General features: G+C 36.1%; 18 protein-coding genes, 2 non-coding genes and 1 pseudogene across 22 annotated transcripts; 16 read left to right on the top strand and 5 right to left on the bottom strand.

The window, feature by feature from the left end:
- Nucleotides 1–1597: 1597 nt before the first annotated feature.
- Nucleotides 1598–13592, top strand: LOC146165715 (signal recognition particle subunit SRP72-like). The gene is made up of 16 exons (XM_083381757.1): nucleotides 1598–1718; nucleotides 2743–2866; nucleotides 3112–3232; nucleotides 4107–4247; nucleotides 4773–4960; nucleotides 5657–5795; nucleotides 5957–6088; nucleotides 6762–6890; nucleotides 7364–7462; nucleotides 8211–8369; nucleotides 8677–8780; nucleotides 10479–10556; nucleotides 10816–10980; nucleotides 11548–11658; nucleotides 12116–12205; nucleotides 13168–13592. The coding sequence occupies exons 1-16, from the start codon at nucleotides 1616–1618 to the stop codon at nucleotides 13343–13345; spliced, it is 2061 nt and encodes a 686-aa protein (XP_083237883.1). The 5' UTR covers nucleotides 1598–1615; the 3' UTR covers nucleotides 13346–13592.
- Nucleotides 13593–15854: 2262 nt separating this feature from the next.
- Nucleotides 15855–17466, bottom strand: LOC146165714 (uncharacterized). Its single transcript, XM_083381935.1, has 2 exons — nucleotides 17121–17466; nucleotides 15855–16780 (listed from the first exon to the last, which is right to left on the bottom strand). Exons 1-2 carry the CDS (start codon nucleotides 17142–17144, stop codon nucleotides 16343–16345), a joined length of 462 nt encoding a protein of 153 aa, XP_083238061.1. The 5' UTR covers nucleotides 17145–17466; the 3' UTR covers nucleotides 15855–16342.
- Nucleotides 17467–22440: 4974 nt separating this feature from the next.
- Nucleotides 22441–24855, top strand: LOC146165713 (uncharacterized). The gene is made up of 4 exons (XM_083381010.1): nucleotides 22441–22544; nucleotides 23139–23305; nucleotides 23946–24081; nucleotides 24584–24855. The coding sequence occupies exons 1-4, from the start codon at nucleotides 22475–22477 to the stop codon at nucleotides 24853–24855; spliced, it is 645 nt and encodes a 214-aa protein (XP_083237136.1). The 5' UTR covers nucleotides 22441–22474.
- Nucleotides 24856–27151: 2296 nt separating this feature from the next.
- Nucleotides 27152–30462, top strand: LOC146165712 (uncharacterized). The gene is made up of 6 exons (XM_083381009.1): nucleotides 27152–27218; nucleotides 27740–27903; nucleotides 28493–28628; nucleotides 29352–29544; nucleotides 30102–30212; nucleotides 30450–30462. The coding sequence occupies exons 1-6, from the start codon at nucleotides 27152–27154 to the stop codon at nucleotides 30460–30462; spliced, it is 684 nt and encodes a 227-aa protein (XP_083237135.1).
- Nucleotides 30463–33146: 2684 nt separating this feature from the next.
- Nucleotides 33147–64576, bottom strand: LOC146165711 (cilia- and flagella-associated protein 43-like). The gene is made up of 36 exons (XM_083383245.1): nucleotides 64538–64576; nucleotides 63639–63892; nucleotides 62432–62565; nucleotides 61907–62040; nucleotides 61348–61495; nucleotides 60835–60979; nucleotides 60278–60414; nucleotides 59764–59955; nucleotides 58855–58935; nucleotides 57997–58160; nucleotides 57088–57194; nucleotides 56465–56662; nucleotides 55591–55751; nucleotides 54851–54991; nucleotides 53954–54084; nucleotides 52332–52474; nucleotides 51861–51908; nucleotides 51193–51359; nucleotides 50306–50431; nucleotides 44101–44191; nucleotides 43198–43328; nucleotides 42422–42643; nucleotides 41820–41939; nucleotides 41191–41280; nucleotides 40696–40866; nucleotides 40121–40217; nucleotides 39543–39663; nucleotides 38789–38927; nucleotides 37777–37952; nucleotides 37123–37314; nucleotides 36597–36737; nucleotides 36237–36396; nucleotides 35723–35887; nucleotides 35193–35309; nucleotides 34747–34864; nucleotides 33147–34141 (listed from the first exon to the last, which is right to left on the bottom strand). The coding sequence occupies exons 1-36, from the start codon at nucleotides 64564–64566 to the stop codon at nucleotides 33972–33974; spliced, it is 5061 nt and encodes a 1686-aa protein (XP_083239371.1). The 5' UTR covers nucleotides 64567–64576; the 3' UTR covers nucleotides 33147–33971.
- A 1023-nt stretch (nucleotides 64577–65599) lies between these two features.
- Nucleotides 65600–70534, top strand: LOC146165710 (protein SPEC3-like). Its single transcript, XM_083381008.1, has 4 exons — nucleotides 65600–65656; nucleotides 68385–68544; nucleotides 69188–69370; nucleotides 70064–70534. The coding sequence occupies exons 1-4, from the start codon at nucleotides 65600–65602 to the stop codon at nucleotides 70156–70158; spliced, it is 495 nt and encodes a 164-aa protein (XP_083237134.1). The 3' UTR covers nucleotides 70159–70534.
- A 14000-nt stretch (nucleotides 70535–84534) lies between these two features.
- On the top strand, nucleotides 84535–91218 carry LOC146165709 (uncharacterized). Its single transcript, XM_083381007.1, has 8 exons — nucleotides 84535–84613; nucleotides 85755–85829; nucleotides 86303–86359; nucleotides 86763–86825; nucleotides 87407–87475; nucleotides 87736–87925; nucleotides 89042–89224; nucleotides 89814–91218. The coding sequence occupies exons 1-8, from the start codon at nucleotides 84590–84592 to the stop codon at nucleotides 89933–89935; spliced, it is 783 nt and encodes a 260-aa protein (XP_083237133.1). The 5' UTR covers nucleotides 84535–84589; the 3' UTR covers nucleotides 89936–91218.
- A 961-nt stretch (nucleotides 91219–92179) lies between these two features.
- Nucleotides 92180–95210, top strand: LOC146165708 (protein SPEC3-like). Its single transcript, XM_083382078.1, has 4 exons — nucleotides 92180–92299; nucleotides 93642–93813; nucleotides 94508–94690; nucleotides 94909–95210. The coding sequence occupies exons 1-4, from the start codon at nucleotides 92273–92275 to the stop codon at nucleotides 95028–95030; spliced, it is 504 nt and encodes a 167-aa protein (XP_083238204.1). The 5' UTR covers nucleotides 92180–92272; the 3' UTR covers nucleotides 95031–95210.
- Nucleotides 95211–96716: 1506 nt separating this feature from the next.
- Nucleotides 96717–116471, bottom strand: LOC146165707 (eukaryotic translation initiation factor 3 subunit A-like). Of its 2 annotated transcripts, XM_083381782.1 has the most exons (23): nucleotides 116374–116471; nucleotides 115781–115971; nucleotides 115007–115146; nucleotides 114331–114494; nucleotides 113650–113849; nucleotides 112345–112553; nucleotides 111674–111845; nucleotides 110364–110564; nucleotides 109292–109408; nucleotides 108563–108757; nucleotides 107526–107663; nucleotides 106816–107025; nucleotides 105790–105894; nucleotides 104854–104967; nucleotides 104337–104459; nucleotides 103783–103936; nucleotides 103205–103388; nucleotides 101926–102066; nucleotides 101075–101185; nucleotides 100204–100388; nucleotides 97712–97854; nucleotides 97635–97681; nucleotides 96717–97030 (listed from the first exon to the last, which is right to left on the bottom strand). In XM_083381782.1, the coding sequence occupies exons 1-23, from the start codon at nucleotides 116420–116422 to the stop codon at nucleotides 96958–96960; spliced, it is 3366 nt and encodes a 1121-aa protein (XP_083237908.1). In that variant the 5' UTR covers nucleotides 116423–116471; the 3' UTR covers nucleotides 96717–96957. The 2 variants fall into 2 exon arrangements, with proteins under 2 accessions (XP_083237908.1, XP_083237907.1); XM_083381781.1 differs by having other exon boundaries at nucleotides 97635–97854.
- A 1581-nt stretch (nucleotides 116472–118052) lies between these two features.
- Nucleotides 118053–119979, top strand: LOC146165706 (protein BRICK1 pseudogene; annotated as a pseudogene). The gene is made up of 3 exons (XR_014494537.1): nucleotides 118053–118170; nucleotides 118427–118486; nucleotides 119157–119979. The product of XR_014494537.1 is annotated as a protein BRICK1 pseudogene (transcript).
- Nucleotides 119980–124237: 4258 nt separating this feature from the next.
- On the top strand, nucleotides 124238–135113 carry LOC146165703 (membrane frizzled-related protein-like). The gene is made up of 6 exons (XM_083382640.1): nucleotides 124238–124307; nucleotides 124601–124739; nucleotides 125600–125751; nucleotides 132720–132809; nucleotides 133313–133445; nucleotides 134134–135113. Exons 1-6 carry the CDS (start codon nucleotides 124242–124244, stop codon nucleotides 134211–134213), a joined length of 660 nt encoding a protein of 219 aa, XP_083238766.1. The 5' UTR covers nucleotides 124238–124241; the 3' UTR covers nucleotides 134214–135113.
- Nucleotides 125226–125299, bottom strand: Trnap-agg (transfer RNA proline (anticodon AGG)). The gene has a single exon. It is a non-coding gene; the product is annotated as a tRNA-Pro (tRNA).
- LOC146165704 (bone morphogenetic protein 1-like) lies at nucleotides 127052–131934 on the top strand. The gene is made up of 8 exons (XM_083382756.1): nucleotides 127052–127061; nucleotides 127381–127508; nucleotides 127879–127968; nucleotides 128662–128791; nucleotides 130012–130139; nucleotides 130454–130543; nucleotides 130774–130912; nucleotides 131768–131934. Exons 1-8 carry the CDS (start codon nucleotides 127052–127054, stop codon nucleotides 131932–131934), a joined length of 882 nt encoding a protein of 293 aa, XP_083238882.1.
- Nucleotides 135114–137157: 2044 nt separating the features above from the next.
- LOC146165702 (CUB domain-containing protein 2-like) lies at nucleotides 137158–145187 on the top strand. Its single transcript, XM_083381006.1, has 11 exons — nucleotides 137158–137333; nucleotides 137446–137564; nucleotides 138008–138100; nucleotides 140404–140533; nucleotides 140993–141120; nucleotides 141480–141569; nucleotides 142626–142755; nucleotides 143217–143344; nucleotides 143681–143770; nucleotides 144064–144202; nucleotides 145183–145187. Exons 1-11 carry the CDS (start codon nucleotides 137273–137275, stop codon nucleotides 145185–145187), a joined length of 1113 nt encoding a protein of 370 aa, XP_083237132.1. The 5' UTR covers nucleotides 137158–137272.
- Nucleotides 145188–146882: 1695 nt separating this feature from the next.
- LOC146165701 (CUB domain-containing protein 2-like) lies at nucleotides 146883–150691 on the top strand. The gene is made up of 6 exons (XM_083381005.1): nucleotides 146883–146969; nucleotides 147354–147483; nucleotides 147903–148030; nucleotides 148392–148481; nucleotides 149199–149328; nucleotides 150543–150691. The coding sequence occupies exons 2-6, from the start codon at nucleotides 147393–147395 to the stop codon at nucleotides 150689–150691; spliced, it is 588 nt and encodes a 195-aa protein (XP_083237131.1). The 5' UTR covers nucleotides 146883–146969; nucleotides 147354–147392.
- Nucleotides 150692–157065: 6374 nt separating this feature from the next.
- On the top strand, nucleotides 157066–164754 carry LOC146165700 (tolloid-like protein 2). The gene is made up of 13 exons (XM_083381004.1): nucleotides 157066–157074; nucleotides 157237–157329; nucleotides 157714–157843; nucleotides 158262–158389; nucleotides 158750–158839; nucleotides 159528–159657; nucleotides 160877–161004; nucleotides 161316–161405; nucleotides 161636–161804; nucleotides 162052–162203; nucleotides 163003–163092; nucleotides 163596–163728; nucleotides 164418–164754. Exons 1-13 carry the CDS (start codon nucleotides 157066–157068, stop codon nucleotides 164495–164497), a joined length of 1422 nt encoding a protein of 473 aa, XP_083237130.1. The 3' UTR covers nucleotides 164498–164754.
- A 2678-nt stretch (nucleotides 164755–167432) lies between these two features.
- Nucleotides 167433–172106, top strand: LOC146165699 (procollagen C-endopeptidase enhancer 2-like). Its single transcript, XM_083381002.1, has 7 exons — nucleotides 167433–167608; nucleotides 167721–167839; nucleotides 168283–168375; nucleotides 170681–170810; nucleotides 171270–171397; nucleotides 171737–171826; nucleotides 172002–172106. The coding sequence occupies exons 1-7, from the start codon at nucleotides 167548–167550 to the stop codon at nucleotides 172104–172106; spliced, it is 726 nt and encodes a 241-aa protein (XP_083237128.1). The 5' UTR covers nucleotides 167433–167547.
- Nucleotides 172107–172528: 422 nt separating this feature from the next.
- On the top strand, nucleotides 172529–178417 carry LOC146165697 (membrane frizzled-related protein-like). Its single transcript, XM_083382743.1, has 8 exons — nucleotides 172529–172655; nucleotides 173118–173245; nucleotides 173581–173670; nucleotides 173964–174102; nucleotides 174964–175115; nucleotides 176398–176487; nucleotides 177409–177541; nucleotides 177935–178417. Exons 1-8 carry the CDS (start codon nucleotides 172586–172588, stop codon nucleotides 178012–178014), a joined length of 882 nt encoding a protein of 293 aa, XP_083238869.1. The 5' UTR covers nucleotides 172529–172585; the 3' UTR covers nucleotides 178015–178417.
- Trnat-ggu (transfer RNA threonine (anticodon GGU)) lies at nucleotides 174590–174663 on the bottom strand. Its single transcript has one exon. It is a non-coding gene; the product is annotated as a tRNA-Thr (tRNA).
- An 11810-nt stretch (nucleotides 178418–190227) lies between the features above and the next one.
- LOC146165696 (uncharacterized) lies at nucleotides 190228–191915 on the top strand. Its single transcript, XM_083382747.1, has 2 exons — nucleotides 190228–190302; nucleotides 191023–191915. The coding sequence occupies exons 1-2, from the start codon at nucleotides 190279–190281 to the stop codon at nucleotides 191581–191583; spliced, it is 585 nt and encodes a 194-aa protein (XP_083238873.1). The 5' UTR covers nucleotides 190228–190278; the 3' UTR covers nucleotides 191584–191915.
- Nucleotides 191916–198981: 7066 nt separating this feature from the next.
- LOC146165695 (uncharacterized) lies at nucleotides 198982–201386 on the top strand. The gene is made up of 2 exons (XM_083382511.1): nucleotides 198982–199452; nucleotides 200004–201386. The coding sequence occupies exons 1-2, from the start codon at nucleotides 199402–199404 to the stop codon at nucleotides 200577–200579; spliced, it is 627 nt and encodes a 208-aa protein (XP_083238637.1). The 5' UTR covers nucleotides 198982–199401; the 3' UTR covers nucleotides 200580–201386.
- The last annotated feature ends 23657 nt before the right edge of the window (nucleotides 201387–225043 follow it).

Below are 225043 nucleotides of genomic sequence, written 5' to 3'. Positions count from 1 at the left end.
AAAACTCTTTGGGTTGGAATATACGTTAAAAAGTTGTTTTTAATAAACGGCTGAAATATATTCATTTCCTTTAAGAAGTTAAAGGAATTTATTATTTATTAGTTTTCATCGTAAATTTTATTACAGTTTCGCTGTGTCCAATAAAACTTCTAGCTATCTTACCGCTCTTAGAATTCTTGCTATATCTCTTTTTCTAAACAAATACATATAATTTAACTTTTTTTTCTAAATTAAAAGACTGAATATCAAAATATCCTTACCTCATGTTTTTTTATTTTCTAAACAAACAAAGCAATTTATTTTGTTCATCTCAATTAGAGGATTTTTATGCTAATGCGAATGTGTGCAGCCTAAATATGTGTTTCAAAGAGTTAATTTTATCCCAAATTTATGAAATGTATTTTTTTTAAATAAGACATAAAATGGTGCTGAAGTTGATTTTCGTGTGACGTAAATAAAACGTTAAAATCCTGGTTTGGTTTGGTTGCAAGAATGTTGATTAGGAAATAAATTGTTTGTTTTGGTATCCAGTAAATTGGATTTTGCTTCACATAGCAGCAGAAAAAAATAAACACTTTTTTTATTTGCACAGACAAGTTATCAAAGAGATTAATTATTTTAAAGAAAAATCATCGTTTAAAATGCAATCATGTGTGACGAACTCCTTGTTGTCTTGATGTTTTAATCAGCTCCACGTTACCTTACAAAACTTAATTTTTTTTTTATTTTAAAGTTATTTACAGATTTTAATTAATTGGTTCAAATAAGATTTGGCGCTGGTTTAGAATCCTACGACAACGCACAAAACTTAGGTTATGGTGTGGGTTAGCGTTTGAGTTTAGGTAGAGGTTAAGGGTAACACTAATTTACGGATTGATGAATGGTCGGAATAGTCGGAACGCTCACTAATTTACGGAATGGTCGGAATTGTCGGAATGGAATGAATAGGGTCGAAACTAATTTGATGAATGGTCGGAACGGAATGAACTGTCGGAATGGAATGAATGACGCTGTTAGGGTTAGGGTTAGCTTCGTTCATCTTATTCCGACAGTTCATTCTGTTCATACAGCTTCGTTCATTTCATTCCGAAAGTTCATCCCTAACCCTAACCCTAACAGCTTCGTTCATTTCATTCCGAAAGTTTATTCTGTTCCTACAGCTTCGTTTATTTCATTCCGACAGTTCATTCTGGTCCTACAGCTTCGTTCATTTCATTCCAACAGTTCATTCCGTTCCGACCATTCATCAAATTAGTTTCGGCCCTATTTATTCCATTCCGACCATTCCGTAAATTAGTGAGCGTTCCGACCATTCATCATTCCGTAAATTAGTATTACCCGAGGTTAAGGCCTAAGCTATATAATAATAATTGACCCACCCTCACCAAAACACTAACCGACACCCTAACCCAAATAATGTGTGTTGCTTTAATAATTGTTTCAACGCTGTGGTAGGATTCTAGAGCAGCGCCTTTACTTCTAAAGTCAAGGATAGTTTTCATCTTTTTATGAATTAGCCTACGAACCCATAATACTTTTTTTCAAATTTAATACTAACCTAGTTTTTGCTTTCAATGTTTATTATTAATTAAAGTGTGTTGTTAAATCAATCAAAATGGCTAATGCTGGCCAAACAACGCTGACTGCACTTTACAACGAACTTAACAAGTTTGTGCATTTATCCGATTACAAGCAAGCGCTGAAAACTGCAAATAAAAGTAAGTTATATTTTCTAGTGATTTTCAAGTTTTGTATTTACACCCTGGTCAACTGTTATAGAGTTGCTAAACTTTACAATTTTCTGGCAACAATAATGTTAAAAACAGTTTAATTCTGGGAAATTTGCAAATTACCAATAGCATTTTTAATACCTAGTACCAGGGCTGTGGACTCACGACTCGAGGAGTCGGTTTGTTTTGCCAGAGTCGGACTCGGGACTCGAGTAAGACCATGTAAAACTACCCGAGTCCGACGTGCGCATGCGCAGTATAAAATTTTAAAACTGATATGGCGCCAACTGTAAATTGTAAAGGTGGAATAGCATATGGTGGAATATTTTCCAACTATGTTTTGTGAGTGAATGAATCCTATAAGTGGATTGCTGAATATCCATGTCATTTTAGTTATGTAAATTGGCGGAATACAGGCTGTAGAGTCCAGGCCGGACTCGGGACTCGACGAAATCGCACATTTGGCCGGAGTCGGACTCGGGTTTATTGTTTTGGCTGGAGTTGGACTCGGGTTATTTTCAACCGACTCCGCTGATTAAAGTGTCACTGTAAATAATTTGGTGTTACATAAGAAAACTGTGCCAATACAGGATTGAATTGTTGTTATGCTAAAATTATGCATTTCCAGTCTGCATTCTGTGCACACCCAAACTTTTTTAAAGGAACTTGTGTGCACACCCAAACTTTTTTAAAGGAACTTGTGTGCACACCCACACTTTTTTAAAGGAACTTGTGTGCACACCTAAACTTTTTTAAAAGGAACTTGTGTGCACACCCAAACTTTTTTAAAGGAACTTGTGTGCACACCCAAACTTTTTTAAAGGAACTTGTGTGCACACCTAAACTTTTTTTTTTTTTACCTAAATTCCTGAAAATTGTTCAATCTGTATTTAAGTGCAACTTAAAATTATGAATTAAAAAAGTACTTTTTTAAAAACGACCAATGACTAGTTTTTTAGGTAGGTTAGTTATGGATTCTCTCTAATTTTTGTTTTATGCTTATTTTGTGCAGTCATCCACACAAAGGAAGGCAATAGTGATGTTGAGGCGATGCATTGTAAGGTTGTCTGCATGATTCAAATGAGTCAGTTCTCAGAAGCACTAAGGTTCATTGAAACACAACAAGAAATAGCAGAGTATGTATACAAACATGTTTTATATTGCTATGTTTTTATTGAATTAAGCATGAACATTTGTTATGTATGATTGAAATGTTGCTTAATTTTTGTTATTATTATAACTATTTTCTGGTTAAAAGTTGAAGTTGAACTTTTTTTTGTGTAAATTTACAATGCCAATTTATTTTTCTTAATTTATTTTTTGTAATTTTTTGCCTAAAAAAAACTTTGAAGTACAATAATTATCTTGCATTTTATTTCAGTTTGTTGATGTTTGAAAAGGCCTATTGTCAATATCGATTGTTACAAACAGAAGAGGCATTGTTAACCATCAAAGAAGTAAAACAACCTGATCTAAGAACTTTGGAGCTCAAAGCACAAGTTGTAAGTTTAAACTAGATTTTAGTAAATTAACTTTGCTTTGAGTTATTCAATATTAACTTAACTCACTGAGTCTCAATTGACAAATGTGTGAACTCTTAATTTACCATTAAAATTATATAAATTAGTAAAAGTGTTATTTGTACATTGTGTTACTTTCTTAAATTTTGTAAAACAATTATATGTTTTTTTTATGAAAAAACAGTTTTTGATGTTTATTGTGCAAGAGTCTGCAATGGCTTTCGGTATACTAATGATATGTAAGCCGTAATCATTGGTCAAAAAGCATCTTCAGAAGGGCTAGATCTCAGTTGTAAACACACATATGAGTGTTCATGTTTCATTACTTAATGATATGGTATTGTGAATCCCCTTCAATTGAAGTTGCTTGTACTAACAGAATGAGCAAGCATTGGCGCATGGTTGTTTCTCGACTCGTTCCCTTCTGAGCCTGCATAGCTCAGTTGGTAGAGCGATGGTCCCGGCTTGACTAGAGATTGTGAGTTCGAACCTCACTGCAGGCTAGTTGTTTTTCTAGTCTGCCCTGCTTGCATCATTGATCGACAGATTCGGTGAAGAGTCTGCAATGGCTTTCGGTATATTATTGTGCAAGATTAACAAATTTTATTGGTACTTATTTTTAAATGCCAATGAACTATCGCAATGACTTGACTTGAAAAGTGCTAAATGAAATTTACTTTACATTTGTAACAATATAATTAAAGATTTTCCTTAATTAAACTACTGTTTAGAACTGCAAACTGGGAATGTTTTCACTAATAAAAAAATGATTTTGTGAGAAGGATAATTTAATCTCGACCTTAGATAAATATATTTTTTAATTTTCAGTAGTTTATTCAATAAAACTTGTGTTTAGTTGTACAAGCTGGGAAGTTACCAGGAATCGTTGAAAGTTTATCGTCAGTTGATGAAAGAATGTTCGGACGATTACGAGGACGAGCGGAAGACAAACGTGTCGGCCGTCCACGCAGCGCTGTCCATCTTCGAAAATGTCGAGGTCAGCAATTTAATTTGGCAAATTTTGTTGTCGTTAATTTCTTAGGCTTGTTGTGTTGCTGTAAGTTTGCTGTTTTTGTTTAAATTGTTTGAAGATTTTGCTATTTTTGGACTTAAGACGTAGCTTTCTGTATAAACAAACATGATTTGGCATATATACTAGTTTTTATGACAGGAATGTCCTAATGATTCGGACTTAAAGTTTTAGTTTTTTCGTCACACTTTGTTTGTATTCACAATTCAAATTAGAAATTCTGAAACATTCGCGAACCAATCTTTTATATTTACATTTTTTAGAATATTTTGCTGTTTTATATCATTTAATTGTGAATTAAAACAGATTGCGAATGGAAAAACGAGATTAAATATAATTCTTGTACTGAGTTGAGTTTAACTTCCAGTAATCATTTAGCGCATTAAATTAATAAAAATGTGAAGGTTAAAAGTATTATGCGTAATAAACAAGGCACTGTGTTTGTTTTGAGAAAATAAAATTCTCTTTCTAAATTTGCTTTTTAATTTCCAGACTGAAATTGGATTTGAAGTTGAATCTTACGAGCAAATGTACAACAAAGCTTGCTGGTTACTGGGACGGAACAGAATCGCTGATGCACAGAAACTGCTGGAGGACGCGGAAACGTCGTGTCGTGAAATGTTCGCAGACGATGCGGATATGACGGAAGCGGAAATAGAAGCGGAAGTTTCCGTTATCAAGTAAGTAAATCAAAAACCTGGTCTTTGACAATTGTTTTAATGTTTTAAATTTTTGTTGACAAGTTGTTCAGATAAAAATATAAAAGATAAAACTTTCAATAAATCACAATGTTTTTCATTTGCTTTTTCTGGATTTTTTTTTAAATCATCGGATGTTAATGAATATATAGTCTGCCTTCTGTATTTTTATTGAAAATCATTTTGCTTCAAATCTTTGTTCAAGGGTTCAACTGGTCATCATCGAACTCAAGTTTAAAACCTGGTCTTTGACATATTTTTTAACTTATGTTAATATTAACTAGTTGTTCAGATATGAATGCTAGATCATTTAATGAATCACAATATTTTTTTATTTGCTTTTTTCTGGAATGTTTAAAGCGTTGATCTGGTTCCCTAAAATTTATCTTATTGTTTGTTTTTTTTAATCTAGACAATATTGCGACACTTTTGTGCTGTTAGTTAAAAAGATTAAACTCAAAAATTCTATGTCAAACTATTTATTAAAATCGAAATACTTTTTAGATTTTGATTTATCATTTTAAAGAAAGTGAGTGGCGACATAAACTCAGATTTCACTTGTTTTATTAAACTGGTTTATTACATTTTTTTCTATTTAAATAAAAGGCAACATTCCGGTCTGAATAAGTATGTACTTATTTTACTGGGTTTTGTAGCTCACAATGTCTGTATGTCCAGGGTGCAACTTGGTTACGCGCTGCAACTACAGGGAAAGCACGACGAAGCGTTGACGATTTACAACAATGTGATCCGAACAAGACCGACAGATGTTGGGCTCGTGGCCGTCGTTTCAAACAACATTATCAGCATCAATAAGGTTAGATGCATTTTCATTCATGCTTGATGTGATTTTTATTTTATACTTATCAATATATCTACGAAACTTAAAAAAATTTGTAAGTAATTTTGTAATATTAAAACATACAATAAACAAAAGTGTTTCAACTAATATATTGTTCTTTGCTTGTTTCTGTTCAGGACCAAAATGTGTTCGACTCTCGGAAGAAAATGAAAGCCACGATTGCGTCGGGGGTCGAGAACAAACTCGTGTCGGCTCAGAGGAAAAAGATCGACTTCAACCGAGCTTTGCTTCACATGTATTCAAACCAGGCAAGTGATGTGGCTATGTATTGTGGTTTTACCTGCTTATCCATAAAAGTATTTTTGTCAATGTGTCGTGGTTTAAGCTTAATATTATCTATATTTATTTAGATCTTTGTTATGTCACTTAGGTACTTACTTTATCAATATCTACAGAAAATGTTTTTTTTAGCCGCAAACATTTTTCATGCTTTTAGCCTTACAGCTATGAGGTTAATGTCTATTGCAACTTGTTTGCCAAAACATTTCGGTATAAACCCTTGTATCTCCTTCTAAAATAAAAGTCCTGCCAAATTCCAAACAATTTCCTGCGTTGTGCCTCCATGTTTTTACATTTCATTCCCCGACCAAACAAAAATCCTTGATTTCACAGCAGAAGCCAAAAAAAGCAATTTTGTTGTAGTTAGCTTGTCTTAAAACATATCATGAGTAAATTAGATTAAAGTTAATGCAAGGAATGAAAACAACATTTCAAATCGTGAACCGGGGACTTTTTAAATGATTTGTTATTGAGTTGACCTTTGCATTTATTGGTGTTTTCTCTTCGAATCATATACTTAACACATTGAGAGAACTTTAGGTCTTTGAAAGCTATGAATTTAATTCTTGTCTTTTGATTTATTTCATAAAAATGTGTGAAACACTGTATGTGTAGTTATCGTAACTGTATACCTCCACCTAGTGGGAGCCGTGTCGCAAGTTGTTGAAATCGCTCCAGCGTGACCACTCGGATAGTGACATCCCGTGTTTGATCCGAGCGGCGCAACTTTGTCGAGAGAAGAACGCAGAGAAAGCCGTCGAGCATCTGAAGGTGACGGCTTTATTATAAACTCAATCCAGTGTTCTCAACTTTTCTGCTGGCAGACCACAATATTAATTTTTTTCTATTAAAACTTTAATTTGTAGTTTTATTACGACTTCAAGACCTCAAGGTTTTCACAAAGTGTTTTAATTTATTTTACATGAAGCTAAACTTATATTTAAACTATTTTTTATTTTGTTCGCCATTATACCTAATTCAAAACCTGTTAAATGGTTTCATTTATTCTTTCGTTTAATAGCTTTATTTATTGTTACATTGTGAAAAACAAATCTATTCCTTAACGTGATTGTGATTCTATTATTTGTGTTGTAAACAAGTCACTTTGAAATGACTTAAATTTAAGTCAACTCATATTGAAAAAGTCATGTTATTTTTACCCAAATACTTATAATTAAAGTCAAGTCATTTAAAAACGGTGCTTTGTCATTTTAACTTTAGTTATTAATCAGTACACTTCGCAGGCATTCATCGAGGAGAGGTCTGACCCTGATATTTCCCCCCGACTCGATCTCACAAACATACGACTTGCTCTTATCCAACTCCTACTCGGACAAGGAGAGGTTGGAAACTATTAATCATCTTTAATTTTGTGAAATTTAATGTTTTAAAAATAATATTGTGATCAAAAAGCATTTGGGTTCTTAGCAGAGTAGTTAATAAACAAATTATTGCAACTTTATTTTGCAAGACAAGACTAGTTTGAAAACCACGATCCCTTTCAGTGTAAATATGGGATTTTATATAAGTTTACTAATAGAAAAAAATGTTATTTTTATTGAAGAACGTTCTCACAATGCTTCTGCAAGGGTTTTAAGTTTCATTTCAAGCTATGCTAGTTTCACTAGCTGTTTGGGTAAATCATTTTAGGAAAAATAAATATGGGATTTTCTATAAGTTTATCAAGTTTTAAGCTTTATTTTAGGCAAGTGTTTATCCGTTTTTCATTAATAGTCATTTGAAACATTCTCAATCAGGTTTCTCAACCAACGAGTCACAGCCGGAACATTTGTTGGCTTTAGATTTGGTCGGATGACAGACTGCATGAGGTGGTTAAGTGTATTGAGATTGGTTTCGAGCAAGATTTATTTAAAATTTGAGGAAATTACTGAAGTAATAGGAACTCATGGCTCATATTTGTTATATTCCAACTTATTAAAATGTTATTGTCTTCATTGGGTTTGTTAAAGCTTACAAAAAGTTCAGTGAAGAGTTGGGTCGCCAAAGTTTCGCTGTTGAACTAACGCTTAAATTTAAGTTGCAGCGAAATAAGGTTGAGAAACACTGAACTAAAAGCATATGTTCTTCCAGCTTGAAGAGTCTTGTCGGCAGATAGAGCGACTACCTGGCATGTGTCACCTGCCAGCGATGGTGGCGTGCCAAGTGTCACTCTATAAAGCACAGAACGCTGACCCACAAGCGATCATCGACCTGTTCAACCGTGCGATCGAGTGGCATAAAAACAACAAGGTAAGGTATCAAATGTACGATACCGAGCATTTTATTACGATATTTCGGGGAAAAGTTCATCCTTCAATTCAAATGATTTCATTACTTTAGTCAAATAAACAAAAATTGATCAAATTCAAAAACTGCAATTGTGATGATTTTTAGGTTATAGGCTCAAATTTGATCCTGTGTTTGGAAACCTATTAATCATTAATTTTTTTTCTTAAAACTTTCTCAGATTTTACTTTTAAAGTAACCAACTCCACTTAGATTGGAAACCATGGTTATAATGCAGGGAACCTGTTGACCTAAGTATTGTTTATTTCAGAGTTCACATGCGACCATCTCCCACTTAATGTGGGAATCATCTCAATACAGTTTAAACCACAACAAACCAAACCAAGCTGCTGAAACACTAGAGGCAATTCTAAGGTTGGATGCTTGTTCTAAATAGCCTAAAACACAACTACTAGGACTGAACTAACAAAAAGTTGTATTAAAATATATAAACTTTGACAAATTTGGCATTTTAGATTTATTAACATATATGGTTTCGGTGTATTGCATTTAATTAAAGCAGGCTGTAAAGTTAAGCCAAATTTCTGCTCTTGTCATCAACAATTAAAACTTCCAAAAGAAATTAGGCAAAGGAAATATTTTGATTTGTTAGACATTCTGTGTAGAATTACAAAACATTGTGATAGCATTTTAACAAATAATTACTCCATTTAAACTCAGTATTCGCTTAGACCAGCGGTTCTTAACATTGGGCCATGGGAACTTTTTAGGTGGGCCACAGACCAATTTAAACAAGCTAGATTTAATAAACAATTAAGTTTCATTTGTGTCACTATACCTAATTTTACAGGAATAATGGCTTGGGGAGGAATTTAGAAAGAATCTAGATTGACGTAAATTTATTCTTCAGGAGCAAGAATAAACAAGCTGTGCCATGTGCTCCGCTATTTTTTGTTTTAAACCTTTTTATAGTTTGTTCTTTTATAAAAATTTATTGGGCCACAGAATTTTTGTGCAACGAAAAGAAGCCACTAGGGATGCTCAAAGTAGAATATCGAATCCTTGGATTCGAATCCAGATGGGATTCGAATCCAATTCTGCCGTTTATTTCGGGTAATTGGAACCGATATAATTTAATGTTTTACCGCCGATTGTTGCGCCTAATTGTACAAACGCGTGCGGTAAGTTGGCATGTCGCTGCGGCGACCATTTTATAGTGCTTGCTTTAAATGTAACCCGTTAGTGCAGTGTCAGCGTTTTTTCGGGCGACCAATTACTTCGCGTCTGGCGATAACGTTCGTTTAATAATTAAGTGTCAATCAAGCGTTATTGGGCGAGCGACTAACGTGTAATGTCAGGAGCGGAGTTCGCAATTTCCCTAAATGCGTTAAGTTGCAAAAGTAACACGTGCTGGCCATCGAGAAAATGCGCTATAGGGTTACTTAAGGTCAACTTTAGGCCAATATTCAGCGAGGTTATGCAGTTATGCACAGCGTAAATTGTCAAGTATTCGTTATGTCAATAGTAACTTTGTATTCTTTGCAGTGCATTATTTGACTGCATAACAGATCAATTCGTCAAAAAAGAAGCACTAAGGCCCAACAATGCTTTTAAAAACTGTACCGAATTTCTAAAGAGTTCTGTGTGCAGTGTTGCATTGTACTCACTATTGGCAAAAATATAAGTTTTGGCAACAACCTGCACAGTGGACATGTATTACAGTTCACACAACTGCTTTAAATGACAGTTGTTAAGAATGTAAAACATTTTTTTATTATAATGTACACATGTTAGCAAATATTTTGGGCGATTTATTGCTGTAAATGTTGGCCCTGTAGGGTAGAAAAAGATTAATCCATTCCCCAAACAAAATCGAGGTTAAATAATTTAATAAAAATATACTAGGATTCGCTATTCTGGATTCGTTATTCTAGATTCGAAACCTATTATTCTAGAATACTTTGGTATTCTACTTTGAACATCCCTAGAAGCCACAAAAGAAAAAGGTTAAGAACCACTGGCTTAGACTTAACTTGCATGACACCTTTGCCTATATGACTAACTGTATGTTTTATAACAAAAAATTACAAATATTTTGAACTTTTTGTACAGAATTGATCCGAAGAACAAGAAGGTTTTGGCCCAGCTCATATTTGCTTACTCACAATTCAACACAACGAAGGCTCACCAGTATCCTTTAATACATCATTTTATAACAAAACTTTGTGTTTGTAATTTAGGTTATGTGTTTGACTTTAGATAAGGTAAAAATATGGCAAAAAAGTGGTCATTTGTCTGCAAGTTATTGGTTTTTTCTCTTGCATGAAATTCCTACATTTTTCAACCTCATATCCTTCTCTGTTCATGTCACAAATTAAAAAAAAAAATTTGCTTTTCATCTGCTGGTTAAACATTGACTTTCGAACTTTCCTGAACGATTGCTCGCCAGATTAAGCGACAATCTTCCTTCTTTGTCGGAACTGTCGGTCACGGTTGACGTGGATGAACTGGAGCGGAACACGAGTCGATTAACGCCTCGTTACGTAAAGAAACAAAAAGACAAGAAAGAAACGAAAGAAGAAACGAAGAAGGTCGGGGTCGTCTCCGAGGGAAGGTTCGTTGAATTTTATTAACAAAATATTTCTTTATCTTCTCAGTTGAGTCAATGGTTGCCAAACTTTTTCATGAAAGGTAATGCCTGGACTTCGCTGGCCAGAAACAAACTTTTGTGTCAAACTTTATTAACCTGATTAATTATTATCATTATACGAACAAGGTGCAACAAAAACTGTATTAAGCTTTAATAAATTGTCCTTCATTTTCAAATTTCCTTAAATTTATTTCGAAATTGCATTCAACAATATTTTAATTAAACTTCTTTATCAAGAAAGCATGCCGTGGGTGTGTAGAAATAACTGTGCAGACTTGAAGACCCCTAGACCAATACTTTTTATGCAGAGAATATATATGTTTAAAAGCTGTTTCTCATTTTTATAAGAAAACTATCACTTTTTTGTAAAAATTTATTGACATTTATCAATCTCCTCTGCTTTACAAGTGCTATGATATATCTTTACTTTTTTATAAAATTTGTGTTTTTACAATAGATATTTATAAATTAGAAATAAAATGTTATAGTATGTATAAGTAAAATAATTTAACTTCTGTATATTGTTTTCAGTGCTAACATAGAAATCAAAAAATCGAAGAAGAAGAAAAAGAATCCAACACCGAAGAATTTCCAGGTTGGGTTTACGCCCGATCCGGAGCGCTGGGCTCCTCTTAAAGAAAGGTTCGCATATTTTGTGTTTTACTAAATATTTAAGGTTTTTACATAAAGTTGTGCATATTTGAAATGTTTATAAGCCAATAACAGGCCTTACCCTGTTATAACAACACTTGCTAGCCATGTTTATGTTGGTTGGTACCGAGCTTAGGAGATTTTTTAATTTATTGAATAACACTCTTGAGGTTCTTTCAAAAGTTTAAAGAATTTCTGTATTTTTTTCTCTATTTAAGTTTATCTCCAATTTCTCAACAAAAATGTCCCCACAGATTTTGTATCCTCTGTTTAAATTATTTTTTAACTTGAATCTTTCCATGGAACCATTAGTTAATATTTTTTGTGGAGTTTGTTCTGTTTGCAGAAGTCCAACTTTAACTCAGAAAACAATTACCTTCTTACTGTGAACCTAGTTTTTTTTATGTTTTTTTTCCAATGAGCTAATGTGCTGCCATCTTGTGTTCAGATCTTACTACAAAGGTCGTCGTAAGGATCGTAGAAAGGGAGGTGTCGGCAAGGGAACACAAGGATCGCATTTCGGAAGCTCAAACGATTAGTGAGTTTAACATAGTTTTGTATTTTAATTTTAATATTAGGAAAATAATTTATTTTGTCGATTTAAAGACACTAAAGTAAAGCATATGTAACCAACCATGCATAATTTTATTATCAAATTAGATTGTAAGGCCTTAGTATCAATATTTAGCCAGATCAATTTTCAGTTACATTTTGAGGAGTTGAGATTATCATTTACCAGAAAAGGACTGATTTTTTAAATAACCTCAGTGCTACTTCAGAGTTTTTGAGATTTTAATAATGTTTTTTTATGCACATTTCAAACCTGTAAATTTGTATAATGTAAAAAATATTATACTTAGTTCTAAGCCAGGTGGAAATATTAAAATATGTCAAATTATTATTTTCATTCTAGCAGTGAAACTAGTATATTTGGTGTTTAGTAAAAACAGTTTATCTTTACTTTTGTAGCTGGTAATAAGTTTTAAGTCAAGCTGCAAGATTTAAAAGTGTTTAGCCTAAACATTACAAACAAATATGAATAAACTCACTATATTTTTGAAGATTATACAGTAAATAACATCAATAATGTATTTTTTGACTTTTGTGTAACTTTAATAATGTATTTGTCTCATAAATTGAATTCAATTTTGCGGTGCGGCAACAAATCAGCTTAGCATCGCCTAGTAGAAATAAGAAAACTAAGCACAGTGTTAAAGGACGGTCACCACATAGCTGTTTAGCACTGAATATGTGATAATGGAAATCACCTTGGCCCTTGCAAGATAAATGTTGACCTCAATTCATGATCAGTAACAGCAAAACAATGATAACTTTGCTGCTGCAATATATATATCTTTAAAAAGCTAGAGTATTACTCAATTTAATATTTCATACAAATAATATTGGTTATAGCACTTTCTGGCTTGCTACTATTCCACAACCATTAAACTTTGGCCCTTGGCCAGAAAACGATTTCTTAAAACATATTTTTTTGTTTAGTGATATGTCGAAGCCTACAGCACCGGCACCGACCCCAGATTCCCCCAAACCCGGTTCCAGTGCTTCCGGGAGCCAGGGGAACACCCCTATAAATTCCCCCAAACCGACACAAAATAAACAGGCAAAAGGAAAGAAACCGATCAATAAAAAAAAGAAAAAAGGAAAAGGAGGCTGGTGATTGGACGGAATTGTGAGCGTGGCAAAGAATAAAGTTAATATTTTTAATGTTTTGTTGGTGAGGTAATTATTATAAAGTTTTGTTGAAAATGGAAGAACAGAAAGTGTAACATGGAATGTGTTTTTTATGTTCATGCAATCATTAAAAAATGTCAATCTAAGCTGTAAGTTACTTTTCAGCTGATATTTATCATTTATTAAATTGTTGCAATGTTGGTTTGTGTTCAATCATGGAATAAAGGTTTACTTCGGACTTACAAACAAGCTTGTATGGATTTTAAAAGAGAGAGGTTAACCAGATGTTTTTACTGAAAAGTAAAAATGTGAATATTAACTCTTTAAACAATCTTTGTAAATGGCTTTATTTATCTAATTCTAAATAGGGTGATACATATTATATATTCTATTATATTCTTGACAAGCATTTCCACTTTGACCTGATGAACGGTTGTACTTGTGTGAAACCTTGTTAAACATTCAATACAATTTGTCTTTGTATAGTGCCACCTGATCACCCTGGTTTTATAACTAAACCAATAGGGTCTTAAATGATTTACTTACCAGCTTTGCCACTATCACATTCCTTCAACAATTTTAGTCAATTAAACTGTTGTTTATTTTGCTGTTAATGCCAACCAAACTGTCATAGCCTTTTTTAAGTAAGCAAAAAGCTTGTGGCAATAAATCAACTAAGACTGAATTGTTATAAATTAATTTGTTAATACTTATTAAGTGTTTCAGACCAAATAGGTCGATTTAAAAAAAAGTTACCTAACATGGATTTTTGAGGACACAATAGCTTGGTATGTACAAGAAATTGCAATATGAACTAAAAGTTTAGCAGTAGAATTACCAAAAGCAACTGCCAGCCTAAAATTAGGCATTTCTGCAGCAAACCATGCTTGTAATAGTGTAACTTTAGCTAGCTACTACTAGTGCATTGTCGTAAATCCGATACATTTTAGAAAAATTTTAAAACATTTCGTCTGGACGGTTTGGAACTTTACTATTGGAATATTTCCTTTATTATATAAACTTCTACTGTTTTAAGAATACTTCAGCCCTACTGTAGATGAAATGAAAGTACAACTCTTAACTTAGAACCACATTGGCATTCAAGTGTCAAGAAATAATTCTTTATTTACTGCAGATATGTAGAGTAATAAACAATTCGGAATGCTTTTGACAAGGGTTCTAAAAATTGGTTTGTGTGGGCAAGGGTTGCCAAATAAACAGCTTACCATCCACAGGTTGCCAGTCATGCCAAAAGGTAGTAGTTTTACTTAATATAGTCAGTATTTTAGGAATTGGGATGCATTGTTTTAAGACTTAGGTATGTCAGAAATATATTGTTTTTACCAATTGCGAAGAGTGTAGAGTTTTAAACTTGGCAAAATTGAACAGTTTTTATGTGATACGAAGCTAAAAAGTTGTTTTAACAAATCGTTTTACAGCATCTGGAGACCTACCGCTTTATCCTGCTGGTGAATTCTTGATGTTTCACACAAAACACACAATTCTCTTTTGAATCATTGGGTGGCTCTAAAAAGAGCCGGGGTTGGGGTAAGTTTGGGGTGGGGGGGGGGGGAGGATGGAAGCAGCTTTTCTGGGGGGTTTAGGGGTCAACGATGAAGTAAAAACTTTGGATTGAAGGGTGCGTTGGGGTTTCAGGGTAGGGGTGGGTTAGAGGTAGGTTTGGATAATGTTTAATCATAGGTTTCGAAACAACAAAGTTGATGCAGTTGTACAATTTAAACAGGGAAGGAGTTGCAACAAACAAATTTGAATAGTGCGTTAAAATCAAAAGCATTCACTGTGTTAAATGAGTTGCACAGAATTATTGGTTGAACCCAGAGTTTGATACATATTGTGTTAAATTTTGCAATAAGAAGGTTTTAATCCAAGTGTAAATTCAGTTTTGAACAGTGTAATTTTGGAAAAAAAATTGTTGTACTTAGTTTTTTATCAAAAATACAAATTTTGATTTGAAAAGCAATTGTTTGTTAAACGAGTTTGAAGAAATTTTAATTTGATTCTGTGCAAGTCACGTTGGAAAATCGAAAAATAGTCAAATGGTGAAATTGATGTTTCCGTGCATTTTACAACGGTTGCAAAACTTTAGCTGCGTACAAACGCTGTGGGGCAGTAGCGTAATCATCGGAATGTAGGGCAACACTGCCACTAGATGGGGGAAGAGTGCAGCTGTGTAGGCTACAGGCAAGCGGTACACAGTGTTGCAAAAAAAAAAAAATGAAAAAAAAACAACAAAAAAGGGAAACTACACGCAAATAACATGGAATAAAATCAACTTTTAGTCAAAAAGGTACAAGTGCATAGTTAGTAGACAAACCAAGATAATTTTCTGATAATTTGGGTAAAATTTTGTAAATTCTTGAACAAATGAATCTCAATTATTTTAAAAACATCAAATTAGATTTGTTGGGAGCCATCGGTCGCTTTAACAATCAGCACCAGCGCCGATGACACCAAAAGGAACATTTACGCAAAAATATACAAAAAAAACGATTAAATCTTGGTTCATGTACTGACTAAAAGGTGCAAGAAATTTGGACGAAAATCAACAATGGTGGAATTCAAATGGAACCAAAGTAAAACTGTTTGGCATCACGGAAGCGATATTTCGAGTTAACACAATCGCCACCATCGTTGATTTAAGAATACAAAACGCCATTTGTTGAAGTTACAAAGCTGTGCTGGAAGTGGTGAGCACACAGGCACAGAATGGCACACCAGAAACCGTGTGACAAACTTGAACTTTACACACTTAAGCTGGTGCGAAAAAAAAACAAAGCGGAGCATTAAAATGATCAGATCGTCGCAAAAATGCTGCGTTTACAGCTTATGAGCAGCAAAATGCACAGGAGATTATTTCATGTGCCGTAGTTTCCCATCGACGAAAGGTAATGTCCAAAAATCGATAAATCGTGTAAAAAGTCGGTGTCCTTGCCAGCGTTATAAAAAAGCGTTTCGTCGCAAGCTATGCTTGAACTTTAAGCAAGCCTTTAAGATGAATGGACATCTGTTGGGCGGAGAGAGCACAGGTCATCCAGTGGGTCGGGGGCTTTGGCAAAACATCGGGGGTCGGGGGGCTGTGGAACCTGGCACCGGCATAGCTGCTATCCTTCGACTCATCCGTTCTGTAGTCAAGTTGTCGCTGGGCAGTGTAAGTTGTCGATTTATCGACCGGCATCGGTCGTGCTTTGGGCGAGTAACGCTGCGGCGATTGTTTGTAAGTGTTGTTGCTTACTGTGCCGACGTTCGGGCTTCCGACATCTGATAGAAGCGGGGATGATCTTCGTTGCAGGATTTTGATGTCTTTTTGCGGGGACGGAGTTTTACGATGCCCCTTTCCACCCGATCTTCTTTGCTTCCTCTGGTGGTGATTCATGTGGCGATGTTCACCTTCGGAGCTGATCTAAAAAAATTATGAGTATTCATAAATAATTGCATTTAAAAGCATCAAAGTAGTGGATAGCTAATCCGTTTCATTGTATAACACAATACACCAAACCACAAAAAAAAATCCACCATATATAGGCAAAAATAACATTCAAAGGCAAACAAAGTAACTCATATTTGTACAAAGGCGTATTAATTAATGTCAGTCACTTTAAAGTCGCAATTAGCAATCGGCGGTTTAGTAAAAAAACATACTTAAGCAACGTATTTATTTAAAGACACTGGAGTAGTCGAAAGTTGTGTTTCTATAATAACACAAGAAAACGAATAAAAACACAATATTTTATTTAACTTACAGGAACAAATGAGTTTTTGTCCATGGCTTTGGTAGGTTTCTTACGATGTAGGTTGTTATCTTGATAATAGGCACAATTTTTCCAAGTTACCTTAACCTGTAATTCCTTTAGTATTTTATCACTCTTTCACTATTGCATCCAAGTCTAAAACAAATAAAATACAACTGGTTAAATTCAAAATATCAAAATCACCGTTTTACTGCATTTTTAACTAAACTGGTAAAAAAACAGTCACCTAAGTGAACTGAAGTCTAACACTGATCAAATCTTGGTATCTTCGCCCACATCAGTTGTCTATTGCGTCTTTTCTGCATTCACTCAGGTGCGCTGAGCAGTTATATACTTTTGCTGGTTCTCTGTCCGAAACAAGAAGCTTCTTTGCGAATCCCGACAAAATGTCGGCAATAATAAACACTGATTGCATTCTCAGCCAATCACAGTGCTCCGATGCAGCCCACGTGACCGCAACCAGCCAATCACGAGCGCCCTGTAAATATAGCTGTGACGTCAAGTCAAAGGAAGTCGTTACAGGTCACGTGATCGAGCACAAAGAACGTTTCTCCGCCGTGAAAAAACAACCCGTCTGCAAACTTGTGACGCAGAAACCCGAAATATCCAGTTTCTCCAGCCCACGGCCATTCGATAATCGGCTTACTGCACGACTTTAGGAAGCGGTACTTAATGAACCCTTTATTGGAGCCGGCATTTGTGACTGGTATCTCTCACAACACATTTGCTTAACGGAATAAAGAACCTAAATTATGTTGAATGAGGACAGCTTTTAAACCAAATTTTAAACGGTGTTTGGAATAAATCACTGGTAACTCATACAAGTAGTATGACTGCAACTTTAAACACTGTTTATTGCTCGTTTAATTCTGTGTTAACGATGTTCAATGCTTCAAATTGAACATTTTGCATTTTATACAAATGTTACCGGTATGGCTGCAAACCTAACAATGTAAATCCCCTGTTAAAAAATTAGTTATTCGGTTTTCCATAAACTGCCAACATAATACAAGTAGTTTAATTCACGACTGCAAGCACTGACAGACTGTGGACTGCATTTAATGGACCTGTCTTTATATCAGTCTTATCAGAAAGGTGATTAGCACCTACTCCAGTTTGTTGGACTGGTCTGGCGCGAAATGCAATGTTGGACGGCGAATTGCGTTTAATCAAGCAGCTTGAAAGATGTCGGTGCTAGCCAAGATTAAAGCACTTCCTTTACACTTTTTACACCAACCTTCGAATTATTACAGCCGCTCTGCTGGCTTCAAAAGGTAAGAACATTCTCACTTTAAATTATGATTTAAAATCCGACAAATCTTTAAAGCACTTTAACTTTATTACACGTTTGTAAGAACGCATACAAAAATGCCCCGACTACAATTTTATAATAAGTTTACCTAAATTTATACAAATAAGTAATCTTTGTGGGGTTACCATTTGAAATACCCTTTTCTTACACAAAACATGAAAGCTCATTTTAGTCACAAGAAACAGTTCATTGTTTGTGAGGTTGCTTGTATTTATTCCCCCAAATTGTGCGTTATTTCATGGTATTATACACGCAATGTATTGGTTAGATTTAGAGTTTTTAACAACTGTGTTAAAAAGAAATGATATCTGCAATAAATTGTCACGTACGGTAGGCATTTTTTATGATTGACAAGAAAGAAATACCTTTGTGCAATTAAGTTTCTAAAAGGTAATACATATTTTCTTAAAGCTTGACTTTTATGTAAAAGCAAGTTATACCAGTGCTGTTACATTTTGAAATACTTTTAAACATAATAAGGAATGTTTTTATTGGTTTTCTTTCACCACCTTTGTTGAAACTCGATAAGCATTGCACCAGCAGACAAAGCGTCGTTTGTGCGTCATAAAGATGTATTGTGACATATAGCGCCAGAAGGGAACTAGACCGTACAAAAGATTATCCGCGCTTTGCGCAGAGACAAAAGAATGGCGACATGTAAAATGGGGAACTAAAAGTTCTCCATATGTCGGATAGGCAATTCTTATTAACATCTGTTTGCAAACTGTTGCCAGCAACATTCTGTGAATAGAATGTCTGCAACTTTTTGTGCCCTATAGTCTGGCTGTGATAAAACCTTATTGTGGTTTATTCGATGCCCATAATTTTGCCGGGGTTTATAGGGGTATAATTATGAAGTGTTAAGAAACATACCGTTTGTAAAACACTGCGTATAATATTTTCCAACCACCTATTGGGGTTACCCACTTTTTAAAAGGTAAAACCCGTATCAAATTAGCTAAAAAGTCTGTTTGTAAATATAAATTTTTCAGCCTATCAATTGCACTGTTTTTCATAACGAGAAGAAATATAAATATTAGGAAAATATCACGTTTCAAAATTTCGTAAATTGCACTATCGTACAAAAGTAGTTCAGAAAAGCAAAAAAAAAAAACCCGAACCACACTTTTTTTGCATTCACGATAAGTGATTCTACACTACTGTATCATTTGTAATTGAGTTAATACTTGAACCAAATCTACAAGGGACAAATATTAATCTTGTGTCACAGCTGTAAACGACTTAATTTAGCAACAAATAAGCCAGGCAGGTATGTGGGTTGCGAAATGTTTAGGAGATGGGAATGTAGATTGGTGTAATTTAAAACTGTTTGGTTTGAGTTGTAGAGACTGTTGCTGGCTCCGCTGTGTTTCCAAAACATTGAAATCACATAATATACGGGTCAGTTCTAGAGGCAATAACATACGTAGGGTTACAAACGTTTTGTGAGCATGTATATTTTATAAGTTACTTCGAGTTCTGAACAAATGGTTAACACTGTGAATAGTCGAATTAGTATAAAGTAACACAAAAATACAAATAATTCAATTGTTTTGGCTTTTGTACACTTTTTCAAGATTTTTTTGCTTTAAAATATGAAATTGCGAAGTGAATGCGCAAATATTCAGGAGATGCTACTTATTTGCACCTTGGAGGAAATTTTTATTGCAAAAGTTGCTTCTAACGATAATTAAAAAAACAAAATCATTTATTTAGTAGCCGCATAAAATATATAGAAGGCCATCATTGTTTTTAGGTAAAAATGATTTAGACAGATAAATTTCCGTTTAACGTAAGTAACAAAAAAACCCTGAACGTTTAGTTGATTTCAATACAATTATCCGCTAAGTGTCGCTAAAGGGCACTAGGCTCAAGACTTAATTTGTGAAAAGTTTAAACAAGGTGCTCTATATCTTTTATCGTTAGTTCGCCTTTTTTTCCCTGTAATTAATGTAATTTATTATCATGTGCTCAAAAAAATATAAATTAAAATATCTGCATTAAACTCAATGATATTTTTTTGTACATTTATATTTTTGACGCAACGACGTCCAGTATAGTATTTCTTCATTATAATTGTTTGCGAAACGGCATTAGATGTAATGTTTGTGTTATGTATTCAAATACATCAACCCTCGTAATTTGCGCAAATATTTTGCGGCAACTTTTAGATGTATTCGTTGCTTAATAACTCGGAAAACACTGTTTGTGTAGCGCCGCCATGCGGACACATATGTGTGTAGAGTTTGCCGCTTGGGCCGCATCGCCATTTGTGAAACTTGGGCGAAATTTCATCACTTCCTTTTCCCTCACTCTATACCGCTACCGCGCTGTAAATGTCAGTTGCAAATCTTTGCCACCGGGTGGCATATTTGTGGAACTATAGAAATGAACGTAGTTTGTATTAATTTGGTAAAGTTGTTGCGAAAAGTTAAGAAAAGCTTATTCCAATAGCTGTTTAGTGTATTGGTTCTCTAACTTTCTTAACTTGCAGCAAACTAAGAAAATCAAAAAATACCAGGAGCACTCTCTCTACAAAACACTTTGATAACTCGGAAACCGCCTCTCATGCACGCAAGGTAATTAGAAAATACCATAATATGATTGGATATTGTAGATTCAGTCTCGCATGTTCACCTGTATGCACAAATAGTTTATCCAAAATTAATTTTTTGTCCGAGTAAATAGTAAATAGCCTCTACATTCTATTCTGTTATTTGCACTTGCTACAGTTAAACAAAGTGAAAAAAAAATTCACTGTGCGATATTTCCGAAAGTAAACAAGATATCAAAGTACAAATCGCAGAATTTAATATTGAGCTGAGATTATGAGCTAATGTATTGTAAGTTTGTAAAACTACGATTTACCATTTGACACAATCCGAAATCAGTGCTTCCTACAAAAGAATCCACATTTTGGAGCCGGTTTTGTCAGCAGCTCTACGATGCGATTTGTAAAATTGTAATTTAAGCGCGTTTTAAAATGAAAAACCAACCGTAATCATCTAACAGCAAATTACGAAATACTTTGTTTAAAATAAGTTTTGATGCTCAAAGAATAGACATCAAATATATTTTCAAAAGAAGCAATTTTATTTTCCAAACCATCCCTCCATCTTATTGAATGCATTTAAAATAAGTTTCAGTTGCATCTTTGTGCACTACATCGACAACATCAGGTTCCCAAGGTTACTTAATTGAGAAGTCTCATTGTGACGTCATCTCTGAATTTATCATGCGTTCCAGAATAAAAATAATTTTCTGCTTTCAACCAAATATGAACAGTCATGTGCATTTTACATAAACCCTTTTAAAACATAATTCTACCAGAAGCGCATTGCTTTGTATTTACATGCGCTAAAGAGCATCAGTTTAACTCGCTTCATTTAAATACAGTTTGATGTTAAATGTCGGCGAAAGTTCAAATCTTTCTGGCGTGAAATAACATCTGAGCTGATTGAAATAGACACAGGACACTTTTACCATTAGTTTGCGGAACTTTATTATTGAAACGTAGAGAAGTAAGACATGTTTGATGGTTGAATATATTGCCGTTGTTTGTTGCAATACCCCTAGATCTTTAATCTACGTTCGTCGTTTTGAAGTAATTCGAAACAGGAGCAAAATAAAAAATTACTGTGCAAAAATTTGACTATGAGATTATTTAAATTCGATATTGTTTATTTAATTTACCTTTGTAGCGTTATTTGTAGCAATATTTTGGATAAACGGTTGTTGGCCACTAAGTTGGTAAGCCTAAGACCGAAGCAATTTAACGATTTAGTCTGAGCCTCTTTATAAGTTTTTATGGATGTATCTTATTAAATCAATTGTCTCAACTGTACCTCGATTTAAGCTAGTTTTCAATTTTTAAGTAAGTTAGTTTTCTTTAAATATATTTTTGATTGTTGAAGTAATATTTTTTTAAACTACTACACTGCAGCTTTTAATTTCTTTAATTTTTCCTTAATCTGATTTGCTATAGACTTGGTTGTTTAAAACTCTATTTAGAATTATCATATTGCGCAGGATTATGAAGGTTGGCGTGTTATTTTTGGTATGCTACGTCATATCTTGCGCATGCGCAGAAACGTTTTATCCAGGTGAGAGATGTCAGCCATCTTGTTTATGATGGGGATTTCCCTAATTTCGTTGGTTTTTATAATAAATATGAAATTATTATTTTTTTTTAAGTAAATGTTTAATATATTTACAAAAAATAAACTTTTCTCGTTGGTTGAATTTTTTGTGACGTTTAATCAGCTAATTCAATTGTCACACATACATTTTTTATTCAATCAAACATACATACATATATGTGTTCAAAACTGTGATCTAGCCCTTCTGAAGTTTCTTTTACATTACATTTTTATGGTTTCAAAGTTTTTTATAAAATAAAATACTAAAAAATTTTTTTTTATAAAATAAATAAGCAAAGTATTAAAGTTTAAACGCGACTTTTAAGAATATAAATTCCTAATAAGGTATTGGTCGTGGTTTGTATGTCGTCAAAAATAGTCAAAGAATTAACAGTTTCACAACTTGGCGTTATATTTATTAAAATTTAATTTTTTTTTCATAAAAGTATTTCTTTATTTGCTACTTTAGTATTATTATTTAATTTAATTTTTTTCGATTAAAAATAGCTTATATTGCAGTCATGTCCAATGTTCTGTAACATCATTGTCTTGTCATAGTGACGTATGAAAGCCTCGGTTGTTGGCGAGATGACGTCACAAAGAGAGCGATCTCGAGCAAGGAGGGGCATCCCCACTTCCGCGAGGATTACAAGTCACGTGACAACGCGATCCAGAAATGCGCGAGGATTGCGCAACTTACCGGATATGACGTATTCGCTATCCAGGTGGACAGGAAGTGACGTAATTTAAACTAACCTGAATTGTTTTTTAGAGAATAATGTCAATTCATAGAAATTACGTCAGTCAATAAAGTATGACGTCATTTCATTAAGTGTGACGTTTTGCTGTAAGCTAAACTGGCGGTATACACCAGCATAGTGGTAAGAAGCAATTTGAGTTAAAAAATGTGCTTTTTCTTGCATTCGTTTTGTTGGGTCGTAAATTTGATTTATTATTAAAATACCTACGTGAAAAAAAACATTGTCAATATTGAAATTGCAAACCAATGTTTATCAAGACAAAAAGTGTTTGTTTTAAATTTAAATGATTTTTCAGTTAATCGTGCTCTTTCTGTTTATTCTTTATAAATTATTACAACACAGATAAGTTTGCATAAAATTACGTCATTTCATATAAAAGAGCGCCATCCAAAATATATCGCAACACTCAAAGATTTGGTGATATTTGCGAAAAATCTGGATATTTAGATTGATTAGGAAAATATAAAAATGAGAATGTGACGTTATATACCCAACAAAACGAATGCAAGAAAAAGCACATTTTTTAACTTAAATTGCTTCTTACCACTATGCTGGTGTATACCGCCACCTAGCGGATGTTAATACTTGCTACTTTCTGCCACAGGATGGCGGTATGTGCAGCGGGAGCAAGTCAGCGAGGTCGAGCTACAGAACGTACGGAAGCTGCGGAGAATGTAAGGATGACGGGAAACGAGGGTGGTTGGCCAATCAAGCGTACGAAATCACATCGGTCGCAAAAAGTAAGATCTCTATGTAAATGCTTGATATAACTTTGGTTTTTATGTGACATCGAATTTCGAATACCTTGAAACTATGGTTTGATTTGTTAAATTATTATTATTTCAAAGCAAGTCTCAACCTGAATTTCGATTTCCAGGGTTTAAATTTTAATGTTTTGTATATTTTAGGAAGTGGTGTTTTTGCCCGGATCGCATTTTTGCGCTTGCACCAATACGTTGATGTTTATTGACTTGGGTTAGGGTGTGTGCGGGTGGTCGTAGTATTAAATTTAAACTGCAGGGTTATGCATAACTAATAGATTTGAATTACTTTGTTGGCCAGGTAAATCCCCCCATTGGGGCCTAAAGGATATTTACCTGAATCACTTTTTTCGCTTGTACCCATCACTAATTGTACGTCAGACTACTTTCGTGTCCGGGTAAATAGCCTCTTCCTATATTTTAATAAAAAAGTTACATTTTTTTAGTTTACCACTTTAAATATTTTTTTTCAATATTTTAGTTTCCACCGAGGAGCTTGGGTGCTGGTCGAGCCGGGAAATTCCCTCTTTAGAGAACATCGCCCCCGAACTCAAGGGAAATCCCCGAGACCGAAAGGACGCCCTCGATAAATGTGTGACGTCATCGTTTGCCAGGGGGTGCAAGGTTGTGGGGGTGCACAGCGGGGGAGAGTGCCACGGGTCCAGTGACGCCTCTATGACGTATGAGAAGGTCGATTGTGGGGGGGAGGGCGCGGTGAGGGTTCACAAACTCAAATATCACTGGATAAAGTAAGTTTTTAAATTTTAAATAAAATTTGATTCTTTAATTTAGAAAAAATATGGTTTAAATTTATTTGTTCAATGTTAAAATATAATTTTCGAACAAATGTATTATTTATTTATTTTTAAAACAATGAAAATTATATTTCTTTTGAGTAAGTTTGTAATATTTTCAGATTTTTTGATTTAAAGCGATTTCCAATATAGTTATGAATAAGTCAGTTTATTTAACTTTAAATTTTCAATTTTAATTATAATTTTTTTAATTAACCAACAATATCGGCGCACATCTTCATAAGGCTTACTGAAATCAGTCGGCCTTATAATGCAAGCAAGGTCGGGCTCGAAAAACAACCATCATACCGGTATGACCGGAGGTCGTGAGTTCGAACCTCATAATAAGCTGGTTGTTTTTTTTAGCCCGACCTTTGCTTGCATTATAATCCTGATCAAGCCGACTGGTTTCAGTGAGCCTTATGAAGACATCCGGTGTGTATATTTGAAACATATAATTTAATTCGAAATTTTATTTTAAAGGCCCGTTTACACTACAGCTGCACTGAGCTGAGCAAAAGCGTAATTTGCATTTAAATTCTATTGTGGCGAGCGTTTCACGCTTTGCTAAACTCAAGCCCCGTGCAACTATAGAAAAACGTGACATTTTGGAGCGATTTTTGCGCTCAGCTCAGCTCAGTGTAAACAACTTCACGCCTGGTTCAGCTCGGTGCAGCTGTAGTGTAGACGGGCCTTAAAGTATAAGAAAAAAAACAAATATATTGCAACATATTTTTTTCCTTAAGACGCTACAACGTTTGACGATTCACAGAACCAGAGAATGACGTCACTCTAGACATCTGTAAATGCCAGTGACGTCATTAATGATAACATCACAACAACGATTTATAACGTCATTCTCATGTTTACTGTAGTGCTTAAATCGTTTATGTTGCAAATAAATGTTAATTAAAATTCATATTGATCCAAAGTTATTTTTTTACACAGGTATTTATGGGATTTTCCGCCGACAATAAAATGTAAAAGAAAGACCCTTGCTTTCGTATCAGACAATGTGTTTGGTAAAAACTAAGCATACGTCGTTTAAAAATAGGCAAGCGAAATATAAATTTCAGTTGAATGATTTTAATGTTTTTGCTTGGTACCTGTGCTCCTGTGGTTTTCATTAAACAGTCTGAATATATTGATGCAATAATTTGGATTTTCAATAACGTCAGATCGAAGCCTATCCAGATCAAACTTATAGTTTGTCATGTTTAGCAACAATTAAAAACTGAATAAACCATTTCAAAAAAAGTATTATTAAATCATTTGTTCTGCCGTGTTTAAAGTTGTTTATCATGAATTTTGAGGGTATGAATCGAAATGGAAGAGTAACCACCAATAAGAATTAATACTTGCTAGACCAGCGGTTCTCAACCAGTGGGCCATGTCTCAACAGTGGGCCATTTATAAATAGATAATTGTGTCGTTATCTTTGGTCAGTACAACTTCAGACTAGACCAGATAAGAACCGTGAATCAGTCAGCAGCAACAGCTTAGCAGTGTAGGTTTCAATTTAATGGATTATTTTCCTTGTGTGCAGCCATCTGTGCCACATTTTTCTCAAGCGGTGTCAGTATAAATTAAAAAAATTACATATTTGTAAATGTGTTCTCTTTTATTTGTTTTCAAACAGATATTAATTTCAAAATGACATTCATTGAATCGCAATGATTAGAACGGTACCGGACCTTTATCGGATGGTGTGGGATATTTCAATTAAAACAGTGCAACGTTTAAATCCACAGAAACGAATTTGATAACAAACCACTGCAACATCCCAGCTTAATTGAGATTATTTTACTTCGTTCAAGCACTTAAAACAACATTAGGTCATTTTAAGCATAAATTACCTCCAAGTTGACATCATCATGCTCTTTGAAATGCAACATCACGTATCTTGTTAACATACAAACCGTTACAGCAGCATATAACTGTTAATATAATGACATATCACTTACATTCACATCAAGAATGTAAGTGACATTTTAAATGCACCCCTCGTGTTACTTACATCAAGAGAAATAAATTCAAAGTTTCAAGCAGTGATGGTTACTGAGCAGATGGTGGAATTAACTTGAAATCTACTTTATATCGAATGGTTGTGTTATAGTTGAAATAACGAGTTTGTTCATTACATTTTATTTGAATTAATGAAAATTGTTTAGTGTTTTTATTATTTTGGTGTAATCTAACCTAACCCTTGTTGTTTTGATTGATTTTGTGGCAGAAGCTAGAAACAAGGAGACGAAATGCAGTTAGTTCTCACCTCTTTACTTGCCTTTCAACTTGCAGCTGCAGCCAAAGTATTTTATCCCGGTGAGTAGATATATTAATTTTATTTGTTATTTATTGTATTCACAACTTCGCAATCAACTAAAATATAGAAAACGCCGCTTTTATTACTTTTTCAAGTCCGAATTTTCATTAAAAAATTCAATGAAGTATTATATGTTGCGTGTTAAAAGCTTCGCAGATTTTTCTTCAAATAAATTGAGATTTTAAAACCTTTATATTCCAGTAAAGATTTTATTGCAAGTAATAAGAAAGAAATGACCAGAATTAAAGCATATTTTTTTATTTGAAAGATTATTTTTATAACATAAAAATAGAGTTTTAGTTGATATGAAAAACTTTATTTTGGCCTAAATTTATTGCAAATAACCTACTTATTTATACACCAGTTTAATTTGTGAACCTCGGATCCTAGGAAAGAAATTAGTGTCGTTTTTTTCTTTCAAATAAAAAATTCTAAAATACTTAAAAATTTTTTGAATTCAAAAGTTTTTTGAAGCCTGAATTCAAATAAAAAACAAACAACGGTATTATTTTCACACCAGTTCAGTTCGTGAGTCTCGGATGCTGGAACGATTCTCGGGAACGGGCAATCCCCACGGCCGAGGGGCATTCCCTACTGAGGGACCCCTGCCACAAACGCCCCTCACCCGCCCACAAATGTGCCAGGGTGGCCCACCTGCTCGGCTACCACGTGTTCGCTGTACAGGTGACCTTAGGCGACCTTCAGGCCACGTGGCGATTTAAAAAAAACGTTAAAATCGAAATTAATTCTCCAGTTGTTTTCGGTAGAAATAAAGTAGTTTAAAATCGGTGAACAGGTGCGTGTGACCTTGAGTGACCTTCAAGCCACGTGACAATGTTGAACAGATGTGGAATTATTTTATTAGTTTTATTAAAATATAGTGGTTTTGAGATTATAGCTCAATCTAAAAATTAAAATACTTTGTTCCTCTGATTATTTTTATCAAACTTCGCGCGTTTTTTTTAAGTATGTTTTTACATTACATGCAAAACTAATTGCGTTAAACTTGATTAACACTTGAGTAGAAGGAGTTCCCAATAAAAAGCAGTCCAATAAAACGGAAATAGCATTTTCCGCCTAAACTATTTGTCTCAAATGTTTTATAAAAAAATATTTTAATAAATAAATGAAGGCTTTTTTGTAAAACTGAATGAAAGTTATTGGAACCTAAACTCAAAAGAAACCAGTGCAAAGAAAGTTTTTACAACACTTTATTGACTTAATAAAATATCTTAGCCCTTTTTACGTCACTAAGTTGTTTGTTGCGTCACAGGACGGAGGCTGGTGTTATACGTCGAAGAACGCGATTATGACGTACCGGAAGTATGGTACGTCACAAAGGTGTCGCGACGATGGGGAGGGAGGGCCGCTGGCGAACCAAGTTTATCAAATAACGTCGGCAGCGAAAGGTGTGAGTTGGAATGGGTTTATTACGAAAGTTACTTGTTTTTAACAATTATTTTGCCAACGAGCTTTTGTCGGATATAGAATAATTATTATAAAGTCCGTTTTTTTAATTCTGTACTTCCTACAGGTTAATGAAAAATAAACGCACCATTATGGACAGGCCGAGAAATTAACGTCTCTTTTCTTTCAACTTAACCGAAGATCAAGTTTTTGCGTTAAAATGCGTTTGTGTCGAAAACGATAACTTTTCCATTTCTTAACGAATTTTGATGCCGTTTCGGCTATAGACTCACGTGCAACATCTAAGCACTTCCACCGTAGGAAATCGTCGATTTCGCTCAAATAAAGATTTGACGCTTAACCCGTTTTTTAACCTTTGTGCTCGTTAAAATAAATCATGTTTTGTAATGTTTCGTTTTAAGTAATATTATATTTCATTAAACACGTAGTTGAGCAACTAACAGTGAAGAAACGGCATAAAATTGTTAAAAAAAGGAAAACAATTTATTTGAATTGTTAAAAGTATGTAACAAAGACACAATTATATAAATATTTAATTTGGTATAACTATTTTAGCTATTAGACAGAAGTTTTGTAAATACGTTAAACAATAAACTTTTGTTTCAAGTTTTTTAAATGCACGACATTTTGCTTCACAAACATTTTTTGTGCTAAAAAACAAAAAACTTAATTTACCAGAAATGTTTTTTTTTTAACTTTTCTAGTCGAAACGTGCGGCTTCGGTTGTTGGAGGGACTTCCCCGACCGGGCAATCCCCTCTCTCGAGAAGCTGGACCCTCAATTGATGGGGAATCCCAGTGATCGCAGTGACCCCCTGGGGGCTTGTGTGGGGGTGGCCGTCAAGAGGGGGTACAGGGTGATTGCGATGCAGGAGGGGGGAATGTGTATGGGGGCCAGGTAGAGGGATAAAAATAATTTTTTCGTTTAAAATAATATTTATTATTTAGAATTTATTTTTGGAAATAAATAGTTTTATTTTTATAGAAAAAAAATTGAAATAAAATTTATATTTCAATAATTTGTTCGTTTTTTGATAAATTTGATATTTTAGTAAGTTAATTAAATTAAAATAAAATGTTAAAATATCCTTTTTTTTCAAGTAATCGTTTACTTTAGGACATTTTTTTACCGGTTCAAATGCATTAGTTGTTTAATTTTCGATTAATTTGTTTATTTTTTTTATGTTGAATTTTGTTATAAAAGTTTATTTTTTCAATAAATCGTTAAATTAGTTTTTTTTTATAAATAGTTCGAATTTTAGTTATACTTGTATTTCTTTTATAATTTTTGTAGTAGTTACTTTCAACATTTCAAAAATGGCAGATTGCATTTTCTGATCGTAAATCATATAAATGGTTAAAATTTGTTTAAAGTTGTCGTTTGTGACAAACTTTTTTTACCATGTTGCTTTTATTGTAATCGACAATCACAGTTTAACTTTAACGCCTGCACAGAGATGCTATGAAGACCTACACCAAGTACGGAAAGAGCATCGATTGCCCGGTGGATGGTTTGGGCGGGAAGTTTGCCAACAACGTTTATTACCTTCAGTATGAGTGGATCAAGTGAGGATTCTTTAGTTTTCTAATTTTTTATTTGTTTTATTATTTTAGGTTTAGTTTTTTTATTGTATTTATTTATTTTTTTTATTTTATTTAGTTTTTCAGTTTTTCAGTTTTTCAGTTTTTTTTTTTAGAGGAGAGGTGCTTATGATTCAAATGGACCAAATTTAAATAATGTTTGCAATTTGCGCCTCAATAGAGACCTTCTTGTTTGATATTTTAACTTTGTTTTTGTTGCAGGTATGAAAACTGACCAGCATCGGAAATAAGAAAAGAACAAGATTTTTGTAAAACAATTTGTGTTTAAAACATTAAATACATATAAACTGTTAAATAGTTAACGTTTAATTGTTTTCGCATTCCGTTCAATTTTCTTGTAACACTTTATGTTTCGATGTTTTGATTGTTGCTGAAGCCAAAAAATACAACCGTCATTTAAAATTATTATCTCATTGTTCAAATTACAATAAATTAGAAAGTTTCAAGCAAATGTGATTACAACATACTTTTTCATGAACTAATTTTTTCCACTTCACACGATTTAATCATCAGTCTTCTACTATTGCCAGCACAAATTTCAATGCTATTAAATAACGCTACATGTGTCTATCGCTTATTACGTCACAATAAAAACAAAGCGTGATCGCGGTTCGTGATTGTTTGAGGCGCGAGTCGATTCCAATGGGTTTTGAAAGTTAGTTTTGAGGCAAGTGAAGCCCAGGTTTTGTTTTTCTAAATTGTTGTCCACAGAGAAGATTTAGTTTCAAGCTTGTTTCAAGAGCAATTAAGTGAGAGCAATTTATAAACAGAAAATAAATCACATTTGTGGCAATTTAACTAAAAATTCAGCATATTTATGAAACATAATGATTAAAAACTAAAGTAAGGGGAAAAAGGAAAACAAAACTCATTTTTTAACTAAATAAACGCCAAGTACAGAATTAAAAAACACAACAAATTGAATTGGTTCAAATTAAAAGAAATTTGAATAATAAAATTTTTGAATATATTTCACAAAATTCCTCAAATTTCTAAGGAATTTACCGGATTTTTTTCAAATTTGGCAAGGCTATATAGCCTTGACGTTTTGTCGATTTTTGACGATTATAGAAAAATTTAATTTTCATGGTGAATTTACCGGATTTTTCATCACAAACCGGTTAGAACCGCTTTAAACTGGTTTAATCATGGTTTTGGAGCAATTATAAGCAAAATATTTTTTGGTTAATTTTGAAAATTTGGCAAGGCTATAGCCTTGACGTTTTGTCGATTTATGACGATTTTAAAAAAAATTAATTTTCACGCGGAATTTACCGGATTTTTCATCAGAAACCGGTTAGAACCGCTTTAAACTGGTTTAATCAACATTTTGGAGCAATTATAAGCAAAATATTTGTTGGTTAAATTTGAAAATTTGGCAAGGCTATAGCCTTGACGTTTTGTCGATTTTTGACGATTATAGAAAAATCTAATTTTCATGGTGAATTTACCGGATTTTTCATCAGAAACCGGTTAGAACCGCTTTAAACTGGTTTAATCAACATTTTGGAGCAATTATAAGAAAAAAAAATTTGTGGTTAAATTTGAAAATTTGGCAAGAGCATAGCCTTGACGTTTTGTCGATTTTTGACGTTTATAGAAAAATCTAATTTTCATGGTGAATTTATCGGATTTTTCATCAGAAACCGGTTAGAACCGCTTTAAACTGGTTTAATCAAGATTTTGGAGCAATGCTAAACAAAATATTTTTTGGCTACATTTGAAAATTTGGCAAGGCTATAGCCTTAACGTTTTGTCGATTTTTGACGATTTTAGAAAAATCTAATTTTCATGGGGAATTTACCGGATTTTTCAACAAAATCCGGTTAGAACCGCTTTAAACTGGTTTAATCAAGATTTTGGAGCAATTATAAGCAAAATATTTTTTTGGTTGAATTTGAAAATTTGGCAAGGCTATATAGCCTTGACGTTTTGTCGATTTTTGACGTTTATAGAAAAATCTAATTTCATGGTGAATTTATCGGATTTTTCATCAGAAACCGGTTAGAACCGCTTTAAACTGGTTTAATCAACATTTTGGAGCAATTATAAGCAAAATATTTTTTGGTTAAATTTGAAAATTTGGCAAGGCTATAGCCTTGACGTTTTGTCGATTTTTGACGATTATAGAAAAATCTAATTTTCATGGTGAATTTACCGGATTTTTCATCAGAAACCGGTTAGAACCGCTTTAAACTGGTTTAATCCACATTTTGGAGCAATTATAAGAAAAAAAAATTTGTGGTTAAATTTGAAAATTTAGCAAGAGCATAGCCTTGACGTTTTGTCGATTTTTGACGATTTTAGAAAAATCTAATTTTCATGGGGAATTTACCGGATTTTTCAACAAAATCCGGTTAGAACCGCTTTAAACTGGTTTAATCAAGATTTTGGAGCAATTATAAGCAAAATATTTTTTTGGTTAAATTTGAAAATTTGGCAAGGCTATATAGCCTTGACGTTTTGTCGATTTTTGACGTTTATAGAAAAATCTAATTTTCATGGTGAATTTATCGGATTTTTCATCAGAAACCGGTTAGAACCGCTTTAAACTGGTTTAATCAAGATTTTGGAGCAATGCTAAACAAAATATTTTTTGGCTACATTTGAAAATTTGGCAAGGCTATAGCCTTGACGTTTTGTCGATTTTTGACGATTTTAGAAAAATCTAATTTTCATGGTGAATTTATCGGATTTTTCAACAAAAACCGGTTAGAACCGCTTTAAACTGGTTTAATTCACAATTTGGGACAATGCTAAACAAAATATTTTTTGGTTAAATTTGAAAATTTGGCAAGGCAATTTATCGGATTTTTCATCAGAAACTTGAATACAGGTTTAAAAATAAAATAATTCTTAAATATTGTTTTTATTGAAAAACATTTTTATTGTATTCGGTGATATGTTTTCGCAAGCAAAACGAATAATATAAAATCAGAAACACTTCGTTCCACAACTTTTGAAATGAAATCTGTTTTAGTTTTAACAGTAAACTTTAAAACAATAAAGCATTTGTAAGCTGTGCAAATTTTAACTTTAAAGCTTTTAAAACTATTTCATTATAACATATTATTCAGAAAACTTTTGAAAAATTAAATCACACACTATTAAAAGTTTTCTAAAATTTGAATTTTTATTTTAAAGGGAGTTTTTACGAAGCTTTAAGATAGTTAAAAAATAAGTTGTAGTATTCAAAAAGAAAAATGCATTTAATCGCGTTTTTTAGTGAAGCAAGCTTTTTTCTCTAGACTTGAACAAAAAAAAACACAACGCAATAAATTTAATTCAAAAACGCAACATTTAATCACAGTTTAAAGTTTTCCTACGAGTTTATATTATTATTTCAAATCAAAATATTTACCAAAGCCCATGAAAAAGAAGTGCAGTATTTTATAAAGAAAAACACAACAACATTTAGTCGGGTTTTATCAGAGCAAAATACTTCGCATTGTTTTTTATTTTAAATTGAGTTTGCGAGGCTAAAATGAGTCTTGTCTTAAATTTTTAGAATATGAAAAAAAGAAGTGGTAGCATCCCAAAAGCAAAACACAATGTAAAAAAAAACAAATTTGAACATTTAACCGAGTTTTTAAGTGTTAAAATTACATTTTTCAGAATTCTTAGCAAACAATATGGAAAAAGTAAGTAATATCCTTACAGCAAAACACAATGCAAAAACAAATTTCACAACATTTATTAGAGTTTTCATTGGATCAAGTGTTTTCATCTTTCTACTTGGACGAGAGCAGGGAATGTTTTCATCCTCAACCTCTCAACCTCAGCTCTGAGGACCGCTACCTCCTGAGCCTGGGCTTTGGCGAGATCGACCAACTTCCTCCGCTGGACAATTCCCTTCAGTCGCTTGTCTGAAGTGCTCTTGGCTCGCTCGGACGCTGGACGAATGAAAGCAAGGTTTATACAAGGGACAATATAAATTAATTCTCAGCATTCATTCTATTCACTTTGCTGTTTTTAAGGAAAAAAAGTTAGACGAATAAAATTAAACGTTAATATACTGTATTTTAAATATAAATTTTAGGGAATGCTTTTGTTTGTCCGTTTTTACAAAAGTGCAAATCAGTAAATAACAAAATATGGAAAAAACTTTAAAGAATGAAAATAAAGCTAAAAAGATCTAACTTCTAAGCGTTGTTGCGTAGAATTAAATAGCAGTAATAGTTTAAATTACAGAAGAAACTTAAGTTGAAGGAAGTGCAAAAATTACAAAAAGTCCTTTAATCGCAGCAATATACTCACAAGTTACATGAAAATTCTACATGTACCAGGAAACAATTAGTTTTTTGCCCTAACATCCAGTTTTTCCCATAAATATTTATTTAATCTCCTATTATCCAGTTGTTCCCACCATTAACATCGGCGAACCACAGGAATATACTCACAATTTACATTTGCATGAAAAATCAATAAATAATTATTTTAACATCCAGTTTATCCAAATATATATTCATTTTATCTTATTTTATAGAGCTTTTCCCACCATTAACATCGGCGATGTTCTTCCTCTCGGACACAGACACGTGGAGCTCCTCCAGGATTTTATCCAGCTCCATATTTTCGTGCTCTTTGTTCCGAATGGTTCGGTGAAGATGTTGGGTCTTCAATAAAACATGAAGAGGTAAAACAGCGAGTTTTAGAACTTTACTGTCTAGGCTTAAGTGCAAAAGTTTCAGCTTTGTTTATTTATTTATATTTGGAATGTGGCTCAAAGTTGGTTGTTCTGCTTCAGTTTTTGTTTGTTGAAGGTGCTGGGTCTTCAACCAAGATCACGAGTTAAGTCATAGAGGCAAATTATTTACTTAAGGTGTCATAATTGTTTACCTTTTAGTAAAATTGGATTATTAACGTGAAATATCAAATGGCAAAAGGGTAAGTTGCTAGTTGTTTTATTTTTGTCTTCTCATTTTTTTTGATAAGCAAACTCACTTGTTCGTTCTTATGAGCGACGCTCTTCTGAAGTTGTTTGTCTTGCAAAGCCAAAGTTTGTTCCAGAACCGCCATCTGCTTCGATTGTTTGCTGGAGTGGTTGTCCTCGTTCAAGAACTAAACAATAGCAACCATTGTTGTAAACAATAGCAACCATTGTTGTAAAAAATATATGTTAACAATACAAAAACAATAGAATCAAATGCTAAAAAGAATATTGACGTTTCTCAACAGAATATGGCGTTTAATAGTGTTTGTTAAACCTAGCAAACAATTACTTCAATCACGCGATTATTTTATTGTTAATAAACAAAATATAATAACCATTCAGAACAGCTTAATTTACGAAACTGTGCTTAACCCAACAATACTCCAATCCCTCCTATTTGTTTTTTAAAGATTAACCCTAAAATAACACAAAAAGATTTACTAAGAAAATAATCTTTTTAAAGTCTAAACTGACCGGTTGCAGATCTTTGTGGAAATTAAAAGCAAAATTAGTTTTTATTATAAGATCTTTGTAAACTGACCGCTTGTAGGTCTTTGGTGAGCTTCAGCATCTGAATGTGCCTCGCTTTGTTGTGGAGATCTTCCATCTGCATCAACATCCTCTTCCGCTCCCACTCCAGCTGGTGAATCCCCTTCTTGAAATCCTTACTCTCAGTCATCGCAGCAACTTTGCTCTCCCCCAGACCCTGCATTGTTACGTCACACTTGAGTATTGTGTAATAACAATATCGATTGTTTAGACACTTAACATTCTTATAAGTTCCGACAATAATTCAACCTTGTTTGTTTGTCTATACACGTTATAATAGAGCTTTGTGACGAAGATAAAGTTTAAAAGTCGTGGATTTTAGATTTAAATGTGTGACGTCATCAAAACAACAAAAGTATTCAAATAAAAATATATTTTGCGATTATTTGGCCTGGAAATAACAAAAAAATGAGTAAGACAAAAAACATACCGCAATGTTGCTATAACAGCTTTGTTGGATTAGTTATTACGTTTTCAGACTTTCTAAAGTATGACGTCACACTTACCCTTATAGTGCCGTTGAGGTCTTCCACGACCCCCCTGTGTATGAGGATGCTGTCGGAGTAGTCTTGGATGAACTGACCGGAAGTAATCTCCACCCTTCCTTGCTTGAGGAGGAATTGAACTTCGACGTTCAGCTGGTTCTTCATCACGTCTTCACACAACCTTAAAGGTACAAGCGTTGAATTTGAGTTAAATTATATTTTTAGGGTTTTTTCAATTGGAGACTGGAGTAAGTTAGTTTTAATCTACATCGCATTTTTAGTGAATTCGCTTATTTTTCCCCGAAATCTGTGTTTTTACTTAATCTATTATAAAGGAAATCAAGTTGGTCGCTCAAAATCAAAACATAAGCTTTGACTTACTTTGTTTGCTGCTTTGTGATGTCATCAATCTGCCGCGCCATGGCCTCGTCTTCTTCCTGTCTCCGTTGCAGATATTGCGTCATTTCCGCCAACGTCACCGCACTTCGCTTCACTCTGATCTCACTTTCAACCTTGATGCGCCTGCAGAGAATGAACTCAAGTAACCCCGGTAACCTGGAGTAACCCCGGTAGCCTCGAGTAACCTGGAGTGACCCCGGTAGCCTCGAGTAACCCCGGTAACCTGGAGTAACCCCGGTAGCCTCGAGTAACCTGGAGTGACCCACATCGAGAATGACTTGGAGTTACGGACTTCGCCTGGACTTATTATACTAATTATAACATGAAATACCAATAAAACCAAAACAAGACAATTTTCATTAATCTTAAAGTAAAACAGCAAAGTTGCGCGAAAAAGGAACAAAATAATTAAATTATTGCAAAACACATATTTTGAAAATGCAGAACGAGACCTATTATAAAATATTTCCTCTTAAAAAAACAATTTAAACTATAATACTGCACTGACCTGGATTGGCACAACCTCCCCCACAACTGGGGGTCGCAACCTTCGGGGATGTTGACGTCAGCATCCAGCTCGTCAAGGGCGTCCAAGGTCACCTTCGTCTCGGCGTGTATCGAGGGGATTCCCCTGTCAGAGCCACCATCGTACGGGTTCAAACTTCCAGATCGATCCGCTAAAGTTCGTTGTCTCTGGGCTCTGTGGAAACAAGTGTGACGTCATCATATGTTACGTAGGTGTTGTGTGCCAAAAATATCGCGAATTGTGATAACGCAATTTTTAGGTTATATTTTCTAATGTTTTATACCGTTAACTTTTCGGTTGTTCGACGTCAGACAAGAAATAATCGTGACGTCATTATTAATAACGGTTTTATTTAGTTTTACGTCACTGATGATTGCCCTACATTAGGAAGCTTGATGAACAACCTCAGAATGTTAACAAACGTATTTAAACACAAATAACTTAGGACTTTATTGTTTTTTATCGTATTTATGACGTCACAAAATAAAAGTGACGTTATCAATTCAAACGGTTTTATTATTTTGCAGCACTGAGCAACTTTAATAAGTTAACAAAGTTTTTTAGCGCCGAGGTGTTTTACAAAGTGTTGACTGAAGCTGGTTCTTCCGAGGGTCTCCGGTTCGATCCCGTGATTACCTGGGTCTTCGTCTGAAGAGCTTGTAAAGTTGATCTGAGAGCGAGAGCGGAACATCTGAGAAGTCCCTCTTGAACCCCCGGTCCAACATCTTGTCTTCTGCCACGATGCTGTCATAAACCTCACGGTACTCGTCCACTAGGCGGCGCACCTCGACCTCGAGGTCGGTCGATTTCGCCTGAAGATTTGAATCATGGTTAACAAACTTTGGGTAAATACGACATTTATCAACTGCGTTAAATTGTAACATTTGTCACGCTTATTGGAAGTCACAATATTTATTAAAATTTAGTAAAATATATTGTTTAATAAATCTGATTAAAATGACAACATTTAATGAATTTTAACAATCGTTAAATGCAACTTTGATAATTACAGTAACAAGAATAGCTAATATTTAATATAATATAACAAAAACAACACGAAAAATAGAAGCTTTATACAAAGTCAAAGAGGAATGAAACCTGTGAAAAAAAATATTTTTATTTGGTTTTAAAAAAAGCAACTTCACAATATATTTTTGAAATAAACTTTAGGTCGTTAGACTTCGACTGAAGATTTTAATCACAACAATTATCAAAATTTGGTGAAATATTTAATGTTTAATAAATCTTATTAAAATCACAACATTCAACTTTATACAAAATTTTATAAACTTTGGAAAATTAAAAGATTTAATAAATTTTAAAGAAAATTATATTTATAGAAACATAGAAGTAACAAAAGTTTAACTTAACATAAGGTGTATGACCCAGACATTCTAATCTGGGCAAAAAATACCAATTACCAGCGAATATAAGCAATAGACAAAATTATGGTGTAAAAGATTAAAAGATACAGTTGGTCCACATCATTTAATACAAACAAGTTACTTTTAGCCAAAACAAAGAAAAATTAGTTTAAATATACTTTTCAAACTTTCTACAAAAAAAATAAAACATTTTAATGAATATGAGAAATAAAATGACGTGATCCAGGGCAGAATAATAAACATGGCAGAGACAAAAATGTTACCTTCAGTTTGTTCTTGAGCTCAAAGAGATAGTTGAGGTTCACATTGTGAGTCGTGAGTTCATCATCAACCATGATCGAGTGAGTCAAGCGGATGATCTTCAGTTCCTCCTGGTTCACGACCATATCGACCTTCACGCGTCTATCACGAAATCACATGAATACCACGAAATCACATGATTATCACGAAATCACATGATTATCACGAAATCACATAATTATCAAGAAATCACATAATTATCACGACCATGTCGAGCTTCACGCGTCTATTACGTAATCACATGATTATCACGACCATGTCGACCTTCACGTGCCTATCACGAAATCACATGACTATCACGAAACCTTATGATAACACTATGTGTCAAATTAATATTAATATAAAAATACTTTGAAGGTAAGAACCATCATGTGAATGACATCACGGTTTTCACAAAGGTACCATTTGAACAGCAATATAAAGAAACAAGTAAACTACGATTTATGAACCATCATGTCTATAGTATCACATGGTGTCACGACCATGACAACTTTGTTTAACTGATTTGCTATATCAGGTGCACATGTGTATTGATAGAATCACATGATATGCGATGAAATTAAACTATACCGTTGTTATGATGTGATCAAGCACATCACGAAACTATGAACATCTCGGACGTATACGTTTGATTTTACTTATTAGGCAGTTGCAAGTATATAGAAAATTTTACACGTAGTCTCTAGATCATATGATAATATCACGAACGTTCACAACCTGGTGAAAAGTTGCGCCAGTGACTCGTCGAATTGGTTCATCCCATCGACGTTACTCTGCTGCAACTTCTTCAGCTCGTTCTCAAGATTTTTACGGTACTTCTCTCGTTCCTCCTGAAGGTCTGGATAAATTAAATGAAAACGTAGTTTGTTAAATTCAGAAGCGCCAAAAATAATTAGACTTTGGGCATAAACGTTAAAGCAACAAGTAGTCAACATAGAATATTAAAAACTAATGGGCGATAGGCGTTGCTAAAGTGTAGAGTAGCTTTTTGTTGAAGAGGTAAGTATAAGTTAATCTTGTCACATTTAGAAAACACACAATGTTTACGATGGTTTTGTGTGATTAGGCCTTGATTTCACGATATATTAAAATAGTAAATTCCCAAATTAAACCAGATAGACACTACTTTTGCTGTTCGGTGTTCAAAGCTAGCGTCTCATATCACTACTCAAAACTCAACTTATCTAGAAATTGTCAAACCCTTATCGTAAAATCACTCAAAGGTCGAGAACTACTAAATGTAAGTATACAATCTACCAAAAAGCAAAGTACGTAATATGTTGAACCCAACCAACCTTTCTGCTTCTTCTCGTATTCCTTCAACTTCTTCTTCTCCTCTTCCGTCCAATCTTTTTCCAGCTTCTCGGTCACAAAGTCCGGAGGAGGGATGTCCTAGCAACAAGCACATGGTTACGCGCATGCGCACAACAAATATGCAACTCTTTGAGGTGTAAGAAGAAACTTTAAAAGTTTAAAAGATTTTAATATCGGATAACTGACAAAGAATTAAAAATTACTTTTCTCTAATCAAAAATTGCTTGGAAAAAATTGTCCTTAAAAAACGTAAGCACATTTCAATTCTAATTTCCCCCAAAATACTCCGATGCTGTTCATTGCAGCTTTCATTAAATCTTTGAGAATAATGAGGTTCAAAAGACATTACACCAAAATTATTAGCGATTCTCCCGATAATGTCTGTTTTTAAACACCAGGAAAAAAAATGTTGTAAAAATACAAGCAAAACAAATCCATTATTTTAATTTATGCAAATAGCTTTAGACTAGATTTACCTTCGGCGCCACAAACCATGATGACGCCCTAGGTAATGATGTCATATACCCTGACGACGTCACTTACACTGATGACGCACCTGTTTGAGCATGTCTTCCTTCTTGACTTGCAGCACTCCTCCCATCATATCATTAAGCGCTCTCTCCCTCTTGTTGTCTCCTCTCGCCGCCATCTTCCGCTCCTCCTCCTCTTGCTCCTGCGCCTCCTTCTCCCTCCTCTGCTCCTCGCTTAAAACACGCTCGACCGTGACCTGTAAGTCGATAGAGAATGTAACAAAATCAAATCGATAGAGAATGCAAGAACTCGAGTCGATAAGCATATTGTACACACTGAAATCGATAGAGAATGTAACAAACTCAAATCGATAAAGAATATACAGACAGAAGTCGATAGAGAATATAACAAACTCAAGCAGATAGAGAATTTAGAAAACTAAGTAAAATAGAATGTAAGAAAATTAGGTGAAAATAGAATGTAAGAAATCCAAGTCGATAAAGAATGTACAGACTGAGGTCGATAGAGAATGTAAGTACCTAAATTCAGTGGAGAATGTTTTCAAAACACTTTAAAATACCTCCTCGTCTTTGACAGTAAAGGCATTTTCTGGCATCTCGTCGTTGCTAAGCGACGGGTCTTCCACTGCGTCACTTCCGAGATCGAGCTCCTAAGGACACAAATATGATTAACTTTTAAAACTTTGACGAGGTTAAACAGGAAAACAAAAATTTCAAGAGGAATGGTAATTAAAATAAAAATCGTCAAATATAAAAAAATGATTCTATTAAAAAAAAAAAAAGAAAACAAACAGACTTGTTCATTGTTAATTGCGAACATATCGAACCGTCTTGCAAACCAGTAGTCAAAGAACTCAATAAAACAGTAAATTAACGAACCGAAACAAAAATTGGCAGTTCATGAAACGCAACAAAAAAACGTTGATTAATAAAATTAATTTTGATAACAAAAGGTAATAATGCTAAATGAGTTATTGCTAACTTTTGTAGGTAATGCGGCATTTACATGTTTTAAACTTAATAACTTTGCCTTTTTAACCATAATCATGCGGAATTTGGCCTCTAAAGGAACGGCCTTATTTAAAAAAAAATTCGAGTATTGGAAGAAGACAAGCACCCCTATATATAAACACTAACGGTCTGCTCATCACTAACAACGAGGTATTGCTCCACTTATTGTTCCTGTTACCTCCATGATCTTCCGGATGCGGACGTTGCGCTCCTTAATCCTCCCAATCTCCTGCTCTTTGTTCCGGAATACGTTCGAGAAAGCTTCGTTGAAAGCATCTTTTATCCTCCTTATAGCGTCCTACATCAACAAAACAAGTCAAAATACATTATTATTGATCTCTTTCAAATGCTCTTAGGGTCAAACTTTTAAATAAATAAATAAGTTATTTTACAATGTTCCAGCTAAATATTCTTTTTTTTTACAAAATTGAAACGTCATAAAATCGCCACGCGTACCTGACCAGGTCAGTTGGGTAAATGTCGTACTATGAATTTATTTCATTTAAAGATGCATTCTACTTACTTATGGCAACTGCGCTAGACAAGTAAGTGGGACTAAACCACAGAATAAAAAAAAAAAACGTTTGAATAAAGTAAATCAATTTATATATTTAAAATAATCTGTAACTGTGAACATTTTTTGTGGCTTTGAGTAATATTTGTATAAACATTATGAATATTAATAAATATGTACAATATGTGGGACCTTTAAAAAACAACTACGATACTTCATTTCTAATGGAAATCTTATAAATACTAATAAGCACTCTATGAAATGACCTTGACAAGGACGATCTGCGATATTTTTTCTTCCCTGGTGTGAAGATCGAATTGTGAGTAAAACACTTCACTCGCGCCTCCATAGTTTGGCCCCAGACTCCCGTGGAGTGAGATTCCCACTCCTCCTGCTCCTCCCACTTTCTCCTCCTCATCATCCTCCTCCTCTCCACCGCCCCCAGCGGACGTTTTGCTCGTCGAAGCCTCGACAATTTCCTTTCGCGCCTGGGGAGAGTTTTTATGGTATTTTAAAGTTTTTTTAATGGTGATTAATTTTTTTAAAAAGGGTATTTTGGAATAGATTCTATAAAGAAAGGGTAGATCTGATTATTTTACAAAAAGGGTATTTTTTTAATTAATTTGATAAGTTTTTTTTATTATATTGTTAGCACAAACATCCTTAATTGATAGACTGACCTCGGCTGGCCTATAATCTATAGAGTTTATAGTAAATTGAATCGAGCTTTTGGCTCAAAACATAAGTAAATATGAGTGAAATAGTTAATTTCAAGCCAGGCGGGAAAAGGGTTTTGGTTGAATTTGGGAAAATTAACACCGGTGTAATATTATTGCCGCTGTGGTAAATAGGATTCTCTATTTTTCACATTAATTTGACCTAAAATCTAAATTTTGAGTTTTTTTAACTCACATTTAGTCTTTCTAATTAAAAAAAAATTGAGCGTGATTTTTGAAGACAGTGACAGTAAAAACCGTGGCCTAGTGCGAGGGTAGGAAGCGGCAAATACTGGCCAACATGCAGCAAGCAGTTTATATTTTACCGCGTTGGCTGCGATCTCTATCTTTCTCATCCGGGTCACTTTCTCCAGGAGTGCTGACTCATCTGACGTCACAGCCAGGGTCGGATAATTGCTGACCGTCATGCTTGAGTTGAACGCGTTGATCGCCCGACCTTGACACAACACAAGGTTAAGTCGTATTCCACGCATATTTACATGATCCCAGATCTTCTCGAATCGAGGTTCTTGTGACCAGGTATTCACCTTACAACTGTAAACTACTTCTATAAATTACGAAAATCCATGTTTACCAGAGTTACCGAAAGTAAAGCTTTTAATAGAATTTGGGTTATAGCCTCGCGCTATACAGCTATTATATTTATCCTTCAAAAACTCCTCCAATAAAACATCAATTGTCCCTAATATGGTTTTTAAGACAGTTGCTGAAAAACAGAGAAGGCCCACATCAAATTTACACAAAGTTTTATATCTCTATATATTTTAATTTTTTAGCTATATAAAATACAAATATCAAAACTTACACTACACACATCCCTTAAGTGAGTTGCGAATCACTTCGATTAGAGCAAATATAAAGGACTGTACAATATTTTTACTATTGCCTGTTGTATTACAAACTTTATATTAATAATAGCCAGTGAGTGTAATTTATGCCATAATCAAAATCTATACCGAAATAGGAACTCTCACATAATATCTCATTTAATTGCCAATGTTTGTTTGTTGTTCATAAATAATTTTAAGCACAGTTTGCAAAACAACGTATTTGTGAATTTCTTGGTCAGTAAAAAAGTAACTATTATAACGTTAATATTCATTATTTCGTGAATAAAATGTTGATGGAGAGCAAGTTAGAAACCAAACACCTTCATTATTAGGTCACCTGCAAGACTTGTAACGTATATAAGGTTTAATCTTCCTCACCTTTAGTGACCATATCATCCCAGCAATCTTTCTTCACCAAATACGCGAGGTACTTTTGAGCAAGGTTCTCGTAATAAATCTCCTCGCGAACCTGTGGAACAAAAAGTGATGGTTAAGTTTTTACTTTTAACATACAAGTATTTAAAAGCAAACCGTGGTTAAATTGGGAAGTTAATTTAATTCAAAAGCGAGTCGATCCTAATGCTTAATTATCAAGTGGATGATTTCTAATGTACACATGTGTATTAGTTTTAATTACACTTGTGCGTTAAACAAACAAATATACTTAAGTGTACATAACAAGGTTTCTCAACCGTGGCCCTAAGCCCCCTTGTGGTGACTGTTAACCTTAGTGTTTTATTTTATTTAAACACTGCTCCTAGTGGCGCGCTTTGCCTAGAGCATGTACGTGTCTCGTTTAAACGTGTACGTTTGTCCTTCATTTGAGACTCGCCTGTGTTAGTGGTAACATCTTTTCTGTTGCGGTGTAAGTTAAGTTTTATATTTATTATGTGTTAATTGTTATTAATGTGGATAACTTTGTGTGATTCTATTTGAATAAGGAACTAAGGTTTTGTAACCGTCGTTGTGTTTATTGTTTGTAAACTGATAAAGACTTCAGTGGACATCAACTTTCAATGGTAGCAGAGGATGGTTAATATCTTTTAAATGATGGCAACAAATCGTTCAATAAAGTCTCCCCCTAAGTTTAGGGAAGATACGCCATATTCATCTTGGAAAAATAAAGTTAAAATGTGGCAACTTGTAACGCCTGTTGTAAAAAAAGAACAGGCAATTGTTGTCCTTTTGGAAAGCCTAGAGGGCTGTGTAAAGGCTGAAAAGGCTGTTGCACAACTTACGCATGGAGATCTGCACTCTGAAACCGGAATGGAACAACTATTACATTACCTTGACATCGCATTTCAAACGGAGACAGTTGACGAAGCCTACTCGACGTACGCAAATTTCACGAGGTTTGCTAAAACTAAAGATATGAGTATGGCAGACTATATTATAGAATATGAACATTTGTCGTACAAAATGTCCTTTCATAAGATGGAACTTCCGGACGCTATCTTAACCTTCAAAATATTAGATGGCGCAGATTTAAGTCCTAAAGAACGGCAGTTAGCTCTAACTATGGCAAGTGACCTTAAGTTTACCACTATGAAATCTGCACTCAAACGAATATTTACAAATCCACTTGATGCTTGTACCTCGCAATCCCACCTAAAAAATATCAAAGAAGAATCCTATGTGACAAGTAATCAGCATAAATTTAACAAATCTAACCGTTTCACAAAAAGTAAAAAATTGAACCCCCAAGACAAATTTGGTAAAATATCCAGATGTGTTATATGCGACTCCAAGATGCATTGGGCAAATCAATGTCCACATAAGAGTGGAAATGCTTCGGTAAATGTTACGGAATACACACAGGAAGAGCAAATTAATTTGGTGCTGTTTTCGAGTTATAAAGAAATTTTTTTAGCAGAAACATTTCAATCTGCAATTATTGACACAGCGTGCTCAAAAACAGTTTGTGGCCAACATTGGCTTGAAAATTATGTAGATAACCTAGATGTTGATTTTAGGAAGAGAGTAAAGTTTACCCCATCTCACACTGTTTTTCGTTTTGGTGATGGGAGAAAAGTAGTCTCTGAAAAGAAAGTATTAATTCCAGCATTAATCGCAGGAAAATCTTGCCATATTGATGCTGCGGTTATAAAAGACGATTTACCTTTATTACTAAGTAAATCCTCATTAAAACGGGCAAGCACTACGCTTGACCTTGCACATGATTGTGCAACAATGTTTAACAAAGATGTTGAACTATTTCTTTCAAGCAGTGGTCACTACTGTGTCAACATATTTCCCAGCAGAGAAGGGGAATCTTCTGAGAATGTCCTGCTTCTACAGAACATGACTGATGCAGATAAACGTAAGAGTATTGGTAAGCTACATTTACAGTTTGGGCATGCTTCAATCGAAAATCTGCAGAGGCTGCTGAAAAATGCCAACTGTCAAAGTTCCAAACTTTCCTGTCTGATCAAGGAGGTTGTTCAATCGTGCGATATCTGCAGGCGGTATAGGAAGCCTGCTGCGAGACCAATAGTCGGACTTTCGTGGGCTGAGGACGTCAATGATGTGGTAGCCATGGACCTCCACGAACTGCAACCTAATTTATGGTATTTTCATATGATAGATATGTTTTCGAGATTTAGCGTTGCAGTAATTATAAAAAGTAAAACGTCGACTACTATAGTAAAACACTTTCTCAAGTATTGGGTTAGTATCTTTGGTGCTCCTAAACGCGTTTTCAGTGACAATGGGCGCGAATTTAATAACAATGAGTTTCATGAGATGTGCAGTCGTTTTAATATTAAGATAACAACTACAGCCGCCTACTCACCTTGGAGCAATGGTCTATGTGAACGCCACAACCTAATTCTGACTGAAACCCTACATAAAGTAAGAGCAGAAGGTGCTTGTGATTGGGACACGGCCTTGGCTTGGGCGCTAAGTGCGAAGAACGCACTTATTAGCCAAAACGGGTTCAGCCCGTCTCAAATTGTGTTTGGCCGTAACGCTAATTTACCTTCTGTGTTTACAGATAACTTTTCAGCACTCAGTATGTCAGATCCACACAGTCCAACAGTGGGAGACCACATTTCAGCACTTCATACAGCTCGAAAGGCTTTGATTGCTGCAGAGTGCTCAGAAAAGATTCGCAGAGCTTTGAGAAAACAGACACGACAAACCCGTGACACGTATATTCAAGGTGATCGTGTTTATTATAAACGTCAGGATCAAAAAGAATGGAAGGGGCCCGCAACAGTGCTCGGTCAAGATGGGCCTGTTGTTTTCATACGTCACGGTGGTCAGTTTATCAAAGCACATAATTGTAGAGTACAATTAGTTGAACCTGCGTCGGTTAATAGTCCGTTAACCAGTAATTCCGCAGATAGCATTCCTGCAAAGCAAACCTGTACATCGTCGTCATCAGGGCAGGAAACTGATAGCTCTTCTGATTCCGACGACTCTTCTATTGATGAACCTGTTAATGATTTTACTGTAGAGAATAGAGCCTCTTTTTCAGAAGATCACGTTTCTGTTGACACTTCTGTTGATGCCGGCATCCCTGTTGCTTCAGATGAGACTTCGGTTGGACACGGAACGGGTCCTGTGGCTGAACCTCGTATGACTATCCAGCCAGTTCTTGGTGGAAAGTCGCTTGTAAATAAGTGTGTAAAGTTTAATAACAGAGATGGTGTTTTATGTTCAGCCAGAGTTTTAAGTCGAGCTGGAAAGGCAACCGGTAAGCACAAAAACGCCTACAATATCAAGTACAACCATCCAAAGGAGCTCGATGGCATTAAAGGTTGGATAAATTTTGACGACGTTTCAGATTTATCATACGTAACGCAACAGGAGAATGTGAGTACGGATGAGGTGTTTATTAACAGCCCGGTTTGTTATGATACTGCTAAGCTTGCAGAGTTGAAAAGCTGGAAAGATAATGCTGTGTATGAGGTTGTGCCTCAGCATAATCAGAAAGCCGTTTCGGTTCGCTGGGTTTGTTCCATGAAACAAACAGATAAGGGTTTGTTACCAAAGGCACGTTTGGTTGCTAGAGGTTTTGAAGAGCGCAACCTCACGAGTTTGGAAAAGGAATCCCCGACGGGTTCTAAAGATTCTTTAAGAGTAATGTCTACTATTATACAATGTAAACACTGGGCATTAAATAGTATCGATATAAAGACAGCGTTTCTCCAGGGTAACCTTGTAGAACGGGATATTTTTCTTAAACCACCTTTAGAAGCTAAACAACCTTCAGGTGTACTATGGAAGCTCAAGAAGTGCGTGTACGGCCTTGTTGACGCATCCCGATTGTGGTATGAACGGGTTAAAGATTTTATGTTATCAGTTGGGTGTAAATTATCTCGTCTTGACCATGCATTATTTTACAAGCACGATGGAAAAGAATTGCAGGGAATACTGCTGGTGTACGTTGATGACTTTTTATGGGCTGGATCACAATATTTTGAAGACAGCGTCATCCAACCACTTCGAAGTACCTTTCAAGTAGGAAAGGAAAGTTCAGAAAGTTTCCGCTATATCGGGTTGGATGTTATGCATGATCAAAAAGGTATTGCTTTTAATCAAGATAAGTACATTGACAGCTTACAGCCTCTAAATATCGATGCAAAGCAACGACAAAACCCAAATCAAAAACTAACTTGTGAGGAAGCGGAGGCTTTACGTTCAAAGATTGGTCAGCTCCTGTGGGTTAGTGGCCAGACAAGACCTGATGTTAGCTTTAATGTTTGTATTATTGCAACAAACTTCAAGAGGGCTACTGTGAGGGATTTATTGGACTGCAACAAAATTATTAGAAGACTGAAGACGGAAAAGGTAACACTGTCCTACCAAAGTCTCGGTTGTCCCACCAATTGCAAATTGGTGGTGTACTCTGATGCAGCGTTTGGTAACCTTATGGACGGAGGAAGCCAAGGTGCTTACTTAGTATTTTTGGTTGGGCCTAACAAGCAATGTAACTTGTTAAGTTGGCAATCAAAACGAATTAAGCGTGTTGTTCGCAGCACACTAGCTGCAGAAACTCTTGCCATGTCCGATGGGGTTGAAACGGCGGTATTTTTAAAATCGCTTTTAAATGAATTGTATTTCGATGATTTAAATTTAACAAATATTCCTATCGAAGTTATTACCGACAATCGCTCTTTATGTGATGCTATTTATTCTTCCAAATGTGTTACTGATAAACGATTACGTATCGACATTGCCGTACTTCAAGAATTGGTTGACATTGGCCAAATATCTAATATTTCTTGGTCACCTAAAGATAAGCAACTGGCCGATATCTTAACCAAAGATGGTGTTTCGCCTGTGCCCCTCCATTTGGTTTTAGCAAACGGGCATCTTTAAAAAAAAAAAAAAATTATAATGAGTTTGTTAACCTTAGTGTTTTATTTTATTTAAACACTGCTCCTAGTGGCGCGCTTTGCCTAGAGCATGTACGTGTCTCGTTTAAACGTGTACGTTTGTCCTTCATTTGAGACTCGCCTGTGTTAGTGGTAACATCTTTTCTGTTGCGGTGTAAGTTAAGTTTTATATTTATTATGTGTTAATTGTTATTAATGTGGATAACTTTGTGTGATTCTATTTGAATAAGGAACTAAGGTTTTGTAACCGTCGTTGTGTTTATTGTTTGTAAACTGATAAAGACTTCAGTGGACATCAACTTTCAGTGACGAAACGGTTTTCGGGGTAACAACTATATATTATTATAATAATTGGCCGGTTAAACTAGAATATTTGGTTTTCATTTGAACTTTCAAAATCTCTCTTGTAACGTTCCATCACACATTTTTTCAGCTCGTGAGCAATAGGTCACAAAGTATTGAGAGCCCATGGAAAGTTCCACAATCACGAAATGTTGAGAAGCACTGTTGTAGTGTTGTATGCATATGCTTATGTACAATATTGCAACTTAGGGTCAACAAGGGACTTAATTTGTGGAATAAGATGCGTAGCAACAAAGAAACACTGAAAACTTATGTCCTCCTTCCAAGCATTTCTGCATTTTTGTTTTGCTTTTAATGTCAAAAGGATTATAAATTATATTTAAATGAGGTTTAGGTTAGTGATAACACTGGATTTACCTCCTAAACACATTTTGTCCTGGCCGTGGATTCGAACCCGCAACCCTTAAAACTATTCAAACACCAAAAACAATATGAACTTTTTAAGATAAACCTCAGCAAACGATCCTTAATATTAACATTAGCAAACTAAAAATCACATTGTTTAAGCGTGGATTCGAACCCAAAACCCTCGGATAAAAAATATTATGAACCCTTTGTGATTAAACTATAAGCAAACAGTCTTTGGGGTTAAGATTGAAAAAAAAAACATTGTCTGTGACAAATATCACTTAGGGCCCGTTTACACTACAACTGCACTGCGCTGAGCAAGCGTAATTGCATTTAAATTCTATTGTGGCGAGCTTTTCACGCTTTTTTTTAACACAAGCCCCGTGCAGCTAGAAAAACGTTACGTTTTGGAGCGATTTTCACGCCCAGCTCGACTGGCATCGAAGCGTGAAAGTGATTTTGCCTTGTTAGTAGTACAAACGCAATTTCACGCCCAGCTCAGCTCAGTTCAGGTTAGTTGTAACATTCACCTCCTGCACACTGCGATCTTGTGTCTCCTGCATCCGCTTCTGCTCCTCCGTGTCCAAGTTGTACTCATCGTGACGAAGTTGCTCCATCTCCGGGAGGTTGTCGTTATCAAACTTCATCTGCAGGATCTGAGAGGAACAATCGTTGTCATGGAGACGCATCACTTACTTATGTCTCGTTTAATTGAAGGAATTGACAAGTTCAGTTGTTTTTATGGTATGACATGGTATAAGTCATTTGGAAAATAACCTTATCAAGAGCCGCATACCAATGTGCCTTTATTCAACAACATTTTGGCAATATTTGTTCTTGTTCCTTTATTTTTGTGTAACTTTGGATATTTGTTATGCGAAATGTTTCTGGCTAGTCATTCTTTGCCATCCCAAACTTGAAATGCCTTTTTCCACATTTATTTCAACCCATTACTTAAATCAAATATTTTTAACGTAATTTTTACTGCTGTATTCGCGCATAATAACGACGTTATTCGGTATGTTTTGGTCAAAATATCGGGGATCGGTCTAAAAATTAAATCCCAAACATCGGACAAGGCTGCCCCATGTAAGACGCAATTAGTGAAATGTTTTGGAAACAAATGGTTTGCTTCAAAGCAACAAACAGCATATAACATTTAAATTAACATGGAAAATTATTCAAAATTTTGTAATACTAAGATATTTTTTTAATACATTTAAGTTTTTTTTTCCATATTGTTAGGTTTGTTTCCGCACAGGGAAAATCACTAAATTGTAGCTAAAGCATCGATGAGCTATAATATGCAAAATTTGAGTGCCTTTTTCAGACATCTCTGGTATAAAAATAGCCTAGACCCCAAAACACCCAGAAACGCCCTATATTTCCACCCTAACCCTATATTCCCACCCCTCACCGTTTTCCTCATTTCCTTGATCTGCTTCCTCAAGTCTCTCTTCACTTGGTCATACTGCCCACTCTCCTCGCGAACAGCCAATAGGATCCGGTTATCCAACCACGTGACATCCGCACCTGGAGTCGGGGTCGGGGTCATTGTGATCTCACTGGGGGCTCCCGTCAAAGCTGTGTGTTGCGTCACAACAGGGATAATAAACGTCAATTGAAGTATTCAAGAACATGTGCCAGTGGTTGTTGTTTTAACCAGGTTTCAAATTTAGATTTATTTAATTTTGTGCAATGTTAAAGTTTAAATAAATTACGGACATCAGCATGGAAAAATAAAAGTTGTCGCATACAGTTTTCTAATATTGCACTTAAGAGTCGTTTTTCAAACATAAATGTTTTTAAATAGATTAAATTAATCACGTTAAGCAACGAATTTCTTACCGTAGATAACTCACATAACCAATTAAAGTTGTGTTTATTTGTATTCTTAAGAATCGAAATAAACTGAAATCAAAAGAAGAAAAATATTTTTAATATGGCCGATAATAACTGTTACAAATATCGATAATTTTTTGGCATTTTTTCACAATTTCGATTTTGAATCTCCATAGTTACAATAAAACCAAAGTAGAAATGTGAAAAAACACCCGTAGAATATTATGTTTGCTAAAAACTCACGTCTCTCCTCAAGCTCTCTGTCTCCCTCTTCCGGTTGCACGTCAGAAGCTGATGACGACACAGCTACAAAATAACATCATGACGTCACTTAAGGTTTGGAAAGACCTTTGGTTTAATTCGAAATGTGGGGAAATATTTTGTTTCGTTTTCAATAAGACGGTGATGATTTTTATTCCAAGCATCATTAATCATTATGCTAAGTGTTTGAACATATACTCAAACATACTTTTTGTCAGGCAAACAATTTAGAAAAAAGGAAACTGCATATTCAGAAAACAAAATCAGTCAAAGCGAAAATGTTTAACACGTTAAATTAGAAACCTCACATAATATATGCCGAGTTAAGCCAGCTCTCTTAGTAACAGGCGGCGCCCATTCTTAACACATTGTACAGGGGTTAGAAGGGTATGTTCGAATTATAATGTATTACACCCAAATACCGATATTCTGCCCCCAAGTTAATTGACCCACCCCTCATAGCAACGGGCGGCGTCCATTCGTCCATGTTGTCAAGCGCCTGACCCTCTAGCTCCACCTGGCTGCGTAGTTTCATGTGGAGATGTCGAGCGAACTCCACCGCAGAGTTCACCGCAAGTTGACCTTTCGCCGTGAACCTGGGGTTACATAAGGTCAAGTTGGGACATTACTCACTGAGCCTGGGGTTACATAAGGTCAAGTTGGGACATTACTCACTGAGCCTGGGGTTACATAAGGTCAAGTTGGGACATTACTCACTGAGCCTGGGGTTACATAAGGTCAAGTTGGGACATTACTCACTGAGCCTGGGGTTACATAAGGTCAAGTTGGGACATTACTCACTGAACCTGGGGTTACATAAGGTCAAGTTGGGACATTACTCACTGAGCCTGGGGTTACATAAGGTCAAGTTGGGACATTACTCACTGAACCTGGGGTTACATAAGGTCAAGTTGGGACATTACTCACTGAACTTGGGGTTAAATAAGGTCAAGTTGGGACATTACTCACTGAACCTGGGGTTACATAAGGTCAAGTTGGGACATTACTCACTGAACTTGGGGTTACATAAGGTCAAGTTGGGACATTACTCACTGAACCTGGGGTTACATAAGGTCAAGTTGGGACATTACTCACTGAGCCTGGGGTTACATAAGGTCAAGTTGGGACATTACTCACTGAACCTGGGGTTACATAAGGTCAAGTTGGGACATTACTCACTGAACTTGGGGTTAAATAAGGTCAAGTTGGGACATTACTCACTGAACCTGGGGTTACATAAGGTCAAGTTGGGACATTACTCACTGAACCTGGGGTTACATAAGGTCAAGTCGGGACATTACTCACTGAACCTGGGGTTACATAAGGTCAAGTTGGGACATTACTCACTGAACCTGGGGTTACTGAGGTTAAGTCATGACTTCACGAGTAAATAAGCGGCTATATGAGATAAATACAGAAGGTAAGATAAAATTATTTGTTGTTTACAATGGGATACTGCAAGGGCTGTTTTCCATTACGGTCTTAACGATCTACATTTACAATATACGTATTCTAAAGGAAATGTTTAATTGTTTTCATCAGTTTTATTTTTTAATATTTTTGATGTCAAAGGAAATAAAACAAAGAATTCAAAAAAAAAGAAAATAAAATAAAATTGTTTTAGCAAACAAAACATTTTATAATTCTAACTCAACCTTTAAGATTCATAGTTAGAAATCGTTCTTCTGGTGTAAACGAAGCATAAACCGACGTTTCGGCAGCAGATACCAGCTGGCCTCATCAGGGTTAATAATAAAACGAGAATACGTTATAGCATATAAGATGAAGATGGCTAAGGTATTCTCATTTTAATTATTAAGGTCAGCTGGTATCTGCTGCCGAAACGTCGGTTTATACTTCGTTTACACCAGAAGAGCGATTTGGAGCTAACTCTATCTTTAAGATTCATATTTACAAAAATCATTATGGGCCCTCTGGGATTTATAACTAGTCTTGGGAATTAACATTAGCAACCAAAAAACAACACTGTGTCTCAACGTGGATTCGAACCTGCAACTCTCGGAATGTACCCAAAAAACTTTCAATTCTAAAGACAAAAAAAAAATTCAACTTACTCCCAGGTGAAGCATACGAGTGAGCTGTCACTCAAACCGATGCTAGCGATCTGATTGGTGTCTTGTGAGAATGCGATGGCTGACGCGCCGCCCTCCATGAAGGAATGGGCGAGGGTTGAAACAATTTTGCTCTGAACAAAATAAATACACCTTTGTATGCAAGTCAGTTTAAAGGAAAACGTCCATAGTAGTGTCTCTTAACCCATTTTACGCCAGAACGCACTTGTAGGAAAATCTAAAAAAGTGCCCGAACTTCTCTTGAGTTACTTGTAAGGGTTTATTACATGCGCCTCATGGTTGGATGTCTTTAAAGAACTGTATAATCAGTGAGCTCATGCGAGAGATAAGTAAAAATATCAGTAAAAAATATATGTTTATCATTTTTTTGCCCGCGGCGCACCTGACAACATTCCAAGGCGCTTTATTGAGAAATGCCGAAATACAACATGAATCATTATAACCATGTGAACTACGCACAGATGTTCCTATTAAAAATTCATGTTAGGAATCTAACAAAGAATACTGTAATGACACCGCTTCCGGAAATACGTGCACATGAGGAAAACCTTTTTAACCCACTTATAAATGAACCTAAACAATTTGAAAAAACGCATTGCCTGAGCGCGGTTTCGAACCCACACACCTTAAACTTCTGCGCGACCGAAAAAACATTTGGGATAAATCTAAGCATCAAATATTCTTCTAAACCAAGTTACCAAACAAAATCTATTTCGTCCGAGCGTGGATTCGAACCCATTTCCCTTGGAACTATGCACACAAAAACATTATGAACCATTTAAGGTGAACCTAAGCAAACAGTCTTTAGGATTAATTTTAGCAGATTAAAAATACAGTGTTCGGGCTTGGATTTGAACCCGCAACCCTGGGAATACTCACCCAGTCCTGAAGGTCCCTGATAACGATCCTTCCATCAGGCGATGAGGACGCAAGCCACTTCCCGTGTGAGGAAAGAGTCAGGAATCCTCCTCCGAGGTCGTGTCCGGGATGATCAGACATGGGAGCGATCAAAGTTGTCTCCTGGAGGAAGATTAAAGAGGTGGAATCATAAATGACGATTAAACAAGGTTTTCAATTTTGTTATCTTTTCAATGTTGCCTCCTGGAGGAAGAAGAATGAAGATGGGGGTGGGCACTACAAAATCTTCGATTAAACCGTTATTACACAGGAAAATCAAATTTATTAGCAAATTGAGACATGATAGTTTTAATAGACCATTGCAACCTTCATCTCCAGTTAAACTTTTCATTGACTTCTTATTTAAATTAGGTTTATTAATTTTGTGAGTTTCTTGAATAAATTGACAGATGATTTAAGTTAATCTTGTTCTATACAATTAATATTAAGACTCTGAATGGAAAACGGCATCAGAAATTGGGAAAAGCCGTCATATATCAACCGAACGAAAGATTCTAAATACCAAGATGAAACCCATTATAATAAAACAGCAAAAATAAATTTGTAAGTCATTTCATTTTGTTCGAAAAAAGGTAATTTTTAAGTGAGTAATTTTTCGTTCTACAAAATAGTTTTAGGCAACGAACAATTAGTTTAAATAATACAAACAAACGATTTCTCGCGAAAATAATTTCCATCAAATATTGAACTTTATTTCTTACTTCTGACTGTGATTGACGTTTAGTCGATGGAAGTTTGAACTTGAGTAACTTCTTGTTGACCTTGGACAGCGCTGCGACCTCTATTTGACCTTCACAGCACGTGGCGACCGCTGCATCAACTTCGCACGAGAGTTCGTACTTTGCGCAATTTATCGACGCATCTGCGGTGAAATAAAGACTTGCCAGGATTCGAACTCACAACTGGAGTTATGAAAATATAGTATAGCTTTTCGTGAAAAACCAACAAATATCTAATTTTTTTGCCAAACAACGTTCAGCATCATGCAATGTTAGTATTGCAAAATAAGGGTTAAATAAATAAAGAAAGGCTAGATAACTGAAATGATACTTGGATTTTAATTTTTTTAATTTAATTTATATTAAAACCAAAATAACAACCTGGAAAGAATGTTTTAATTTCATCTAATTTGCTCGGTAAGCAATGACGTCACTGGCACCGGATCGCGATACTTTTGTCCAAACTATCGGGTATCGGAATAAATTATCGGGTATCTGGTATCGGAATAAATTATCGGGTATCTGGTATCGGAATAAATTATCGGGTATCGGGTATCGGAATAAATTATCGGGTATCGGGTATCGGAATAAATTATCGGGTATCGGGTATCGGAATAAGATATCGGGTATCGGAATAAATGTCAGGATCGGACATGCATAGATTTTCTGTTAATTTGCGCACAAAACTAAAAAGAAATATTTAGAAATGCTAAAAGCTTACCTTAATGAAATTAACAAGGGTGAAGTATTTTTACAAAAAAAAAAACTAATAAATTATGCTTCTTAATAATAATATTATAAAAATAACTTTTTTCTCTGTTATGAAAACCTCTACAAAGTATTATCGGACACCGACCTTTAAAATTCCTCCTGAGCGATTGAAAGTGATCTTCCGGTTGCCTTAGCAACTCCTCTGTGACGTGGAAGATGACGAGGAGGTTGGACGCGGGAGGGTCGTCGTTGCTAGGCGACGATGTTGTCGTGGCAACCACTGTAGACGTCCCATTGTTCTTCTGTTGGTGGACTGTCAGGTTCACAACCGGGCCGCCACAATCTGGAGGTAAGTTGAAATGAGTTTTCACGAAGGTGTCCGCATTAAATAAAACTACGCTTACTATAAAAATTAACAAAATAATTAAAAATATTAATATAATACATAGTTTAAAAAATACTGAAAGTTTTTTATGTTTAGGTGCTAAGAAAAGAAATTAGACAACCTTCTTTAAATTAAATGAAAAATTAAATAAAAAAGCGACAAAAATTAAATATTTTGAAAAATAATAATAATATAGGAAACTTTAGAAGTAATTTAAATAAACACAGAACCCAATGCTGACATATTTTCTTACTGACAAAAGTAAATGTTACTAAATAAGCCACACTCCGCTAACCATTTGCTATCCTGGTCAAGGAATCTAGTACTTAGTATTTATCCCCAGAATTTCTTTAACAAACTATGCACATATTAGATCAACCCACCGACATATCCAATGCACTCGAAGTTGTTAGAAGGCCGAGGATCAACAACAAACACTTGGTTCTCTTCATCGCTCGCAGAGAGGAGGAAACAGCCGCTGTTGTCGTATCTGGAGATTATAGTGGTTTTATATCACTGTAATAGTTGCTCAGTCATTGCACCTGTAATGGGTAATTTACTGGAGATGTGGGCATACGTACTACGGTGTATATGATGATTTATTGCATTTCTTATATATAGTGACCTTTTTTCATCCTTTCACCAAATCAGCGTTACAAAAGAAGTGGTCAAAAAAATTTTAAAACGCTCTTCAAGATATGCATTACATAATGTTTGTACAAAAACCCAAACTATGCAACACAAACTGTAGCGAATCTAACAAATTTAATCAAAAGTTAGACGAGTAAGTTATAGTATTCTATGTTCATTGGAAAACCAAAAAAAATACATTTTCTTAAAAAGCAGTTCAGCCTTGGTATAGCAGGTGTATGTTAAAGTTATTTAGTGGTGAAACAAGCAGCTATAGGTATGGTAGAGGTCGGGAATTCGTATCTCACCACAGGCCTGTTTTACGATCGCTAAGCTTGAATTTTTAGCCTCACTTGAATGAAATACCTTAAAACGCTTTTCATTTCAACAAAAATCTCAGGTTAACACTTGCGTGTAAAAACTTTGCAGCAGAAACTCAAAGCACGAATCGTAGCAATTTAAAAGTGAACAGACTCGAACACCAACTTAGGAACTTACTAATCAACAACTTACCGCAGGAAATTATATCGCACAAATAAAGCCCAGTTGGGAAGGAAGAGCGTCCTAGTTTTCAAACCTTCAGATTTAGAAACTCAAAAAAATGCACACGCATAGATTTTACATTTGCTCAGCAATTACACAAACTCCACACTTCAACTCACTGTAGGAACGTTGTTGGACTGTGGTGCATCCTTGACCTCCAAACCTCGCGTAGCGGGCCTCCCTCCTCAGTATAGAGTGACGTCACGTCCACGTACACAACGTGACCTGTCCACGTTCCCACGGCAACCACAAGGGACGACGGGCAGCAAGCGAGGGAAGTAACCTGAACCAAGAACGAAATATCAGTTTTTTTATTTCTAAGGGGATTGGTTTGAACAAAAGCTTTATTGATTTCACTAAGCTTATCTTGGCTGCAGATTCAAAATCGGGGTTTGGGTATATTTCTTCATTACATATAAATATATATCTTTTTCAACTTCAAATAAAAATCCGCTTCTATTCTTAGTGTCAAGTAAGTTAAAATAGTTCATCAAATGATCGAATTGCAAAACACGAAACACCGAATTAACTCAGAAAAACTAAATGTTTTATAAAAGCGGATTAATTGATGTCACTAAGTTTTTAGTAGCGGCATAAGTGCAGATTAAAATTAGGAGTTTACAAATATTTATAAAACTTCGATAAAAATGGCCATGTTTAATATTAAGTTAGGTAAAATATGTCACCAAATTGTCAAATAACAGAATACTAAACACACAATTATCTCGAATCAAAAAAAAAACTTTTCAAACTGAAAAAAAGAGTGCATTGACATAACAAATTTGTTCTTTTAACAAGAATGTTACGACCTCTAGTTGACCTTGACGCCACGTGGCTTTCTTCTGGTGTAAGCGAAGTTTAAACAGACGTTTGGACAGCAGATACCAGCTGACCTTATCAGGGTTAACAATTAAAACAAGAATACGCTAGCCAATAGTGTTACGACCTCTACTTGACCTTGACGCCACGTGGCTTACCCTTGTAGCGAGTGAGATTGATTCAATCAAACTCCCACTCTCGCTTTCCCAAGCTTGTAGTTCGCCGTCCTCACGACAAGTCTGCACCGAAAATATATTGGGGTTAAACTATGCCGGGGTTAACATTAAAGAACATTTTACATTGAGGGGTTTATTTTGGGGTTCACTTAAATGTGCACTTATGAAACAAAATGATGTAAAAAGGAAACAGCAGATAAAGCAAACAAAAAAAATCCAGAACTAAATACAAATATTAAGGAATTAAAGAAACAAAATAATTTGAATAAAAAAAAAAAAAAACTAAACTCTAATTGCTTTATTTTTTATATAATTCATGTAGTTTTCGTTTTATTTTTTATAGCTTTGTGTTGTTTAATTTTTCCCAAAACTATTTAAATTTTAGTTTTATGTCTTATCCAGTTTTATTTACTTAATTATTTAATTTTATCAGTAAATTGTTTCAATAATTATTATTAGTTGTTTTGACTAAATGACACAATATGAAGAGTATATAAAGTAAAGGGCACAGAAATAATTTAACAAAATTTGTAATGAATATATTGGGGTTAGAATGTTGTAAGAAACTGGAGTTTTCCAAAATGTTTACTTGTTTGTTTACAAAAATTCGAAAAAAATAAAAGTGAAAAAAACAAACAAAAGATAAAACTAAAATTAAAAAAAGGCCTAGAATCATGGGAAATATAAGTATTAAATAAATAAGTACAAACAAGATAAAAGATAAAACAAATAGAACTATAAATACGATAGACAAACTAAAGTTATTCGTAAGTTCCAAAAGCAACTGTAGCATGGAAAAATTACAATAATCAGCAGCATATGATAAAAAATACAAAAAAAATATCACCATATGCATGAATTAGTGAATATTAGATAAAAAGTCGAACTCACGATGCAATATTTTCCACCAGAACTGAAGCCGATCCCGACAAAGTTTCCAGTCGCAGTGGCAGCGATGATGTTGTGGGCCCGCTTCACTGTGTTGTAGCTGTACAAGCTGCCAGATGAAGTGCCGTAAGCGAACTCGGTGAACATCACTGGCGAGAATGCCAGGCTCGAGATCGGCTCTGACACTTTCTCAAGCTGGAAGTAAAAGTTTATGAAACATATGCTTGCAACTGTTAATAACACTGTTCTATAGTTAGAAGCAGAAAAACAGATTATTTCAATACAAAAAAAATTGGATAAAAAAATTAGTTGAAACTGAGAATAAAACTGTTTCTTAAAGGGAAACCAGAAAAAAGTTTATACAATGTTTAAAAATAAATTATTTTGCAACAGATTTTGATTTAAAACAAAAAAAGCATATTTCTCATCTGGTGTTTCAAATTAAGCGGGATCAAGTTAAGTTATTAGAAACCAGTAAGTTTAGTCATTTGACACCATGTAAAGGTTTTATAATCACCTCTGTGATCTTTATCCCTTTATTATCGATGGTGATCTGCCTCAGTCCTCCGTCTGTTCCTCCAGCGAACACACTACTGATGTTGGCTGCTAAGCAACTGAACATCCCTGGCTCAATGTCGCCGAGAAGAAGGGAATCTGGAAAGTGGAAGAAATTGTCGTCCTCACAAATTGCCGGATCATGGAACTGTTTTTGAAGTATTTCATGTCTTATATATTTGTATGTTGTCTAAAATTCAGGAAAATGTAGTGCAAATTATATATTAAAATCTATCAACTTTATTAAAAAAAATTGTCAATCTAACTCTCTGGTGTGACATGGAACTGATTTTAAAGCGATGTGTTTTTGAATTTTGTCTTTTGCATATTTTTTTTAATTCTGTGCCATACTTTGTCACTCAAAACAACTTAGATTTACAATGAATTTAATTTTCCTAGTTATAAATTAGGCTGAAAATTAATTTTCATTGAAAATGTTTAATATGGAACCAAATATGCCCGACAATAACCTTTCGCAAGAAATTAGGCACAAATTTAATTTTTAATAAACCCACTAACCATTCATTCCTCCCAATAGTATATCTGTCTGTCCATCAGGGTTGACCTTGAACAATTGACCTTGGGAGCATCCGACCAATAGTTCACCTCGGCTCGACCAGCATTGGGACGTCGGTTCCACCCGAGGGTGTCGCAAGTTGGGGGCCTGGGGTTAAATTGGCGTAAAAAATAAAACATCTTAGTTACAATTTTTTTTTTTTTTCATCTTACAATTTAACCAGCTATTCAGAACACTTGTTACTCATAGCAGTCTTTACTTTTTGGTAAATGTAACTCCTGGTATTTTGGGTACTTGTGATTAATTTAGTCTTTCTGGTCTTAGTCAAAGGATGCACTAAAGACCGGACTTGAAACATTTTAATCTTTGTTTATAATAATCTTTCCAACATTCTAGGTGTAATGCAGATTATAATATTTTAAAGCAACAGCGAAAGCACATGAGCTTTGTGGCTATGAAAGATTTTATTTAAAGTGAGTGCATTTTAATCATGGTCTAAGCTTTTACTTCCTTACAACAAACACTTTAGTTGCATCTCCTTGTAATCCGGCTCTTGTGGATGACGGAAGAGGGACATTGAATCCCATCCTCGTCCCCGAGCGAGAGAGCGACTCCTCCTGGTCGAAGATCACGGTTCCGTCAGATGCGGGTAGACCAATGCTCCTGGGAGATGAGCAATGATCTTGTTATTGTAGTGTTTAGGTGATGTATATTGGCAAGTTTCTCAAAAATTAATCACATTTTTGTTTTAATAATATTAGCAAAAGCAATACATTTTTAATAAAGTATTTAGAATATTAACTCGTTTCATGAAAATTAATTACTTTGCATTATCTTAAAATACAAGTTTACGCTTAAATTTACAGTTTTCCAAACCAAAGTATTTTTACATAGAAATTTTTCATTATTAAATAGTTATCAACGGAATTACATATTTAAGTTAAAAAATGAAAATGCTTCTTTTAATTTTATAACATTAAAAATAATTTTTTAACCATAAAATACAAATTTTACCTAAAAATGACAAAGTTCACTTTGAGGTTACAATTTCAACCTTGAAATGATAAATTTCACCTTGAGGTTAAGGTCGCGACCTCGTTACATTCTTCTATCGTCCAGATCGTGAGTTGGTCGTTTCTGACGAGTGAAAGTTGGTTTGGGTGAAGTGGGTTGAAGAGCATCGACGTTAACGGCTCCTCGCTTAATAACTTCACAAAAAATACATTATTTGACAAAAAACATAGAGCAACTAAGTGAAATTAAGTAGAGTATATGTAGTGCTTGTATGAACCAAAATGCATATTATTTTGAAAGAATGTTGGTCTTGAAATGGTAAAGGTTTTTTTAAATTAGAGCCAACATTATTAGCAAATATGATTTCTGAAACCAGTTATAAATATTTGAAAATATAAATCAAAATTAGTTTCAATGTCTTTTCATAGATTAAATATATATGTTTTACCATTAGCTTATGCAATTTATTTTCACAAAAAATATTCATGTGTAACTGAGAATATGCATTTTCAAACAAAAAAACATGAATTCTTCAACCTCCAAATAATTTTAATAAAAATAGATTAAACCAATATAATGTTTTACCTTTTCTTTACACCTGAGAGTTCCATTTGTATAATCCCAAACCATGAGCATGAAACCAGGAATTCCTGAGGTCGCAGCCAGATAATTTGTGCTCGGTGAAAACGCAAGTTGGTTGTACTCAAGCTCAGCACCTCCTGTTAATAAGTAGGTCGCTTTAGCAAATTCAGCATTACAAACTGAAGTCTCTGTTTTTTGTTATATATTTTATTTCCCATACATACGGATTATCAAATTTGACCAATAAACATATCATTTTCTTTTTATATGAATGCTTATATAAAACATAATGTTATTTTAACATTGCAACAATAGGATTTGCAAATAATATGACAGTGCTTAACCAAACAATCATTCAATACACAGTTTAGGTCAGTGGTTCTCAACCTGTGGTACGCGTACCAGAAGTCATTTTGGGTGGTACGCTATACGCAGTATGTTTTTAAGCAAAATTACAGTTTTACCAAAAGGTTAAGCATTTATTTTATTGTAATAAGCAATACATTCATTATAATGATTGTATAGTTAAAAATTTTATGCTTCTTTAACGATAGGAACTATTATCTTTCTGGAACATCTATGCAAATTTATTTTATGACATCATAGCAAAAGAACAAAGAATCACAAAACTTGACCAGTATCTTGTTAAAAAAGGGAAAACTTTTTTGAGAGTAGAGGGCCGCATTTGTTTTGAAATTTCCGGCCTAAATATAATTAGCTAATCCACCCCTTTTAATAATCCTATATAGCCTACATTTTGAGTAAAGTTGATTTTTTCGACAATTTGTTGGCACGCAACAAGATCATGGAAGCTCGAGGTGGTACGCAGTGAAAAAAAGGTTGAGAACCACTGGTTTAGGTAAACGGCTTGATACAATCTGATGAAATGCAGCTTAAAATATTAAAAAACATCTATTATGTGTGTTTTGTAGTTTTTTTAATTTTGAAAACCGTCATTAAAAATTTATAAACATGTGACTTTATCTGTAAAACATAATATTGTTTTTTAAAGTTTTAAGATTTGCAATGAATCTATAAATGCGTATTCCTGCATTATTTAAACTTTCCCCAAACATAAACCTATACAACATTAAACAAAATTAAATAGTTTTAATCTTACGCTAAGAGGTTGTGCTGTGTATAAGTGAGACATTGAAATTACTAAAAATATATAAAAGTGATTCAAATAAAACACAAAAATATCAAATACCTTCAAGTACATTGAGTAAATCCATTGTCGGAAACTGGAAGACAAAAATCCGAGGTTTCAAACCACATTCTGCGACTGCAAACACGCCACTAGATGGAGACGTTGCAATCTTACTAATCCCGTTGCCCGGCGACTGAAAAGCTTGTTCGTCGCCGCTCGTAACATTGACAAACTTTACGACGTTTCCGCAAGCGTAACAGATGTTTTCGGCGTCGATGTACTGAACTTGATCACCTTTGTAACCCTGGGCCCAACTGAAAGAATAAAATGAAGAAATTAATGAATTATCCGGTGTCTGTTATTAATATTTGTTTTTAAGCTTTTACATCAATAACACAATTATTGATTATTTTGGTAAATATCTTCATATTATTACAAAACATTTATTGTACAATTGAATTACTGGTTATTGACACCATCAACAGATTAATTTTGCTACAAAATCATGTTTGTAAATAATTTCATGATTTTGTAATAAGGTGCAAAACAGCACAATTTATCACATTCAATCTTATCCCTCTTGGGCTTGATTTATAAGTCTCATTTATACCCATATGGTTCCTTCCAATAAAAACAAAATATATATGTATAAATCTTGTTTAAAGCAGGAGTCATTTACAGTTCTACTTTAGTAACGTTTAATATTTGTAAAAATAAAGCTTTAAGGAAAGTGCAAACATATTAAAGTTTACAGATAATTTACACACCAATATGTTAGTTATGTAAGAAATGAAAGATTTTGACGCTGGTCTAAAATAAATCAGTATAAATATATGTTTTAACAAAACCAAAAAATCATAATATTATAACCTAGTTTAAAAGCTATAATAAAATGCATATTGCCAATAGTTTACAAGATATAAAATAACAAGAGTAAAAATTGATTTCAATAAACTTACCTAACGACTAGAGGCCCGTAGTCATCCATAACTTGCAAAAATATATTTTCCAAGTAATTTAACTTCAAAATAATTTTTGATTTACGAAACTTCTCATGTTGCTTAGATACCTACCACGCGGTGACGCAAGAGAGCAAAACATAGAAACAAAACACGCATTCTATGATTTTTAATCGTTCTTTGCAAGACCTTGTCTGTATTAAGCTCCATTTCTTACTTTATTATGGTGATTTGTATAGGTAATAAATTGTTGAACTTTGAAAATACTATAAGTTTGGAGAAAATTTTCGTTTGAATGCAGTTAAATTTATCTTTGATTTGTGTTTATACATTATATCGTCGGTAAATAATGGCCTTACAGTTCACTACGTTTCAAATTGCTTCTTTCAGTAGGATGCAAAATGCTCTACGTATTTTGACGTAATTTAGAAGCAAATATCGGGCGGTAATTATTTATTTAATTAAAATGATACCAACATATTTATAAAAAGTTGGGACATTTTAACTATGACATAACTTCAACCTGTATATGTTAATCTCGCTAATGACCCGAACAAATTGGTTTATTCGACCTTAAATCAATAAAGAAATAAAGATTAAGTGGAATTTTTTCATAGAGTTAAATTTGTTTGTTTTTATTAAAACTATTTAGGTGTCACTTTTCATAAAATACTTGAATATTTCTAAACAAAGATATGACTTTTTATTTTGGACAGGGAACTAATTGCTACAAATAGGCATATAATATGTATGTACTGTAGCAATAAATAGTTTTTGTTGTGAAATTGCGGTAGTTAAACCGGAATTACAAGTTAAAACGCAAACCTAAGGTAGATTTTGACTCTGAGACCTTAATGTTACAGTTGGATTATATTCAAATGCTTAAAATAACGTAAGAATGCAGGGGTACTTTAAGCTACGTCATGCTAAGTCTGCAGGTTTTTAATTTAAAGTGGTTTGACATTCCTTTCCGGTTGATTGCCCCAGCGTAAGCAGTGTTCATTCATGCGTGCATTCCCTCCAGTCTTTACGTTAGAGTTGAGGTTTTGGGGTTGTCAAACGATGGAAGCAACAGCACAACAGCCCTACAAGTACTTCGGGGAGGACCAGTCGAAACAGGTAAAAAGAACGTTTGCAGCTTTTTCAGTTAAAATTTTTAGTTTTGAGCGCAAACAACTTAATCTTTCAGTTTGGAAAAAAGAAGTTCTAAAATTTTGTTGCGAATATTGTTTGGAAAAAGTTTTTTATCACAAATCCCAGACGGAGTTAAAACGTAGCATTTTCCCCTAATTATATGTTGCTAGGTGTAATGTGTAAAATATAGTTTGATAGCAGAATTTTATACTTATGGATTTATTTAACGTTATAATTGCCTTTATAACTTTGTAAAATGTTAAAGATTTATAAAACAAACTAAAAAATTTTAAAACATCCAATTTTTTCCCAAAACTTCACGATAGATAAACTGGACATCTCTGTGAATATAGGGCTTTATAAGTATTATTCAGAAACGTTTATTTTAGGCAGCTTCGTGGCAATATAGCGGCATATTTTATTACGGATAGAAACATAGTTAATTTTTCGCTTCGCACAGCGTTGTTGGAAATGTAAAAAGCACCTTTCTTATCACTAGATGAAGTAACGCTTAACTTTCAACATTTGTGCGGAGGGACCGATCATAATGTTTAATAACCTGAGGGCATTCTGGTCATTTCACGCCTTCATTAAATGTCAACAAATAACCAGCGATAAACCAGAACCTTAACGGGGACAATAAAACGCACCTAAAACAAAAACGTTTTCAGTTTAGTAACTTTGCAAAGAGCCTTGGCACAAATAATTCTGTTAGATTATGCATGTTTCCTGTACATATAGGTTTCTCGCTGTACAACCGTGACATGAATATGTAGAAATAGAGTGAACAAACTCCTGCAAAAGTGATTTTAAACACTAGGCGATTAGATGAGTTATCTGTTGTTAACATAAATATGCATTGTAGCGGGAATGTGTGGGAACTGTATTTCCAGTTCTTTTTAAACGTTTAAATATTTTAGTGAAGTCATATTTTTAAACTCGAAACACGAATGGTTTGTAATTATTGAATAAAACGGGAATTTTGTGACAACTGAAGTTATAGACATTTATATTGAATTCCCTAAGTCAAACAGATATTTTAAATTATATGGCTACTCCTAATTAGCGTTTGAACAAACCCCTTTACTTTTAAATTATCGAAGTTTTAGCGACACAGCATTAAATTAATGCGTTTCATAATAAGTTTGTAAACTAGCAAGGACAGCCCGGATTTTGTACAACTTTGTCGGTTTTGACTTACACGTTTAACGTGAACACTGATCCTTACATCGCCCGCGTATCGATTGTTATCTTTTATGACGTCAATATGTTATCAATTGTGACGTCAATATAACCTTGGGGGGAATAAATGCTAACGAACCAATTTCTCTTCTAAATTTTCATTAAAAATGTTCGCACTTTATAAAATTAGGCTTCAAAAGCAAATTACTGATTTGCATACAACCTTCCAATCTGAGAATAAATAAGCGGGGATTTCAAATTATACCACTTTTCTCTAAAGTGCCAAAAAATTGCCCAATCTTTTCGCACCAAATTTGACACCCTGTCCCTGAATTTGTGCAATGTAAAGGAACTGTATTTCCATATCGTTATAACGTTTTCAGTTGTTGACAAAAAATATATCGTAGTAATTTGTCAGGACATTAAATACAAATTAACTATTAATTTGTAGGAAAAGTGATAAATTTTTATCACAATCTTAGTTGGTGGCCGTTTTGGTCTTATTTAAAAATTAAAAACAAGTGGCACTTTTGACAAACTGTATTTTCAAGCTGATGAGCTTCCGCACAACCTTGCTTCATCAGGCTGCTGTCAACAATAAATACAATTCGCCAACAATGCCACTTGTTTTCAGTTTTACCACAAAGTTATCTCAAACTCGCTCAATCTCTTCCCCAAACCATTTTCCACTTTTTACAACTACAGTGTTATCGGTATCCAGATAGGCATCAGAATACATTTGTCCTGGGGTATCTGACCACATCAGCGAAACAAAACACGAGTTGATCAAATCGCGGCGAACATTAAAATCTCGTTTGTCCCGAGCGAGCATCTTCTATCGCTGCAACTACACGGAAATTGCACCTTGTCGACGTTTAGGGTTTAACCGCGAGACATTTCAATACGTTTAACTTTTTTTAAATAATTTAATGCGCTGCTTTATAAAGCTAAATGTTCTGAAAACAAATAAATAAGTAAATAAATAAAAAGGACCAATCTTAAATGACCAAGCCACGGATTTTTCATTTGATTAAGTGATTTTTAATAGCCAACGATTCTAAAAGTGTTGTTTCATTGAAGTCTTATAGCCTAGTCAAGAGTTTTTAAAGTTGAAATTTATGTTGCTATTACAAGTCGTCATCTGCAGTAAACATTTTTAATTAGGTCGTTTACATTTTGTTATTTATGCGCGTTTTTCGTGCATTTTCAGGTGTTTTTTTGGTGTTTTAAGATTACTACCTATATCTAATGTCAATCAATGTGAATAACTTTTTCATACATTTTATTTCATTCTCTGTTTATTTCCTTTTTTCATTTTTTTGCAACATCAATAATTTAATTTTTGCCTGTTTAAATTCTTGTTTAAAATACTTTTTTTAATTTGCTAATTCAATTTTTCCAGTTAACATCCTGCTTTTATTATACTTTTGTTTATTTAATTTTCTTTGTTTCCGTTATTTTTCAAGTTGATTTATTATACTTTATTTTTTCCAGTTGATTTATTATGCTTTTATTTATTTTATTTTTTCAGTGGCCTCCCCACCCGGTCTCTTTAGTGCCGCCAGCGGATGACCCCGGTACATTGGATGAGAGGAAGAGGGGGGGTAATTTCCTCAGGAGGGCAATCCCCCAACTTCCCATTGTTCTGGCCTTCCTTCTCTGCGCAACAAACATCCTACTCCCGGGAATTGGTAAGTTGGCAGGAAATTATTGTCGTAACGAAATTGCATTTTAGAGAATATTTTTTTCAAGGATTTTTATGGACGGATTACTTTTAACGTTAAAAATTAAAAAAAATGTAATGGGTATATCCAAATCAAAATTTAATAGTTTTGGTCAATTTTATACTCGTTTTTAAAGAAAAGGAGTTTTATTCATTTTTTCTTTTTTTTTTCAGCGCTTCTTTGATTTTAGCGCTTTTTATGGACAAAATATTTTTAAAAAAAATAAAAAAGACGAAGGTTTTACCAATAACATCCTACTTTTGGGAATCGGTCGGTTGGGAGGAATAATATGAAAAAAATTTGATGTAGTTTTTACAAACAAAAAAGTTTGCGATTTATTAGCGTTTCAGACGGATGTTAACATTTAGGCGCAAATAATACATTTTTAAAGAACTTGGAAAGAAGGAAAAAGTTTATGGATGAATTTACAACAGTCCAGTTTTGGAATACTTACATCCAACCTGCGCGACCCATGCTTTAGGAACCACTATTTTTAAGAACGAAATAAACCAAGAGATTAAATGGGCGTGGCAATTTCTTCAGCAGCACATGCTCTACCTGTATTTACTTAAATCTTTCCACTTATTTGTCAACAAAGCCGTTTGTTTAGGAACAATCATCGCTGGATTAAGTGTTTTCTGCTGCGCACACGTTGTCGACTCCACAAGGGGGCGCTGTGGAGTGTTTTTAATTAACCTGGGGGTCGGATTAGCACAGATTCTGCTGGTTCCTTTATTTCTCTTCGGCTGGATTTGGAGCATTATGTGGGGAGTTGCATTTATTGCAGTAGCCAGTGAGTAAATAAATATTAACTTTATAGTTAATCAGTGCTTTTAAAACTGAGGTCCATGATGAAGTTTGTAGAATTCTGCTCAACATTATATTAACGAATCATTTAACTGTTTGTTTCAACAATTCATTTGGTCGTGCACTGATTTGAATGTTGTAAATTCTAGAGATTTTTTAATTTTTAAATCTAAAAGTTGAATAGGGTCCTCACAAAAACTAGCAGAAAAGGCTGGCAATGAAGCTTACAGTTGTTTATCGATGGTCTAGCATCTTACCATAGCATTCGAACCATTATTAAATCAACGCACAATATTGGGGTTAGTGTTTGGGTGAGGGTGCGTGGTGAATTATTATTATTTTACAATCTTGCTTAACCTTCTCAAACCCGAACGCTAACAAAATATTGTGCGCTGTGGTAGGATTCTAGGCCAGCGCTGTTTTTCACTCTGTTAGTTTTATTTAACAGAAAAAGCTGGTAATTAGGCGCAATCTGTTCGCCTTGTTCTAAATTTGCACAGGGTTCTTACTGAACAGTGATTTTTTCGCTCAACCTATTTGATAGTTGTTTGTTCTAAGAACTGGACATGGTCAGCCATCATCTCATTGCAGCAGAAAGAAAAAACCTTAAAACAGCAGTTAAACAAAATGGTTTTATACAACTGATTTCATCATTTTTAAACCAAAACAAACTTTTCAGGCGAAGGCGAAATACAAGAGCACAAAGTGACGTCACAATTGGATCATTCGGTTTACGGAAACCAGCGAAGCATCCCACAAATTATTACGTCATAGAAGACCTTTATGTTTTTATAACTTTCAGTTGAATGTTTTTCTTTTGCGCTCGCTTTTACCAGCCAAGACGTAGACGGAAACCACGAATCCTTTTTGTTCATCGTGTTACGACATTTGTTAATACGGAATTTTTTGGAGGTTGTAGTAAGAATATCAAAGCCTATACGGAAGTAGGTAGCATTTTGAACCTTTCATATATTTGATGTTGAAAATAAATAAAAAGTTGTTTAAACGTTCACATATTCTTACTTTCATATTCTTAGTAGTCTTTGTTTTATACTTTCATTATATCATCTGTCCAACGCACTCTCGTTTCAATTATAAACCCTGATGCTGGTATCTATTGCCGAAACGTCGCTTTATAAATTCGTCAATTGACAAACATCTTCTTGTCGCACTTTACAGTGGTCTAGATTTAATGTGTTTATAGTTTTAGTATTTCAATTAACCCTGAAGAGGTCAGCTGCTATCTGTCCTCCATAGGCGCGATCTTTAAAAATTCCAGCACGTTATTTTTAAATAGGGCAAAATTGCTTATTAACTAGATACAAAATGTGTGAGTCTAAATCAGGGGTGGGCAAATTTATTCAACCGAAGAGCCATTTGCAGAAAATACAAGTACCAGAGAGCCTCAAAATATTTCAATACAAAACCGGTAAATAATGTAAGTTCAGCCGCATATAATAACAGAATTGTACTATAACAAAATAACACGCACATATTTATCAATATCAGTCTTTTGTTTGATTTGCTAATCTCTGAAACCTTAGCAATGAAATTGCGTTGGCATGCAGCAACTAACTGTTTAGTGTCACGTCATAATTGAAATGCTGGCCTAAATAAAGAAATAAAAAGAAAAACGTTCATAAACGGTATCTTGGTGTTCTTTACTTTTTTTTGGAATTTTACGATTCGACTAGAAGAGCCACAAAAAACTTGCCGGAGAGCCGCAGTTTGCCCGCCCCTGTTCTAAATAACAACTTTTGCGCTTTGCCTGTAATCACTGAAACAAACCATTTGGTTATCGAAAACTTTCTTATAGCGCATTTAGGCTACACACGTTTCCTACCTAATGGGCAAAACGTAACGTTAAATAAAAAAACAGACTTTACGTATAATTGAAAGATATAGTTTTCGGGTTCTATTGCCTCGTGCATGTGGTAAATAAGGATATTTTTCAACACTTTTGAATTAATGTTACGGATAGCGTAAGATATTTGTTAGACGTATAAATAATGCGGAAATATTTTTTCAACTCGCATAACATTTCACTTATGCCCAAACGATTGTACTACGGGTCACTTAATAGAAATTTCAAATCATGTGATGTGTTTTTAAGCTTCACGCGATTTAATCACTGTTGTGCTTCCCCAGGTATAGATTCGTCCACAGCTTGCAAGCCTGGGTTTGGCTCAGTTTATTACAGGAAGCTGAACAAGAAATGGACGCGACACACCGTGATGTGAGTCATTACGGTAAGGCTTGCTGAGGTTAAGCTACCATCGGAGCCAAAATGTCAATCTTAAATGAACCCAATTACCTCGCGGCACCCTTGAGCATTACAAATGGTACCCCAGGGTGCCGTGGCGCCCCGGTTTGGAACCCAAACCAAGCCAAATATATTTAAATCAGATCAAGTAAATAAATAGCAAATTACCTTCGTTGAAGACACACTGTTGTGTTACTCGGCCTTTTTTTTCAGTAGAAAGATCAGGTTTACATAAAAGCATTTTTTACCGGAACCACCGCCTTTTCCAATTATATTTTCCATTATTTTCCCTTTTATATTACGCCATTTTTTTATATTATTTTCTCCATTATTTTTCAGCATAATTTTTCAGCATTTGGATGTTCGATATTTCTAGCATTTTTTATCCAAAGTTTGTATGTAGGATTTTAAAAAAACTTTATAGGCTCGCGTTGTAAACAATGACTTACACTAAGGTAGATTTTCCCTATTCCTAACACTGGGCATGCCAGGCATTGAATAAAAAATGTTATTTTGTGAATCCTAATGCTTTCACCTTATATTTTTCTATTGGCTTGTTTGAAAAAAACACAAGATTTTAAAATGTTATATGGTTATATTGTTAAATGCACACATCACACATATTGAATATAAAGGCTACACTTTAATACAATTCAAACGACAATATTTACAACAAGCTCACTGATAAACAGAAACATAAAGCGATGGTGATTATATATGCCATAAAAAAGCATGATTTTCCAGTATTTAAAAGTATGTGAGGGGTAATTCAGTCAACTTTTGTGTGTTTATATGGTTTCCCTTAATTTAAATGACCCATGATTACTATATATTTTGTATTTCTGGACTTAAAGTTGACTTTCTGCTATGACATTCCCTTCTTTATTTCTGCTTAAGGCAGGAATCTTACGTTTTTTCAGTTTCTCCCATCGAACAGTGCACCTGTCTATCAATGTGGAGTAAAGCAAGGGGTTCAATGCACTGTTAATGGGAAGCAAAATACCAGCACTAATAAGATAAACATCATTGGGGAGTGGAACACCAGAAACAGCCAAGTAAGCAAGCACACACATTGGGATCCAGCAACAGAAGTCAGTAATAAGCAAACGAGAAATACGTTTTTGCATTTCGCTGTTGGGTTGCTTGTTTCTACATTTAGCCATTTTGTTACTTCGTATGTAAATGAGTATGTAAGCCAGAAGCATGAAAATAAACAGTAGGAAGTTGAGTGTGATAAGAAACACAGAATATTGCCAAGAAGCGTCATTTGTAGAGGCGAACAGTCTGGGCATGCAAACACTAGTTTCACCATAATAACCAAATATTCCTTTTATCGGTTGATTGGGGAAGGTTATGCTAATTAGCTGAGTGACGTCATGCCAATGAGATAACGTCATGTTATGTGGTTTTATTTTATTGGCTAAATGCACTATTTTTTGTTTAATGACTTGATCAGTTTTAAAAAATCTACTTGAAAACCAAACATGAGAAACAAAATATCCTGAACTGTAATCAAACAAAGGCAGAAGTGAAAATAAAATTGCAAACAGCCAAACACATGCACATGAAATGTAAACCCCCTTTAACTCCATTGTTCTAGTGATAAACGGTTTGTAAACTGTTACAAGTCTAAACGCTGTCATGACAGCCATAGTACCCGAAGAGGCCATGGTAGCTACAACACACAACACCCCAAGAATGGAGCAGGTGCTACTTGTACGCCAAAGTGCGTCAAACGAGCAATAATCCCCTGAAAACTGTAAACCCTTTATGCTTATTGCAATAAGATAAATGCCCATGAGAAAATCAGCAGGTGCCAAACTTAGCAAAAATATGTAGGTGCTGTTTGTGAAATTATCTGCGTTCTTGTTATTTACAATGTCCCTTACAGTAATAACGACAACCGCTAAATTCCCGATGCCAGCCACCAACCCCATTAACCAGAAGAAGACTGTGTAAACAGGGTTGGCGATCATTTCCTTTTGATTTGAGAAAGTGGAACTTCGCTTACTTATGTGCGGGCATTCGTCACTTCCGTCCGAACATTGAGGGAATCCATCTTCAACCAAGTTGATGTCGACCGACAGGGGCTTTCCATTGCGACAGTAAAACCTCGTTTCGCTGCATCGCGTCCTATCCTCGTCCGATCCGTCATCGCAGTCTATTATTTCGTCACAAACGTTGTTGACATCGATGCTGGTGAGTGTTCCACTGGCGCAATCGTGACGCTTGGGGCACAATCCACGTTCGTCGCACCCTGATTTTATCCCCTTACAAGCCACTCTATATCTGGCTCTCCAACGAATGCACTCCACATCGCAGAACTTGGGTCGAGGCTCACAACCTTTGCATTCATCTTCCATGTCCCAACATTCAGGTCTGCCATCGCATTTGGTGGCACGTTCGGGGAGCGAAAACATGGCAGATCGGCAATATATGTGATCTACTTCACCTTTTTGAGCTAGTCCGCAATATTTTGTGTTGGATTTTCCCATACAACTGACTTCTGTGTTGCAAAGCACTTTGTCCATACCCACGCAGTCCGTTGCATTGTAGCAATGCATTTCGTTGGGAGGGCAAATGTCTCTAGCGTCGCCCAAGATATTACGGCAAACTGTTTGGTCGTCGCACAAACATTCATCGGAAAGATCGTAGCAGTCTGGAATCCCGTTACAAACTTGCTGTTGAGAAACAACCAGTCGTTTGTCCAAACACAAGAAGCAAACAAATTGTCCATCAACGAAACATATATCTGACTTGTCCGCGCATTGAGCTTCATCGTCGTAGATGTTTATCTGGGGTAAAACACAAATTCCTCTTCTTTTTGTTCCTGAGCATTTAAATCCCAGTCCGATTTTGATTTCATCGTCATTGCAACGAATCTTGTTGTCGCAATAATCATGGATGGAAATGAGATTACCGTTACTGCATCGAAAAAAACTTGTGTGCGTTCCCTTCTCACAAACCCACTGTCCATTTCCACAAACCCTGTCTCTCCGCCCTTCACACGGCCCCATAAGTTGGCGGCAAGCCGTCTTGTTGTGGATCGCTTGAAACTCGGTTTTGCTTGTCTCGTTTGAACAATGAGTTACCTTAACCCTCTTATAATAGCCATCAAGCACAAGTCGATCATGGCATGGCTCATTTCGTCCGACGCACTGGATCCTACCTTCAGCCACTTGTTGCTGGCAAGCTCTGCAAAACCACTCGTCGCTACCGTCCGAACAATCGGTCCGATCGTCACATATGTATTTCTCGCTAACACACTGAAGCCCATCGTTGCAATGTAAACCACTTCCACAGCTGCAGTTCGTCTCATCACTCTTATCGTCACAATGCGCAATCCCATTGCACCACTTACTTAAGCGAACACACCACTTCCCATCGTCGCACATCTTCGCTCCTGGCTTACAAGTTGTGCAGTTCTTCTCATCATCAGCGCGCCTACAATTCCACCTCCCATCACACCACTTACTTTCATGAACACACCGCTTCCCATCGTCGCACTTCTTCGCTCCTGGCTTACAAGTTGTGCAGTTCTTCTCGTCATCACCGCGCCTACAATTCCACCGCCCGTCGCAAACTTGAGTTTGATTGATGCAACGACGAGGCCTTCTACACTCAAACTGATCTTGGGCGCATCTTGCTTTAGCTCCAACGCAAAAGGCGAGCAACGCACAAACACAAGTAAACATTCCCAACTGCATTTTACCAACTTATAGGGTGCAATATCTTGTTTCAAACTACGTATGTGCAAATACAGCGGTTTAATTGGCATATAATATTATGAATTGTTTAATAATTAAAAGTCAAAAACGTGTAAAACATCAATATGGCAAGACTTTCTCTGAATTTTGTGTCGCGTAACTTCACTAACATTTTAAATAGTGTTAAAAACAATAACTAAGAAGTAATGAATTAATATTTTTTTCGGACTAAGGGTTTCCCAACCTTTTTTACACTAGTGCCTCCTTGGGCTCAATATTATTTCATATACCGGCCACGTAGGGAACCTCTGATCTAGCCCTTGCATTGCGCAAATTAAAAGTGGCTAATCGTCTCTTATCTTATTTTTAAACAAGTTGCTAAATTAATTGATTGTTAAATGATAGAGCTAAAGAGAACAAAAAATACAATGTTAACTTAAACACTTTAATCAATCACATAAACTCATATGAAACAATCAAAACTTTACTAAAATTGCTGCAACATTGTGACAAAGGTAAAATATCCTTCTAACACAAAACCAATATAACTTTGTATGTTTGTATATTTTTCAAATTTTATCTTCTTTTGTGAATATTCACTCATGACTGCAAATTTAAATATTTTAAATAATATAATCCCCGCAATATGAAAACAGAGGCTAAAATAACTAAAATAATTTACAAAATCTAAGCACACACCTGCTACTATACCAACTTGTTGATACGCTATAAACCTCTTATAATTATTTATTTGAACTTTGGCACGATTAGCAACATTACATTAGTAGACTGCATAAATATATACCAGCGCAATTTTAATAAAATAATACGCTGCCGTTTAGGTAAAGCGATTTCTAAACGCCATATTGTCCTCCTTGCGTTCGTAATGACCAACGATTACGATAAACAATAAACACTTGGTCTGTCTTTTAAGTTTTAAGATTATTAACACATTATTTATATTCCTTCATATCGCCAAACGAAAAAGTGTTAATAACCTACAACAAAAATTGTAGTGAGCTTTTGCTTTAAAAAAATGCAATTTAACAAAACACTTAATTTCCATGAAGTTAATATGCCGCGGGTCGGTGGAATTAACCCTGCAGGCCGGATCTGGCCGTAGACTGTAGTTTGGTTACCTCTGATTTAAACCAAATAAACTCAACCTTTCCAACGCATTGCCGCCATCTTGAATATATTTACACCAAATTTCAGGTGCGCATTTGCGCGAGTTCAACCGTGAACACAAACCGCTTAAGATTATTTGTATCATGACGTCACGTTACGACGTAATTTGTGACGTCATCTTGAAAATATAAACACAATAAACCACACAAGATATTGATCTCCGAATAAAAACGAAAGATAATTCAGAAAGAAAAATGAGCAAAAACCTATTTTAACCGGGCCACTGTTGAGAAACATGGCGCGTGTTCGTCGACACAAGAACTTTCGATGCTACGGCGGCGATATCTAATCGTTCCATGCCTATTCCAAGCGAATTTGAATGTTGTTTAGATTGCTTAGACCAGGATCGGCAACCCCTGGGACGCGTGATTTTTATGGCACGCCAAATGATTCAACGCGCATCTTATATCACCTCAAGAAAGTGCAACCACATCACTATCGCTTCAATAACATAATAATTAGGGCGATTCCTTTTTGACATGTCAAAAAAAGTCAAAATTATGTCAAAATTTACACTTTAGGTCAAAATTTGTCAAAATTTTTTTAAGTCAAAATCAATTAAAAATGGACATAAATCGTTTACAAATTAAAAAAACGTATAGTCAGCAATTTGAAATTGTCGTTGAGTTAACATTTTATCATAACAATTTGGATTTTAATTACGTTTAAAGACGTTTTAACCGTATTAAATCTTCATTAGAGCAATATTACGGTATACGCGAGCCGGCACCTTTGCAACTTTTTGAATCTGATTTCTGGAATTGAAAATTGAAATATTGAAATAACGTTTTCCAACACTTACATAGTTTAAAGTTGTCAATGCAGCATAAAAAATGAAAACATTCTTTCATCCACAAAATAAGCTTTTCCTAAAAAATAGGAGCAATATCGAAATAGGACTAATATATAATAGTCGTAATATTCTTTAACTCGGAATGAGTCACAAACCCGCCGGAATAACCTAAATGGCCAGAATAAGGCCCTTACAACCTTTCACCCGAAACCAAAAAACCCAACCCCTAAGTACGTCACTAAATCCCCTAATAATTTCAACCCTAATTAATTTTCTAACCCACCCATTACCCACCAGCAACCTCAAGGCCAAACAATCCGGTGCCAAAACAGCGGCGCCATTTATGCTCCGACCACACCAAACGACCAACGCCGAGAAGGTGTCCCCGGCTTATGTAGGTCTTATTGCCTTAAATTTAGATCTTATTCCAACAGATTTAGATCTTATTCAGACGATTTTAGATCTTATTCTGTCGTGGTTATTACTGCGTATTTGGCTTTTTTCTGTCGTTGGTCTTAATGCTTTGGAAATATAGATTATTCTGATTTAGATGTTGTTGATTTGTGGGTCTTATTGCGTGTTTCTATCCAGCTCTAACTAAAGTACATTATGTTTTCATAATTTACAATCTGAAAGGCCTATTTAATTTGTTTTTCTGTTTTGTCTTATCCTCATAGAGCTTACCGTACTTTATAGATAATAAAATTAGGAGGTGTATGACAAAAAATGCTAGCAATCGAAGATTGTCTGAGGACACGTGCATACAATCGTTCACCTCTACCAGGGGTGGCCAACCGGTCAGCAAGGGACACATTTCCGCTGTGTTAACCGCATAGATCCACATTTCTGCTGTGTTAACCGCATAGATCCACATTTCTGCTGTGTTAACCGCATAGATCCACATTTCTGCTGTGTTAACCGCATAGATCCACATTTCTGCTGTGTTAACCGCATAGATCCACATTTCTGCTGTCTTAACCGCATAGAGCCACAGATCACAAATGAGCAGAAGTGACTATAAAAACGCCGTTTTTTACTCACATGCACATATTCTGTATTTTTGCTCAAACAAATTTATTTTAAACTATAAATGAAACACCCGGCGTTGCCCAGGTTAAGTAGGCCTAGAGTATTTACCAATTTATTTCTAGCTGGTACAAAATTAATTACATCTACAATAACCACGATAATGTACGAAGTCTACTTGAATTTTGTCTAGTTAAACCAAATGAAACAATCTATCATACTGTGGGCTCTATATCACTATTACACAATACGTTGTTACATGTTAAACTGCTAGCCTCGTGTTATAGCCCATGATTATAAAAAATAAATGTGGCAATCAGCATACAACCAAAAAATAATGTTACGGATAGCGTAAGATCTTGGTCAGAGGCAAAAATAATGCGAAAATATTTTTTCAAATGCATGACATTTTACTTATGCCCAAACGTTAGCACTATGTGTCACTAAATAGAAATCTCAAGTCATGTGTTTTTATGCTTCACGTGGTGATCGAAATATGTTAGGCCTGCACTGCAAAAAGCAAAGGCGCTGGTCGTCCATACTTATTTGGCGCTGTGTCGGGAATCGGTTAACCCAATGCTTCCCAATATACTCAGAGTAACACCCCACAGCCCGTGTGAAAGCGATTGTTCCAATAGTGCGAAATTCAAGCAAATGCGTAATTCCGCTACAGGCATTATATTGCGTCCAACAACGAAATAAAATTCTGTCTGAAAAGCAAATTAGTGTTCAAACCGCTGCAATAAACGCAATATTTTGCAAACCCAGTCCAAATGTTGCGTTGCTGTACGTTGTCTGTGTAAGTGGATGACTAATGGAAGAATGTTGAGGAAAACGCTGCAATAAACGCAATATTTTGCGAACTTAGACTATCTTTTACATGGTTAAACAAACTGCAAGAAGCCATTGAACATTCCGAAGTAATAGGAGAACATGTAACTTACATTGTAACACAGAAATGGCGATGATTGTCCCTCGATTGTTTGCCGCTAAATGTGTCGGGTAGGGTTTACACCAGTGCTCCGCAACCTTTTTTCACTTGCGGCCAACACAGTTAAAAATATTCGGCGGCACACCAACGAAAGATCTGTCGTTTGACCATAAACAACAATAGCAAATATCCTGGGCTGTCATAAAATAAGGAGCGAATTCTGAATAAACGCGTCGAAGGCGCTGAACGTTTGACATTATTTTATCTTCAGATTGGATTTACGGTCTTCATGAAATATCCTAAGACAACCAAATGGATTCCAGCCATTCGACCGAAATCAAAACAACATCAACGCCGGGATGAAACACAGTTCGGACTAAGACCAAAGCAGGACGAACACTACTTTCGTAATACCGTCTAAATCAGAAGTCCTTACCGGTCGGCCCAACCTAAGCATCACTAACTCCCAGTGTTGTAAACAAGTCATTTTGATATGACTTAAGTCCCAGTCAAGTCTTTTGCGAAAATAACAAGTCAAGTCCCTGTCCAAGTCATCGGTTGCCCAAGTCAAGTCCCAGTCAAGCCATTATGAGAGAAGTCAATTTTAAGTCATGTCATTGACATAAAAGTAAATTATTAAATTATTAAAATTGGTAAACTCGTCCGATTACATGCAACAATTTAACTAAAAAAACACAAACGCAATACACATCAATTAAAGTGGTAATATGCAAAACTTGAGATAAATTCAAATGAAAAACACTTAATTTACTCCCAATTTATTTGCTAAAATGACTTAAGTCCAAGTCAAGTCATTTGGTCAAAGGACTTAAGTCAAGTCAAGTCATTTGAAAACAGTGACTTAAGTGCACTTAAGTCAAGTCAATGACTTAAGTTATTACAACACTGCTAACTCCTCCAATAAATCCAACACTAATATATTTTCTAACCCTACATATTACCCCACCACTACCCTATAACAGGGGCAAACAACCCAAGGTCTAAACAGTGGGGTTCCAATGGCGCCTTAACCGCCGTTCAAACTAGAGCTCCAAAACGTCGACACCAAAACATCCGATGGCCCCCGACCGTCCATTACCCATTCCCTTCAGTTTCAGGCGGTATTTTGTCCATGTAGGACTTTTTTCGATGAAGTAAGGATTGTTTTCGACAGGTTTAGTTCTTTTTTATTAGATCTTATTGTTTCGATGATATTTCTGCGCATTTGGCTTTATTTGTTTGGTTGTCCTAAAACTATGGCATTGTAGATTATTCTGCTTTATATATGACATTTCATTGGTTTCTTCCTAACTCGATGAACCGTTTTCGTGTTAATTCTACTGTAAAAAGTACTCTTATAAATGCAAATAACTCCTCCGGGAAGTCAAAATGCAAAACGCATGTGGACAAAATGATTTTTATTGTCCGGAATTGTTTGAAAAATTTACTACAAATTGCTTGCACAAGCAGATCTTTGGAAAAGACTGTTGCTAGTTGACTTTGGTCGGCACGGAAATGACAAGTCGTACAAACTCGTGTCAGAATTGTTTAAGAGTACTGTTTTAAGTTACTAAAGTAAAGAGCAAAATGTATTTAAAAACAACAGGACGAGCAAGGCGTTATGTAGCCCCGCGGCACATTGGTTGCGGAGCACTGGTTAACTAAATGCTTCCCCACATTAGGAGTAACACTGATATGACCCGTGTGGAGGCGGCATCTAATCTACTGGCGTGATATAAAAGTTTACTGAAGCCGCATGTTACAGCCGGTGGTTTAAAACATATTGCGACAATTTGACATGCAACCAAAGTGCAATGTTGTGTGATGTTTTTCAATGATACGAGTAAATATTCGACTATAACACAACATTAGGCTAAGCATGACATACATCCTTTAGGTAAAGAATACCAGAAGTAGGGTGGGATTCTATCGCATATGGATCGAGCCGAAAATTAACTCTGACAGGAACCACGCTTTACATTTCGACGAGAAAAATGAGCGCAGAAAAGCGTAAATCACTCAGCAACAAGAACAGCGCCAGCTGTGGCAAAAAAATCAACTCTTTGGCACGCTTGAAGGCACTTTCACCCAAAACGCGGCGTAAAAAAGCGCGCCGTGAAAATCGGCGACGTCGCTCATGGGAATGCGTGCGAACGCCGCACGATATCACGGCGCGTTTTGCGACTTCCGCAGATTGATTTAAAGCAGCGCTCGCGCAAATAATATATATTGTGTGGAAAATAAATGTGTTAACATGGCACCACCTTGTTGAAATCGCGTTCAAAACAATGATGAAGATTAAAAACATTTGTTCGTGAAAATACAAACACGTCTCACCTGTAACTTCGATTCCATAGCGAGGTTGAAAAGCTGAAGGGCAAGTTTAAAGGCATTCTCCGCGTGATTAATCTAACTATATTGTAGGCCAGTGGTTTCCGACCTTTCTCGGCTTTTCTTAGCTATAAATCGACAACGTGTACAACATCAATATGGCGAGACTATCTCTTAATTTTGTGTCGCGTAACTTCTTGTAATAAACATTAAATATTGTTGGAAAATTAAATAAAAGTTTATAAATAAATTATTTTTTTAGTCTAAACTGTAAACCTTGCACTACGCAAATTAAAATGAGTAACCGTCTCTTATCTTATTTGTAAACAAGTTGCTAAATTAAAAGATTGGTAAATGATAGAGCTCGCTTTTGAACTAAACAGAACAAAAAATACACTGTCAACTTTGAAACAATCTAAACTTCACTGAAATTGCTGCACTAATGTGATGAAGGTAAAATATCCTTCCAATTACACAAAACCATAGCTAAAATCATATTTAAAACCATAACTACAACAATATAACTCTGTATATATTTTTTTCAAATTTTATCTTGCTTTGTGAATATTCACTCCGGCAACTTTAAATATTTTAAATTTAAATAACAAAATCCCGCAATATGAAACAGATACTAAACTAATTGAAATAAAAACATAAAATTTAAGCACACACCTGCTCAAGGAATAGAATCTGCAGTCAGCGTTTTCTTATTTTTGCTCACGTTTTTTTTCCTTTGTATTCGTCATGCATTTTATTACGAGCGTTAGGCGTCATTCACTGTTAAGCATACAATAGTTACCGGAGGAGCTACTTTTAATCAATATGCTAGCAACAGTTTATAAATTACAAAGATATACATTATTTTAGAAAACCTTTGTTTCATATTTCTTAGTTTCAGGAATATTCGGGTTTTAAAACTTTGGATTTATTTTGTTTAATATGCCTTCTGTTCCTTTAAAAAAAAATTTTTTTTGGAAAAAATATATCAATTCAATATCGCATATTTTCGAAATCACGCAAAGATTAAACTTAAATTTGTCAAAGTTAACTTAGAGGAAGGCAAATCTATAATGAAAATATCAACAACGAAAATGGAAAATTAGTTGGTTATGAAAGCTGTTCACAAAATGCTACCTTTATGTATATGGACAAACGTAATTTGTTTTCGATAATTTTTTAAATTATTTTACTATTATAAGTGTTTATTCTCTATAGATCACCTTTGTACGCTCAGCCGCTAAAAGTCACTCATACGAGCAAAACTGCGCCGTGCCACCAGTATGGCGCTTCATTTCTAGCCTTGCAAATTTTAGAAATAACATTAGGCAAGTCGCACATATCTAAGCTGCATGAACGTATACCTCGCGCAATATCCAAAGTTTCCAATATGGTTGCTACTAGAAAGCAATGTTTAGCCTAAAAAACATAATCTAATTTAGGCGTGTAACTAAATTATATTAAAATTTGTCAAAAAAACATAGGTCATCGGTGGTTATATTGGATTTGTGATTTGTTAGATGCTCACTCTGACTTCCATTTAGTTTCCAGTTGAATTAACTCTTAATTTTTGCAGGTCCCCATTTAAATCCTGATGCTGTTTATAGAATCAAGTAATTCGATACTAAAAGTTCAAAAGCGTATTGAAATAAAACCTTTTTTTAATTCTTTATTGTGAACACAAAAGCTGCTTGTATATAGAGTCTAAGCTTTATTGTTAAATTATGAACTTTTACAATGAGTATAGATAAGGAAATGTTTGTATTTAAAGAAAAAATGCCTGGTATTCATTTCTGCACATGTGTAAAGTGTGACTCTTTGTGGTTAACAAAGTAATTTTGTGTAACACTGAGTTTTTGGTTTCCCACTGATCGTCCTGGTTCATGTATTATCTCGCTACAGGTGTTCTTTTGCGTGGGTTAGCTTCCGGCAAAACTGAAAATATTACGAGCACCTACGTGTACCCATACCTTGATATACTTACGCCCGACATCTGGGTCGCGTCTAAAAAGGTTTACTACCGCTACGCTAGAAGAATGTGTACAATATTTAACAAAGAAGCCGAACGCTCAGTTGAGTCTATAGCATTGTGCTCTGACCAAGTCTGGGCGCTGTTTATTATTCAAGCTCTTAACCCATTGTGTGGCCGTTGTATTTGGTGTGTCGCCGACCAGAGTAGTTCACATGGTTAGATATATTAAGGTCATATTAACTAAGACATGGTCTATAAATTCCAACTTTTCCGCCCATGTCGTATGTTTAGTTCGCTTACTAAGGATTATACCAGTGGTTCCCAACCGGGGTGCCGCGGCACTCTAGGGCGTCTTTTTTAATGCTCAAGGGTTTCCAATTTTGCTCTATTGGTAAGCTTCTTGATACAACTTTTGTGTACGAAAAATGTGCAAAAAACTAAAGGTTTTTTCAACCTTGTTGCACAGTTAATGTGCTGTTACAATCTCGTTTGTAACGTTACAGTTTACCATTCAGCAAAAATACGACCAATGGTGCCGCGAACTATTTATAATTTCCGTGGGTTGCCGTAAGCAAAACTAAAAAGGTTGGGAACCACTGGGTTAGAGCTGCGCTGTAAATCCAAAGCTTCGCTGTTTTTCGCACGCTTACTATTTGAACCGCCGCGAAAAAAACAGTGAGAATAAAAATCAGTTATTTCCCAAACAATAATATTTCGTTACCACGAGCCAGCCGAGTTGGCACTAGAATAGTCGGCCACCCCAATAACACAATAAGGTATACAGTAACAAAAGAGCAGAGCGCGTATAAGGAAGTCTAGGCACGCACTACAGCATTCTACTACACGCTGTTAGTAGTCTGCGGCCTTTAGCTACCAAGCAACGGTCTCTCTCTCGCCGAAACGAGTCTTTACTCGCCCTTACATTTAACACTTAGCAGTGAACGAGGAAGTTGTTGTTAATTGTGTGTTTTGAGGAAGTTGTTGGGATAAAGGCAAGATGCACGACAAAGGACTTATGATGGTAAGTCTGTGTTTTATGCAGGTGTATGGATGTAGAATAATTTCTTACCGAAACGCTCAATATTTAAAAAATAATACGTTACAAAGTTGCGCCATAATGTTAAGGGAAGGCGGGGCAAAACAAATCATTTAAGGCAGTGCTCGACAAACCTTTTTCTTGCGGCCCAAAGTGCTCTTTTCAGAGCTATGGAGGCCCACAACATAGCCTTTAAAATGACGTCACAAATCTTCTCCCCTCCCTGGTTTGTGCGAAATCGAGTCACTCTGATGTTTGTCGTATTTTTCGACGATAGTCACTGTTCAGAAAACAAATATTGACGCTGGCAATTTTCGTTAACGAGAAAACTGAGGGGCCGTTTTGCCCCGCTTTCCCCTATATTTTTAATTAAACTCTTTTCTTAAAAAATTAATTACTTTTTTAATATACATTAATTTTTTTAATTAGGTCTTCGCGGACCCCCAAAACTAGTCCACGTACCCAAGTGTAAAAACAAGATTATAAGTAATAAGTGTGTAGTTATAGCTGGGCATTACTATGGGGTTACATTACAGAAAATTATACTTGTGATTAGAAATGCATATATAATATGCGTGAGGTTAAATCGGACCAAAAGATTAAACTAATTAACAAAATATCAAAGAAACCTTGTTCTGGGCAAACCGAAAGTATAGTAATGCTATTGCGTTGTTGTTTCAGTGCGACTTCGCTATTTAGTTTAAATACGAAACGTAACCATTGGCGGTGCCTTCAGGACATTAAACAAATATCTTTTGAGCATAATGGCTGCAGGTTGTAGTAAGACTTAATAAGAATATCAAAGCCCACACAGAAGTAGGGAGAATTTTGAACATTTCGAATAACTCTTTATTCATTTTCAACATATTTTTAATCAGTGTCTTCTCTCTATGTTGAAAATGAATATATTGAGTTATTCAAAACGTCCAAAATGCTACCTACTGCTATGGGCTTTTATATTTATATTAAGTCTTAAAATAAATATTATTTTTCTTCTCTGGCGTCTGATGTGCAATCCAAAGAGGAAGATAAACAATAAATAAATATTGTTTTATTTTGCTTACTTCGTTCAACGACTGATTTCTCCAGTAATTTAGCGACATTAACCAAATGTTTTTGCTTGCAGACCCACATGCAGCAGATGGCCGCACAGGAGACTGTGATGCAGCCGACCACACAACCCACCAACCAGCTTATTATGGTGAGCCTGGTCCGCAATGTGCTTTGAATCAAATTCAAGTAATTAAACAAACAGACCTGAACAACTAGATAATTCTGGTTTTCTAATCTAATAAATGCGGCTAATTCTAATTCTAATCTAATTTGTGAATTGCCTGTGTGCTCTAATTCTAGTTCTGAATTCGAATTTTGCCAAAAATGCTGCTTTGTCCAACGGCATTTTTAGTTTCTCAGTCAAAACCACGATTTTGAATTAATAAATCCTATTTGGTTGTAATAACCTGTGGTGAGTTTTGCAAACTGAAAAGCATGGGCTGTTATAATTAAGACCGATATAACCACATAAATATTTTATCACATTCTTAAAATTAATTGATTGTGAATTACTCAAAAGTAATTCTAGTTTAAATTCTAGTTAATTCTTTAGCTTTTAAGAATTCGGTAATGTTAATTCTAATCTAATTTTAAAACCTAAAATGTTTTTTTCCCAAACAGCTCCAGGAACCTCACGTTCAGACGACGATCGTGCAACCAACCACGCAACTTACCGCGGTAAACACCAAGTTATTAATGCAATTACATATTTATGACTTAGCCTTAAGCTATTTTAAAAAATACTTGATCTAGACTTGAATTGTTTAATACTTGGCTTAGAAAAAAACTAAATTATTTTTCCAAGACTTGTTAAAGATTTGCTTTTCACAACTCGAACTTGTGTTTTTGCAAACGACTATGATTTGGATTTAAGCTACCTTAAAAAATTACCTTAAAAACTTAGCTTGTATTTTAATTATCTTAAAAAATACTTGATCTACATTTTTTATTTCAATATGTGAATTCAAAATAAACTTTATTGCAAATAAATAAAATTTACTCGATATCAACGGCTTGGTTTAGATTTTCTTTCCACAACTCAAACTCCATGCATTTAACAAATACTTTTACTTCCTCACAGCCCCATCAGGTCCAGCCTCACGTTCCAACCACCATCGTGCAATCAACTACTCAGCTAACCACGGTAATTTCAAAAAAAAAAAAACAAGATCTAACTCTTCTTGAATGAGCCGTGATCTAAACTTTAACTTGAATAATACATGATTTGGAGTTTGGTAACCTTAAAAATTACATGATTTTAATTTAAGATAATTTTAACAAAACAAAATCAAGACCTAACTCTTCTTAAATGAGCAATTACCAAAACTTAAGTTTTCGTAAAAAAATACTTGCCCTAGACTTAAATTATTTAAAAAAAAACTTGACTTTACTTTTTAAATTGATAAACGCTTAATTAAGCCTGAATATACTGTTGCTGGGAGCTTTATCAAATACAAATTGTTCGTCCGACAAAGATTTTATTAAATATGCCAACGGTTCGGTGAACCATTCAATTTTCATCAGGGAAATGTACTTGGAACTATCAGCGGTGTTTTGCATAAATATTTCCTTTGAGTTCATTGCCCTGATGAAGATTACCTAAATAGTTTTTCGAATATATATATATAAACATATATATATTTGTTTAATGAATAATTTATTATTGTAAATTAAAATAGTTCTTACCCCTCAAAATCCACGAAACTGACACTTCTACTTCAACAGCCCAAACAACAAGAGATGCAGCCAGAGGTTAAGGCCACCCTAATGCAGCCAACAACCCAATTTACCGCGGTAAACACCTATACCAGTAACGCTATTTGATATTTATTAGTTATTTGTCAAAAACCGTGACTCTGGCTTAAGTTATTTTGCAAATACCTTTACTTAACTTGGGTTAAATTCTATTGCAAATATTTTGCATACTGAAATCTTTTAACTACTGGTTAAAACTTAATTCTTACAACTCAAACATATTTTATCCCTCACAGTCCAAAAAGCAACCACAAGCTCAGCCCAAGGTGAAAAAAAAACATCCACTGTTTTCCTCCCAGCCTGTACAGCAGCAGCAGCAGCAGCAGCAGCAGCCTCAAACCCTGGTGCAGACGACGGTGATGCAGCCGAGCACGCAAGTAACCACGGTAACAACCAAGAGCAGCAGTGGGATGCGAGATGCGATCCCTGCTCTTCCGATGCCGCTCGCTGTCATCCTCTGCATCATCAACTTCATCCTCCCTGGCATTGGTAAGAATGTAGACCTTTGGGCAGGGGCGGGCAACTTATACTTGGCGGGCCGGATTCCTGGTAGATATATTCATCGTACTGCCACAGCTTGCATGGTTTGTTGCATAATGTTGTATTCTTTAAACACGGCAACACTTCCATTGCACAACAAACATACTGCTTTCTTGCCGAATAAAAATATAGCATAAGGTGAATATTTTGTCTTATTTTAGTAATTCAACCTATTCCAGTCGCACTCGGGTTTATTCCACTGGCCGGGGTCGGATTCGGGAGTTGAACTCGAGTTATTTTAACCGACTCTGCAGCCCTCCTTAAAACTACTCGAGTCCCGAGCCTGGTGTGCGCATGCGCAGTAGCAAATTAGAAAACTGATATGACCGCCAACTGTAAATTTTGAAGGCGAAATAGCAGATATGGTGGAATATTTTCGAATAATATATTGTCGGTGGATAAATTATATGACACCAGTATGAGTGGATTTCTGAAAATTTTGCAGTTTACGAAATTTTCAGAAATACTTCTTGCCATCTTCAGTGAAAAAATAGCAAAATATGGCTCAAGCTTTTTTATGGAAATTACTACCAAACCCGAGTATTGTGTTCCAAAAATTTATGTTGCTTTTATCAAAAGTGACAACTTTTTTTACCAGCTTGAATTGTTTAGGCACAATCCTAGCTGGTTTTAGCGTGTAAATTGCGTGACTTAAGTTTAAAATAACTTGACTGTGTGTGGCGAATCGGGGTGTTTAGTTAGGGGTAAGAAGGCTGCTGGCCCTGAAGACGAGAGCTGACGGCTGCCTAGTCTCTTACAAGTTCTTAATCCGACTCCAAAGGAGCAGGCCGCTAGAATACCTGTCCTTAACTTCTTGTACTCTAGGCAAAGACAATCCACTCAGTAGATGTTGCCCGTCGAGTATATTAACAAATATCAGAAACACAACGATAAACGGAGCGGTGATTCAAGCCGCTATTAGTAAGACGTATAAAATAGAATGCATGCGAAACGCTGAAAACGCACAATTCGGCGTTAGGTCACGCGTCAGTGAACAACGGTCACGTGTATACTGACGTCACAGTAGGCTAACTGCTACAGTGCTACATGTATTTGTTTGCACAGGCACAATAATCGCAGCTTTCAGCGTGTTGTGCTGCGGAAACGTGGGCCAGTCTGGAGGAGGAAGGTTTGGAACTTTCTGCATCAACTTCTGGGTCGGAATCCTTCAACTTCTCACAATCGGGATGATCCTGGGCTGGGTTTGGAGCATTATATGGGGCTACGCCTTCATCGCAAGTGCAGCAAGTAAGAAAAGGGTTCAATGAGTTAAAAGGAATCTACTGACTATTTTCACCACTATTGCAATGAATGATTCAAGTTAGTGCGTGTTTCCACAACAGAATCTTGCCCCCAACAGAAACTTTACGCCGACGATAAAAGTTCTAAAATTTTATAACAGCTTGAGAAGCGCATCGCTTCAGTCAGCAAGGTCTTAAGGACACTTAAGTCATTGTTTCCAAATGGCTTGACTTGAAGTAAGAATAGGGGGTTTAACTCAGGGGTATACAGTTTAAATCATAAACACATACGTTCAAAGATGACGTCACAGAGTTACGTCATAACGTGACGTCATAAAACAAATACTAAGATGTTTTCTAACTTTTAGTTTGTGAAGATAAGTAATCTTAAAAGAAGACGAAACTAAAATATATTTTGATTTTTTTGCCAGGTAAACTTTTTAAACAGGGTGGGTTATTTAACGTTAAATAGAAATTAACGGTGACGCGAGTTTAAATATGCCTGAATTTCTAGGCACTCAACGGAAAAGTATTTTCAGTCTTTCAGATCTAAAAAACAAACAGTTTTCAACTAACAAAATGTTTTTGTTGGGCAGGTGACGGAAATGAAACGAGCACATCAGTAGTTGTTTCCCAGCCAGGAATGATGATGCAACAAAATGCAGCTCAACCTCAGCAACAACAACAACAACAACAACCTATACCAGTCGCCTACTAACAACAACTACCACAGCTAGTTGTTCAACAAACACGGTTTATGTTAAGTTCCCTGTGATTTGTGTAAACTTGTGAAAGCGTTTAGTGACGTCATATGTTTCCACCCGGAATCGATATTTTAGGCCGATCCAAACATGACGTCATAGCTATGGAACAGACAAAATCGATTGAAACGTTCAACATTTTTCTACTTTTTAATCAAAAAATTGCTTTAGCGTTTTGAAGTTCACTTACCTTCAGTTCTTAACCTTTTATTTTGAGTAAATTTTACCTCCTAAGTTTGAATCGCTTCGTTGGATCGCGGATCATGGCTGAAATTCCAAGATTATTTTGTATCGGAAACTGTAGTTGAAATTCTTCTATAACTGTGGTATCAGATCGGCACCGATACCACCTATTATCGGACGAGTAACGATACAACAACTTTGCATCAGGTATCGGATCCGATCTGATATTATCGGACATAATTGTAAAGCGTGATTAACTTTTTATAGTTTTCTTACTCGTAGAGTCTAGCGCATTATTTTCTAGAATATTCTTACATCGGGAACATAACCACAATGTACCCTGAAGTTGTTTTGCAAAATAAAGTGATAAAATAATCACCAACAGTCCATTTCACATCTCCATGATTTTACTCGAAAATCCCAAATAATTTATACTGGCAAACATTAATTGAAATAAGTTTTCTTCGGCTGAACTGACCACTGTCGTGTCCTGTTTAATAAATCGCCGTACTAAAACCAGACTTGGGCAACTAGATACTTCTTGTTTTCAATTCAATGAATTAGAGCAAAATGCGGTTAAACATAAATTGTGTGCTAATTCTAGTTCCAATCTAATCCGAGTGTCACCAAATTGTTGCTTTGTCCAACTTCATTTTTAGTCTCTCAGTCGAAAAACAGAAAAAGCAACTATTTTACAAGAGAAATATTTCCCATCCATATTCTTATGAAAGTAAACTAATATATTGTGAATTATTTAACATAGTTCTAGTTCAAATTAGAATTTAAAGTGTTGAAGTATTCACTAATTTTAATTCTAACCTTATTTGGAAAAAGCTAATTTAAACCAGTTGCCCAAGTATGACTGGAAGGTATATTTTACCTGATGTCTTGTGATTTGTCCTGCATTGTTGTGGTTTAAGCAGTAAACTGTTTCATTCCTGTTAAATATATTTTGTTGCATTTAGTTTTGATCAAGTTCTGTATGTACTGCTTCTTTTTGAGCTTCTTTATTTCCATTTTAAGTATTTTTTATTTTTAAATCATTTTGTGGTTCTTCGCTGACCCTTCGTTATGCTGTCTTTCTGGCAATTAAAAATATATATTTTTTAAAATATTATTATTTTTAGTTTAATTAATTCAGTCAAGACCAGTGGTGAAACAAAACACATATAAGAGGTTATTTGCGCTGGTTTAAATAAAACTAAATGGAGGTTATTATTGTTTATTAACAAGGATTGTCAGTCGGAGGCAAATTTAAATTAAACTTTGATGAATTTTGAACTAAACTACAGTTTCATGAAGATCAATAAATAAACTTGGTAAGTACTTTTGCTTTCTTTGTTTGATTATAATGATCAGGTCAAAACAATTTGACACTAAATTATTTTTCCGCGACCGCGACCATCATTTTTTTACCGTTGTCCGGACATAAAACTAGAGTAGACGATATTCGTAAGTTTTTGACGTAAGAAAGTTAAATAAGATTGCAAAACATTAAATACATTGAACGCAGCTTTTAAAAGAAAACATGTCAATAAAAATAAATGCTATAAAACCGTTAGAATTTTGCGTTAACAAAAGGAAATCTAACTGCCAACCTACAAGTTTACCTCAAAAAGCCACTTTGAAAGGGCTAGATCACAAATTGTTGTACACCTATGTGTGTGCATCTTACATAAAACGGCACCATAACTTTAATTTATTGTTATAACTGAAACATTGGCTGAAGTTTCGCGTTTGTCTGCAAAGGTAAAACATTTTATTAGTTGTTTTGCAGTCCTGTTATGACGTCACTTTGTGACGTACCGGTGGTCATTAAAAATTTCATTATTTCCGGCAAAAAACATTATACAATTTCAACCCAGGTTGAAATACTACGAGCGCTGACACTAGAAAAAAGGAACAACCTTAACATAGACACAAAACACACCGGAATGTGTGGAAACAAAGCGATGTAACCCGAGCCCGGCCTTATTTGTTGCTCAATCTCTCTAGCAACGGTTTTTTTTAAAAAGGCCCCACGGAGATGCGAGGCGAGTCGAGGCTTATTCTCTCACTGTCCAACTGGAAGCAGCTGTTTGTGTATTTTGAGGAGGTTGTTGAAATAAAAGATGCAGCAGCAGCAAGGATATGGAGTGGTAAGTGTGTGTATTAATGTTTGGGTTTTATGTTAGACTGGTGTGAGGTTATGGCTTGTTTTGGGAAATTATAAACCTTTTATTAAGGCGCAAATTTTTCAAAAAGGTTTTTGAAGTAGGACAAGGTATTTTTAAGTGTATCGATATGTTTGATGAAAAGGCAAGATTGCAGATGAACATATTTGTATAAAAAGCGAAAAGGCGGTTTGCCTGAAAATCCTTTAAAGGACGAATGTTTCGATGTATGAAGTTACACAAGGTATTACAATTATATTGATAAGTGTGTCGGTATAGTTGGTTGTGCGTCTTACATCTTGATTCTAAATCACAGATGGAAATATTTTACATTCAGTTTAGCTGTGACAGCGAGTGCATATGTCCCCGGGCGCCCAAATACAGGGGCGCCCAAATGAACCTTACAAATGGCAAAATCAGGCTGTTTCCTTTAAATACAATTTTCTATTAAAATTTGAATTGTTTTTTCGTATAAAATAAGGTATATTATGTTGTTGTAATAGAAAATGTGATTAAACATCGAGGAGGGAGCGCCAATTTTATAGTTTGTCCCCGGGCGCAAAATAGACTGGCTACGCCTCTGTGGTGTAGCAGTTTGATTTAGTTAGGTCGCCGACTTCTGTAGTTCCATGGTTAGATTTATTGCGGTTAATTTTGAGAAATATTCTCCATAATTTAGCAAAACTTGGTGAATTACGAGACATTGCTCATATTAAATTTGCACTTATTATAAGATTGATGCCTTAAGTTTCGCACGATTCGAAAATATTTTAGCCCAATGTTCCCCTGCGTCTGACCGAACCCTCGAAAATAAAAGTTTGGCAACTTAAACGATACAAAGGCGATTTTTCGCTTTGTTCAAATCTGCAACAGCTTTGTAATGTTGCCTTTGTATTTAAAGTAACCCTTCCATAAAATATTAACAAAATAAACGAGTGTATGGTGTTCTACAGGTTATTCTTGATTATGTTACGTTTTGATGTTACTTTGTGACGTCACATTTTGACGTAACTTTACGACGTCATATCTGAAAAAAGTCATGCCTTCCAAATAAAATTGGTAGAATGTAAGGAGGCATCGATGCCGACAGGATATCACATTAAAATAGAAATCTCAGCCATGGTTTGCAATCCAACGCAGAGATTACAGTTTTGCATAACAATCTAAACAAGTTTTTTTTTTCCTTGATTAAGTATAGTAATGACGTCATTTAGTATCAGATCGATACTTTTGTCCAAAATGCCAAGTATCGCGCATCCCTGATATTCTTAAAACATTTTCTTTTTTTCCAACATTAAAAACTTAATTTTTTTTTTTTCGCTTTCAGCCAGTACAGCAGCAGCAGCAGCCCCAGTCTCAAACGACGGTGATGCAGCCGAGCACGCAGGTAACCACGGTAACAACCAAGAGCAGCAGTGGGATGCGAGATGCGATCCCTGCTCTTCCGATGCCGCTCGCCGTCATCCTCTGCATCATTAACTTTATCCTCCCTGGCATTGGTAAGATCATCTTTGTGTAGCTTTAAATATATTGCGGTGTGGAAGGCATCGGTGAGATTGTGGCGTTTATTACTCACTCAAGGAACAGCCAACCCAGGCGTAAACTCAAAAGTATTTCGAATCGGAATGCAAAACAGTAGTTCGCACCTGTACATTAAAAAGAACACACAATATGACCCACACAGCAACAATGACTAAACCAGGGGTCGGCAACTTACGGTCCGCCAAAGTAATTCATCCGGCCCGCCGCCTATTTGACAAACTAGATACGAGTCTATTTTACATACATTTTGGCTCTATTAACTACATAACTGCGAAAAATCTTCTGATCTTTCTACATCCTGTTTGTTCATATGTCGATGCTGTCTTTCGAACTAGATCAGCGCTTCTTTAGCGTTGCGCCGTGCCTGCCACGTGCGTCGCTATATATATATCGGACATATGATTTTAAACATTTCATTATTTTCGGAAAGGTAATAAAATCTTGCAAGAAATTTAAAAGAAATACCGCTATATAATCGTCCAAGGTGTTATCACGACGGGTTTAATCTTATCCAACGGTTTATTGCAATACATTATTGCGACCATTAAAGATCAGTCCAATTTCGGTCTTATTGCGGGAGTCCAACTAATTATCTTGGTGGTATTTAATCAAATTTGACAACATTTTTAACATTGAATTGCATTTGTTTAGGCACAATAATCGCAGCTTTCAGCGTGTTGTGCTGCGGAAACGTGGGCCAGTCTGGAGGAGGAAGGTTTGGAACTTTCTGCATCAACTTCTGGGTCGGAATCCTTCAACTTCTCACACTCTGGCTGATCCTGGGCTGGGTTTGGAGCATTATATGGGGCTACGCCTTCATCGCAAGTGCAGCAAGTAAGAAAGGGGTTCAATGAGTTAAAAGGAATCTACTGACTATTTTCACTGATTCACAAGTTCGATTTATCTATTTTCTTAATCTATATTCAAAGCAGTGTGGTAATGACTTGAATCAAGTGCACTCCAGTAACAATTTTCAAATGACTAGATAACAGTTTAGTTTTCTAAAAACAAACAAACAGTTTTTCAACTAACAAAATGTTTTTGTTGGGCAGGTGACGGAAATGAAACGAGCACATCAGTAGTTGTTTCCCAGCCGGGAATGATGATGCAACAAAATGCAGCTCAACCTCAGCAACAACAACAACAACAACAACCTATACCAGTCGCCTACTAACAACATCTACCACAGCTAGTTGTGTGTAACTCTTTCACAGAATTGGATTTTAAATAAAAATTGTTTTTCTTGTTCCGTGTTGGAAACAGCAGCGTCAGTGAATGTTTAAATCATTTTTTGTGTATCATTTTGCAACGTCAAACGTTCATTTATAAAGTAAATAAATAGCTTTTTTGTGTATTGTTTTTGATGTAAACACTAGACATAGATTCTGCAAACAAAAACATTTTTTGACGCTATTTGTGCATCCCTCCCAAAATATGTATTTTTGGCGTTCTCGCGTCGTTCTGAGCAGCAGCACATAATGCTTTTTTGCCAGTTGAACCTAAATTCGTAGTTTTCACTATGATTTTAAACGCACTTTGTTACGCATTTTGCTGGAACGTGAACAGGGGGCAATATAGTTTAAAAAACTACCAGGAGCCATAAAAGTTGCGAACCACTGGACAAGCAGTAAATAAATCAGCATGTTCCAACATATATCCGAAAATCACCAGTATATTTTATCTTTATTACTGGGCTAGCTTTAGAAGCGGAATAACAATCGGCCTTAATGTAAATATTTTCGCCATATAAATGAATGGCATCATCTGTTCTGTTGTGGAAACCCATAGTTAAGCTTAATACTGGGCTGTATAATGAAAGGCACCAGCCTTTCGTTTCAAAAGCCATTGTTTGTCGTTCCAAACATTGTTATTATTCTTTTGTTGTTGAAAAAGGCCATTGTGTGTCTTTGTTTTTGTTACATTTTCTAGAAACTGGTTTTAAACAATAAACTTAAACGTTCTTAACAAAACAAAGACTTTAAGAAACCTTCGGAATAAAACATGAAGCGTAACAGCAGAAGGTTTTAGTTAAACGTAACAAAAACATCAAAGCCAATTTTGATGGAGGAAGTCTTTTGGACTTTGAATAAACCTTAAGATAATGGCTGGAAGCTGTAGTTGGACGTAGAAAGAATATCAAAGCCCATCCAGAAGTAGGTTGCATTTTGTGAACGTTTCGAATATGTCTGTATTCATTTTTAAAAGAAACGTTTAAAATGTTACAAACTTATGCATGGGATCTTAGATTTAACCTAAATTAAAGTCTTGTGTCACAAAAACTACTAGTTTTGCAGATTATTTTGTAATGCTTCGAATAAGATCCAGACCAACATTTAAAACATTAAAAGATATAAGTATTTCTTTTATTCCAACATTTGCCCAAATATGTTACAATCCGAACAAAAACATTATTACTCTGTAGAAACCTTAGAAGCAGCAATTTGAATTAATTCCACAATGACAAGAACAGTTGATTTTATTCCTTGTTGTGTTGGACCAGGTTTTTTGTAAGAAACAGCGTAGATGTCGATTCTGCGTTGTACGTTTTACACAAAATACTTTTGTGCTAAGGTTGACAATAATTAACATCATCCATTGCTTCCAAAACCTTTGAAATAGTTAAAACTCCGTAACCAGCACATTTTTTTTCGATTTTCAGCAAACGGTTGAAAATTTGAATTTCGACACCACGATTTTTATTCCGATAAACGATAAACGGCTTTCCGATACGATTATATCGAACTAAGGTTGGATAACGAAAGAGAAACTTTTCGAAGTAGAATTTACTGCGTTGAACTGAAATACACAAATTTATTTGCTATCGGACACAAGCACCGATACCACCAAAGTATCGGGACAACTGACGATACCACAACTATGTATCGGTCTCGATCCGATATTATCGGACATACGTCAACGTAACATCAACTTTAGCTGCAAATTTATTAAAGAATGATTTTAAACCTTTTCTTAAATTTTTTAACCCACAACCGACCACGATCGATTCTCTGGCAAAGCGCTTCCAAGCAATTAAGTTTCTTCCAGAAATAACACAAACTTATGTACAACAGAAACTGACAGGCAACAACCAACATAGAAATCTAACGACGGGCGTTGGTCCAATCCGGGTCACCACGAGATCCGTCGCTAGGTGGCGCATCACTGCGGCGAGATCTGGAAAAATATTTTCATGTTTTTTTTCATAAAGAGATATATTCGAAGGTGGCATTGGTAATTTAACTAGGGCGCAATTCTAAAAGTCGAAAAGTTTAAAAGAAATTGACTGCTATTAAAGTTGAGTTTCTATTAAAAAAATAAAGTAAGTGGACTATTTTATTATGTTTTATTAAATTTCATCATTTTTAAGAAATAGGTTTAATTCAAAAACTGCAAATTATTTGTCGATGCTTTGCGTTGGTTGCGGCAATTTATAATTTTGGGGAGTATGTCAATTGTCAAAGGGGTAAAAAATGTGAAAGGGTAAGAAATTACTAAAACTAAGCAAAACAACATTATTTTCCAATATTTTTGAAACTCCCCCAAAAAGAAAGAGTACACTAAAGTGTAACATTAAAAAAAAGGATTAGGAAGTGGATTAGAAATGTATATGCTAGGACAATGTTATGCGCACATCGTCATGATGCAGATTGTCGCCAGAAAAAATGTAGAAAAATATACGCAGAAAAGCTTTGGTTTTATATTGCAAGGTATAGTAAGGCTCGGGCAAGAACTCTTGTAAAAATTATAGAGCGACCGACAGTTACAAGAGTTTACATACTTTGGCCTCCAAGGCTGGTTTGAAGCAGGTTTAGCATCTCTCTGGGGCAAGTCTCTTGCCGGAGCATCTCTCTGGGGGAAGTCCCTTGCCGGAGCATCTCTCTGGGGGAAGTCCCTTGCCGGAGCATCTCTCTGGGGGAAGTCCCTTGCCGGAGCATCTCTCTGTGATCTTGCTCCATCACCACTCCTCCAACTTCCCTGATCTGATCTCCAAGCTCCTCCTGGAAAACAAGAACTCGCTGTAGCGAAACCGTAAATCAGGGGTGTCTAACTCAAACATGCCGGCGTGCCAATTTTTATCTTATAACTTCTTCCCGTGCCAGCCAAAGTTTAGGAACTAATTCTTTCTAATATTAAAAACGCTTTTAAACAAATAATAAAAACGTCGATTTACACATAAAAACATTTGTTTATTTCATAAATCAAACCATAAATAATTTACCAATCTGCTTGAAAGGCTGTAAGCAGTGCAGTAGCAATGCACATTACCGCATCCAGGTGTCTGTCGGTGAGCTAACTTTTGCTTCTTTACACCAAGCTTTATAATTATGTGAAAGCTAGCCTCCACACAGTATAATGTTATAATTTTAGGAGTAATTGTTAGTTGTCATGATTCCGCAATTGTTTTATATTGTGAATAAACACAGTAAACTAGCTGTATAACAAATTTAGTAAAATATTTGATTGGCTTGCGTGCCATTTTTTATTAGGTCGCGTGCCTCATCTTGGACACCCTTGCCGTCAATTGATGAGGTCATTGATGTAGAGTTGTTGTATAATACTGTGTTGTATAGGATTGTTGAGTGCGACCTTTATGACGTATTGCTGTGCCTGTATATAAGCGCCACTCTTGCAGTACTTCGTTATTCATTACTTGTGTTCTTATACGTCGCTGTGTGTCACGTACCCTGCCAGTAAATACTACATGGTGTCAGAAGTGGGATTCGAACCCACGCCTCCAGACTCAGACTCAAGTTCTGGTCTCCGAATGGAGGCGTGGGTTCGAATCCCACTTCTGACACCATGTAGTATTTACTGGCAGGGTACGTGACACACAGCGACGTATAAGAACACAAGTAATGAATAACGAAGTACTGCAAGAGTGGCGCTTATATACAGGCACAGCAATACGTCATAAAGGTCGCACTCAACAATCCTATACAACACAGTATTATACAACAACTCTACAATTGAAGCGGTGAGGATCTCATTTATTTGTGGAAGATGTTTCACATAACAGGGATCAACTTTGATTAAATGTCAGACTTATGTTTGCACATATTACTGTTTCCAACAAGGGGGGGTCAACAAATTGTTAGGGGGGTTTGACCCCTATACTAAAATATTTACCTTTTTATGTAATAATTTTTATTGGTTTCGTGTTACTGTTAAGTTTGGTGTTAATCATGCTTTTTTGCTGTCCTAGGCTTTAAGTTACTCTCGTGGAGTTGAGAGCATTTGGAAAATTGTCAAGTTGGCGAAAATATTAGTTTTAGTTGGTTAATTCTTTATTTCGTTTTACAGTTCATTCTTGAGCGCCGCATTAACAGTCGCGTTAAGTTTGGGGTTATTATAAAATGTTCTACTTTTTTCACATTTTTAAGTTACACATTTCAGTTGATTGTAAACAATTTAAGCAATACTTTAAGTGAGCCACGGAATATTTTTAAAACAAAAGTGGGTCACGACCATAAAAAGGTTAAGAACCCGTGGTTTGTTGCTGAAAACAATTACAATTACCAGAGGAGCTGTTCTTGATTAAGATTATGCCTGGTAACAACAGTTTATATATCACGCTATGTTTTGTGTTTGAGGTCATCCAAATCACCAGCCGGAGGTATTTTGTAAATTGACACACTTTATTGCAGAAGTCGGGGCAGCAAGAGGGATATCCGCCCTTCATGTCTTTTAATTTGCCAAATATGACTATTTATGGAGTATTTTTACATTTTTCCAATTAAAACAGCAAACGACCTACACTGAGGCTGTATGTATGTATGTGGAATCATCTACGCGTTATGCGTTCCTGAAACGCCTGAATGGTTCTATAACGCATGGATAGTATAACCAACCCCGCTCTATAGCAGTGGTTCTTAACCTTTGGCAACCAGTCGAACCCCCATGTCATTCTCAAGCTTCCGTCGAACCCCAAATGCTCGCTCAGTAATCCTTTCTTCCTTCTATGTTTGCCATCAAATTGGCCGAATCCAGTATTTGTGTTTAGGGGGAACATTAAAGTTGTCATGGATGACTCAAATATAATGTAATAAAACATTTAATGTTGGTCTGTAGCCAACCTGTGCGCTAATATACAACTGAAACTGGGCATAATCAAATTATAAACTTGCATTTATATAAATTGAATTGGTCAGACTTTTAATTTAAAAGCTTAACATGACGCCTGCCCTTGGCACATAAAACAGATTCAAATTTATCCGAACCCCAGAAACAGCTTTATTAAACCCCAAGGGTTCGACCGAACCCTGCCACTGCTCTATAGAGTCTAGAACTTTAGATGGAGAACCGGTCCCACAACTTCCAAGAAACATGGGATCATTGTGATAGCTTACCTGCTCTCGGAGGACTCCTCCTTCCACCAGCCGGTGATCTCCTGCGTCCGGTGGGAGAACTTCTTCCTTGAGGCGAGTCTCTTCTCCCAGGAGGAGAAGTCCTTCTTCCTGGTGGTGACCTCCTGCGTCCTGGGGGTGAGGTTCGGCGGGGAGAGGGAGCACGACGCCACGAACCTCGATCATCGCTGAGGAAAAGATAAGAAAAAAATGATTTTTGATTATTTTTTTTAAATTTGAAAATTATTTTTTTGGGGTATTCGCAATTATCACTGAAACAAACAAAGTTCAGAAAAAATGTTCTTGTACTTCAAAAACTATTTTTAATAATTGGTTCACCAAAAAAGACCACAAATTTCAATAAGAAAACTAAAAATCATCCTCCTGGCTTTTTATAGAATAAATCTGTTGAACAAAGATGTTTTTTTTATAACAATGAAAAGTGTTATAACACGCAAATAAACTTAGATTGGTACCTTTTAAAGTGACCTCTTGTGTTTTATTTAGACCACCCAAATGAGACCAACAATAATGTTGTTTCAAAAGATTTTCTACATTTCTAAATTTTTGTTAAATTTTTGTATTTCCTTTTATTTCTTCCTTGATATGTTATTATTAACTTGCACAAACCACGATGATGTCTAGCAACAAAAAGTAATTGTTGAGAACTAAGCTCCAAGAGACTCCAAAAAGAGCTGTTATATAAATATTACTTATTTATTTTGGTCGTTTTTCAATTTTTTTTTTATTATTTTTTTTAAGTATTTTTAAAGGTTTTTAATTATTCTTTCCAAAGTATTTTTTTGGGCAGAGATTAAACAACTTTAAAGTACGGAAAGTTTATCTGAATTTTTTCCCCTTATAAAGTACTCACCCGCCAGGTGGCGCTGTCCTCTCGAACCTTGTGTTGGGGGGTTGCGGGTCACGTGGGGGAGACGTGCGTCGTCTCCAGGCGTTCCGAGGGGGTGAAGACTCTCGCTGGGGTCTGGGGGTGAAAAAGGGGTTAAAACAAAGCCCGGGTGTGAAGTGTATTTGAACCAAATTTTTTTTAAACTTTCTTTTAGTTTTTGGGTCGCGTGGGCAAGAAATAACTAAACAAAATTAAACTACGAAATCTGACTCCATGACAAACAATTGCGCAAGCCAGTGTTTTTCCAATTAATATATTCTCCTTTGAAAAATCGTGCTATCTTTTTATTATACACTAATTGCAAGCCCGTGGGTGAAAAATACTTGGAGATTTTTACACCTTTTTTTAAGCAGACCCCTAGAAATTTGGATCGCATGACGGTATAAAGTTGTTAAGATAACGATGATGACGTCATTGTATTGATGTCACAAAGCAAGTTCACTGGAATTTTCATGGAATTTTAGAAATAACGCCATACAACAATTTGAGTTGAGAAATCTGTTGTTTTCCGTCCAACAAATATGAAAATGAAAGTGTTTTTCAATTAAATCTTTCAAATCGAAAGTCCACCGCTCCAAATAATTTATAAAAGGGGTGGCTAACCAGTCAGTCACATTTATTTCTTGGTTAACCAAAAAGAACCACATTTTACATATGGGTGAATTTGCAAAAACGATGTTTTGTTTTAAAAAAGTTTTATTGGCCACCAGTTGACCCACAAGGTAGTTTTTGAAACACATAAGATTGAATTGGAATTTACAAAAAGCCGCTTCAACCTGCCATATTCCTTTAAAAAAGTCAAAGCAGTTGCTTACATCTCTCTCTGAGGTCTCCTCCAGGCATCCGAGGTGGCTCTTGGTGGATCCGATCCCCGCTCCTCATCACCTCTTCCTCTCCTCCAAGCTCCAACCTCAGGATCTTTGCGAGGAGCGGCCCAAGCTCGAACCGGAGGACCTCTGCTCGATGAAGAGGAATAATTATAAGCAATAACTCAATTAAAAACAACAAACGGTGTTCCATAGTAACGCAATGGCTAAGAAAGAATTAATTTAGGGGTTACTTTGCCCTGATGACTTCTGCTGTAAAAAGGAGTAAGTTATTCAAAGACATTGAGAAAAATTGATCGAGAGGTTGGAATAACGAGGTAGAATGATGAAAACATTAAACAACTAATCTTTGGAATTTAACCAAACTATTCAATGTGATATTTAAGTATATATATTTTCCAATAAACACAAAGTCTTCTGGTGTAGCGAAGTTTGTATAAATGTTTAAAAAATCTCCCTCAAAAAATCGCATTAAACTCGAGGGTTGAAAACTTCGAAATTTAAGCTGTAATAAAAAAAAAATGTTTAGTGTAATGAAACCTATGTGTTAGCAAAATTTTAGGCAAAAACAAAAATTGTGAACACATCAGCGTTTTTCACGTTTTTCAACTGTTGCTGCATTTATGACTTGAGCAGGGGTGGGCAATTATTTTTGAGAGCGGCCGCATGAGAATCAGAAAATGTTGAGGCGGGTCGAGTCAGAAAAGGGGATCTCAAATGCACTTACATGCGATTTATTTTAAAAGATTTTTTAAATATCCTTGTTTTGACAAAGCTGGCAAGAATAGAAATAGGTGAAGCATGCCTTACTAGAGTAATGTATTCAATAAAGTATTCTCCAAAATCAAGAAAAAAAAAGTTAAAATTCTACTGTAAATGAGCCACAGGTGGGATTATATTGCTCGGCGGGTCGCAGTTTTACCAGGTCTGCTTTAGGGACCACTCCTGGTGAATGGTTGACAACCACTGATATCTGATATGCATTTCCCCCAAAAACATTGGTTAAAAAAATCAATAAAATTGAAAATTACATTCGTATGATTAGATACAGAGTAATTGGTGTTAAATGTAACTAATATTGTAAATCAAAGAAGGAAAAGAAAACGAAATGCTGCCCTTTTTCCAAATATTTTACTTGCCCGAGACGATAGAGAATCCCACCCAAAAACACATGTAAGACTTATGTGACGTCACAAAGCATAGCAAAGACTTATGTGACGTTACAAAGCATAGCACAACGCTTACTGGTAAAAGCCCAAACCATTACCTCTCGAATCCCTTCCTCGGTGGTTCGCTTCCCATCGATCTTTCGCGCTCGATCTTCGCTTCGATCTCCCGCTCCCTCTCACGTTGTCGTTCCTCCTGCAACTTCAAAGCTTGCATCTTTTGCTCGTAAGCTCGGCTCTCCGCTTCCTCCTTCTCTAACTTCAACCTTTCCTCTTCCTCACGTTCTAAATGAAAATATATAAGTTACAAAAAACCACACCGGCTAACCGGAAAAAAAAAAAAACTTAACACAAATATTTCAAATTAAGAAACTGAAAACATCAAATAAAAAAATTAGAATCTACAAAACGTATTGGGTCTAAAATTTTGATTATTATGATTTCTGTTTAGTTGTAATAAACTTAAGGTCCATCATTTGTTTTTCACTTTTAGAACTTTTCTGTTTAGTTGTAATAAAATTAAATTCAATTTCCTTGTGAAAACAAGGCTACCTCGAGCAAGGATACCAGCACAGCGGTAAATAGCAGCTCCAAACTGGTATTACCAGACATCCATAATCTCAATTTTGATTGTGTAAACAACTATCCCTGTTAGCAACAAATATTCCTGCCAACTCACTCCTCTTAATCTCCTCATCTTTTCTCTTCTGCTCCTGCTCCTCTTTATCCTGGATCCACTTCAATCTCCGCTCCTCACGACGACTTTCTCGCCTCTTTGCGAGTCGGATCGCTCGCTCTTCAGACAGATTCTTCTCAAAAGTAGCCATTTTTTCCTGCAAGAAATATTAAATTATATAACATTTGTTTTTTTATAATAAAAATTATTTATTTTATTGTGATAGAGTTAATGGTCTACTTTGGACTTCATTGTACGTCACAATGCTGCAAGTGTTGTGCCCAATTGTTTAAAGTAGGCTACAAATCTTTAAGTCTTAAACTTTAAGATCAGTTATATGTGAAAAACTTCCATAGAACCCACATATACTTAAAGTTAATTATTACGTTGCATACTTTTGTAGTAATTTTATTTTGGGTTGGGTTTGATTTTTGAAGGTCGACAAATTTCGCTGGAAATTTTACCGTAAGCTAAAAAGCTTGAGAACCACTGATGTAAACCGCAACCAACAAAAACAAATAAATATGCTGTTGCTAAATCAACAACAACGGTGATACCTCATAAACCGCTCGTCTTGATTGACAAAGATCGTTGAGGAAAACATCTCGATCTTCTCGCATACGACTCATCCGTTGCTTGTTGCTAATAGCAACCTCCTGTTCATGCATCATCAAAGTAATCTGGAAAAAACAAACAATTATTTTGATTAATTTTTAAACGTTAACAAAGCTGGTTAGTCGGTACATTGTGAAGTAACAAGTGGAAAATATTTACTGGAGTATTTTTTGTTATTCTTTTATGTGAAAGCCAAAGATATGTCAAAGTCTAATCATCTTTACTAAAATTCCATTTTAAGAACTTTATTAAACAAAAAAGTGTTGCGCATTTGTTCTTCTAAAGTACAACAAGTTAAAAAAATATAGTTATTAGTACCTTAAAAAAACTTTATAATTTTAATGTTAAAATTAAAAAATCTTTATAAAATTAGATTTCAAAAAAAAAAAAAAATAAGAATTCAAAATGAAAACCCAAACATTCCTTCAAAACAACTAAAAACTTAATATCTCTACTTACTCTTTCATCCTCGAGTCGATCCCATAGTTTTGCGTCGTCAATCTTCTTCTGATCGTAACTCGCCTTCAACAAAGGAATCTCCTCGCGACGTTTTGCTCGCTCGAAGAAATCAACCTAAACATCAGCGTATTGCAACTTGCAAGTAATTAACAATTGCAGTTTCTAACGACAATGCAGGCTACAAACACAAATACAAGGAAAATTTTATTGCAAATTAGTGTTCAAAGTTATGGTTAAGGACATTTGTCGGAAGAAACATTTTTCAGGGAAGGTATTATGTTGGGAAAACAAAAAACTTTTTAATTAATGCAAACTAAATTAGCTAAAGTTTCTCTTAGGCTTTTAACTAGCAATCAAATTTTAAAGATATTTTAAAAAAAATATACATATATTTTTTTATTCCTTTTAAATTACCTTTAAAGATCGATTTACATTTTTTATGATTTATATCTTTTATTTTGTTAAATTATTTTAATATTTTGTCCATCACAAAAACTAGGACCAGCGCTACGTCTCATCCACTCTCAGTGATGACGTCAACAAAGAGCATTGTCGTGAAACAACCAAAACGATTGTCTCTGGTGACAATGCAGGGTTTGTTGACGTTGCTATGCCAACAACGTAACACCAGCATTTTATTAATGTCAGAAAATGCAGGCTGACTGGTTGTTGGGTGGGAAAGTTTGTTTATAAATCTAATAAAGTAGTAAAATGGTAATGGATTTGGCTAAAGAGAAATATCGCCAAATATTCCTTTCCATTTTTAGGAGAAATTTTCAACTAAAAACATTTAAAAATTGGCCTTTGTCTTGTCTAAATATTCTTATAAAAAAATCGAGGGTTAGAAAACGAAATAAACTTTATTTTAATTGGGAGATTTTTAGCTTAATTAATGCAGACAAGATTTTTTTGGAAATAACTTGCAATGAACTTTACCTTCTTCTCTTGAGCTTTCAGTCGATCTTGCATTTCACGCTTTTCTTTTTCCATTGTTTCCATCTGACGTTGCATCAACTCATCAGGATTTATCTCGTCCAAGTTCTGAGAAAAAAAAACGTTTTGTTAAACAAACATAATTGAAAAGCAACATTTTGTTTAACTAATTCCATTTTCATTAAAAAAAAAAAAAGCAAAGAAAGGCTGATACTACATATATATTAAAAAAAATTCAAACTGACCTTAATAAAAGAAAAGATTAATTTTATTGATGTGCTGTGTATGATTCACTTAATCGATTAATCAATTGCCTTCTTTTGGAAATCTTGAAAAAAAAACCTTAATTCGGAAAAAGCTAAGCACAATAAAAAAAGTTTTAATAACACACATTTCAGTTAGCTTAAGTTTAAAAGCAGCCTAAATATTTTCACAATTATTTCGTCCTTGAAGTATCAACTTTTTTCTACAATGTCAGAAGCTTTTAAAATACGCTTGGCATAAAAGGCACAAGGGTATGGTAAGAACTTCTCATTATTTAGCAGTCTGTAGCCGAGCACACAACATTGATAGATGTTGCTTCTCACGGTGACTGCGAATGAAAACCCACAAGACGCATTCAAAATACTTGTCTGTATTCAAGCGTATGTTAAGAACTTGTCGTTATTTAGTTGATTAACTGGTCGATGCCCTTTTTAAAGTTTTTTAATTTACAATTTTCTTCCACAATTAGTGTTTTAAAGTTCATAAATTGGTTTCCTTTTTTTATCATTTCTAAATTTGCACGCACTCTAAGAACCCAAAAATATCCCTGCTTTCTAGATAGTGTTTTTTTACCACTTTTCATTCACGCTGAGGTCGAGTGATGTCCTTGAGCATCTTCTGCCCGATCTCATTTATTACTTTTTATTTATTGTTTTTAAACAAAACTTGTCATTTTTTTTTAGCTATTTTAGTTGTTTTGCATTTTAGTAAAACTGTGTTTTTCAGTTTTCAATAGTAAAAAATTTCACTTATTTTTCCACTCACGTCAAGGTCGATGTCCTTTAGCATCTTCTGTCCGATCTCACTCTTCCGGATCAGCTCGAGTCGATCACTTGCAGTTCTCCTCTTTTCCTCTTCCTCGAGGTCCTTCCTCCTCTGAGCCTCTCGCTCCTGCTGCTCCTTGTTGAGTCTCTGTTGCTCGGCAACCTTCACTGCCTCCTCTTGTGCCAACATTGCTCGCTGCTCGTTACGCTCCTGGAAGATAAAGGAAGGTTAGAAGGAAAGCAAAGATGTGAAAGATATGAGGAGGGTCAAAGAAGCATTTTTATTAAAGACGAGTAAATACTTATTTAAGGCTGCTCCTTTACTTGTTCTAAATAAAAAAAGACTTTTTTCAGCAGATACCGGATGCAAAAAGATATCATAAACATCCAGGTATTTATAGAAGGTTGACTTTGGTATCCGCTTAGTAATTTAAAAAAACTGCAATTCTATCGAACTTAGAAAATCTAATTGTAGAGACCGCTTAAGTCTATTAAACCACTGAAAAATACTATCGCTGACGAACCAAAACCAAACCAATTTAGGCATTTAACATTTTTGTGCACAAATGTTAAGTTCTATTAATTACTTGATTTTAGTGAAATAAAGCTTGTGCTGTAAAAGAACAAATTTTTGACACAAATCACAAGATTCTAATACAATGGTAAATAAAAAATCCAACAGCAAAAAGTTTCCAACAATCAGCACTATACCTTCTCCTGGGTGATGTGTTCGAGCCTCTCCTTACGTTGCTCGATGATCAGTTTTCGCTCGAGGATCGCTTCGTGGTCTTTGTTGCGAGTTTTTTGGTAGTACGAGTAAACGGCTTGCTGCTGACGAACAATGTCCACCTACAAACAACAAGTAAAAAATTATTAAACAGCTTTATTTATTTGCAAAGGAAAAAAACTTTAAAAAATGATAAACTGTTTAAATTCTTTTTTCTTTACAAAATAAGTTCAGAACCAAGAATAGCATACCTAAAATCATTAGTTAAGACCCTTTATGGTTGATTAGTCAAAAATACAGGTTTTATTTTTACACATTAAAGATTAGCCAACAAAAGCGTGATGTGCTGAGTGGCCTTTGGCTAAATCATAAAACATTTATGCTAAGTTACCACCAACATAAATAAACTAATTCTTGGCTTTCTACTTGAGTAGATTAAAAACCAAAACACAAGTATGAGCCTGCGGTGAGATTTGAACTCACAACCCCTCAGTCATACCTTCTGCAGGCTAGTTGGTTTTCTGGCCTGGCCTCGCTTACACTACATGATCAGGCTAACTTATTTCGCTAAGCCTTTCAGAAGGCAATATATATGTGAGTGGTTGTTACGTGTTCACTAACACATTAAACACCTAAATTAATTAATAGCCATAAGCCAAATCTTAGAGTTCATATTAAGATTAAGCTATATTAAAGTTATCATTGGCTAGTACGACTGCAGAAGGGGTTGATCACAGATTATACACACTGTGTGTATCGTCACTCTCATAACCAGATTTCCAAAGTCATTTTTTTGCACAGGTGCATGCGAAATGACCTAAAAAAGACTTAAGCACTTTTTCTATGGATGGGGATGGTAACAAGGAGTGACTAAAACAAAAACTTTGAAAATCAGTAAAAGATGACTTAGGCAATTTGGTTAGGAGCATGACGATGTGTATGTTTCAGTTAACGTACGGGACAGTTATGAGTGTTAATGTTTAGTTGACTAGAAAAGTTTGTCTGTAAAGTTCACAATCACCTCTGTTGTTTTTCCGTTAAGCATTTGGTCGGCCACGAGCAGAGCTTTCGCCATCGAGTTGAACTGCTCGGAGACTCGCTCGCTCGGAAGTTTTTGGAGTCGGTTCGTCTCAAAGAACTCGTCCTCCACGTAAAGCGGCGATGCGTTGAGGTCTGTGCCGAACTTAAGCGAGCAAGTGTTGTGGTCGATTCGAACCTGAAATTACAAACAAACTGTTTAGTTCTTGTAAATCATTACCAAGGGTTGGCAATTATTTGAATTATGTTGATATAAATTACTAATAAATAAAAACATATACGTTCATCATAAAACATTTGAATCTAAACAATACAGTCTAAATTTAATCTTGCTTAGAAAGGCAACTAAATATCTAAATAGAAAAAAAAACCTTGGATTTTACAAAAACTCCATATTCTTTTCAGTTACATTATAACAAATGCCAAGTGAATTGTAGCTTGCCATTAAACGCCAGTTTACACAAGAGCTGAGCAAAACATTCTAGGCAAGGTAGACTTGAAATTGCGTGTAAAAAAAAGACACTCTGTGATGAATTTTGTTGTCGCAAGACTAAAATCACTCTCATGCTTCAATGGCAGTAGAGCAAAGCATGTAAATCGCTCCAAAGCATACCTTTTTCTAGCTAAAAACAATAAAAATTAAATGCAAATTGCGCTCTGTTCAGATCAGCGGTGGTGTAAACGGGCCTTAAAGCAAATCATCATAAATTACCTGAAGTTGTCCGTTCCTCGAAGCATCCACCAAAATCCTTTCCAACTGAAGCCGCGAACAAAACGGAATCAAACTCAGCAAGTGTGTGATTTCTATGGTCTGGTACACTTGCGATACCTGGAGAAATAACGAGCGTACTTAAAAGTCGACCACCACAAACGCAGTCGGTACTTTTCACCAAGATTTTGGGTTGAAATTCTTTCCCAAAGTTACGCCAGAGTCATTTTGTGTAATAATCTTGCCTCAATGATCCAACCATGAAATACAATCTTTTTTGCACATATTTTGCATAACTTGAACATAAAACTTCAGGCCAAAATTTTGTAAGGTGAAACTTTAATGCCCAAATATTATGGAATACAAACAGTCCACAAACAATTTTTACAGAAAATGCTGTATTTTGTGGTGACACAAACTTGTAAAATGAAAATGCAATAATCCAGAAGTTTACAAATATAAAAAAACGGAGCTAACTAATTTCAATTTGACACTAAAATTGGAAAAATTGTCAGAAGCTTTTAAAATACACTTGACATAGTAAAGTGCAAGCGTATGGTAAGAACTTCTAGTAATTTAGCAGCCATTTCTGTTTTAGCACACAACACTTAAAAAGTCGTTGCCTGGGATTAGGACTGCAGGTTTGTACAGTTTACAATTTTTTTAAACAGATGTTTTGGGGTCAAACTTTGAACGGAATACACAACTTTTTAAAGCGTTAAATTGCAATACCAGCTAGTAAGATTTAAACTTTAATATTTTCAACTAATTGTACTTAGCGGTGGCAAGTTTGCTAATTTCAGTACAGATAAAATAATGTAAACTTAGGACTGGGTTGTAAATCTCAGTAATTGTAGATTAAATGCATATTTTAAAATGTGGGTTCCCTGATTGCTTTCCTAGAGCTACAATTTACATTTTCACGATGTCATTCAAATCCATAAACAACCTGCTGCAAAACTTTGGATATGAAAAATAAGCCTCTTTTACTAAATCAAAAAACTAAAAAATCAAATAAAAAAAAAATTTTTTGAGGTGCAACTTACATTTTTATGCTGACAGTAACAAAACTAACCTGTTGTAAAACTTTGGATATGATGATGTTTTCCAAGTATGGGATGTAATAAACCAGCTCAGGCTCCCTCGTTTGCTCTTTTATCCACTTGAGGACAGCAGAGACCTTGCTCGTTAAGCGTAACGGATGGAAATCCTCCTCAAGCCATTGATAAAGATCACGAAGTTGACGAGGAAGATATTGAAGCAAGTTGTACTTCAACTAAACATGGAAGAAAAAACAATAATTTAAAAAGTACTTTCCAGCTAAAGCAGACTTTTTGCGTAAAACGAGCCCAGGGACAAACTTGCTGCGGTTAAGTTCATTTTTACAGAGTTTTGCGGAAAACTTGTAACACCTTCTTGTGAATAACATAGAAGGAAATAGAAGTTATTTTCATTTTGAAAAGGAAATGTGAGGAGTTATTATTTTGGAAACTTGTTTAAAAATGAAACAATGTGAAAGTTGAGGGAGGCTGGACGTCAGACCACTGGACGGATTAAATCTAAGTTACATCTTTCGAAAACTTTAAATAACATAACAATTTTATATAGCCCACATGATATATTTAATAATATTTTTTTTATATAAATAATTGGAACAAACTTTTAATATTTTGAAGTGTGTTATTTTATTTTTCATGTTTAATGGAAAGAAAAAAAAAAACACGCAAAATCAATAAGGTTTACCATCAAGGTTTATTTTGAGAAATGATCAGACATTTTTCACCAGCTTACAAAAGAGAAAATAAGTTATTTTTTAGGTTTTAATATTTTGTCCACCACAAAAACTAGGACCAGCGCTACGTCGCATCCACTCTCAGTGATGACGTCAACAAAAAGCATTGTCGTGAAACAATCAAAACGATTGTCTCTGGTGACAACCATGATTTGTTGACGTTGCTATGCCAACAACGTAACACCAGCATTTTATAAACGTCAGAAAATGCAGGCTGACTGGTTGTTGGGTGAAAAAGTTTATAGTAGTTATATGGTTTAACAACATTAAACCTTTTAAAACAATTATCAGGGGTTGAGAGATGGGCGAGTAGGGACTTAGCGGCGTCTCTTTATTCAGTTTGAGTCGGACTCCGGGCTCAACAGAACGGGTTAATCAACTTGACTTAGGACTCTAATAATATAAATTTGATATAGAAATAAAAATACGCAGCTAATTAAGGAGGCAAACTACATCATTACTTATAACCAAATTCAAAATTATTACTAAAAAGTCTCGAAACTGGTTGGTACTCCACTACTATTAAAAGCCATTAGGTTGTATGCAGCCAGAAAAGATTATTCTTAAACTAAAAGAATGAAGGATAAACTCACAAAGTCCTTGAGGAGCGAGTCTCTAGTTTGTGGTCGATCGAGTCCGAGTAGTTTGGAGAGGTTGAGGTGTTTATCGATGAGCGCTCCCTCCATGTCGAGGATCTTACCAATCCCGTGCTTCTGCTCCGATATCGGGATCGAAAGAGTCGCAACCAGCATCAAGGATGCCATCCTGAAAAAGAATTAAAAACTTAAAAGTTGAAAGAAAATATTTGAACAATTAAATGCTGTTAAAAAATGCTGTTAAAAAGTTTTTTTTCCAATTTTTAACCCTGATTTAATAACGTAACGCCACCTTACTTTGTCGTTAACTTTTTAAGAAAAATAAGTAAAGTTAAAGAAAAATATTAGAACTGCAAATGGGCTACTTTTATGTAAAAAAAATTATAAAAAATTGTGTCCTATATTTGAATAATACTTTTGTTTAGGTTTATCGTATTTTCTTTTATTCTAATCTGCCTTTTTATTGCGTGATCACCACTGCAAAAATTTTACAGTAAAACTGACTTTTTATTGTAAACAATGAAAAAACATGTTAAAAACAGCTAAAAAGCAGACTTTAAGGATAAAAAGGTTTCAGTATTTTTACAACTTTAAAAGTAATAACCTTTTCTCCTACATTTTTACCTCTGTAAGAAATTGCACAGAAAGGTGTTTAATTAAGTGCAAACCTTGTAAGATCATCCATGGTAGGGTTCTTCTTCATGTCCCTCGTGAGATGGAATAACTTATGACGAGCGCAAGCGTGAAACAACATGTTGCCAGCCTTCCAGAACACAAGACACAACTTATTGTGGAAGCTAGCAAGCATCTGGGGTTTTGGGGGACGTTTCGACATCGACATCAGGTAATGGATGTCTTCAACTGCCTTGAACGCTTCCTACATGGACAAAAAATCAGGTTACCATTCTACCGAGTAAATTTTTACACGTTTAACTAACTCGAATGACAATTAGAGACCGATGACATCATTTTTTGGACCGATACCCGATTTTTTACAATTTTTCAACCGATACCAGTTGGGATACAAATTTTTTGTATACCTGGAAAATGTTCGAAACTTGAATTATTGAAAATCTAAATAACGTTTTATTTTATACACCTTTATTAAGTATTAAATTATTATTTTGCATTTACCTTGGCATGACGATTAAACCAAATTTTTTTCATTAAAAAATGGGTATGTTGTTTGTTGAACAGGAAAAATTCCGTCATATTTTCGTACTAAAATATCGGTCAAAGCAGTGGCGTATCCAGAGGGAGGTTTGGGGGTTCGGCCACCCTTTTCGTAAGTGCCGTTATCGTTTTTTTTTCATTTTTGTCAGAGTTTTACTCAACGTCCGAAGCTGCGTGTTTTTAAATATAATTGGGTCAAGCAGCTTAAGCTAATGCGACACCAAAATCAAACGCAAAACGCTGATTTTCGTCTTTTGTTTGGTCGACCGTAAACGCTAGATAGTTTTTCTCTTTCGCCTTTCGTTATTCATTCGGGTTGGCTAATCACCAAGTGTGCGAAAGACGTGCTTGTAATTTAGCCTAGTCGCGTACATGGATCTACCAAAATCAATCACACATATTTTACGGTCTTGGTTTAGTTTTTCGCCTGAAGTTAACGATTGCACACTAAGCGGTTTCGCAGCTGGCGCCTGGCAGGATTGTCGATAACGCACGTGTTCGCTTTGCGTCTAAAGGTTAGCTGGACTTTAATTGGCTGTTTCGGATGATTTTTTCTTGTTTATGACGTCATTAACGTCAGACGAAAAAACAACGGGGAATTCCCTAAGTTGAAAATTCGGACCCCCCCTTTTTGAATTTCTGGATACGCCCCTGGGTCAAAGTATAGGCCTACATTTACCGATACCGATCTATCAGTAGAAGCATATATCAGTAGGATCATTAAAGAAACAACTTTTTTTCTAAAAGGAAAGAAATTACTTATTATTACTGACAGCTAATATTTAATAATTTTGACCAACCTGCCAGAGCTCGATATGTATAGCCGCATCCAACTGCGCAATCCTTGTTTCAAGATGCAGAGCCTGCGTGTCGGGGTTTGACAGATTGACTGAGAACTGCGTTCCGTGTCGCTGCTCGCTCAACTTTACGTGGTTGCGCAGATTGTCGCACAACTTTCGGAATTCAGTACGTCGATCGTAGTTCAAACAAAACTTGAAAGCTGAAATAAAACGTGAAGTTCAGTTTTTCATTAAACTTTAGAATTATTACTGGTCTAGTGTTACGATTTAAAAGACAACAAACAAATAGCACAAATCAATTGATAGTTGTACAGTGGCATCAAACAACATGTCAAAAGTCATTAAAAGCCACATAAAAAAGATAAATCAAAATCTAGCTTTTCATTTAAAAGCTATTCAAAAATCGAGATTTTTAACATGTATTTGGGGAATTTTAGATCCCACAGGGCATTTATCAGTTTGGTAAAGAAGTGTAACCACACTTCTATTTTTGATTCCTTCTGAGAACACCAATCAAAAGTGTGACAAATATCGCATCTTGCTGGGCGATTTAATTCTTTCAACCGATATGACTTACTTGTGTCTGAGGAATTCTATGCGCTTTGTGTAATAAATAAAACTTGAATTTTACATAAACTACAGCCTCCAGAGCACCAATCAATAGTTTGACAAACAACGAACCTTGCTGGGCGATTGTGTGGTACAACCTCTCCACTCTGCAGTTATTCCTCAGTAGATCCAAGCACTGTCGGTAGCTCTCCCACAAGTACTTTACCCAGGGGGTGAGCAGCAAACGGTCGGTACGATCCTGCGTGTCTTCACCCGTGACCGCTCGCAACAACATCCTAGGGTCAAAGGTTAAATCACAAATAGCGATGTCGGATGGATTAAATCATAAGTTTGAAATGTTTGATTGATCGGCTTTAATATAATATTCCAAAATGTAGTAAAGTAAATACTCTTTATAGACTTCATGGAGATGTTTTTTGGCGAAATATAGAATATGTTCAAAAAGGACTGACTTTAATCATGACAAGGGCGATTATTTTTTTGACTTGTCAAAATGGTCAAAATCGAAAAAATGCACATAAAGCGTTCACATTAATAACGAAATTAAAAAGAACTATAGGCAGCCTTTTAAAATCATAAAAACTTAGTTTTGAGTTATATTCGACAACATTTTAACTATATTATAACTTTTTTCGAACAATATACACATGGTTTACACGAACCGGCAGAATTAACCACCCAGACCTAGTTTATCGCATTAGGCCCAGCTCAAACTTCTCTTTATTCTTTGATTTATTTGCATTAAATAATCCACAAAAAGGTTTTTATCAAAAACAATGAAACTTACCCTTCTGGTGATTCAATCATATCGAGGTCCTCGACCATCTTAAGGGCGGTCTCGGCAGATTTCTCACGAGCTTCCTTCGTCTTAAGTTCAGCCAAGTCAAGGTAGTGGGTGACCGCATCTTCAAGAGACTTGGTGTTCACCTAAATATAAAAATCATGAAGTATTAAGCATTTTGTTCTGCCTTGGTAGTTGCCTTGGAATTTTTTAAAGTTTAACCTACGGTCATCACCCCATAACAATGTTAAATTTTCCTACTAAATACTGTGTATATATTTTAATAGGTGCATGCAATTTCTCAGTTATTATAACTTTTAACATTATTTCAATTACTCAATTTCCTTTAGTGACATCATATTTAGTGGAAAATATTAAGCACCCCTGTGAAAAACTACAATCTGCGTCTACGCTAGAGACAAAGACACGGATGGTAGACAGAAAAGAACTTAATGAACCTTTAAATATTACCAAAATGTAAATTTTTTTGAATAAAATTCTTTATACATTTTATTTAAACACATTTAGTAATGGGATTCATTTTAAGTTCAGTTATTTAAATCTGAATTTAAAGTTTAATCTTGTGAAATCAGCTTCACTGTATGTTGCTCTTCATGGCTTATTAATTTAGAAACAAAGATATTTGTTGAAAATGTTTATCTTATACAGTAAGTTAACATTGCTTGAAACTAAAATAAGGTGCAGTTGTGCAGGAACCTAATTGTATAAGATACGGCACAAGTTGCTAAGAACCATATTGTCAAAATTTTGTCTTCAAACCTGTTGGCAGATGATCTTGTACTGATAAAGCCCCTCCTTAGCTGCTTGACTTTTCCTCAGTTCCACGCAAAGGTCGAGATATTGCTGGATGATCGGTTCATGAACTTTCTGCCATGTTCGATGTTTCTTGCTCCGTAGCACGTCGCTCAAAACATCGAGCGCCGGCTTCAGCTTACCAACATCAAGAAACTCTGAAATAATCAGTTTTGTTAAAATACAACTTAAGACAAATTATGAATTTTATAGCATAACTTTAAAGTATTTAATAGTTTTGACCACACAATAATATCTAGTAAATCTTGCAAGCAAAGCGACAAAACATTTGACAAAGCTGAATTAAAATTGTTTCGGTATATAAATGTGCTAGTTTGTATTGTGTCATGATTTAACACCATAGACTTTATCCATGAATGTGTAACTTTTATCAACTAATAAAACAAAAAATAAGCTAATTATATTAGTAATAAAGATTAAAAAACTTTTGATTTAAAAATATTGAAAAGCTTTTCCGGAAATCCAACTTCTAAGGAGAGTATAAATTTTATAAAACTACTACAAGAAAGAGAACAAATGAACTTTGATAACTTTCCAACCTTGAGCTTTGCGGAGAGCATTTTCTGGTCGTTGAAAATATTCAGGCATGGCGATGGAAAGTTAACAACTTAACATCAGATTACCAAAAACAAAACCTGAGAAATATGAAGTTTAAGCACATTGTTGCATTTAAAAAAACAGATGCCTCATTGTTTAAATAAAAGAGAGATGTAGGCGCTGGTCTAGAATCCTAGTACATTTTTAACTGGGGGTTTATATTGCTAACATTATTGGATTTAGGATTCCTCTCCGGGAATGTTTCGACGGAAATTCCCGGGATTTCCCGCGAATTAACAATCCCAAATCCCGGGAAATTTTTTTTAAATCCCGGGTATTCGGCAACCTAGCAAAACTTAAAAAATAAAGTCGTTTTTGACTAATATAAAGAAAAAAATAGTACCAACCATGTTAACGTCGTTGCCGGAGCTATTTTATTTGCGCTTAACAAAGGTAAAACTTAATTAAGTTATTTCTACCAATAAAAATGCATGCGCTTCAAATAAGGGTACTGACTTTAATACGAGAAGGTCTTGTAAGATTGCAGAAGCAATACTACAGAACATAAATGGGTGCTTCTTCAGTTATGAACCTATAAATTAATAAAAAAAACGGTCTTCAAATGCCGCATACCACAACGCAAATAATTTTGGTTAGGGTGCGGGTTAGCGTTTGGGTGAGAGTTGGTCAAGCGTTATTATTAATAATACTTGACCAACCCACACCCAAACATTATGAGTTGTGGTATGCGTTTTTTTTTTGTTCTGTTTTTTGCATAACTTTTCACGTGAAAGAACGCCCATAAATGAGCTTGATTAAATGTTTGGAGCTAAAATAAAAAAAATTCAAACGTCATAATGACGTAATTTTATGTTTAATTTTTTTCGTCGGGATCCCGGGATTCCCGGGAAGTTTCATTTTTCAATCCCGTTTCCCGGGAGTGCAAAAATCTGGGAAAAAGAGGAATCCTAATTGGATTAGGGTTCACTGCGAGTAAGTGTTTTACAGGAACGAAACTAGTTGCCAAAATAAAAACTGCAACGAAAAATAAACACGAGGGAATAAATATAATAATAATAATACTTAAGATCCTAGACCAGCGTCGCAATATGCCTTTAGTATAGCACAAAAGAACAAAAAACGCGACTTAATTTAAGAAACAGCAATTAATTCGTAAAAATCTTTCCAGAAAAACCTGCCTTGAAAAAGAAAGAACACATGGCGGAATTCCCAGCCTAGCACCGCACGCTATTTGTACGGAACAAGTATTTACTGTTTGGTCAGTTATTTAATTTTTAATAAGAATTCTAACTAATTTAATTTTTATAATTATTATATTACCAAAGCACAATTTCACCACTTTCATAACATATATTTTAATTTGTATTAGAATACGATAAAAAATAAAATATTTTTTTATAGTATATAATGAATATATCATATTTATGCGGATTTTCTTAAAAAAAATCTGATTTCATTACCACGTTTAATAACGATGTCGCACCTTTAAACTTAGATGCATTTATTTGACATTTTAAAGTGTAATATCGTGGCACTAGCACATATTGCATGATGCCTCCATGCATTCATTCTCCACATGAACGTCTGAACGATTTCCGTGACGTAACTCTCCGAAGGCTTGGTAACTTCCTGCTGTTTATGATCAAACAATCATTTCAACAATTAGTAAAGCCTGGCTGTTTTCGTTTAAAACTGCTAAACTGTGGTTAAGTTAGTAAGCGTAGATCGGCGATCAAAAGTAGAATGCTTTACTTAAATGCAAATTGATACTACTTAAGGTAACTATTTTATAAATTAACTCGGTATAGAATGCTTTTTACTATAGATTATATGTCTGATGCATTTCTTATACTTGTAGTTTGTGAGTTTAGCAGCAACTAAGTATTATTGCAAAACGATTTCAATTTACGCTAAAAACTTAATAGCAAATGCTACAGAACCTTAAATGAGTAAAAAGTACAAAGATTATATTAATTTACTACGATCCTAAGTTAACTGTATTTGTTTGTTTAATTTTGCAAACGTAAATGACAGGATTTTAAACTACAAAAAGCTACTTTTTACGAAGAGTCATTGGAAATCCAGAATAACCAGGTGAGCCGCATTTCTAACTAGCTACACGGGTTTTAAACTTTATAATTTTTACATTATAATTTACGTAATGGGTGATTTTACTTACAATCTGTGCTGCTAATGAAGAAGCTTCATGGTGTTATACAGGGTCGGATCCAGGGGGTTATCGCCAAGCTAATTTTTGGCTATTTCTCGGTTTTGGTTCTGACTTGAACATACAGAAATGCTAAGGCACATTGAACTTAACCAGTGGTTCCCAAACTTTTTTCAAATATTTCGCGGAACACTTTTAACAGAACAACAATACAGTAAAATAAATGTACAATCGCCCTTAACACACGACCAACTTTATGTAAATGTCTCAATCAGACTAATTTGTATTGGGTGTTGCGTATTTATGTCTAAAGTGGATGTCTGTTGGTACTACAAATAAACTTTTTGAAAAATTACAAAAAGTTTTACGGCACACTTGACAATCTCTAATAACTGCTCTACAGTTATCTAAATGATAAATTACAATCACAAGGGCAAGTGATTACGTAGTGATAGGATCACAACCATCAGCAAAGTTAACTAAGTAATCATCGTCGGCGGCTTAGTGATGTCACCCGCCGCAGTGACTTTAAAATCGATGACGTTGGGCTAAATTTTTAACACTTCTTCAAATCGCCAAAACAAAACCTATTTCCAGAGTAAATACGTCACTCCGTTCGTGACGTCATCAGCCGCAGTGATGTCAAAGTCGATGACGTTGGGTGACACGGGGCGTCATCAGGAAATCCAGGACGACTGGGACAACCGGGAGTACATAGAGCTGGTGACTGGATGTATGAGGAAGGTGACTACATTCCTCAACGAGTTCGACGCTTCATGTCGCTACAGACTCACCAGGCTTAATGAGAAATGCACGGACCTGGAGAGAAGGATGGACTTCATTGAAGCTAGGATCGCGTCTGCTGGGGTTAAGAAGCAGTGAACTATAGACAAATACTTGGTGGTTTATTCCGTTTTTTTTGGACAGAAATTTACCGAGTGACGTAATTACTATGCTTAAATAGGCGACCTTGGTTAAATTGAATCGTTTATAGGAATGTTTTGTTTTGTTATTTGGTCACATTTGCTTGAGCGTTCAAAAGTTTAGTTACCCTTAGTTCTTAACCTAGTATTATTTAATAAATTCACACTTCAACCTATAGAATCGCTGCGTCATATCGCAAACCATGGCTGGAATTACAAAATAAAATTATCGGCACCGATACGATATTATCGGACATCCCTATCTTAAACAAAAAAATGCTAAAATATCTAACTTTTATGATTTTTCGTCTTTGCTTAATTTTGTTAGTGTATTTAGAACTCTGTTGTGTCATTTTTTACAACTCGTTTCATATCGTGCGTAATAAAAAAAGGTTAAATAATCTCTCGTTTATATAAACCAACCACAAAAGCGTTTTTATATTTCTGGACAGAATTAAAGTTTCTTTTGGCATTTTATTGAATTGTGTACAATGGAACTTTTTATTGTAAACTTTTTTGACAACTTTCTTACAATTAATTTTACTTCGCCTTTGTGTGTACCGCTACAAAAAATGGTTCTTTTTTATAAAAATTGTTGCTGTTTTTAAAATGAAATTATATCTTTTGCTTATAAATCTTTTGACTTTTTCTGCAGATTTAACTATAAAATAAAGTGAACAAACTTTTGTGTTCATTTTATTTACCCCACCCCCGAAAAAAATAAAAAATAAAACCCGGTAATCAATGTATTATCGGAAATGTGTGTATGCGTAAACCGGCTAGCAAAGTAGTTCAAATGGATTAGGTTATACATCATGAAAATAAACCAAAATTAGGAGATTAAATTTATTTATAGTAACCCTGTGACAACCCAAACAGTGTATTAACCCAAACCTTTAGTCTACCTAAAGAGATGCAATGTTTTAAGAACTCTATAAACGCCTGGATAAAATTCCAAACTCAACATATAATCACTAGTGGACATTTACGTATCCCGAGCGATCCGAGAAAATATACAAATAACCTTTCATTTAGAGCCTATGAGTTAACCGCTAGTGGTCGCTGTAGAGATAAATCAGCAATTTAAAAAGACGAATTTATTTTGGTTCTTCTGCGGTGCATTAGAAACTGCAGCGCACGTGTTTTATTTTTGTACCAAAGTAGTAACTTTCTGGGAAGAAGTAACTGCCTGGATCTCGGCGAAACTTCTGATTGATTTACGCCCTGACCCTGTTCATATGTTGTTTGGTATTGCGGCAGATCAATCTGAAACCCTTTTGAATTGTTTGTTGTTGTGTGCGCGTTTCGTAATTTACCGCTGTAAGTACGCCGAATCCGTGCCAAATTTGAAATGTGTTCCTAAGTATGGTCAAATCGGAACATCTTATCGCCATTCGGAATTATAAAATGAACGACTTTCTTTGCAAGTGGCAAGGGCTATTTTAACGCTCACTTCATGTTACTCCGAATCCCCAACTGTATTTTAATGCCTTCCTGCTAATTCGTCGCTTTCTGACTGTGTTTTATCTCGCCTTTTTTTTTCTTTCGCACTCGTTTTGTTGTGTCTTAATATCAATAAAATACTACAATACCAATTTTCCAACAACGATTTATAAATAACAAAAACACTCAAGTATTGTAGTAAAAATGCAAATTCAATTAGTCCAAACACTAACTGCTTGTGTCCTGTGTAGTTACACAATTAGTTTATAATTTGGTAGACCGTTAAAGGAATTGAAAAGACTCTTCAGTTTCTGAAATCATTTCTTGGGTTTTTTAAGCTACCGTCAAGGTCACAAAGCTCAGTCAAGGTGAACGAAGCGCGAAGCAAAACTTTAGTTTTACCTTCGGCTAAATTCCCCACGAGGGTGAAAAAATACGTGGATAACCACAAAACTAAACTCGGTGCGAAACGTAAAAAGTTTGCTCAGTGCGTTTTTTTTCGAATGCATTTTTATGCGCGTGGTAAATTAGATTGTTGCACAATAATGCTGCAAGACAGTAGTTATTTATGAGTTTTAAACCACAAAAGTTGAGTAAATCGACAGCATCTTGATTAAGACGTTTCAAAGTTTCAAAATGTATTATTAAGCTACCGGTACATTACAAATCCATGCTTAGTGCACCCAGGTATAGTCGTTATATTTACCTGTGGGTATTTTTACAATAGTGATATTTGCTACCTTCCAACATTAAAAGGTCGGTTCATTTGGATGCAAATGATTAGTTCATTCTAGTGTTTTTCAATCATTAATCGGTTGAAGCTGAAAAATTAAAAAGAGGAAACTAAAATCAGTCAAGTTCTTTTAGAGGCAGCGAGACAAAAGGTTGAGATCTATTGAAGCGTAGCATTTACCAAAATAATAAGAAACCCAACTTATATTTGGAGCATTCGCCTAATTTAGTTATTCAGTGGTCTTTAACTGTTTGTAGCTGCAAACAAAAGGGGTAATTTGGGTTTTAGGGGTCTAATTTTCCGTTGTTTTGGCATTTAGATGCAAATGGTTACGCCATTTTCGTAATGTTTTGCTATTTAGCTACAAAAAGACTTAGCTGGTCACTTTAATATAACATAGTCTGGTATATTATGCACGGATCAGTAAGACAGCTTAAAATTAAATAAAAGCCAAAAAGGTCCAGAAAATCGACATAATCCTGATTAAGACATTTCGTCATCAGTTCGTGTAATACAAGTGTCTATCGATGTTTGGCAGATTGATGCCAATTTACTCGCCTTTTTGGGCTTTTGGAATCCAAATTTACTTTAGAATAAAAAAAATCCCTGAACATTTGTTTCGGAGAACTTAAAATTTACTAAGTTCTTGTCAGGGGGACGAGGTTCCAAGAATATTTGTTCATTAAAAGGCTTATCAACAGTTGTGTATCGCCGGTTTGCAACCAGAGCATTCCAGTATAGGCGACAAAATGAAGACAAAAGTTGTAATAGTTGTGCTTACAAGCATCGTAATGCAATTGAGGATCCTTGTACAAGGTATGTGGGTTGTAAGGTTGTAAATAAAGTTTTTTTTATATTTAGTACTTATAATAAAGGTATAAGTACTAAACGTAAACTTTTTGACTTTGTTATTCACATCAGGCTGTTCGGTCGTGGAGGCAAGTATTTGTGTCATTTACATTACCCAACATTAATTTGCAATTCATTCGAATCAAATATAATAGGCGATACAATATTCTTAGTATATTTGGCAAGGAAACAAAGATCAAACGTGGGTCAATGACACCTGGAGGATAGATCGGCCACATAACGATAACCGATACCTTCACCCGATCCCTATCCCAAAAAGGTCGCTTTACTCCCCGTTATCTTGTGCTTTCCAGGTGATTGCCCTCAGGAAAGAACAGGGAGATTATCGGGGTCATTGAAGAGCCCGAACTACCCCCTGAGCTACCCGAGGTGGACGTCGTGTTCGCTTACACTGACAGCACACAACGGAGGAGTAAGTATTGGGGAGACATGACCGCAAATGGATAAAGTAGGGGTCTATAGCAGTGGTTCTCAACCGCCGGTCCGCCAAATATATTACAATATATATCTCAATTGCAAAATCCAAGCTGTTGAAGGCTTGTCTAACAAAATTCGAACTTCGCCAGTTGTGACGTAACATAGTTAATGGCTTACTTTGGACTTCAATTAATTTCTTCATTTTTTTTACTTTCAGGTTTTGGGAACATTTTGTGGAGCAACAGCGCCCTCTACCGTATTTTCTACGGGCCGAAGGATGAAGGTGACCTTCAACTCTGATCTTCAAGTTCAAAGAAGCGGGTTCAAACTTAAGTGGACGGCACGCAGTGAGTTGGTCAAAAAAGCGAAATGAATGAACTTAATAAACAAGAATATAATGCAAAAATTAAAATGAGTCTTTCTTGCCTAAAAAAACGAAAAAATATATATAAACAATATGTTGATGTTGTACAACTTTGAGTTCGGTTTATGGCAACTTGGTTGGCTTGCTAAAAGAGGTTGATTATTACTGTATTTATGGAAGTTAAATTTGTAAAGACATAAAATTATGTAGGCCTATGAAAGTTTTTTGCCCTAACTAAAAGGTAAATACGTATCCTGAGAAATTATATCAAAAAAAGGAAAAACTGAACAAAATGAAATAGAGGAAAACATAGGTGCGGTTGCGAGCTGTTGTTACAAGTTTGTATTATAACGTCTTCATCAAGGTGATGTCGGTTTGCTCGACCTTTTGACTTTTTCATTTTCAAGTTACGGCACTTAAATTTGTAAAAACTCTGTTTCTGCAGCCTCTACATACTCGTGTGGCTCAACCCATCTCACTGCGAGTTCTGGCATCCTAAAGTCACCTAACTACCCTCTGAAATATCCCCACAATGCCAGGTGCGTTTGGAGGATCTCAGCTTCGTTCAACCAGGTGGGACAACGCCATTAGAAAAAAGTTTTCAACATTTATAGTTGTCAGTTTTGTTGAAATGGTCTGATAGTTTTTCTATTTTATTTTTCTTATTAAATTTTTCATTGATTGACCATAGAGTCAGTCTAAAATTAGTATCAGTTTAATTTAATATAATTTAGCGAAATTTAGCATGGATTCGAGCACTGGGAAAATAATAAAATATATTTAAAATTTTACTTTTGGCTTTAATTGAAAAAACAAATATTGGTCTTTTCTGTTAGAGACTATGAAAACAAACTTTTACGTTTAACTTCCACCCCCAAAGCATGCTTTAAACTTCACCGTGTTGTTAGCGAATCAGAATCGTCTTCAATCACATGAGAATCGATTCAACGTACAATTGCGCATCTGACAGGTTGAACGTCTACGACGGAGAGACCTCGGTGGGTTGAACTTAACATTACAAAGTTCATTACACTTCTCACTATAACATCTAGTCAGTATATTACCATTTATTCGAAACGTTCACAAAATGCTACAGCCATACCTACATCTGTATAGGCTTTTAATATTCATTCTACGTCTAACTAACAGGTTTGTAGAGCTCTTCTGGCAAATGTAATTTGCAGCAATAGCTTATATACGTCTAACTAAGTTAAACTAAATGAACTAATTTCGAAAACAACTATGTTGTGACAACATATGTAGTCAACAAAGGTCGATTGTTTCATCACAGCTGATCGCGAGATACTGTCAGTATGGAGAACCCGGTGACATTGAGTCTACCGGTTCATCTGTGAAGATCGAGTTCGTGTCTGACAACAGTGTGGCTTACACAGGCTTCCAACTAAGATGGACAACCTTTACCACGCCCAGTGAGTCGTATCTAAGCAAAACTAATACATGTAATCAGGGCTGTGGAGTCGGTTTGTTTTGCTGGAGTCGGACTCGGAACTATGGTACTCTAGTAAGATCTTGTAAAACTACCTGAGTTCGACATGCGCATGCGCAGTACCAAATTTTAAAACTGATATTACTGCCAACTGTAAATTGTAAAGGTGGAATAGCATATGGTGGAATATTTTCCAACTATGTTTTGTGAGTGAATGAATTATACGACACCCCTATAAGTGGATTGCCTAATATCCACGTTATTTTAGTTTCGTAAATTGGCAGAAAACAGGCTGTAGAGTCCGGGCTGGACTCGGGACTCGATAAAATCGCAAATTTGACCGGAGTCGGACTTGGGGTATTTTTAACCGACTGCGCAGCCCTGCATGTAATGCCTTCGTGAAGGCTTGCCGAATTCATTCGGCCTGGTCAGTATTATGGTGCAAGCAAGGCAAGGCTAGATAAACAACTTCCTGTGGTGAGGTTCGAACTCACGACCTCGGTCATCCTGGGACCGTCGCTCTACCAACTGAGCTACACAGGCTCAGAGGGGAGCAAGTCGAGAAACAACCATAACACCGTTGCCTGCTGCATCTTGTTAGTTCATTTAAAACAAACTAACAAACGATGACACTGACGGAAAAGGCGTCTTGTTCGTTTTATAGACACAGCAATAAAAATGCAGAAAACGCTTTTATTTAGTAACTTTAACTTTGAAACTATAGCAAATATTGATTAGTAATAAATACTAGGACTTTAAAGCACACCCGACCCGACCGTTGTTTAATCAATGTCCTTGCATTAACGGCTGTATTCCAACCCTGGATTTGTTTTCGTCCCACAGTTTCATCCCCAACATCGACCGGTATTCCAGTTTACACTTGTGGGTCAGAAACACTGGCGGGTTCAACCGGGGTCATCATCTCACCCAACTACCCCTCGAACTACCCCAACCTCGCCTCATGCACGTGGAGGATATACGGAGCTGTGGGGCTGGTGGGTTGCAACTAAACATGTAACTTAAATAAGGTCGATTTGAAAGGATTTGTATCACGCTAGTAACGGTTCTCGTCCAATGCTAGCGTGGTACATAACCTTGCAGATCCACATTATGTGAGTTAAGTAACAACTTGGGATACAAGCTAAAACGATATTTAGAAGGTTGATAAAATAGAACTTCGCCAGTTGTGACGTAACATAGTTAATGGCTTACTTTGGACTTCAATTAACTGGCGGGCATTCCGGCTTTTACGACAATAAATGTCAATGTCCTTAAAAAAAAAAATTTTTTTTTTCTGTGAGAAGTAGAAAGAAAGTTTATTAAAGTATCAACATTTCGAAAACCTATTCGGGCGGTCTTCTTTAGGGCAATGCAATTGCAATTAGGCGAAAAAAATATACCAGACAAGCACATTAAAGGAAAGACAACAATGTGCCAGGTTCTAAACCACGAGGCGAAAAAACATGATTGCCCGAATAGGAGGTCGAAACGTTGATAACTTAATAAAATTTTACCGCAAAAACAAGTTTACAGTTGAAACAATGCCTGGTAGCCACATTCATTTAGGTGGAAATCAAGTAACATATAGATATTGTGGCAGGTTATTGCGGTTGGTTTCGACGCTTTCGAATTGGAAGGACCAACGTTCAGCATTTGCACGGACAAGGTGGTCGTTTATAACGGACTTACTCAGGTAGGAGGTAAAGTAAACGAAAATAGTGATAGAGGCCATATAGGATGACATATTTTAGGTTTTAGTCGCCATACCAGGGGTCGGGAACCTTTTGAGCTAAGGGAGCCATAAAAGCCAAATATTTTTTCTAGATATAGGTTGGCAAAAGTATTTATTTGGTTCTTATTTAACAGTACGTATTAAAAGTATAAAGCACGAAGCTGAGGTCTGACTGGGATTAAAGTCATTTTCGTATGACTTGTTTACAACCATGGTATGCACGACGCATCATTACGCAACGCTTGCGACCTTTAAACAAATAGTGACGTCATTTTAGATATATTGACGTCATTAATTATATAGTGACGTCATTATTTTTATGGTGACGTTTTTATTCTCAGAAACTAGGCACGTTCTGTGGGACTGATCTGCCATCACCGATGGTAAGCACCGGAAGAATAATGAAGATTGAATTCTCGTCTAACACATTTTTTTATGGCACAGGATTTCACGCAGTTTACGAGGCAACAGGTGCAGAGCAAATTTGTGGGAAATTTTAGTCCGGTATTTTTTGTTTTTTTAATTATAGGCCTACGTGAGTTTTGTGATGCTGAAAATACAAAATGGAGCATGGTATGCGACTTTGAAGTTATTTCGCAAAAAAATGACTTCAACTTAAGTTACTATATAAAAGATTTACCATAAAGCTAAGTATTAAAAGCGTGCTTTAAATTTATGTTATCTGTTAAAAGTGTTGTGCGTTACACTTTCAGGCTTGGTTTAAAACCTAACACTCAAGCAGCCTAATTTAAAAAACATTTTAGTAAAACCTAATTTATTTAAAGGTAGGCTATCATTGACATAAACTTAAGTTATTTCTCTTTTGACCACAAGACCATGTTTATTTTATAGTAAGACAATAAGTTTTCCTAAATCCACATTTTATTCACAGATGGTAACTCGGTATGCGGCAGTTCATTTGTAACAGGGAGGAGTGGATATATCAGGTCGCCAAATTACCCGAACAACTACCCTGCAAATACACACTGTGTGTGGAGGATTGTGGCTTCATCGGGGACTGTAAGTACAACACTGTTGTAATGACGTACTTAAATCACTGTTATTACATGACTCGCCTTGACTGAAGTTACTGTTTTTACATAAATTGCTTGTCTTAGGTCATTTGGGCGGAGTAATAAAAACTAATTTTTGTTTGTTTTTTCGGCATAGTTTTCTCATTTGGAAGTGTGCGTACAAATGCTGTAGCCTAATGAATTACTTGGCTTAAGTCATTGAACAACGGTAAACGTGATGCTTAGCAAGGTGTCACTTATTCCCGACATTTGAAACAACAACAAAACAGGCCTTGGGGTCGCGACATTATACAAAAACCTTCGCCACCCAGGTTGGGAAACACTGGTTTTGCTAAAGTTGGATTTTGTTGTTGCAGATAATTTCGTTGGAATTCGTGAGCTGGTCGCTGCAGACTGGATGTGGCTTCGACAACGACAACGTCACAGTTTACAATCAAGAAACACACGTCAGTTGCTTTAAACATCGTTTCTTGAACTTTCACTTCTGTTCAACCCTTGTATGGGTTGTCCGATAATATCGGATCGGAACCGATACCTGATACCAAGTGGTTGTATCGGTACTTAAACATTCCAAGCGTGCACTTCGCCCTTACAAAGCACGAGTTTACCCCGTTTTGAACCTTTCACCAGTTTGACAACACTGCACTGAAAGCGCTTTGCTCGAATGCTTGTCTCACATCACTGGCGCACAGCTACGCTCGCGTTACTCTAATTGGCTTCGTGTTACCAATGTAAGCTTAGCGGTTGGGGTTTCCAACATCAGAGTACTTTCGTGTTTTCGCAAATAATACAAAGTAATCTTGCCTGCCATGCTGTTGGATTTTTTTACATTTTCTACTTTCCCTCCTGGGGTGGATTCCCCATCCCGGTTTGAAAATCTCCCTTTTTAAATATTTCGTTGTTGTTTTTCATTTCAGTAGCACAATAAATTTTAAGTACTATACGTTGATTTAAAAATAAAAAAAATTAAAAAAGTTGGTTTTAAACTTTCGACTCTCCCCCTTTGGGACGAATTTCCCCTCTTTGGTCTTTTTGTTTATTTTTTTTTTGTTTTTACTTCCAGGAACACAACACATTTTTGTTAATGTAGGTTGATTTTCACATTTATGCGTTTTTTTTCATTTTTTGGTTCGTTAAAGGTTTTGGGAACTTTTTGTGGAGCAACAGCGCCCTCTACCGTATTTTCTACGGGCCGAAGGATGAAGGTGACCTTCAACTCTGATCTTCAAGTTCAAAGAAGCGGGTTCAAACTTAAGTGGACGGCACGCAGTGAGTTGAACATAATAAACAAGAAAATAATGCAAAAATCAAACGAAAAAATAATATAAACAACATGTTGATGTATTTCTATAAGTTCGGTTTATGGTAACTTGGTTGGTTTGCGAAGAGGTCGGCTATAAACGTAGTTTGCGAGCAGTGAGTACATTGGGAAAATAAAAGGCCCTGGCTTAAAATAAAAAATGATTCAATTTTGAGCATGAATCATATGAACAAATTTCATTTTAAAACTGGTGTTAATAACTTTTTAAAGAAAATGTTAAAAAAAAAAGACTTACAATGCGAATTGAACTGTGTTTAATGTTTCAAAGTAGAGTTGTTCGATAATATTGGTTCGAAGCCGATAGCCGATACCAAGTGGTGGTATCAATATCGTCCGATACTAGGGGCGATATCGATATCGTCCGAAACTGAGGTGGTGCTGATCCGATATAAATCGATATTGGAATTACAGTTATAATTTGCGATTCAGCGGAGAGAGTGTAGCTCAAAATGTAAATTTATTAGAAATAAGTAAGTATAGGTTGATGGATGGGGGCGACTAAAGTTCTAGCGCTGAAGCAAATTATAGCTTAATAACCTGGAACATTGTACTTTGAACCTTTTCATCTACTTTCCTTGTTTAAACATACTAGTGACGTCATTTCGTTTGATTCTAGTGACGTCAAATATCGGTCATCGGCAGCGGGATAAATTGTCTATTATTGGACATCTCTATTTTGAAGTATTGACAGATTATAAAATTGTATGAATGTAAAAAATATGATAAAAATGCAGCAAACATATAATGAATCACAGGGCGCCGCTCATAGGCTTGCAGCCATCATTAAAAAACATTTCCAGTTGAGTTTTGCTGGCTTTTTGGTAGTTAAATTCTTAACGACAAAAAAATATTTAAGCTCATGAAAGTTTTTGCCTCAACAGGAGATTAAATACGTATCCTGAAATAATAGATATAAAAAAAGGGAAAAACGAACAAAATGAATCACAGGGCAGCATAAGTGCGGTTGAGAGCTGTTGTGATAAATTAGCACAAAACATTTCCAGTTCGTTATGGCTGGTTTTACGGCAGTTAACATTGACTAAAGATGATACAGGTTCGTATCGAAACGTCTTAATCAAACCGATGTCGATCTACTCGACATTTTTGACTTTGACATTTGTTGTGAAGTTATGGCACTAAAAAATTGTAAAAATCTATGTTTCTGCAGCCTCTACATACTCGTGTGGCTCAACCTATCTCACTGCGAGTTCTGGCATCCTAAAGTCGCCCAACTACCCTCTGAAATATCCCCACAATGCCAGGTGCGTTTGGAGGATCTCAGCTTCGTTCAACCAGGTGGGACAACGCCAGCATTAGAAAAAAGTGTTCAACATTTATAGTTGTCAGTTTTGTTGAAATTGTCTGATAGTTTTTCTATTTTATTTTTCATTCAATAAGTTCAATGATTTACCATAGCGTCAGTATAAAGTCAATATTAGTTTAACGAAATATAGCATAGATTCGAGTAATTTGGATTTTTTTTTTTTAATTTTACTTTTGACTTTAGTTGGAGAACAAATATCGATCTCTACTGTTAGAGACAGTGAAAACAAACTTTTACGTTTAACTTCAATCACCAAAGCATGCTTTAAACTTCAACATGTTGTTAGCGAATCAGAATCGTCTTCAATCACTTGAGAATCGAGTCAACGTACAATTGCGCATCTGACAGGTTGAACGTCTACGACGGAGAGACCTCGGTGGGTTGAACTTAACATTACAAAATTTATTGCACTTCTCACTATAACATCTAGTCAGTATATTAACATTTATTTGAAACGTTCACAAAATGCTATAGCCATACCTACCTCTGTATAGGCTTTTAATATTCATTCTACGTCTAACTAAGTTAAACTAAATGAATTAATTTCGAAAACAACTATGTTGTGACAACATATGTAGTCAACAAAGGTCTATTGTTTCATCACAGCTGATCGCGAGCTACTGTCAGTATGGAGAACCCGGTGACATTGAGTCTACCGGTTCATCTGTGAAGATCGAGTTCGTGTCTGACTACAGAGTGGCTTACACAGGCTTCCAACTAAGATGGACAAACTTTACCACGCCCAGTGAGTCGTATCTAAGCAAAACTAAAACATGTAATCAGGGCTGTGGAGTCGGTTTGTTTTGCTGGAGTCGGGTTTGGAACTATGGTACTCTAGTAAGATCACGTAAAACTACCCGATTCCAACATGCGCATGCGCAGTACCAAATTTTAAAACTGATATGGCCGCCAACTGGAAATTGTAAAGGTGGAATAGCATATGGTGGAATATTTTCCAACTATGTTTTGTGAGTGAATGAATTATACAACACCTCTATAAGTGGATTGCCTAATATCCACGTTATTTTAGTTTCGTAAATTGGCAGAAAACAGGCTGTAGAGTCCGGGCTGGACTCGGGACTCGATAAAATCGCAAATTTGACCGGAGTCGGACTTGGGATATTTTTAACCGACTGCGCAGCACTGCATGTAATGCCTTCGTGAAGGCTTACCGAATTCATTCGGCCTGGTCAGTATTATGGTGCAAGCAAGGCAAGGCTAGATAAACAACTATCCTGTGGTGAGGTTCGAACTCACGACCTCGGTAATACCGGGACCGTCGCTCTACCAACTAAGCTACACAAGCTCAGAGGGGAGCAAGTCGAGAAACAACCATAGCATCATTACCTGCTGCATCTTGTTAGTACATTTAAAACAAACTAACAAACGATGACACTGACGGAAAAGGCGTCTTGTTCGTTTTATAGACACAGCAATAAAATTCAGAAAACACTTTTATTTAGTAACTTTAACTTTGAAACTATAGCAAATAAAAAAAATAAATACTAAGGCTTTAAAACACACCCGACCCGACCGTTGTTTAATCAATGTCCTTGCATTAACGGCTGTATTCTAACCCTGGATTTGTTTTCGTTCACAGTTTCATCCCCAACATCGACCGGTATTTCAGTTTACACTTGTAGGTCAGAAACACTGGCGGGTTCAACCGGGGTCATCATCTCACCCAACTACCCCTCGAACTACCCCAACCTCGCCTCATGTACGTGGAGGATATACGGAGCTGTGGGGCTGGTGGGTTGCAACTAAACATGTAACTTAAATAAGGTCGACTTGCAAGGATATGTATTACGCTAGTAACGGTTCTCGTCCAATGCTAGCGTGGTACATAACCTTGCAGATCCACATTATATGAGTTAAGTAACAACTTGCGATACAAGCTAAAACGATATATAGAAGGTTGACAAAATAGAAAAGGAGTAAAGCATGTGCGAGATTTCGTGTGCTGATTTTGGAGGGCTAACTTGTGCTGGCTAAACAAGTTATGACAAATAGCCTAATGCCGACTTTCCTAAAATAAATACTTAAACAAACAAATATAAGGACATTTTCTGTTTGCCGCCATAAATTTAACGATAGTAGTAGGAAAGGGGTAATGACATAAAAAAAATACGACGATGTTATCGGACAACAACCGATATCTCTTATTATCGGTCAGTCTGCTTTTAGCCGAAAATATCGTGTATCGGATATAGCCTATAATGAATATCCTACATTCTTTGATAATATGGAATCGTAGTTGATACACGATACCAAGTGGTGGCATCGGTACTTGTCCGATACTAGGGTGTATCGTCGTATCGGGGCTAAATAAGATGCATATTTAGCAATCGATTCATAGGTTGTTATATAACTCAACCACACAGTACGTTGTTGAGAAATATCCACCAACCACTCTTTTCCACTTTTACAAATCCGACTTCAGCAAAATGACCCAACTCCGCCGCCCCTATGTATATACAGATTATACAGCCAAGCAAGTAGTTTGTGCGTAAGGTAATAATAACAAGGCTCTGATCAACGAATTTCCGCAGAAAATAAGACTTCGCTTCGAGGACTTCGATGTTGAATCATCAACTGGATGTCGACGCGATTACGTGGAAGTTTATGACGGGGAAAACATTGTGAGTAGCTCGGTAAACTTTAGTGTATAGCAAAGCACAACATACGCACTTTATACGGTACGAGATATTATAAAAGTTTTTGGTATATTGCTTCGAGTTCAACCTACTTATATTGGCGTGTTTCTGACATATACAGTCGACCTTATAATTAAAAAGTAACGCTGTATGCTCGAAATGAGAGTATTTTTAGATAGACTCGTATTTGTTTTTAAATACTTGAAATTTTTTTTATAGGCTTCATAGTTGCTTTGTCCTAAAATAAATGTGGGATGAATAAGCTAAGCCGAAAAAGAGAGAAAAAAAAGTACTTTATATCCTATCGATATTTCACAATTGCACTTGGCAACCTTCCTTTGTGCGCCATTTGAGAAGCGCTGGCAAACCTAATCACGTTTAAGTGTTTTAAGTAGAGTTCACTTTTAACAATTTAAAGTATTTTAATCCACCACTCTTAAATAAAAATACATATATTTCAATCATTTTTTCGTGTTTAATGCTTTTAGTTAGTTTCGCGTCACTGCGGCAACTCTAGACCTAGTGACGTCATATCTACGTCATTGTTCGTCAAGGTGACCTTCAATAGTGACGTCAGCCTTACAAGGAAAGGTTTCCGAATATCGTGGACAATATCACGAGGTGAAATAAATGGTTGTTGTGGTATTCATAAAGTATTACCGAATTCACTTTGAACCAGGGCTGCGAAGTTGGTTAAAAATAACCCGATTCCGACTCCCGAGTCCGGCTCCGTCCCAAAAAATAAACCCGAGTCCCGAGTCCGGCCCTGACTCTACAGCCTGTATTTCACCAATTACCTTAACGAAATAACGTGGATATTCAGCAATCCCCATAGGGGTGTCGTATAATTCATTCAGTCACAATACATAGTTGGAAAATATTTCACCATATGCAATTTTTCCATTTACAATTTCCAGTTGGCGGTCATAACAGTTAAATTTTGTACTGCGCATGCGCATGTCGAACTCGGGACCCTGGCAGTTTTACGTGCGGCCTTAGAATGTTAACTAACTGAGTAGAAAAAGGGTAGTACCAGTCAACAATGACATAAATTCTAAAATACATTACAAAATTATACAAAGCGTGTTTTAATTCTCTCTTTTCTTTTGCAAAGATTTTTTAAACTATTTGAATTTTCCACTAAGATTTTAATTAGGCCTTCTTGAAACCCCAAAACTAAACCAGGCACCCCAATGGGTCCACCAGTACAAGATCCGTTGGTCTATTCTAGTGTGATGTAACATTTAAAAATAGTATATTTAGGGTACACAAGTCTGTGTATGACGTCACTATTGCCTATTGTTTACAGGAGGCCAACTAACTCCGAGTGCGGTTGTCATGGCAACATTGCTTCTCGTCGCTTTGTCGGGACAATGGTGGTGGAAGTGACGTAACAAAAAGTCCTTGTTTGGATTTATCGTCAACGTCTGGTGTAAATAAAAACGATTTTAGTGATATTTCTTCGTTTCTAGTTTAAACTCTTCAAAGATAAGAATTGCGATGTTCTTTTTTAGACAAAATTACAAAGTATTAACTCTTTTGACCAAAATGACTTGGCTAAAGTGAAATAGTTTTGGTCAAATTTAAGTGTTTTGAATAATTTTAATGAAAATTTTTTTTTTCAAATAAGTATTGCACATAAACAATTTGCTTGCTTTATGTTGCGTTTTTGTTATTTTTAGATGAGTTATTCCTTATAATCGAACACATTCACCCATTTTAAAAGTTAAACACTTTTTGTTCAAAAATAAAAAAATCGTGGATCGTCTTTACGTTAATAAACACACAATTTCAAAAAGTTTAAAAATACAACGTTTTTGCGATATTATTGCGTATAAGTTTGTAATATACTCTATAAACGCCTAGATAAAAATCATCGCTGGTGGACATTTACGTATCCCGAGCGATCCGAGAAAATCTACAAATAACCTTTTATTTAGAGCCTATGAGTTAACCGCTAGTGGTCGCTGTAGAGATAAATCATCAATTTAAAAAGACGAATTTATTTTGGTTCTTCTGCGGTGCATTAGAAACTGCAGCGCACGTGTTTTATTTTTGTACCAAAGTAGTAACTTTCTGGGAAGAAGTAACTGCCTGGATCTCGGCGAAACTTCTGATTGATTTACGCCCTAACCCTGTTCATATGTTGTTTGGTATTGTGGCAGATCAATCTGAAACCCTTTTGAATTGTTTGTTGTTGTGTGCGCGTTTTGTAATTTACCGCTGTAAGTACGCCGAATCCGTGCCGAATTTCAAATGTGTTCCTAAGTATGGTCAAATCGGAACATCTTATCGCCATTCGGAATTATAAAATTAACGACTTTCTTTGCAAGTGGCAAGGGCTATTTTAACGCTCACTTCATGTTACTCCGAATCCCCAACTGTATTTTAATGCCTTCCTGCTAATTCGTCGCTTTCTGACATGTGTTTTATCTCGCCTCTTTTTTTTCTTTCGCACTCCGCTTTGTTGTGTCTTAATATCAATAAAACACTACAATACAAAAGAAAGCAAAACAACTTCGGAAATGTTTTGTGGAATGGTCCACGAGCCACGTTTAACAATTTTCCAACAACGATTCATTGTATCGGCCTACACCAACAATTGTGTTAAAAATGCAAATTTAATTAATCCAATTACTAACAGCTAATTTCCTGAGTAGTTACGTAATTATAGGTTATAACTTTAAAGACCGTTTCAGTTCCTGAAATCGTTTGTCGTGTTTCCAAGCCAAAATGGTCACAAAGCGCAGTCAAGGTCAATGAAGCGCGAGGCAAAACTTTATTTCCACCTTTAGTTTAATCCCCCACGTTGGTGAAATATGTGGATAACCAACTAAACACCCGGTTAATCGTAGAAAACTTTTTAGAGTTATGTGCGATTTTATTCTAATACATTTTTAACGGCGAGTTATATTTGATTTGTTGTTATACCAAAATGCTGCGAGATAGTGGTTATTTATGAAATATAAAGCCAAAAAGGTTGAGTAAATCTAAACGTTTTAATAAGGATGATGTCGGTTTACTCGACATTTTTGGTTTGCAATTCATTATCAAGCTGCATTACAGATCAATACTTAGTGTACTTGACTTAAGCACAGTTGAATCGGTTAATATCTGATGACACATTAATTGAATATGATGGAAGTTCGTACTTAAACGTCTTTATCAAGATAATGTCGATTTATATGACTTTTTTGACTTTAATATTGTTCATTATAAAGCTACATTACAATTCCGTGCATGGTGTACAATATGTATTGTCGGTATTTACCTGTGGGTATTTTTATACAATGGCAATAGTTACTACCTTAATATTGACAAGTTTGTTCATTCTGATGCAAATTGTTTGTTCATTCTTGTGTTGTTTATTTATTGATGGATTAAATGTGATAGCTGAAAAAATTGAGAAGAGGGTTATAAGAATCGATCCAGTTCTTTTTAGAGGTTGCGGCACGGATACGACTAAGATCTATAGAAGCGTACTCTAAAGGGGCTTCCTTCATAAGACGAAGGGGGTGTTCACGTACCATATACCAAAATATTTAGAAACCCAACTTATATTTGGAGCATATGCTCAAGGTTCTTTACCTGTCTGTATCCTATTTATCTACTAAACAGAGAATGCAAAGTTAGGTAGACTATGCACGGATCTCTTAGAAGGCTTAAAAAAATATTGTGAAGCAAAACAATTCGAGTAAACCGACATTATCTTGATTAAGACGTGTCAATGCTAATTTGTATCGTAATGACTAGGGCAAATATTTTTTGACTTGTCAAAAAAAAATCAAAATTTTGTCAAAATTTACACGTTAGGTCAAAATTTGTCAATATTTTTGTAAGTTAAAATCGAACAAATTGCACATAAATCGCTTACAAAAAAAAAAAACTTTTTATCTTTATCTTTCGAAAATTTATCTTACATTTTATCAAAAAAAAATTTAGTTTTCATATAAGTTCAAAGTCATTTTAAACGTATTATATCTTTGTTAGAGCAATATACAGTATAAAAAACGCGTGATTAACGACGCCTAGGTTATTTAAATCAATGTATTTCTAACAGGTGAAAATTTGTCAAAATTTTAATTTTTTAGGTGAAAATTTGTCAAAATTTTAATTTTTCAGGTCAAAATTTGTCAAATTTTAATTTTTCAGGTCAAAATTTCCTATTTTTTTGGTCAAAAAATATTCGCCCTAGTAATGACAACAACTGAAAGATGATAACCTACAAGTGCGTATCGATCTTGATCAATATAATGTCGATTTATTTTTGGCTTTGGAAATACAAATTGTCTTTAAAATAAAAATCCCCTTTGGCATTTTTTAGGAGAAACTTAAACTCCACTAAGTTTCCACAGGGAACGATTTTTAAAGTTTCAAGAATATTTGCTTCATCAATTGGTTGAACATTCGTTTATCGCAGTTTGGAGCACTGCAGTATAGTCGACAAAATGAAGACAAAAGTTGTAATAGCTGTGTTTACAAGCATCATTGTCGGGGTCGTTGTGCAAGGTACCGTATGTGGGTTAAAAGATTGTAAATTAAATCATTGCAGGCACTTTATAGATCGGTAACATGTATTTCCCGTAACTCGCAGTTTGCTCCCGTTATCTTGTGATTACAGGTGATTGCCCTCAGGAAAGAACAGGGAGGTTGTCGGGGTCATTGAAGAGCCCAAACTACCCCCTGAACTACCCCAGGTTGGCGTCGTGTTCGCTCACACTGACCGCACCGATCGGACGAGTAAGTATTGACTGGGACATGACGTTGGTAGATTTGCTGGAAGAAAAATTTTACAATTAAAACAATGCCTGGCAGCAACTACGTATTCAATTAAGTCAGGGTTGTCCAACTCAAACATGCCGGCGTGCCAATTTTTATCTTATAACTTCTTTCCGTGCCAAAGTTTCGTAACTATTTTGTTTTTGAATCTAATATTAAAAGCGATGTTATACTAAAGATGAAAACAACATAACGTTCCAATATCAAAAGTAATTGTTTTTTGTTGTAATTGATGAAATTGTATTATATTGTGAATAAACAAATTTAGCTTTTTTGACAATTGGCTGTATTTTTGGGGGGCTTGCGTGCCATTTTTTATTAGGAAAAAAAATGTGGCACGCGTGCCTCATGTTGGACACCCCTGATTTAAGTGGGAATCAAGTAACTTATAGATATTGTGGCAGGTTATTGCGGTTGGTTTCGACGCTTTCGACTTGGAAGGACCAACGTTCAGCATTTGCACGGACAAGGTGGTCGTTTATAATGGACTTACTCAGGTAGGAGGTAAAGTGTGAGCAAGTCCCATAAAATCGCACCGTTTGTATATTATTCGTCATCCGATACTACCTTCCAGTGTTGTAATGACTTAAGTCACTGACTTAAATTTAAATTTTTTGATTAAATTAAATGTGTTTTATTAACATTTATCTCAAGTTTTACACATTAAACACCTTTAGTGCTGCATATTGCGTTTGTGTTATTTTTTTAGTTAAATTAATGCTTATAATGGGACGAGTTCAACAGTTTACTTTTATGTCAATCACATGACTTAAAATCGACTCGCTCTCGTAATGACTTCACTGGGACTTGACTTGTTTTTTTGCGAAAGACTTGACTTGGACTTAAGTTATTTTCCAAATCACTTGACTGGGACTTAAGTCATATCAAAATGACTTGTTAACAACACTGCTACTTGCATAGGTGATATTGTCAAGTCATTGACTTAAGTTAGTGGTGTGCAACCTTTTATACTGCCGGGCTGTTACAAATTAGCATCTAACCATGTAACCTTTCCTTATGCGTTAAACTGTGTTATGTTGTTAACGAATTGCCTTTGTTTTATGTCATAATGCCCCAACAGTGGCGTGATGTTTACCGGTTATAACCGGTCATTCTATTAAACATGGCAGAAAAAACACGCGTGTTTTGATGTGCTTCAGAAATCTAAGAAAAGCAAAGAAAGGCATTCAAATCCTTTTGATTAGAAATCTAAGAAAGCTTTTCAGAAAGCAAGGTAACACTTCTGGGTGTTCAGACTGAAAAAACGTCGAAGTATTTCTCAAAATAAGGGGCACATTATTTGTGTTCTTGACACGGGCCAAATATGTGTATTGGGATTAGACCACGGGCCACTTGCATATATCTCGTCACTACCTGTCAGTGACTACCACAAAAAGAAAACAGTTTCGTTCTTAATTAATTGCGAATCAACGGAAAAGATTTTAAAATCACTTTAATAAGCTTTCTGAAGCTGGCTTGTTTTGTTAATCGTTGAGGAATTAGAAACTTGCTTTACTGTCAAAATGAACGTTGGCGGTAATTTAATGTGAATCGCCTCCACCTCGTGATATTCTAATAACAAAGATTTACATGGTTTTAAGTGACCTAGACTTAGGAACAGCAGGAAGCTCAAACAAAACTGACAGTTTGGGGTTGCGGACCAAAAACCAAACCACGGCGCAGGCCACATATTTTGGTTCCGCGGACCACAGGCTGCACGTTCCTGACTTAAGTTATTACAACACTGCTTAATGAATTGACTCAAGTTTAATTAAGTCGCCATTATTCAAATAATTTGCCTCGACCTAAATATCTTAGGCACAAAACAAAAACTGTTCGAATTGAATCAATTATCTTTAATAGGTCAACATTTATTTTTAATCTTAATGACTCGGAATTGACTTGACTGTAATTAATGACCTGATTGGAGCTTGACTTGCTGTTTGTTGTAAATGACTTTCCTGGGACTTCCGAAAATGACTTGTTTAAGCATTTAAACCAGGGTTTCTTAAACTTTTTTTACCGAGGACCCCTAAAATATTTTTTGCTTCACGTGGACCACAATCGGCAATTTTTTTTCAAAAAATGACGTCATAACTTGACCACACAATACAAATAGACTCCATAAATCTGTTGGTTTTGATCTAAATCATGGCAGGGGTTCTTAACTGTTTTTGTATATTTTACCCTTTTAACAACAGATGAATATCAGATTTACCCCCAATATATAAAATGGTTCTACTTTTTTTAAAAACGAGTAGCAAATTATATCAGTTATGATGTAACAATGAAATTACTAAGAAATTAGGATATTGCCAATTAACTAAAATAGCTATCATCGCGAAAAATAATGTTACCGACACTAGATGATAAAGAATTAATAGGCTACTATATGCTAACTTCGAATTAGCAGTTAATCTGAACTAGGAAAGTAGGCCACCAATACCTACGGCTTGCACACTTTTTCTGTCCTGTCAGCTGATGTGGATTTTTTGTTTGATAGCTCATTTACCCCCTAAAACGAGAAAATTTACCCCCTGGGGTAAATTAACCCCAGGTTAAGAAAGGCTGATCTAAATAGTGTGAGAGTGAAATGAAGTCTAATTACATTCAGTGCAAAATGTTTTGTTTTTAATTGAACTGCTTTCTTTGAAAAAAATGATTACTTTTTAAATATACACAAATATTTTTAATTAGGCCTTCATGGACCTCCTAAAACTAACTTACGGGCCCCCAAGGTCCATGCATCCTAATTTAAGAAACCCCTGCTTTAAACAAATCGTGACGTCATTATTCGCAGAAGCTAGGTACGTTCTGTGGGACTGATCTGCCATCGCCGATGGTGAGCACTGGAAGAAGAATGAAGATTGAATTCTCGTCCGACATACTTTTTTCTGGCACAGGATTTCACGCAGTTTACGAGGCAACAGGTGCGGAGCAAATTTGTGGGAAATTTTAGTCCGGTATATATATTTTTTTTAATTATAGGCCTAGGTGAGTTTTGTGATGCTGAAAATACAAAATGGAGCATGGTATACGACTTTGAAGTTATTTCGCAAAAAACCTTGAGTTGAACTCAAGTAATTTCGAAATATACCTGGCTTAAACTTAAGTAACTATTTAAAGATTACCCATAAAGCTAAGTATTAAAAGCCTGCTTTAAATTTATGTTATTTGTTAAAAGTGTTGTGCGTTACACTTTCAGGCTTGGTTTAAAACTTAACGCTCAAGCAGCCTAATTCAAAAAACATTTTAGTAAAACCTAATTTATTTATAAGTAGGCTATAATTGACTTAAACTTAAGTTATTTCGTCAAAGACTTTTTGACCAAAAGACCATTATTTTATAGTAAGACAATAAGTTTTCCTAAATCCACATTTTATTAACAGATGGTAACTCGGTATGCGGCAGTTCATTTGTAACAGGGAGGAGTGGATACATCAGGTCGCCAAATTACCCGAACAACTACCCTGCAAATACACACTGTGTGTGGAGGATTGTGGCTACATCGGGAACTGTGCGTACAACACTGTTGTAATGACGTACTTAAATCACTGTTATTACATGACTCGTCTTGACTGAAGTCACTGTTTTTACATTACTTGCTTGTCTTAGGTCATTTGAGTGGAATTTAAAAAATAGTTTTTGAGTTTTTTTCGGCATAGTTTTTTTCATTTGGAAGTGTGCGTACAAATGCTGTGTAGCCTAATGAATTACTTGGCTTAAGTCATTGTACAACGGTAAACGTGATGCTTAGCAAGGGGTCACTTATTCCCGACATTTAAAACAACAACAAAACAGGCCTTATACAAAAAAACCTTCGCCACCCAGGCTGGGAAACACTGGTTTTACTAAAGTTGGATTTTGTTGTTGCAGATAATTTCGTTGGAATTCGTGAGCTGGTCGCTGCAGACTGGATGTGGCTTCGACAACGACAACGTCACAGTTTACAATCAAGAAACACTCGTAAGCCGCCGCTTTTACTTCTGTTCAACCCTTGTAAGGAAAGGCCCATAATATTGGATCGGAGCCGATGCCCGATACCAAGTGGTTGTATCGATACTTGACCGATACTGAAGGGTGAAGTATCGGTGCCGATCCGATATTAAAGTTTTGACATTCTTTGCAGCCACCCGAACCATTCACAACTTTAAACGTTTGGTTGCCAAATGGTCGATTATTCAAATTAAAAAACTGTAAGGAAGCCGGAAAATAATGAGGGCTAACTACGAATTGAAACATTTTCAATCTATTAAGTTCCGTTAAACTTAGTTTTAATAAATTTTTCGACCATTTTTTTCAAAGGCGTAAATTAACTTATTTCAAAAGTGATATAGATTTAGATTTGTATTTAGGCTTTTACAGCATGTCCGTGATTAAACTCATGTGGTGTGAAATAAAGAAGCATTATCGCATCGCTGTTGGTTAAAAAAAACATTCCAAGCGTGCACTTCGCCCTTACAAAGCACGAGTTTACCCCGTTTTGTACCTTTCACCAGTTTGACAACACTGCACTGAAAGCGCTTTGCTCGAATGCTTGTCTCACATCACTGGCGCACAGCTACGCTCGCGTTACTCTAATTGGCTTCGTGTTACCAATGTAAGCTTAGCGGTTGGGGTTTCCAACATCAGGGCACTTTCGTGTTTTCGCAAATAATACAAAGTAATCTTGCCTGCCATGCTGTCGGGTTTTTTTACTTTGAAAAAAAAAATAAATGAAGTTGGTTTTCTACTTTCCCTCCTGGGGTGGATTCCCCATCCCGGTGGAAAATCCCCCCTTTTAAATATTTCGTTGTTGTTTTTTATTGCAGTAGCACAATAACTTTTCATTATTATACGTTGATTTTAAAATAAAAATTAAGAAAAGTTGGTTTTAAATTTTCGACTTTCTCTTGAGGTGAATTTCCCCTCTTCTTTGTTTTTTATTTATTTGATTGTTTTTCTTCCAGTAACATAACAAATTTGTGATTATAGGTTAATTTTCACAATTATGCGATTTTTCTTCATTTTTTTTACTTTCAGGTTTTGGGAACATTTTGTGGAGCAACAGCGCCCTCTACCGTATTTTCTACGGGCCGAAGGATGAAGGTGACCTTCAACTCTGATCTTCAAGTTCAAAGCAGCGGGTTCAAACTTAAGTGGACGGCACGCAGTAAGTTGGTCAAAAAAGCGAAATGGATGAACTTAATAAACAAGAATATAATGCAAAAATTAAAATGAGTCTTTCTTGCCTAAAAAACGAAAAAATATATATAAACAATATGTTGATGTTGTACAACTTTGAGTTCGGTTTATGGCAACTTGGTTGGCTTGCTAAAAGAGGTTGATTATTACTGTATTTATGGAAGTTAAATTTGTAAAGACATAAAATTATGTAGGCCTATGAAAGTTTTTTGCCCTAACTAAAAGGTAAATACGTATCCTAAGAAATTATATCAAAAAAAGGAAAAACTGAACAAAATGAAATAGAGGAAAACATAGGTGCGGTTGCGAGCTGTTGTTACAAGTTTGTATTATAACGTCTTCATCAAGGTGATGTCGGTTTGCTCGACCTTTTGGCTTTTTCATTTTCAAGTTACGGCACTTAAATTTGTAAAAACTCTGTTTCTGCAGCCTCTACATACTCGTGTGGCTCAACCCATCTCACTGCGAGTTCTGGAATCCTAAAGTCACCCAACTACCCTCTAAAATACCCCCACAATGTCAGGTGCGTTTGGAGGATCTCAGCTTCGTTTAACCAGGTGGGACAACGCCATTAGAAAAAAGTTTTCAACATTTATAGTTGTCAGTTTTGTTGAAATGGTCTGATAGTTTTTCTATTTTATTTTTCTTATTAAATTTTTCATTGATTGACCATAGAGTCAGTCTAAAATTAGTATCAGTTTAATTTAATATAATTTAGCGAAATTTAGCATGGATTCGAGTTACTGGGAAAATAATAAAATATATTTAAAATTTTACTTTTGGCTTTAATTGAAAAAACAAATATTGGTCTTTTCTGTTAGAGACTGTGAAAACAAACTTTTACGTTTAACTTCAACCCCCAAAGCATGCTTTAAATTTCAACATGTTGTTAGCGAATCAGAATCGTCTTCAATCACATGAGAATCGATTCAACGTACAATTGCGCATCTGACAGGTTGAACGTCTACGACGGAGAGACCTCGGTGGGTTGAACTTAACATTACAAAGTTCATTACACTTCTCACTACAACATCTAGTCAGTATATTAACATTTATTCGAAACGTTCACAAAATGCTATAGCCATACCTACATCTGTATAGGCTTTTAATGTTCATTCTACGTCTAACTAACAGGTTTGTAGAGCTCTTCTGGCAAATGTAATTTGCAGCAATAGCTTATATACGTCTAAATAAGTTAACCTAAATGAACTAATTTCGAAAACAACTATGTTGTGACAACATATGTAGTCAACAAAGGTCGATTGTTTCATCACAGCTGATCGCGAGATACTGTCAGTATGGAGAACCCGGTGACATTGAGTCGACAGGTTCATCTGTGAAGATCGAGTTCGTGTCTGACAACAGTGCGGCTTACACAGGCTTCCAACTAAGATGGACAAACTTTACCACGCCCAGTGAGTCGTATCTAAGCAAAACTAATACATGTAATCAGGGCTGGGAGTCAGTTTGTTTTGCTGGAGTCGGACTCGGAACTATGGTACTCTAGTAAGATCTCGTAAAACTACCCGAGTTCGACATGCGCATGCGCAGTACCAAATTTTAAAACTGATATGGCCGCCAACTGGAAATTGTAAACACAATTAGTTTATAATTTGGTAGACCTTAATTTGGTAGAATTTTGGTAAAGTTTGCTCAGAGCGTTTTTTTTCGAATGCATTTTTATGCGCGTGGTAAATTAGATTGTTGCACAATGATGCTGCAACACAGTAGTTATTTATGAGTTTTAAACCACAAAAGTTGAGTAAATCGACAGCATCTTGATTAAGACGTTTCAAAGTTTCAAAATGTATTATTAAGCTACCGATACATTACAAATCCATGCTTAGTGCACCCAGGTATAGTCGTTATATTTACGGTTCATTTGGATGCAAATGATTAGTTCATTCTAGTGTTTTTCAATCATTATTCGGTTGAAGCTGAAAAATTAAAAAGAGGGAACTAAAATCAATCAAGTTCTTTTAGAGGCAGCGAGACAGAAAAGGTTGAGATCTATTGAAGCGTAGCACTTACCAAAATAATAAGAAACCCAACTTATATTTGGAGCATTCGCCTAATTTAGTTATTCAGTGGTCTTTAACTGTTTGTAGCTGCACACAAAAGGGGTAATTTGACAGTTTTAGGGGTCTAATTTTCAGTTGTTTTGGCATTTAGATGCAAATGGTTACGCCATTTTTGTAATGTTTTGCTATTTAGCTACAAAAAGACTTAGCTGGTCACTTTAATATAGCATAGAAAGTCTGGTATATTATGCACGGATCAGTAAGACAGCTTAAAATTAAATGAAAGCCAAAAAGATCCAGAAAATCGACATAATCCTGATTAAGACGTTTCGTCATCAGTTCGTGTAATACAAGTGTCTATCGATGTTTGGCAGATTGATGCCAATTTACTCGCCTTTTTGGGCTTTTGGAATGCAAATTTACTTTAGAATAAAAAAAATCCCTGAACATTTGTTTCGGAGAAACTTAAAATTTACTAAGTTCTTGTCAGGGGGACGAAGTTCCAAGAATATTTGTTCATTAAAAGGCTTATTAACAGTTGTGTATCGCCGGTTTGCAACCAGAGCATTCCAGTATAGGCGACAAAATGAAGACAAAAGTTGTAATAGTTGTGCTTACAAGCATCGTAATGCAATTGAGGATCCTTGTACAAGGTATGTGGGTTGTAAGGTTGTAAATAAAGTTTTTTTTATATTTAGTACTTATAATAAAGGTATAAGTACTAAACGTAAATTTTTTGACTTTGTTATTCACATCAGGCTGTTCGGTCGTGGAGGCAAGTATTTGTGTCATTTACATTACCCAACATTAATTTGCAATTCATTCGAATCAAACATAATAGGCGATACAATATTCTTAGTATATTTGGCAAGGAAACAAAGATTAAACGTGGTTCAATGACACCTGGAGGATAGATCGGCCACATAACGATAACCGATACCTTCGCCCGATCCCTATCCCAAAAAGGTCGCTTTACTCCCCGTTATCTTGTGCTTTCCAGGTGATTGCCCTCAGGAAAGAACAGGGAGGTTATCGGGGTCATTGAAGAGCCCGAACTACCCCCTGAGCTACCCGAGGTGGACGTCGTGTTCGCTTACACTGAAAGCACCCATAGGACTAGTAAGTATTGGGGAGACATGACCGCAAATGGATAAAGTAGGGGTCTATAGCAGTGGTTCTCAACCGCCGGTCCGCCAAATATATTACAATTTATATCTCAATTGCAAAATCCAAGCTGTTGAAGGCTTGTCTAACAAAATTCGAACTTCGCCAGTTGTGACGTAACATAGTTAATGGCTTACTTTGGACTTCAATTAACGTCACAATGCTGCAATTATTGTGCCCAACTATTTAAAACTAGGCAACTACTTGTTTAAGTCCTAAACTTTAAGACCAGTTGTACGTGAAAAACTTCAATAGAACCACGTATAACACTTTTGATATCAAAAAGACACCAGCAAATGGCTTATTCAATTTTTCTATTATTTGCTTTTAAGTTGCCTACTTTTGTGGTAATTACATTTTGAGGTGATTTTGATGGTCCACCTTATTATTGGCAAGGACATGACCACAAATGGATAAAGCAGGGGTTGGGACACAGAGGATGTGGGATTTAAATAACTCGAGTCCGACTCTGACCTAGAAAATAAAGTCCCTAGTCGCATAAGAGATAATAGAAGGTCAGGCTATGTATAGTCACTGGCGGGCATTCCGGCTTTTACGACAATAAATGTCAAAGTCCTTAAAAAAAAAAAATTTTTTTTTCTGTGAGAAGTAGAAAGAAAGTTTATTACAGTATCAACATTTCGACCACCTATTCGGGCGGTCTTCTTCAGGGCAATGCAATTGCAATTAGACGAAAAAAATATACCAGACAAACATTAAAGGAAAGACAACAATGTGCCAGGTTCTAAACCACGAGGCGAAAAAACATGATTGCCCGAATAGGTGGTCGAAACGTTGATAACTTAATAAAATTTTACCGCAAAAACAAGTTTACAGTTGAAACAATGCCTGGTAGCCACATTCATTTAGGTGGAAATCAAGTAACATATAGATATTGTGGCAGGTTATTGCGGTTGGTTTCGACGCTTTCAAATTGGAAGGACCAACGTTCAGCATTTGCACGGACAAGGTGGTCGTTTATAACGGACTTACACAGGTAGGAGGTAAAGTAAACGAAAATAGTGATGGAGCATATAAGATGACATATTTTAGGTTTTAGTCGCCATACCAGGGGTCGGGAACCTTTTGAGCTAAGGGAGCCATAAAAGCCAAATATTTTTTCTAGATATAGGTTGGCAAATAGTAATGTATTTATTTGGTTCTTATTTAACAGTACGTATTAAAAGTATAAAGCACGAAGCTGAGGTCTGACTGGGATTAAAGTCATTTTCGTATGACTTGTTTACAACCATGGTATGCACGACGCATCATTACGCAACGCTTGCGACCTTTAAACAAATAGTGACGTCATTTTAGATATATTGACGTCATTAATTATATAGTGACGTCATTATTTGTATGGTGACGTTTTTATTCGCAGAAACTAGGTACGTTCTGTGGGACTGACCTGCCATTGCCGATGGTGAGCACCGGAAGAATAATGAAGATTGAATTTTCGTCCGACACATTTTTTTCTGGCACAGGATTTCACGCAGTTTACGAGGCAACAGGTGCAGAGCAAATTTGTGGGAAATTTTAGTCCGGTATTTTTTTTTTTTAATTATAGGCCTACGTGAGTTTTGTGATGCTGAAAATACAAAATGGAGCATGGTATACGACTTTGAAGTTATTTCGCAAAAAAATGACTTCAACTTAAGTTACTATATAAAAGATTTACCATAAAGCTAAGTATTAAAAGCCTGCTTTAAATTTATGTTATTTGTTAAAAGTGTTGTGCGTTACACTTTCAGGCTTGGTTTAAAACTTAACGCTCAAGCAGCCTAATTCAAAAAACATTTTAGTAAAACCTAATTTATTTATAAGTAGGCTATAATTGACTTAAACTTAAGTTATTTCTCTTTTGACCACAAGACCATGCTTATTTTATAGTAAGACAATAAGTTTTCCTAAATCCACATTTTATTCACAGATGGTAACCTGGTGTGCGGCAGTTCATTTGTAACAGGAAGCAGTGGATATATCAGGTCGCCAAATTACCCGAACAACTACCCGGCAAATACACACTGTGTGTGGAGGATTGTGGCTTCATCGGGAACTGTAAGTACAACACTGTTGTAATGACGTACTTAAATCACTGTTATTACATGACTCGCCTTGACTGAAGTTACTGTTTTTACATAACTTGCTTGTCTTAGGTCATTTGAGTGGAATTTGAAAAATAGTTTTTGAGTTTTTTTTCGGCATAGTTTTTTTCATTTGGAAGTGTGCGTACAAATGCTGTGTAGCCTAATGAATTACTTGGCTTAAGTCATTGTACAACGGTAAACGTGATGCTTAGCAAGGGGTCACTTATTCCCGACATTTAAAACAACAACAAAACAGGCCTTATACAAAAAAACCTTCGCGAACCCAGGTTGGGAAATACTGGTTTTACTAAAGTTGGATTTTGTTGTTGCAGATAATTTCGTTGGAATTCGTGAGCTGGTCGCTGCAGACTGGATGTGGCTTCGACAACGACAACGTCACAGTTTACAATCAAGAAACACACGTCAGTTGCTTTAAACATCGTTTCTTGAACTTTCACTTCTGTTCAACCCTTGTATGGGTTGTCCGATAATATCGGATCGGAGCCGATACCCGATACCAAGTGGTTGTATCGGTACTTAAACATTCCAAGCGTGCACTTCGCCCTTACAAAGCACGAGTTTACCCCGTTTTGAACCTTTCACCAGTTTGACAACACTGCACTGAAAGCGCTTTGCTCGAATGCTTGTCTCACATCACTGGCGCACAGCTACGCTCGCGTTACTCTAATTGGCTTCGTGTTACCAATGTAAGCTTAGCGGTTGAGGTTTCCAACATCAGAGTACTTCCGTGTTTTCGCAAATAATACAAAGTAATCTTGCCTGGCCATGCTGTTGGATTTTTTTACATTAAAAAAAAATTGAATGAAGTTGGTTTTCTACTTTCCCTCCTGGGGTGGATTCCCCATCCCGGTTTGAAAATCTCCCTTTTTAAATATTTCGTTGTTGTTTTTCATTTCAGTAGCACAATAAATTTTAAGTACTATACGTTGATTTAAAAATAAAAAAAATTAAAAAAGTTGGTTTTAAACTTTCGACTCTCTCCCTTTGGGACGAATTTCCCCTCTTTGGTCTTTTTGTTTATTTTTTTTTGTTTTTACTTCCAGGAACACAACACATTTTTGTTAATGTAGGTTAATTTTCACATTTATGCGATTTTTCTTCATTTTTTTTACTTTCAGGTTTTGGGAACATTTTGTGGAGCAACAGCGCCCTCTACCGTATTTTCTACGGGCCGAAGGATGAAGGTGACCTTCAACTCTGATTCCCAAGTTCAAAGAAGCGGGTTCAAACTTAAGTGGACGGCACGCAGTGAGTTGAACATAATAAACAAGAATATAATGCAAAAATCAAACGAAAAAATAATATAAACAACATGTTGATGTATTTCTATAAGTTCGGTTTATGGTAACTTGGTTGGTTTGCGAAGAGGTCGGCCATAAACGTAGTTTGCGAGCAGTGAGTACATTGGGAAAATAAAAGTCCCTGGCTTAAAATAAAAAATGATTCAATTTTGAGCATGAATCATATGAACAAATTTTATTTTAAAACTGGTGTTAATAACTTTTTTTTTAAATGTTAAAAGAAAAAAAGACTTACAATGCGAAATGAACTGTGTTTAATGTTTCAAAGTAGAGTTGTTCGATAATATTGGTTCGAAGCCGATAGCCGATACCAAGTGGTGGTATCAATATCGTCCGATACTAGGGGCGATATCGATATCATCCGATATTAGGGTGGTGCTGATCCGATATAAATCGATATTGGAATTACAGTAATAATTTGCGATTCAGCGGAGAGAGTGTAGCTCAAAATGTAAATTTATTAAAAATAAGTAAGTATATGTTGATGGATGGGGGCGACTGAAGTTCTAGCGCTGAAGCAAATTTAACCTGGAACATTGTACTTTGAACCTTTTCATCTACTTTCCTTGTTTAAACATACTAGTGACGTCATTTGGTTTGGTACTAGTGACGTCAAATATCAGTCATCGGTAGCGGGATCAATTGTCGAATATTGGACATCTCTATCTTGAAGTATTGACAGATTATAAAATTGTATGAATGTAAAAAATCTGACAAAAATGCAGCAAACATATAATGAATCACAGGGCGCCGCTCATAGGCTTGCAGCCATCATTAAAAAACATTTCCAGTTGAGTTTTGCTGGCTTTTTGGTAGTTAAATTCTTAACGACAAAAAAATATTTAAGCTCATGAAAGTTTTTGCCTCAACAGGAGATTAAATACGTATCCTGAAATAATAGATATAAAAAAAGGGGAAAAAAGAACAAAATGAATCACAGGGCAGCATAAGTGCGGTTGAGAGCTGTTGTGATAAATCAGCACAAAACATTTCCAGTTCGTTATAGCTGGTTTAATGGCAGTTAACATTGACTAAAGATGATACTACAGGTTCGTATCGAAACGTCTTAATCAAACCGATGTCGATCTACTCGACCTTTTTGACTTTGACATTTGCTGTGAAGTTACGGCACTTAAATTTGTAAAAACTCTGTTTCTGCAGCCTCTACATACTCGTGTGGCTCAACCCAGCTCACTGCGAGTTCTGGAATCCTAAAGTCACCCAACTACCCTCTAAAATACCCCCACAATGTCAGGTGCGTTTGGAGGATCTCAGCTTCGTTCAACCAGGTGGGACAACGCCAGCATTAGAAAAAAGTTTCAACATTTATAGTTGTTAGTTTTGTTGAAATTGTCTGATAGTTTTTCTATTTTATATTTCATTCAATAAGTTCAATGATTTACCATAGCGTCAGTCTAAAGTCAATATTAGTTTAACGAAATATAGCATAGATTCGAGTAATTTGGAATTTTTTTTAATTTTACTTTTGACTTTAGTTGGAGAACAAATATTGGTCTTTTCTGTTAGAGACTGCGAAAACAAACTTTTACGTTTACGACAGCAATAACCTTACTTTGCGTTCTCAACCTAGGAAAGTTTTGTGAATAGATCTGATTGACACTTGTCAGTTCGTTTTTTTACCTCTAAGATAATGCAAAGTTTTTACTTTTGTGTATTTTGCTACTCTTACATTTTGTACATACATTTTTAAAAACAAAATTTGGTGAACACATCTGATTGACGCCTGTCACTTCGTTTTCATCTCCTACATAATAAAAAAAAATACTTTTGTGTATTTTTCTACTCCAGCATAACTTCTGTACATGAAAACTCCGCTGGCTAAACAAGTTATGACAAATAGCCTAATGCCGACTTTCCTAAAATAAATATTTAAACAAACAAATATAAGGACATTTTCTGTTTGCCGCCATAAATTTTAAGATAGTAGTAGGAAAGGGGTAACGACATAAAAAAAATACGACGATGTTATCGGACAACAACCGATACCTCTTATTATCGGCCAGTCTGCTTTTAGCCGAAAATATCGTGTATCGGATATAGCCTATAATGAATATCCTACATTCTTTGATAATATGGAATCGTAGTCGATACCCGATACCAAGTGGTGGCATCGGTACTTGTCCGATACTAGGGTGTATCGTCGTATCGGGGCTAAATAAGATGCATATTTAGCAATCGATTCATAGGGTGTTATATAACTCAACCACACAGTACGTTGTTGAGAAATATCCACCAACCACTCTTTTCCACTTTTACAAATCCGACTTCAGCAAAATGACCCAACTCCGCCGCCCCTATGTATATACAGATTATACAGCCAAGCAAGTAGTTTGTGCGTAAGGTAATAATAACAAGGCTCTGATCAACGAATTTCCGCAGAAAAATAAGACTTCGCTTCGAGGACTTTGATGTTGAATCATCAGCTGGATGTCGACGCGATTACGTGGAAGTTTATGACGGGGAAAACATTGTGAGTAGCTCGGTAAACTTTAGTGTATAGCAAAGCACAACATACGCACTTTATACGGTACGAGATATTATAAAAGTTTTTGGTATATTTCTTCGAGTTCAACCTACTATATTGGCGTGTTTCTAACATATACAGTCGACCTTATAATTAAAAAGTAACGCTGTATGCTCAAAAGCGAGTAATTTTAGATAGACTCGTATTTGTTTTTAAATACTTTAAATTTTTTTTATAGGCCTCATAGTTGCTTTGTCCTAAAATAAATGTGGGATGAATAAGCTAAGCCGAAAAAGAGAGAAAAAAAAGTACTTTATATCCTATCGATATTTCACAATTGCACTTGGCAACCTTCCTTTCGCTTAAGCGCTGGCAAACCTAATCACGTTTACGTGTTTTAAGTAGAGTTCACTTTTAACAATTTAAAGTATTTTAATCCACCACTCTTAAATAAAAATACATATATTTCAATCATTTTTTCGTGTTTAATGCTTTTAGTTAGTTTTGCGTCACTGCGGCAACTCTAGACCTAGTGACGTCATATCTACGTCATTTTTCGTCAAGGTGACCTTCATTAGTGACGTCAGCCTTACAAGGAAAGGTTTCCGAATATCGTGGACAATATCACGAGGTGAAATAAATGGTTGTTGTGGTATTCATAAAGTATTGTCGAATTCACTTTGAACCAGGGCTGCGAAGTCGGTTAAAAATAACCCGAGTCCGACTCCCGAGTCCGGCTCCGGCCCAAAAAATAAACCCGAGTCCCGAATCCGGCCCGGATTCTGCAGCCTGTATTTCACCAAATACCTTAACGAAATAGCGTGGATATTCAGCAATCCCCATAGGGGTGTCGTATAATTCATTCAGTCACAATACATAGTTGGAAAATATTCCACCATATGCTATTCCACCTTTACAATTTCCAATTGGCGGTCATATCAGTTGTAAAATTTTGTACTGCGCATGCGCATGTCGGACTCGGGACCCTGGCAGTTTTACGTGCGGCCTTACAATGTTAACTAACTGAGTAGAAAAAGGGTGGTACCAGTCAACAATGACATAAATTCTAAAATACATTACAAAATTATACAAAGCGTGTTTTAATTCTCTCTTTTCTTTTGCAAAGATTTCTTAAACTATTTGAATTTTCCACTAAGATTTTAATTAGGCCTTCTTGAAACCCCAAAACTAAACCAGGCACCCCAATGGGTCCACCAGTACAAGATCCGTTGGTCTATTCTAGTGTGATGTAACATTTAAAAATAGTATATTTAGGGTACACAATTCTGTGTATGACGTCACTATTGCCTATTGTTTACAGGAGGCCAACTAACTCCGAGTGCGGTTGTCATGGCAACATTGCTTCTCGTCGCTTTGTCGGGACAATGGTGGTGGAAGTGACGTAACAAAAAGTCCTTGTTTGGATTTATCGTCAACGTCTGCTGTAAACAAAAACGATTTTAGTGATATTTCTTCGTTTCTAGTTTAAACTCTTCGAAAATAAGAATTGCGATGTTCTTTTTTAGACAAAATTACAAGTATTAACTCTTTTGACCAAAATGACTTGGCTAAAGTGAAATAGTTTTGGTCAAATTTAAGTGTTTTGAATAATTTTAATGAAATTTTTTTTCAAATAATTTTTGCGCACAAACAATTTGCTTGCTTTATGTTGCGTTTTTGTTATTTTTAGATGGGTTATTCCTTATAATCGAACACATTCACCCATTTTAAAAGTTAAACACTTTTTGTTCAAAAATAAAAAAATCGTGGATCGTCTTTACGTTAATAAACACACAATTTCAAAAAGTTTAAAAATACAACGTTTTTGCGATATTATTGCGTATAAGTTTGTAATATACTCTATAAACGCCTAGATAAAAAAACATCACTAGTGGACATTTACGTATCCCGAGCGATCCGAGAAAATATACAAATAACCTTTTATTTAGAGCCTATGAGTTAACCGCTAGTGGTCGCTGTAGAGATAAATCAGCAATTTAAAAAGACGAATTTATTTTGGTTCTTCTGCGGTGCATTAGAAACTGCAGCGCACGTGTTTTATTTTTGTACCAAAGTAGTAACTTTCTGGGAAGAAGTAACTGCCTGGATCTCGGCGAAACTTCTGATTGATTTACGCCTTGACCCTGTTCATATGTTGTTTGGTATTGTGGCAGATCAATCTGAAACCCTTTTGAATTGTTTGTTGTTGTGTGCGCGTTTCGTAATTTACCGCTGTAAGTACGCCGAATCCGTGCCGAATTTGAAATGTGTTCCTAAGTATGGTCAAATCGGAACATCTTATCGCCATTAAGAATTATAAAATTAACGACTTTCTTTGCAAGTGGCAAGGGCTATTTTAACGCTCACTTCATGTTACTCCGTAACCCCAACTGTATTTTAATGCCTTCCTGCTAATTCGTCGCTTTCTGACATTTTTTTTTATCTCGCCTTTTTTTTTCTTTCGCACTCGTTTTGTTGTGTCTTAATATCAATAAAATACTACAATACCAATTTTCCAACAACGATTTATTTTATCAGCCTACTTAAACTCTAAATAACAAAAACACTCAAGTATTGTAGTAAAAATGCAAATTCAATTAGTCCAAACACTAACTGCTTGTGTCCTGTGTAGTTACACAATTAGTTTATAATTTGGTAGACCGTTAAAGGAATTTAAAAGACTCTTCAGTTTCTGAAATCATTTCTTGGGTTTTTTAAGCTACCGTCAAGGTCACAAAGCTCAGTCAAGGTGAACGAAGCGCGAAGCAAAACTTTAGTTTTACCTTCGGCTAAATTCCCCACGAGGGTGAAAAAATACGTGGATAACCACAAAACTAAACTCGGTGCGAAACGTAAAAAGTTTGCTCAGTGCGTTTTTTTTCGAATGCATTTTTATGCGCGTGGTAAATTAGATTGTTGCACAATAATGCTGCAAGACAGTAGTTATTTATGAGTTTTAAACCACAAAAGTTGAGTAAATCGACAGCATCTTGATTAAGACGTTTCAAAGTTTCAAAATGTATTATTAAGCTACCGGTACATTACAAATCCATGCTTAGTGCACCCAGGTATAGTCGTTATATTTACCTGTGGGTATTTTTACAATAGTGATATTTGCTACCTTCCAACATTAAAAGGTCGGTTCATTTGGATGCAAATGATTAGTTCATTCTAGTGTTTTTCAATCATTATTCGGTTGAAGCTGAAAAATTAAAAAGAGGAAACTAAAATCAGTCAAGTTCTTTTAGAGGCAGCGAGACAAAAGGTTGAGATCTATTGAAGCGTAGCATTTACCAAAATAATAAGAAACCCAACTTATATTTGGAGCATTCGCCTAATTTAGTTATTCAGTGGTCTTTAACTGTTTGTAGCTGCAAACAAAAGGGGTAATTTGGGTTTTAGGGGTCTAATTTTCCGTTGTTTTGGCATTTAGATGCAAATGGTTACGCCATTTTCGTAATGTTTTGCTATTTAGCTACAAAAAGACTTAGCTGGTCACTTTAATATAACATAGAAAGTCTGGTATATTATGCACGGATCAGTAAGACAGCTTAAAATTAAATGAAAGCCAAAAAGAAAGCTTAAAATTAAATGAAAGCCAAAAAGAAAATCGACATAATCCTGATTAAGACATTTCGTCATCAGTTCGTGTAATACAAGTGTCTATCGATGTTTGGCAGATTGATGCCAATTTACTCGCCTTTTTGGGCTTTTGGAATCCAAATTTACTTTAGAATAAAAAAAATCCCTGAACATTTGTTTCGGAGAAACTTAAAATTTACTAAGTTCTTGTCAGGGGGACGAAGTTCCAAGAATATTTGTTCATTAAAAGGCTTATTAACAGTTGTGTATCGCCGGTTTGCAACCAGAGTATTCCAGTATAGGCGACAAAATGAAGACAAAAGTTGTAATAGTTGTGCTTACAAGCATCGTAATGCAATTGAGGATCCTTGTACAAGGTATGTGGGTTGTAAGGTTGTAAATAAAGTTTTTTTATATTTAGAACTTATAATAAAGGTATAAGTACTAAACGTAAACTTTTTGACTTTGTTATTCACATCAGGCTGTTCGGTCGTGGAGGCAAGTATTTGTGTCATTTACATTACCCAACATTAATTTGCAATTCATTCGAATCAAACATAATAGGCGATACAATATTCTTAGTATATTTGGCAAGGAAACAAAGATCAAACGTGGTTCAATGACACCTGGAGGATAGATCGGCCACATAACGATAACCGATACCTTCGCCCGATCCCTATCCCAAAAAGATCGCTTTACTCCCCGTTATCTTGTGCTTTCCAGGTGATTGCCCTCAGGAAAGAACAGGGAGGTTATCGGGGTCATTGAAGAGCCCGAACTACCCCCTGAACTACCCGATGTGGACGTCGTGTTCGCTTACACTGACAGCACACAACGGAGGAGTAAGTATTGGGGAGACATGACCGCAAATGGATAAAGTAGGGGTCTATAGCAGTGGTTCTCAACCGCCGGTCCGCCAAATATATTACAATTTATATCTCAATTGCAAAATCCAAGCTGTTGAAGGCTTGTCTAACAAAATTCGAACTTCGCCAGTTGTGACGTAACATAGTTAATGGCTTACTTTGGACTTCAATTAACGTCACAATGCTGCAATTATTGTGCCCAACTATTTAAAACTAGGCAACTACTTGTTTAAGTCCTAAACTTTAAGACCAGTTGTACGTGAAAAACTTCAATAGAACCACGTATAACACTTTTGATATCAAAAAGACACCAGCAAATGGCTTATTCAATTTTTCTATTATTTGCTTTTAAGTTGCCTACTTTTGTGGTAATTACATTTTGAGGTGATTTTGATGGTCCACCTTATTATTGGCAAGGACATGACCACAAATGGATAAAGCAGGGGTTGGGACACAGAGGATGTGGGATTTAAATAACTCGAGTCCGACTCTGACCTAGAAAATAAAGTCCCTAGTCGCATAAGAGATAATAGAAGGTCAGGCTATGTATAGTCACTGGCGGGCATTCCGGCTCTTACGGCAATAAATGTCAATGTCCTTAAAAAAACAAATTTTTTTCTGTGAGAAGTAGAAAGAAATTTTATTAAAGTATCAACATTTCGAAAACCTATTCGGGCGGTCTTCTTTAGGGCAATGCAATTACAATTAGACGAAAAAAATATACCAGACAAACATTAAAGGAAAGACAACAATGTGCCAGGTTCTAAACCACGAGGCGGAAAAACATGATTGCACGAATAGGTGGTCGAAACGTTGATAACTTAATAAAATTTTACCGCAAAAACAAGTTTACAGTTGAAACAATGCCTGGTAGCCACATTCATTTAGGTGGAAATCAAGTAACATATAAATATTGTGGCAGGTTATTGCGGTTGGTTTCGACGCTTTCAACTTGGAAGGACCAACGTTCAGCATTTGCACGGACAAGGTGGTCGTTTATAACGGACTTACTCAGGTAGGAGGTAAAGTAAACGAAAATAGTGATAGAGCATATAAGATGACATATTTTAGGTTTTAGTCGCCATACCAGGGGTCGGGAACCTTTTGAGCTAAGGGAGCCATAAAAGCCAAATATTTTTTCTAGATATAGGTTGGCAAATAGTAATGTATTTATTTGGTTCTTATTTAACAGTACGTATTAAAAGTATAAAGCACGAAGCTGAGGTCTGACTGGGATTAAAGTCATTTTCGTATGACTTGTTTACAACCATGGTATGCACGACGCATCATTACGCAACGCTTGCGACCTTTAAACAAATAGTGACGTCATTTTAGATATATTGACGTCATTAATTATATAGTGACGTCATTATTTGTATGGTGACGTTTTTATTCGCAGAAACTAGGTACGTTCTGTGGGACTGACCTGCCATTGCCGATGGTGAGCACCGGAAGAATAATGAAGATTGAATTCTCGTCCGACACATTTTTTTCTGGCACAGGATTTCACGCAGTTTACCAGGCAACAGGTGCAGAGCAAATTTGTGGGAAATTTTAGTCCGGTATTTTTTTTTTTTAATTATAGGCCTACGTGAGTTTTGTGATGCTGAAAATACAAAATGGAGCATGGTATACGACTTTGAAGTTATTTCGCAAAAAAATGACTTCAACTTAAGTTACTATATAAAAGATTTACCATAAAGCTAAGTATTAAAAGCCTGCTTTAAATTTATGTTATCTGTTAAAAGTGTTGTGCGTTACACTTTCAGGCTTGGTTTAAAACTTAACGCTCAAGCAGCCTAATTCAAAAACATTTTAGTAAAACCTAATTTATTTATAAGTAGGCTATAATTGACTTAAACTTAAGTTATTTCTCTTTTGACCACAAGACCATGCTTATTTTATAGTAAGACAATAAGTTTTCCTAAATCCACATTTTATTCACAGATGGTAACCTGGTGTGCGGCAGTTCATTTGTAACAGGAAGCAGTGGATATATCAGGTCGCCAAATTACCCGAACAACTACCCTGCAAATACACACTGTGTGTGGAGGATTGTGGCTTCATCGGGAACTGTGCGTACAACACTGTTGTAATGACGTACTTAAATCACTGTTATTACATGACTCGTCTTGACTGAAGTTACTGTTTTTACATAACTTGCTTGTCTTAGGTCATTTGAGTGGAATTTAAAAAATAGTTTTTGAGTTTTTTTTCGGCATAGTTTTTTTCATTTGGAAGTGTGCGTACAAATGCTGTGTAGCCTAATGAATTACTTGGCTTAAGTCATTGTACAACGGTAAACGTGATGCTTAGCAAGGGGTCACTTATTCCCGACATTTAAAACAACAACAAAACAGGCCTTATACAAAAAAACCTTCGCCACCCAGGCTGGGAAACACTGGTTTTACTAAAGTTGGATTTTGTTGTTGCAGATAATTTCGTTGGAATTCGTGAGCTGGTCGCTGCAGACTGGATGTGGCTTCGACAACGACAACGTCACAGTTTACAATCAAGAAACACACGTCAGTTGCTTTAAACATCGTTTCTTGAACTTTCACTTCTGTTCAACCCTTGTATGGGTTGTCCGATAATATCGGATCGGAACCGATACCCGATACCAAGTGGTTGTATCAGTACTTAAACATTCCAAGCGTGCACTTCGCCCTTACAAAGCACGAGTTTACCCCGTTTTGAACCTTTCACCAGTTTGACAACACTGCACTGAAAGCGCTTTGCTCGAATGCTTGTCTCACATCACTGGCGCACAGCTACGCTCGCGTTACTCTAATTGGCTTCGTGTTACCAATGTAAGCTTAGCGGTTGGGGTTTCCAACATCAGGGCACTTTCGTGTTTTCGCAAATAATACAAAGTAATCTTGCCTGGCCATGCTGTTGGATTTTTTTGCATTTTCTACTTTCCCTCCTGGGGTGGATTCCCCATCCCGGTTTGAAAATCTCCCTTTTTAAATATTTCGTTGTTGTTTTTCATTTCAGTAGCACAATAAATTTTAAGTACTATACGTTGATTTAAAAATAAAAAAAAATAAAAAAGTTGGTTTTAAACTTTCGACTCTCCCCCTTTGGGACGAATTTCCCCTCTTTGGTCTTTTTGTTTATTTCTTTGTTTTTCTTCCAGGAACACAACACATTTTTGTTAATGTAGGTTGATTTTCACATTTATGCGTTTTATTTTTTTTTGGTTCGTTAAAGGTTTTGGGAACTTTTTGTGGAGCAACAGCGCCCTCTACCGTATTTTCCACGGGCCGAAGGATGAAGGTGACCTTCAACTCTGATCTTCAAGTTCAAAGCAGCGGGTTCATACTTAAGTGGACGGCACGCAGTGAGTTGAACATAATAAACAAGAAAATAATGCAAAAATCAAACGAAAAAATAATATAAACAACATGTTGATGTATTTCTATAAGTTCGGTTTATGGTAACTTGGTTGGTTTGCGAAGAGGTCGGCTATAAACGTAGTTTGCGAGCAGTGAGTACATTGGGAAAATAAAAGGCCCTGGCTTGAAATAAAAAATGATTCAATTTTGAGCATGAATCATATGAACAAATTTTATTTTAAAACTGGTGTTAATAACTTTTTTTTTAAATGTTAAAAGAAAAAAAGACTTACAATGCGAAATGAACTGTTGTTAATGTTTCAAAGTAGAGTTGTTCGATAATATTGGTTCGAAGCCGATAGCCGATACCAAGTGGTGGTATCAATATCGTCCGATACTAGGGGCGATATCGATATCATCCAATATTAGGGTGGTGCTGATCCGATATAAATCGATATTGGAATTACAGTAATAATTTGCGATTCAGCGGAGAGAGTGTAGCTCAAAATGTAAATTTATTAGAAATAAGTAAGTATAGGTTGATGGATAGATGCGACTAAAGTTCTAGCGCTGAAGCAAATTTAACCTGGAACATTGTACTTTGAACCTTTTCATCTACTTTCCTTGTTTAAACAAACTAGTGACGTCATTTGGTTTGGTACTAGTGACGTCAAATATCAGTCATCGGTAGCGGGATCAATTGTCGAATATTGGACATCTCTATTTTGAAGTATTGACAGATTATAAAATTGTATGAATGTAAAAAATCTGACAAAAATGCAGCAAACATATAATGAATCACAGGGCGCCGCTCATAGGCTTGCAGCCATCATTAAAAAACATTTCCAGTTGAGTTTTGCTGGCTTTTTGGTAGTTAAATTCTTAACGACAAAAAAATATTTAAGCTCATGAAAGTTTTTGCCTCAACAGGAGATTAAATACGTATCCTGAAATAATAGATATAAAAAAAGGGGGAAAATGAACAAAATGAATCACAGGGCAGCATAAGTGCGGTTGAGAGCTGTTGTGATAAATTAGCACAAAACATTTCCAGTTCGTTATAGCTGGTTTAATGGCAGTTAACATTGACTAAAGATGATACTACAGGTTCGTATCGAAACGTCTTAATCACACCGATGTCAATCTACTCGACATTTTTGACTTTGACATTTGTTGTGAAGTTATGGCACTTAAAAAAAATTGTAAAAATCTATGTTTCTGCAGCCTCTACATACTCGTGTGGTTCAACCCAGCTCACTGCGAGTTCTGGAATCCTAAAGTCACCCAACTACCCTCTGAACTATCCCCACAATGTCAGGTGCGTTTGGAGGATCTCAGCTTCGTTCAACCAGGTGAGACAACGCCAGCATTAGAAAAAAAGTTTCAACATTTATAGTTGTCAGTTTTGTTGAAATTGTCTAATAGTTTTTCTATTTTATTTTTCATTCAATAAGTTCAATGATTTACCATAGCGTCAGTCTAAAGTCAATATTAGTTTAACGAAATATAGCATAGATTCGAGTAATTTTTATTTTTTTTTTATTTTACTTTTGACTTTAGTTGGAGAACAAATATCGATCTCTACTGTTAGAGACAGTGAAAACAAACTTTTACGTTTAACTTCAATCACCAAAGCATGCTTTAAACTTCAACATGTTGTTAGCGAATCAGAATCATCTTCAATCACTTGAGAATCGAGTCAACGTACAATTGCGCATCTGACAGGTTGAACGTCTACGACGGAGAGACCTCGGTGGGTTGAACTTAACATTACAAAGTTCATTACACTTCTCACTATAACATCTAGTCAGTATATTAACATTTATTCGAAACGTTCACAAAATGCTATAGCCATACCTACATCTGTATAGGCTTTTAATATTCATTCTACGTCTAACTAAGTTAAACTAAATGAACTAATTTCGAAAACAACTATGTTGTGACAACATATGTAGTCAACAAAGGTCGATTGTTTCATCACAGCTGATCGCGAGCTACTGTCAGTATGGAGAACCCGGTGACATTGAGTCGACCGGTTCATCTGTGAAGATCGAGTTCGTGTCTGACAACAGTGTGGCTTACACAGGCTTCCAACTAAGATGGACAACCTTTACCACGCCCAGGCCAACCTTTACCACGCCCACTGCATCTTGTTAGTTCATTTAAAACAAATTAACAAACGATGACACTGGCGGAAAAGGCGTCTTGTTCGTTTTATAGACACAGCAATAAAAATGCAGAAAACACTTTTATTTAGTAACTTTAATTTTGAAACTTTAGCAAATATTGATTAGTAATAAATACTAGGACTTCAGAGCACACCCGACCCGACCGCTGTTTAATCAATGTCCTTGCATTAACGGCTGTATTCTAACCCTGGATTTGTTTTCGTCCCACAGCTACATTCCCTACACCAACCCTGATCCCAGTTTACACTTGTGGTTCAGAACCACTGGCGGGTTCAACCGGGGTCATCATCTCACCCAACTACCCCTCGAACTACCCCAACCTCGCCTCATGTACGTGGAGGATATACGGAGCTGTGGGGCTGGTGGGTTGCAACTAAACATGTAACTTAAATAAGGTCGATTTGCAAGGATATGTATTACGCTAGTAACGGTTCTCGTCCAATGCTAGCGTGGTACATAACCTTGCAGATCCACATTATGTGAGGTAAGTAACAACTTGGGATACAAGCTAAAACGATATATAGAAGGTTGATAAAATAGAAAAGCAGTAAAGCATGTGCGAGATTTCGTGTGCTGATTTTGGAGGGCTAACTTGTGCTGGCTAAACAAGTTATGACAAATAGCCTAATGCCGACTTTCCTAAAATAAATACTTAAACAGACAAATATATGGACATTTTCTGTTTGCCGCCATAAATTTAAAGATAGTAGTAGGAAAGGGGTAACGACATAAAAAAAATACGACGATATTATCGGACAACAACCGATACCTCTTATTATCGGCCAGTCTGCTTTTAGCCGAAATTATCGTGTATCGGATATAGCCTATAATGAATATCCTACATTTTTTGATAATATGGAATCGTAGTCGATACCCGATACCAAGTGGTGGCATCGGTACTTGTCCGATACTAGGGTGTATCGTCGTATCGGGCTAAATAAGATGCATATTTAGCAATCGATTCATAGGTTGTTATATAACTCAACCACACAGTACGTTGTTGAGAAATATCCACCAACCACTCTTTTCCACTTTTACAAATCCGACTTCAGCAAAATGACCCAACTCCGCCGCCCCGATGTATATACAGATTATACAGCCAAGCAAGTAGTTTGTGCGTAAGGTAATAATAACAAGGCTCTGATCAACGAATTTCCGCAGAAAATAAGACTTCGCTTCGAGGACTTTGATGTTGAATCATCAGCTGGATGTCGACGCGATTACGTGGAAGTTTATGACGGGGAAAACATTGTGAGTAGCTCGGTAAACTTTAGTGTATAGCAAAGCACAACATACGCACTTTATACGGTACGAGATATTATAAAAGTTTTTGGTATATTGCTTCGAGTTCAACCTACTTATATTGGCGTGTTTCTGACATATACAGTCGACCTTATAATTAAAAAGTAACGCTGTATGCTCAAAATGAGAGTATTTTTAGATAGACTCGTATTTGTTTTTAAATACTTGAAATTTTTTTTATAGGCTTCATAGTTGCTTTGTCCTAAAATAAATGTGGGATGAATAAGCTCAGCCGAAAAAGAGAGAAAAAAAAGTACTTTATATCCTATCGATATTTCACAATTGCACTTGGCGACCTTCCTTTGTGCGCCATTTGAGAAGCGCTGGCAAACCTAATCACGTTTAAGTGTTTTAAGTAGAGTTCACTTTTAACAATTTAAAGTATTTTAATCCACCACTCTTAAATAAAAATACATATATTTCAATCATTTTTTCGTGTTTAATGCTTTTAGTTAGTTTCGCGTCACTGCGGCAACTCTAGACCTAGTGACGTCATATCTACGTCATTGTTCGTCAAGGTGACCTTCAATAGTGACGTCAGCCGTACAAGGAAAGGTTTCCGAATATCGTGGACAATATCACGAGGTGAAATAAATGGTTGTTGTGGTATTCATAAAGTATTACCGAATTCACTTTGAACCAGGGCTGCGAAGTTGGTTAAAAATAACCCGATTCCGACTCCCGAGTCCGGCTCCGTCCCAAAAAATAAACCCGAGTCCCGAATCCGGCCCTGACTCTACAGCCTGTATTTCACCAATTACCTTAACGAAATAACGTGGATATTCAGCAATCCCCATAGGGTGTCGTATAATTCATTCAGTCACAATACATAGTTGGAAAATATTTCACCATATGCTATTCCACCTTTACAATTTCCAATTGGCGGTCATAACAGTTGTAAAATTTTGTACTGCGCATGCGCATGTCGGACTCGGGACCCTGGCAGTTTTACGTGCGGCCTTACAATGTTAACTAACTGAGTAGAAAAAGGGTGGTACCAGTCAACAATGACATAAATTCTAAAATACATTACAAAATTATACAAAGCGTGTTTTAATTCTCTCTTTTCTTTTGCAAAGATTTCTTAAACTATTTGAATTTTCCACTAAGATTTTAATTAGGCCTTCTTGAAACCCCAAAACTAAACCAGGCACCCCAATGGGTCCACCAGTACAAGATCCGTTGGTCTATTCTAGTGTGATGTAACATTTAAAAATAGTATATTTAGGGTACACAATTCTGTGTATGACGTCACTATTGCCTATTGTTTACAGGAGGCCAACTAACTCCGAGTGCGGTTGTCATGGCAACATTGCTTCTCGTCGCTTTGTCGGGACAATGGTGGTGGAAGTGACGTAACAAAAAGTCCTTGTTTGGATTTATCGTCAACGTCTGGTGTAAATAAAAACGATTTTAGTGATATTTCTTCGTTTCTAGTTTAAACTCTTCAAAGATAAGAATTGCGATGTTCTTTTTTAGACAAAATTACAAAGTATTAACTCTTTTGACCAAAATGACTTGGCTAAAGTGAAATAGTTTTGGTCAAATTTAAGTGTTTTGAATAATTTTAATGAAAATTTTTTTTTTCAAATAAGTATTGCACATAAACAATTTGCTTGCTTTATGCTGCGTTTTTGTTATTTTGAGATGAGTTATTGCTTATAATCGAACACATTCACCCATTTTAAAAGTTAAACACTTTTTGTTCAAAAATAAAAAAAATCGTGGATCGTCTTTACGTTAATAAACACACAATTTCAAAAAGTTTAAAAATACAACGTTTTTGCGATATTATTGCGTATAAGTTTGTAATATACTCTATAAACGCCTAGATAAAAAACATCGCTAGTGGACATTTACGTATCCCGAGCGATCCGAGAAAATCTACAAATAACCTTTTATTTAGAGCCTATGAGTTAACCGCTAGTGGTCGCTGTAGAGATAAATCAGCAATTTAAAAAGACGAATTTATTTTGGTTCTTCTGCGGTGCATTAGAAACTGCAGCGCACGTGTTTTATTTTTGTACCAAAGTAGTAACTTTCTGGGAAGAAGTAACTGCCTGGATCTCGGCGAAACTTCTGATTGATTTACGCCCTGACCCTGTTCATATGTTGTTTGGTGTTGTGGCAGATCAATCTGAAACCCTTTTGAATTGTTTGTTGTTGTGTGCGCGTTTCGTAATTTACCGCTGTAAGTACGCCGAATCCGTGCCGAATTTCAAATGTGTTCCTAAGTATGGTCAAATCGGAACATCTTATCGCCATTAAGAATTATAAACTTTCTTTGCAAGTGGCAAGGTGTATTTTAACGCTCACTTCATGTTACTCCGAATCCCCAACTGTATTTTAATGCCTTCCTGCTAATTCGTCGCTTTCTGACATGTGTTTTATCTCGCCTCTTTTTTTTCTTTCGCACTCCGCTTTGTTGTGTCTTAATATCAATAAAACACTACAATACAAAAGAAAGCAAAACAACTTCGGAAATGTTTTGTGGAATGGTCCACGAGCCACGTTTAACAATTTTCCAACAACGATTCATTGTATCGGCCTACACCAACAATTGTGTTAAAAATGCAAATTTAATTAATCCAATTACTAACAGGTAATTTCCTGAGTAGTTACGTAATTATAGGTTATAACTTTAAAGACCGTTTCAGTTCCTGAAATCGTTTGTCGTGTTTCCAAGCCAAAATGGTCACAAAACGCAGTCAAGGTCAATGAAGCGCGAGGCAAAACTTTATTTCCACCTTTAGTTTAATCCCCCACGTTGGTGAAATATGTGGATAACCAACTAAACACCCGGTTAATCGTAGAAAACTTTTTAGAGTGATGTGCGATTTTATTCTAATACATTTTTAACGGCGAGTTATATTTGATTTGTTGTTATACCAAAATGCTGCGAGATAGTGGTTATTTATGAAATATAAAGCCAAAAAGGTTGAGTAAATCTAAACGTTTTAATAAGGATGATGTCGGTTTACTCGACCTTTTTGGTTTGCAATTCATTATCAAGCTGCATTACAGATCAATACTTAGTGTACTTGACTTAAGCACAGTTGTATCAGTTAATGTCTGATGACACATTAATTGAATATGATGGAAGTTCGTACTTAAACGTCTTTATCAAGATAATGTCGATTTATATGACTTTTTTGACTTTAATATTGTTCATTATAAAGCTACATTACAATTCCGTGCATGGTGTACAATATGTATTGTCGGTATTTACCTGTGGGTATTTTTATACAATGGCAATAGTTACTACCTTAATATTGACAAGTTTGTTCATTCTGATGCAAATTGTTTGTTCATTCTTGTGTTGTTTATTTATTGATGGATTAAATGTGATAGCTGAAAAAATTGAGAAGAGGGTTATAAGAATCGATCCAGTTCTTTTTAGAGGTTGCGGCACGGATACGACTAAGATCTATAGAAGCGTACTCTAAAGGGGCTTCCTTCGTAAGACGAAGGGGGTGTTCACGTACCATATACCAAAATATTTAGAAACCCAACTTATATTTGGAGCATATGCTCAAGGTTCTTTACCTGTCTGTATCCTATTTATCTACTAAACAGAGAATGCAAAGTTAGGTAGACTATGCACGGATCTCTTAGAAGGCTTAAAAAAATATTGTGAAGCAAAACAATTCGAGTAAACCGACATTATCTTGATTAAGACGTGTCAATGCTAATTTGTATCGTAATGACTAGGGCGAATATTTTTTGACTTGTCAAAAAAAAATCAAAATTTTGTCAAAATTTACACGTTAGGTCAAAATTTGTCAATATTTTTGTAAGTTAAAATCGAACAAATTGCACATAAATCGCTTACAAAAAAAAAACTTTTTATCTTTATCTTTCGAAAATTTATCTTACATTTTATCAAAAAAAAATTTAGTTTTCATATAAGTTCAAAGTCATTTTAAACGTATTATATCTTTGTTAGAGCAATATACGGTATAAAAAACGCGTGATTAACGACGCCTAGGTTATTTAAATCAATGTATTTCTAGCAGGTGAAAATTTGTCAAAATTTTAATTTTTTAGGTGAAAATTTGTCAAAATTTTAATTTTTCAGGTCAAAATTTGTCAAACTTTAATTTTTCAGGTCAAAATTTCCTATTTTTTTGGTCAAAAAATTTTCGCCCTAGTAATGACAACAACTGAAAGATGATAACCTACAAGTGCGTATCGATCTTGATCAATATAATGTCGATTTATTTTTGGCTTTGGAAATACAAATTGTCTTTAAAATAAAAATCCCCTTTGGCATTTTTTAGGAGAAACTTAAACTCCACTAAGTTTCCACAGGGAACGATTTTTAAAGTTTCAAGAATATTTGCTTCATCAATTGGTTGAACATTCGTTTATCGCAGTTTGGAGCACTGCAGTATAGTCGACAAAATGAAGACAAAAGTTGTAATAGCTGTGTTTACAAGCATCATTGTCGGGGTCGTTGTGCAAGGTACCGTATGTGGGTTAAAAGATTGTAAATTAAATCATTGCAGGCACTTTATAGATCGCTAACATGTATTTCCCGTAACTCGCAGTTTACTCCCGTTATCTTGTGATTACAGGTGATTGCCCTCAGGAAAGAACAGGGAGGTTGTCGGGGTCATTGAAGAGCCCAAACTACCCCCTGAACTACCCCAGGTTGGCGTCGTGTTCGCTCACACTGACCGCACCGATCGGACGAGTAAGTATTGACTGGGACATGACGTTGGTAGATTTGCTGGAAGAAAAATTTTACAATTAAAACAATGCCTGGCAGCAACTACGTATTCAATTAAGTCAGGGTTGTCCAACTCAAACATGCCGGCGTGCCAATTTTTATCTTATAACTTCTTTCCGTGCCAAAGTTTCGTAACTATTTTGTTTTTGAATCTAATATTAAAAGCGATGTTATACTAAAGATGAAAACAACATAACGTTCCAATATCAAAAGTAATTGTTTTTTGTTGTAATTGATGAAATTGTATTATATTGTGAATAAACAAATTTAGCTTTTTTGACAATTGACTGTACTTTTGGGGGGCTTGCGTGCCATGTTTTATTAGGGAAAAAAATGTGGCACGCGTGCCTCATGTTGGACACCCCTGATTTAGGTGGAAATCAAGTAACATATAGATATTGTGGCAGGTTATTGCGGTTGGTTTCGACGCTTTCGACTTGGAAGGACCAACGTTCAGCATTTGCACGGACAAGGTGGTCGTTTATAATGGACTTACTCAGGTAGGAGATAAAGTGTGAGCAAGTCCCATAAAATGGCACCGTTTCTATATTATTCGCCATCCGATACTACCTTCCAGTGTTGTAATGACTTAAGTCACTGACTTGAATTTAAATTTTTTGATTAAATTAAATGTGTTTTATTAACATTTATCTCAAGTTTTACACATTAAACACCTTTAGTGCTGCATATTGCGTTTGTGTTATTTTTTTAGTTAAATTAATGCTTATAATGGGACGAGTTTAACAGTTTACTTTTATGTCAATCACATGACTTAAAATCGACTTGCTCTCATAATGACTTCACTGGGACTTGACTTGTTTTTTTGCGAAAGACTTGACTTGGACTTAAGTTATTTTCCAAATCACTTGACTGGGACTTAAGTCATATCAAAATGACTTGTTAACAACACTGCTACTTGCATAGGTGATATTGTCAAGTCATTGACTTAAGTTAGTGGTGTGCAACCTTTTATACTGCCGGGCTGTTACAAATTAGCATCTAACCATGTAACCTTTCCTTATGCGTTAAACTGTGTTATGTTGTTTACGAATTGCCTTTGTTTTATGTCATAATGCCCCAACAGTGGCGTGATGTTTACCGGTTATAACCGGTCATTCTACGTTAAACATGGCAGAAAAAACACGCGTGTTTTGATGTGCTTCAGAAATCTAAGAAAAGCAAAGAAAGGCATTCAAATCCTTTTGATTAGAAATCTAAGAAAGCTTTTCAGAAAGCAAGGTAACACTTCTGGGTGTTCAGACTGAAAAAACGTCGAAGTATTTCTCAAAATAAGGGGCACATTATTTGTGTTCTTGACACGGGCCAAATATGTGTATTGGGATTAGACCACGGGCCACTTGCGTATATCTCGTCAACTACCTGTCAGTGACTACCACAAAAAGAAAACAGTTTCGTTCTTAATTAATTGCGAATCAACGGAAAAGATTTTAAAATCACTTTAATAAGCTTTCTGAAGCTGGCTTGTTTTGTTAATCGTTGAGGAATTAGAAACTTGCTTTACTGTCAAAATGAACGTTGGCGGTAATTTAATGTGAATCGCCTCCACCTCGTGATATTCTAATAACAAAGATTTACATGGTTTTAAGTGACCTAGACTTAGGAACAGCAGGAAGCTCAAACAAAACTGACAGTTTGGGGTTGCGGACCAAAAACCAAACCACGGCGCAGGCCACATATTTTGGTTCCGCGGACCACAGGCTGCACGTTCCTGACTTAAGTTATTACAACACTGCTTAATGAATTGACTCAAGTTTAATTAAGTCGCCATTATTCAAATAATTTGCCTCGACCTAAATATCTTAGGCACAAAACAAAAACTGTTCGAATTGAATCAATTATCTTTAATAGGTCAACATTTATTTTTAATCTTAATGACTCGGAATTGACTTGACTGTAATTAATGACCTGATTGGAGCTTGACTTGCTGTTTGTTGTAAATGACTTTCCTGGGACTTCCGAAAATGACTTGTTTAAGCATTTAAACCAGGGTTTCTTAAACTTTTTTTACCGAGGACCCCTAAAATATTTTTTGCTTCACGTGGACCACAATCGGCAATTTTTTTTCAAAAAATGACGTCATAACTTGACCACACAATACAAATAGACTCCATAAATCTGTTGGTTTTGATCTAAATCATGGCAGGGGTTCTTAACTGTTTTTGTATATTTTACCCTTTTAACAACAGATGAATATCAGATTTACCCCCATATATAAAATGGTTCTATTTTTTTTAAAAACGAGTAGCAAATTATATCAGTTATGATGTAACAATGAAATTACTAAGAAATTAGGATATTGCCAATTAACTAAAATAGCTATCATCGCGAAAAATAATGTTACCGACACTAGATGATAAAGAATTAATAGGCTACTATATGCTAACTTCGAATTAGCAGTTAATCTGAACTAGGAAAGTAGGCCACCAATACCTACGGCTTGCACACTTTTTCTGTCCTGTCAGCTGATGTGGATTTTTTGTTTGATAGCTCATTTACCCCCTAAAACGAGAAAATTTACCCCCTGGGGTAAATTAACCCCAGGTTAAGAAAGGCTGATCTAAATAGTGTGAGAGTGAAATGAAGTCTAATTACATTCAGTGCAAAATGTTTTGTTTTTAATTGAACTGCTTTCTTTGAAAAAAATGATTACTTTTTAAATATACACAAATATTTTTAATTAGGCCTTCATGGACCTCCTAAAACTAACTTACGGGCCCCCAAGGTCCATGCATCCTAATTTAAGAAACCCCTGCTTTAAACAAATCGTGACGTCATTATTCGCAGAAGCTAGGTACGTTCTGTGGGACTGATCTGCCATCGCCGATGGTGAGCACTGGAAGAAGAATGAAGATTGAATTCTCGTCCGACATACTTTTTTCTGGCACAGGATTTCACGCAGTTTACGAGGCAACAGGTGCGGAGCAAATTTGTGGGAAATTTTAGTCCGGTATATATATTTTTTTTAATTATAGGCCTAGGTGAGTTTTGTGATGCTGAAAATACAAAATGGAGCATGGTATACGACTTTGAAGTTATTTCGCAAAAAAACTTGAGTTGAACTCAAGTAATTTCGAAATATACCTGGCTTAAACTTAAGTAACTATTTAAAGATTACCCATAAAGCTAAGTATTAAAAGCCTGCTTTAAATTTATGTTATTTGTTAAAAGTGTTGTGCGTTACACTTTCAGGCTTGGTTTAAAACTTAACGCTCAAGCAGCCTAATTCAAAAAACATTTTAGTAAAACCCAATTTATTTATAAGTAGGCTATAATTGACTTAAACTTAAGTTATTTCGTCAAAGACTTTTTGACCAAAAGACCATTATTTTATAGTAAGACAATAAGTTTTCCTAAATCCACATTTTATTAACAGATGGTAACTCGGTATGCGGCAGTTCATTTGTAACAGGGAGGAGTGGATACATCAGGTCGCCAAATTACCCGAACAACTACCCTGCAAATACACACTGTGTGTGGAGGATTGTGGCTTCATCGGGGACTGTAAGTACAACACTGTTGTAATGACGTACTTAAATCACTGTTATTACATGACTCGTCTTGACTGAAGTTACTGTTTTTACATAACTTGCTTGTCTTAGGTCATTTGAGTAGAATTAAAAAAATAGTTTTTGAGTTTTTTTCGGCATGGTTTTTTCATTAGGAAGTGTGCGTACAAATGCTGTAGCCTAATGATGCGTGATGCTTAGCCAGGGGTCACTTATTCCCGACATTTGACACAACACCAAAACAGGCCTTGGGGTCGCGACATTATACAAAAAAAACCTTCGCCACCCAGGTTGGAAACACTGGTTTTACTAAAGTTGAATTTTGTTGTTGCAGATAATTTCGTTGGAATTCGTGAGCTGGTCGCTACAGACTGGATGTAATTTTGACAACGACAACGTCACAGTTTACAATCAAGAAACACTCGTAAGCCGCCGCTTTTACTTCTGTTCAACCCGTGTAAGGAAAGGCCCATAATATTGGATCGGAGCCGATGCCCGATACCAAGTGGTTGTATCGATACTTGGTTAAAAAAAACATTCCAAGCGTGCACTTCGCCCTTACAAAGCACGAGTTTACCCCGTTTTGAACCTTTCACCAGTTTGACAACACTGCACTGAAAGCGCTTTGCTCGAATGCTTGTCTCACATCACTGGCGCACAGCTATGCTCGCGTTACTCTAATTGGCTTCGTGTTACCAATGTAAGCTTAGCGGTTGGGGTTTCCAACATCAGGGCACTTTCGTGTTTTCGCAAATAATACAAAGTAATCTTGCCTGGCCATGCTGTTGGGTTTTTTTACTTTGAAAAAAAAAATAAATGAAGTTGGTTTTCTACTTTCCCTCCTGGGGTGGATTCCCCATCCCGGTGGAAAATCCCCCCTTTTGAATATTTCGTTGTTGTTTTTTATTGCAGTAGCACAATAACTTTTCATTATTATACGTTGCTTTTAAAATAAAAATTAAGAAAAGTTGGTTTTAAATTTTCGACTTTCTCTTTAGGTGAATTTCCCCTCTTCTTTGTTTTTTATTTATTTGATTGTTTTTCTTCCAGTAACACAACAAATTTGTGATTATAGGTTAATTTTCACAATTATGCGATTTTTCTTCATTTTTTTTACTTTCAGGTTTTGGGAACATTTTGTGGAGCAACAGCGCCCTCTACCGTATTTTCTACGGGCCGAAGGATGAAGGTGACCTTCAACTCTGATCTTCAAGTTCAAAGCAGCGGGTTCAAACTTAAGTGGACGGCACGCAGTAAGTTGGTCAAAAAAGCGAAATGAATGAACTTAATAAACAAGAATATAATGCAAAAATTAAAATGAGTCTTTCTTGCCTAAAAAAACGAAAAAATATATATAAACAATATGTTGATGTTGTACAACTTTGAGTTCGGTTTATGGCAACTTGGTTGGCTTGCTAAAAGAGGTTGATTATTACTGTATTTATGGAAGTTAAATTTGTAAAGACATAAAATTATGTAGGCCTATGAAAGTTTTTTGCCCTAACTAAAAGGTAAATACGTATCCTAAGAAATTATATCAAAAAAAGGAAAAACTGAACAAAATGAAATAGAGGAAAACATAGGTGCGGTTGCGAGCTGTTGTTACAAGTTTGTATTATAACGTCTTCATCAAGGTGATGTCGGTTTGCTCGACCTTTTGGCTTTTTCATTTTCAAGTTACGGCACTTAAATTTGTAAAAACTCTGTTTCTGCAGCCTCTACATACTCGTGTGGTTCAACCCAGCTCACTGCGAGTTCTGGAATCCTAAAGTCACCTAACTACCCTCTAAAATACCCCCACAATGTCAGGTGCGTTTGGAGGATCTCAGCTTCGTTTAACCAGGTGGGACAAGCCATTAGAAAAAAGTTTTCAACATTTATAGTTGTCAGTTTTGTTGAAATGGTCTGATAGTTTTTCTATTTTATTTTTCTTATTAAATTTTTCATTGATTGACCATAGAGTCAGTCTAAAATTAGTATCAGTTTAATTTAATATAATTTAGCGAAATTTAGCATGGGTTCGAGTTACTGGGAAAATAATAAAATATATTTAAAATTTTACTTTTGGCTTTAATTGAAAAAACAAATATTGGTCTTTTCTGTTAGAGACTGTGAAAACAAACTTTTACGTTTAACTTTAACCCCCAAAGCATGCTTTAAACTTCACCATGTTGTTAGCGAATCAGAATCGTCTTCAATCACATGAGAATCGATTCAACGTACAATTGCGCATCTGACAGGTTGAACGTCTACGACGGAGAGACCTCGGTGGGTTGAACTTAACATTACAAAGTTTATTACGCTTCTCACTACAACATCTAGTCAGTATATTACCATTTATTCGAAACGTTCACAAAATGCTATAGCCATACCTACCTCTGTATAGGCTTTTAATATTCATTCTACGTCTAACTAACAGGTTTGTAGAGCTCTTCTGGCAAATGTAATTTGCAGCAATAGCTTATATACGTCTAACTAAGTTAAACTAAATGAACTAATTTCGAAAACAACTATGTTGTGACAACATATGTAGTCAACAAAGGTCGATTGTTTCATCACAGCTGATCGCGAGATACTGTCAGTATGGAGAACCCGGTGACATTGAGTCTACCGGTTCATCTGTGAAGATCGAGTTCGTGTCTGACAACAGTGCGGCTTACACAGGCTTCCAACTAAGATGGACAACCTTTACCACGCCCAGTGAGTCGTATCTAAGCAAAACTAATACATGTAATCAGGGCTGTGGAGTCGGTTTGTTTTGCTGGAGTCGGACTCGGAACTATGGTACTCTAGTAAGATCACGTAAAACTACCCGATTCCAACATGCGCATGCGCAGTACCAAATTTTAAAACTGATATTACTGCCAACTGTAAATTGTAAAGGTGGAATAGCATATGGTGGAATATTTTCCAACTATGTTTTGTGAGTGAATGAATTATACGACACCCCTATAAGTGGATTGCCTAATATCCACGTTATTTTAGTTACGTAAATTGGCGGAAAACAGGCTGTAGAGTCCGGGCTGGACTCGGGACTCGATAAAATCGCAAATTTGACAGGAGTCGGACTTGGGGTATTTTTAACCGACTCCGCAGCACTGCATGTAATGCCTTCGTGAAGGCTTACCGAATTCATTCGGCCTGGTCAGTATTATGGTGCAAGCAAGGCAAGGCTAGATAAACAACTAGCCTGTAGTAAGGTTCGAACTCACGACCTCGGTCATACCGGGACCGTCGCTCTACCAACTGAGCTACACAGGCTCAGAGAGGAGCAAGTCGAGAAACAACCATAACACCGTTGCCTGCTGCATCTTGTTAGTACATTTAAAACAAACTAACAAACGATGACACTGACGGAAAAGGCGTCTTGTTCGTTTTATAGACACAGCAATAAAAATGCAGAAAACGCTTTTATTTAGTAACTTTAACTTTGAAACTATAGCAAATATTGATTGATAATAAATACTAAGACTTTAAAGCACACCCGACCCGACCATTGTTTAATCAATGTCCTTGCATTAACGGCTGTATTCTAACCCTGGATTTGTTTTCGTCCCACAGTTTCATCCCCAACATCGACCGGTATTCCAGTTTACACTTGTGGGTCAGAAACACTGGCGGGTTCAACCGGGGTCATCATCTCACCCAACTACCCCTCGAACTACCCCAACCTCGCCTCATGCACGTGGAGGATATACGGAGCTGTGGGGCTGGTGGGTTGCATGTTAACCTTATTGCTACAAGCTACTTGTTTGGCTGCGGAATAGAACTCTCAACACATTTTGTCGTTTAATTTGGTTGGGTCGCAGATTGAAGTAATTTTATATGGTTACATTTGTTGAAAATGTATACATCAGGGGGCCGGAGTCAGGTTATTATTATCTTACGCACAAACCAATTGTTTGGCTGAAGTCGGATTCGGAATTCGAGTAATAATTTCTAAAACTACCAGAGTCCGACGTGCGCAGTTCTAAATTTCAAAGCTGGTAAGGTCGCAAACTGTAAATTGTAAAGGCGGAATAGCATATGGTTGTATATTTCCTTGGTGAAAAAATCAAAGGATTAAAGGATGACTAAAATGAATTGTGCTGATTTTACAGTCCTATGTGGTTCAAGCTTTTTTACATATTTTTGTCAAGCCACAAATATATTGTCCTAAAGACGGTTGTTTAAATTATAAACATTAGTAAAAAGTTACGTTTTCTGCTAAAATAAATTGTGTTGAATTTAGAGAAATAACTTGTACTGGTTATAATAAGGATATATATCCTAATGCTGACTTTACCTAAAATGACTATTTAAACAGATAAATATAAGGACATTATTTATTTGTGGACTGAAATTTAAAGATAGAAGTAGAAAAGGGTTAGCGACAAAAACAGAAAATAATATGACGATATTATCGGACAACTACCGATACCCTCTAGTATCGGCCGCCTACTGCCGAAAATATCGTGCATTGGATGTAGAATAAATATCATACATGGTTCTGTTTGCAACTGAAGACTTTTGAAAAAATCGGATTGGAGCCGGTAACCCACTCCATGTGGTACTCCATCTGCGTTTCGTCCGATGCCAAATTATTTTAGGAAAAGTCAGCATTAAGCTATTTATCAAAAATTATTACAATCAGTACGAGTTAGCCCTGCAAAGTCAGCACAAGACATGTTAAGCATATTTTAATATTTTTTTATTGTATCAACTTCATATTAAGTCCCTATTATTTTTTTTGTATTCCAAATATATACGTAACTGAAATAAGATCGATACTCAGCAATCCACTCATAGGGGTGTCATACAATTATCCACTATTCAACCACATGCTTTTTCATCTTTACAATTTACAGTTTGCGGCCTTATCGGTTCTTAACTTGCTTATGCGCATGCGCAAGTCGGACTCGGGTAGTTTTAAGAATCCTTACTCGAGTTTCAATCCGACTTTCAAAGTATTTGTGTGATAATAATCACATGTCCCTGATCAGCGAATTTCCGCAGAAAATAAGACTTCGCTTCGAGGACTTTGATGTTGAATCATCAACTGGATGTCGACGCGATTACGTGGAAGTTTATGACGGGGATAACATTGTGAGTAGCAGTGGTTCTCAATCATGGTTCCGGGCGCTCTAGGTGCCATTTTTAACGCTCAAGGGTGCTGAGAGATATTACAAATTATTTGTATTCCAATTTTGCTCCTTTGGTGAGCTTCCTGATACAATTTTTAGTGTACGATAAACGTGCTAATAATTAAAAAAAAAATTTCAACCTTGTTGCAGTTAACGTGCTGTTTCAATCTCGTTCATTGTAACGTTACAGTTAATCACTGAGCAAAAATACGAGCAAGGGTTCCGCGAACTATTTATAATTTCTGTGGGTTGCCGTAAACCAAAAAAGGTTGGGAACCACTGTTTAGTGTATAGCAATGCACCACATACGGACTTTATACGGTACGAGATGTGATAACATTTAACGATTTATTACTTCCAGTTCAACCTGCTTATATTGGCTTGTTACGACATACACATTAGACCTTATAGTTGCAAAGAAATGCCGTATGCTTAAAAAGCGAGCTCTTTTTTGGGGTAGACCAGTATTTCTCCTGATATAGTTGCAAGTTTGTATTCTGTAGGTCTCATAGTAACATTATTTGGGTCATAGACCTCACCGTTGTAGCGCACCAGATGAGTGAAGCAAGTTCTAATTGTTCGGTAAACCCGTATTATACTTGCAAGTTTTTATTAATAGGCCCAATAGTTGTATTATCTTAAAACAAATGCGGGATGAATTAGCTAAACCCAAAGAGAGAATCATAATATTTTTATATTGTTTAATGTATTTAACATTTAACAGCGACGCGCAACCTCCCATTTTAATCTTGTTAACAATCGCCAGCAAATCTAATCCATCATTCGCGTTTAAATGGAGTTCACTTTAAAAAGAAGTATTTTTAAAAACCACCTTATATATATTACTATATTTTAACCGCGATTTCGTGTTTAATGCTTTTAGTTAGATTTGCGTCACTGCGGCTACAACAGACCTAGTGACGTCATATCTACGTCATTGTTCGTCAAGGTGACCTTCAATAGTGACGTCAGCCTTACAAGGAAAGGCTTCCGAATATCGTGGACAATATCACGAGGTGGAATGAATGGTTGTTGTGCTATTATTATCGAATTCACTTTGAACAATTCCGATCTCCTGAAGTTGTAATTAAAAGCAGAATAGTTTAATTACTATTTCAGTGATTTTAAAACTGAGCAAAAAAAGTTAATATTAGTCAACAACGACATAAATTTTAAATACATTTAAAAGAATTACACGGAGCGTTTTTTTACTGATATTTTTTCTTTCGCAAAATTTCTTCCACTTTTCAAATTATTTACCAAGATTTTAATTATAGGTTCATGGATCTCAAAAATTATTCCTCCTGGGTCCAGTTTAAAAACACCCCCAGTGTGACGTAACATTTGAAAATAAATTATTTTTATGGCACACAATCATGTGTAAGTCACTATTGTTCTATTGTTTACAGGAGGCCAACTAGCTTCCAGTGCGGTTGTCATGGCAACCTTGCTTTTGGTCGCTTTCTCGGGACAATGGTGGCGAAAGTGACGTAACAAACAGGTCCTTTGTTGGATTTATCGATGAACCTCTGCTGTAAATAAAACGCTTTCGTTGATATTTCTTCGTTTTGAGTTTAAAATGTTAGGAAAAGGGATTGCTATCGTATTTTTCCCAGATATAAAGAATCACAAATAATTAGCTCTTTTGACCAATATGAATTGACTGAAGTCATTGTGTCAAATATTTTGGTCAAAATTAAGTTTTCTTGAGTAATTTCAATAAAATTTGTTTATTCATATTAATTTTTGCGCACAAACAATTAGCTTTCTGTATGCTGCGTTTCTGTTATTTTTAGATGAGTTATTGCTTTTAATCGAACACATTCACCCATTTTAAAAGTTAAACACTTTCTGTTTGAAAATAAAAAAAATCGTGGATCGTCTTTACGTCAATAAACGCACATTCTCTTAAACGTTTTGCGATATTATTGCGCATGAGGTTTGTAATATTTGTGAATTTAGAAAATGCTATTTAGAAAGTCCTTTGTGTTCACATTCTTACAGAATTGATCAGTGTTTCAACGACTAAATCAATGACTAGATTTGCAACTGTTTTTAAATGAATATTTCATCTTCAAATTTCTGACTGGTAAGGATATCAAAGACCATACAAAAGTTGGAGGCATTTTGAACGTTTCGAACAAATCTTTATTTATTTGCAACATCTGATACCAACAGTAGGTAGGGCAGAGGTCGGCAACCTTTCGTAAGCAGGTTGCCAGTTTATGAATAAATTCAAAATATCAACAACTGGCGTGCCAAACATTTTTTATGCTTGGTTTTGCACTAGCAATCAGTGCTGCGGAGTCGGTTAAAAACAATCTTAGTCCGACTCCGGTCAAATAAGCGATTTCGTTGAGCCCCGAATCCGGCTCAGACTTTCCAGCCTGTATCTTACCGATTTACGTAGGAAAAATAAGATTGACACTCATAGGGGTCGTAGAAAATACACCATCATATGCTGTTCCACCTTAACAATTTACAGTTATCTGCATTATCAGTTTCGAACTTTGGTACTGCGCATGCGCACACGTCGAACTCTGGTAGTTTTACCTAATGCTGTGATCTGAAATCTAATTTACGAATAATCTGATCTCTAATTTAAGCATCTTATGAGCCGCCATATTAAACCTAAAGTTAAATTCTGTAAAGATGCCCTAACCATGCTGAAAAAAAAACGAACTGTCACGAAAATTATGTGCCCGCTATTTTAGAACATATTTTGGCTGTTTTCAGGTCGCTTTTAGCTTGGTTTTCAGTCGCATAAAAACACACGTGCTTAATTTCAATGTACAATGCCCGCTTTCACGCAGCGAACATCACCCCAATTTTAGGGTATTGCGACGTAATGGGAACGGTTAGTCGTAAACAACAAGTTTAACGCTTACAAAAAATAATGTTAAACACAACAGTAAGGGCACTAATTTGTGACACAAACTGGAAATGTGCAACCATTTAGTTAGCGGTAGTGTTAGGGATGTATTAATAATGTTATTGAAGCAATAGTGATGTAATGATTGCACTTTCTTAAGGTTATATAACGTGCGCGTTAAATCATTTGGTGTGTCTTGAAAATCATCTAGACGCGTGCCAGGGGTTGCCCACCCCTGAGGTAGGCTATACCTACTTCTGTATAGGCTTCGATATTCTTACTACAACCTCCAACTATTATGCTCTAAAACATTGACTACTTTTTAAAAAGAAAAAATTCCAGGTTTAAAAACACAAACGGGTATGTTACGATATTATTCATCAACCTTGTGATGGTTAATGTTGTAAAGTTCGGTTAAGTTTACATTATTTTGATGAGCAATAAGTTTAAACGTTTGACAATTAAAACTCAATCATGAAACAAACGTCAATGGGTCAATTACTTACCACAGCTAATAAATAAACCTCATGATGTATTAACGTAACAATAGTGCGATGGTGGTTCAACCTCACAATGCACCGCGCGATTGTTCCTGTTGCTTGTGACGTTGCGATTTGTCATTGTTGCGTCATGTCTTAATCAGAATGTTAAATGTTTTATGTAAGGACAAAATCAACTCTGTTGCAACAAAACTTCATAGCTTTTCTACAAGGCAACCTAACAAATAAACAACAAGAACTCTGGAAATAGAAAGCAAATGTAACTAAACTGACTTTAAACCCTAACCTTTATTCCTAAAACAAATTCTTATAAAGACTTAGAATGACATTGTTATAACGTTTTAATCATGAATAAAAACATTAAAAACGAAGTTACCAATGTTAGTAGTTTGACTTGGACTTGAGTTATTTTCCAAAGGCCTGAATGGGACTTATTTCAAAATAACTTGTTTACAACACTGCCTCTTAATAAAAAACATGTAAAAATATATTATGTGGCACTGAGAGGTTTAAACCTGCAAAAACGTGAAAATTAACAGATGTACATTTAAATAATTGCCCAGGAAATTTGAAATTTTTTTGGTGTTATTTCAGGTAATATTATAACGAATAGGATTTACCAAAAGATTGATATTGACTCGTGTTGATTAGTGTGAAATACATGAAAAGGATGTATCTCCATGATTTCACAGATAAATTTACAGAAGGTTTCTGCTTGTCGGCACCTGCTTCGCTAATGCTTGATAAACAAGAAGGTACAACACTTTATTTTTAGTTGTTGTTAAAAAACATTAACCATCACAAGGTTGTTGAATAATATCGTAACATAACCGTTTGTATTTTTAAACCTGGAATTTTTTCTTTTTAAAAAGTAGTCAATGTTTTAGAGCATAATAGTTGGAGGTTGTACTAAGAATATCGAATTGACGTTTGGGCCATGGATGAATTTTAATTGTCAGGCGTCTATGCTTATTACTTTAAAACGTCATCACAGCATTGTTTAAAAGGGCAGAACCTGGCCACATGTTGGTTGTATCTCGACTCGCTCTTCTCTGAGCCTGTGTCTGTAGAGCGACGGTTTTCTGAAACGTGATGCTACTTAAGTTGAAGGTTGATTGAAAGGAAACGATTAGTGCTTTATAACATCTCGATTGACAACATTTAGCATCAGAACGTCAGTTATCGAATACTAGGGTGGCATCAGTACTCGTCCGATACTAGGTTGGTATCGGTGCTCGTCCGATACTAGGTTGGTATCGGTGCTCGTCCGATACTAGGTTGGCATCAGTACTCGTCCGATACTAGGTTGGTATCGGTGCTCGTCCGATACTAGGTTGGTATCGGTGCTCGTCCGATACTAGGGTGGCATCAGTACTCGTCCGATACTAGGTTGGTATCGGTGCTCGTCCGATACTAGGTTGGTATCGGTGCTCGTCCGATACTAGGTTGGTATCGGTAGTCGTCCGATACTAGGGTGGTATCGGTACTCGTCCGACACTAGGGTGGTATAGGTACTCGTCCGATACTAGGGTGGTATCGGTACTCGTCCGATACTAGGGTGGTATCGGTACTCGTCCGATACTAGGGTGGTATCGGTACTCTTCCGATACTAGGGTGGTATCGGTACTCGTCCGATACTAGGGTGGTATCGGTACTCGTCCGATACTAGGGTGGTATCGGTACTCGTCCGATACTAGGGTGGTATCGGTACTCTTCCGATACTAGGGTGGTATCGGTACTCTTCCGATACTAGGGTGGTATCGGTACTCGTCCGATACTAGGGTGGTATCGGTACTCGTCCGATACTAGGGTGGTATCGGTACTCTTCCGATACTAGGGTGCTATCGGTACTCGTCCGATACTAGGTTGGTATCGGTACTCTTCCGATACTAGGGTGCTATCGGTACTCGTCCGATACTAGGTTGGTATCGGTACTCTTCCGATACTAGGGTGCTCGTCCGATACTAGGTTGGTACCGGTACTCGTCCGATACTAGGTTGGTATCGGTACTCGTCCGATACTAGGGTGGTATCGGTACTCGTCCGATACTAGGTTGGTATCGGTACTCGTCCGATACTAGGGTGGTATCGGTACTCGTCCGATACTAAATTAATATGGGCATTTCAAACCGCGATTTCAGAGGGTTTACGATAGAAGGCAGCTTTTTTCAACTTTGAAAAAGCAAAAAACAGTAAGTTACCAACCAAATGTAACCAAGATTTCTAAAAAGCAAACTTTGGCTTAATAACTTTATTATTTCGCACGTCGATTGAGTTCATTATTTGTCTACTTTCGGCAAAGGTCTGGACAAATATACCAACGTAAAAAAAATGGAAAACAGTTTAGCAGCGGCTGAAATGTCGTCGATAAAATGTCAGGAATAGTAAAAATCATAACGATTTAAAGATAAAACGTGTTTTTTTTAAGCTATACCAACTCTAGTGATAACGTGTTTTATAATCCAACAAAATACGCCAAAGGGATGGAACCAGCAGCTGCCGAATTGGTGAGTTGAACAACTACAAAATAAATCCCACAGATACAATTGATTTAATCGCCACTCAAATAAGCAAATGGTTCCACACCTCCAATTATTTTTGTGTGAAGTTTTTAAAAAAAAATACCGTTTCAATAGAAAAGAATTTGTTTGGTTGATAATATTTCAAGTTACGTTCCTTGGAAGTTGAGTTGGGTGAGAATATTCTACTTTATCACTTCTAATCACAAGTTCATTGAAAAAAAATCACAATAACATTTTTTTATAAAACAATAATTACAAAATGTAGTACATTAAGCACATAAACCAATGCTTCGCCATGTCTTAAGTAGAAACTTAATCTTCAAATCATTTCAAACTTTTAAAAGGAAACTTTCACGAGTAATAAACACACTTGTTCACTTCGTAGCTTAGTGGGTATAGCTGAGAGGTAAAACTAAACCTGAACGGTGTTCCAATAAAACAATATACCTTTTTACTCCCCTTTATATTGTTTATTTGACAATTTAACCCCAATAAAACAATCTCCTTGTCACGCAAATGCTTGTGCCATCTCCTACAATGAAAACCAAGGTTTTAGCAAGATCCCAGGTTTATTAGAGGGTAAATATTTTATTGCGTAACGTGGTGACGTCATCTATAATAGTTTTGCGTTTCGGTTTGAAAGTTGCTCTATTTTCACCCACAAGAAAGTAACATTCCAGTTGAAGCTTGCCTCGTCTAATTTATCTTTGCATTTACGCAGAACTACAATGGAGCAACTCTCAGACAAGACTTCGTCAACATCGTGTCTGACAGAATCAACTACGTCAAAGGCAAGGTTTATAACTTCAAATGGAACGAAGAGGTTTTGTTTAAACTGGGGGCAAACCCAACAGAGCGGCAGCCACGCAACGGGATGATATCGTTCAATTATGGTGAAGACTGGTCTGCTCCGAGATGGAACGACCTTTTGGAACAGGCGTTGGTTAACGATTTCCCTGCTGCATATGATGGTTTTTTAACAAGTCAGACTTGCCCTTGCCCAACAGATCCACAATTCCAGGCGTTCGTTTTGCTGCAGTTTGAAGTTGCCCGAAGAATTGGTCAGGAATCGCCTATTATACCGAGGAGAGATGACGTAATAAGTGCTATATATATGGCGCTAGAAGTAAATGAGGCCGGGTGTTATTCCGACTTGGTAAATATGTTTCAAGGCAATGAGCGTCTAAAGGCTTTTCAGAACATTAAACAAATTTACGAATCAAAATTTGGCTGTTGTAACGTCTGATGAAAATTTTCAATTAAAAAGCAATCTAATGAGGGCTTTAGTAGACGCTCTCTAAAAAGTAACATAACGCTTTCTAAATTTCTTGTAAATAGTAATCCTGCACTTACAAATTATATCTTGTTTATTATCTTGTTCTACAAAGTAAAACTCCGATAATCTCTTCAAAAAATCTTTGGCATTTTATTTTTGACAAGTTTTTAACTTTACTTATTTCCATAGTGATCTTAAGACTGTTTATTTGTTAAAACAGATTCGAATGAATTAAGTGTTTCAGCTCATTTTCATAGCGTGTTTATTTGTTGTTTTTGGCTTTTACTATGATCAAATTCGTCTGTTAATTACTGTGAATTCCTAATCATTGCAAAAACGAATGTTATTCTTTAAGTCGCCAAATATATACAGAGTAAAGTTTTTCTGGGTGTCACATGAAATGTCAGCAAGTTTAGAGACAAACTTAAACATCAGCTAAAAATACAGTTTCAGGTATAAAAGGCATGTTGTTTAATAAAGTCTCATTATATAAAAAAATATATTTTTTAATCGTCACTTTATGTGAACAAGAACTCCGTCAAGTTAAATGAACACAAGGGCTGCTACAAATTTAGGAAGTTGTGAACAACAAGTAATCAAAAATTAAAAGTTATCTAATAAGGTAAAACTGAAGTCAAAACATTAATATTACCAAACGGCAACGCACAATGAGACCTACAAAGCAACAATACGTGAAGCAGATCTATAATACCATAGTATTAAGACCAACGACATAATAAAGTCATATACACAGTAATACCTGCAAATTTATCGCAAATAACGTTTAAATGGCAAAAACAACTTCTGAAACTGTAGTGAGAAGGTAGTTAGATCTTCGTTAACAATTATTACCACACTTGCCCTGACATAGAATACTTACAAACGTTCGCGGCGCACAAAAATATCAAGCTTCATGGTTGAGCGATCAAATGGCACGCTTGAGTGGTTGTATTGTAATAAGGCTTGGATCGGACAACAACAAGCAAGTTAAAAAGGCTCACAAAGTGCATTAAGCTTTGATGAGTGGATAATTCAACCAGAAATAAAAGTTATACTACATGAATAAGCCACAACTACGTTCTCATATTTAACTGATAGTTGCAATAAATAGTTGTTGTTTAATTTATTTTTTTACCGATGAAATTCTTAAGGGGCAAAACACTAGCTTTGTTGAGAGACAAATAATAAACAAGTCAAAATTATTCTATACCTTTGCAGGAATAACACAAAGTTACCCTCTTAGTTCTAATATTTAACTAAACAAAAATTGTATATTAAAAATTTGCAGATTGTTAGTTTCTTCCCACAAAAGATATTTTGTGCTGTTATATATATGATTAATATCTATTTTTATTTATTTTTAACAACTGATAATACAGTAGTTATAGGCCAAAAATGGTGAAATGCATCATGCGAGGACGAAATCAACTTTTGTTGCAACGAAACTCATGTAAACGCATTCGTAGCTTTCTAACAAAACAACTACACAAGAAAACGGAAAATTCTTCATGTTTATAACCATACGTCACACTTTACGTCAAAACGTGATTACGTATATATTAAAAATACGTAAAACACTATGTCACAGCGTGAAAATGCATTTGTATAAATTAGTCAACTTTTATTTTCCAGGGTACAATGAGCAGAATCCCATCGGGTTCCATTACCAAATGGGCCGCGGAATACTTTGAACATAATCGAGAATCGCGCCAAGCGAAAATAAATTGCATTTAGCCAACTTTTTTGGTTATTTATCGACTTTCTTCCCTCTGACCATCCAACTAATTCGATGTAAAATCTATTTGCATGTAAAACCTCAGCGATTTGACTTAAGGTTAACTCAACAAGGCAAATTTAATCCAGGTTAAGGGGGTACATGGTGATCCGGAAAAATGGGCTTTGTCCAAATTTGCTCTGGTTTTTGAAATATTGCTAAATTAATTATTTTGCAATACTTGCTTTCGAAAATATAAACGTTGCCTCGTAAATTACATTGGCAAAGTGTGAAGTAAGCCCAAGTATTTCTCAGAGATGATATTGCTTACTCAACAAGTTGAAATGCAAACAAACAGTTTGGGAGGACACCATTCCTGAATCCGCTCTTGTTGCGTAACAACATTGTTAAAAAAAGTTACCGCAGTCGATGACAACACTTACTGTAGATTTATCAGCGGTCGCAAATCGTTAAAGTGCATATAACTTGAATTTGTTATCGTACCCTGTTGGTTTGCCGGCCAATGAATAAAAAAGGAACAAAATGTCATTTTTATTATGGCATTTTATAGTCTTTCAAATACATTCATTTATTTCAAAAGCTAAAAATTAAATATGACATGTTAAGTGCAATCATTGGCGAATAATATTTTTATGTTTTACAAAAAAGCATTAAATCACAGCAAAGCTTATGTTTGTGGAGCAGTGATTCCCAAACTGTGTGCCTCGAGAAATTGTCAAGTGTGCCGCGAAACTTTTTCTAATTTTGGAAAATAGAGTATTTGTATTACAAATAGGCACACGCGCAAGCATTTTAGGCTTAAATACGCACTATACCCATTAGAAATAAATCACATTGAGACATTTACATATAGTTTGTCAGGGCGATTGTAAAATGACTCTATTGTTGTTCTGTTAAAAGTGTGCCGCGAAATACTTCATATATTTTTAGTGTGCAGCGGGCGAAAAAAGTTTGGGAACCACTGTTGTGGAGTGACAAGACAAACACTTGGCAAGTTGTAACATGAATTGAGCTTGTTTGGCTCATTCAACATTCGCGAATGATCATTGTGTACAAGTTGTGGATCGGCACGCCAAACAATCGTTAATGAATTACGACTTTAAAGGGCGCTTTTGTGAAATCGTAAAATACTTTGTTTGAAAGTCACAAGGATTTCAAGTTGCTCAAAAAAGCAAATTTTATTGGTTGTGCAAAATACTTGCTTAATGTTTTCTAAAAGTGACTGAAAATTTGATTTATTTTAATTTTTTAATTTACGCTGTTTAATTTGGTAAAAAAAGATAGTTTCCAATTGGAAAAAAGCAAACATTTTGACGGACCTGCAAAATTTATCCCGGTAGGAAGGTTAAGAACCACGGGTCTATACAATAAAACAAAGACGGCGTTTGGAAATAAAAAAAACAAGAACTATTGTGCTGACTTGCCTTGGTAATGAGCCAACTCAAACTAGTTTAAGTTAGAATTTGAGTCCACTAAGGTTTTCTGAGTGAAAATTGTAATTTGACACAACCGTGAATACAGCCATAGTCGAATATACAACCGACAACAATTAGTTCATTCCGGGGTAGACTTGTCCCAACTTGAACCCACATGTTTGTCATCCGTTGACGTAAAGTCGTCAGTGTACAAATTGTGGCTCAGCTGAAGCGAGGTTTGATTAAATCAGGGTTTAAACAACGCTTCAGAAATGTAATCATTCGCTTACACGCTTTGCTTAAAAGACGCACCCAGGAAAGTTTGTGAAAATGAAATATAGTTTGAAAACTGATTTACAAATGTTTTCAAATTATTTACCAAGATTTTAATTTTTGCCTTTCATGGACCCCAAAATATATTCTTCTTGGGGCCATTGAACCGGTTTAAGAACCCCCGGTCTAGTGTGACGTAACATATGAAAATAAATTATATTTATGGTACAGAATCCTGCATATGACGTAACTATTGTCTTATTGTTTATAACAGGCCGACTAACTACGAGTATTGTTGTCATGGCAACATTGCTTCTGGTCGCTTTCTCGGGACAATGGTGGTGGAAGTGACGTAACAAACAGGTCCTTTGTTGGATTTATCGATGAACCTCTGCTGTAAATAAAACGCTTTTCGTTGATCTTTCTTCGTTTCTAGTTTAAAATGTTAGGAAAAGGGGATTGCTATCGTATTTTTCCCAGATATAAAGAATCACAAATTATTAGCTCTTTTGACCAATGTGAATTGACTAAAGTCATTGTGTCAAATATTTTGGTGTATGTTGCGTTTTTGTTATTTTTAGATGAGTTATTGCTTTTAATCGAACACATTCACCCATTCTAATAGTTAAACACTTTCTGTTTGAAAATAAAAAATCGTGGGTCGTCTTTACGTCAATAAACGCACATTCTCTTAAACGTTTTGCGATATTATTGCGCATGAGGTTTGTAATATTGGTGAATTTATAAAATGCTATTTAGAAAGTCCTTTGTGTTCACATTCTTACAGAATTGATCAGTGTTTCAACGACTAAACCAATGACTAGATTTGCAAGTGTTTTTAAATGAGTATTTCATCTTCAAATTTCTGACTGGTAAGGATATCAAAGACCATACAAAAGTTGGAGGCATTTTAAACGTTTCGAACAAATCTTTATTCATTTTCAACAACTGATACCAACAGTAGGTAGGGCAGGGGTCGGTAACCTTTCGTAAGCAGGTTGCCAGTTTATGAATAAATTCAAAATATCAACAACTGGCGTGCCAAACATTTTTTATGCTTGGTTTCGCGCTAGCAATCAGTGCTGCGGAGCCGGTTAAAAACAATCTTAGTCCGACTCCGTCAAATGAGCGATTTCGTTGAGCCGCGAATCCGGCTCAGACTTTCCAGCCTGTATCTTACCGATTTACGTAGGAAAAATAAGATTGACACTCATAGGGGTCGTAGAAAATACACCATCATATGCTGTTCCACCTTAACAATTTAAAGTTATCTGCCTTATCAGTTTCGAACTTTGGTACTGCGCATGCGCACACGTCGAACTCTGGTAGTTTTACCTGGTCTTACTCGAGTCCCGAGTCCGACTCTCCATCCCTGCTGTGATCTGAAATCTAATTTACGAATAATCTGATCTCTAATTTAAGCATCTTATGAGCCGCCATATTAAACCTAAAGTTAGATTCTGTAAAGATGCCCTAACCATGCTGAAAAAAAAAACGAACTGTCACGAAAATTATGTGCCCGCTATTTTAGAACATACTTTGGCTGTTTTCAGGTCGTTTTTAGCTTGCTTTTCAGTCGCATAAAAACACACATGCTTACTTTCAATGTAGAATGCCCTGCTTTCACACAGCGAACATCACCCCAATTTTAGGGTATTGTGACGTAATAGGAACGGTTAGTCGTAAACAACAAGTTAAGCGCTTACAAAATATAATGTTAAACACAACAGTAAGGACACTAATTTGTGACACAAACTGGAAATGTGCAACCATTTAGTTAGCGCTAGTGTTAGGGATGTATTAATAATGTTAATGATGTGGTAATGATGTAATGATTGCACTTTCTTAAGGTTATATAACGTGCGCGTTAAATCATTTGGTGTGTCTTTAAAATCATCTAGACGCGTGCCAGGGGTTGCCCACCCCTGAGGTAGGCTATACCTACTTCTGTATAGGCTTCGATATTCTTACTACAACCTCCAACTATTATGCTCTAAAACATTGACTACTTTCTAAAAAGAAAAAATTCCAGGTTTAAAAACACAAACGGGTATGTTACGATATTATTCAACAACCTTGTGATGGTTAATGTTGTAAAGTTCGGTTAAGTTTACATTATTTTGATGAGCAATAAGTTTAAACGTTTGACAATTAAAACTCAATCATGAAACAAACGTCAATGGGTCAATTACTTACCACAGCTAATAAATAAACCTCATGATGTATTAACGTAACAATAGTGCGTTGGTGGTTCAACCTCACAATGCACCGCGCGATTGTTCCTGTTGCTTGTGACGTTGCGATTTGTCATTGGTGCGTCATGTGTTTATCGGAATGGTGAAATGCTTCATGAGAGGACAAAATCAACTCTGTGACGTTGCGATTTGTCAATATCATGCGGTTTATTTATTAGCTGTGTTAAGTAATTAATCCATTGACGTTTGGTTCATGGATGAATTTTAATTGTCAGGCGTCTTTGCTTATTACTTTAAAACGTTATCGCAGCATTGTTTAAAAGGGCAGAACCTGGCCACATGTTGGTTGTATCTCGACTCGCTCTTCTCTGAGTCTGTGTCGGTAGAGCGACGGTTTTCTGAAACGTGATGCTACTTTAGTGGAAGGTTGATTGAAATGAAACGATTAGTGCTTTATAACATCTCGATTGACTACATTTAGTATCAGAATGTCAGTTATCGAATACTAGGGTGGTATCGGAACTCGTCCGATACTAGGTTGGTATCGGTGCTCGTCCGATACTAGGTTGGTATCGGTACTCTTCCGATACTAAATTAATATGGGTATTTCAAACCGCGATTTCAGAGGGTTTACGATAGAAGGCAGCTTTTTTCAACTTTGAAAAAGCAAAAAACAGTAAGTTACCAACCAAATGTAACCAAGATTTCTAAAAAGCAAACTTTGGCTTATTAACTTTATTATTTCGCACGTCGATTGAGTTCATTATTTGTCTACTTTCGGCAAAGGTCTGGACAAATATACCAACGTAAAAAAAAGGAAAACAGTTTAGCAGCGGCTGAAATGTCGTCGATAAAATGTCAGGAATAGTAAAAATCTTAACGATTTAAAGACAAAAAGTGTTTTTTTTAAGCTATACCAACTCTAGTGATAACGTGTTTTATAATCCAACAAAATACGCCAAAGGGATGGAACCAGCAGCTGCCGAATTGGTGAGTTGAACAACTACAAAATAAATCCCACAGATACAATTGATTTAATCGCCACTCAAATAAGCAGATGGTTCCGCACCTCCAAATATTTTTGTGTGAAGTTTTTTTAAAAAAATACCGTTTCAATAGAAAATAATTTGTTTGGTTGATGATATTTCAAGTAACGTTCCTTGGAAGTTGAGTTGGGTGAGAATATTCTACTTTATCACTTCTAATCACAAGTTCATTGAAAAAAAAAATCACAATAACATTTTTTTATACAACAATAATTACAAAACGTAGTACATTAAGCACATAAACCGATGCTTCGCCATGTCTTAAGTAGAAACTTAATCTTCAAATCATTTGAAACTTTTAAAAGGAAACTTTCACGAGTTAAAAACACACTTGTCCACTTTGTAGCTTAGTGGGTATAGCTGAGAGGTAAAACTAAACCTGAACGGCGTTCCAGTAAAACAATATAATGTTGTTTATTTGACAATTTACCCCCAATAAAACAATCTCCTCGTCACGCAAATGCTTGTGCCATCTCCTACAATAAAAACCAAGTTTTAGCAAGATCCCAGGTTTATTAGAGGGTAAATATTTTATTGCGTAACTTGGTGACGTCATCTATAATAGTTTTGCGTTTCGGTGTAAAAGTTGCTCTATTTTCACCCACAAGAAAGTAACATTCCAGTTGAAGCTTGCCTCGTCTAATTTACCTTTGCATTTACGCAGGACTACAATGGAGCGACTCTTAGACAAGACTTCGTCAAAATCGTGTCTGACAGAAACAACTACGTCAAAGGCAAGGTTTATAACTTCAAATGCAGCGGAAAGGTTTTGTTCAAACTGGAGCCAGACCCAACAAAGTGGCAGCCAGGCAACGGGATGATATCGTTCAAAGATGGTGGTGGCTGGTCTGCTCCGAGATGGAACTACCTTTTGAAACAGGCGTTGGTTGACGACTTCCCTGCTGCATATAAAGGTTTCTTAGCAAGTCAGACTTGTCCTGACTCAACCAATCCACAATTCCAGGCTTTCGTTTTGCTTCAGTTTGAAAGTGCTCGCAGAATGGGCAAAGAATGGGAAAAACCAAGTAGAGAAAACGTAATAAGTGCTATAGATATGGCGCTAAAAATAAATGAGGCCAGGTGTTATTCCCTCTTGGTAAATATGTTTCAAGGCGATGAGCGTCTAGAGGCTTTTAAGCAAATTAAGAATTACAAAGATCCAAATAAAGCTGGTCTAATGTCAATGAAGGCTTTAGGAGACGCTCTCCCTAATATTAAAAAGTAACATAACGCTTTCTAAATTTATTGTAAATAGTAATCCTGCACTTACAAATTATATCTTGTTTATTATCTTGTTCTACAAAGTAAAACTCTGATAATCTCTTCAAAAAATCTTTGGCATTTTATTTTTGACAAGTTTTTAACTTTACTTATTTCCATAGTGATCTTAAGACTGTTTATTTGTTAAAACAGATTCGAATGAATTAAGTGTTTCAGCTCATTTTCATAGTGTGTTTATTTGATGTTTTTGGCTTTTACTATGATCAAATTCGTCTGTTAATTACTGTGAATTCCTAATCATTGTAAAAACGAATGTTATACTTTAAGTCGCCAAATATATACAGAGTAAAGTTTTTCTGGGTACGCATGAAATGTCAGCAAGTTTAGAGACAAACTTAAACATCAGCTAATACAGTTTCAGGTATAAAAGGCATGTTGTTTAATACAGTCTCATTTTTTTAAATCGTCATATTGCGATACCGATAACCGATATATTTTTACAAAAATATCGTGAATCGATACGATACCAAATGACGTCATGAGAAAGGTCAAATGAGCAAACTTAATGAAGTTTTAACGTTCAAATGTAACTTTTTTCAAGGTTTTATGACAAAAATTTTGATATTTTTAAAGACGAACTGTCAGAAAAAGGAAATTACCAACAGCCCGCTTGGCAAAAAGATCAAAGCAGAATATATTAAAAAAAACTTTATGTGAATAACAACTCCGTCAAGTTAAATGAACACAAATGTTGCTACAAACTTTAGGAAGTTGTGAACAACAAGTAATTAAAAATTAAAAGTTATCTAATAAGGTAAAACTAAAGTCAAAACGTCAGTATTACCAAACGGCAACGCACAATAAGACCTACAAAGCAACAATACGTGAATCAGATCTATAATACCATAGTATTAAGACCAACGACATAATAAAGTCATATACGCAGTAATATCTGCTTCAGAATAAGCTCTAAATTCTCTGAATAAACCCGTCGAAATAAAACTAAATTCATCGCAATAAAGCCAAAATTTTTCGAAATAAGGTTTAAATGGCCAAAACAACGTCTGAAACTGTAGTGAGAAGGTAGTTCGATCTTCGTTTAGACTAGTACCACACTTGCACTGACATAGAATACTTACAAACGTTCGCGGCGCACAAAAATATCAAGCTTCATGGTTGAGCGATCAAATGGCACGCTTGAGTGGTTGCATTGTATTAAAGCTTGGGTCGGATGGCAACACGCAAGGCAAAAATATACCAAATTATTAAGCTTTGCTAAATGGATAAATTCAACCAGAAATAAAAGTTATTTCCTCTACATAAATAACCCACAACTACGTTCTCATATTTAACTGTTAGTTGCAATAAATAGTTGTTGTTTAATTTATTTTTTTACCGATTAAATGCTTAAGGGGCAAAACGTGATTTGCTAAGAGAAAAATAATAAACCAGTCAAAATTATTCTATACCTTTGCAGGAATAACACAAAGTTACCCTCTTAGCTCTCATATTTACCTAAACAAAAATTGTAGATTAACAATTTGCAGATTGTTAGTTTCATCCCACAAAAGATATTTTGTGCTGTTGTATATATGATTAATATCTATTTTCATTTATTTTTAACAACTGATAATACAGTAGTTATAGGCCTACCTACTTCTGCACGGGCTTGGATATCCTTGCTACAACCTCCAGCCATTATGCTAGAAAACATTGATTACATTTTTGAACGATTCTTCGGGTTTAAAAAGCAAATGGCTATATTACAATATTTTTGAACAACTTTGTTTTGGTTAATGTTGTAAAGTTTGGGTAAAAATACATCTTTTGATTTTAATGGAAATGGTGAAATGCATCATGCGAGGACAAAATCAACTTTTGTTGCAACGAAACTCATGTAAAAGCATTCGTAGCTTTCTAACAAAACAACTACACAAGAAAACGGAAAATTCTTCATGAAAGAATTATTGGGAATGACGTCACAAATTTATAACCATACGTCACACTTTACGTCAAAACGTGATTACGTATATATCAAAAATACGGAAAACACTCCGTCACAGCGTGAAAATGCATTTGTATAAATTAGTCAACTTTTATTTTCCAGGGTACAATGAGCAGAATCCCATCGGGTTCCATTACCAAATGGGCCGCGGGATACTTTGAACATAATCGAGAATCGCGCCAAGCGAAAACAAATTGCATTTAGCCAACTTTTTGGTTATTTATCGACTTCCTTCCCTCTGACCATCCAACTAATTCGATGTAAAATCTATTTGCATGTAAAACCTCAGCGATTTGACTTAAGGTTAACTCAACAAGGCAAATTTAATCCAGTTTAAGGGGTACATGGTGGTCCGAAAAAATGGGCTTTGTCCAAATTTGCTCTGGTTTTTGAAATATTGCTAAATTAATTATTTTGCAATACTTGCTTTCGAAAATATAAACGTTGCCTCGTAAATTACATTGGCAAAGTGTGAAGTAAGCCCAAGCATTTCTCAGAGATGATATTGCTTACTCAACAAGTTGAAATGCAAACAAACAGTTTGGGAGGACACCATTCCTGAATCCGCTCTTGTTGCGTAACAACATTGTTTAAAAAAACCGCAGTCGATGACAACACTTACTGTAGATTTAACAGCGGTCGCAAAACGTTAAAGTGCATATAACATGAATTTGTTATCGTACCCTGTTGGTTTGCCGGCCCATGAATAAAAAAGGAACAAAATTTCATTTTTTATTATGGCATTTTATAGTCTTTCAAATACATTCATTTATTTCAAAAGCTAAAAATTAAATATGGCATGTTAAGTGCAATCATTAGCGAATAATATTTTTATGTTTTATAAAAAAGCATTAAATCGCAGCAAAGCTTATGTTTGTGGAGTAGTGATTGCCAAACTGTGTGCCTCGAGAAATTGTCAAGTGTGCCGCGAAACTTTTTCTAATTTTGGAAAATAGAGTATTTGTATTACAAATAGGCACACGCGCAAGCATTTTAGGCTTAAATACGCACTATACCCATTAGAAATAAATCACATTGAGACATTTACATATAGTTTGTCATGGCGATTGTAAAATGACTCTATTGTTGCTCTGTTAAAAGTGTGCCGCGAAATACTTCATATATTTTTAGTGTGCAGCGGGCGAAAAAAGTTTGGGAACCACTGTTGTGGAGTGACAAGACAAACACTTGGCAAGTTGTAACATTTATTGAGCTTGTTTGGCTCATTCAACATTCGCGAATGATCATTGTGTACAAGTTGTGGATCGGCACGCCAAACAATCGTTAATGAATTACGACTTTAAAGGGCGCTTTTGTGAAATCGTAAAATACTTTGTTTGAAAGTCACAAGGATTTCAAGTTGCTCAAAAAAGCAAATTTTATTGGTTGTGCAAAATACTTGCTTAATGTTTTCTAAAAGTGACTGAAAATTTGATTTATTTTAATTTTTTAATTTACGCTGTTTAATTTGGTAAAAAAAGATAGTTTCCAATTGGAAAAAAGCAAACATTTTGACGGACCTGCAAAATTTATCCCGGTAGGAAGGTTAAGAACCACGGGTCTATACAATAAAACAAAGACGGCGTTTGGAAATAAAAAAAACAAGAACTATTGTGCTGACTTGCCTTGGTAATGAGCCAACTCAAACTAGTTTAAGTTAGAATTTGAGTCCACTAAGGTTTTCTGAGTGAAAATTGTAATTTGATACAACCGTGAATACAGCCATAGTTGAATTTACAACCGACAACAATTAGTTCATTCCGGGGTAGACTTGTCCCAGCCTGAACCCACATGTTTGTCATCCGTTGACGTAAAGTCGTCAGTGTACAAATAGTGGCTCAGCTGAAGCGAGGTTTGATTAAATCAGGGTTTAAACAACGCTTCAGAAATGTAATCATTCGCTTACACGCTTTGCTTAAAAGACGCACCCAGGAAAGTTTGTGAAAATGAAATATAGTTTGAAAACTGATTTACAAATGTTTTCAAATTATTTACCAAGATTTTAATTTTTGCCTTTCATGGACCCCAAAATATATTCTTCTTGGGGCCATTGAACCGGTTTAAGAACCCCCGGTCTAGTGTGACGTAACATATGAAAATAAATTATATTTATGGTACAGAATCCTGCATATGACGTAACTATTGTCTTATTGTTTATAACAGGCCGACTAACTACGAGTATTGTTGTCATGGCAACATTGCTTCTGGTCGCTTTCTCGGGACAATGGTGGTGGAAGTGACGTAACAAACAGGTCCTTTGTTGGATTTATCGATGAACCTCTGCTGTAAATAAAACGCTTTTCGTTGATCTTTCTTCGTTTCTAGTTTAAAATGTTAGGAAAAGGGGATTGCTATCGTATTTTTCCCAGATATAAAGAATCACAAATTATTAGCTCTTTTGACCAATGTGAATTGACTAAAGTCATTGTGTCAAATATTTTGGTGTATGTTGCGTTTTTGTTATTTTTAGATGAGTTATTGCTTTTAATCGAACACATTCACCCATTCTAATAGTTAAACATTTTCTGTTTGAAAATAAAAAATCGTGGGTCGTCTTTACGTCAATAAACACACATTCTCTAATTGTTTTGCGATATTATTGCGCATGAGGTTTGTAATATTTGTGAATTTAGAAAATGCTATTTAGAAAGTCCTTTGTGTTCACATTCTTACAGAATTGATCAGTGTTTCAACGACTAAATCAATGACTAGATTTGCAACTGTTTTTAAATGAGTATTTCATCTTCAAATTTCTGACTGGTAAGAATATCAAAGCCCATACAGAAGTTGGAGGCATTTTAAACGTTTCGAACAAATATTTATTCATTTTCAACAACTGATACCAACAGTAGGTAGGCCAGGGGTCGGCAACCTTTCGTAAGCAGGTTGCCAGTTTATGAATAAATTCAAAATATCAACAACTGGCGTGCCAAACATTTTTTATGCTTGGTTTTGCGCTAGCAATCAGTGCTGCGGAGTTAAAAACAATCTTAGGCCGACTCCGGTCAAATGAGCGATTTCGTTGAGCCCCGAATCCGGCTCAGACTTTCCAGCCTGTATCTTACCGATTTACGTAGGAAAAATAAGATTGACACTCATAGGGGTCGTAGAAAATACACCATCATATGCTGTTCCACCTTAACAATTTAAAGTTATCTGCATTATCAGTTTCGAACTTTGGTACTGCGCATGCGCACACGTCGAACTCTGGTAGTTTTACCTAATGCTGTGATCTGAAATCTAATTTACGAATAATCTGATCTCTAATTTAAGCATTTTATGAGCCGCCATATTAAACCTTAAGTTAAGTTATGTAAAGATGCCCTAACCATGCTGAAAAAAAAACCGAACTGTCACGAAAATTATGTGCCCGCTATTTTAGAACATATTTTGGCTGTTTTCAGGTCGTTTTTAGCTTGGTTTTCAGTCGCATAAAAATACACATGCTTACTTTCAATGTAGAATGCCCTGCTTTCACACAGCGAACATCACCCCAATTTTAGGGTATTGCGACGTAATGGGAACGGTTAGTCGTAAACAACAAGTTTAACGCTTACAAAAAATAATGTTAAAATCAACAGTAAGGGCACTAATTTGTGACACAAACTGGAAATGTGCAACCATTTAGTTAGCGCTAGTGTTAGGGATGTATTAATAATGTTAATGATGTGGTAATGATGTAATGATTGCACTTTCTTAAGGTTATATAACGTGCGCGTTAAATCATTTGGTGTGTCTTGAAAATCATCTAGACGCGTGCCAGGGGTTGCCCACCCCTGAGGTAAGCTATACCTACTTCAGTATAGGCTTCGATATTCTTACTACAACCTCCAACTATTATGCTCTAAAACATTGATTACTTTTTAAAAAGAAAAAATTCCAGGTTTATAAACACAAACGGGTATGTTACGATATTATTCAACAACCTTGTGATGGTTAATGTTGTAAAGTTCGGTTAAGTTTACATTATTTTGATGAGCAATAAGTTTAAACGTTTGACAATTAAAACTCAATCATGAAACAAACGTCAATGGGTCAATTACTTACCACAGCTAATAAATAAACCTCATGATGTATTAACGTAACAATAGTGCGTTGGTGGTTCGACGTCACAATGCACCACGCGATTGTTCCTGTTGCTTGTGACGTTGCGATTTGTCATTGTTGCGTCATGTGTAATCAGAATGTTAAATGTTTTATGTAAGGACAAAATTAACTCTGTTGCAACAAAACTTCATAGCTTTTCTACAAGACAACCAAACAAATAAAAAACAAGAGATCTGGAAATAGAAAGCAAATGTAACTAAACTGATTTTGAACCCTAACCTTTATTCCTAAAACAAATTCTTATAAAGACTTTGAATGACATTGTTATAACGTTTTAATCATGAATAAAAACATTAAAAACGAAGTTACCAATGTTAGTAGTTTGACTTGGACTTGAGTTATTTTTCAAAATACCTGAATGGGACTTATTTCAAAATAACTTGTTTACAACACTGCCTCTTGATAAAAAACATGTAAAAATATATTATGTGGCACTGAGAGGTTTAAACCTGCAAAAACGTGAAAATTAACAGATGTACATTTAAATAATTGCCCAGGAAACTTGAAATTTTTTTGGTGTTATTTCAGGTCGTATTATAACGAATAGGATTTACCAAAAGATTGATATTGACTCGTGTTGATTAGTGTGAAATACATGAAAAGGATGTACCTTCATGATTTTACAGATAAATTTACAGGAAGTTTCTGCTTGTCGGCACCTGCTTCGCTAATGCTTGATAAACAAGAAGGTACAACACCATTTCTGTTTTTTAATTTTTAGTTGTTGTCAATAACTTTGGTTTTAGTTAAGCATAGTGTGCAATAATAATTTACCGGCAACGCCAGGCTTTGCAACCCTTGGCTATAGAAATGCCGATTTTCTTGTTTATTTGTTTGGCTGTCTTGTAGAAAATCTAAGAAGTTTCGTTGCAACAGAGTTGATTTTGTCCTCTCATGGAGCATTTCACCATTCCGATTAGGACGTGACGCAACAGTGACAAATCGCAACGTCACAAGCATCAGGAACAATCGCGCTGTGCATTGTGACATGGAAGCACCAACGCACCATTGTTACGTCAAAATATCATGAGGTTTATTTATTAGCTGTGGTAAGTAATTGACCCATTGACGTTTGGTTTATGGATGAATTTTAATTGTCAGGCGTCTATGCTTATTACTTTAAAACGTCATCACAGCATTGTTTAAAAGGGCAGAACCTGGCCACATGTTGGTTGTATCTCGACTCGCTCTTCTCTGAGCCTGTGTCTGTAGAGCGACGAATTTCTGAAACGTGATGCTACTTAAGATGAAGGTTGATTGAAATGAAACGATTAGTGCTTTATAACATCTCGATTGACAACATTTAGTATCAGAATGTCAGTTATCGAATACTAGGGTGGTATCGGAACTCGTCCGATACTAGGGTGCTATCGGTACTCGTCCGATACTAAATTAATATGGGCATTTCAAACCGCGATTTCAGAGGGTTTACGATAGAAGGCAGCTTTTTTCAACTTTGAAAAGTCAAAGAATAGTAATTTACCAATCGAATGTAACCAAGATTTATAAAAAGTAAACTTCCGGCGAAGGTATATGGACAAATATAAAAACGTAAAAAAAATCGAAAACAGTTTATCAGCGGTTGGAACGTCGTCGATAAAATGTCGGGAATAATAAAAAACATACGATTTAAAGACAAAAAGTGTTTTTTTTAAGTTATACCAACTCTAGTGACAACTTGTTTTATAATCCAACAAAATACTCAAAAGGATGGAAAGTTCGGCGCATTCTTCTCCTGCGTCTCAACCTCCTGCCGAATTGGTGAGTTGAACAATTACAAAATCCACAAGTGAAATGAATTTAATCGCCACTCAAATAAGCAGATGGTTCCACACCTCCAATTATTTTTGTGTGAAGTTTTTAAAAAAAATACCGTTTCAATAGAAAAGAATTTGTTTTGTTGATGATATTACAAGTAACGTTCCTTGGGATCTGAGTTGGGTAAGAATTGGTCGTTGAAAGCACGAGTTAGAAACACACTTGTTCACTTTGTAGCTTAGTGGGTATAGCTGAGAGGTAAAATTAAACCGGAACGGCGTTCCAATAAAACAATATAATGTTGTTTATTTGACAATTTACCCCCAATAAAACAATCTCCTCGTCACGCAAATGCTTGTGCCATCCCTACAATGAAAACCAAGTTTTAGCAAGATCCCAGGTTTATTAGAGGGTAAATATTTTATTGCGTAACTTGGTGACGTCATCTATAATAGTTTTGCGTTTCGGTTTGAAAGTTGCTCTATTTTCACCCACAAGAAAGTAACATTCCAGTTGAAGCTTGCCTCGTCTAATTTATCTTTGCATTTACGCAGGACTACAATGGAGCGACTCTTAGACAAGACTTCATCGAAATCGTGTCGGACAGAATCAACTACGTCAAAGGCAAGGTTTATAACTTCAAAAGCAGCGAAGAGGTTTTGTTCAAACTGGATGCAAATCCAACAAAGTGGCAGCCAGGCAACGGGATGATATCGTTCAAAGATGGTGGTGGCTGGTCTGCTCCGAAATGGAACTACCTTTTGAAACAGGCGTTGGTTGACGACTTCCCTGCTGTATATAAAGGTTTCTTAGCAAGTCAGACTTGTCCTGAATCAACAGATCCACAATTCCAGGCGTTCGTTTTGCTGCAGTTTGAAGTCGCTCGCAGAATGGATGGAGAATGGCCTACTATACCGAAGAGAGATGACGTAATGAGTGCTATAGATATGGCGCTAAAAGTAAATGAGGCCGGGTGTTATTCCCACTTGGTAAATATGTTTCAAGGCAATTGGCGTCGACAGGCTTTTAAGCAAATTAAGAATTACAAAGATCCAAATAAAGCTGGTCTAATGTCAATGAATGCTTTAGGACAGTGTTTCCCTAACTTTTTTTCTCGCGTATCATCTTGAGCCTTTGTACAGTGTTCATGTACCACCTAAGTAACATCCGACTAGAATATTTTAAACTATAACTATTTTAGCATATAGATAAGAAAATTAGCATGTAGCTGTATTAAAGTTTAACAAACGTTATTTCAAAAAGGCATAAAAGCCATAAATTAAACAGCTGGTCAACGCATACGAGCGACAATAATATAATGCTGCTATCAGTTCATGCATACTAAACCAGCTAACAATTAGGGTTTTATTATCTTGAACAAGATAAGTGTTACGTCATAAAAGTGTGAAACCTCAAATTAAAGGTAACCAAAACGCAACATTACAAATTACCCAATCTTAAAGTTTTAAAAGTTGAAAGTTTTCGCAAATTTATACGTATGCTGAAGTTAGTCGCGTACCACCTAAAAGCCTCTCACGTACCACCGGTGGTACGCGTACCACAGTTTGGGAACCACTGCTTTAGGAGACGCTCTCCCTAATATTAAAAAGTGACATAACGCTTTCTAAATTTCTTGTAAATAGTAATCCTTACTTACAGATTATATCTTATTAACTTTTCCAACAGAAAAGTAACATTTTGTTAATCTCTTCAAAATAATCTTTAGCATTTTACTTTTGACAAGTTTTTAACTTTATATATTTTCATAGTGTGTTTATTTTACGTTTTTGACTTTAACTATGATCAAATTCGTCGGTTTCTGATTTCAATCAATTCGTTTAATGTTTATCATTGTGAGTTGCTAATTATTGTGAGTAGCATTGTAAGTTTAACGAATGTTATACTTTAAGTCGCCAAATATATGCAGAGTAAAGTTTGCTGGGTGTCACATGAAATGTCAGCAAGTTTAAAGACAAACTTAAACATCAGCTAATACAGTTTCAGGTATAAAAGGCATGTTGTTTAATACAGTCTCATTTATTTCAAAAATATATTTTTAAAACGTCATATTACGATACCGATAACCGATATATTTTGACAAAAGGTATCGACGATACCAAATGACGTCATGAGAAAGGTCAAATAAGAAAACTTAATTAGGTTTTAACGTTCAAATGTAATTTTTTCAAGGTTTTATGACAAAAATTTTATTATTTTTAAAGACGATCTGTCAGAAAAAGGAAATTACCAACAGCCCGCTTGGCAAAAAGATCAAAGCAGAATATATTAAAAAAAACTTCATGTGAATAACAACTCCGTCAAGTTAAATGAACACAAGGGCTGCTACAAACTTTAGGAAGCTGTGAACAACAAGTAATTAAAAATTAAAAGTTATCTAATAAGGTAAAACTGAAGTCAAAACATCAATATTACCAAACGGCAACGCACAATGAGACCTACAAAGCAACAATACATGAAGCAGATCTATAATACCATAGTATTAAGACCAACGACATAATAAAGTCATATACACAGTAATACCTGCTTTAGAATAAGATCTAAATTCTCGGAATAAACCCGTCGAAATAGAACTAAATTCATCGCAATAAAGCCAAAATTTATCGGAATAAGGTTTAAATGGCAAAAACAACTTCTGAAACTGTTGTGAGAAGGTAGTTCGATCTTCGTTTAAACTAGTACCACACTTGCACTGACATAGAATACTTACAAACGTTCGCGGCGCAGAAAAATATCAAGCTTCATGGTTGAGGGATCAAATGGTACGCTTGAGTGGTTGTATTGTAATAAGGCTTGGATCAAGCAACAACAAGCAAGTTAAAAAAAGGCTCACCAAGTAAAGCTTTGATGAGTGGATTAATTTAATCAGAAATAAAAGTTGTTTTCCTCTACATGAATAACCCACAGCTCCGTTCTAATATTTAACTGATAGTTGCAATAAATAACACAGGGGTTATTATATATATATATATATATATATATATATATATATGCAAACCTTCACGTGGTACCACTGTTAACGCTCTTGTGAGCAACTAATTGCAGCGCAACTTCTAGCAAGCTCAAGGGGTAATTAAATCCTATTTATTGCTCATGTTGTTTAATTTATTTCTACCGATTAACTGCTTAAGGGGTAAAAAACTAGATTTGCTGAGAGACAAATATAAACCAGTCAAAATAATTCTATACCTTTGCAGGAATAACACAAAGTTACCCTCTCAGTTCTCATATTTAACTAAACAAAAATTGTGGATTAACAATTTGCAATCAAAAATTAATTAAAACCGTCACCGCCTGATTCTAAGCTATTTACATTCACCCGAACACCAAAGGCAAGATTACATTCCACTTTCTTCTCAAAATATATTTTGCGTGGAATTTTGCCAAAAACTAACCAGTGACGTAATTTAGGGTAAAATATCGCCGTGTTAAAATAAAAAATGGCATTTCTGGGGTTCATATCGCAAAATTTTGACATAGAAAAAATTTCAACTTTGGATTTTGGCCAAAAAAATAGTTGGCGGCTACAAGTAATGGAATGCAGTCGGTGTCAGAAAAGGACCGACAATCGAAAGTAGCAGCTGTAATTTTCGTGGATAGGTTATTGCAAGCCAAGAGCGACCGGGAGTGTTTTAGCAGAGAGACAATTCTGAGATTTGCACGAACATAAACAAAACAATTTTTCGCGTCCTCTTTTACGTAACAAATGACCCACATAAGTAACGTAACAAGGAAGTCCATTGTTGGATTTATTTAATATTCGAAAACAAGAATACTTTAAAAAATCGTTGGTTGTTTTAAAGTTAATAAACACACATTCTCTAAATGTTAAAAAATTTCACGTTTCAGCGATAGTTGCTGCGTATAAAGGTTGTTATATATGTGTGTTTGGAAAATGTTTTTTGGAAAGTTCACATTCTTGCAGAATTAAATTGTGTTTTAACGACTAAATCAATCACTTGACTTAAGTCCACTTAAGTCACTGTTTTTAAATCAGTCGCCCCAATTGTATTTTATCTTCAAATTTCGTGAGCGTTCCAGCATGTGATTTAAAAACGTATATACAAAGCAGGAATTTTGTCAGGTGGTTGCTGTTTACTGCAGGACTTCTATGTATTTCTGAACCCGCCATTTTCACCTTTTAAAATCCACCCGAAATGCATATTCTTACTACAACTTAACCATTATGCTCCAAAACATTGACTACTTTTTAGAGAGATTTTCCAGGTCTAAAAACACAAAGGGGTATGTTACCATAGAAAGTTACAACAAGACTCGATAGATTATGGGATCCCCATAAAGTAGTGGTCGGCAAACTGTGGGCCGCGGCCCAAATGTGAGCCGCAAAGCCATTTTTAGTGGGCCGCGAGTTGCTTTTGATAGCTTAGTGCAGTGGTCGGCAAACTTTTTTGTCGCGGCCCAAATAACTTTTTTCAGAGCTTTCGGAGGCCCAATACGTAAAATCACTAAGAAAAAAAGGCAGGGTCCAGGATATTTGTTTTGAGTTTGAGGCATTAGATTGGCGTCACAAAGGTACGCCATAAAACAATTGTTCTTAGTTATCCTCACAAAGGTACGCCATAAAACAATTGTTTCTTAGTTATCCAGCGTTAGGCTGTGGACACGAAGAAATGGTGAAATATTAAACGGCGCCTCGATGCCAAAACACACCACTATTTCAAATGTAAAACATACTACACAACCAAGTATACGCGCGTAGCGCGAAAAAAATGTGCCTTAACTTTACACAGTTAAAGTTGATAGTTGGCTGTGCGGCCCACATTTAGGCCGCGTCCCACAGTTTGCCGACCACTGGCTTAGTTTTATACCTAGTTGTGGGCCGCATGATAGCCGTACTTTCATTGCACTTTATTTTAAAAGTTGGTTTGTCATAGAATTTTTAAATTGGCTCAGCTTTTAAAGGCCCAGGTGTCTAATGTGGTCCAACAACCTTGTGATGGTTAATGTCGTAAAGTTTGGTTAAATTTACATTTTTTTGATGAGCAATAAGTTTAAACGTCTGGCCATTAAAACTCATCCATGAAACAAACGTCAATATATTAATTACTTAACACTGCTAATCATCAGACCTCATGATGTATTAACGTAACAATAGTGCGTTGGTGGTTCAACGTCACAATGCGCCACGCGATTGTTCCTGTTGCTTGTGACGTTGCGATTTGTCATTGTTGCGTCATGTTTTTATCGAAATGTTAAATATTTCATATGAGGACAGAATCAACTTTGTTGCAACGAAACTTTATAGCTTTCCTACAAGGCAACCTAACAAATACACAACAAGAACTCTGGAAATAGAAAGCAAATGTAACTAAACTCATTTTAAACCCCAACGTTTGTTCCTAAAACAAATTCAAGGAATTGGTATAATTTCAAGTGTTGTACTGACTCCACATTTCAACAACTAAACATAAAACGTGTACAGAAAAAAACAGTTGAAAAAATGGAAAAATACATTCATCGGGCAACTAGTAGTGAGTTGTAGTGTCAGCTTTAAGATGACAGTTTAAATCATGAATAAAAACATTAAAAACGAAGTTACCAATGTTAGTAGCTTGACTTGGACTTGAGTTATTTTTCAAAAGACCTGAATGGGAATTATTTCAAAATAACTTGTTTACAACACTGCCTCTTGATAAACAAACATGTAAAAATATATTATGTGGCACTGAGAGGTTTAAACCTGCAAAACGTGAAAATTAACAGATGTACATTTAAATAATTGCCCAGGAAACTTGAAATCTTTTGGTGTTATTTTAATCTCAGGTCGTATTATAACGAAAAGGATTTACCTAAAGATTGATATTGACTCGTGTTGATTAGTGTGAAATACATGAAAAGGATGTATCTCCATGATTTTACAGATAAATTTACAGGAAGTTTCTGCTTGTCGGCACCTGCTTCGCTAATGCTTGATAAACAAGAAGGTACAACACCATTTTTGTTTTTTCATTTTTAGTTGTTGTCAATAACTTTGGTTTTAGTTAAGCATAGTGTGCAATAATAATTTACCGGCAACGCCAGGCTTTGCAACCCTTGGCTATAGAAATGCCGATTTTCTTGTTTATTTGTTTGGCTGTCTTGTAGAAAAGCTATAAGTTTCGTTGCTCTGTTGGAGTTGATTTTGTCCTCTCATGTGCATTTCACCATTCCGATAAAGACATGACGCAACAATGACAAATCGCAACGTCACAAGCAACAGGAACAATCGCGCTGTGCATTGTGACGTTGAACCACCAACGCACAATTGTTACGTCAAAATATCATGAGGTTTATTTATTATATGGGCCGAAAATTTATTTTCGGGACATATCTTGTTTTTGCCGCTATTTATATGGGCTGAAAATTTATTTTCGGGACATATCTTGTTTTTGCCGTTATTATATGGGCCAAAAATTTATTTTCGGGACATATCTTGTTTTTGCCGTTATTATATGGGCCGAAAATTTATTTTCGGGACATATCTTGTTTTTGTCGTTATTATATGGGCCGAAAATTTATTTTCGGGACATATCTTGTTCTTTTTTGGTTTCCTATGGTTTCCTATGGTATGTTTCAGACCGATTTTTGTCCGAAGCTTTATAGAAAAAGTAGACATCGTAGAACCTTCAAATTTCAGACATGGCGTAGAGTGGTATGTAGGTGCTTTGTAAAAGTTTATGAGGCTGCACCCCCAGGGGCCTTTGCTTGGGGGGTAAAAACCTGAAATATTGCGATTTAGCACTTTGTAGCTAACGACTGCCATCTAGCAGCAGAAAAACTTTCATACAGAATTCGTTCATATTCGCTTGCTTTGTCCAGCTTGTGAAGTGACGAAGCGACTCACCGCCTGCTGCGCTTTATTGTCCCGCGCGTGAGACTTTCATTGTGCGAAGTGGCACGTCCTAAACTGGGCTCGTGCGACTTGCATTTTAAAACGAGGCTTCTCTTTAGTAAAATTATTTAATGCTGTTAAGAAACAACTTATTTTACCGCCGCAAATTTAAATGCGAAATCTGGTGGCAACTCTAATCCAACATATCAACACCAGGCCTACACAACTTAAAATTGCGTGTTGATATGTTGGATTGGAATAACATACTATACAGGTGCAAATAGCAAATATTCTCCAAATACGATTTTTCCAATATTCTCCAAATCGTATTTCATCGTATTGTCGCGGTAATACACAAAGAGGTAAGGCCGTGAATAAAGTTTCACCCACCGTACAATTAACGGAGGGAAGCATTGCGAGTAGAGATGTTCAAAGCAGAATATCGGCGACTCATTTATAATGCTTGCTTTCAATGCGGCGTTAGTTTTTTTTTCGGGCGAGCAATTACTTCGCGATAATCTTCGCCTAATAATTAAGTGTCAATAGGGTGTATTTACCGCCGCAAGTTTAAATGCGAAATCTTAAGGCAGTCTACGCCTCTCTGTTAGCACCTGTCGTGCATCTTGCTCCAACCAGCATACTACCAACATCAGGCCTAAACATCTAGCAAAACTTTCGATTAAATAGTTTGCGTATTGAGAACATAATAGTGTTTTTCATATTGTTTAAAACTACAGATTTAAAGCCTGTTTTAACAGTGATTGCTCGGCCCAAGCCATGGTAAAAAATTACCGAGTAAAAGTTTGCAAAAGTATAGCAAACCATAGGCGTTAAACCATTTTTAGTCTTCAAGAGAATAATAATATTTGCTTTTCAAACACGTAAGCTGGTCAAAATTTAATAAAATGACCATACGCATTATCTACGTAAATTCTATTTATCAAATATATGTTTCGATCATTCCCCAAATTCTACGCCATATTTGAACCCCTTTCGCATCAAAGGCATAAGTTAAGTGGGGAAGTTTTCGGCCCATATCTGTTTTTGCTTGCAGAAACAAGTTAAGGAAAATAAAAAATAAAATATATAATATAAAGTACACAACACAAAATATTAAAAAAAAAAAATAAAATAAAGTAAAAATTGAAAATAAACACTAAGCCCTGAAAATATACCCCCTGACAAAATATACAACAACCGCTCCCCCGTCTAGTTCTTTTTTGGTTTCCTATGGTTTCCTATGGTATGTTTCAGACCGATTTTTGTACGAAGCTTTATAGAAAAAGTAGACATCGTAGAACCTTCAAATTTTCAGACATGGCGTAGAGTGGTATGTAGGTGCTTTGTAAAAGTTTATGAGGCTGCAACCCCAGGGGCCTTTGCTTGGGGGGTAAAAACCTGAAATATTGCGTTTTAGCACTTTGTAGCTAACGACTGCCATCTAGCAGCAGAAAAACTTTCATACAGAATTCGTTCATATTCGCTTGCTTTGTCCAGCTTGTGAAGTGACGAAGCGACTCACCGCCTGCTGCGCTTTATTGTCTCGCGCGTGAGACTTTCATTGTGCGAAGTGGCACGTCCTAAACTGGGCTCGTGCGACTTGCATTTTAAAACGAGGCTTCTCTTTAGTAAAATTACTTGCGGTTAAGAAACATCTTATTTTACCGCCGCAAATTTAAATGCGAAATCTGGTGGCAACTCTAATCCAACATATCAACACCAGGCCTACACAACTTAAAATTGTGTGTTGATATGTTGGATTGGAGTAACATACTATACAGGTGCAAATAGCAAATATTCTCCAAATACGATTTTTCCAATATTCTCCAAATCGTATTTCGTCGTATTGTCGCGGTAATACACAAAGAGGTAAGGCCGTGAATAAAGTTTCACCCACCGTACAATTAACGGAGGGAAGCATTGCGAGTAGAGATGTTCAAAGCAGAATATCGGCGACTCATTTATAATGCTTGCTTTCAATGCGGCGTTAGTTTTTTTAACGTATCTGGAAGAGGTAGTGGATGTCGATGGAGTGCCAATTGGGGATTTACCGTGGCTGAGTAATCCCCGCAAAGTCTTAGCCGTGGCCTGTTGTGAGTTGACAACGGTGCTTTTCGAACAGGAACCATCGGTGTACCCCAGTCATTGAACTTGACTGGAGTCCAGATTCCTCGGGCAATTCCCGCGTCATATCCACGGGCAACATCTTCTTGTAGCGCAAATGGCACAGAACGGTGCTTAAAGAAAACCGGTTTAGCCTCCGCTTGAAACTTCACTTCAAGCTCTAAACCTTTCAAGCAACCCAGTTCAGGTTTGAAAATGTCTTTAAACTCGTTGCAAAGACCTCGGCAAGCATCTTGTAAAGGCAGATAGAGTTGGTCGCCCGAAGTAACAACGGAATTCACGCAATCTTTGGAAGATGAATGATGCAGTATGTCGTCAACCGAAATCTCCAAAGAACATATGGCATTGCGACCAAGCAAATTTAAGCATGGAACTTTCGTGACAAAGAAATCTTGATCAAAGACTCGACCACCATAAGTAGTTGGCGTCGTAAACATACCCAACAAAGGCACTGGGTGCTCTGTCGCAGAATTAAAACGTCGATCAGGAGCGCCAAGCTTAGGCGACCCGATTCTCTTCCAATCGTGGACAGACAAGAAATTTCCACTGGTTGCTGTATCCAGCTCAAATTCGCAAAATTTGCCAAAAAGTGATACCACAACCTTCAACTTGTTTAGTGGGGAACGAGTGGAAATTGACTTCAGCAAATGAACATTCGTCCTCGAATTGACCACATCGGACTTCTTCTTACGGCAAGCATCTTCAGTATGACCTATACGATTGCAATATCGACACGTCGCATTCTTGTGACGGCAAACCGGCGCAAAATGACCAGTTTTCCCACAGCGATAACATCGGGCAGCTTCTTTGGGCTTCTCATTCGGTGCGGATTTTGTAAACTGCTTCTTGGATCCGCGCACCTTACGCACAGAACCGCTCGTCCCATAGACGGTTTCCTTGGCAACTTGCGCCGCATCCTCCGTCTGCATGGCAACCTCAATCGCACGAGAGAAAGTAAGTTCATCTGACTTGAGTTTGAACATGGCCTTCAACACCGCTTCATTGGATATTGAACAGATGAGCCTGGTTCGTAAAGCTTCATCCAACGGATCTTTGATAGAGGTGAAATCGCAAGTAGCAGCATCGTGACGAATACGGGCGGCTAATTCTTGCACCGTTTCACCTGGCTTGCGCTGCATGTTGCTCCAAAACCGAAACCCTTCGCGAATAATAAAACGCTTGGGATCAAATTGATCTTTCATGAAGCCTTCAATCTCATTCATTGTTAGATCGTTGACGTCTTTCGCTGGCGAACTTTGTCCTGCTAAATTGGACAGCAGCTTGTAAGTTGTCGTGGTTTGGTTCGTTAAAAACACTTGGGCAACCCTCTTCTCGGATATTGCATGAGCCTTCACAAATGTTGAGAAGCGAGACCAGTAGTCATCCCACAATTCTGTCGTAGAATCAAAGGGGTTAAAGCTAGGTGCAGCAACATTAGAATTGGTAACAGCGGGACCAGAAGACTTTTCCAACACAGACAGGATAAGATTCATTTGCTCTTCATGCTGTCGTTGTTGCTCTTCATGCTGTCGTTGTTGCTCTTCATGCTGTCGTTGTTGCTGTTTCATCTGCTTCTGCATCGTCTCCAATAGCTTCTCCATATTGACACAAACGTTGAGATTGAAACAAGTTGTTCAGTTGACCGATCCCACCCTCGTCGCCAAAAACTCTGTTGTGTTTTCAATCACGTTTGCGCCTTGCTTCTTTACAGAGTCCAAATAAGCACAGTTTGTTGTAACTTAAGTTGTATTCAGTCGAAATCAGTAAAATGGAATGGTAACGTAGTAGTAAGTGAACAGCCTTTTATAGGCTCACGAAGTAATTGCAAACACACCAATTACATTCCTGCAGTAGGCACAAATCAAGCGCGTACACACACACAACGCATAGCAATTAAAATAACACAAGAATGCCTCGAGCCGCGTGCTCGGGAATGGCGCGGTTGCGTTCCACAACAAGAATAATAATATTTGCTTTTCAAACACGTAAGCTGGTCAAAATTTAATAAAATGGCCATACACATTATCTACGTAAATTCTATTTATCAAATATATGTTTCGATCATTCCCCAAATTCTACGCCATATTTGAACCCCTTTCGCATCAAAGGCATAAGTTAAGTGGGGAAGTTTTCGGCCCATATCTGTTTTTGCTTGCAGAAACAAGTTAAGGAAAATAAAAATCAAAATATATAATATAAAGTACACAATACAAAATATTAAAAAAAATAAATCAATAAAATAAAAAAAATAAAATAAAGTAAAAATTGAAAATAAACACTAAGCCCTGAAAATATACCCCCTGACAAAATATTTGTAATATGCGATACGTGAGACTTTCATTGTGCGAAGTGGCTCGTCCAAAACTGGCCGCTTTGAACAAATCTGTAGTGAGCTTGAAAAAAGTGTTGTTCAATTAGGAATTTCAAAGTATTTTTGTTAAATATTTCTTCTAAATGTAATATGCGTTTGGTATTTCCTGATAACCTTTGACCTGAAACGAGGCAAACATGATTCGACGAAAACACACCAGTCAGGAAAGTTGTGGCTAATTACCTTCGAAGTTTGGCGAACAAAGCGCAACTCGCTCCCAGCCTTAAAATACGTGCGTCAGCTGATGTCACTTGATACAACTGAATGGAGCTTGTCTCGCCATCCCATCGCATAGGAGCAGCTTGGAACGAGAATTCGCCCAACGCAACGCTTCTCGGCTTGTTGTTTACCCCTAAGGTTGATTCACATCAGGCGTGTTTTGCGCCTGGCCTCAGCGTCTGTTGTCAACGCTAGCGTCATTAAGTCCACATATTTTCGCCAAGTTTGGGTAAAAGCTTTAAAATAAATAAAAGTTTGACAAAATTACGGAAGCGACCTTTATGAGCTTTATGTATTGTTCACACTGGGCGAGTTTTGCGTCCGGCGTTAAGCTAGCGTCACCCGCCAAGTTCACACACAACGCGTCGTCAGCGTTAACGGCAAATTCTTAGGTGCTGACGTTTTCCGTTAACGTCTTGTGTGAGCTAAACTTTACGCATTCGCAGGGTCAAGACTCAGCAGGTGGTTTCTTGCCGTCTCGGGCTCCGTTTCTATCTCGTGAAGTTGACTTTGCCCGACGGGTTCAGTCCTAGCCGAAGCTACATGTACATACTTTGTAGTAAATTTAACCTTTTAAATTATGTTTTTTTACCTTTTTAAAAAAAAGTCTCCGGCTTAGTTTGACCAAATATTTAACAAAAACACAAAGAATTCTTGCAAGAACTTGCCTTAAATCCTTGGTTCTTAAACTGGGGGCCGTGAAGGGTTTGCAATGGCAGACAATACAAGACAAATCAAGCTAGTCAAGCGTAACATAGCAGGTGGACTTTCCGCATATTCAGATCACATACCTCACGCATAAAAGGTCTAAATCAACAAACGTATTGCACGATTCATTATTGTGCACTTCGAAGAGCAACTTCTCAGGGAATTATGCAACGATATCCGTAGTTTCGCAGATAACCATGCGAGCATGTTTTCCCACTAATTACATGTTACGTACATAGGTTGTTTTACCAAACAAATAACGGCAATTTCACCCTTTCGCATTTAAAGGTGCGTCCAGGACAGCAAAGGGCAACAGAACGTAGGTGATTTATTTCTTACTGGGGTCGTAATTCTGTTGTATGGGCTCCGTTGTACAGGTGCAATTGTCGTGTACCGAGGCGTAGCTATAAGTAAACATTCTTTCGTAATTTTTTTCTTCTTAAGGGGCCGGGAGAACTATAAGTACGCCAAAAGTTATATTGTTTGGGGTCAATTTCCTTGCTTCGAAACCCCAACATTTGTGCGGGCTGTGCTGTATACCCCTAAAATTACTCTGAATTCAAAGCACGTCTAAACATTGTAACTGTAGTGGTTTTATATAAAAGCGCTTGATACTAGATTGATAAATAACGACATTTCTAACCAGGACTGCGAATCGGAATCGGGACTCGAGTAAGACCACGTAAAAACAAGTGTGCGCATGCGCAGTACCAAATTTTGAAACTGATATGACTGCCAACTTTAAATTGTAAGTGCGGAATAGCGTATGGTGGGTATTTTCCAACCATGTAGTGTGGGTGGATGAATCATATGACACCCCTATCTGTGGTTTGCTGAATATTACTTAGTTACAAAATTAGCGAAATATATAGGCTGGAGAGTCTGTGCCGGACTCGGGACTCGACGGAATTGCACATTTGGCCGGAGTCGGACTCGGGTGTATTTTTTGGCCGGAGTCGGACTCGGGTAATTTTAACCGTCTTCGCAGCCCCAAAATGTGCGGCTATTAACAACTGGTAGTTTAGTCACTACATTCGCTAAAGCAAACGAAGAAAAAAATATAATTTAACTTACCAACACCATATAGGCTGCATTTGAATGTTAATGTATATTAGTAAATTCGTATACTTTTAATATTTTTCTGTACAATTATATTAACAATATAATTTTTAAGCCGGATTTTTCCATGCCTATTTGTGTGAGAAAATACTTTAAAGATTTTATTCTAATCGTTTTCTTAGTTCCAAAGGGTGCATTTCTGTTGAACCATTAGTGGGAAACATTTTTGTTAAAGCGACAGACTCCGACCAGGTGGTAAGTATGACCCGCCTTCAGCATTCGGCAAAAATCCTGGATGTCAATCAAAACGCCCTCCCTTTAATTAGCATCTTACTTTTCGAACAAAGAAATCGCGCGCTCAGAATAAACGCGCCGCGCGTCAGTTGATGTCACTCTACACAAAATAGAAGCGCTCGGGACGTTGGGATTGCAACAATTGGATCGCTGTTGTTCTTTGTGACGAGATAACGTTCCTTTATTGACGTTGGCGATGAATGTGCTAGCTTGGAACCCAATTGTTGGCTGAGCATGGGAAGGGTTGTCTTTGTAGCGTAACACACAGTACTTTGACGTCACAATCGCATCAAAATATTGCCGACTCACACGCCCCAAACAACGCTTGCAGAACTGACCAATCAGCGACGAGCGTTGTTAGGGCGACAAGCGGGCCGTTGCCTTCGAAACGACCGCGGAAGAACACCTTTTGTGCAGGAAATCTATAAAATGGCGCCAACTTTCAAAACTTTTTTAGTTTAAGAAAGTTACGCCTAAGAATGATTTTCTGTTATAGGATTAGGGTGCTTTAATATCGGTTTAAAGAAATAAGTATTAGTTTATGCCAGTTATTAATATACTAATTGATTATACGATATACCCCGAGTTGCCCAGGTTAATTAGGTATTCACTAGTTCTAATATTACTGGGTGTTGTTTCGACGATATAAAATAATTCTGTTGCAATAAACGCGAAATTTTGCAAACTCTACCTAATTTTTCGGTGGTAAAACAAAGTTTAACTGCCAACCTGTGGACCCCTAATCACTTTTACATATTATTGTACCATGTGCGTGAAGTTTGTTGAAGCCTTGTGTTAATAATTAAAACAAGTGATTGTGACTCAAATAAAACCAAAAAATGTTACCTATTGCGTAATATCTTCGGTAGAGTGCTAAATAATTCATTAAGCAAGCGAATATGAACGAATTCTGTATGGAAGTTTTTCTGCTGCTAGATGGCAGTCGTTAGCTACAGAGAGCTAAAACGCAATATATTGCACCAACTTTTCCCCGCGCGTATCAAATTTGACTTTTAATTACATTGGCGTTTTGATGTAGTCTTCTCACACCAAAGGTGACGTGCGCATGACAACTATAAGCATAGGAAATTTTTCGTAGCATGAAACTCTCTAAAATCAATTTTTTTCAAATTAATTCACTGATGTATTATTTAATGATGAACATTAACAAAAAGAGCATAAGAAATATGTTTCGTAAATTTGAAGGTTTGCCAATCTAATCATTTTTTTTCGCGCTACGCCCGTTGCTTCCTTGTTGTAGTGTAACTAGAATCATTTTCACTGCATCAAACATTTGGGTTTGTCCCTGATTAGGAGTTATTATATTAAAGTGCTTAGAGGCCACACGTTTTTCTAAAAAATTGTTAGCGGAAATTTAATACGGCCCGCCGAGAACTTGCTGAGTTTGGTCTGGTCCGCGACTTGGTAAAGGTTGTCGACCTCTGTCTTAAAATTAATATTGCCCTCTGAAAAATCCTTAGATGTGAGCCTTATAATATTGAGTTTCCTCAAACGATTGCGATGAGACGTTGGACATTTTTTAGTGATTCGCGCCAAAAAAAACATTACACACCTTGCCAGTAATTATTGCACTAAGAAGGCGCAATAGCGGACGCTTGTTGAAGGGGTTATGGCGGGGAATTGGTGGGGGCTGCAAGCCCCATATTGGTTGCTAAATCATATTTGTCATCTGAATGAGACATCACTAGTAGTAAAACTCAAGGCTTCTTTTCAGTTGTGTTACAGAACCCTTACTGTTTAAAAACGCATAACATGTAGATCTGTCTTAATGAATGCAAACACAATAAATTACTGTTGTTTTTTTTAGCAAAGCTATTTTATTAAAAAAATTCGAAGTATTTGGGTCGCGAGACCTCGGTACTAGCAATTTTGGGTCGCACCAAAACGTATTTGCGGACACCTGTATTAGGCACATAAACTTGTTTTATATATTGATCGAGATGTAAGGCCGTGGATAAACTTTCACCCACCGTGCAATTAACGCAGGGAAGCATTGCGAGTAGAGATGTTCAAAGCAGAATATCGGCGACACATTTATAATGCTTGCTTTAAATGTGGAGTCAGTATTTTTTCGGGCGACCAATTACTTTGCGATAAGCTTCGCCTAATAATGAAGTGTCAATAGGGTGTGTTTACCGCCGCAAATTTAAATGCGAAATCTTAAGGCAGTGTATGCCTCTCTGTTAGCACCTGTTGTGCATGTTGCTCCAACCAGCATACCAACATCAGGCCTAAACATCTAGCAAAACTTTCGATTTAATAGTTTGCGTATTGAGAACATAATAGTGTTTTTCATATTGTTTGAAACTACAGATTTAAAGTCTGTTTTAACAGTGATTGCTCGGACCAAGCCATGGTAAATATTTACCGAGTAAAAGTTTGCAAAAGTATAACAAACCATAGGCGTTAAACCATTTTTAGTCTTTAAGAGAATGATAATATTTGATTTTCAAACACGTAAGCTGTTCAAAATGTAATGAAATGGCCATACACATTATCTACGTAAATTCTATTGATTAAATATATGTTTCGATCATTCCCCAAATCTACGCCATATTTGAACCCCTTTCGCATCAAAGGCATTAGTTAAGTGGGGAAGTTTTCGGCCCATATCTGTTTTTGCTTGCAGAAACAAGTTAAGAAAAAAAATAAAATATCAAATATACAATACCAAATATAACATAGAAAAAATTAAAAATTAAGTAATAAAAAATATTACAAAAAAAAAAATTGAAAATTAAAAATGAAAAAAAAATAAACACCAAGCCCTGAAAATATACTCCCCGAAAAAAAAAATATAACAACCGCACCCCCGTCTAGTTAGCTGTGTTAAGTAATTAATCCATTGACGTTTGGTTCATGGATGAATTTTAATTGTCAGGCGTCTATGCTTATTACTTTAAAACGTCATCACAGCATTGTTTAAAAGGACAGAACCTGGCCACATGTTGGTTGTATCTCGACTCGCTCTTCTCTGAGCCTGTGTCCGTAGAGCGACGGTTTTCTGAAACCTGATGCTACTTAAGTTGAAGGTTGATTGAAATGAAACGATTAGTGCTTTATGACATCTCGATTGACTACATTTAGTATCAGAATGTCAGTTATCGAATACTAGGGTGGTATCAGTACTCGTCCGATACTAGGGTGGTATCGGTAGTCGTCCGATACTTTGTTGGTATCGGTACTCGTCCGATGCTAGGGTGGTATCAGTACTCGTCCGATACTAGGGTGGTATCGGTTCTCGTCCGATACTTTGTTGGTATCGGTAGTCGTCCGATACTAGGGTGGTATCGGTACTCGTCCGATACTAGGGTGGTATCGTTACTTGTCCGATACTAGGGTGGTATCGGTACTCGTCCGATACTAGGGTGCTATCGGTACTCGTCCGATACTAGGGTGGTATCGTTACTTGTCCGATACTAGGGTGGTATCGGTACTCGTCCGATGCTAGGGTGGTATCAGTACTCGTCCGATACTAGGGTGGTATCGCTTCTCGTCCGATACTTTGTTGGTATCGGTAGTCGTCCGATACTAGGGTGGTATCGGTACTCGTCCGATACTAGGGTGGTATCGTTACTTGTCCGATACTAGGGTGGTATCGGTTCTCGTCCGATACTTTGTTGGTATCGGTAGTCGTCCGATACTAGGGTGGTATCGGTACTCGTCCGATACTAGGGTGGTATCGTTACTTGTCCGATACTAGGGTGGTATCGGTACTCGTCCGATACTAGGGTGGTATCGGTACTCGTCCGATACTTGGGTGGTACCGGTACTCGTCCGATACTTGGGTGGTATCGGTACTCGTCCGATGCTAGGGTGGTATCGGTACTCGTCCGATACTAGGGTGGTATCGGTACTCGACGGATACTAGGGTGGTATCGGTACTCGTCCGATACTTGGGTGGTACCGGTACTCGTCCGATACTTGGGTGGTATCGGTACTCGTCCGATGCTAGGGTGGTATCGGTACTCGTCCGATACTAGGGTGGTATCGGTACTCGTCCGATACTTGGGTGGTATCGGTACTCGTCCGATGCTAGGGTGGTATCGGTACTCGTCCGATGCTAGGTTGGTATCGGTACTTGTCCGATACTAGGGTGGTACCGGTACTCGTCCGATACTTGGGTGGTATCGTTATTCGTCCGATACTTTGGTGGTATCGGTACTCGTCTGATACTAGGGTGGTATCGGTACTCGTCCGATACTTGGGTGGTACCGGTACTCGTCCGATGCTAGGTTGGTATCGGTACTCGTCCGATGCTAGGTTGGTATCGGTACTCGTCCGATGCTAGGTTGGTATAGGTACTCGTCCGATACTAGGGTGGTATCGTTACTTGTCCGATACTAGGGTGGTATCGGTACTCGTCCGATACTAGGGTGGTATCGGTACTCGTCCGATACTTGGGTGGTACCGGTACTCGTCCGATACTTGGGTGGTATCGGTACTCGTCCGATGCTAGGGTGGTATCGGTACTCGTCCGATACTAGGGTGGTATCGGTACTCGACGGATACTAGGGTGGTATCGGTACTCGTCCGATACTTGGGTGGTATCGGTACTCGTCCGATGCTAGGGTGGTATCGGTACTCGTCCGATACTTGGGTGGTATCGGTACTCGTCCGATGCTAGGGTGGTATCGGTACTCGTCCGATACTAGGGTGGTATCGGTACTCGTCCGATACTTGGGTGGTATCGGTACTCGTCCGATGCTAGGGTGGTATCGGTACTCGTCCGATACTAGGGTGGTATCGGTACTCGACGGATACTAGGGTGGTATCGGTACTCGTCCGATACTTGGGTGGTACCGGTACTCGTCCGATACTTGGGTGGTATCGGTACTCGTCCGATACTAGGGTGGTATCGGTACTCGTCCGATACTTGGGTGGTATCGGTACTCGTCCGATGCTAGGGTGGTATCGGTACTCGTCCGATGCTAGGTTGGTATCGGTACTTGTCCGATACTAGGGTGGTACCGGTACTCGTCCGATACTTGGGTGGTATCGTTATTCGTCCGATACTTTGGTGGTATCGGTACTCGTCCGATACTAGGGTGGTATCGGTACTCGTCCGATACTTGGGTGGTACCGGTACTCGTCCGATGCTAGGTTGGTATCGGTACTCGTCCGATGCTAGGTTGGTATCGGTACTCGTCCGATGCTAGGTTGGTATCGGTACTTGTCCGATACTAGGGTGGTATCGGTACTCGTCCGATACTAGGGTGGTATCGTTATTCGTCCGATACTTTGGTGGTATCGGTACTCGTCCGATACTAGGGTGGTATCGGTACTCGTCCGATGCTAGGTTGGTATCGGTACTCGTCCGATGCTAGGTTGGTATAGGTACTCGTCCGATGCTAGGTTGGTATCGGTACTTGTCCGATACTAGGGTGGTATCGGTACTCGTCCGATACTAGGGTGGTATCGTTATTCGTCCGATACTTTGGTGGTATCGGTACTCGTCCGATACTAGGGAGGTATCGGTACTCGTCCGATGCTAGGTTGGTATCGGTACTCGTCCGATGCTAGGTTGGTATCGGTACTCGTCCGATACTTGGGTGGTATCGGTACTCGTCCGATACTAGGGTGGTATCGGTACTTGTCAGATACTAGGGTGGTATCGGTACTCGTCCGATACTAGGGTGGTATCGTTATTCGTCCGATACTTTGGTGGTATCGGTACTCGTCCGATACTAGGGTGGTATCGGTACTTGTCCGATACTTTGTTGGTATCGGTACTCGTCCGATGCTAGGGTGGTATCAGTACTCGTCCGATACTTGGGTGGTATCGGTACTCGTCCGATACTAGGGTGGTATCGGTACTTGTCCGATACTAGGGTGGTATCGGTACTTGTCCGATACTTTGTTGGTATCGGTACTCGTCCGATGCTAGGGTGGTATCAGTACTCGTCCGATACTAGGGTGGTATCGGTTCTCGTCCGATACTTTGTTGGTATCGGTAGTCGTCCGATACTAGGGTGGTATCGGTACTCGTCCGATACTAGGGTGGTATCGTTACTTGTCTGATACTAGGGTGGTATCAGTACTCGTCCGATACTAGGGTGGTATCGGTTCTCGTCCGATACTTTGTTGGTATCGGTACTCGTCCGATACTAGGGTGGTATCGTTACTTGTCCGATACTAGGGTGGTATCGGTACTCGTCCGATACTTGGGTGGTATCGGTACTCGTCCGATACTAGGGTGGTATCGTTATTCGTCCGATACTTTGGTGGTATCGGTACTTGTCCGATACTAGGGTGGTATCGGTACTTGTCCGATACTAGGTTGGTATCGGTACTCGTCCGATACTTGGTTGGTATCGGTACTCGTCCGATGCTAGGTTGGTATCGGTACTTGTCCGATACTAGGGTGGTACCGGTACTTGTCCGATACTAGGTTGGTATCGGTACTCGTCCGATACTTTGTTGGTATCGGTACTCGTCCGATGCTAGGTTGGTATCGGTACTTGTCCGATACTAGGGTGGTACCGGTACTCGTCCGATACTAGGGTGGTATCGTTATTCGTCCGATACTTTGGTGGTATCGGTACTTGTCCGATACTAGGGTGGTATCGGTACTTGTCCGATACTAGGGTGGTACCGGTACTCGTCCGATACTTGGGTGGTATCGGTTCTCGTCCGATACTTTGTTGGTATCGGTACTCGTCCGATGCTAGGTTGGTATCGGTACTTGTCCGATACTAGGGTGGTACCGGTACTCGTCCGATACTAGGGTGGTATCGGTACTCGTCCGATACTAGGGTGGTATCGTTACTTGTCCGATACTAGGGTGGTATCGGTACTTGTCCGATGCTAGGGTGGTATCGTTACTTGTCCGTTACTAGGGTGGTATCGGTACTCGTCCGATACTAGGGTGGTATCGGTACTCGTCCGATACTAGGGTGGTATCGTTACTTGTCCGATACTAGGGTGGTATCGGTACTCGTCCGATACTAGGGTGGTATCGGTACTCGTCCGATACTAGGGTGGTATCGGTACTCGTCCGATGCTAGGTTGGTATCGGTACTTGTCAGATACTAGGGTGGTATCGGTACTCGTCCGATACTAGGGTGGTATCGTTATTCGTCCGATACTTTGGTGGTATCGGTACTTGTCCGATACTAGGGTGGTATCGGTACTTGTCCGATACTAGGGTGGTATCGGTACTCGTCCGATACTAGGGTGGTATCGGTACTTGTCCGATACTACATAATATTGACTGATTACTGTAAAGGTATTACTTTTAGAAAATAGTAAGGTAATAATGAAATATAAGCAAGATTTCTAAAAAGCAAACTTTTTATCAAAAACCTGTGTAGTTAATTATCAATATAAAACCTAAAATGTAAGTAAAAAAGGCTTTATAATGAATCACGGATACTCTGGAAAAACTCTCAGGCAAGTTCTGATCGAAATCGTGTCGGACAAAGGCAACTACATCAAAGGCAAGGTTTATAACTTCAAATGCAGCGAAGAGGTTTTGTTCAAACTGAAGGCAAGCCCAACAGATGGGCAGCCAGGCAACGGGATGATATCGTTCAATTATGGTGGAGACAAATGGTCTGCTCCGAAATGGAACTACCTTTTGAAACAGGCGTTGGTTGACGACTTCCCTGCTGTATATAAAGGTTTCTTAGCAAGTCAGACTTGTCCTGACTCCACCAATACACAGTTCCAGGCTTTCGTTTTGCTGCAGTTTGAAAGTGCTCGCAGAATGGGCAAAGAATGGGAAAAACCAAAAAGAGAAAACGTAATAAGTGCTATAGATATGGCGCTAAAAGTAAATGAGGCCGGGTGTTATTCCCACTTGGTAAATATGTTTCAAGGCGATAAACTCAGCGATGAGCGTCTAGAGGCTTTTAAGCAAATTAAGCAAATTTACAAAGATCCAAATAAAGCTGGTCTAATGTCAATGAAGGCTTTAGGAGACGCTCTCCCTAATATTAAAAAGTAACATAACGCTTTCTAAATTTCTTGTAAATAGTAATCCTGCACTTACAAATTATATCTTGTTTATTATCTTGTTCTACAAAGTAAAACTCTGATAATCTCTTCAAAAAATCTTTGGCATTTTATTTTTGACAAGTTTTTAACTTTATATATTTCCATAGTGATCTTAAGACCGTTTATTTATTAAAACAGATTCGAATGAATTAAGTGTTTCAGCTCATTTTCATAGTGTGTTTATTTGATGTTTTTGGCTTTTACTATGATCAAATTCGTCTGTTAATTACTGTGAATTCCTAATCATTGTAAAAACGAATGTTATACTTTAAGTCGCCAAATATATGCAGAGTAAAGTTTGCTGGGTGTCACATGAAATGTCAGCAAGTTTAAAGACAAACTTAAACATCAGCTAATACAGTTTCAGGTATAAAAGGCATGTTGTTTAATACAGTCTCATTATTTAAAAAAATATATTTTTTAATCGTCATATTACGATACCGATAACCGATATATTTTGACAAAAAATATCGGGAAGCGGTACAATACCAAATGACGTCATGAGAAAGGTCAAAAAAGCAAACTTTATGAAGTTTAAAGTCTTAACGGTTTTTCAAGGTTTTATGACAAAAATTTTGATATTTTTAAAGACGATCTGTCAGAAAAAGGAAATTACCAACAGCCCGCTTGGTAAAAAGATCAAAGCAGAATATATTAAAAAAAACTTCATGTGAATAACAACTCCGTCAAGTTAAATGAACACAAGGGCTGCTACAAACTTTAGGAAGTTGTGAACAACAAGTAATCAAAAATTAAAAGTTATCTAATAAGGTAAAACTGAAGTCAAAACGTCAGTATTACCAAACGGCAACGCACAATAAGACCTACAAAGCAACAATACATGAAGCAGATCTACAATACCATAGTATTAAGACCAACGACATAATAAAGTCATATAAGCAGTAATATCTGCTTCAGAATAAGCTCTAAATTCTCTGAATAAACCCGTCGAAATAAAACTAAATTCATCGCAATAAGGCCAAAATTTATCGGAATAAGGTTTAAATGGCAAAAACAACTTCTGAAAATGTATTAAGAAGGTGGTTAGATCTTCGTTCAACTAGTACCACACTTGCACTGACATAGAATACTTACAAACGTTCGCGGCGCACAAAAATATCAAGCTTCATGGTTGAGCGATCAAATGGCACGCTTGAGTGGTTGCATTGTATTAAAGCTTGGGTCGGATGGCAACACGCAAGGCAAAAATATACCAAATTATTAAGCTTTGCTAAATGGATAAATTCAACCAGAAATCAAGAATATTTTCCTCTGCATGAATAACCCACAGCTCCCGTGCCATATTTAACAGTAAGTTGCTATAAATAACCAGGGACTCATTAAATCCTAGTAATGCAATTCGTTTTAGTGGAATTTTGCCAAAATCCCACCAGTGACATGGTTCGAGGTGAAATATTGCCGTGTTAACATAAAACAATGGCATTTCTGGACTAACATCGCAAAATAATGGCGTTGGAACAATTTTAGCGTAGGATTTCGGCAAAACAATCTTTGGCGGCCACAAATAATAAAATGCATTCGAGGTCAGAAAAGGACCGACAGTTTAAAGTAACCTGCAATCATTTCTGATTTTGGCACATTTTACAAAAAGTTTTGTTATTGTAAATGAATAAATATATACTTATTCATTTGTAATAATATCTTAAAAATAAGTACCGACATCTTGAAAAAAACAAGGTAACAAAATGACATCTTTAACATATTAAAATAAACATACACAGAATGCCTCTAAAACACAACTATATGCTTTACATTTGAACCGCGATTTGGCAAAACGAATGTGTTTAATTTCATTTAACTTTATCAATATTTGTTGTGCAAGTTTGATTTCAGGAAAATCGGGTTTTAACGCTCGAGAAACTTTTAAAGTTCAGAATATTTAGAGAAATTGAACTTCTTTTATCGCCATTAAACCGTGAACCACCACACCCAAGTAAATCAATCATTTTGCGACATAATTCGCTGTTTCATAAAAATGAAATGATTGGGTGGCGATCGTTGATAAACAAAAGTCTGTAATATGGCTAAGAATGTGAAAAAGTTTTGTATTTATAAAACACTTGTATATATATTACATTATTCAGCTCAACGCAACATTGCGAGCATATTTCGTGACAATAACCTGAGATAACAACAGAGGAGCAGACAAAAGATTTTTGATTTTAATGGAAATGGTGAAATGCATCATGCGAGGACAACATCAACTTTTGTTGCAACGAAACTCATGTAAACGCATTCGTAGCTTTCTAACAAAACAACTACACAAGAAAACGGAAAATTCTTCATGATGACGTCACAAATTTATAACCATACGTCACACTTTACGTCAAAACGTGATTACGTATATATCAAAAATACGGAAAACACTCCGTCACAGCGTGAAAATGCATTTGTATAAATTAGTCAACTTTTATTTTCCAGGGTACAATGAGCAGAATCCCATCGGGTTCCTCAATCAAATGGGCCGCGGGATTCTTCGAACATAATCGAGAAGCGCGAAAACAAATTGCATTTAGCCAACTTTTTTGGTTATTTATCGACTTTCTTCCCTCTGACCATCCAACTAATTCGATGTAAAATCTATTTGCATGTAAAACCTCAGCGATTTGACTTAAGGTTAACTTAACAAGGCAAATTTAATCCAGTTTAAGGGGGTACATGGTGATCCGGAAAAATGGGCTTTGTCCAAATTTGCTCTGGTTTTTGAAATATTGCTAAATTAATTATTTTGCAATACCTGCTTTCGAAAATATAAACGTTGCCTCGTAAATTACATTGGCAAAGTGTGAAGTAAGCCCAAGTATTTCTCAGAGATGATATTGCTTACTCAACAAGTTGAAATGCAAACAAACAGTTTGGGAGGACACCATTCCTGAATCCGCTCTTGTTGCGTAACAACATTGTTTAAAAAAAAACGCAGTCGATGATAACACTTACTGTAGATTTAACAGCGGCCGCAAATCGTTAAAGTGCATATAACATGAATTTGATATCGTCCCCTGTTGGTTTGCCGGCCCATGAATAAAAAAGGAACGAAATGTCATTTTTATTATGGTATTTTATAGTCTTTCAAATACATTCATTTATTTCAAAAGCTAAAAATTAAATATGACATGTTAAGTGCAATCATTGGCGAATAATATTTTTATGTTTTACAAAAAAGCATTAAATCACAGCAAAGCTTATGTTTGTGGAGCAGTGATTCCCAAACTGTGTGCCTCGAGAAATTGTCAAGTGTGCCGCGAAACTTTTTGTAATTTCGGAAAATAGAGTATTTGTATTACAAATAGGCATACGCGCAAGCATTTTAGGCTTAAATACGCACTATACCCATTAGAAATAAATCACATTGAGACATTTACATATAGTTTGTCATGGCGATTGTAAAATGACTCTATTGTTGTTCTGTTAAAAGTGTGCCGCGAAATACTTCATATATTTTTAGTGTGCAGCGGGCGAAAAAAGTTTGGGAACCACTGTTGTGGAGTGACAAGACAAACACTTGGCAAGTTGTAACATGAATTGAGCTTGTTTGGCTCATTCAACATTCGCGAATGATCATTGTGTACAAGTTGTGGATCGGCACGCCAAACAATCGTTAATGAATTACGACTTTAAAGGGCGCTTTTGTGAAATCGTAAAATACTTTGTTTGAAAGTCACAAGGATTTCAAGTTGCTCAAAAAAGCAAATTTTATTGGTTGTGCAAAATACTTGCTTAATGTTTTCTAAAAGTGACTGAAAATTTGATTTATTTTAATTTTTTAATTTACGCTGTTTAATTTGGTAAAAAAAGATAGTTTCCAATTGGAAAAAAGCAAACATTTTGACGGACCTGCAAAATTTATCCCGGTAGGAAGGTTAAGAACCACTGGTATATACAATAAAACAGAGACGGCGTTTGGAATTAAAAACAAGAACTATTGTGCT

This window comes from Ascidiella aspersa, chromosome 2, assembly GCF_963924565.1.
Source record: "Ascidiella aspersa chromosome 2, kaAscAspe10.2, whole genome shotgun sequence".
Taxonomy (NCBI): Eukaryota; Metazoa; Chordata; class Ascidiacea; order Phlebobranchia; family Ascidiidae; genus Ascidiella; species Ascidiella aspersa.
This window is presented reverse-complemented; position numbering and strand designations above follow the sequence as displayed.

What these genes read in the sequence shown, in the direction of transcription:
- LOC146165715 (XM_083381757.1), top strand. Translation starts at nt 1,616, where the DNA reads ATGGCTAATGCTGGCCAAACAACGCTGACTGCACTTTACAACGAACTT. An exon ending in AAGCCGTCGAGCATCTGAAG is followed by an intron (nt 6,891 to 7,363) that starts GTGACGGCTTTA and finishes TACACTTCGCAG; the next exon opens with GCATTCATCGAGGAGAGGTC. An exon ending in TTCGGAAGCTCAAACGATTA is followed by an intron (nt 12,206 to 13,167) that starts GTGAGTTTAACA and finishes TTTTTTGTTTAG; the next exon opens with TGATATGTCGAAGCCTACAG.
- LOC146165714 (XM_083381935.1), bottom strand. Translation starts at nt 17,144, where the DNA reads ATGGACAAAAACTCATTTGTTCCT. An exon ending in ACAAAAACTCATTTGTTCCT is followed by an intron (nt 16,781 to 17,120) that starts GTAAGTTAAATA and finishes TAATTTTTTTAG; the next exon opens with ATCAGCTCCGAAGGTGAACA.
- LOC146165713 (XM_083381010.1), top strand. Translation starts at nt 22,475, where the DNA reads ATGAAGGTTGGCGTGTTATTTTTGGTATGCTACGTCATATCTTGCGCA. An exon ending in CGCAGAAACGTTTTATCCAG is followed by an intron (nt 22,545 to 23,138) that starts GTGAGAGATGTC and finishes GTCTTGTCATAG; the next exon opens with TGACGTATGAAAGCCTCGGT. An exon ending in ATGACGTATTCGCTATCCAG is followed by an intron (nt 23,306 to 23,945) that starts GTGGACAGGAAG and finishes TTTCTGCCACAG; the next exon opens with GATGGCGGTATGTGCAGCGG.
- LOC146165712 (XM_083381009.1), top strand. Translation starts at nt 27,152, where the DNA reads ATGCAGTTAGTTCTCACCTCTTTACTTGCCTTTCAACTTGCAGCTGCA. An exon ending in AATAACGTCGGCAGCGAAAG is followed by an intron (nt 28,629 to 29,351) that starts GTGTGAGTTGGA and finishes TAACTTTTCTAG; the next exon opens with TCGAAACGTGCGGCTTCGGT. An exon ending in GGAATGTGTATGGGGGCCAG is followed by an intron (nt 29,545 to 30,101) that starts GTAGAGGGATAA and finishes ACGCCTGCACAG; the next exon opens with AGATGCTATGAAGACCTACA.
- LOC146165711 (XM_083383245.1), bottom strand. Translation starts at nt 64,566, where the DNA reads ATGGATGACTACGGGCCTCTAGTCGTTAG. An exon ending in AGTCCAACAACGTTCCTACA is followed by an intron (nt 57,195 to 57,996) that starts GTGAGTTGAAGT and finishes TATAATCTCCAG; the next exon opens with ATACGACAACAGCGGCTGTT. An exon ending in CGAGTGCATTGGATATGTCG is followed by an intron (nt 56,663 to 57,087) that starts GTGGGTTGATCT and finishes ACTTACCTCCAG; the next exon opens with ATTGTGGCGGCCCGGTTGTG.
- LOC146165710 (XM_083381008.1), top strand. Translation starts at nt 65,600, where the DNA reads ATGGAAGCAACAGCACAACAGCCCTACAAGTACTTCGGGGAGGACCAG. An exon ending in GGGAGGACCAGTCGAAACAG is followed by an intron (nt 65,657 to 68,384) that starts GTAAAAAGAACG and finishes TTATTTTTTCAG; the next exon opens with TGGCCTCCCCACCCGGTCTC. An exon ending in TGCATTTATTGCAGTAGCCA is followed by an intron (nt 69,371 to 70,063) that starts GTGAGTAAATAA and finishes CAAACTTTTCAG; the next exon opens with GCGAAGGCGAAATACAAGAG.
- LOC146165709 (XM_083381007.1), top strand. Translation starts at nt 84,590, where the DNA reads ATGCACGACAAAGGACTTATGATG. An exon ending in CAACTACTCAGCTAACCACG is followed by an intron (nt 86,826 to 87,406) that starts GTAATTTCAAAA and finishes CTACTTCAACAG; the next exon opens with CCCAAACAACAAGAGATGCA. An exon ending in CTTCATCGCAAGTGCAGCAA is followed by an intron (nt 89,225 to 89,813) that starts GTAAGAAAAGGG and finishes TTTGTTGGGCAG; the next exon opens with GTGACGGAAATGAAACGAGC.
- LOC146165708 (XM_083382078.1), top strand. Translation starts at nt 92,273, where the DNA reads ATGCAGCAGCAGCAAGGATATGGAGTG. An exon ending in AGCAGCAAGGATATGGAGTG is followed by an intron (nt 92,300 to 93,641) that starts GTAAGTGTGTGT and finishes TTTCGCTTTCAG; the next exon opens with CCAGTACAGCAGCAGCAGCA. An exon ending in CTTCATCGCAAGTGCAGCAA is followed by an intron (nt 94,691 to 94,908) that starts GTAAGAAAGGGG and finishes TTTGTTGGGCAG; the next exon opens with GTGACGGAAATGAAACGAGC.
- LOC146165707 (XM_083381781.1), bottom strand. Translation starts at nt 116,422, where the DNA reads ATGCCTGAATATTTTCAACGACCAGAAAATGCTCTCCGCAAAGCTCAA. An exon ending in ACCATGGATGATCTTACAAG is followed by an intron (nt 111,846 to 112,344) that starts GTTTGCACTTAA and finishes ATTCTTTTTCAG; the next exon opens with GATGGCATCCTTGATGCTGG. An exon ending in AACCAGCCTTGGAGGCCAAA is followed by an intron (nt 97,031 to 97,634) that starts GTATGTAAACTC and finishes ATATTTTTCCAG; the next exon opens with ATCTCGCCGCAGTGATGCGC.
- LOC146165703 (XM_083382640.1), top strand. Translation starts at nt 124,242, where the DNA reads ATGAGAATCGATTCAACGTACAATTGCGCATCTGACAGGTTGAACGTC. An exon ending in GACAACCTTTACCACGCCCA is followed by an intron (nt 124,740 to 125,599) that starts GTGAGTCGTATC and finishes TTCGTCCCACAG; the next exon opens with TTTCATCCCCAACATCGACC. An exon ending in TATACGGAGCTGTGGGGCTG is followed by an intron (nt 125,752 to 132,719) that starts GTGGGTTGCAAC and finishes GAATTTCCGCAG; the next exon opens with AAAATAAGACTTCGCTTCGA.
- LOC146165704 (XM_083382756.1), top strand. An exon ending in TCTCAGCTTCGTTCAACCAG is followed by an intron (nt 130,140 to 130,453) that starts GTGGGACAACGC and finishes ACATGTTGTTAG; the next exon opens with CGAATCAGAATCGTCTTCAA. An exon ending in TCTACGACGGAGAGACCTCG is followed by an intron (nt 130,544 to 130,773) that starts GTGGGTTGAACT and finishes GTTTCATCACAG; the next exon opens with CTGATCGCGAGCTACTGTCA.
- LOC146165702 (XM_083381006.1), top strand. Translation starts at nt 137,273, where the DNA reads ATGAAGACAAAAGTTGTAATAGCTGTGTTTACAAGCATCATTGTCGGG. An exon ending in TGTCGGGGTCGTTGTGCAAG is followed by an intron (nt 137,334 to 137,445) that starts GTACCGTATGTG and finishes TTGTGATTACAG; the next exon opens with GTGATTGCCCTCAGGAAAGA. An exon ending in TCTACGACGGAGAGACCTCG is followed by an intron (nt 143,771 to 144,063) that starts GTGGGTTGAACT and finishes GTTTCATCACAG; the next exon opens with CTGATCGCGAGATACTGTCA.
- LOC146165701 (XM_083381005.1), top strand. Translation starts at nt 147,393, where the DNA reads ATGGTGAGCACCGGAAGAATAATGAAGATTGAATTTTCGTCCGACACA. An exon ending in TTTACAATCAAGAAACACAC is followed by an intron (nt 148,482 to 149,198) that starts GTCAGTTGCTTT and finishes TTTTACTTTCAG; the next exon opens with GTTTTGGGAACATTTTGTGG. An exon ending in ACTTAAGTGGACGGCACGCA is followed by an intron (nt 149,329 to 150,542) that starts GTGAGTTGAACA and finishes CTGTTTCTGCAG; the next exon opens with CCTCTACATACTCGTGTGGC.
- LOC146165700 (XM_083381004.1), top strand. An exon ending in ACTTAAGTGGACGGCACGCA is followed by an intron (nt 159,658 to 160,876) that starts GTGAGTTGAACA and finishes ATGTTTCTGCAG; the next exon opens with CCTCTACATACTCGTGTGGT. An exon ending in TACCACGCCCACTGCATCTT is followed by an intron (nt 161,805 to 162,051) that starts GTTAGTTCATTT and finishes TTCGTCCCACAG; the next exon opens with CTACATTCCCTACACCAACC.
- LOC146165699 (XM_083381002.1), top strand. Translation starts at nt 167,548, where the DNA reads ATGAAGACAAAAGTTGTAATAGCTGTGTTTACAAGCATCATTGTCGGG. An exon ending in TGACCGCACCGATCGGACGA is followed by an intron (nt 167,840 to 168,282) that starts GTAAGTATTGAC and finishes ATATTGTGGCAG; the next exon opens with GTTATTGCGGTTGGTTTCGA. An exon ending in CGCAGTTTACGAGGCAACAG is followed by an intron (nt 170,811 to 171,269) that starts GTGCGGAGCAAA and finishes TTTTATTAACAG; the next exon opens with ATGGTAACTCGGTATGCGGC.
- LOC146165697 (XM_083382743.1), top strand. Translation starts at nt 172,586, where the DNA reads ATGAAGGTGACCTTCAACTCTGATCTTCAAGTTCAAAGCAGCGGGTTC. An exon ending in ACTTAAGTGGACGGCACGCA is followed by an intron (nt 172,656 to 173,117) that starts GTAAGTTGGTCA and finishes CTGTTTCTGCAG; the next exon opens with CCTCTACATACTCGTGTGGT. An exon ending in GACAACCTTTACCACGCCCA is followed by an intron (nt 174,103 to 174,963) that starts GTGAGTCGTATC and finishes TTCGTCCCACAG; the next exon opens with TTTCATCCCCAACATCGACC.
- LOC146165696 (XM_083382747.1), top strand. Translation starts at nt 190,279, where the DNA reads ATGGAACCAGCAGCTGCCGAATTG. An exon ending in AACCAGCAGCTGCCGAATTG is followed by an intron (nt 190,303 to 191,022) that starts GTGAGTTGAACA and finishes GCATTTACGCAG; the next exon opens with GACTACAATGGAGCGACTCT.
- LOC146165695 (XM_083382511.1), top strand. Translation starts at nt 199,402, where the DNA reads ATGGAAAGTTCGGCGCATTCTTCTCCTGCGTCTCAACCTCCTGCCGAA. An exon ending in CTCAACCTCCTGCCGAATTG is followed by an intron (nt 199,453 to 200,003) that starts GTGAGTTGAACA and finishes GCATTTACGCAG; the next exon opens with GACTACAATGGAGCGACTCT.